This window comes from Cyprinodon tularosa, unplaced genomic scaffold (assembly GCF_016077235.1).
Source record: "Cyprinodon tularosa strain WSP-4 unplaced genomic scaffold, ASM1607723v1 ctg368, whole genome shotgun sequence".
Classification (NCBI taxonomy): domain Eukaryota; kingdom Metazoa; phylum Chordata; class Actinopteri; order Cyprinodontiformes; family Cyprinodontidae; genus Cyprinodon; species Cyprinodon tularosa.
In genome coordinates, this window is record NW_024039083.1 from 665,921 (window position 1) to 954,278 (window position 288,358).

A 288,358-nucleotide genomic window follows, 5' to 3' on the forward strand; every position below is an offset into this window, starting at 1 on the left:
TTTAATTAATTCATATTGACCACTCAGGATCTGAGGTTTGTTTTTGTTTAAGTCCAAAAAAGTAAAAAAAAAAAACAAGACATTTCGATTCCCATCCAGGAAGCTCCCTGCGCAAAGTCTTCAAATTTGAAAATAAAGTCCAGTGGATTGTTTTTAACATTTTTGGAATGACTAGGACCTGGAAGACTTATAATCTTCACCAGCACTTTAGGTAAGATTTACATTTTCCAATATTAAATCTAGTGCAATTAAGTGTTTTCTCATATCAAGTAGTACTTAATGTGTGCTTTCATTTTTTTTTTATTTCATTCAAGGTAGTTTTTCCCCCATATTTTTTGGATATATTTTTAAATGGGTATACATCTCCATGGGTGAATACAATAATTCATTTTGTTGATGGAAACAAAATAATCAATTTTTTTACTATTTATAGTTTAGATAATTGTGTTGATTCTGATAAAAATAACACAGCAAACATAAAAGAGGAAAAAACAGAATCACAGGTCAGTGAGTCACTTTATTTTTTGGTGTGTATTTTTTAAAAAGCTTGTTTTTAACACAAAATCACCAAATAAATAAATCCAAAATATAGCGGTCCAAAAGGCGCAGATATAACGGTCCACAGCCATACCACAAAAAATTCCTAGTTGTGAACCTCTTCACTAACAATGGCAATAAACCCGGTTCTGATTCTGATTCTGATATATCATGTTAAAAGTAAAACACCTACAGAAACATCTAGAGGATAAGTCTTCGACCGGGGGTCCGCGACCCCTATGGGGTCCACGGAGGCACTGCATGGAGGTCGCGAACGTTTTAGTAGATTAGACTTTTTTTTTTACACCCCCCCCCCCCCACCCACCCCTGTAATTGAAATGTCTTTAAATAAAACACTACATGAAATAAACACACTCTAGTAAACAAATAAAGGGAAGCAAAAGATGTATTTCAGTCATCAATGCTCACATTCAGTGACACACAGGAGTTCTATCATGCTGGGTACCGTTTCATTCACAACACCTGTCCCATCAACCAGGAATCAGAATCAGAAATACTTTAAAAATCCCAGGGTCGAAATTACTTTTGTTACATGACTCCATATGTAATAGAACTGGGGGCCCATCTCGCCATCAGTTTGGCGGTCCTTGGCCTGGAAAACGTTGAAGACGTTTTAGAGAGATTACAAATATGCATTGAAAACTTCAGTTTAATAAACTGGAGAAAAATTATGAATTATGGAGAAAAAAAAACGTGAGCAGTTTATTTGGTCAAGCTTTAAGACTTGGTGCAGTGTCTAGATATTAATCTGATTCTGTGACCCGCGCTAAGGTCAGCTCCCATTACAGTCTTTAAATAAACTGTTGCTGCATAAGCTGAAAAAGGCCTGTCACTGGCTCCACAATATGACTAGGGCTGGAGTTGTTTTATAGAGGCAGCAGCAGTTTGGAACAACTACCATGACGAAACAGGCCCACAGAACAGAGGGAGAGGCAGAGACTGATAACAAAGTGTGTGTGTGCATCTGTGAGAGAGTGTGAGGGAGCTAATAAAGTAATGTGATGGATGATGTCCTTTCTCCCAGAGGGACTAGCACCATGTAAATTGGCCCACACAATGCATTATGGATAAGGCAGTTGAGATTATAGCTTGTTAATGTGTCCCCCCCCCTTCCCTTCCTCTTCCTCCCTCCCTCCCTCCCTCCCTCCCTCTGTTTTTCTCCTCATCCCTCTGTTTCGGCTCAGGCAGTGACATGGTCACCTCATTGTTGGGGCGCTCTGGTCTTTTAGGTGCAGATGGAGAGGCTAACTCTCTGCCAGGCACATTGCTGTGTGTGTTACTTTCCTTAGGCAAGAGGACAACAGTTGTTGCCACAGTTCCCTAATGAGGACTGAGCTCCAAGTTTGGGTCCAAGATGCTGGTTCCAGCACTTCATCCGACTGAGATTTGTTTTTTGACTTTATGATTGACATGTAGCCATCCACCATGGGTGTCCCTCTAAGTGACAAAAATGGGTTAAATCAGCCGTATGTGTGTGAGAAAAAGACAGCGAGCCAAGCAACACCGCAGCCGGCAGAGACCGCCCAACAGCACAGGCCAGGACTGTGGACATATGTCTCCTTCCTCACTTACCCTCACCTACACCCCCATCCCTGCTCCACTCCTCCCATGAGGATGCCCCTCACAGCTTTTCTCCACTCTCCCCTCTGCCACGTACAGGCCCGTCCAGGGACCCGTCAGGCCATCTGCTGACAGAGGACCGGAGGAGGGAATGTGTATGTGTCTAAAGCTGCTGTATTTTCTGGGTGTGTGTCTCAGGATAGAGTCTAGATCATGGAATGAAGTGAATTAGTGTTTTTATCAGAGACTTTCACCCTCTAAGCTCTGATTTATTCATGGTGATCATAAGAAAACAGCAGGTGGTTTGTTTCACAGTTACTCTCACAAGAAAAAATAAACTTCCAGTTGGATGAAAACACCTAAACTAAATGTTACGTCCACAGAAGACGTTATTTACGAACACTTTCGGCAAAAAAGTTAAACATTTCTTTTGTTTTTCATTTTTTGTTCTTTTTATATATTTAAGTGAGTAAGAAATGTAGAGAAACACAACATCGTTCTGTTTAAAAAACTAATGTTAGAGAATTACTACTGAAAAATGTGGAAATTTCTGGTTTTGCATCCCGTTAAATCCATTAAACAAAATAACATCAAAAACAGCACATTGCAATAAGAGTCAAAGATGGCTGGGCATTTCATTCTTATAACAGACGTCTCTACTTCGAGTGGATCTGGCCAATGGTTTCCTCCCTGTGAGACGTACCAAGAAAACCCTACAAAGGAAGGACTTATGAGGGGCCAGATGAGCTGTTTTTCTGTTTCACCACCTGAATGACTTACCATGAAGGTCTGGTCGTCTGTACATGACTTTAAGAAGATCTAAAACCAGCAAAACTAGAGACCCAAGAAAAAAACAAAACAAGAGATTCAGATTTGATTCAAATTCTGGATTTAAATCCAACTGGCATGACCTTAACCTGCTTTCTCCAGCTCTGAAGCCTTCTACTGTGGATGAATTTAAACAATTTAGCAAATAAGAGATTTTCAAAATTCCTTCAAAGAAATGCAAAATATTTATAATTAGTTTAATGTCTAAAAAAAAATTGGCTTTCTTCCTTTAATAAGTGAAACCGCTATAGGAAAAGGTATTTTTTATTTACTTAGTTTGCCTGGTATAGGTGTGTGATAATCAGAAAAAAATTATTGCAAAAAAAAGTTAAACCAGGAAGAATCCTTCAAGGAATATTAGTTTGAACATGTTAAATTTTTAGAGTTGATTTTGATGGAATCAGACCCGGCTTTCCCTCTGTGTTGTACTAATCACTAATCTTTAGTATGTTACCTCTGCTTAGAAACAGTTTGATAAATGATTCCCATAAAATTCACAGACTTTTTATTAATGAAATATAAACTATGTTTAGTAAGCAAAAAAATCTATTAAAAATATGTCAGTGGTGATCAATTTCTTACTAAAACACATAAGTGAAGTCATCAACACATGTGCCGTTGATAAAATAAAGAACAGTAAAGATTATGGATGAACATCTAAAACTATTTAATTTAAAAGCATTTTAGTAAAAAAAAGCAATAATCATGCCAGCATGTATGTGCGTGTTTTTGCTGTTGCGGACCTCCACAGCTTTGTGTGTGGGTGGCTGCCTCCACCCATTAGAACGGGTCACCTCTCGCTCATAGAGAGTTTTCACGGCTGTGGAGCGGATTAGGAGCAGGCAGGGGGACAGAGGAGGAGAGATTATAGGGCAGTCTGGAAGGATGAAGGAGAGAAGCACATAAAGAGAGCATTAGCATCACTTCAGCGTTTCTTTGTGAGGGAAGCTCATAGTCATGCAGCGAGCATGAAGTAGAAGGAGGATAAATGGAGGAACGAGCCAACTCTGGTGCCAAATCACTAGTGGCCTTTACAGGACAGGAGAGAAGGTCTTGAAGTAGGAGGAAAAAGTATTAATAAGAATCTCTCCTGACAAGGTTTTAATGGCATCTACAACTTTACACCACATCTTAAACCTTTGCCTGCTCACTTTATGGTTTAATATTATTATTATCTAAGATGTAATAAAAAAAACTCTAATAATTTATCTAGTTAATCTGAAACTATCTTCATCCCAGTTTTGCATGAAATATCCAAACTCCTTCCCTAATAGAGCACCAACTCTGATGCATTCTGAAATCCATTCATTTCAATTGCATGATCTAGCAGTTGTTCCCATTCTGCTGAGCAGAGAGCAAGAGAAGAGCCACTCCCACCTTGGTGTAGAGGTGCGACAAGCTCAATGGGGCTCAAGTTAAATTAGAAATATGTTAGAACTTTTACCAGAAGGTGCAAATGAGATACACTGATCTCTGACTCATCGTCATGTCTTGTATTTTTCTCTCTATCTCTCCATACCAGTATATCTGATTTAGTTATTGGTTTTATCCTAAAAATATGTATGCAACTCTGCTGATACGACTTAACCATTATTTCCTTGTAGTTTCTAAAACTCTGTCTATATTCTGATGAAGTGAACTGTGGTTAAATAGAGCACAGTACTTTTGTCGTTGTTAACACTTCTGCTCCACAGGGAAACAGAATCTTTTTGCAAGCTTAGCAAATGCTGATTTCAATAAGGAAGCCCCTACAAGCTTAAGGCCATCACATTAAACTGTAGGTCTACAGAATTATGCTTTTCAGCTTCACATAAAAAAGAAAGAAATTAAAATGAGATTTTTTGAAGCAAATAATTTAAGTTATAATTAACTATGTACCATAAGTGTCGACATTTTAAAATACATTTGTTCAAATCAATTAAAATTTATTTGTGAGAAATGTTCTGATATATTGACAATCACCTACAGAAAATGGAAACTTAGCTAATACTTATGCTCATGCAACAAATGAGCTCAGAATTATATACTTAAGAAGTTTCTTGAAATTTACTTTGATTTTAGCTTTTAACTAACACATTCAGAGCAATTTGAATGTGTTCAAACCAATTCATATTACAAATACAAGACGATTGACTCTCCTGGCTCCTTAGGGGGGCCAAAGAGTCAGAACACAAGTTGAATGGCTCGACATTACTCCAAATTGTACCACCCGGATCTACAGGGTGATATACTTGGTTCTCATTGTGACTGACTGCGCTATTAGTGTGACTTCAACACGTTTGGTTCTGTTATCAATGCGGCATTCTTTAATTTTGATTCTGCTTCCAGCTGAGCCTCAGTCTGCTGCTTTTGTTTATCGATTAGGGGTTCAGGGGTAGGGAGCTGTCATCCTGGGTCTGAAGGTATGACAGTGATCAGGGTTAATATCAGCATAAGCAATGGTTCCCAATATCAAAAATGAATTTCAATGTTTAATAGCCCAACGTCTTAAAAGAATGTTGCTTGTTTGGTGTGAAGTATTGCACCCACAACTTCTCCAATGTAGTATCAGGCAGTGTCCGAATGTCCACCCTAACCCCTAAATCCCTCATCACTAAATACGTACACTGCAAAAACGATCTAGAAAAAATTAAACATTTCTTAAACTAAGTGTATTTACCTTTAATTTGAGTAGGTAAATAAAATGATTTGCCAAATCTAAATTGTGAATAAATGTAATTTTTATTGTTCCAATTGCAAAGTGTGTCACTTACCTCCTCAGTTCAACAACAAATGCACCTATTTTAAGTAATTACTTATTGAGATAAAACATTTTTCTAGTGAAGAGTGGAGACTACATAGTGGACTTTATAGTGAACTCAGTTAACTGTTTGGACAGATAATCACTACTTTTCACTCCCTGTTGGTCAAGTAACTCCGCCTCCCTGCATGATGCAAGCTCCATCTTTGTTATTTGTCACCGTTGTCACTGCCCGACAGCGGGCTGCTGTCACAACAAATCCCATGATGCTTTGCGAGGAGAGACTTTTAAGTCCACTAATTTTTTATCCACTAGACATTCAGACACTCATGTAAAATGGTGTAACCCCTATGTAGAGTTTAGGGTGGACGTTCAGACACAGCCTCAGTGAATCTGTGATTGATCTCATGGTCTAATGAAGAAAGCATCGGACATGCATTTACCTGGGTTACTTACATCTTGCCTGATACTGTATATTCAGACCTCCTTAGCTTTGTTTGTCCTCCTGATTAACTATGGGATGCACTGATCACACCGGGTCAAGCTAGGCTTTATCTCTTATCCTAGATTTCTGCTATTATTTCTACTTCATAAGCAACACTTGTTATACATTTTAACTTGCTTTGTTTAAGCTGAGGCACCAGAGCTTTAACAGAATTTCACTTTTACTACCTGTGTACGATTATGCAACCCAAGAGCATCACAAATGTGTATAAGTGGGAGAAAATATGTAAGAATATTATGGAAATATGCTTCACGTTCTGCCAAAGGAGTGAACATTTAAAGAAATGCTCAGGCAACAGGGTTTGGTGTTTCAGGAATTTAGAAAAACTGTATTAATGAGACTAAAAGCATTTCTTTTTATCCTGCTCTTTCAGCATAAAGATTTACCATAAACTAAATCCTAAGATTGTAAAGTGTTTAGTACTGTGTTAGTAAAAATATGCAAAAATAAAGTGTTTCATTTACTATTGAACCAACATAATATAGGAACAAGTGTAGAGTAAATACAAAGAAAAAAAGGAAAATTAAGTAGATCACAGTAAAAATGAATTAAAGATACACTTGCAAAAATCTGTATTATTAAAAATGTTTATCTTTTCATTGAAGTTACTTTTTTATTGATTCAGTTGTTTGTTTGTTTGAAGCAACTTCTTTTTTGATTGAATAATAAAGACACAAATGTCCTACCCATTATATGGTCCAATCAAAAAACAATATTACTTCAATTTAAAAAGTTGCTTTAAACAAAAAAGACTGGACTTCTATTAAATAAAACATTTTCAATCAAAGAAAAGCAGTGTTCAAATATATTTTTTTGAGTCTCAAATATATTTTTGCATTCATATACTTTCTTTGAAAAGTTTTTTTTTGATTGAAGTGAAGATTTTTTAAACTGAAAATATATTTTTTGATTGAAGCACACTTTGTTTTGATTGAATGATAAAGAAACAAATCTACCTTCATAATAGGGGACTAAGCATTAGGCTCAGAAAAAAGGCTTTAGTGCTTTAGCAAGTAAGAATTAGTTGTCCACCTACAAGAAAAGTGTACCTTTAATATTATTCTGCCTATTTTGTGTGATATTTCTATCTCTTGTTTGCCTCAATTTTGAAGAATGATATATACACACACAAATGTAAACATAACGACTACCACATCCATAATTCAAATAACATAAGACAAATCATTTGCAATTGTAGCAAAGTCATGAAGGAAGGAAATCTTGAAATATTAAAAAATTTTTGAAGGCCATTTCAGCTAAAGGTAACTGCAAACCTAAAAGCTGTCTTCCTAGCCCTCTGGACAAACAGTAATTAATATGAACGTAGAGAGTAAAAACAATGAGTTTGCATGACATTTTATCCAACACAGGCAAGGAGAGTTACCCCTGTAAATTAAAAGAAATAACAACATTGTCTTAGTCTGAGTGATGACAAGGAAGACCACACTACACAGGAATAAAGCAAGCAGTGACGAGTGAATGCCTTGAAATTATTAGTGAACCTCAAAGCACCATGATGCACGACATGTAGAGCATGCAAGCATTAAGCCACTTGCCTACATAAAATATCACCACGATCAATCACCAACAGAAAAGGGAAGAAGTTTTCCATTTGGACTCAAAAGAAAGACAGGATCTGATTCTGAAATAAAAACCTCACTAAAGCTTTACGCTCTCAAACAATGTTAAATGTGAAAAATAAAGGTCAGAGCTTTATCAACTGAAATACTGAGATATCTAAGGGAAGCTTCAACTTTTTTTCAGACAGTGGCTTAATTACTTTTTTTGCTAGCCCATATAATCCATTTCATGTATAATTTATATATATATAACCTATATGTATAACGTCATTATAAGAAGTTTGAACAGTCATCTTGTGCTGAACTCTGGTCTCTGGAGATTACTATTTCAGAGCGTTTCACAATCTTTACTTTCACCTCTTGTGGTAAAGCATTGTCTATTGCCTGTTTGAACATCGTTTAATGCAATATTCTGAACATCTGGTTTGGCCAGGATAAACAAACTGCTGCAACAGCACTCAGAATGTCAGAAAAATGAAATAAAAAATAAAAACAGAGACAAAAAGGTCAGAGTTCATGAGTCGATCCATGCGTAAATAGACAAAATAAAATAATAATTTGCATTTTTTTAAAAACCTATTTAATGTTAGACATAATTAAAAATTCAGTTCTTTATGTTAAAAATAAAAAAGAAAATATTGTTCAGATTTTATCATTCTGTTAAATGTTCTGAATAAAGTTCCCCAGAGTCACAAATGTAAACCTTGCTGAGAGAAAGTGGCTGGATAAGCTAATTGGGAAGAACAGCTCTATGATTGGATGCCCTCTGATCTCACTGAAGGAGGTGGGAAGCTAAAGGATCCAAACTAATTTAACATCTCTGTTGGATAATGTCTTCCATCCCATGCATGAAGCTGCTTCTGAACTGGAGAGCCCCTACAGTGACAGACTGCTGCACCCTAAATGCACCAGGGAGCGTTATCACAGATCCTTCCTCCCAGCAGCTGGAAGACTTTATAACATCACTGTTCCCGACAACCTCAATAAGTTGTTACATTCATGCTGATTTATTGTCCAAATTGGTAATATAACATGCTGCTGTCCTTTTTTGCACATCTGTGGTGATTTTGCTATTTTTCACATATCCAATACAGTAAAAATGTCCACCACTATTATATATATATTTTTTATTCTCCAGATACAGTATATTTAAATCCTAGAAACACCCAATGGTACAATAATCTATTTGTTTTATTTTCCTATCTATCATTTTTATTCAATTTTCTAAGGTGCACATTGTGTGACCCCTTCTACTGTAACCTTTTGCTGCTGTAACACCACAAGTTCCCCTTTACAATAAACAATAAATTGATTTTCCATTCTATTTGATTCTATTCTATGATGGAACTTGTGCTAGGGGAAATATGTGAATACTATGTGAGTAGCAATTGTAGGTATGGCGAAGGATTAAAGGCAGTGCTATAAGAACCGCCTCATAGTGGAGCCCCTGGCCGCCAAAAGAACACGCCAAATGGCAGCGTTCTGAGGCGGTAAATCGTTCCCCCGAATGGTTTGTACTGAAAACTAAATCTCGATCGATTGATTGACTGACTGATTGATTGATTGATTGATTGATTGATTGATTGATTGATTGATTGATTGATTGGATGTGTCATAATGTGGGTGTCTTTCCAAAATTCCTAATTTAATTAAACATTTATATTTGAATAACCAGAGGTTTACTCAGCAAGGTAAGTTTGTGTCTGGTGGACACAAAACATTCAGTAGATACAAGCTGTACATAAATGCTTTACTGTAGAAAATATTTGGATCTAAACTAAAGAGAGCATAAGAATGGGCACAGGCCAATTTAAACAGATGGACTAAAGTCCAATGGTTAATGAAATCCTTGATTTAAGTGAAATAAATAAAAAAAAATATTTTGCTGCAAATGATCAAAGAAGACAAAACTGTCTGAAATCAAAGCCTGATCATTTTGAGAAGGATCACCTGAACTATAGCCTGAAACCTGGTCTAATATACGTCTTTTATTCATGTTTCAGTTACTGTTTCTAAATACACCTTCAGTCATTGTGCTTCAGTTTCTACAAGCAATCTCCTGAAACTTCAGTGAGTAACCATTTATTATGATTTCAAACTTCTACAGTATTTTCTCATAAATCTATTTATCAGCGATAGCACAATGACAAACATTATGCCTAATAGCAAAGCTGTTGGACAAAGTTGGAAAGCCCCCCGCTTCAAAGCATCCTCCTGTCCCATCACATTCATAACTGATTAACAGCCTCGGTAGTCGGAGCTGTTTAACTGGAATAGATGACAGTTTTTATGGAATGTTTACTTCCCATCTCGGTGAGCGTCAAAGTAAAGCCTAAAGGTGATTAAAACCTAAAGTGAGCCAAACATTAAACCTGACAGAGTTCCTCATTTACAATTAAGAGTTTGACTTATGGTCTTAATGCCTGTCTCTTTTAGTCTCCTTTCATCTTACACACACACTAAGACACACTGAGAACCTGCTGCCAGTTGGTCTTAAAGAGGCAAATTTCTGTGTAGCATTTTCTCAATGTCATAAAGCGCCTGCCGTTAAAGCGATGCATTTTCAATCCGTCTGCTCTCCCTGACATTCCCAGATAAAGTTGGCGTTAGTTTGATTTGGGGGGGAATTTGCACACCATATGCTGCAGTGTCAAACAGCAACGTTTAGGCAGCTTAGGTTTCTGCATTCCCTAATAGCTGCATCATTGGAGTTTGTTTGTCTAATGTGCTTGTAAATGTTATTTATTGGGAGTCTGCCCACCATCCAATTCCTCCTCGCATGCTAAGGAGACAGACATAAGATATGCAAATGCTAACGTCGACCAAACTTCACGGCAGTAAAACGGAACATTTGCATTTGATGTAGTACATAATAAACTGGTTATTAGCATTTTAAACACACAAAACAGCATTGAAAAAATGCAGCCTGAACTGGTGTAGTTTTTATTATTGCTCCTCACAATCAAAACCCATACAGAGGCCACATGTGTCCTTAAACACATCCAGGGAAGCGTTCATGTGGAGAACTGAGTAAATAAATATAAGACAGGTTGATCTATCTATCTATCTATCTATCTATCTATCTATCTATCTATCTATCTATCTATCTATCTATCTATCTATCTATCTATCTATCTATCTATCTATCTATCTATCTATCTATCTATCTATCTATCTATCTATCTATCTATCTATCTATCTATCTATCTATCTATCTATCTATCTATCTATCTATCTATCTATCTATCTATCTATCTATCTATCTATCTATCTATCTATCTATCTATCTATCTATCTATCTATCTATCTATCTATCTATCTATCTATCTATCTATCTATCTATCTATCTATCTATCTATCTATCTATCTATCTATCTATCTATCTATCTATCTATCTATCTATCTATCTATCTATCTTATAATAAAATTAATAAACAACTTCAATCTAACTTTGATTTGGATGGACAAAAATCTATGTTAAGAAACAGTTAGTCATAAAAATATTATTGTTAATTTTAGGTTTCTATAAACTGCTAATAAGTTATATGTGAACCTCTGGTAACAGGGGCTATAAATACGCCATGATGTGATAAAGCTGCTCATTTGTTTTGAGTATATTTCAGCTTTATGCTGTCACAACACACACGCAAATACATAAAAGTTTCTTTTTCTACCCATATTAGGACTTTACTTTGACTGTTATTCATATTAGTAACTGCATTTATGCTTAACGCTGACTTTTTAGACTTAGACATCTTTTATTGTCATTTTGCTATACACAGGGTGTATACAAAATGAAATTTTATTTTGTACAGCTTTCATGACATTTCCATTCCATAAATTGCAGCAGTGATCAAATGTAAAAAGTGTGGGAGAAAAAACATGGTGCAAGAAAACACATTGATATGGAAGTTCAGAGCATTAATATATATGGTGCAAATATGCAGTGTTTTGGTTCGGTGTTGTTAGTGTGATGCAGAGTCTGTGACATGATTTAGAGTTTTTGTTCAGCAGTTCAGCTGTCTGATGGAGAAGAAACTGTTGTGGAATCTGCTGGACCTGCATCCAATGCTTCGAAGTCTCTTTCTTAGAGGGCAATAGGGAGAACAGTCCATGGTGCGGGTGTGAGGGGTCATTTATGATGTTATGAGCTCGGGACATGCAGCGCTGGGATGAAATGTCTTTAATTGAGGGAAGAGGAGCCCGGATGATCTTCTCTGCTGTTCTCACCAGTCTCCTCACTTTCTTCCAGTCTGAGGCGCTACTGCCTCCACACCACACAGTGAGGCAGCTGTTCAGAATGCTCCCTATGGTACTTCTGTAGAAGGTGGCGAGGATAGGTGGGGGCAGGTGGGGTCTCCTCATCCTCTGCAGGAAGTACAGGAGCTTTTGAGCCCTTTTCACCAGTGTTTTCAGTCCAGGTGAGGGTGTCTGTGATGTATACCCCCATAAATTTGGTGCTGCTGACCACCTCTACAGCTGAGCTGTTGATGAGCAGTGGAGCGTGGTTAGGACGGTTCTTCCTGATATTGACGATAACCATTGTTACCCTAACTCTAACCATTGGCTGTTTATTCATAATCCTAACTTTGACTTTGGTCTCCATAAGGCCTGTTGGTGCTCAGAAGGTTGGTAACAATAAAATAACAGGTCCTAAATAGGTTACACAAGTAAGTACACACACACACACACACACACACACACACACACACACACACACACACACACACACACACACACACACACACACACACACACACCTTCACACAGAATAAGGAGGATTCAAGAAATAAAAATGTTAAAAAAAAAATCTCCAAAGCTAATGGTTAGATTAATGCACAAAAACACTGGTAATTAGTGTGAGTTGAAGCTTCTTTAGAGCATCCTTAGAAATAATTGTACTTAATTTGTTTATTGCAATGAGCTTATAGTTACAGAGACAGAATAGACGTCTAAAGTTAACCAACTAATATTCCACCTTCATGACGGCCAGTCATTTTGGTTTATTTAACAAAGGTTCACAAAGTTATGAAAAAAAATTGACAATTTTTTCTGTCTTTTCAAATGACTTATTTTGCTGGAAGAAAAAAAAAATCTTTCATGGTCGTCTCAGACATAAATCTTGTCCAGAAACTGTGCTGTGATCAAGAGGATAGAACATGACCCAGTGGAGATGGATGATCAACAGAGAGGAAAAAACCTTTAGCTAAACTTAGGGATTATGAGATCAACTCCATCCAGGTTGAGACAGGCAAATTATAGTGCCAGTTCAGTAGAAGAGTTTCCTTTCAGAGTTGACCAGTGAGTTGGCTATTAGTCAACCGGTCAGATATGTACTGATTCAAATTCAGAGAGGACTGTAGCTTACTTTATTTTACTATGTTTCTTTTGGTCCTCAGGGATGTTCTCCTTAGTTCTAAAAGTATCCAAAATACCAACAATCTATGGCTTAAGATACATAAACAACTGCCTTATAACAGACTTTGTTTCCAAATTCAGTCACTATCCTGTTATCCAAAGCATAAAAATAATAATGCAGCCTCCACATTCTAAGTTTAGCACAATAATCGACTTCTAAAAGTGTGTTCCCACTGAATACGAAACCGGGGAACATTTTTGCCAGTTTCATCTGCTTCACCTTAAAACTTGCCTGGCCAGCAAAAGCAAATTGCAGGGCAGGATCATTTACATGGCAGGCAAAAGGCTCCACTACGTCACAGAGTTTCTTTTTTTTGTGTCTTACTTTTGATAGCTGAACGACGCAACCATCCTCCCTGGGTTCACCAGATCCCAAGAGATATGGAACCAATATGGAGGATACCACCCTTCTCTCCTGTAGTTACGTCTGGATGAAGTCACTTTCAGCGGTACTTCCACCTATTGGTGACCCAGTTTAAGGCCCTGCTGTCCCTCGTTGGGGGAAGAATCACCCTGACAGCAGAGGTGAGATGATACTGCATTCTGGAGCTCAAATAGGAGCAGTGAGAAATCAATGCAGAACATAAGGGGACATAAGGTGAATAGCTGAGGTACCACAGAGGGAGATAGAAGAAGCCCACAGGGTAACAGAGCACCAGAGTGGGTAAGAGGCAATGGCTTACGAGCTATGGAAGAGAACAGAGGAGGAAAGGGGTACATATGCCTTCTGGGTAAACAGCACCAGAGTAAGGAGAGGCTACAGCTGGCCGGGCTTAGCTATAGAGAATAACTGTGTATGATCAAAGGAGCACAGTGGTAGATCAGAAAAGTCCACTGCAATGAAGGTGGTGGAGAGGATGGGACCGGCTTGGAGGAGGACAGCAGTACTCCAGCAAGGGCATCCAAATAGACAGACCAGCCGAGAGAGGTGTCAGGATCTCCGTAAGGGTTTTACTAATGGAGATATGAAGAAGTCCAGCGGTGGATCAGAGAAGCCTGCCAGGCAGGCCAAGCGTCAAAATGGAGGCGGCAGCTGGCCAGTCGCTGCATTGAAAGTAGGATGACAAAACAGTCTTTCAAGGGTTAAATAAAATGACTTTTTAAAAAGCCACCTTAAAAGCATTCTCCGCTTCATTCTTTGTCAACAAAATTTTCTCTATACTGTAGGTCACAGCTAGCCTGGGTGCCAGTCAGAACTTAGTCCCGCCCACAAGGTTTGAGTTCGGGGAAGTTCGGTCTGGCTCTGCTCCATAGTAGCGCGAGTATTATCGCCCACTGTCAGGCGATCCAATCAAATTGTCAGGGCGGACTTTATACGATGATGGACAGATGATCAAGAGTAACGTAATCAACCACGTGACCAAAGCGCGCTAGGGTGACAACAACAATGGCTGCCGCTGGAGAGTTTAGGTGAGTAGATTCTGCTATTAGGTCTGTTCTAGAAGATATTGACAGCAAATTAATTTTAAAAGAGGAACAGAGAAACGCGATCAAGTCTCATCTTCTTATTCTAGGCGTGAAACTGCACGCTTTGATTTTTGTGGACAACAACTATGCCTCGCTTAACATACGTCACGCACTCCGTTGCTCTTATTGGTTGTAGATCTATCCAATTGAGTGCAGAGGCATTTTTTTCCTGGTTCGTTCAAAACACGCCCCATAATCACAGCTCTATGGAGCAGTATCAGACTCATATTCTGACTAGAATTGAGTCGGACTACGTCAGGCTAGGTCACAGCCACATCTACTTACTATTTGGTTTTCGGGACAAGAATGTAAGCAAAAGTTCAGAATTTTCAACTCCTGTGATTTTGCTTTGCTGACTTTGCAGGCACAGCAACAGACCATCCACCTCACTGGTAGCACAACCCTCGCCTCTCTCTGCTTTGCTTTGCTGACTTTGCAGGCACAGCGCCTTTCTAATTGCCTTGAATTTGCCAAAAACAGACCAATTACCTCACTGGTAGCGCAACCCTCACCTCTCTCTGCTTTGATTTGTATTGCTGCCCTCGATAAAGAGATAACATGAAAAAACTCACTCCAGCTGCAAAATTCACTTTTAAGAGTGAGGGGACCTTAAGTGTATGTTTTTTAGGATTATATGGAAATAAGTAAGTATTATTTCAGACGTAATGAGAAAAAATACTTTGCATCAAGCTATCAGATAATCTTCAGAGACAAAAAAACCCTTCCCAGATTATAGAATCCTCATAAACTCCTTGGTAATCCAAAATATTGTGCAGGAAGAGTTTGCTATAACTAAATCTATGATCCCAAGAGGACATTTGAAGCATGCTGTAAAAAGACAGTAAAATATAGGTTAGAGCTCACGTATATATAATGTTTCTGCTTGACAGCTTGTAATTGTGTGTGTTGTCTGTTGACATTTTGCATCCAACATATGTGCAGCTGAGAGGTATGTGCTTGTTAATCTGCAGCAAATGAAGAGAGATAGATCTCTACAGGTAACCCCACTCCGAAAACGTATCTCTAAATGCAGCTTAACTCTGACACATTAAACTCTCCTCTTCTCTCTTTAGCGCCTCTGTCATGCTCGCTTTCATTACCAGCTCGCAGAAACGTCTGCCTCATTTTCTGGTCATGTGCATCTTTTGCAAAGGGGGCGAAGCGGACACAAAGTGACACAGCAGAGGCAGAATGAGGAGAAGAAGAGGCTAGCCTGCCGCTGTGGCCTGAAAGGAGGCAATGGGAGGTGTCTGATTGTCCACTCCTGAAAGGGACAGTTAAAAGCAGAAACTGGTGGCTGAATGTGTGGGGGAGGAGCTGGAAGCTGATTAAGTTATGTGCTGTTATGTGTGTGTTTTTGTGTTTGTCTAATGACCAGATACAGAATTACTGCCAACCAAATAAGGGGTAACTGAAAAGGGTATTTAAAATTTAAAAGAGTTGTTTAAAATATTGGAAAATACATAAACAGCAACATTGCAGAATCTTGCATCTGCTGCATCTGAAGCTCCAGTTTGTTTCATCTAAAGATCTATAAAGGTTATTGTTCCGGCCCAAAAAACCCTGAGTCTGGGCAACTTTGTTTGGTGATAAAGCAAAGAATCAAAGGTAAACTCTGGCTTTTCTAACAAAGATTTAAGAACACACCTCAATCAGTTGCGTTCCAGGAGGAAAGCTGCAATCTGAGATGCCAAATTTATCCCAGCATGTTCAAACAGAAACAAATAAAAGAACATGAAGGTACGTTTTTTTCCATCACTGAAATGTTAATTTTAACTTGTTTTCGCCTAATTAACGGCAGTGACATCCAAGAACAAAACAGCCCCACCAATATTAATTAGGACGTCAATATTCATGTTGGCAGAGACGGTTATGAGTTCTGTAATTACCGAGATTTTCATCATTTGATCATCTCTTTAATTAAAGGCTTGCTGTAATTTCCAAGGTTTGTTTACATCTCAAAAAATAAAGAAATCTTATTGATATTCTCTTTCACACATTATTTAACCAAACCAAACTGCAGCAGAAAAAAAAGTTTGGCTTTTTAAAAGTCATCCCAACATTTGTTTAAGATGTTGTACTTTTGATATTGTAAAGTTTTCATCTGAATAAAACAAAACTTCTGAGCTTGACTTGGACAAAGAGATGTGTTGCTGTCTTCCATCTGGCGTTCAAACACTACAGGCTTTGTATAATCTCCTTTGTAAAGCTTTAAACTGTGGTTTGATGGTATCTTTGATGAACAGGATACAAAACGATTTGCCCACATGCGCTTTGTTTGGCAAATTCCAAGCACAACAATTTTATTACGATGATATGGGTAAGTTTGGGGAAAAATACAACAATAACACCCATCTGAGGTCAACTATTCCAACTTTCTACTCTGGCATTTCTGTTAGCTGCAAATTAAAAGCTATTCATATGAACTTTACATAATAACAGATTCTTTAATACAAAGGTACATGCAAATCTAATTATTTTTCTTATATTTTTGCTGGTATTCATCTATTTTCATTTCTACAAGGTACCCAACTGTATATTTTACTATGTAAAAATACTAAGATTGCGCTGTAACGCTATTTAAGTTTTTTATTGATTATTTGAAATATTATCTTTTTCTTTTTTGCAACTACATTACGAAGAATAATCAAACAGTTGTTTCTTACTAATTAGAACAGCCATGGTGTAATCTGATATGAATAAATAAGCAGATTTGTTGGTGCTATTTAATAAAACTTATTTAAAACAAACTGTATCATATACTATTTTACATATTCAAAGTATTTAAATTATGGATTTAAATTGTTTCTTTTCATCACCATAGCCATAAACAATAATTATTGCTGAACATTTAATTTTAGCTAAATTGGTTCATTTGACTTCATTTGAAATGGTTTTCTTGGATTCACTGTGCATTATAAACATAGCCGGATTTATGCGTTCATAACCAATTGGGGGTTGTTGCCCAGTTTGAATATTTAATTACGTTAAAGTTTAGGTTATTGGACCAAAATCTGCCCTCCTCAGAAAAGGTAAATTGTTTAAGATGTTCAGAAAAAAGAAAACCATGCACTAGAAAGGTTTAAACCTATCATGAACTGAAAAATACCAGAACACCAGTGTCACTTTAAGCAGGTAAATGTGTTTATGATCAACATGGATTGAAAGAGTTGTGTGATGATCAATAAACGAGCCCCTGCACTAAAATTGACACTCCTTAGCCAAGACAGTCCAAATAACATAACAGAATTTTTTTTCATATGCTTTTTTAAGTAAACCATTAGCCAAGGTTGATGGAAATTGAAAAAAATTGAAATATGGTTTAACATGCTGATGTGCGTTCATCTCTGCATCTTAGGACAGATTTTAACTTAGCCAATACTGGTTAACATGACAGAACTATTAAAACTTTCTGGTTAGAAACACGAATCTGAAAACCTCCATTTTGTTCAGATGTGTGTTTAATGTGAGCTTTCAACATCTACTTCCTTGTTATTACAGTCATGACGTCAACTTGTGATGAAAACACGCTTTACTTAACCTGATTAATTTGCTCCAATCAGTAGAAACAGTCCTTACTCTGGTTTTATTTCTTATTCTTTCTTGCAAAGAATTTTGTCGAACTATCGGATGAAAGAAAGATAAGTAAATCTAACCACCTATAAACCAAATAACACTTCTTTTTTTTATATTATTATTATACGTGTTTTCTATTTTATTTCTCTTGTGGATTTGTTAGTTTCTTTAGTTGGTTGTGTCTTCGCTTCTCTAATTTATTTCTGTATTTTTGAAATTATGTCTCTTCCTTTTATTTTTTTGCTTTTTTATCATTTCTCCCGCAACCAGAACCTTCTGCTAATTAGCTGATTCCATACACCTGTGTTTCCTCGTTTGTTCTATTTTTCACACCTGTCTCAATCCCTATTCAAGCTTTCAGTCGGTTGCCAGTATTCATTGGGTCCTTAATCAATTATTTTGTTTATCTGCCTCAGAAACTTCATTAAATTCTCTAAACTCACCATGTTGCTTCTGAGTGTGTCTATATTTCAGTCCAGAACTACAGCTTATGAAAAATTCATGTTTTTGTTAAAAACAACTTTTCAAAAAAGAAAAATTATTACCCATCCAGATGCTATGCCTTTGTCTGAGATATGGGTTTAATTGAAAAGTTTTTTATTACAGAAAAATGATTCTTAGCAACCTCTTTTGTAAAATAAATCTCAGTTTTTCTAGTAATAAAGTAAGTTGCCTTCTGTCTTATCTTTGTAATAATAGAAATAATCATTTTTATTGGTCCTTGCAAATTTACATGACAACAAATGTTGCCTGCTGTATTTAACCCATCTCTTAGGGAGCAAAGGGCAGCTAGCAGTGACTCAGGAGCAATCTAGGGCTAAGGGTCTTTCTCAGGGACTCAGAGCAGCAGTCTGCGGAGCTCAAACTGCTGCCTTCTTCAGAACAGAAGCTCTCTCCTCCAACCACTATTCCACCACTAGTGCATATGACTGGGCTGAATAATTACAATAAGGAATGGGAAGCCCGAGGAAAACTGGAAAAAATGTAGAGAAATGTTTTTCATTTGTAGTTACAGAAGCTTATATGTTCAATATACAAATAAACATTTTACCTGAGTCATGCAGTGAAACATCCTGGTTAGAGGCACTGGTTATAATCCAGTCTAGGAAAAGACTAGTGATGCTGCTTGTTTTATGGAACAATTTTTTGGCCCAATCATTACCAAACAGTAGGTGTTTGGACTTAACATAAGCGAGTTAAATTCTATTAAAATAACAAAAAAATATTTTAAAACAAGTAAAGATAGGGAGTTGATTTCCACATAATTCCTTCACTTGATACTGAATTATGCTGATTAACATTGTCCACAGTTGCATCCTGTTTAAGAAAGGAAATTTGGACGTTATTCACTTTAGATAACTATTTTATAATCCATTTATATTCAAAATTATATTTTAAGTTGAACATTGGGAGGTTGCATTGTATCTAAACAACAGGAGATTTTAATCAGCTAAAGATAACCATACTAAATCAATGTAATCCTCTCACGAGGTTTGACTTGCTTTTATTTTTGCATGATGCTTAGCAGCATGTTTTTGTATCTTCTACCAAAGATACTCTTACCCCTAGTGGTACATGGGTGCATTGCAAGAAGCACATGACAACATTTGATTTCCTAGAGAATTAAATAGGGTTGAGGTCCTTTTTTATTTGTGAGGACCCAATTGAAAAATTAAACAGTCTTCTATCAATCAAAAAGTAAGTTCTTCTTATATTTTGAGTGTACCTTCAGCTTTGACACACATCCAAACCAAGCAGGAACAGAGTGGATGTGGGAAGAGCCTGGAATCAGCTGTTTTTCACGCTGAGCTATCAGAGCTCATCAAAGCAGCTCAGGTGTCTTGATGAAAACAAAGTAAAACTAATGAAGTCAGTCTGACCATAATTTTTGTTCTGCATTTTGTTCCCAAATCATCAAGTTTAAATGTGATTGTAGGGGAGTTACTCAGAAGAGCTCCAGTTTTATAAATAAAGGTTTAAAATTTAGTTTTATTTTGTATTTATTTCGATTCCTTACTAACTTCCAGGCAACATATTAATGTAGCTTTTTTATTTTCAGATAAAAAACCTAAAATGCCTTAGAAGTAAATGCTTAAAGGTATAGTGGAGGATTTTCATGATTTTTTTTTTAAAAGACCCGCCCTCTCAATTTAAAAACAAAACAAAATGCAGAGGCACAACCCTGTACCTGCTCCCGAGAGGGAACGACTAATAAACTCATGTGAGAGCATGTGCAAGCCCATCTCTACTCGTGCACGCTCTGTTTAAAAGTTGCTGTTTGCATCGCTCATACAACCTTACTTTCCAAAAGAAGATTTGCAATTCTTTCACTATGTCAGACTCACCACCGTGAAAAATGGGGATGAGCATGTAGGACAGCCTAACGTAAACTTATTTAGATGATCCACCCAGAAAAAGATCATCATCCACTATACCTTTAAAGTTAAAAGATAAGGTAAAATAATTTTTATTCTAAAATTAGTTACTCTACGTTCCACTTTTGGACAGTCATCAGTATTTTTGACTGAAATGGTTCCCATGATAAGACGAAATTCCCAAAGGGTTACACAAGTCAAGGATGGTTGGAAACCACTGCTCTATGGCATCATCAACCAAGATGAAAGGAGGTGTGCTTTATGGACATGCCTGACATGCTCTGTTTAAGTGTGCTTTGTGCTGCTGTTCAACTTTGGTGTTGTTATGGATCTAACCCAATGCACCGATTTTAAGTTTCACTTTTTGATAAAGCAGAATTGGTTAAATCTGTTAGATTTGTTACATTGATACAAAGAAACATAAAAAATGTGTAAATGTTGAAAAAACCTAAGCCAGTTATGTCAATTTGTTCTACTAAACAAAGTTGTTTAACAGCAATATTAGTTTATTAAATCAGTGATGTCCAATAATGTTAATACAACTCAATAACATTAATTAAGCTGAACAAAGGTGGCATAATTAACCCTTTAGCGTCTGTAATAAGTAACTTCACAGCATTAATTCTACATTTTGTTTCTATAAATTGTTATATTTAGAGTAAAAAAATAATACCTTTTGCTTTTAATCAATTATATTTATTGGAACCAGTTAACATAATTTGGTTAAGTCAATTTAACATCTCATTTTTTTGTATTCTTTTTCTAAAGTATCACCTTTATTGCTGTAAAGGGGGCCTCATAAAGACTCAGCAACACCTCATTAAAGTGTAGTTTCCTGAGGAGTGTGCCTCCCAGCTCCAGTAAACAAAAATTAAAATGTAAATAAACATGATACCCAGAAAATACAAAGTCAGGTGACCTTTTAAATCCAGGTTTCTGTCAAAACCCACCAGAAGTGCAGAGACTGGATTAAAAATTGAGATGCCTTAAAATATAGAAACACCTCTGTTGCATCTCTCTTTTAGGACTATAGTGTTCATTTTAAATTCTTTTTTTTTGTATTACTTTTAATAAAAGCTTCTAATCTTAACAGCAGGAGAAAAAACACTTAAGCTGAGGTAATAGTTAATAAATGGCTGGAAGTGACTAAGAACTGATAATGTGACAGCAGACTGCTTATATCTCAGCGCAAGAAACAGGCAGAACCAGACAGAAACATGTAAGTGGGGTGGAGAGATGAAGACATATGAACAGAGGAATAAAAGGAAAGCGAGGAGCTTACACATTGAAAAGAGAACATTATAGGCGACCTGCTGCGACAGTAGTCGGGGGGGACGGTGAATAACTGCCTTCATTTAGGCCAGTGTCCTGGTGGTGTGCAGCTAAAAGCCTCAGATGGACACACTGAAAACCACCACTTTGAAAATGATGTGTTCCACCAAAAGTTGATACCTGACACACACACACACCCACACACACACACCCACACACACACATACACATCAATCTCCTCCTCATTCAAACATTTCTCCACATTGGCTGGATTAGGAACACTTTCTCTTGGATCTGTGAGGCTCCTCCATGCACAAAGAAACACTCGGGGACAGGATTAGTAGGCTTAAAGCGGATTCACATATGTCCAGTTCAAGCAATTGGTATTCAAAGCTTTACACTTTCAAATGCCACCAAGAGAGAGCAAAGCCGACCAGCACTTTTCTTTGCATTGGCAGCACCTTTATGAGGAGGGCTCTTTTGCTGGGCCAACAATGAGGCCGTGAATACACATTTTTACTGTTCTACCAGGGGGATCTCATCGGGGAAGGGTAGAGCTCCCAGCAGAGGCAAACATCATTATCCAACTCTGAAGTGAAGGTTGGGTGCAGACGGACAGGACGGAGAGATGACAGATGGATGGAGGGGGTGTTTAGGTGGCGATCAGAGGAAGAGTACTTTAGCTACTTCCACATGTTATTGTTGGTGGCCTGTTCCTTTGCTCCACCTCTACAGATCTGGAGTGGAGAGAGGCTCTCAGAGCCTCAATAGAGAATGCCTGGCCATTTAGTGAGTTCTAACATTTAAACACAGAAATTGGAGTGTTGATGTCTTTATTGTCAAAAAAAAAATTGTGGAAAGTGTTTTTTAAATGTAGGTCTGGCTCTGCTTCTAAGATCTCTCTCTTTTTTTATTAAAATGTTTTTTTTCAGAATGTTAAATGGGCACGAGCAATGGAAAATACAATATTAATGTTTAACGTGCATAGACGATCTTGGTTTGGGATAACCTGAATAATTTTAGCTCTTCTGTTTTAACAATTTGTAAAAACACAAAAGGTTTCCTAACAGCTTTGTTAGGACCAGATGACAAAAAAAAATCTTAATTTATTTTTGATCAAAACAGGAAAAACTCCCCCCATTTCTGGGAGAAGTTCTACCTTCATTATCAAGCAGTGATTCTGAATTAATTTGTCTATAAAAGGTAATAAACAAACCAACAAAAAAAAAAAAAAAAAAAAAAAAAAAAAAAAAAAACAACTAACATATCCCTTGTGTGACTAAAAAGGGTAAAGACATCTTTGGTACAGAAAACCCTTTCTCTTGATTAAAAAAGTTTTATTTGGCTTTATATATATCCTGTGTATTCACCTGCAGCTTTGCAGGTTCTACCAGAATAATAAAGTTCTGTGCAAATTGTAAAATTATGGGAAAAAGGAGGAGCTATTCTGTGAATTATGCAAATGATTTATGCTTCGAAAAAGACATGCAGTGCTGTTAAAACATAAAAACTGATTCATATTGTCTACTTTTCTTTTTTTTTTTTTTTTTTTATCTTTTAGCTTTATGACCTACAACCTGGTACATTATAGATATACCAGGTTGAACATTTTTTTTTTTTTTTTTTAAGCTTGTCCTATCTTTCTTGATTTGAAATCTTGGCATAAACACTGACAGCCTTTCTAGCGGTTACTTAAACTATCCTTAGAGCAAAACGGACTAAATGATTAGTTTTTTCTGTGAATGGCAGCCTGGAATCCTCATATGAAAATTATTGAAAAATGATTCTTACCTTGCTGGGTTGTTTTGATAAATGTGTTTGTTCAAATGCTAGATGGACACTAGGTGTATATTGAGCTGATTACTTATTTTTCTAGAAAAAAGAAAACTCAGAAGCTTTGAATTAATCCATAATTGGTTGCAAACTTTATGAAGGATCATGCGTCAGACTTGGAATTTGAACCTGTTTTTCAGTTTCAGACAATGTCTGTAAAAAAGGGAGAGACACCCTTCAAGATTTGGGGTCCTTTGATTCGTTTCATTTTGTTTTGTGTGTTAAATTTATCTTTTTACTGTAAGATGTTTAGTCCACTTATTGAGTTTATCATATCTGGAGTTTTCCCCAGCTTTGTTTCAATTCTTAAATTGGGAATTTAACAATTTGTTCTTTAAAAACGTACATTTATTAGGTGTTTTTTTTATGCTCTTTTAGTTCATTTCAGTTATTTTTGTCTTTTTAATTTAGTTTCTCTCAGTCTCTGTCAGGTTTCTACTAACCTCACTACAGCTCTTATCCCTGCAGTTGGCTGCTGTAATAAAAAGATAGCATATTTAAAATGTTAATTTATTGTTAGCCAGGAATCTGGGACATGAATACAGTTGACCTTTCAGTTGATCACACGTGTTCTCAGTCTGGTTGATGTCCCAAAGCAGAAGAGAGCAAATAGAGGATGTGTTTTCTCTTTCCTCCTCTGCTTTGAAGTCAACTTCCCGAAACCTGAAATATTGCTCTATATAAAATTCGTCATTATTTACTAACCCTTTTTAAATCTTGATTCATTTTTATATGTAAACATTAAGTTTAAAAATTAATTGTATTATTTAAACTTGTCTAATTGTACTGAACATAGACCTACTTTTGCTTTTCAGATTATTTCTCTTTTATTTTTTTTTTTACTATTCCCTTTTTTCTTTAAGTTTACTTAATTTACATTTTAATTAAGTAAAGGTTTATAAAACTGTTTCTATGTGTAATAACTGTGTTGTTATTATTATAACTTATTTCTTATAATTATGTATTATAATTTTATTAACATAACTAAAAAGTTTCTAGAGACCAAACTGACCACATGCTGCCATATGGGACAACAGAGTCACAGAGTGGGACTGTAGGCGGATAGAGGAATGAGCAACTGAGTAGAAAAACGATTTTTCCGTAAATGTAAACATATTTGCTCCAGTGATTCTCCAAAGCGTAGATTTATCTCCGTTTTCATAGAAAATTTTTATTTTTTTATAGATACAGTTGTTTAATTTTCTTTTTTATTATTATTATTTATTTATTCTTCTCTTGATCCTTTCAGCAAACTTAGTCTAAATATGATATGCTCCTGGTTCTATGATTATTTAGGTTTAAAATAACTTGAAATTCTGAGCTTAATTATTGCAGATGTGTTGTCAAACGCGTTTTTTTAAACTGAGCGGTTGGATCCTGGGTTAGGGGAGAGGAGGGCTTTGACCTCCAGCTGCGCGCTGACAATGGCAGTGGATGGCAGCGCAGCGCGGTTACTGGGACAGTCAAAGCACGCCGCCCCTTTCTGGCCGGCACGTCATCCTCCTAACCAGGCGTTATGAATGGGAAAGCCGCTTTTGTCTGTCTCCGCGTATAAATACGCACCAGGAGTGTCCTCCTCATACAGAGGGAGAGAAAGCCTGCAGCCACGGAAGCAAAGCGGGGCAGGACGCACTCAGGCGACAACAGGCGAGTGAAAGCTCAGGAAACAGAGGAGGAAAGAGACTGAAGAGGTAAAACGAGTGAGGGGAGGGAGAGGAGAGAGGGAGGAAGCCAGCAGCGACCTCCTACCCAACAACCTGGGAAGCAAACTAATAAAATGAATTCAGATTCCAGCCCGAGCAGCAGAGCATCTTCCCCGGATATGGACGGCATGTTTCTGAGAGACCACCATCCGCACCATCTTCACCACCTCCACCAACACGTCGGCTCATCTGTGACCTCCTCCACACAGGGCGGTGAGCACCAGCGCCAAAAGTTGACCAGCGGAGAACACCTGCGCGCCGGAGACGCAAAGTCCGCCTCTGTGGGAAGCAGCAGCAGCAGCAGCAGCAACAAGTACAAACTGAAGAAGCAAGTCACCGAGGAGGAGATGTACCAGCTGCGACTCAAGATCAACGGTCGGGAGAGGAAACGCATGCACGACCTCAACCTGGCCATGGACGGACTGCGCGAGGTGATGCCTTACGCGCACGGGCCTTCGGTGCGGAAGCTGTCCAAGATCGCCACGCTACTACTGGCCAGGAACTACATCCTGATGCTCACCAGCTCCCTGGACGAGATGAAGCGGCTGGTAGGGGAGATCTACGGCGGGCAGCACTCTGCCTTCCACTGCGGGACCGTGGCGCACGCAGCCAGCGCCGGCGGACACTCTGCGGGACCAGCCGCCGCTGCTGCAGCCGCCGCTGCTGCTGCCGCTGCGCATCAGGTGCACCCTCTTCTTGGAGGTGCGCTGTCCTCCTCCACATCCTCCACTTTGTCCAGTGCGCTACCCGGACTCACATCCATCCGAGCCCCCCACGCACTGATGAAGGGCTCCCCAGCTGCACCCCCGGCCCTTCAACTGGGCTCCGGCTTCCAGCACTGGGCCGGCCTGCCATGCCCCTGCACCATCTGTCAGGTGCCTCCTCCTCCGCACATCCCAATCACCTCCACGGGTCTGACAAGACTCACAGGGGAGGGGAAGGACGGTCTGAAATGATGTCCGACACACTGCAGAGACTGGGAGATCATCTGACATCTGTACATAACTAAATCGTGGCATGGGGTGCATGTTGTCGTAAAGATGTTTTCTTGTTAAACGTATAACATAAAGAAAGAAATCTCCTTGTAACAAGGACTTATAAAGGCTGTATTTTTGTTTTGCCACGTGCAGGTAAAAAGTGCAGCAGAATGCAAATTTTCTCTGGTGTTTGAATGAAGTTAGTTTCACGCTACATTGTGATGAAGACTGCATGAACCTTTTGTTTTTATTATTTTACATCAGGCGTCATTTTGTGAAAACGAAGAATGCTTTCTGTGCCTTGTACCAAGGATTTTAGTTTTGAGGTTTATGAGTTTTGCTGAAACGATTTTCCAGCAGCGTGGCTTATTATTTGTTTATTGATTGTGCAAAAATACTGTTTATGTTTGTTTTGTTTTATTTTATTTTTTTTGAAAAGGTTTCTTTTCTTGCATGTTTGTATTATGATCTTGGCATGAATGTTTTTGCGTAAAGACTTTGCCCAGAGACCCCGTGTGTTTATTTTTGTACATTGTTGATGACTGATTCAAGCAAATATTTATTATCATCCAGAGGTCCTGGAAGAAATTTCAATAAAACTGGAATTGTGGATCATAAACTGTCTTTCTTCTTTTATTCATAAAAATCTTGTCATCTTTTAACCATGCTCGATAATAGTTGCAATGATTTTAAAAAATAAATTATTTTTTTTTCTATTTAATGTGCAGTGCTAATATTGCAGTAAAGATGTAATGGAAAAAAAACTGGAAAAACATTTCTTAAAACATCTTTATATTAATCCGTAAACCCAATTTTCTTGCAGGATAAATCAACACATTTATTTGCTCCATACTTCATTTTTTTATTTATTAAATATGCATAAATTCTTAGACAAGCTCAAACAGACTTTTCGCTATTGTTTGACGTATAAGCTAAGCGGTTTTGCGTTTTTCAAATCGCTTTAATGATAAATTCATGGGTGATTTATTTATTTTTTTCCTTTTCTTTATTTCTACTGAAACCAAAATAGTTTTTCCATTGATTTTTACTTTTTTTAGACAGACAAAAAGTTTTTTTATACTGAGAAAAACAATAATTAAAATAATAATAATAATTAATCAAATGATTTCCCGTATAGGTAAGTTAAACACTTTTAATTATAATAAGCTTTGCGTCATAAGGCCTAAATGATTAAAAAACAAATTTTTTTTTCTTAAAATCCAGTTTTCAAGCCATTTTTTAAAAAACATATTATTTTTAAGGACCCCATGTTCACTCAATCGGAATTAAAACCGTTCATCTAAATGCTCTCGGAGAAGAGAAATGAAGATGATGGAGCGGGCTGCAGCAGCAGTCTGCGCCTGGGGAAGCGCAGAGCAGTTTGTCCGCAGGCTCCCATGGGTGTCCCTCCGTCTCATCTCCGCAGCGACAGAATGTATGTTTGTGCAGATTACAAGTTAATTGTTCATGGGGGACCAAGAGGAGCAAAATCACATCAGAGAAAGGCTCTGGGATTACAGGCTGCTAAATGTATAAGATTATACATTCAGGCCCCCCACCCACCCCCTGTCTCACCGCATGCAAATGCTTGTGTGGATTAAGAAAGAAAAAAAAAAGAAAAGGTCTGAATAAAAGTGAGTTAAGAAGGCCTTTTGTAAATTATTTGGCCGGGAGTAAACAGGTTCCCTGGAGAAGTTGAGAAAGAGTTCGTTTTACGCTCTTTTTTTTGTTGTTTTAGGAATGAGCGCAGCCTGTCTGTCCTCTCTGCATGCTGCCAGATGGGATGTAAATAGCTGGGAAGCCGCAATGGCCTTTTAACCGCGCAACACTGAGGAGGATGTTGTCAAGGGAAGCTGGCGGTTTGCGAGTTAATAGTCATGAGTTGGGGTAATTACTTAAGGTTTATTATGCTCGGGTTTCAAAGGAAATGGACTCTTCAATGGGCCGAGAAATACTTCTTAATTCTGGCTAATTAGGAGCTGCGTAAAACAGACACAACGGCTGCTGCAGTAGGAGTAGCTATCAGAGGTCCTTTGTGAGTAAACAAAATACTGCAATCATGCACGTGTAAATTGCACGTAATATGCACATGCAAATCATGCTTCCTAAGGAATAGGTCCAAATGCTAAATTTATAGCAATATATAGAAAGAAAGCCTTAGCAAAAATAATTCTTTTTTTATTCTACAGAAATTTACAACCATCTATTTCATCGGAGAGAATAAGGTTAATTAAATATAATGCAAAGCTCACACTGATTATATAAAAAGGCAAATGGAGTAAGTTAGAATTTTGTGAACTTACATATACACTAATAGTGTATATAATGAACCAATTGCTTTACATATGTTGCATATAAAGATCAAATCAATCATAATTTGGAAAAATACTAATATTCACTACGTGAAATAAAAAAAGAAACGTTGAAAAAAAATCTAAATATAGAGAGAAGTTTAAAGTAAAGTGCAAAAATAAATAAAAGCCATAAATAAAATAAACAGCCAAATGTTTTTGTCTGAAGGCTCGGTCAGTGGCTGAATTGTGACCATCAGTACAACTTGACAAACGACTGGTCCTCTAAAGAGTACACACCTGTTACTGGGGGCTGCTTGAAGTTTATCACCAACATTGTTCACTCACTCCTCATGCAAGCACACACACACACACACACACACACACAATTACTTGGACACGGATGCTAACAAGGCAACAAATGCTGTCATACTCTTTTAGCCACCCTGCACCAAGCTGCCTTTTTTTCATAACCTCCAAATCCATTTTTTTCTCTAGAAAATTAAACTCCTCTTGTGGCTTCCAGCTCAGTTACAGAAATTAGTTTTTAGTTAAAATTAAATGTTTTTTTTTTTCTGTGAGAAATGTGCAAACATGTCTCACTGCTGTATAATTAAGGCTCAGGGATGATGGTGTGAATGTGAAGTGGCCTTTTGGTTTGTTTGCTCACTCGGGCAGAGAGCAGGAGCAGGGCCAAGGCCTGAGGGCAGCAATTGAAAATAAATTTCACTTGAATAAGGGGCAAGTGGACGCATCAGTTGAGCCGCTGTAGAACAAAAGCAGTTGAGGGGATAAGTTATTGGAGGGGCTGACAGCCTGAACAAGGCTGATTATAACCGCCTGGTCATGCTCTGTGCTTGTGTATGTGTTGAAGCAAAGCAGGTGCAAAGGCCATTCCCTTCATGAGTTTACCTCTGTGCCCCCCCACCACCCTCTACCCTAGCCCCCAGTAAGGCCTCGGGGTCCATTCCCTGTCCTCAGCTGATTCCGTGGACTAATGTTTAACCCATACTGCCAAAACAGAAAGCATATTTCCATCATAAGAGCGCTCAGCCATCGCCATCAGCGACTGGACTCATTTGCATGTTAATTGAGCAGATAGAGAAGGGGTGTTGACACCTCCTTTTGTCCATGCAGGGTCGCATGAAGTGAGAGGATGGATCTGCAGGAGGATGCCCGTGTCTGTTGCTGTTTCAGGCTGCTTGTGTCATCTGTTAAGGGACTTTAAAAAAAAAATCAAAAATAGATCAAGAAGATTAATTATTGCAGTGTTTATAAAAAAATACCAAGCGCTTTAATGCACTAAAAATATATTTTTTCTGTTGTATACTCCCATTGAAATGCATGTATATCAGACCTATTGCCATCGATTCATTATTTGGCCTCCACTGCTCGATGAGCTGTGCAAGAATTAAAGATGTGGATTCAAAGCATGGTTCTGAAACAAAACCCTAAATATTAAGCTCTTTTGAGATTGTTAGATTTATCTGAAATAGCAAATAAAAAACACATAATTACTATGCTGACATGTGAAATAAGCTTTTTGATGGGTTAAATGTGAAGTTCATATTATAGATAATAACATAAATGAAGCTGCATTGCAAGGATGAAAGGTCAGAGAGTATTTTTTTATTATTCTGTATGAAAATACTTGTTTGTCTGGCATAATTGGTGAAATATGAGAATGTGTAATAAAAGTGTATAATATATTATTATCATAAGTTCTGCTAAAACTAAATCCACATCTGCAAATAAGGGCTTATGAGAATACATTGTAAAATGTCTTTATGGTCATCAGGATGATCTTTTTTGGATGATCTCAGACATTCCTTGATGTACTTTTAGGTCAACTCTTGAACCCTGACTTCCGCTGAGGAATTTGAGTTAAACATTGCTTTATACAAGCTTCTTGATCGTTTTGAATCTCCTGGATTGCTCTTAAAGTAGATGCTCTCAGAGTCGCTGTTGTACCAGACACCCCTCTATAAGAAAGGTTTAAAACTGTTGCAAAGTTTTTCTAGTAATGAGAGTCAGGAATTAGGAAAAACATATTTAGACTGTTGGATATTAAAGACTTTGCTTCTTATATTGAATTTCTTTAGCTCAAGGCATGATGCGTTACCTTTAAAGACCTTTTAGATATTTTAGAGAGGCTCTGTTTAAAGGACTTTTAACCCTAAAAGTTTGGAAAGCAATCAAGCCTGGACAAAAATCCACCAAGCTATTAAAACAGATTAGAAACACTGAAGAGTGGTAGAAAAAAATAAAGAAATCAATGATGTATGATTACTTATTGGGCCAAATAATTTAAAGATACAAAAAGTAATTGTTACTTGTTAACTTTTTAGCTCTTAAGGATCTAATTTCTAAATCATTAAAACATCAACATCCTTTTTTCAAGATTAAAGATTAAGGTTCACTTGTAACTTTCCCTATTAAACGAAGAATTATATGTTAAAAAAAAAGTCTTAACACGCTCAGGTGTTAAAGTTAGTCCAGGTTCACCCACTGATCAATTCTAACAACACTTGGACAACAATCAGACATTTTCATGTGGAAAAGCCTCTCACCTTTTATTTGAATGTTGTTCTTTTGAATAAATAAGTGATTCCAAACATAGAAAGTGGACTTGACAAATTAGAAACACCATGTTTGCATACACACTTTCAAACAAAGGCCTGTTTGTGTATTGTATACAGTTTAAGTCCGACAGAAAGCCCCTGCATGTGTGCATATGTGTGTGCAGCGCCTGCTTGTGTGTGTTAGCGTTGATATCCTCCAACAGTGACTGACAGATGGCGTTCAGCGTTTGGCCGTAAATGTGCTTTCTGAGTGTTTGTCTGTGTGCCAGTCGCCTGTAGTTTGGAGACTCCCTGTGAGAGTATAACTGTCCTGACACTGCTCAAAACCAACTGTCCTTGATTGTCAACCAATGTACAGAGCACAGCGTAAGTGTGTGCGTGCGTGAACGCCATAGTGTTTGTATCGGCGGCCTCCTGGAAAGAGTAGGCCGAGGGAGCAGCTGTTAATGGGAGAAATATATCTATCTAAATCTCTGGCTGCCACATGCTTTGAATCTGCCCAGAGGAAGGAGTCTTGCAGCATGAAGGGGAAAGCTGAGCAGAAGGAGATTTTTTTTTTAATTTGACTGTAATATTAAAGATAGAGCGAGGGCTGTGTGAGTGTGTATGTGTGTGTGTGCCAGCTTCAGGCCTGGCACAGTGCTGGGTGACAGTCCCCTCTCAGCGGGGGGACAGCCAGGCGACAAAGTGAAACATGGTCGTGAGGAGAGCGAGCCACGACTGAAGCCAAGAACAGACAACACAAATAGAGAGATCAAACCACCTCTTTGTGGGCTCCAGTTCGAAATGGAATGAAAAAAATGTGTTTGAAAATGTCTCTTTTATTGGGGGAAAGGGACAAAAACTTTTAAAATGAAAGAATTTTGACTATGGACCAAGTTTAGTTTTGAGAATTTGCATAAAACATGACTCTTCTCTGAAATGGGTATTATAACTTTTACTTTTTAGCTTTTACATATTTAAACATAATCTGTATTCCAACAGCATGTCTCCAAAGAGCCTAACTTAGAAAACTGAGGTCAACATAAATGCTAAGGTCCTTTAAACCATTAAACATTTTATCACTATATTCCTCAAAGTGATAACATGCAGCTGTAGTAGCCTACCATTACAAAACAGTGGCTCTAAATAACGAGCAAACAAAGTTGTCCATTGGACAGTTTGACATTATAGGACAAAACATCTTTTTTCTATTCAGAATTTATTTGTCTGGCTTAACTACAAATAAACAAATGAGCAAAATATTTGGTCTAAATGGTTTCTGAATTTGGCCATATTCAGCACTAGCACTGGTTGATTTGAAGGATAAAACAATTTTTTTCTTATTTTTGGGGTTATGTTAAGCTGCCTACAAGAGTTCTCGTGGAATTCAATCTTCACAGACACACGGGAATCCATCATGTTGCACTCCCTCTTCAACTGCAAGAGAACTACCGTACCAAAAATTAGAAGCAAGATAAAAGCAAGAGCCGCCAATCCCACAGCTAATCCAAAATAAACATTTCAGAGCAGGAGGATGTATAGCTAGCTCCTGCTAAAACATCTGGTTTGTCAGAATCCACAATTTCATCTTTGAAAGAGGAAAAGCAAGAGCATATAAGCATAATGGTTTCTGGTGGCCTCTGCTGTGATTTTAATTTATTAGCTAAAACTAAACTTTAGTAAGAGGGCATGAGGCATTGCTTTGCCCAGTCAGCAAGGAAGGTTCTGCCAAAGGTTTCCGTTTTTCAAAACAGATTTGATCAGAACAATCCTATATTGATGTGTTGAAATAAACACATTATCAATATTTGGAAAGATGGTCATGAAAATTCAGAGTTTGACAAAAAAAATCACGTCGCCAATTAAACTTTTGAATGTTCTTCTGTGAGTCAGTTCTGTCAGTTTTGGGTATGCCATGGTTTTTGGCATAATTTCACCAAAAAAAATCTAAAAAACGTATTAAACCTTTCTCCAGTCTCATTTGAGATGGATGAGTAGTCGTTGTGAAAAGCAAACTCTTGACACAGATAAAATCCCAATACAACTAAGGTCTGGACCTTTAATGGTACATTATACTGTACAACAATAAACATTGATGTTTAGTCCTGCTGAAGGGTGAACCTCTTGCCCAATTTTTAAATCTTTTGCAGCTTGTAACAGCTTTTCTTTCATGATTTCCCTGCCTTTACCTCTGTCCATTTACACAACTGAATAGCTGATTTATCCCTTCTGAATCTCCACAGCATGATGCTGCTGCCAACATGTTTTACTGTGGCATCTTTCACACAAAGCATGTTTGCATGTCGAGCAGAACGTTGCCCTCATCTGAGAGCATTGTTTCATCCTTTTGTAAAAAAAACCCATAACATGATTTTTTTCTGTGACGGTCTTCCAACACTATAAATGTCAGATTTGTGGAGTGTGTGACTAATAACTTTCATGTCAAGCAATTGTTTCATTTGAACTGCAGATCTTTGAACTTCCTCCAGAATTAGCATTGGCCTCTTGCCTCTCTGCTCTTCCAGTCAAAGCTCAAATGGCCATGTCGTTGGAGGTCTGCTGTCATGCCAAATCTCTTCCTATTTTTGGAGAAAGGATTGAACAACACTCCGTGTGATGTTCTAAAATTAGGATACGATTTATCAAGTAAGCCCTCTCTAATCTTGAATTGATCCTTTTATTATTGCTCTGCTTCTTGGTTTTTAGTTATGTTTGTTAACTAATGTAAACCTTTGACATTTTCAAAAAAAACCTGAATTTGTTTTCAGACTAAACTGCCCATAGATTAACTAACCATTTAAGGGTTAAATGGCTGCTGTCTCAGGATTTCATTCAGGGTTGGGAAAGCTAAGGGGGAAGATATAAATGCTTGCTATCCTTTTCAGATTTTAATTTGGTAATGTCTTTAAAAAGTGTTCAATTTTCCTGCTAAATTCCCCCAAATACATGTGTTCGTGGTTGTAATACATCAAAAATAGGAAAAAACCTATATGAATACTTTTGCAAGGCTGTCTCCATGGCTCGGTTTAGGAATAAAAGAGAGAAATGTACATTTTCAAAGTTATAAGCAACATTTTGCTGCCATATCACAATCTTAGATCCTTCATTAAGCTGAGAACAGTTGTTGTAGATTGTAAAATGAGGCTGGTCAGGAAGAGATCTTTGTTTCAACATTTATCTTTCATCTGAACTCATAGAAGACATGCTACAGCATCCCTCTGGGAATTGATCTAACATCTCTATTGGCAGCATCATAAAGAAAGACATAACGACCTCCAACTGGAGGTACGTGGCTTGGCATCAGCCCATGATTTCCAGCCAACGGTTCATCTAACCTTACTGTCATCCATCAGCTGGCAGAAGAAGAAACCGTCTTTACACCTCTCCTCTCATTCTCTCTTTGACCAGGTGGTGTAAAGATTACTAGCTCTAAAGATATCAAACCTTTCAAGCTGTTATCTATGGTCTTTAGCTCGCTACCTAAACCTCCCTATTAACCAGTTCTGCTGGTTAAGCTTATATTTCTCTTTGGTCTGGATTCAGCTGGCGCATTCGGACCTCTGTGGAGGTGCTGCCAGTTCAACTTCGTCACAGTTGGTGGTTTTGATCAATATCAACATTATCAACACCCAGACAGCTTGTTGGAGAGCAAACAAACAAGTAAATGATGCATCAGCACCTTATGATGATCTGAATGAGGAAGGTTCTGGTCTGGAAACACCAGGCAGACAAAGGACAGAAGGGCAGGCTATCTGTGGGGGTTCAGCTGTCATCATCATCATAAATACCTACAATTCAAACCTATCATGATTTATTTAAATAGATAATTTTTAAGGTGAAATGATTATATTTATGCTTGAGTCTATATATATATATATATATATATATATATATCCAGCACTAAAATGGTAGTATTGGTATCAGCAAGTGCCAACAAATAGGGCACTGATACCATTTTGAGAGAGATACATTTATTTAATACAATAAAATTCACTTTGTATTAGGCTTTTTCCTCCTTCACAAAGGTAGGCAGTAGCTTGTCAAAGCCATGATTGCAATTATTTTACATGCCAGTAGTATGCAGGTCTTCATATCAGAGATGGCAAAAGTACTCACTTTCCGTACTTGAGTAAAAGTACAGATACTTGTGTTAAAAAATACTCTGGTAAAAGTGGAAGTACTGATTAAACTTCTTTACTCAAGTAAAAGTAACAAAGTACAGGCTTGTACATTTACTTAAAGTATAAAAGTAAAAGTAGAAACCACTTTTTTCATGCCGTTGCCTACATTTTAAATGGATGTCTGCCAATAGGACTAGATCTCCGTTGTGTTCATTTTCAATCATCTCGTCGTCCATGCTACTATGCTAACGCCACCGCCACCAAGCTGCAATGATTTGCCGCCAATGAATACCGCCGAATCTGTCGATTCATCTTGTAGTGGTGCGTCAAATGCAACGTAGATTCCCATCCAATTAGATTGAATTTGGTATTGATGACGTGAAAAATAATAACGGTAACTCCATTGAAATGATTCAAAACTAAAGTAACGAGACAATTTTTTAAAATGTAAGGAGTAGAAAGTACAGATATTTGTGTAAAAATGTAAGGAGTAGAAGTAAAAAGTCGCCATAAAAATAAGTAGTAAAGTAAAGTAAAAATATCAGAAAAATCTACTTGAGTACAGTAACGAAGTATTTGTACTTCGTTACTTCCCATCTCTGCTTCATATATACATACACACATCAATTTCAAACAGATGGCAGGGGTTGACGTTAAGGATTTTTACTACTTGCCCTTTGGGCAAGTGACTTTCACATTTCATTTGCCCAGAAACAATTTTTACTTGCCCAGTATAATGTTTGATAAATATAGTACCTAATATTCATTTTTGTATATCATAAAAGATGTTTGTTTTTTATATGATTTTTGTAATTCAGTATTTTTTAAGTTTACAGGTTCCTGGTGTGTATATGCATGCCTCAGATAATAAACTCAAGCCTACATTACCGTGTTAACATGCTTTTCAAACCTTCTTGCACTTTCTTTTTAAACTAAACTTTGTTTTAAACTGTTGTGTGCTTGGAAAAATATAAATTGTAATGTTAAAAATAAAAAATAAAAACTTGACAGGTTAAAAACTTAAGATAAATCACAAGACAGAAGTCAATGTCACAAATTATTAACTTTTATTTTAGAGTCAAGGTATGTTTTTACAAGATAACACTATTAATATAATGTGACTCTTCTAGAGAATCATTATACATAGTTATTTTCCACAGTCTTACATAATTTCAGAATTCCCTGACTTTTAACTGACTCAGGATTAGTTTTCTCTGACAAAATAAATGAAGCAGTTTGTCGTTTTGGTAACTACATCAAAATTACTGCTAGGTGGACGAAAATCTCGCCATCTGACAGAAAATCACCCGGCTTTTTTAAATCACACGAGAATGTGTACAAAACAACAAAAATGGTGCCCGCAATGCTTCTGGGTCATTTTCTTCAAATTTCAGTAATTTTAAAGTAATTATAAGTGATCAATATATATATATATTTTTTTGCTATCATTGCTCTTGCCCGGCGGGCAAATGCAATGAAATTTGTACTCTCCCAGCAATAAAAACTACTTGGCCCAGGAGATCGGGCGATGGTTAACATCGAGCCCTGGATGGTATTGGTATGCAATCGGTATCGGCCGATACTGCACAACCAGGTATCGGGTATCGGGGGGAAAAAATGGCACAGGCACAAAAGTAGTTATAAAATGCAACCAAACCTGATTGTTTTCTTTTCTTTTTTCATTACTTGAAATTATTAAGATGAGACCTCAGGGTTAAAGGTTGGTATACCTACCCAAAAAAAGAAAATAATCTGCTTAAAGAAATCACACTTCTGAAAAAGAGGAGGTAAGGGGGACAGATTCACGTCATTGGTCACTCTGCACCAGCTTCTATTAGAAGCTCTGAGGTATGGCTGCATTAACAGGGCAAGGGGGGAGGGAGGAAAACAAGGCACAGCTCTAATTACAGACAGGCATTATCATGGGTGTGAAACCAGAAGTGACAGCACCAGTGGGCAGCCTTTACAGCACGCACACACACACATGAAACGGCTGTATGGGCAAGAGTCATCATATGGACAAATCACAACTGTTCTGGCTCAGTAATGTCTGGCAGATGTTAACGCTTTGGACTAAATGACTCCCCTGAGAGTGCACCCAATCAGACAGGACATAGTGATATGCCGGGGGAAATGTGTGTCTGCTTTGTCTATGTGTGTGCATGCATGTGCAGCTGAGAGTGGGGTCTGGTGAAAAATGAGGAAATGTTGTTAACATATTTGACATTTGCATCTTACAAATCTAAACTAAATTAAATTCAAGTACTTTAAAGAAGTTTTGCTTGACCCTTCGTCTGTTCGCGTTATGTATGCCTAATGATAATGGGTACACACTAAACTAACATGAGTGCAGACACATTTTATCATCTAATGTGTAATAATACCTTAGTTTACATACAATAGATAACAGAGTTTTTACTTTTTTAGGAAATTGCTGCACGTTGTTGTTGCAGACATCTTTTATCCTCTTTCAATTTTTAGAAAATTTCTTTCTTATGATTTTTTTTTTTTGGCACACAGCCAAAGGTTTTCGCTATGCGGAACATTGAATTACATTAGTTTGTTCCTTTTTTTAAGCTTCAATTCAATAGTCGCCTTAAATGGTAAATTATACTTTAGTTTTAATAATACTATAGCACATACATGAATGACCAAGAATGATACACAGGTTGCAGTTAGTTCTTTTTGTACCTGATAATAATAAGGTTACATCAGTGCAATACAAGTATGTTTTTCATCCTCTATGACAGAACATTTCTTTTGGTAAAGTAGGAACTTAGTGTAAATACTTGAGATATGAGTAGGACCCAGGGTCTTCTTGCTGCAACCCGAGTACAGTATTACTCCACATAAATCATTACTCCACACAAACAGCATCATTGAAATTGTCAAGTAACATAATGATGACTGCAGACTCCGGGAAATCTACAGTGTTGGTCCTGCTAGACCCTATCCACAACCTTTAACATGGTTAAAAACCCAATACTTATAAACAGGTTGCAGAACTGGGATGTCGGGCCCTGTACTGAAGTAGTTTACATTAATATTTCGCTGATAGGAGCTTAAACATTCCTCTAAACCACATAATGAACAAGTGCAGCTACGTCGAATGGGGCTTGCCTCAAGACCTGCCCTCAGACCCATTCTATTCCTATTATATGTCCTTTCTCTTTGCAGCATAATACAAAAAAATACACTTACACAAGTCTCTTACCATTTAGATGCAGATGACCTCAAATTATATTGCTCATTTAAGGCATGTGATACAGAGTCCTGCACAGGGTCGGGTACCCGGCGGGTAACTGTATAAAATGTACATCTACCGGTAGAAAACCCCCCCATAAAATATCACAGGTGCGGGGCACAGGCATATATGAACAAAATGCAATTATCATAGAGCTACAGCATGAATGAAACTTATTTATGTCCTCTTGTTTATTAACTCCAGATCTTAAATAAACAAATTGATTGCGGTCCCAGCTGGGTTTTAAATGCAGATAATTGGTAATGGTAATCGGTTCTGAACTTTACGGGCGCAGGCAGATACAGTTTTGAAAAATCAGACCTGTGCAGAACTGAACTGCCTACACCATACCGTTTAATTGACTGATTGCCAGAATTGACGCCGTGGTTAAGTTAAAACAGGCTTTAGTTGAACTCTGAGACTCTTATCATTGCCCCAGATAGTGCCATCGTTGTTAGACAACATATAGGTGACCTATGTTATTCAGTGAGATCTAAACTTAGGAACCAGCTACAGAATAAACTCCCTCCTGAGCTGTGCTCGCTGGACACCCATAGAGGTATTTGAAAGGTTTCATAAAACCTTTCCGTTTAGACAAGCATTCTAATAAGGTTTACTTATCACTGTAGTTACTTAAGCCTCATTATATTGAGGCTCATTAACAAGCCAGGTTGCATACAGATACTATTGACATGATTGTTAAAAGGAAAGGAGCTTTGCATACTGCAGCATTTTTTCTGTGATGTGGTTTGCTTTTTTATCTGCTGTGCATGACATGTAAGCAGATGCTATGTTGAAAGGCAGTGTGTTCCTGAGGTTTCTAACTACTGGCAGCAGAAATCAGAAAGAAATCTATGTGTTTTAGAGTTCAATCATCAGTTCTCCAAAATCAATAAAATCTTATTACTCAACTGAGAAATGCTCATCCACCTTAACCAACAAGTCTAGTAAGAGGGGCATTGGTAAAAGGCTGTTAAATCTTGATATTGTCTCAAGTTTAAAAAACTGTAAATCAGACGCTTTCTCAATGGAGAAGGGCCTAAAAAAATGAATGATTGAAGGAAATCCATAAGAAGTCTCCTCTCCACAAACCATGTCGGAGACAGAACTAAATCTGGCAGAGTACAACCAACATTAAACATTGAGACTAACATGGGAATGGATGGAATGTGCAGACCTCTGCCAAGCAGCAATTGTGATTTACACCTATAGCTAAAACTCTCACACAATTTGGAAAATTGAATGGGTTGCATCTTGGCACAAGGGACACCACTGATAAAAATATAATTAAAATCGGCCCATACCTTTTCAAGTTATCCTGTACAGAGACAAACACACACACAATTTTTCCTAAAACTTTAACCTGCTTGGTGGAGGTAAACATGTGGCAATACTTGAAACAATAGCTGTTCTTGTTTTAATCTAACTCCGCTTATTTGGAAAAATCTCTGTGTCTACATGTGAAAAGCTGGTAGATGGTGCCAATCATCCATGTGGATGTCTGCGGGGCAACTATGTGGTGTTTGTGTTGGTCTATCATATCAAATATCAAGTATAGTGAAGTCTTTGGTTTTTATCAAGTAAGTGCTTGTTGAAGCCCAAATCTTGGACCATTATTACTTTCTGACTCCTCACCAGAGCTGTCACTTATCCCTCACCGTGCCCCTGCCACATCTCCAGCTTTAGCATTTTGTCTGTTGAACAGGAAGAGCACCCTTCCTCCCATCCCTTACCCCCTCCATCTGGTATCTTCTTCCTTTCTCAATGAAGCCCGGGGGCCAGTGGGAGGATGTCCACAGGCCGGTCATCCCGTTAGAGGCCTAATAACGGTCCCCAGGCTCTCTGCTGGAGTTACCAGAGATAAATCCATATCAATACCTGCCTATTTTACCTCCAACTGCTAGACACAGCCATGCCGCCAGCCTGGCACAGACAGCACTACATGTGGCTCCTGTGGAAGCACACAGGGAAGGGGTTTCAGTGTGAGCCTCCTGTCAGTCCTCCTGTTGCACGGATGGACAATGCAGAATTTGAAAAGGCACACTTCCTCGTCCTGTTGGTTTCTTTAACAGTGTCAGTAGTGTCTTTGAATCACATCTGGCCAGCAGAGCTTTAAGCATGCCACTTTCTCTAACGAGATAACAGACAGGACAGTGAAAGAGAGAAAAAAAGGAGGATCGACTTCTATCCATTTAGCAGTCAGAAGCATAGTTATCCCAAATTCTTTGGGTTCGTTTCTTTTTCAGCAAAAAAACACACAATAATTACACAATAGTTTACAAATAAATTGTATTCTACCATCATCTGTAAAATCATAATATAATTTCTTTTTATCATCCTTTTTGAAAATCCTAAAAATGAACATCAGTAGAGAATTGCAAAGGTCTTCGAAAACTTTTACTTTTTAACAGATTTGATTAAAAAAAAAGTTATTTTGATAGTATGACATATAATACACCAAGACAAAGCAGTAAATAATCCAGCTACCATCAGGTTTTGCTCCACTCTCACTTTTTACCATTTCTGACCAGCTTAATTTAAACCATAGCTACCACAACCATGTCTCATATTGGGCATGGGCCTTCAACCTAAAATTCTGCACCAGCATTGTAATTTTGCTTGTTGGCCAAAAAATATCAATGCTTGACTCCTCTGACTCTAACATCTATCATAAGTTTGATTTGTTCCTTACTAAATTAGACTGCCTATGGTTTTAATACAACTCAAATTTAAAGGAAGCTTCTCCCATTCCTTTCTTGCACAACCTGTGATTCTCGCAGACCAGAGTTTGGGCTGTTGTTAAAGCTGACCAAAAAATGCAGTCCACTTTGAAATCCGGACTCCTTTAGAAACTGAAATAAAGGGATTAGGTAGGATTTCATTTATGAATGCACTCTAGATGTGATGTGAAATCAATACCTTTTTCAGCATCCTTGTAACCTCAGCAGCATATTATACTCTTTCCCTTTCCTTGCTGTGTTTATCTAATCTACAGGACAAATTGGCAGCTGAGCTAAATTAAAATGTATTTGCACCAAACCCCTGCCTCCAACTGAACTGAGATCCTGTAGTATCTTGGTTTGAAAACATCCTACAAAACCCTAAGGCTTCAACAGAGCAGAATCACTTATATTTAGATTATATCAAACACATGCAGACAAATATGAGATTCTGATCTTCACATGTGCAGATTTTCACACATGTAAATGCATTTTTTTATATATATATATTGCAGCATTTGTAACACTTGAATCAAATATTTTTTAACTGGTTCTGCATTTGCTTCAACATAATGGATTCTAAGTCATCATCTCAGAGCGGATTTTAAAAGAAGAGGCCATTCTGTCTATGATTTCTGACAATGCACAACCAATCACATGGCTTTTAAGGGAGCCGCCAGAACCAATCACATACTTTCTCCCACTAATCCGTCACAGCAGTAGGAAGTTTAAAACAAACATGTCTTAAGCGTCCATCTGTCTTGATGTTAGCAGAGCACAGAGGTCTGTTTCCTCATTAGCAGCCTATTAACTGCAGAGAGCCCTCTCATCGCAGCACAGTAGCCCCCAGGAGGGTGGCTCAGTATTATAATGATGGAGAGAGTGGCGCTTTGTTCCTGGGGCGGTCCTCCCAGACCAGCCCCCTGTCCAGGCCTGCCCAGGGGATGCTGTGTTATGTATGTAGGCGATGAGGGGAGCCAGAGGAGAGGGCTGGACAGAGGAGGAGAAGGAAGGATGGAGATGATGGAGGGATAGATGACCTGAGGTCATCCATCACACTTGCTGTCACTTTATCCCACCTCCTGAAGAGACAGCGAAAGAGAAAGTTTAAATCCTGGCACCCTAAAAACCAACTAATGAATCACAAAACAACAAACACATCAGAGATTTAACTGAGGCAGTACTTGGATTATGACGGCTGTGTTAAAACTTTATATGTTCATAGAACATCAAAATTCCAATCTCTCACATTAGGTTGACATGTTCTGTCACTTTTGCCATTCACTTTTGTCTTTTTACTTTTTATTTATTTATTTTTAACAAGTGTTGGAGTTTGCAAAAGGAAGCAATAAAGGTCCTATTTTGCTGAGGTACACCACCAAAAGTGAATATCCTAACATTTTTATATTTCTATTATATAGATTTTCTATTTCCCTACAGCAAAAAAAAGTTAATTGTGGATGATAAAATGTATTTTTATGTGTAAATATATCAATAATGCATACACCATATAATCACTGATATTATTGGTATAATCATTTGAACTGTCAGTGCTAAATACCCATCATACTTTTTTTTTTTACTTTTCTTGGTCTGTAGGATCTATATTGGTGTGTATATATATATATATATATATATATATATATATATATATATATATATATATATATATATATATATATATATATATATATATATATATATATATATATATATATATATATATATATATATATATATATATATACATACAGTGGGATAAAAAAGTATTTGGTGATAACGGGTTCAAACAGGTGCCATTATTAAAGGTAACAAGTCGAGACAGAGGAGCCTCTTACAGAAGAAGTTACAGGTCTGTGAGAGCCAGAAATCTTGCTTGTTTGTAAATACTTTTTCTCCACCATATTTTGCAAATAAATTCTTTAAAAATCAGACAATGTGATTTTCTGGATTTTTTTTCTCATTTTGTCTCTCATAGTTGAGGTATATCTATGATGAATATTACCAGCCACTCCCATCTTTTTGAGTGGGAGAACTTGCACTATTGGTGGCTGACTAAATACTTTTTTGCCCCACTATATATATATATATATATATATATATATATATATATATATATATATATATATATATATATATATATATATATATATATATATATATATATATATATATATTTATATATATACATATATATTTATTCCCTTTAGATTAATACATGTAAATAACCTCTGTGTGTATTTAGAATACGGATACGTTGTTTTTTGGGGTTTTTTTTTAAGAGAAATGGGGAAATGTATTGACAAATAGAATCATGAAGACCAGGGAAAAAATCTGACAGGCCAAAGGGTTAAAGTGCTCCTAAAGAGGCAAAATGGAGGAGAGCATTAATCAAAAGCAGCCAAAAAAGTGAGGTATTTTCAGCATCATATAAGTAACAATCCACCAAAAGTTCAATGGTTTCAATTGAAACCTGGATTTAATAAGTAAGTTTTTTCATGTCAAACACTTACAGCAACTTAAAAACATCCAACATCATTGTGTAATGATCATTGATGTGATTTTTATTTCCATGATTTCTATTCCACTGTTACCATGTTTCTAAATAAGGTGCGGTTGGCTGTGTCACAAGAGTGTACATGCTTTAGTTCATTGGGCTCCAACAGTGATCGAGATCTACTGCCCGGTAATTGGAGAAAGAAAACACGTGTGGCGCTTGGGGATCTACTATAGGATCACAATATTGATGGCAGCCTGATGATGTGGGAGTTCTCTTCGTCATACAGAATTTGGAGGCTGTTAAGAGTCAATAGAGGGTAGGTGAATGTAAATATGGAGGATAATCCAGGTACGAAGTTAAAGACTAAAAACTATGCAGAGGTTCAGCTTCCAACAGGTAATAAATATGCAGCCAGAACAATTAGTTTGGTTTAAATGGAACTAATTTAGAGTTGTCTAGTCAAAGTCCAGGCCCAATTAAGAAGACTTAAAACAAATATTTCCACAGACACCAATAGGATTCAGTCATTCAATATTGTACAGAAAACTAGGGAACAATCTGTGTGTTTAGATGTGCAAAGCTGGCCGAGAAATACTCCCCAAAGACTTACATCTGTAACTACATCCTACTGCGCTGAGTGGTATTGACTTCAGATGAATTCCTCTTTTGCATTTGTGTCACATATCTTTCAGGAGGAGAATAAGAATGTAAATATTGAATGATGTTAATCTTGCTCAATTTAAAAAGAAAAGCAGCTTTAGAATTATGATTTGGTTTATCAAAAGAATAAAAAGCTTTCAAAAGCAAAGCTGGCCCTTTCTGACCAATGTGTTATTAGGAAAAGGAGGACTTTTTCAATTTGGGGTTTGTTCATTCTTAATGTAAAAATTGATATCAATTTAGAAGGTGACAATCATTAAATATAAGGAAATTTAATTGCATTACCTTTGTTCCTTTTCTGTTTGTCTTTTTATTTGTATTTAATGTTGTTTATAATGGCCATATACTACATTTTTATGCTTAATTTCTCTTAATTTGCTCAAATCCCACTCTTTACACTGTGTTTGCTTAAGCCTGTTGTCAATGAGAGTTATTTTCTAATGTAAGGAACAAATATGTTTTTTATGGGGTGGTGGGGAGGTTTTTTTTCCCCTCTTATTAACCTAGCATCCCAGTGCTCCCAGTGGGACATATTTTCTATTAAAATATAGAAACCCCCTGGCTCCCTTCTGCATGGTTTTCTGCAGAAAATATTTGCTCACGTGTAAGAATGTGTTTAGTTTATACAAAAATCTGAATTTGTTTAAAACCAGACCAAGCAATTAAATAAACATGATGATATTGCACATTTAATGATGATGTCACACTTGTTCTAAGTTTTGAACCAAAAAAACACTTTTATAGAAAATGTCTTTATCCCTAAGTACATCGAATAAGATGAGCAATTACAGAAGTTAAGCGAAACATGAGTTTGCAAACTTTGTCATCTTTCCCCAGAGTTAACAGCTTATATTAAACTAATTTTGAATTTTCTCACCCCAAGGAATTGGTAATTATTATTTTGATTCTGCTTTAACCTGTTGAATGCAGTTTTAAAACTTTAATAAGCCAGCAAAGAACATGTCGAGCTTCTATTTGTGTCTTGGTTTGAATAACACATCTGTTCATTGCGCGTTTGTGCCAACACAGACATGTGTTGACCCCAGACCAGAGCTGGACCGCATAGCCCCTGAGATATCCACCGGGTTGGTGCTGGCAATCAGGGCCACCGGGTTCAGGTCTCTACTGATCAGCAACCATCTGTCCAGCCAGAGATATGTATGCTGTACATGTATAAGGACTGATGGATACAGTCGGTGTGATTGCAGACACACCAAACCCACACACAGAAGCATATGTTCATACACACAGACAGATACAAGTTTAGCAACAGGCACAAGCAACGTCCCAAAGCACACAGCTTTAACAAGGAAAACAGCATATTCCACCAGTTAACCATCTAATTATACAGTTATTCTTGTATTTACTGTACTGTAGAAGGCGAAAGCAGATGACACAAGCTGGCAGTTCCTCACTGTGCTTTACTGGGCTCTGCAAGGCAGCTGGTTAGCAGAGGGTCTGAGTAGGAGGAGGGAACTGGCAACAGCTGTTGGAACGAATGCAAGCAGTTAAACACAAGTTCTCCAGAGGCTCCAAGCTTGGAAGGATCACCTGAAGCTTTTTATGAGTGTCCATGCACGTTGGAGAAAGTAAGATGAACAGAGTGTTGGAAGGAAAAGACTGAGCTGCTAGGTGTGAGAAATACAAATTGTTGGATTTGAAACACACAAAAAAAATGGATGATTGAAATTTAAATTCTAAACTCGTCTCAAAAATCAGGGGGGAAAAAAAGACAGGTTTTTCATTAAAATCATACTTTTAAAATCAAAAGTTTTATGTTTTGTTTCTGCTTTTTGTGATCTTGTCCTCTTCCACCTCCCCCTTTTCTCCTGCAGGCTACCCTGTCCTTCCCAGCATGCTCTGCGGTCCCGGAGGCGCCAGCCACACCCGTCCCGTGCAGCCTCCTGCCGTCCCGCTGAAGACCGTGAAATCAGCATGATTAATAATTATAATTATTGGCAAACGTGCCAGCTGCTCTGTGGCAATGGGTACCTCTGATTTATGGTTCTGTAAATGCAAACAGTCATTGTCCATATTCAGGAAAAGAAAGGAAGGATGGCAGGAGGGGGAGACAGAGGCAAACAGGGAGTTTTGGACGCCTGCCCCTCAGAATATGATTTTATCTTCAGAAGTCAGCAGCCGTGTCCTGCAGGCTTTGTCCCCGTGTCCCACCCTCCTCACTTCCAACCATTCGTCTCTTATTCTACTCATACTCCTCACCTAGTCTGGGATTCATTGAGCGTTGCTTTTTGATCTCAGTGGGTTTCAAAGGGGTCTGGGGCCTGTGGGTTTCAAGCTTTGTGCCTGCAGACTGCAGCTTTATGTAGAGCCTGTTAGTGTTAGCAGCCCATTGCTGCCATGTCTATTATGTAAGTACTGAAAGTTACATGAAGGCAAAAACAAAAGCAGAACATTTTGAATTGGAAGAACAATTATAAATGGTCTTAAGTGTAGAACCATTAGCAGTATGCTGAAAGCCATATAGGGACATGTACAGGAAATGGCGCTGGATGAAACACATATGGATTTTTGGCCTATCAGCAAAATCTTGTAAATGGTGGAAAATTTCCAACAGCACCCCCAGAAAGAAAAATGGGGTGGGGGCTCCATAATGTTGCGAGGATGTTTTTATTTCCAAAGGTTTTCTTCCAGACAAAGAGACAGTCGAAATTATAGATTCAAATAATTCCATTTACTTAAAATGTTGTACGAAAAGTTGAAAATGTTTTAAGAATCTGTAGTAAAACTTGAAATGCAAGTTTTCACAGACAACCTTCATCCAGTCTGGGTGCGTCTGAGCAAACCGCACAAAGAAAACTGATTGTCTTTGTTCATAGAGGTTCACAGATAGCAACATACTACGAAGTCTTTGTTTCTTGCAGCAAATTAATGCAGCATTACTTTCTATAGGAATGTCAGCCAAAGTCCTAACTGAATACCCTGAAGTCTGTGTTTGTGATAAACTGTGACAAAGTGTTAGGATACGTTTATAAGGCTTGCTTCCATGGCTAAAGTTCTGTGGGACAATTATAAACTGGAAAACAATCAAGAATCTGTCAGAAAGTCAGAAGCAGCTTTTCTGCCTTCTTTGGACTACCTGTGTGACTGACTGACGGAGCCATGCGGTCTGCTCACCAGGCTCTGGGGGTCTGTTGATGTGTCTATCACTGACAGAACGAGACTATGGATTACCTCGCTCATTAATCACCATCAACATGGCAGCCCACTCACACAGACACACACCACCTACAGCTTGCAAAAGTATGCCTACATGCAAATGCGTGCACACAAACATCTCTCCACACGCAGACAGAACAGTTGTGACAGGTAATGGCCACCAACCTGTCCGCAGCCTAATCTCATTAGGGTCCCTGCATCTGGGCCTGCTCTGCTGAGAGATGGTCCGTGATAGAGTGAAGAAGACAAGCCGTTCAACCGTATAATAGATGTCTAAATCATGTGGCTTCAATCGCCGCTCTTGCTTTTATGTTATAAAATGGTTTGGCTCAGAAGTTTGGAAACTGGAAAAAAAAAGAGAAAAAGAAATGGCACCTTCAAAAGAGTAGAAGATGAGACAGTGGTTGGTGGTGTCATAATGACACTTAGCACACCCATCTGCCACTCTCCAGTCGGTTGCAGTCCTGTCCGGTCCTGGAGAGCAGCGTTGTACCTGTCAGTGTTTGTACAGATGGGCCCCGGTTGTCCCCCAGGTACCTGAGCTAAATACCCGTCATTAATCACCACATAAAGCCCTCCCAGCGGGACATGCCCCAGGTTAGACCACATCAAGAAATAAATTGGCTGAAAAATGGTTCTGGACGAAGGCTCTGTCCCCGGAGAGGAAGGAAGAGTGAGGAGAAGAGAAGACACGTGTTTGAAAACAGCCTCATCGAGCACACTAAGGCATCTGTCCATATAAGCGACATCATCATTCACTTGGCCCCGATCACGCACCCGTGGTGCTGACAATCTCTGCTGTTTGCCTTCAGATTTTTACACATTCATCTTCTTTATTTGCCAAAGTGTCTATATGCTTGTACAGAAGGATGAGCTTAGAAAATGCGAGTGAAGGGGACTTCAGGCACATCAGGCTTTAAACAAACATGTTTAAAAAGGTTAAACCAACATGCATGGTGGCACAGTTTGTATTACTGTTACCTTGCAGCAAGAAGGTTCCGGTTTGATTACCAGCGCGGAATGGTGTTTCATGTTCTTCCTGTGCATGTCTGGGTTCTCTCTGGGTACTCTGGGTTCCTCCCACAGTTCAAAAACATGACACTTAAGTTAATTGGTGTCTCTAAATTCTCATTAGGTATGTCTGTGTGCATGGATGTATGTCTCTGTGTTGCCCTTCAACAGAATGGCAACCTGTGCAGGTTTTTCCTTGCCTTACACCCATAGACTGCCGGAGATAGGCACTGACACCACTGTGATCCTGATGGAATAAGCGGGAGAAGATGGACTAATGGAACCAAGCTTTCCCTCAAATACAAGCAACTACAATGAGGATTTAGTAATCACATTCATGTTTCAGTGTATATTAGAGTTTACATAGGATAAGAAAATTTTTTTAAAGAAACTTATTTTATTGGCAGCAAAGCTGAGCCATGTGTGACAAATAAATTAAGGAACATATGATAAATACTTACCTTCCTGTCCTGCTTAAAGGTTCATCTCTGCTGCAAACTTTAAGATCTGTCGCATTTAACTCCATCCATCCTAACCTCTCTGATCCTACTGAGGAGCATTCCCACTGCATGATGCTTCCACACCCTTTTTTTAAGGCTCAGTGTTCCACGTTTTCTGGACTCCAGTTTTTAAATTTGTAGAAGCAACAGTAAGAATTATTTTAAAAAAATGTGAATGTTAGCCTTAAAATGAAAAAAAAAAAACATAATTTTTTACACATCTAGGCTTAGCCATAGATTTAATGTTGTTTCTTTACTTACAGTGAGGTACAGTAGGTGCTGTGTGGAGCAAAGACGAGGTGGTTAACACCAGCACTTTATAGGAGCAACATTTGTAGAAACTTATTAAACATTAAACAAATGTAATACTGTTAGATTTATTCTTTATACATCATGTGCATTGTTACTTATTAGCCAGATTAGAGAGAGTAGATGGCCTTCCTTCACATTATGGATGTCACTGTGTGTACGGAGGTCATCTAATCAGGGCAGCCTTCGTGTCTTTAAAAATACACAGGATATGGAAACATCTTGGAGCCGGACTGATAGAGGAGAGCTATCTGTAATTCTTGGGCATGGATGGCGTGTCAGTTTCTGATACGGACAGCTAAGCATCCACCTGATGCAACACATAGACTCATGAGGTATAAGAAGAAGGAGATGACCTTGTTCGGGGCTCAATCTTTGCCGGACGCTCGAGGACGTGATTTTTGAGCCCACAGCTGTGCAAACTCCAAGCATTTTCTCTGTCCTGTGACGACCTGATCTGGAATAAACTCTGTTACTTTTTACTCCTGTTTTTATATTCCTTTTTCCATGGTTTTACCCAGTTTAAGTTAAGAGTAGTAAGCAACTTGCTCCCAGGAAAAGAACCGTGAGGAAGCCCCGAGGCAGCTTTTTAGGGGACATAACTTCCTCATTTAGCAATACTCAACTCTAAATCTAAGATTTGCCAACATCATATTTCTTTGGCTCACCTGTACAAAGCTGCCAGTTCGAGCTAATAAAGCTGTTCAGGCACAAGAAACCAAAACGAAAGTAGCTTTCCAACTCTAGGTGCAAGTTTTATACATCGCTTTTTTGTTGTTTTTCTAGTAAAACAGATCAAGAAGTTTGTTGGATGCATCCAAACCCGGCCCCCTTTGCAGTCATCCACAGAACTATGACAGTTTGCAACAATTAAGAAGGCTAGATGGGGATACTGATTTTATTACAACCAAACACACATTGAGGAGGATGGAGGGGAAGTAAGAGGTTCTCCATAGTTTGTTGCTGGCTCTAAAAAGCTAATTATTGAACTTATTATCAAAGATTTTTTGACCCATTTTAATTCAAATTTTCAAAAGTAAAAAAAAAAAAGTCTGATACGCTTAGTACTGAAGTCAAGTTTAAACTGCATTAGAAAAGAAAATCTAACTTTCCTCAATAACATGCAAAAGCATGAAAATCCAAACCCTGGTGGCAGCTGTCTGGGGTTCAACTTCCAGCCTCGACACCTTTTGTTGCTTCTCTTCTTTTCATTTTCTGCCCAGTTCCTTCGTTAAGGCTTTTAATAAAGGCCACTATGGAAATAAAACTGTGTATAGGAATGAAAAGCTTCTCTATTCTTAATCTACAACCTGTATTTTATAATAAAAGCAACTGATCTGAGCTCGGATCTTAACCAATAAATATCCATGGATGAGCTCAAAAGACAGATAGAAAGGTTGAATACTTACTGAAAATTTCTAGAGCATCCTTTGATTAAAATTTTTATTAATATAACTAAATAACCCACTTTTGTCTTTTAAATAACAACTTTTACAGAATCAAATCTTTTTTTTATTAGCTTTATCAATGCTTATTGATTTTAAATTTACATTAATATTACCAATACTGTAATTTTAGGGATAACTAAAGCTAGATTTGTGACCCAATTGTTGAGCCAAATCAAAGTGGATCATCCTATCTGTCTTTTAACCAGGTTATTAAAAAATTATGAGAGATATTTCACCTGCCAAGATGCAGTGAAATAAAGAAACATAAAAAAATGTGTAATCTTAAATAAAAAAGAAGTCCCCCAAATGAAGTTATCAGAAGCCTAGATGAGGTCAAGGACGGGTTGTGGTCCAGTTAAACAGACATGCCCAGTTCAGAGAAGCCCGTCTGTGGCTGTCCAGTCAAATGATTAATGACCAAAGGGATCCGCTGGTCATATCTCCGCTCCAGTGACACGAGTCCATCCCACACCATATTCTGCAGCACCTCCGGGCTGCACTGATCCTTCAGGTGTCAGCTACAAATCATCAAACATAATGAGGATGATTACATATTATTTGGACATCATTTGGATCAAAACGGTAGATTTGATCAAATTTCCTCCAAGAACTAACAGTATCCACCTGATTTTCTACATTATCTCACAGGAACATGCAACAAAGATCCGACCACAGAGCTTAATTATTTTCCCTTGGGAGAAGATCCTTAGGGGCAACCATCTTTGAAAGCTGTTTTTTTTACTTAAACCCAGCAGATCTAAATGTTGCACTGTCGAGCAACAGATTAAAAATAATTTGTGAAACTTTAGAAATACAAGAATTGTGCAGCTAAATGGTTTGTGCTGTTGCTGGGTAGCAACATAAGCCATGTAGGAAAATACAGTCATTAAGTAGTTAGTAATGATGTTAAAATTGTTATTAATTGGCTTCTTCACCTTTCAGGCAGATTTCTCTTTTCTTTTATGATTAGATATTTCACATTTTAAAGTAGAGAAACTAATATAAATAGACCAGATTAAACATAGATTGTTTAGAGCATATTTTGGAATTTATGAAGCATCTTTTCAGTATATAAAAGAATGTGAAAGAGCCCTTTAGGCCATTTATATCAAAGTGTAGAATGAACTATATAGTTTATTCTAATATATGTTTTAGGTTGGACATAGTGTAACCTGTGAACCTTCTACTAGTCTGTTGGGAGTGTTAACATTAAAGGGGACATAGAATGCAAAACCGAGTTTACATTGTCATAGATAACGATAGTTCAGTGGGTGGAATGGACGTACAGAGAAGTTCAAACACCATTGACACCTCATTTCTCTGCAAATCTCACAATTCTAAACATCCACCATAAAACAGGCAAATCCAAATGAAGCCCAGAGTTGACGTAAACTCGGGGATGTTGACTTATTTGGTTCCAGCCTGTACTTTTGTCACGCCCCAAAATTGACATACAGACCAGCCCTCTGGTTCACTGGCCCAAGGGAGGGAGGGTGTCAAGTGTCGACTGCTGGGCCGCTGACTGGACCGGACCTCATCAGAGAGCCATGAGCCACCTGTCCTCAGCCAGAAGAGGGGGGTTGGGGGCTGGTAAAGCAGGCAGGGGGAAGCACGGGGCCGCCTGTGTACAGGCTACCGTCACCGGGTCAGGTTGAGTCACTCCGTCCCCCACTGGCTCCCTGGCCCCCTTGACCGAGTATCCCCGACCAGCCCCGGAACTGACGGCTCAGTTCGCATGCCCGGTGTGTTTTGACTACATGCTGCACTCCCGGACGATTTTAAAATTCCCCCCAGACATTTTTTAGGTATGAAAAGTGTCATGTTGGGGTCTAATCTTCTAACCCACATGCAGAAACACTCAAGAGACAGGAAAAAAGTTAAAAGGTTTATTGACAATGTTTTCAGAGAAATGTGAACGGCGTCTTGGTTCGTCAGGCTGGTCACGGGAGGGAAACAACTAGAGGAGGACAGATTGGTTAGAGTGGATCCAGGAAACATGCTGTTTAACGGCGGTTTGGGTTAATACCTGCTCAGGGGGTATTCTGACCGGCAGGGGGGGAACCTTGAGGGTCCAGAGGCTGATCGGCAGGCTGAGGGCTGAGGGCAGAGGCGGAGACGGAGGTGGAGGGCAGACAGGCAGGTTCCAGGCAGCGAGAGTTTTCTCTAGGAGTTGACTGATCACCAGATATGTCAGGATCTGAGAGACAGAAGAACACAGAGTCAGAGAGGTTATCAAAAAATCAGGAAAACAGATCAGATTTAGCTGGCTCAGGTTTGCTGGTACCATTACTGGCAAACACTCTGGCAGGGAAGTGTCAGCCTCCTCCTTCTTAAGAAAGCCTCCAGATGAGCAAATGGGAAACAGGTGTGCAGAAGTCAGCTCACGCCCTCAGGAGGAAGATCTTAGGCTCCCTCTGGTAGAGAAAGGTGACAAGCCTCCAGATCCCAACAAAAAGTAGGACATGTCCGGGAAAAGGAGGACATCTGGTCACCCAACCATATCAATAATCTTGATGTTTCAGTGAGTGAGTGCTTGTTGCTATGATGCATCTTTGCTCAGCAGCTTCGCTCGTTGTAAACCAACCAATCAGTGCACAGCTCATCTAAATATTCATGAGCACACCATAAAAGGAAGAAAACTTTTCATTTCATTCTAAGGCTTTTAACCAGGCCTGCATTAGGGCTCAAAGAACAGCAAATATGCCATGTTCAGCCCAACCGTTGTTATACACCCTATTCAGATACCTTAAGGACCAGCACCAAATACCCTATAGAATCATCCTACATATCACCCCTTTAATGATAAAGGTGATATTCAAGGCCTTAAATATTATTATCTGGACTTTCTCTCTCCTCCTTTGCCCCATCCTTTCAGAGCTAGATAAACACATGGACATTTTTTGGTTCTTTCAGCTATTAAAGCCTGATTAGGATGAAAAAGTATCAAAACGTTCATTAATATGTTTTTGCAAAGCTCTTTAAAACTCTAACAGACCCGAGTCAGACTCTACCTCAAGCTTAGCTTAAGGAAATCATAAAATACTTCAGACTTTACTAAGACTTCCACACCAGTGACTTGACTTCACTTTGAATGTATTTATTTGACTTGAAACGGATATCTCACCACAAACAGAAAGCATGTTGTTATGGATATACACCAGGCGCACAACAACAGAGCCATTCCAGACATGTGATCCTTTGTGCAACTCTAGCCATTTGAAAGCTAGTTAAAGGAACTAGCACACTACATCTACATTACTGTTTTACATACTTTCAGTGAATCTTCTATGATGAAATCAAAGACGAACGTTGATAGAGTGTCATTGTTTAGGTTCTGTGTAAGTTTTCTTTTTGAGTTTTCATTGGTTTTATTTCCATTTTGTGTTATTCTAGCTTCTTTTGGTTGTATTTAAATTCTTATGTAGTGATTGCTTACCCTCTGTTGCCCTCTTGTGTCAGTCTCCTTCCCCTAGTTCCCTTCCAAATTCTTATGTCCACACCTCTTCCTCGTTTGCTAATTAGTCGTCCCAGTGTTTCTGTGTCCCATATATACACCTCATATTCAATTACTTTTTGCTGGTTCCTTGTCAATTCTTGGCTCCTCGTGTTTTCTCTGATGTCTCTTGGCATTTTGCCTTTCTGTATTTTATTATTTTGGATTTTTGCTTCTGTTGCCACTTTTTGATATTAAATCTGCAAGAAACCAACCTTTAGCTTCCGTCTCTGCATTTGGGTCCTCTTCAAACTTCCACACAACTGAGAGGTCCTGTCATCCAACCTTATCATAACTTTTATAATCCCCACATCTAACACAACAGAAATGATCTATCTATGTGTAATGTAATTTGCTTGCAAAGACGCCAAGGTGATCAAAAATAAATACATATTAGAACTAAAACAGAGCGGCAACATCTTATTTCATCTGACATTAAAGTGTCAGGATCCCAGTTTTTGTATTCGTCTGTTTGTCCTGTCTTTTGTGTTTCTCCCTTCCACCACCAGGAGGCGCCTGGCTCCGGTTCGCCTCCTGACACACCTGCAAGCTGTTGCCTCATCACCGGACTACTCTTAAGCTGCTGGTTGCCACCATTTCGACGCCAGAGTGTTTGCCAGTTTGGGGTACTTTAGCCAAGCCTCGTTTATTCTAAGTCTAATCTGAGTTTTGTATTTTTGAGTTTTTGTTCTCTAGCCAAGCTGAGATCACGTTGAGTTTAACTGAGCGCTTGTTTCTCCCTGAGTCTCAACTTTGTTGTTCTCTGCCTTTCGGCAGGAAGCCCTTCCTGCAAACTGGACCTTTTCTGACCGCCTTCTCCCAAGTGGGATCAACTTAGCCTTACACTGAGCGACGGATACCAAACAGGAGGTTTGGATCCAGCCCCTTTGAGCACGCTGAGAACTCTCTCTGAGTAGGGAAGTCATCTTCACCACGACCCGTTCAAGTAGCTACCAGAGGAAAACTGAGTAGCAACCAGTGGCTGCTTCATTCCACTCCGTCCGAGTTCTGGGTAAACCCTGTTCCGCCCTCCACCAAATGAAACAAACCATGGAAGACCAACACACAGACTGGTGTCTACGTGTCTCCTCTTCTCAGGAAACGTGAGTTGCAACTATCCTCTCCTTCAAGATAAACAACTCAAATTCCCCACTGAGCCTGAACCTAACAGTCTGTCTTCCCCTCATCTTTCAGTTTTCCGGCCGAGCAGTGTTCAGAGAAACTCTGCACCGAACTCTAAATACCTTTCAATAAAATCTGTTCAAAGGTTTACTCTGTGTCTCTCTGTTTGGCTTCATTGCATGTGGGTCCGAGCTTTAGATAAAATCATGACAGAAAGTTTATGCAAAGACTAACTAACCAAAACTATTAAAGGAACTAAGACTAAATGTTAGCTTAAGGAACACAGTTTATTTGTTTGTTTTTGTTTTTAGCCTACCAAATGCAGCCATGGAGTATGGGAAACCACATGGGAAATCTTTGTGCTCTAAGCATGAACCACAAAGTTAGCTCATTCAAACTGGCAAATAAAAGAACATCAGCTGTTACTCATTTAGTTTAAGGTTTATGTTGTTTCAGGTGGTAAACATGGAAATACATTCTAAATAGTATTGTATTCACGGATCAGTTTTCTATTTGTCGTTTTCCAAATTTAGAGGATGCTTTGTTTTATTTGCTGATTATTTAATGCAAAAAAAATGTGTTTTGGTTTGGTTTTAAACTTCCCTCCTCTTACTGGTTGTTACCAACAAGTAAAAACACCTCTGATAATAACTACTTTTTTAAACATATGCAATGACATCTTTGATACATTGGACTGAAAACAAGGATTTACTTAGAATTTGAGTGGAAACTTGGGTAGAAAGTTTAGATTTTTAGTCGTGACTGTATACATTGACTCAGTCCCACCTTTAATAGGAGTAGAGTTTATCTTATTGTTTGCTGCTGTTTTACCCAATTGTTTGCATTGTTTGTCATCAAAAAAAAAGTGGTAATTATATATATCAGTTTGAACTAATTTATAGTTTGAATCAAGTCTTTTTTTCTATTGGAGTATTTTTAACTTATCTTTTACTCATACATGATGTGTGCAAGTATTCACTTTAAGTCTTATCTCACAAGATTACAACCTGCTAGCATTTTCATGGCTGAGCAAAATCTTCCTCAGCAAGCTATACAATTCTTCTCCTTCAGCAGTGGAACGTTGTGTATTAGGTGTGAAAGAATCCACTGAGTTAGCTGTGGTAATAACATTTTCCTGCAGACAAATGTTCTTGCATGTTCTTCTTGGTTGTTGATTTTTGTTGTTTTTTGTTGTTTTTTTTATCTAGGCATTCAGTCCATTTAAAACAAACTCGGAAGGTTTCTTGGGTCAGTGACTTTTCGACATATCCCATCGAATTTGGTTATGGCATAAGTATGTTAGATAAAGATAGATTGTGAGATTTGAGTTGACTTGCATAATTATCATCAAGAAATCAGATTGATGCACAACAGTAAAAGAGGAGAATTAATCTTTCCATCAAGGTATTGTAAATAGACCCTCACCTCTGATTGTAAATCAGTTTAGAAATGTGTTTGATGTAGAGGACCTGGATTCCTGGCCCCTAGAAGAGCCCCCCGGTGGTGGGTGTGACAGTGGCTGACACCAGCTAAAATGCTGATGCTATAGCTGAGTGCAGAAGAACTCAGCTCTATATGTTTGATGAGCTACTCAACATGCTGTTAGGATAGCCATCCAGAGGAAGGACACATGAGGAGATATGGCACATCTTAATTAATTCCCTTCTGAGTTAAGATTACATATAAATGGCTACAACTCAATTTGCATTTAGTTCTTATACCCAAGAATAAAGAGGGATTTGTTAAGAATTAACACAGATTCAAAAAGTTTGCCATACATTCAGTTCTAGTTATTAATTCTGATGATTTCCTCAGAAGATTTATAAATTGTTTACGATTTTAGTTATTTGTGGCCTGTGTAGAATATTATTGGTACATTGCAGCTGTGAACACAACCAGAAATCAGTTTTAAAAAATTGTTTGGGTACGATTCGATACAGTTCCAACTCTTGATTGGTCTATTTATGGTGTTATTGTCTTTCCACCTCAAGATGTCTTCCTCCTATAAGATGTTAAAATTTGTACAATTTTGAATAAAAAATGTTTTTATTCATTTAAGAATAATCAGTAGCCTATTGGCTTCCATGAAATCACAAATCAACATTATTTACAATGCCACTAACATTCCTTTTTAATATTTCTCCACGTTTTGTACAGTTGGTAAATAATAGTGTAGTTTATTTTCATAAAAAAACAAAAACAAAAAAAAAACATCCAAAACCAAAAATAGGCATGGAAACTGTAAAAAGCTTTATATAGAAAATAACATCCTTATTGATGTAAGGATGTAAATCTTATTTAAAACAAATAAATTGGGAATTCACTTTAGTAATCTTGTCTTTAAGTTTAAAGATACTTTTTTTAGATGTGCCAGCTTCTATCAAGTCTCTCAGGGTCATATCTCTGCACATCACTTCTCAGCAGCATGCACACTTTAAAAGAAGGCAGGCCATTATGTACTTTAAAAGAGAGGCATGGTGAGCAGCCAGGTTATCCTCTTCTATTCTTCAGATTCTTTCTTCAGCAGAGCGGCCGGTGTCAGTAGGAGACGGCAGAACAATAGAGGTGAGCTCTCTGATCTCAGAGCTGCTATTGTGACTCGTCATATTATTAATGTTTTTCTCTGAGAAAAGTCACGGCCTCTGCCTCGCACCTCCTGCATCGTTCTGTCATCTCTGCTCTGCTGGACTTCCTATCTTCACTCTGTTGTACTTCATCTGCATGCTGCTCTGTATCCTCTAGGCCAAATCAAGCACAATAAATCTCCATGGATTAGACAGTGTGAACAGAAATTTATGACAATTTCCCAAATTCTGGAAAGTCTTTGATTGCCATAATGGTTGACCTGTTTAGTCTTTAAATTGTTTATATATTTTGTATTATATTGTGATGTGGTGGAAGATAATATGCAGCTTAAAGAAATCCTGACTAAGTTGCCTCAAAAGTAAAAAAAAAAAAATACTTTTGTTTCTCTGCAGTTGAACTGAGGAGTAGGAACATTGTAAAAGGATGTCATATGAGTTCCCTTCAGAAAACAATAAGGAGAGCTGTTCTTCATTTATCAGTCATACTATAGACTGTTAATGCCTTGCTGTGCTGTGCTCCAGGTCAGACTTCCTTCACTGAGGACTTAGAGTAATTATTAACCTTCTGGGATTGTCCGAAAGCCCACAGGTCAATGTGGGACTGCCATGAGTCAGTCATCAAAGGTCATGACACAGCAACACTGTCACAATAAAAGCAACAATGATCAACTAAAACCTACATCTTATACAAACTCATTAATGGCCACAAATAAAACAATGAATTAATTAACTAACAACAATGCACTCAGAAATTGGTCTTATTGTAAATATTTAAATGAATTCCGTGTTTGGTGTGATAAGAAGATAATATTTGTAGAGCATTTTTGCAGCAGATTTTATGACACCAACCAAGGGATTTAATTGAGGGTGTTAGTGGATTTTTATTACCTTTGATCTGTTTAAATATGTATTATGCAAAGAAAATAACATGCATTTGTTTAAAAGAATATCAGCATTTTATTATTTTTTTTATTACATCCGCATATATGTAGCGACTGCATTTAACTCATTAGAGTCATGATTATAGTGAGTTCATCCCTGTCTCATCCTTCCAGATGCGCCTCTCCCTGCATAAGAAATAACCTTTATTGCTGTTTTTGATGTAGTAATCCTGTATTTGCTCTCTTACAATTCTGTGTTTTAGCTTTTTATTTCTTTTATTCTCATGTTTTATTTTCAATTCCTGATTACAATGAATGAACTAAATGAAAGATAAACACATGAAGAATATCATCAAATTACTTGTCTATATTAACTATGTGAAAAAGTATTTGTCTTCTATACCTAATAACTAGTTATCAGAAAACCAGCAATGACCGGAAGACTTTGATGGTGTTTTAAATTACTTTGGAGCAATCTGCCCTTTTCTTTCCAATTTGTTTTAATAGTCTTACATAGGAGGGTTTTTGACCACAAACGGCCATCTAAAGTCATGCCACAGCTTCTGGGATTTAAGGCCAGAATTCTAGTGGACCCTTGATAAACCATTTTTTTAAGAGCAAATTGGAGGTTACATTTTTTTAAAAATGTGTTGTCTTATTATTTATTTTTTAAAAGTTTATTTAGGATCTAAATTGTTGTGGCCACCATAATAAAAATAATTTACCAATAAATGTGACACCTCTAGCGCAGTGTCTCTATAAACAGCTTTTGTTAACAAGTTATGTCATTTTGTTGTTACGTCAGGGGGTCAAATAGTCTACACTGCTTTAATTCTGTGTGGGGAGCATAGCTGTCAAGTCTCCCGGTTTTTACCTGTCTTTCCAGCCATATTAGCAGTCTCCCGTTAATTTCACATATTGTTGTACTATAAATATCTATGGAGCTAAAAGGAAGTATGCAATGTATCACTGCATGAAAAGTGGGATTTTCGTCAATATACGGCACTGTAGATTGTCGTGGAACTTCAGGTTAGCGGCAGTTTACGGCAATTTGCAGGCTTCGCCGAAAACTCCCGTAAATTGTCAGAAATTGACGTGGAATTTCTTAGGCAGTGTTCCCCCCATGCCTCCCCCCATGGAATTCTAGGGGAGGCTTTAACATGTAAATGAACATGCTGTGAGCTATACAAATGCAAACCAGGGTTGCAGGGGGGGTTTTACCCCAAGTGACATCTTTCTGGGTAAGAAAATCAGTGCATAGAGATGCTGCTACATCGGGGGGGGGGGGGGGGGGGGGTGGGGGGGGGGGGGGGGGGGGGGGGGGCAAAGCGATTAAGGAAAGAAAATTTTAGTTTGCATTTTTTGTATATAACAGCTTTTCTGCATGTGCAAATGATCTTGATTGGGAACATTTCTAAATGTTGATGACTAGGGTGTATATAAGGAGGCGAAGGATCATCTCTCTTTGCCGGATGATTACCCCTGAGGGCATTAAAGCTAAATTCCTAAACCAGGAATATCATTTTTATTGAAATTTGTCTTCGTTTGAATCTCTTTTTATGCGGAGTCTGTTATTGTTCCAGAAAACCAGTTAAACTAATTTCCTCTCTGATCTTCATGGTAAAGGTCTTACCTATGTGAATAATTTCTCTTAATCACCTGCCCGTCCGCTCTCCAGCATGATGGCTCTTGCAAGTACCTCTAGGATCTCACTCACATTATCCTGGACCATTTGGTTAGTCTGTCAAACCCACTGGATCAAACCCCATACAGATCCTTTCTACCTCCCCTTCATCTCTCAGTAAGTTAATCAGTCATCAGTCGTCATCAACCAAATCCTTCCTGATTAGTCTGCTTTCACCCCTCAGACCAACCATAAAGTTCAACTGACTTTCTGAAGTTCTCTGCTTCCAGATTCTTGTTACTTTTATTAATAAAGCATTCACGTTCCATGTTTAAAGTAGAATAGAATAGAATAAAATGGAATAGAATAGAAAATCCATTTATTTTCCCACAATGGGGAAATTCTGGTGTTTGCAGCAGCAAAACTCCGTGTGTTTCTGCATGTGGGTCAAAAAACTACAAACCAACATGACACAAGTATTTGAAATTGTTCAGCATAATTCTGTTGCCTGTCAGAGAGGATCCGTTTAAGTGGTTTACAGTTTCAAAGTCAGAATATAATCCAGAGTGGCAGATCACCAAACTATGCCAAATAAATCTAGTTGGCATTCAAATACTTCTCATCACTTTAGCCAGCTTTACTGTCACTGGTGACAAAAGGTATTCCTACAGCATCCCACCAATACCACCAAGAGTAGGGCCATAATATTTACATTTTTGGATGATTAACTTTTTTAGAGCAGTGCTTCCTGATCTGTCTGTCAGGTAGGTCTTTATTATAGACTCTTTTCACCAAGTTTTTCTAACAAACCTTTGACAGCTGTAATTATACCAAACATTAACGTACCAAGAAATAGTGTAACTCACCTAAAAATAAACTCTTTTTTTTTTTTTTTAAACTAAACATGGGGTGCTATTTTAACATTTCTTTACATATTTTTACATTTTCATTTACTGCCAGACTGGTTGGATGGTTGTCATTGTGGGTGATTTTTTTCTATGCACTGGGGGGAAGAAATTAGCATCTATTATACTTCAAATTTACATTTTTGATAAAGCTTATAGCTAGAGTAGTTCAGGTTATCCTGAGCTATCTCTATAGTTATGCTGCTATAGGCTTAGACTTCTGGAGGACATAGTGACCCTTTTTCATCATACTGCTTCATTCTATCTCTCCTCTCCATTCTCCTCCTCTCTTCTTTTTCCTCATATTAGCTTCATCTGGTCTGTTCCGGTCTGGCTGGGATGCCAATCTGGAGAGGGGTGTCGGCTGTGCTGCTGCCATCAACGACTTTGTTTACCGTATGCATGTTGGAGCTTGGCCTGTTTTTCACTGTAGTCCTGTTTCTCTGACTGTAACTGGATGGATGTGCTCTCTTTCATCCTCTGAAATGGGAGCTGGCTCAGAGCTCACCTAGCTGTGTGTTTCCTGGAAGAAGCCACCTGTGGAGCTCGTTGACAGTTTCCTTTCGTATCTTTGCTTCTTTTTCTACGTCTGCTTCTATCTCATTGAACCCCAGTTGGCCTCTGCAGATGGCCGCTCACACTGAGCCTGGTTCTGCTGGAGGTTTCTTCTTGTTAAAAGGGAGTTTTTCCTCTCTACTGTCACTACAAGCATGCTCGGTGTGAGGGATAGCCTTAAAGGCAATTAGTCAATGCAATCAACTGGTTTTCCATAGATAGAAACGTTTGAAGCAATTTGACTGTGTCACCTGGTTGAATTGTCTCTGTAAAGTGCCTTGAGATGACATGTGCTCTGAATTGGTGCTATGTAAATAAATTGAATTGAATTGAATCTATTTAAGTATTGTCTGTTACTTTATCACTATTGTTTCATGTCTTAAAGAGAACATGGAAATATTGTGTAGATGCTATGACTGAAGACAAAACCAACTTTCATTTAATGAATCAACCTAAACTTCTTGTTGATTTAGCATTTTCGTTTTATGTACATACTGTAGAAAAATGAATAACATTGTGTAGATACCACATAATATAGAAAATGTGCATCTTACCGTGTTCAGTTAAACCCGATTAAAACTGAATGAATGAATTTAAGTTTACTTGCAACAGCAGGTATCCAAAAATTGAAAATGGGGCAAAATTTTAATTAACAAAGACATGCTATTGTTATGTTAACTTGTGTATCGAGAGACAGATTTGACCTCATCTTAAAGAAGATGTTGAGGAACACGAGTTACGTGGGTTGTGGGCTTGCAGCACCCCAGTGTATCCATCTGCTGTCCACTGAATGTCCCATCACAGTATGTGAAGTTAAAGAAGTCAGGGGAACAGAATATCTTTTTAGAAGAAATATTTCACTCGACATAGGATTATATCTGCATTATATCTGCAGGTCTATATTTGAACATCTATAGCACCAATTACCAGTACGCTCAACACAGATAGCTCACAGAGTAAAGAAACACCTTCATTAATCCATGGGTTGCAGAAACAAATTGACCTAAAACTTCACCCCTCGGTTTTACTAGTTTTGGAGGGAAGTGATTTAGTTATGTTAATGTGTGTAGTGACCATTTTGAATTAACTCAACATCAGGGAGGTAGTGGCCAAGTGCATACTGTAGAGCATAGCGCTTTGAATCCTGAGGTTCAGGGGTTTGAGCCCCACAGATTTCCACTCAGGGTCCTTGAGCCAGCTCCATAACCCCAGACTGCTCCTCTGGTGCCGCACAATAAAAAGAAAAAAAGGAAAAAAAAAAAAAAAAAAAAATATATATATATATATATATATATATATATATATATATATATATATATATATATATATATATATATATATATATATATATATATATATATATATATAAAACAACAAAAACAAATTTCTTGCAAGCTAATCATCTACTGGGGATTGTTGTCCTAGTGGTTAGAGCAGTGCGCTTGTGCAATGAGAAGGATGCAAGTACCCGGTTTGATCCCCACAGCTTTAACTCTGGGTTCCCGATCAAAACCCTTAACCCCACACTGCTCCCCGTGCACCGCACAGTGGCAGCCCACTGCTCCCCTAGGGGATGGGTTAAAGGCAGAGATTCATTTTGTTGCTCTGTACTTGGGACAGTGTAATGACAATAAAAAGCTGAAAAGAAGACTTTAATGAAACAAATCAAAAACCGCATTTTTTTTTTTTTTTGATTTAAGAAGACTAACAGATCTGTATTCATTCTTTCAAAAGGTTTATTCATAAGAACTAGTACTACTGATACTACAGAAAAGTATGCAGGTTTCCTTTTACCCAGACAGCATGGTTGTTATTCTTATACGACTACTCTCAAATATGCCACATCAGCTTTTTTCTATAGTGATATGTGCACCATAAAAGAAAATTATTCAAATCGAAACAAAAAAAAAATAGGGGCTTTGGGGAGTGAATTTTATCAAATTCCCACCAAATATTTGTATATATCTCAACAGGAAAGGTCTATAACCAATTTTATGGTCTGCTTATAAGCGAGATTTGTGTTATTGTATTAAGCATGTTTTAACCCTGCTGGGAGGGATTTAAGCTTTACAAACTGCATGTTAAGGTAAGAAAAACATCATTTCCTTGTTTTGTTTTTTAGAAATATTCTAAGAAGCCAATAGATTTATTTCCCATTGACTATTTACAGAAAATGAAAACATTATATTACACCAATAGAAAAATAAGAGTTTAATTTAGATTTTTGAATTTAATCAAAAAGTTTTTTTTTTATGTTTGTTGAAAAATAGAGAAATTAAAGAAGCCAAATAACCTAACAGTCATGTTAATTAAAAAGATTAAATATCATGATCCAGTTGCTGTCATCCAGCAAAGCTATGGAATTTAGTAGGAATTGTTTTATTTACCTCTCAACCATGGATAAATGTGTTTACTATGTATAAAAACAGTCTGTAGATTCATTGCTAAGCATGAAGAACCTTCCTCCCTTCATGCATAATCAGATATTTTAATATTTGTGCTTTCAAAGTGAACACCATCAAACATGACAAACATCTCTCTATTGATTTTATTAGATTTTCTTGTTTTTGCCTCACTGCAGCCCCGCTGGGTGCAACACAACCTAAGAAGAAGTTTTTTTTTTTCCTAATCATGGGAAGAGAACACTGTGAATGTTCTCTACATAAAACTCCCTACCTCCAAACGGAAGGTAATTTATGCTGCTGCTGTGGCATTTGTTGCCTACAGAGTCTTTGTGAAGCAGCCAACAACAACTCCTCCAGAGATGTTTGGTTTTTGTGGGGAATAAATCGCACGGTTCTTCTGGTCCAGCTCTATATCATATTCGGCTGGCTTGTCGGTGCCACTGGGATGGTGAATGGGATGCCAGAGGCCCAGCCACTGGCGGGTGGTCTGACACCAAGAGGTTAAATATGGTTCAGCCATGGACTCTCTCAAAAGATCTTGCTGTTGAAAAATAAGTTATGTGGGTTGTAAGTATTCTTGCAGTCAGGAAACTGACAATACTGCAGCAGTAAGGCAGAGGGCTGTCCTGGAGCTGAACTTCATGGTTGACCATCTAGTCCCAAGATCACTTTCATCAGATGAATTTATTGACAGCTTATCAAAGCTAGACAAGAGGTGTAAAATCAAGACAGTTGGGAAAGCCTCCTAAATAGTAATTCTTATAGTCAGTAAATTCCTTAGCAGCTGAAACTGTGATATGGTGCATTAAAATCAACTTAATAGCTAAAATCCTGGCACAGTATAAGGATGTAATTTATGTAATTATTTAATAAATTTACTTGTATAATTGTAATAAAACTGTTAGAACATCTTATGAAAGTCACTAACATAAAACAGTATTTACATACTCTGTTAGTCATCCACTGAATACATTTCTAGAACATAAATCCCTCTGCATTGTTGATGTTTTTCAAATATACATCCATCTATTTTCCATCACGCTTAATCTCAAGCGGGCTCGCGAGGGGTGCTGGTGTCTATCTCCAGCTGTCGACGGGTGAGAGGAGGGGTACACCATGGACAGGTCGCCAGTCCATCGCAGGGCTGGATGCACGATGAGCGATTGGGCCATGCTGTGACAAGGCTGATTCCCTCATTCACTTATTGCATAAATCAGTATTTGATTAGCTTACACTGAAACCGAACATGCATATTGTTTCTGGTCAGAATAATCACCTAACAGAAGTAAAACACTATATCACTACAATAATGTTCACTTAACGGTTTTGTTTCTTTTTTATTTTTTAGTTTTATACAGCAAGCACATCACTTCTGTTTTCTATGTAAATTAGAACCCTATGCAAGTATGATAATAACATGAAAAGACGACATATCATTTTAGTATCAGTATCTTATGATTTATGATAATGGAAAATTAAGAATGTATGCTGATAAGGTTTTCAAAGCGCGTATTTTTTATTAGAACAGCACTAAAAAAATATCCTAAAACATTACTTTAAAGATCAGATCCAGCACATCATACTATGAGTGTAATTAAGATCTCTCTGAGAAATACAGGCAACAATTACCAGCACCACCATTACCAGAACATCACATCGTGCTAGCTGGATCAGAGACAAAACATCAGAAATATACCGATTTTTTTAATTGTTTAAATTTAGGAACTACTCAAGTGGAAACATTCTTATTTTTAAATCTTAATGGATCTGTTGAAACACTTTGTTTCATAAAAAAACACCAAAGAAATTGTAAACCTTTTTATCTTTAAGCATTGGCATCTGAAGATTACTGCATGAAGAAAAGAAGTAACACTAAAAATCCTAGCTGATTTATGAATTGAATTATTGAATCTTTGCTAAATTATATGAAAGATATCCTAGACAACTTACGAAGAATAAGGAATTTTACATCCTGTGTTACTCTGGCCAATGAACATCAATATGATCTGAAAACAATAGTTCATACAAAAAGGTCAAGATCGCATAGACGAGGTGTGATGTTGTTCGTGGGTGTGTTTCGCCGGAATGGTTCACAGGAGCCGTGAACAGGAGGGGAAGGATCTTCAAAGTCTGGGGAAGGGGTCTCTTGCCCCCTACTGCAGCCTTGTTCACATGAGAATCAATCTGGTCCGACTGTTTGATGTGAACCGCAGATAAAAGAAACAAAACAAAGACGGACAGCGGGAAGATTTTAAGAGATGGGGAACAAACAGACAGAAAGATTAATGGGACACACAAATAAAAATCGGAAGGTTATAAAAAAGTGTTATTGGGGAAATTCTACAACAGTTAAAAAAGACTTGAATTATTATATTAGAGACACGTCGCACAAGGATGATCAAACTATCTGAGTGACAGAAGCATGCAGGCAGACTGGTGAACTGTCTGTCTGACGCAAACCATCAGTCAGAAAGACATCAGAGGGCAGGAGAAGGTTCAAAGCCAGCATGGTGGACACCAGTGCAGCGTCTCTTCACACAGTCTCCACGTGACGCCAGGAACTCAAATTATCATCACAATGCAAACTGCCTTATCATCATCACCATCGTCATTATCATGAAAAATGAAAATCAGATTGGGCTTGGTGCAAAGCCTTCAAGGAAAGATATGCTCATTTGAATATCTCAGACTCACCTTTGATGAGCTTCAAATAAAATAACCGTTAGAGTATTGTTCTGGGTTAGATGTAAAAGTCCGTATTCTCTTTATAAACTGGTGTAGGAATGTTTTATTTGTTTCAATCATAAGAAAAAAAGTGATGTTATCATAGATAGCATGGGGACAATTAGAGTGCAGCCTTTTGGTGCTTTCTTGTTTTCATTTCAGCCAAAACAGGCTCTGACCATGTTGTTTTTTCTGCTAATTAAGCTGTCAGAGAGAGGGTCTCGTCTGACAGGGTCCTGCTTGGCGGGGAGGCAAAGAGTCAATGGTCCGGAGCTGAACAGGAGACATTTATGTGCTGCCTCTAGCCTTTGTCCCCCCCCCCACCATCACCACCACGGATCTTTTCAGGACGACTGCCTCTGTCTCGGTGACCTGTACAATGGGAAGAATGACACACCAAGATCCCAGAGCTGACCACAAAGAGCAGCCCCGCGGAACGAGGATTTCACGGCACTGGGACGAATCCGGGCGCTGCCAAGATTCCAAGGATGGTTATTTCTTCTTAGCTACTCTGTCCCTGGTTGAATGTATGTCCCCACATGAAGATGCAGCAATGTTATGAATGCAGGCATGCACTTACTGTAATGGACACTTTATTAAATACACCTATGTAATAATGTGTTCACACAGTTCAGCTAATCACATGTGAATAACTCAAAGCATTTAGGCATTTCGATCTAATAAAGATGACTTGCTGAAGTTCACACAAAAAGAGGAAGGAGCTGAGTAACTTTGAAGGTGTGCATGAATGTTAAAGCTAGGTGGATTTAAGGTTATCAAAAACTGATGGTCTACTGAGATATTCACAACTAATGCACACCTCTTAAGGAGTGGTGACAAATCGGAAGTAAATAAGGATCGAATTGTCTGACAAATGTTCCTGAAACCTTGTTATATCAATGCATAAAATTAAAAGCAGGTCCAAAAAACATTCCACAATATTACACCTAACAAAACGAGATCCTATGACATCTGCCGTAAAAGCTAGTGCAGAATGAATGTTGCAATGCATTGAAAACAAATACTAGATTTTAATGTGAAACAGTTAATCAATGAATATACATTTTCAGAGGGAGTTTTAAGAAAAAGGTATTAAGCAACAAAGTGTTTTAGCCACCTGTTCTTTACAGAAGCTTCAGACCAACCCTGCAGCTTAAACAGGTGAGATTAAGGCAATAATCTGCATGGGCAGCTTGCAGAACATCCTTGTGCACAGGCTATACACATTCCTTCTGTCAAAGTGTGTGTTTTATGTGTAAATTTGAGCAAGATCCAGTCCATTTGATGGTTGTCCAAGCATCTCAGTGTGTTAGCTTGGACTTAGAGGCCGATCGTTTTTCTCTCTGCAAGTCACTCGGTTCTGTCATTGGCTCAAAGATGAAACTGCTTTCTGCAAAGGAAAACATTTTTTTCTTTTAAATTGAAGCTTTCTGTTGACTTAAAACAAATAATTTCGGTGTCAACACCACCTGTTCTCTTCTTATCTGCTTGCCAGTTTCTGCTCCTTTAGTAGAGGCCATGTGTTGTCGTAATGTAACTCCATTTACCACAAAGTGTTGAACAGCACTTTCAGACGAGCCCGCGCCTCGCTCAACAAAGCGGCCCAATTATAGAGCCATTTATGTGTTTGTCAGGGGCTTCAAATGGGCACTGGTTTCTCGGGGTAGACATATTGGCGAGGTCAGGCACGGCGTCTAAAAAGGCAGCTTTATTACAAAACAGCCCATCCCTCTCTTAGATGAACACCCAAGAAGAAAAAAAGAGAAATAAAAAATGACAACTTTGTTCTTTACAACGGTTTGGCTCAGGCTGTCTGTCTGGCTGCTCTGCGGAGCGCAGCAGCATGTGTTTCAGGGATTGTTCTGGAAGGGGGAGAGCAGAAACAGCAGGGAGCAGAAGACAAACAGGCAATTCGTGACTCATTAAACACTGCTACTGTGGCCAGCGCAGTGTAGGGGTGTGAGGACCACGTTCCAACCGGGCGATAAACCTCACCTCCCAGTACCAGCTGGAGCAAGCATCTGTCTGCCGCACGCTGCACAACGCCACACCACCGATTATCTGCAACAAGCCACTACCGCATTTGAAAACCCTACCCTTACATAACCTGCCTGATTGGTTCACATGGGACCCCCAGGTCATTTGACCTGAATGAGCTGAAGCTACAAAATTGACAGTGGAAGAAGTTTGTCTTTCTACAGTGTAGACGGTCTGCATATTGTGTTGTCTTGAGAGGTCTTTGTATAAGTTACTGCTAACAGTGGCCCAAAATAAAAATTGGGCCACTGTTAGCAGTGGTTTGTAAAAAAAAAAAAACAAGGTAAAATAGCTACTTATTTGGCACCTGTCTGGTTTTAAAGAAGTCATAATCTAGCATTTAACATTATACAATCTACAATCTGAAATTGTCTATAAGTTAATCTTTAATCATTTGTATGAGAAAAGTCATTATAGATAATAATTATTTAATTATTATCACCAGGGTATACACCAAAATTTGTCTTGTGCGTACTGTATTCACCGTATTTGTAATTTCATCTCATTATAAACCAAGGTTGGGCGGCTCTGTAGAGTGGGTAGCACTGCTGACTTGCCGCAAAAAGGTTCCGGGTTTGTTTCCCGACCCGGGGTCTTTCTGCATAGAGTTTGCATGTTCTCCCTAAGCATGCGTGGGTTCTCTTCAGGTACTCCAGCTTCCTCTCACAGTCCAAAAACATGACCTGTAAGGTTATTTGGCTTCTCTAAATTCTCCTTAGGTGTGAGTGTGTGCACGAATGGTTGTTTGTCTCTGTGTTGCCCTGTAGTAGAGTGGCGAAACTGTCCATGGTCTTACCTGTAGACAGCTGGAGATAGGCTCCTGCACCTCTCACAATCCTGCTTGGGATAAGCATAATGGAATCCATGCAATAGATCAATGGATGAATAAACCCAGCTCTTCCAAGGAGGTCATTGTATACAACAGTAAGAATATTATGGTTTGGGTATATCAAATTATAAAACTGTAATCCAAGCTTTATACATTTCTGAGACCACAGCTTAATCCATCATCCAGAGATGTAAAGAATGCTATGACCTACAAAGCGTGGCCATCCACCAAAAGCTATCCACCTTATTTTGGAACGTGGAAGTAACTCTGCAAACTATCGCTAGCTTAACAGATTTAGTAATCAATGTCGTGGCAACATTTTCCTAATTTGCTAAACGATCAGAGTGGCAGGTCAGTGCCACAACCTCGAACTATTCGTGAGTGGGAGGATGATATGAAAAAGTGGCCTCATATTACATATGAGGACATTTTTAACTATGTAGTATTGTCACTCGGTGCGGATGGATCTACGATGCGCAACTACAAGAGTACAGAGGCGTATCAGTACCTCCACAACTGAAAAGTTGGCAAGGTGTTAATCAGTAACAACTTCAACGATCTGATATTCCTGAAAGCTGATGTCAACCAGAGCCAAAGCAAATCTGACGCTCATTTGGCATGGATCCTGACCACATCAACCGACACTGTTGAGACGGCCGGGTGCACCCGTGTTGCGGGTTTGGGGAAATCCATGACATAATGTTACAATATGAGTAACTTAAAAGGGACAGCACAGACAATAACGTTTGGATGACAATTTTTGTCTGAATTTAAAATTCAAACAAGCAAAATTTCACCTCAAACAGGGCTGTTGAGCACTGTGTGTGGACCAAAACAAGATGTGTGACAAGCAACGACTCTCTATCTCGACTCTAGCTGCAGCCCCACCCTGAGACCCTTTCCCCTACGTTTCTTACATCTTGCCTTGTATAAAATTATGCATAATTGCATTCAATAATACCTGGCAATGATAACATTTAGAGAACTTAATTTCGGCAAATTTTAACAGAGTTTCACAATGTGCATCAAACAATGTGTGTTCCTGCCTTATAATCTTAGTAGATCGTTTAGTTTGTGTCTTAATTACAATACAACAGCAGTTTGAGTAGCTTTTCTGCAAAAGTAATCTAAGTTAGTTGCTCCTACGCTGTGCTCGCAGAGGCATTTTATGGGTAGGGAGGGGCCAAGCCCTGAGAGGCGGCTGTTAGCATGGAGTACATGCCTGTGTAAACAGGCAACTGGAGAAAAACATGGAGAAATGTTGAGTGACATCACACAATATTCCATCTAAAGAGATACATTTAGTTCTTCATATCACTATCTTTAAGTTCTTTCTATCTAAAATAATAAATGACTGCATTTTCCTCCTTTAAAATTTTGTATAAATAAAGTTGAGTCTAAGTTTTCTAAATATTCAAGCAAAAATAGGAATAAAAAACTATCATTTGTTCTGGTAATGGACAGTGAACTATCCTTAGATGGTCTGTTTCACCAAGAACAGCAAAAGATCAGAGCAGAATATATAAAAAGTTGTGTTATGGCACAAAGACATCATTAATAGACAATAAGTTATGGATGCGAGTTAATTAAAGGCATCCGAAAACTGGAAAAGCTCTATATCAGCACAACTTTGCAAGGCTTTAAAAGTTTGGTCCCAGTAGAATTTAATGAGCTGCAAACTGCCTAATTAAATACTGAGAGCAGATAAAAGCATGAAATATAGATAAGCTGGAAAGGCTGCCTATAGCTTTACAGTCCTTGCAGAGACAGACTGTGATGTCTCCAGAAGCCAAAATCAGCACAACCACTAAACAGTAAGTCACCCTCCTCCCAGCTGTGAATGTTTAATAAGCAGGAGAAGCTAAGCAAGCCACGAATAAGCCTGAATCACCCTCCTATGGAATAATGTCTGAAAAAAGTCTGACTATGAGTGAAAAGCTGGCATTAATTTTCTACTCCAGAAGCTCATGCCACTTCCTGGGACTGAGGGATCGGGGAGGTAATGGCGCTCACGGTGTGACAGAAGGGGCCTCTCCTCAGCAGTGGTAGTAGGGGTTGTAATTCTGACTTTTTGAGGTCTTTACGAGTCCCTCTTCTCATTTCTCTGGAATACGAAAACATCAGCATATGGCTGCTGACAGCACCAAGGCTAAGGACTCAATTTCCCCCACGTAACATTGGGACAGTGGTGACATTCGCTTCAGTACTGCCCCCCTGGCTCAAACAGGGGACAGAAGACGGCCAGAAAAAAAGGCTGAGACAGAGAGGAGACAGATGGTGAGCTGCACAAGGACAGAGAAACTCAGATGGAAAGAAAGAGAAAGACTGACATGGTTTGCCTGTGTTTTTTTCCCCCTCTTTTTTTGCGACAGCAGGTCTTCATTGCTACTGTTCACCGAGTTTCATGTGGCTACCAGGAGCAGAAAATCTGTCCATCAGCTGCCAAAGGTTCCGGCTCTGTTCTGTTCCTCTGAGCGCCCTTAAAAACCTGCTGTTTCATACCCATGAATTACACTGTTTATGGCGATGGCTGGAATGGGCAATTCCTGGGTACGGTGCTTATGTGTGCGTCTATTTTTGCATTGATTTGAGAGTGCTATGTGGCAGATGGGAAGCAATATGGCACACCTCTGCCTGGACAGATGTGTCACGGCTTATCGCTGTGGTCAGGAGAGGGACTGAAAAGCTCAAGAACATCTGGAACCATGGCAACCTTCATCCGCTTCCAACACACAAGCTCTTCTGAGATTCAAGGGACCAGAAAGGAGAGAGGAAAACATGCGTGTTAAACATGGTCAGGCTCATATACCACGTCATTATCCAGCCCCATCATGCCGGACAGACGTGGTGTCCCACCTCCCTCAGTGAGTGCTGTCAATCACTGCTCTGTGGAGTGCATCACTGGGGCCTGTCCCAACATGGGCCTGTCATGGCCTGCTGCACAGAAGCACATTCCCACCACTCAGGGGGCAGTCAAGATGAGAAAGGCCGGGAATTCAACATAGGCCAACCAGGGGACTGCGTAAAGAACAGACGAAATAACTTGCTGAAGAAGTTCTGTTTGTCTTTGGAGAAAAAATATAATGAGAGGTTCTCACAACTGCTCGTGTTAACACATGAAATTTGTCCACATGACAATAGTTATGTGAAAAAAATATTTGTACTTGCCCTTTCTGACAGATGGTTCTTATAAACAGCAAACTTTCTAAAAATCTCTTTCTCCCCATGAAAAACAAATAGTCAAAAACTCATATTATTACATCTGATTAGCTGGAAGTAGGTTAGAGGCTGATCGATTCTAAAGCTGAACTCTTCTGCCTCCTTATTTTCAAAGCCTTCAAAAGACCTAGTCGAGGTAGGTTCCAGCATAGGAACCATTAAGTTCCTATGCTCCACTTATCTGGAACAAACTTCCAGGAAACTGTAAAAGTGCGGAAAGCTTGAGTTCCTTTAAATCAAGACTAAAAACACATTTGTTTAGGATTGCCTTCAACTGTTCTAGTTAAACAGTTCAACTGAAACATCATTAGTTCAACTTTTATATTTTCTTTAGTCCAACTTTTTTAATGTTCATTTTTGTTCCTGCATTTTTTATTTAATTTTTTTTCCCTACTTGCTTTGATTCCGTTTTATTTTCCTATATTTTAATCATGTAAAGCACTTTGCATTGTCTTTGTACTGAATTGTGCTATACAAATAAATTTGCCTTGACCTGAGCCCTCAGGGTTTTGGCTCGGCGTCCGGGGGCAGCATGGGTTCTGGCCTTCTCTGTGGAGCCCTCTGGTTTTTGGCTTGGAGTATAGGGGAGGCCAGTTTTGATTCCCGTAATCCTGGCTCCTAGGTGTAGAACAGTTTAAAATTCTGCAGTTCTCCTGATACCGTGCTTGTCTATGTACCTCTCAACCACAGATCTGTCTCCATCTGAGTGTGTCTGTCTGAGCTCGCTGCTGGACTCTTAAAACTCTGATTCTGCCTGAGCACCCTCTGGGTTCCTGGAACCCTGGATCTGTCTGTTCCTGTTTGGATCGGAACCCCTGGTTGGGCTACGGACTCCTAGAGCTCAGAGCAGTCTTGTTCTGAACTGTTTCCCTGCCCTGGATCTGATTCCTGCCTGCTCGCTGACCTGAGACACTCTAGGCGGCTCTGCACCGCAGCTCATTTGGCAGTCCATCGGCTGGATCCTGCTTTTCTCAGAGAGGATGGACTGAACTGTTAAACCAGGTAAGTGATTCACACTGATAATCATCTCCCGCCAGATGATTGTGGTCACTTACCTGTGTTTCTCCCTCCAGAGTGTCAGTGATTGGGTGGTGTCCCGTCACCAGTAGTCTAGTTGTAAAAAGAAAAAAAAAAAAAAAAAAGAAGGGGGACGGTGGAATATTTTTTTTGGAAGCATAGATAGCCTAATTAATATTGTCTATTGACCTAAAGCAAGGTATGCATGGTATGGTTGTTACATGTCAGATATGCCGGTCATTGACCTTGACCAAGGCACCTTACAGTGGAACTCCAGTCAGTCCCTGGACTGGCATGGCTATCACTGCCTCTACAATAGTTGAGGACAAATCCAGAGGACAAATTTCCCATTGGGATCAGCTTCATAGTCATGGTAGTCCATTTCTTTTATTTTATTTATTTTGCTAAGTCTACTCTTAAGCCGCCATCCTGCCAAATGTTAAAAGGCAATATTATTGCCATTACTGTTAATATATAGCTGAAATTTAACACATTCAATAATACAATTTCACAGGGGATGGTATGGGGGGGATGGTCGTTTAAGAAGGGGGATGATTTTAAAGATTTTTTTAAGAAGGGGGATGCCATCCCCCCTCATCCCCCATCAACTGAGTACTGCCCGCCATCCCCATGCAGCCGCTTCAGGTCTGCTGGTCCACAGCAACCAGCATTCACTTTTCTCTTTTGTATCTATCTTTTATTTGTCAGTAAACGTTTTGAAACTTCCCACTCTCTGACTCGCCTTTAATACTGGGTCCATCTGTCGTTTTATGACAACATGACTTTGATCTGAATTTGAAGAATTAAAAACAAGAATATGCGGATGATAATTTTTTGTTAGAAACTTTCCACCTATGTAGTTCCACTGATGATGTGTACTATAAGCTAAACCATCATAATGGCAATAATGATAACAATCATGATAATAATAATAATACAACAGAGCAGGCAATGAAGCTCAATTAAACAATCCCAGAACAATTTCACAGAAGAGCAGTCAACAGTTAATTAGCTGACTTTCTTTTATGAATCTGAAAGATGCAAATATTATTTATGCTTTAGCTTACATAATAAACAGGACTATTTGGAGAATACATCAGAAAATTCAAATCTGTATTTTATTGTTTGTTCCCTCACTTGTCTGTTGTACTTATGTGTTTGTGGCCCTCATATGGTCCACAGAATATCAAAGATGCAACAATGGAGACACCACAGTGATTGAACTTACTTAGGCAAAATTGTAGTTTAATTAAGACATTGACATTAAAGTTCTTGCTTTGTGTGAATACTGCCATGAACAGTGCAACATTAACTACAACAACGAATTAGCAACTCAACAAGGAGCCATACCAAGCTACTACTTTATCTAGTAAAGTCTCAAATTTATAGTAAACATTTGTAAGAAAAAGGGACATTTCTTTCATAACAGAATACAAAGTAATGAGTTAAATTTGTAATAATACATATTTACTCTCAGAATTACAATATTTACATTTTAATTGAAAATGAAATACTTGGATAATGTTGATGTTTTAATATTAATTTTAAGGTTTTGGGCATAATTTGGATTGTCAATACCAGCCTTTCATTTTCAGTGGAAGGAAAACCTTTGAGGGATGGCTTTTTTGAAACTTGATTGTAGACATGAAAAAACTAAAGCATGTTGCAAATGAATATTATTTATAATATTTAGCAGCACAATATTGAAGAAAACTTGGTCTGAAGCCTTCTATTTAACTATGACAGTGTACTTCCTGCTTCTTATTTACACATAGTTTTATTTTTTCTGATGCACTTTACAAAGACCAAACAGTCTCCGAAGCTGGAAGAGCCAGAATGTCTTATTTAGATTATCCAAACTCATAAATATCTCGCTTTTTTTAATTGTCTGAAAACTTTTCATTTGCTCAAAGTGTAAATTCTTATTATTTTCAAGCACAATATGAGGACATTTGCCAAGCAGGGTGCTTTTCAAATTATCTGAGGATCTCTTAAAGATGGGTTTTCAACCATAAATCATTTCAATCCAGCACTGCATCATACTCAAAGCAGGCGGTCACTACCATTTACGAATCCATGGACTGTATACCACAGTGGCGTCTGATTTAAGAGCCATGGATAAACAGGGCTATACTCTGAGCAGTGAATCATAAGACTTGATCTGATTTCCCAAGGGGAGGTCTTTGGAGATGTGTGACTCTTTGACATTTTCATATCTCAAATCAAAATTTTCTTTGTAGGAGCCGCTGAATAACTGCTGGAACATTGGAAGTGTAGCAGAAAAACTGATGCCCTGATTAAAATGACCAGTTATTGCCACAAATGCACTAGGCTGTTGTGTTACATCACACACAGTTTCACCAAACGTAAATGGTAGAATATAAACAGTTGCCAAAATAACACTGGTACACTTTGGGCAAATAATAAGCATGAAAACTCCCTGACAACAGTTTAATGTCTGGGTTGCAAAATGAAACCTCAAAGTATCATGACCTGGATGCCAACATCTGTTGTTTACAAGAACTGCAAACCCATCCCCCTTGCTTTTGCCAGCCTTCAATAAAACTTTGTCTGCTTAAATAGTCAGAAAGCCTAGTAGATACAGAATATTGTATGTTTTAGTGAAACAAAAAAATGTTGTAGTGCAAATATTCTATGTGGGTCTTGTAGGACTTGGAGTTCTTCATATGATTTACCAAAGAGATGGCTTGAATTTCCTCCTTCTCTCTCTTGACTTTGCTCCTGCTCTGCATCCTCACTGCATTGTTTTTAACTTATCTGAAAGTTGTGGAAGCTTTTTAAGTATTATTTCAGATGTTAATAAGTTGCTTCCAGATGTAAAACTAACAACTTGCTATGGCTGATATGATTATACAGAATAAATGTCCCAAAGTAAAAAAAAAAAAAAAAAATCCTTAACTAAATCACCAGATGAGAAACACATACAGACCTACAAACAACAAAAAAGTACTTTTAAAAAAAGACTCCAACATACAGCAACCTTAAGCAGCACATTTCCAGAACTGGTTCAAAAGATACTTCGAAATCTAACATTTGTTTTTCTTCTTTTTTATTTGATAAAGATTGAGGGTACCTGCACTACAGCAGATAGTGGAATGCATTCTGAAAAAAGAAAGGAAAAAAAAGGTAACCAACACAGAATTAGTCTGTGAGTTTACACATTAATGTAAGGATGATTTAGCTTGTTCTAGTTGGATCTACTTTTTCTTCAATGAATGAATAAATGCACATTTTATCATCTAAAAACCAAAACTATCTGACATTTTAAGGGGAAAATGCTTTGCTTTCCTTTTACATACATTCTGAACATCTTGCATTTGAACAAAGGGTGCTATATTTTTGAAAAACATTTTATGTTTTTGAGAAAATAAAAATAGAAATTTAACACAAAGCTTTTTTTTAAGTATGGCATAAAAATATTAACACTACTAAATAAGAGGTTTTTTTATTGAGATTTAGGCAAAAACTAAATAATTTAAACCTGTTGTTACCCTCACCAAGGAGGTTGTTTTTAGGAGAGTTTTTGAGTGTGTGGGTGGTTTTGTTTTACCTACTATGTGGGGGAAGTATTTTATGAAATATCCTAAATGCACAGACTTACAGGTACATACGGGGACATTCAACTGGTCCCCATATGGTAAAGTTCTGTTTTTGGAGTTGGGGTTAGGTTTGTGACTAAGGTGTGAATTCAGTTTAGGGTTTGGGTAATACTTAGGTGAGATTGGGATATTTTCCCACTAAACCAGAGGTTGGCGTACTGATTATTGAAGGCCCATAGCATCAGACTCAAAAACAAGTATTTTACTGGAGACAAACACACAAGAAAACGTAACATTGTTGGTTTGTTTGCAGGATAAGCTGACAATTTATGAAGGATTTTAAGGTTGTTTTTTTTTACCTGAGGCGCACTTCGTGCCAGAACAATTTGGCACAAAATTTCCTGCTTGCCAGAGATCTGTGCTCTCCAAGTGCTTTTCTAGTTTTATGCATCATTTTATCTTTGAACTTCTTTTATTTGCAAACAATATTTGTCGTTCCACCACTAGATCTTTTAAATCCATACCAACAATCTTAGGGATGCTCAATAATTAACACAATAATTAACACATAGTTTGGTTCCCCATGGAGCAACTAACTAAGTTATCTAGATAGTTCTCAAACTTGATTTTTATCTAGATAACCTGACTTTGAACTGATATAGAGACAGGTTGCATCTAATACATGTTAACTATATCCAACCAGGTATCAACCAAGTTTGTCAAACAAATGTTTATGTAATTTTAGACGTTATGAGATGCCTTTGAAGATGTTTGGTCTCAGTTGTCTACTCACTTGTCCCAAGCTTTTGAAAGTGTCACTGTATGATCTATGTATATAAACAGTGGGAAAACTGACCAGGAGTCTTCTTCTCTTCCTTTCTCCAATCCTCCTTCACCTTACCTCAGCTCTTTGAATAATTAGTGATGTATGTCAATATTGTGGCCCATAGTAACCATATGGTGGGTGCAGGCAGACAGGCCATTGTTGGGAGCTGTGAAATATTGTGTATCCCTGCAAGGGCTGGAGCCAGCAGAGGCAGGAAGTGTTGTCGGGACTGACAGGGACATTGTGCGCCTGAATGGGCGAGTCCTCCGCGGCAGGGAGCACCACGGACCCAGACAGAGAGTCTTGACCCTGGCGAGAAAGGCTGATTAGGCATGGTGCTGCAGTCCGCTCCTTCATCCACCCCCGCCTCCCTTGCACACACCCCCGCTGGACGCTGCTAGGGTGATACAACAAGGCCACTTAACTCAGGACCGCCTTTTCACTGCACACATAAAAACACTCATATATTCATGTCAAGGACGGAAAGGCGAGACCAGGGCAGGGATTGGTACCAGGGGGCTATCTTCTCAGTGAGTTGCTTCAGGAATAATCTGTGGGAATGTATGAAGGCTGACAATTTTCCGAACATCTAATCTGTTTAAAATTATGACCATTTTCTTCAGTAGCCTTTCAACTCTTGAAGAGAGAGATGTAATCAGTAAGTTAAGTAGAGAACAGATTGTGAATTATGTTTTTCATTTTTTTTTTCATATTGCAGCATATCACCAAACTAATCAGACAAACACATTAGTTAAGATGTAAGACAAGGCCAGCCTTAGTTTTTCTCATCAACAAGCTGTGAGCTGAAATGTACCTATAGAAAATCTCAAAATGGCACAAAATTACTCTGCTAAAAATTACATTTAGGATATACTTCTGTCAGGAATACAAACAGTGTGAAACAAATGTTTTATTTGGCTGAAATAAGTAAGATATAAATTATAAAAGGGAGAATTGTTTCCAGTGGATATTGTTTCTTTGATGCAAAACAAACTTATCTAACTTTGAATGCTAAAGGGAACTAAATGTCTGTCTTTGGAGGCAATCTGGACAGCTTCAGTCAAGGGAACAACTTCATCTGCTTGAGTTTTTATTTCTACTGATTGCAGCTGACATCTTTTTTCCTCCCTGTCTCTTTCTCTCCTTTCATTTCATCAGCCTTTTCCACTCTGCCAATTATCTCTCTGTAACTCTGTCACACTTTGTAGTGTCATAAAGGCAGCCTAAACTGCTGTCCAGCCCACCTTTATTCACTTAATAAAGCACGACAATTAAGGCTCATGTCTCTTTGCTCAGTGCCTTTGAGAAAACACAAAGCTTTACGGAAAAAGAAAAAAGGAAGAGGTGATTTAGCAGACAGAGAAGTAATGCAGGCATGAAGATGAGAACAAATCTGAAAAGCTAAAGCTGGAAAAAAGCTCCACAACTCTAACTCATAACATCACTCAAACTTTGACTCTCTATTTGAATATTACCACTGCTTTGTATGTAAAAACAAAAAATCCTTTAATCAAACGTAATAAAGATTCAAATCTGCCTAAAAAGAAAGAAAAATTGTTTACTTTAAAAAAAAAATCTTTTTGGGGGGGATGTGCGTTTTATTTTCTTCCTTTTTTTTATTATTACCCATTTTCATAAATTCCATTTTATCATTATTATTTTTTAAGGATTTAAATAAAAAATCATTAAAATCATTTTAATCCCAAATCATTTCAAGGGTTGCAAATGGCCAAGGGACCCCTGTTTAGTAAGATCTTTTCCTTCATTAAGGTGCTTTTACTAACACTGAAAGTCATTTCAGTCACAAGCTCAATAATAACTAAACCTCTTTTGTTATTCACACTGCTTTTAATATTAATTTGCATAATATTGACTTTGAATCAAGAACACTTGATGTCAGTTTTAAATATAAACATGCAAGACGGTTTAATGTTTACTGAATTTTATTGCACATTTCCCTCCCATACCACACTTTTTCTAAATGTAATAAAGATCTAGAAAATAGAACTTGTGACTGCAGACCTTAGGTCTAAAGAGAAATGCAAAAACAAAAAACATCATAAGGTTTTACCTGATTACTAGATGCAATGTGGTAAAATAAAACCAATCTTCTGCCTACAGAGTATTGAAAGTTTGGTTAGTGTTTTTTACAACGAAAGAAAAGTCTTGAGGGAATGCTGTATGGCAAGCAATCGCATTTCAATCTCTTTTGAAGACAATTAAAGTAGAGATAATTACTGGGTATACGCTAAAACATTTAAGACAAAACAAAAAGGAACATTTAAAAAACACAGCATGAGTGCTTCCAAAATGTCCAACCTGCTATTTTTCTGTTTATTGAGCTTTTTTTTTTTTCCTCTTATATGCTGCGACTCCAGGGGGTAAGCTGAAAATGTGACTAGTCAGCGAAAGCAAATTGAAACGTGTGAAGGTAAGCAGAAGACACAACGTTGTTAAAATCCATCGTCGGTCTGTGGAGGATTCAGGAACGCAACCTGTTATTACACAGCATCTTTTCAGCAGAGATGAACAGAGGAGGTGCAAACGCAAACTTTTCTATTTTAACTTTCACAAACTGATGCAGGAAACAATATCCCCTCAACAATTATCCAAATGAACAAAGAAAAAGTTTATTTAGCTCTCTGCGGTGGTTTCTGTTGTTGCTTTTACCCCCCACACTCAAGCTATTTTACGTTTTGAAAGCAATCTGCAGAAAAGTCACAGCTTGTTTAGAATCATTTAATTTAATATAAAGCATCATAAAACCACTTGATTTTCTTATTCATGCAATTTTTTTTTCTATTCATCTCAATCCTGTTTTGGGTTACAGGAAGATGGTGCCAGTCCATGTGAGAGAGGGTCTGCACCCCATGTAGAGTGCATATTCATGTCATGGCCAAAACAGGGACCCAGAGCATGCAAACGCCGTCCCTCAGATTGGGCATTTTAGACTTATCAAACTAGGACCCATTTGGAGGAAAGGGAATAAAAGAAAAGCCTAAAGAAGGAAGAAGCAAACTCCACACAGAAACCTTACACTCTTGTAGCATTGCAGAATCAATCTGTAATGTTATCAGGAGAATGTAAGCAAATTTTGTGAAGAAACACTTATAGTAAAAGAAACATCAGCACCTTTAAAGGAAGCTCATAGAAATATAAAATATAAAGCAGAGCAAAACTAAATATTATACACTCTTTTACTTCAGAAAGGCGGGAGCCACCACTCCATGCAGCTGCATAGAAAATGGATCAGCATCAAAACTCAAATGATTAAAATTGTTTGGCTACCAGAAGAAAGGGCTTAAGTTGTTTTTTTTTTAGTTTGGAGCAAAAATTAGTGTGTTAAAAACCTACAAACCTCACAGACTCTTTTAAAAAAAACAATCAAATATATTTTCATTCAGACAGGTATTTACTTAATATTTTTGCTGTTATAAATGCTTTATTTTTTATGTATGTGAAAAGGTTTAAAGAAATACAATTTAACTAATTAACTTTTATCTATTGCTGTGCTTCTGTTGATGTTTGGCAGTGGTTTGGATAATAGCTTACGTTCGACCTCAGAAGACTTTTATTTAATAAAGAATATACAAACTGGGGCTTCCGGGAAGATGGCGGAGGGAGAGGTCGCATAGTTGGATAGCTCTCCGAGGTCGGTTAAAAACCCACAATAAGAATATTACTCGATAGGTAAAACTAAGGTATGAGTGGGACGAGCAAGAAAAGAAGTCGGAAAAGCAATAAAAAACAAGACGAAAGCGAAGAGTTGCCTGCAACGGGTAAAAGACCCACACGCGAAGCTAACGAACACGAGGAAGACAAAGAGGAGATAATGGAGGAAAGCGATAGCACGGTGTCGCTGCAAAACGGGTTCGCCACCATCAGAACTGATATCAAAAACTTGAAACAAGAGCTGTGTCGGGAGCTGGCTGAGTTCAAGGATGAACTGAAGAAAGAGATGAAGGAAGAAATGGTGAGATTCCGACAAGAAATAGAACGCAGGTGGTCTGAGAATGACCGGGATATCCAGGCACAGCGAGCGGACCTCAACGAGGCTCAGGCACGGATAGAGGAGGTGGAAGAGTGGAAGACGGATGCTAACGAGGTGTTAATGAAAATGGTGGAACAAACACAAAGAATGCAGGAAAAAATAACCGACCTCGAGGGGAGATCGAGGAGAAACAACATGCGAATCTTCGGCCTACCAGAAGAGGTAGAGGGGAAATCTACTGCCACATTTTTGGAGCAACTATTCCAAAAGGAACTCGAACTACCGGAGGGGGACTAATCTCCAGATTCAACGAGCTCACCGAACACCCGCATCCAAGCCGAATGCAAACGCAACACCGAGGTCAGTCGTGGTTAATTTTCTGCAGTATGAGACCAAAGAAATGATATTGAAGAAAGCCTGGCAGACAAAGATTCAGGTAAAGGATAAGCGTATCTATTTTGATCACGACTACCCGACTGAGATTGTACAGAAGAGAAAGGCATATAGCGGCATTAAAAAAATATTGAAGGAGAAAGGAATACGTTTCCAGACACCACTCACCAAAATGCGGATACACTGGGAGAATGGAGTGAAGACATATGAAAACGCTAAGTCAGCAGCGCAGGACATGAAGGAAAGGGGATACAACGTAGCTGAGCCGGGAGGAGGCGACGCGGCAACGGAGGAAAGGAGACGAGGAGCGGCAGGATGGCAGAGAACGAAGGGAACAGACCGGGACCGAGAGGCGGCTCATCGAGCGAGAGAAAAGCTGCACAACTTCCAATGGAAACCCTAGAATGTTTCGCCCACAGAAGAAATCGATCAAGAAGAAATGAGGTATGGTCACAAAAGAGAATAAAGACTGGTTCAAAGTGCAAGACTTCTTAATTTCGCAGAATTCATTACGAACCGACGGAGAGGAGATATAAACTTTTAAGTTGGACATGTCTAGATGGAGTAGTACCCCACGGGATGGGAGTGGTACAGGATCTAGGGAGGGGCCCTCAACAAAGGTGAGGATTTCCCCTCCACCCACCAACGGGGACTGGGGAAGAGGGATACCCCAAGTACGGGAAGTCAGTTTGATTTTAAGTTTTTGTTTGGTTAGTATTAGTTCATGTTGGTTAAGGTGTGAGTTGCCGGGGAGCTTTTCAACAGGGGTCGAGAAATTATTTCCATGACTGATATCAAGATAATGTCGCTAAATGTGAACGGGTTGAATGTGCGGAGTAAAACAGAAAAGGTGATGACTAAATTGAAAAAGGAAAACGCACAAATTATATACTTACAAGAAACACATTTATCCAAATCGGAGCATGAAAAACTTAAAAAATATGGTTGCTGGAATATATATTACAGTTCATATGCAGAAGAACGTAGAAGGGGAGTGGCTATATTAATTTCGAAAAACATACAATTCGACAGCAAAAAGCAAGTAAAAGACAAAGAAGGAAGATACATAATATTAAAAGGAAAGATTGAAAATGAATTAATAACTATGATAAATATATATGCACCCCCCGGGAGTAACAAAGAATTCTTTAAAAGTCTATTTAATTTAATAGCTGTGGAAACAGAAGGGATTCTAATTTGCGGAGGTGATTTAAATGTAGTTTTGAATCATCACTTGGACACAACGAGCCAAAAAAAAAATAAAATTCACTTAACAAAATTTATAAACGTATCAATAGAGGAGATGGGAATGATAGATGTATGGAGAAAAATGCACCCATCAGGGAGAGATTTCACACATTACTCGGCTGTTTATGGGGTACACTCCAGAATAGACTATTTTTTAGTCAAGGAAGAAGATAATCACAGGGTAAAGGAGTGCAAGATAGGAGCGGCAGATGTGTCGGATCACAATCCGGTTTATGTAAAGATGTGCCTAGGTAGTAGGAAAAGAAATACTGTATGGAGATTAAATGTGGGAATATTAAACAATGAACAACAAAAAGAAAAGATCAAAGCAGAGATAAAACAATATATTGAGGAAAATAATAATGGAACAGTTGACCCAACAATAGTGTGGGATGCCATGAAGGCAGTCATTAGAGGAAAGTTAATAGCTATAACGGCACATGAAAAAAGAACCAAATTACAAAAATACAGGTCAAACAATGAGAGACTTAGAGAACTAGAAAAGAAATATCAGATAACAGAAGACCCAAAGATATACCAAGAAATCAAGATGGTCAGGGCCGAAATAAATGATATACTATTGGGAGAAATAGAAAAAAAGAATATATACCTGAAACAGAACTATTATGAGGCAGGGTCAAGGGCAACTAAACTGCTAGCAAAACGTATTCGAAAACAGCAAACAATTAATGCAATAAACAAAATCAGGAATCCCAACACAGGAGAATTAACTAATAATCCAGAAGAAATAGAAGGCATTTTCCGAGGTTATTATGAGAAGTTATACACACAACCTGCAGGTGCTCAAGAGGGGGAAATGAGAACCTTTTTAAACACATTAGATTTACCAACAATTGGCAAAATACAAAATGAGTCACTGACAGCAACAATTACAATAGAAGAGGTAAAGGAGGCGATAAACTCACTTAAAAACAATAAATCACCAGGCAGTGATGGATACCCGGCAGAGTGGTATAAGATTTTTAAAGAAGAATTGGTCTCAATACTCACAGCATCATTCAATTGGACACTTAATAATAATAAAATACCTCCTTCATGGAGAGAAGCTATAATTACGGTCATACCAAAACAAGGGAAAGACAATGAACAATGTAGTAGTTATAGACCAATCTCACTACTGAATGTGGACTATAAGATTTATACATCCATTATCTCTGCTAGATTAAATAAATGGGTGACAGAATTGATAGAGGAGGATCAAACAGGATTTGTGAAAGGACGACAAACTCACGATAATATTAGAAGAGTATTGCATATATTGGATCAAGCGCAACAGGAAAAACAAAGCACCATATTAGTAAGTGTCGATGCAGAAAAAGCATTCGATTTGGTGAATTGGACATTTCTATATAGGGTGCTAGAACGGTTTGGATTCAACAATAAATCAATATTGAGTATAAAAGCATTATACCATCAACCTACAGCGAGAATAAAAATAAATGGAAGTCTGACAGGAAAATTTAACATACAAAGATCAACCAGACAAGGGTGCTGCCTATCACCTACCTTATTTGCACTCTTTGTGGAACCTTTGGCTCAGGCAGTACGTCAAGATGAAAGAATCAAAGGCGTTACAGTAAATGGTGAAGAACACAAGATAGGACTTTTTGCAGACAATATAATAACCTTCCTTGAACAGCCAAATAGATCGTTGCCAGTTTTGATGGACTTGTTTGGAAAGTATGAATATCTTTCAGGATACAAAATTAATGTAAGCAAAACACAGACACTAACACTCAACTATAACCCATCAAAAGAAATACAAGAAGCATTTCCCATTAAATGGAACACGAAAGAAATAAAATATCTAGGAGTCAATATTACTAAAGAAATATCTACATTGTCTAAAGCGAATTATAGTAAAATAACCCAAGAAATACAAAAAGATATAGATAGATGGAATACTTTACCATTGGATTTGAACTCGAGAGTCGAAATTATCAAAATGAATGTGCAAGCGAAACTTCTATATCTGTTCCAGGCATTACCGATAGAGGTGAGTCAAACTCAATTTGATATCTGGGACAAGATAATATCAAGATTCATCTGGGGGGGCAAAAAACCAAGAGTTAAATATAAAACGTTACAGCTACCGAAAGACGAAGGGGGTTTGGGCCTACCAAGACTGAGAGAGTACTTCTGGGCAGCACAGCTCAGGCATGTGGTGTGTTGGTGCTCGCCGGACTACTCAGCAAGGTGGAAAGACATGGAGAAAGAGTTTGGAGGATGTCCAATTCAGAGTTTTATTGGAGATGAAGATAGATATGAAAAGATCAAGAATTATAAAGATCCAATCGCTAATTTTACATTGGAAACATGGTTCAAAACATTGAAAAAACACAAAATAAAGAAAGAAATGAAAATACTTAGGTGGATAGCATACGACTCGGATTTTAAACCATTAAAATATGATAAAGGATTCAAGCAATGGATAGGGAAAGGGATTACGGGATGGTATGCCCTCCAGGAAAATAATGAGCTGTTGAGCTTTCAACAAATGAAGGACAAGTATAATCTAGATAAACATGAGTTCCATAGGTATTTGCAAATGAGAGACTATTACAGGACAGACATCAAATGGGACACTAAGATGGAAAGGAATAGTGTGATTGGAGTGGTACTTAAATCTATTAATGGAACTAAAATGAAAACCATCTCTACACTATATCAAAAACTAATGAATAGGCATTCTACAAAGTATATTAAAGAGAAATGGGAATCAGAGTTTAATATGACAATTACGGATAAAGACTGGATAGATATGTGGAAAACACAACAGACATCTACTAATTCGCGGATATGGAGGGAGTTTGCATGGAAGAACCTTATACGTTTTTTCATCACGCCTAAAATCAAGAATAAATATAGTAATACAAGCGCAGAGTGTTGGAGAAAATGCGGATTGATGAATGCTGATCACTCGCACATATTTTGGAACTGTCCAAAAATTGTTGCATTCTGGAAAAATGTTTATGTATCTGTGAAGAGGATACTGGGGTATGATATCCCTATGAGTAGCATGGTATTCTATCTATGTAATTTTAATAATACCAAGATTACGGTAAAAGATAGATACCTGACTAAGATCCTGTTAATAGCGGGTAAGAAAGCGATCACGAGGAAGTGGGGGAAAGAGGACCCCCCATGCCAAGAACATTGGACTGAAATTGTGGAAGAAATTTATATTATGGAAAAACTGACACACAGATTGAGACTGCAACAAGCACAAATGGAAAAAAAATGGACAAAATGGACTGTATTCAGGACAACAGAGAGCGACAAAAGTGGATAAAGGCCTTTGAAAATGAGAGACAATAAGGTAATAATGAGTACAAGCCCCCGAGCATCAGTTTTGGTTCCTTTTTATTTTGGGTAGAGGTGGATGTGTTGTGTTCAAGTTCACTGTAAATGTAAATAAATGTAAAAATTTCAATAAAAAGTTAAATGTTAAAAAAAAAAAGAATATACAAACTGCAGAAGTTTAATGAGCAACCTAAACTCAGAGTAAAAACACATACACTTTACTGCTCTCTCGTTCAGCTGCACATGTTCCTAAGAAGGTGTGTCCATTGCATGGCAAATAAGATAATTACATGCAATTCAGTACATCTGCATGTATTAATGACGACAAGCTGAAGGACAAGTTAAAATATCAAACCTGGGAAGGAATTTCAACGAAGTTTATAGGTGATTGCATTGATAATATTATATTAATGTGATTGATAGGTGTCCCCATGGTTTGGTGGTTTAAATATCTTACTTAAATGCAAGGGACATGGTTTAATGGTGGCTGTGTCAGAAAGGGATCCAATGTGAAAACTTTGCCAAGTCTGTGAGTAAGTCATAGCAACCTGCTGTTGCAACCCTTGTATAATGGAGCAGCTAAAAGGACACAAACATATCAATATTATAAAGAGGACCAATAAAGAAAAGGAGCACACTTTAGTGCGTAAAAAAATTTAACATTTTATTTGTGAACAAATCAAAACAAATATCTTTTTTAGGTGGAGAGCTGATATACTTCAGTAAATAAAATAAAAAGAAATCTCATCCCATGTGTATCCTTTTTAAACAACAGAAGTGAACAAAAGTATTCAACAACAGGGGAACTTAAAAAAAAACTAAAAAAATGTTCAAAGACATTTTCTAGAAGCCTCACTATGGACCTGTTCCCCTGTGCAGAACAGATGCCTCCACCCACTTTGCAAAGAAAAACACCAACTGCCAAAGCAAAAATAATTCAGAAAGGGGATAATTTTTACAGCATGAGTTCCTGATGCAAAAAAAATAAATAAATAAATTTGTATTTACTGAAGTACTTAATTTCTTTACATTAGGAGAAGATTAGACATAAGAAAAAAATTATATATATATATATATATATATATATATATATATATATATATATATATATATATATATATATATATATATATATATATATATATATATATATATATATATATATATATATATTTTTTTTTTTTTTTTTTTTTTTTTTCGGAATTATTACAGCACAAAAACTCTTATTCCAAGATAATGAACAGAAGGGGAGGTAATAGGGCATCTCCTGCAATTTTTCCACAGTATTTAAATAGTACCCATTTTTTCAGGCTCTGTTTAGACTGGGTTTGTAACCATTCCTCCCAGCAGCAGCACCAGCTCAGCAGTTTGCAGTTACCTGGGAAGCAGGACCTTGTGGCTGAGCAATGTCACTGAAACAAAAGCTCTGACAGCAGAAGTGTGGAGAGAGTGATGAGACCCCATGCTGGGGAGTTAGCGAGCCTGGCCTCCGAGCCTCCTCCTCCGGCTTTCCCTTTCAGACCCCTGCCCCAGAAGGCCCTGGGCCATGGAGGTATGGACTCCCTGAGTTAGCAGCAGTCAACTCTCAAGCTTTTTATACCATATAAAACAAATCAGTTTTAATCCAATAATAATCTACTCATATTTCTTCATTTTCCTTTTAAAAAAAGACAATGTCCTTATTTTCCAATAATATATTTCCAGAATACGGCTCAAAAACATCTTTCAAACATTACAGGACAAATTAATGAATCAGAAAATAAAACTATTTGCAAGACACATCCTTAATACTGTCTTCTGTTAACATCACTAAGTACATTTATTCATACTACAATTTAATTCATTATATAATTTGTCAAAATAGGTAAGGATGGCATGTGTGTTTCACTTTTGGGGTTTAGTGTAATGAAAATGAGCCCACATAGATAGCTTATTAAGAAACCATGACAAGCTTAGGTATTTAAAGTAACTTGCCAGTCTTGTCTGATTGCACCCTGAGAATTGTTCTCACCTTTGTCAGCTTCCTCTTGGTGCTGTGATAAATGTCGAAACAAACACTAAGTTGGCTTTAGTAATGTCTGACTGCGATGGGGCGCTTGACATGATACAGAACAATCAGACACCATGACAACCTGGATGCAATGCTGTTGCTTCAGCAAACTGGCCAAACTGTATACAGAGCCTGAGAGGCAAGAGAATAAATCTGACAGAGGTTGACAGAGGAGGATGTTTTAATTTATTCAGAAGATTATCTGGAGTTTAAAGATATGGAAATGATCCCAGTTGTTGCTTTCTATCAGATTGTCTGTCATCTTCCATGTTTCACCTTACAGATGATTAAAAAGGTTTTGCAGAGGATTAACATAAGTTAAAAATGAGAAAATTATAATCCTGGTGTGCTGAATTTGGTTTGTCTGTCCAAGTTTCTTTCTTTTACTCCCAAGATGACAAACAAAAATACTTTACTGACATTGGAGTCATTTTTAAGCTAATCCATCAACAAGCATCTGGGTAATCCTCCTAAAAAAGCAAAGTGATTGAGGAAACTGCAAACAAGGGATTTGTATTTAAATACAAAAAAAAAATAACAGAGAAGTCAAAACTTCTTTCTTACAAAATTTAATATTTATGAACTAAGCAAAACGTTTAGCTAAAGAAACACAACAACTAAATAAAATGTTGATTACACTATCAGTTTTAGATAAATATCCAGTCTGCCATCTCTTATCAGTCTCACTAAATGGGTACAAAGTTCAGGTATGCTGGCATTCGTGTAGGTACCAATAGTTTATGTTGCAAAACTTTGTCAGAAACCTCCAGGGCTTTAAAAATTAATTTTAATTCATTGCAATTGGACCTGTAATTCAAATGGAACTTTATTGTTTCCCTTTTTTTCTAGCTCACCAATAACATTGATGCAGAGACAGTTAATTCTGATGACTTGAATTTCACTTTGAACCTACAAACATGAGGATCTGAATAAACAGAAATTTTAGTTCACGGTAATTTAGAAACATGCCCAACCTAAACTGCACAAAAATAAAGAATCCTACATTGCCACCTAGTGGTAGCATCATGCAGTTTATTAGGACACTATAATTGAGGGGATTGTTTTACAATATCAATTTATGCAATTGTTTTTCCAATAAATTAATATTGTATGTCAGTATTTTATTTTTTTAAAACATGGGTGGGATTGTAAGAGACAAAGACATGCTTTGTTGGTGGACTTTGTTTGACGGGACAACAAGTAATGGGTTTGGGAAATGAGAGATTCATACAGAGTCCATATGTGGGATTTGGAGTCCTACAACCCACTTTAAATAAAATTAAAATATAAATAAGAAAAATAGTCAGCAAACAAAAGTGGCACAACATTTCTCCACAGAAACCCAAAGGTTTTGATGCAACGCTGATTAAAAACGAAATTGTATATTTATGGGGGGGGGGGGGGGGGGGGGGGGGGGGATCAAAAAGAGGATTCAATCTTTTTTCAGTACTGTATATTAAGGCTATTGATTCATGACCAGAAAAATCTAGCAATTATTTTTGATTAATTACTCTTAAAAGAGACATTCTTAGTAAATTAATATACTTTAATCAAAAGGAGTTTGAAACTGAAAAACAGACTATAATCTATTAAATATTGCAAACTGTATTTTGAATAGTAAGAATATGAAAAGAATCCCACTGGAGGAGTTCTCCACTACAATGGGAACAGGATTCATGTTGGTCTGGCAAGGCTGCCCTCTGTCACCAGTGCTGGTTGGAAGAGAAGAGAGTTCCTGCCTTGAGTCGAGGAGTTCATGTATTTTGGTGTCCTGTTATTCAGTAAGGAGAGAACTCAGCTGGAGATCGACACACAGATAGGGGTGCCTGCTGCCATGATGTGGATGCTGTGTTGATCTGTCCAGATCTAGAAAGAACTGAGCCAACAGGCAAAGCTCTTGATTTACTACTTGGACTAAATTCATACTCTGACATATGAACATGAAATTTGAGTCATGACCTCTAAGAATGAAATCACAGGTAAAAGCAGTTGAAATGATTCCTTTGCAGGGAACTTAAAGATATACTACAACACTTTTGCTGTGCATTTACAATAAATAATTGCATAAGTTTTCCATGACTTTCACAGTAAGGATTACAACAATATGCTGTGAAACATATTCAGCCATTTACTGTAATTTCAGATCTGTAGTATTACAATTACATTCTTGTAAAAGCACAACAGACTACTATTTCAGAACTGTGATAATACAATACATTTCTAAGAAATTACGGCATTTTGCTTTATTTTTTATTTTCTTTGCATTATTTCAATAAAGGCCTGTACTTTTACAGCATGTATTGGGAAAGTAATGTACAACTCGACAGTAAATTAATAATGCAAATCCATCCACAGTGGGGCTGCTGCCTCTCTCCAGCAGTCTATGGGTGACAGGAAGGGTACACTCTGGACAGTTTCCATTCGGACACAGCTACACAAAGACATACAACCATACACACACACATGCCACTGACACCAATTAACTTAACAGTCATGTTTCTGGACTGTGGAAGGAATCCTGAGAAGCCTGAGAGAACAGACAATACAACTTCACACAAGTCAATGTTAGCCCAATGGCATATGGTTATTATCAAAAAACATTTTTATTATATAGTACATGTTAAGAACTTCAATAAATTCAACTTTCTAGTCATAAAAACATCTTAAAAGGCAAAGGAATTGTGCTGCAACTGGGACTTCAACAACCTGTGTCATTCAACTATTCTAACCCATAACAGTTACTGGAGTGGGGCCTACATGGCAAGATAAAGAGAGGACGGGAGAAAAACTGACAAAGAGATATCGAAAGGGGTCTGAAATCCACCTCATTCTCAAATATTAACAAACATCTCAAACATAACAAAAATAGTTTCAGTTTTAAATAGATGTTGTATTGAGATGTTCACCTGTGCCTTTTCCCATATCAAAACCTAACAAAATAAATTTTCACTATAGATTATTTTAGCCATCCTTTATTCAAATAATGATGTCCAAGCCCTATTAACTTTATTAACTTCGCTAACATCCAGTTTTTAGGTTTCCCCCAGTGGAGTTTTCATGGGTATCTCTGTTGAGACTCTTGGCCCTATAGGTCCAGGACAAACAGAAGATGAATACAAGTACACTTTCATCTGTAATACAAAATGCATACATTTTCTGTACAGTATTAACTTAATGTTTACTCTAAAGGGGCTCCTCATTCAACATATGGTAAAAACGGTATATTCTGGTTAATAATTATTCAATTTCTAAATTAGTTGATTATATCAATACTTGAATAATCATTATTAATCAGATTAAAGGTCCCATATTATGCTAAATTCCTATTATAAACATTTTTGACAGTTATATGTGTCCTGAAGCCTCTGTACCACAAATGAAAACAAACCCTTTCAGCTCTATCTTTGCCTTTCTCTACTTCTTAACTAATGTCTGCTCATAATGTTCAGTTTGATTTGCATTCCCCTTATGATGTCATAATGAGAAATAAACTGTTCAGGAAGTTCTGTAGGAGCCCCTTGGTCAAGCCAAGGCCTTCATCTAATGTATTATCCCACACTCCTAACCCTATCTGTACTGACTTTGACTGGTTGTCATGGTTGTGAATTGTGGGGGGGGGGGGGGGGGGGGGGGTTCATGGAAAGCCAAGACAGTTAATCCAAAGGAGGGCTGAATAAGGAGATGTTTGGTACATGATGTCTGCCTAATCAGAGAACAAAAAAAGCCATGGGGGGCTCATTATTAAGACCTACTGTAAATTGTGACAAGCATTCATATTAATTGTAATAATTAATTTATCTTCAGTAGGGTATGCAGTGTCCATTGATCACTCATTTGGTGCCCATGGTTAGAATGAAAGAGGTCAGATCAGATAAACCTCTCTATGCTCGTGTAGTAAATGTTGTTTGCAAGGATTTTCTCAAACCAGCAGATGTCGCCGCTGAACAGTTGAACAACACAGAGTTAGGCTACCGGTAATATTGAAAAGATGACACACTCCAAGAGGTATGATCTCATCCATCCACCACATTCTAACTTAACATCTCATAACCCTGGCTTCAAAAACATACTAAACTAAGTTATTCAATTATTTTTGTGTTATGCATAGAGGTGGATTAGATATTTTACTATTGCTTACAATCTCATTCATTCACTTAATAGAATAGAATAGAATGGAATAGAATAGAATAGAATATAAATGAAAATCCCTTTATTGTCCCACAATAGGGAAATTCTGGTGTTACAGCAGCAAAAAGCTCATAGAAAAAAATGTCACACAAATGTGGATCTTATAAAAATGTAAAAGAACAACATAATACTGTTAAAACAACACTTGCAACATGTACCTCTATTGCTTTTGGCTTGCTTCCCACAATATGGCGATGCCATTGACGCCAGCATCAGCTGAGTGGCTTCTTTTCTTTTAAGTATGTATGCATAACCAGTACATAACCAGTACAAAAAGCAGCTAAGCCCTATAGAACTACCCTCTCAGGACCTCTGAAAGTATAACATAAATGGTAACGCTTTGGCATAAAATAACCTCCTTAACAGCAGCTGATTGAAACCCAGGTTGAGGGAGCAGGCAAGTAAACACCGCCACCATATCGGCAAAGGAGTCCCTGCCCTTGTAGATCCTTTAAGCTAACAAACGCTGTTTACATGATACACAAACTGTTTTTTTACATAACAGACAAAAATAAATGTTGTACCCATTACCAGGAATAGGTCGTTTTTTTTTTCTCTGTTTTTTAGAACTGGTATACATAGTAAACATTCAGGGTTCTCTATGTTTTGCAGCTTTTCATTCCAATAAATAGAGATGGTTTAAAAGGTAAAACTACTTAAATAGACTGTTATTGCAACTTAAAGTGTTAAAGCATCAACTGCAGCTGTTGTTTTACAAACATGATACTTTTATAGTTTAAAAGTCAGATTTTAAGTGGAGAAATGCAGAGGCAGGTAGTGACAAGCTAATTTCTTTGTTTAAGTCTTTTAAATGTACCACGAGGATTGGTTTTACTGCATCATACCTCGTATCTTTACTTCAATAATTCTACCCATCTCTTGGTAAACCCATTAATTGGACTTTGTTCAATTAAATTAAAGCTTGGTTTCTGGCTTGAGACACCAGAGGGAGCCTTCTGCTCAGTATAACAATATAATCAGAATAAATGTCCATTCATCTATTGTCTATAGCTTCTTATCCTTGTACGACTGTAGGGGGCTGGTGTCCATCTCCAGCAGCTATTGGGTGAGAGGTGGGTACACCCTGTACAGTTTGACAATCCATTACAGGCCGACACAGAAACACGTTATTATACACACCGTAAAAACATAACACTCATGTTTTGAAACTGTGGAAGGAATCCAGGGTGCAGTGCATGGGGTAAACATGCATGCATGCAAAATTCATACTGAAAGGCCATATTCTGTAAGGCAACAGTGAAACCATCTGTGCCACTATGCAGTTAAATTTAAACTCATGTCTACTGACTTGGCAGATAAACATGCTTAAAATATACATTTTAAGACGTAAGAAGGTATTAACACAGTTTTTGATCTGAGATGAATAAGAAATTCCTGAAAAGTACATCAAAATACCAGTAGGATGTAATTCCCAGTCAGCCCCTCCTAACTTTTTAGACTTACATCTCCTGTGCAGTTTGCACATCTGGATTTTGGTCTGGAGCTTCTGTCACTAGCTTCTCTGAACCTCCCTCTAAATTTATCAAGGCTTGTTGTCACGTGTGTTTCTCGTGTTTCTGCGGGCCGGTGGGAACGCCTAAAAATAGCTCAGACACCGATTAACACCACAGGTTTGCCCTCCTTCTAACCAAAATGATTATTTTTCCACACGTTGCTGATGGAGTGATGAAATACATTTTGTTTATACAAACCTTTACTTTTTTCACTTTTTTGTATCATAACTCCATCCCTTGTGAAAATCTATATGCATGAAAGAAAACACCAACACACAGCTAATAAGATAAGGACCTGATTTTCAACAACAGATATGTACATGTCCTGAATGCACTTGGAAAACCCTGTGTATGTTTTATCATTGCCTGTCATTGGTTGCTACAGGAAAGAGAAGAGAGTGACTCCTAAATGTCACATCTAATCCGGGGATGAAGCAGGATCTCCTGGATATGTGTTGTTGCTCCTTGGTAAGCATTGGACTCATGCAGCATCTATTATGCACCCTGTGTGAGTAAAATTTGCTTACTCTGAGCATTCCTGTTTAGTTGCTTCAGTAAGCTCAGTTAATATCAGCTGCAACTTTTCCCAAAAAGTAGCCTAAATATGCAGAGAGATAACCAAATGCCAATACAAACTAACCTGACAGTTGCAGATTATGCAAAGAGCCCAATCCAAGGCTGCTGGGACCAACACTGCAGTAAGAACCAGATAACTGCAGAAATCGAATTTCATTCTCCAACCACTTCCTGTTCAGTCGAGGTTAGGGAGGGTTTTGTTTGACTCATACATTATATACTCTGAAAACACGCTGATTCAGTTTTACTGTCTATCAAATTAAATGCTTTGCATTATACCCAGTGTTGAAAATGTAATATATGCATCAAAAATGCAATTGATCTCAGCAAACAGAAGCCAGTCTCAGTTCCTGCACGAGAACTGTGGCTTTATGGGTACTCACCTTAGAGAAATGAAAAAAATAACCGCAGAAAACAATAATGAAGGAGAGGATCTTTTCTCTCTCAGCATCCTGCATCACAGACATATAAATTAGTTAGCTTATCTTATCTGGCCTTGCAATAACCACCCCATGATAGCTAAAACAACCTTTGTAATAAGGAGGCTGTTTCTTTTATGATAGAAGATCAGACCATGTAAAGAATGAGATCAGGTATAATGTTTTTTAAGGTTTATTTGTCAGTAAAGTGTTTTGAAGGAAGAGGGCTTATTTGTGTCTTATGAACTTTTTCTTTTGAGTAGGCCATATATTTTGGGCCACTGTTGACCCGAGCCGTGACCCATTTTCTGTTTTCTGGCAGAGATCTCTACACTTTCATTTACTGTGTCATAAGACATATGATGCCATGTACTTTAGCAAGTAAACGATATGTTGTTGTTTAGAGGTATCAGATGTGGGCAGGAGGCGGCACAGGTTACAGTATGTTCAAATGGAATTTGAAGAGCGAAAGCAGAAACTTATGAACTACGGGGTACAGGGACGCAAACAGGGTCACATGGAACGGACCCATGGAAACCATTTTTGATTTTATTCATAGAATTTTTTATCTTTCTTAGAAAAATGCAAACAGAAAACCTATAAGTCAAAACAACTTTACAGTGTTATGATAAATGGCCTGTACTTATATAGCTATTTTCCAAGTCAGTAGACTTGACCAAAGCGCTGTACACTACTTTCAATTTCACCCATTCACAGAAACAAGTTACATGGTGGTCACAGCTGTCCTGAGGCACACTTAACAAAACAAGAGGGGCGGGAGAACAAGGGGTTATACACTCATTACTTTATTTAATAAATCATGAACTGAGCTCATATTTTATTTTGTTCACATGGTTATTGTTTTAAGTCAGGAACTAGAAATTCAAATGAGGGAGCCTATGTCACCATTTCTCTATATGAAAACCAATGGGGACTTTTCCAGTTCCTCAGAAAAACTCATGCAGCCATGATGCTTTCAGCAACCACAAACTCCTTGTGGGTCAGATTGGGTCATGAAAGATTCACCCCCCGCACAGTTGGGCTGAAATAGGTTTGGATAGTCCAGATCATTTTTAAAAATTTTACACATGCTTTATTCTGTAAATGAAACACACAGGGATACTAATATAAACATAAGTACCAGCACTATGCAACATTTTTAACTATTGCTTTTGTTATTGTCTTGTTGTTTTTTTTTGCATTTTTAAACATCTTGTATAAAGTGTAAAGGTTCCTTTGTGTGATATAATAATGGATAAACATACTTCTAGTATCTCTGGTAACCTCCCTATGTTTAGATTACAATGACTCCACACGCATTGACTCAATGATATTTCTAGATCCTTTTACTAATATCAGACTATCACACATTCCATTTTGTTTGCTCATGGGTTTTTCACCAAACTCTTCTGCTGAATAATAGCTATTAGTAAGATGTTGCTGAAAAACACAGTGGTCTAATTAAAGCAGTTTGGTTGAAAATTCATTTTGGATTGAGAAGGCTTTGTCAGCTCATTTTCATGACATTCGGCTAATATAAGAGAACATTAACATGATAACACAGTAAAACCCCAAATTTAAGCTTTTTAAGACAGTGACCATGACCAAAGTACATAAATGATCATGATAATGTAATTTAGTCTGTTTAAAGAAAGGGAATATTTGGGAGTAATGTGAACTCTGCTGTTTGTCTAAAACTGATTTGGAAAGAAAATATGGTTAGGGGTTATCAGTATCATCATATCTATAGGGTGTCTGTCTATTATTGCAATAGTACTTTTAAACTGTAATTTATTTCTCATGTTTTAGGGTAAAAATGACCTAATGATTTTTTTAGGTGATATTTACAGCACATTTTGCCCTATACATATCACATTTTTTTCTAAATCACTTTGATGCAATATTCAAATTTCTGTTAATATTTAGTTAACAGTTAGTTCTTCGACAACATTAAGTCATTTTTGCACATCATCGTAACAGTTTCTCATTCATTTAAACAAATTGCATATGCATATGGACATGCAGAGGTTGTTTTTACATATCTTTCTCCTATTTCATAATATTAGCTTAAGTTATGTCCATCAAAATTAACTATATTAAAGAAGGCTGAATAGTCTCTCCTTTTAAATTGCATAGTCCTCATTTTATTGCTTGAGCCATTGCATACAAAAAATGGCTTCATGTCAGAATGAGTGGGGTTTAACCAAAAACAATCTAAACATTGTATTTGTTTGGGATAATGTGCGTTTTCACCTATCCGATGTAGAGACAGCGAGTCGGGAAATCTCTCCCTCCCTATTTACCATTCCAAACTCATAAAGGAGTTCTTATCTTCCTGGAAATAGATGGCATATGACCTGCATCCAAACACCCAAATGACCCTGCTAGAGACCATACAGGAAGCATGTGATGAGATCTCAGCAGAGTTTTGCAGACGGTGGATCCACTTCTGGAGGCGGTGCTTTCATTGCAAGAGTCGATATTCGCTGTAATATGTGTCCAGACAGCGAGGAACTGATGGATGTATACGAATGATTTACAGCAGCGTTTAAGGTGAATGTTCATTTCCAACATTTATTGCAATATTAACTTAATTGCAGTTTTCCAATGGCTGTGCATAACATAGAGTGCTCTTTTGAGCATTTTCAGTTAGTGTCACCAAGATTTGACTATTTTGCACCAGAAAAAAAAGCTATTGACTGTCTTGTTCCTAAACCATGGTATCAGCCTTTTTCACTGGATGATACTGACATATTCGCTGACACAAAAACTTGCCTCTGGGGAATGAGCTATCCTTTTACATGTTAAGAGCTAGGTTTTGCAAGTTGTACTTTTTTCTTGGACCAAAGTGACAGTGTCCTTCCTGGAGTATCACAGCTGTAAATTACCATGACTGTACCTGCATATGTTGTTTTGACAGATAAATTTGCCTAGAAGCAATTACTGTACACCAAGAGATGAACCAGACTCAAGAAGCACCAGATATCTTCCTGTTTTATGATGTCACATAAGAAAATGGGATTGAGGTGTGGCTAAATGGGGTTTGAATGCTCTGAAGAGGTGCTCAGGAAGTAACTGTCTTCTTACTTATAGCTGAAAGATGTCATAATTGGAAAAATAATTACACCCTATGAGTGGTGGAAAGCTAAAAGGCTAACCAGACATATTTTTTATCAACCAACTAATTGGCTATGCGGGTGATTGTGATAATAAACTGTAAGACTAAGAAAGTATGATGAAATATTTCAAAGCTTATCAAAGCTTTCATTGCAAAGCTAGAATGTGTCCAATACAAACTAATGTTAAGCAAACATTTGAAAAGGGACACAGATTACTTACGGAAAGTAGCACTAAATATTACGAATATATTCAGTGAAATACCTTGTGAGATTTTTCATAATTTGTTCAGATTTAAGCTCTGCATTATTAGGTTTAAAATATAATCCATCAGATAGTAGGAGGGACATTAGAAATATTTCATACATTATTCAGAATAAAAGACATGGGTTTGATAGTTGTATTTGTGTGGGTTCCAGCACATATTGGAGAAGAAGGAAATGAGAGGGCAGATAAAATGGCAAAGAGGGCAATTCAAAATCCTGTTAGTTTTACAGTTAAAACAAGTAAATCGGAGGGAAAGAGTATTAGTAAAGAAAAACTGATGGAAAAATGGCAAAAAAAAAAGGTGGGATGAAGAAAAAACAGGGTGGTTTTATAAAATTCAGAAGATAGTAGGAAAAAAGATTAAATGGAAGACAAAATAGAAAGGAGGGGAGAGTGATTACAAGGTTAAGATTTGGGAATACAGACTTAATTATACACTTTTCAAAATTAAAAAGCAAACTACTGGCAAATGTGATTACTGAGGAAAATATGAAACAATAGAACATGTTATACTGGAATGTCATAAATATGAATGCGAGAGAAGATATATGAGGAGAGAGTTTGAATCTATTAAGGAAAAGATTAATTTAGTAGATATTTTGAGGAAGAATTTGGGGAGTAAACATGTACAAATAATTATTCGATTTTTAAAGAAAACTAAATTATTTAATAGAAGTTGATAATAGAGAGGGTGAATGTGTATAGACCGATAGAATACAAAGTTAAGTATAAGTATGTAGTTTTTTTGTTTTGTTTGTCTGTTTTCTTTTTTTTCCTTAGAAATTATATATATGTTTACTAACTAGATAGTCCGTCACGAACCACACTCCATACCAGTAGGTGGCGATAATGCTACTAAATGTTTGTTGCCAACCGCCAGTAAATCCAAGAAGAAGAAGAAGATTTTTTTTTTTTTTTTTTTTTTTCAAAAATCCTTACATAGCATTCTGTACGAAATATGACGATTTTTACATTTATTTTCATTTTATTGAATTCAAAGTCAACAAAAACAGACAGTTTATATTTCAATTACCTTTGTCGAGAATAAAAAAGCCTTTGATTAGGTCTGGTTTGATTATCTTTTTGCAGTGCTGGTAGATTTGGTCTTTGAGCTAAGTGTATTGCCTGGGTTGAATTATTGTGCAACTGTGAAGCTTTTTTAACTTTCTCTCACTGTACCTATGGTGTTTTTTGGACAATCTTTAACCCCATATTCTGACTTACCCAAAAGAGTTGATCTTTATTTCTTTAATTGTCTGGAAAAAAGTAGGAGGTAGATTACTAGCTCAAGGTTCCTGAGACCTCACATCAACTTAAAACAAAATGTAAATGTGGGAAAAGCTTTATTAACAATGAAATAACTTTTTTAGGTGTATATAGATGTGAAACATCTCTTAATGTGGAATCAAACTGTGGCCTACTGCAATAAAAAAATGTAATTTCCTAAGACTACTCAGCAAACAAACAATTAAACCAAATGAGTGAACTACTGTATGTGATGTGAAACATAGAGGGGTTTCTTCTCTAAAACAATGTTCAGCAAAAGATTAGTTTTAAATCGGCAGTCTGGTCAACAGAAAAGGAGTGAAGCAGGAAAAAAGAATGAAAGGAATGAGAGGAAAGAGGCTGCTGAGATGTGCAAAGGAAGTGCTGCTCATTTCCTCAGACATAATAGCTATGATATCTCAATGGCTGAAGATTAAATAAAGACCTGGATGGGAACATGAGAAGACAAAACACCAGGATGATAAAAACATTCTCAAAGTCAGTGCAAGGAAACTCTAAAGGTATGAGGAAAACACTATTTAGAAATTAAATAGGAAGTTATTAATTTAGAACATGCTTAACTTTCAAATGAACAGTCACCGTTCTCTCATGGTACACAACTTCATAATAACACACACAGCCTTGCATATTTCCCACCTCAAGTCACACTGTGACAGTAATCCTGCTGTTATTTTGGGCTTCTCACATTCATGAGTTGAGGTATACATTCAAATAATGGAAGTCTATGGTGCCCGAGGCAGAAAGGTCCATAAAAGTCGACAAAAAACGTGTCAATATTCCTCCATACTGCTCGTCCAATGTATTCCAAGTGTCCTGAGTGGGTAGCGTCCATAATTTACTCGAAACGAAGTCATTTAGAATGTTTTTAGAGCATAAACAGTAGTGTATAGGATTTCCTAAAAGCGCGTTCACGAGTCTACGGAAACCGCGGCAGACCAAACCAGACGAAAGTGCACATTCAGCTCGGCAAAGAACTCATGCTCTTCCTCAACACTGAAGTCCTCAGACATTTTTCTTTCGTTGTTTCTTTCTTTGCACAGGTAAACAGCACATTTCTTCTTCTACGCTTGCATTATCGGCAGAGCAGACGCTGAATGCGCACTTTCGTCTGGTTTGGTCTGCCGCGGTTTCCGTAGACTCGTGAACGCGCTTTTAGGAAATCCTATACACTACTGTTTATGCTCTAAAAACATTCTAAATGACTTCGTTTCGAGTAAGTTATGGACGTTACCCACTCAGGACACTTGGAATACATTGGACGAGCAGTATGGAGGAATATTGACACGTTTTTTGTGGACTTTTATGGACCTTTCTGCCTCGGGCACCATAGACCTCCATTATTTGAATGTCAGCAGACAGCAAGAAGCCTCCCAGATCTCCAGATGCATTTGAGATATCAAAAAAGTACTCCAGAGTGTTGTTCAGCATGGGGGTGAGTAGTGTTGTGTTGTGTTTACTTTTGCCTAGATGATATGTAGCTGTGGTTGTCTTGTCTCCTGTGGTTTTATGTTAATGTAACTTTTTAAGCCGCCTTCTTGGCCAGGACTCCCTGGAAGAAGAGTTACTTTAACTCAATGGGACTTTCCTGGTTAAATAAAGGTTAAATAAAAAATAAAATAAAAATAAAAAATGAAGGCTAATCATGTTTTGGGTGTACTATTCCTTTAAGATTTCATGTTTGTTTGTCAAATAAATAATTTCATATTTGAAGCTAATAAAAAACTAAACTAATTTATGGCGGGATATAAATATAAATAACTGGTCAATTTTATTGCATTAAACCGTTCATCGCGCAAGACGATGAAGAAACTAGCGTTGTAAGAGAAGCCATAAAGATATCTATTTATATGGATGAAGCAGCCTGGGGGCGGAGCTTCCTCCAGCAAGCTGCGCGAGAAGAATAAAAAAGAAAAAAAGCCTGACGTCATACACGTCAGATTTCAGTTGTCCAAGATGGCGAAGGAGAGCGGGCCGAGGAATAGAAATCACTTCGGTTGCAACTCCAAAAGCCGACTCGAAGACGAAGGTAAGCTGTCTTTCAAATAGTTTACTGGATATGTAGAAAATAACCGGCTTTTAGTTTAAACGGGATGGTGAAAAGAATACGTTAAATTGAGGGGGTTCTTTGTTTCTGTCGCTTTCCGTTAGTCAGACGTTTCTGTTTTCAGCTGGAGACCCGCGGTGTTGTGCCAAATGTAGGCTCCCCGACCAGAATACGTTTTCTCTCCCACTTAAACGCCAAAGGAAGGCTTTATTCTAATTTAAAATAAACTCATGGTATCCATAGCTAGTCCGCTCGTGTTTTGGCATAACATGTGTTGTTTGAATCAAAAACTGACCCGGATGCGAAATTTACCCGCGACACCTGTCGACTCATTTATCCAGGCATTAATTTTCACCTGGCCGCTCCCTGATAACCGACAGTTCCCAGCTGATTCTCTCTATATATTAGCCTTTTGTCTCACAGATCGCTTAAAAATTGTTCCCCAAAAAATCAATCGCATTCCGTAGTGTGTTGGCTGCATATGCTAATCTTATCCCGCTAATTACTCTATTTTTAAATAGACTATAAGCGGCTGGTCAGTTTGCCAGTAAGTTTATCTTCTTAGCTTTGAAGGAGCCCAAATACTTGAGCAGCATATAAGCAGTGCTTCCTCTGTCATAATGAAAATGAAAATGTCATTTGGATAAATGGTTTGATATCTATCAATGTTTGTTTCATGCTCATCCGGCACAGTCATCACTACTGTTCAGATGATTGGTGTCTCTATGTTTTCTGCTTGAAAAGGTGGAGGAGTAGCCTCCTGCTGAGCCTCCGGTTCTACTCAACAGTCCAGTCAGTCGGGTTCATGTTCTTTTTTTTTTTCTTTTTTTTTCCCATTCCGTGTTTGTTATGCAATTTTTGGGTACGCTAGTTTGTTCTACGTTTTATTTTACAAGAACTAATGGGTGGAAAAAGTGCGAAAGAGGATTAGGACCACTAAAAAGATTTAAAAAGGTAACTGATTTTTTTTTTCTGACTTTAATCTCTGAATTCTGACTTTTTTCCCTTTGAATTCTGACTTTTTTCCCTTTGAATTCTGACTTTTTTCCCTTTGAATTCTGACTTTTTTCCCTTTGAATTCTGACCTTTTTCCCCTCTGAATTCTGACTTTTTTCCCCTCTGAATTCTGACTTTTTTCCCCTCTGAATTCTGACTTTTTTCCCCTCTGAATTCTGACTTTTTTCCCCTCTGAATTCTGACTTTTTTCCCCTCTGAATTCTGACTTTTTTCCCCTCTGAATTCTGACTTTTTTCCCCTCTGAATTCTGACTTTTTTCCCCTCTGAATTCTGACTTTTTCCCCCTCTGAATTCTGACTTTTTTCCCCTCTGAATTCTGACCCTTTTTCCCCCTCTGAATTCTGACCCTTTTTTCCCCCTCTGAATTCTGACCCTTTTTTTCCCTCTGAATTCTGACCCTTTTTTTCCCCCTCTGAATTCTGACCCTTTTTTCCCCCTCTGAATTCTGACCCCTTTTTTTCCCCCCTCTGAATTCTGACCCTTCTTTTTCCCCCCTCTGAATTCTGACCCTTCTTTTTCCCCCCTCTGAATTCTGACCCTTCTTTTTCCCCCCTCTGAATTCTGACCCTTCTTTTTCCCCCCTCTGAATTCTGACCCTTCTTTTTCCCCCCTCTGAATTCTGACCCTTCTTTTTCCCCCCTCTGAATTCTGACCCTTCTTTTCCCCCCCTGTGAATTCTGACCCTTTTTCCCCCCTGTGAATTCTGACCCTTTTTTCCCCCCTGTGAATTCTGACCCTTTTTTCCCCCCTGTGAATTCTGACCCTTTTTCCCCCCTGTGAATTCTGACCCTTTTTTCCCCCCTGTGAATTCTGACCCTTTTTTCCCCCCCTGTGAATTCTGACCCTTTTTTCCCCCCCTGTGAATTCTGACCCTTTTTTCCCCCCTGTGAATTCTGACCCTTTTTTTTTCCCTCTGTGAATTCTGACCCTTTTTTTTCCCTCTGTGAATTCTGACCCTTTTTTTTCCCTCTGTGAATTCTGACCCTTTTTTTCCCTCTGTGAATTCTGACCCTTTTTTTTTCCCTCTGTGAATTCTGACCTTTTTTTTTACCCCTCTGAATTCTGACCCTTTTTTTTCCCTCTGAATTCTGACCCTTTTTTTTCTCCTCTGAATTCTGACCCTTTTTTTTTCTCTAGTCTCTTGATTTAATCACCTTCTGCTCTTCCATTAATGAAATGGCATCACCGGGACCCCTCGGGCACGTAAAAAGTCACCCAATTGCTTAATTTTCCACCAATGGTCACTGGCCCTCTCAAACAACTCACATCTTTGTCATTGAAGCTGAGTGCTCCCACATCTCTTCCTTCATGGTACCCATCTACATTAAGATCCAAAATTCTGAGATTAAAGTCAGAATTCTGAAGAAAAAAGTCAGAACAATGATTATTGTTTTAATTGTGAATCTCATACACAGGCTCCAGGACACACACATGACATTTACAAAATGTTTATAATGCTACTACTTCATAATATGGGCCATTAAATGCAAACCCAACAAGATTTTTATTCACATCAAATCAGTTATTTTAAGTCGAGAACAGACAAATATTGTTAAAGCCTATATATCCTCTGACAGAGGAGGAATTATTATGGGAAAAACTAATCTTGATTGTGAGGGAGGTTTTGTCCAGCTTCGAGAGAAACTTCTTGTGGCTTCATGTACATTTTAACAGTGGTGTCAAAAGTACACACATTTGTTATGGTGTATAGATACTGCAGTTTAAAAACACTCTGGTAAAAGTTGAAGTATCAACTTGACCTCTTTACTCAAGTAAAAGTGAAAAAGTATGTACTCCAGAAACGTATAAAAGTATAGAGTAACCTTAAAAAAAAAAAAAAAACAGCCAGATGCCACTATTTGAATCGAAAGCTACATTTTTCGACTATTTAGAAAGCTTCTTTGAGATAGGGCCATTTTGACATCCTCTTCTGAATCCAACACTAGCTACGTTTACATGCGCAAAATTTCCCCGATTCGATCCAAACCTTGGTTGATCGGAAATTCAAAATCTCCGTTTACATGGACACTAAATGAAATGATCCGATCATGACGTGTGTATACATGTACCAAGCGTTGGATCAGATTAAATCTTTTAAGCATGCGCAGAACTTCCTGCCAAACTTGGCAGTTCTGTCTGCGTCTGGTTTTTGGGAGGCCTGACAAACGATGCACTCGGAGCGAGCGGAAAGAAAAACGGAGAGAGGAGGAAAAAAGCGCTTGGCAGCGAAATGTCCGAGAGAAAATGTAGAGAATGAGCGATTGAACCGGCGTGGGAGAGCGAGCGGGCTGTGGAGAGAGAAAAGAGGAAGAGGAGGATGATAAATTCCTGCTTCCTGCAGCTTTAAATGAACTTGAGTGTATAAGTCGGCGTTCCTAGACTCCTCCCGCCATGTTGTTCACAACAAGAGCGAGAGCGACCGGTGGTTTCCTGTTGTTGACAAGGCGGAAAAAACGTCACGCTGACGTCGCACACATGCGCAGTGAAGATTATTTTACTCTTAAGATCCGAATGGGTGTTTACATGGACGCCAATCGGAATGGCGATCGGCAAAAACCACCTCTCTCTTTCGGAATTAAATTTAGATCCGATCGGACCGAATCGGATTAGAATCTTCAGTCTGACATGTTTACATGAAACATTTTTGATCTGATCAGGCCTTCAATCCGATTAGTTGTGTCCATGTAAACGTAGCTATTGTAGCATGGCATAGACGATTCACGTTTGCAGTTTGAAGAACACCTGCTTGCTTCTGATGATTTCCGAGTGTTTGCCTTATATGACTCATCCAATTATTCTAGTTTCCTCTAGATGTGGATGGTGCCAATGATCTGCATTGGATGGCGCACATAATGTGAAATAAATATTTATAAACATTAAACCAAAGCCAAGAGTAACGAGTAACGTTTGTTTTAAAAACGTAAGGAATAGAAAGTACAGATACTTGTATGAAAATGTAATGAGTAGAAGTCAGAGGTAGGAAGAAAAATAAGTAATGGAGTAAAGTATAAATGCCTAAAAAGTGAACTTAAGTACAGTAACAAAGTATTTGTACTTTGTTGCTTGACACCTCTGCATTTTAATGAATACATTTATCAAGATGGGTTCAGTTCATTTCCTTAGATTTCCACACCTGATGGTCTTTTTGATCAAGATTTTTAAGGTTTTAAACACATTTAGCTCCTCATTTACACACCAACATAAACACGAGAAACCAGTCTAGAATCAATGCTATGCAAACCTAATATTTTTATAGCTACTGTTATTCCTCTTTAGCTGTGTATATCTGGCTTCAGGCTTTTCTCAGGGCTGTCGTTAAAATCCATCAATCAACATAAGTTCATGACTTGTTGTACCTGATGAATGTCTTACAAAACGCAGAATATAACAGCATTCACCCTTCTGAGCAAGATGTAGTAGACTGAGGTATTTTGTCCATATGTCCTGGTTACATACGACAGGCTTAGCGAGGAGGCAAGTTCAAGCTCTGATGTCCTCTAAAAAACAGTGCAAAAGTTTGGGCAGAACATGGAGAGTAACTCTTCAGTCATCTGGACACCTTAGAATACATTTGATAACCACTTATAGTCAGTCACACCAGAAATGGGGAGAAGAAGCTAGCTAGCATGAGCCAGACACCTGAAAATTATTCAACGTTCGGCTACATCAACAGGATATCATTTAGCACATTAAGTGTTTAGTCCTTTTTAAAAAGAAAAGCAATTGCTTTTAATACCTCTGACAGTTGTAAGAAGTAAAAATTAGCTTGGATCCTATTTAATAGGCAAGTGTGGAAATATTATTGGTTTGTACGTTTTGTTTCTTTATTTTATATTTGACTCTAAAGCACTTTTACAAAAGGATGCCTTTTTAAAGTAAGATTAAATACAAATGGGAAAATAAAACAGAATGTGGGGAAAAACTAAAATGGGACAAACATTGAATGGTCCCTAAATGGCGTACCTTTATCCCACCACTGTTATGTTGAGAAAAAGTCCTGCTGAGAACCATTTACCATTGGTAGTTTAATTATAATCACAATAATAACAGGTATAGTTTAATTGCATTGTGTAATAGCAATCCTCCGTCGGATTTTTGGGCTTTACGTGATACCTTTTAATCGTTTCATAAGATATGTTCTTGCTACGATTATGCATCAGGAACCAGTTAGGACTGGCTATAATGTTTCAATTCTTCCTCTTTTCAAATGCTTTATCATTATTTTTCTTATCACTTGCTGTTTTGAGTATGTTACCAATGAGGGTATATTAAAAGTAAAGAGTTGCCCAAGCACTGAACCATATGGTATGCCACAAGTAAAGTGTAGAGACTTATTGTTAGCATGAATAAAATTAAATTTCTTTGACAAAAAAGTAAACCAGTTTAGTGTTGTTCCCTGGATCCCTACAGCTCCTATAGAATATTGTAATGAACTGTATAAAATGCAGCACTTGGATCTAACAGAACAAGTACAGACATAAGTCCATTGTCTGAGGACAGGATAACACTTAAATTGCATTACTCTGTGAAATGGTTCTGTATAATTAATTAAACATTCATTACTGGAAGAAATTTTCAATGTTGTTATAATTGATCAATTGGAACTTGTTATCAATATAACCTGATGCTACAGGAACCCCAATTGGTATAATTATACAAATTTGGGATACATGGATTAGGTCCTGTTAGAATCTTATTAGAATTTTAAACACTGTTTTAATTGAATAAATGTTAAGCCCAGACTTACACTCATGGATAAAAGTCACTTTTTTTGTGTGATTTCAATGGCTCATCTCTGACATACAGTTTGATTAGGGATCTGTTATCTGATTGACCTTTATGTCTGCTTTCATACAGACTGACTCCCTCGTAATCTGCACTTTGTCCTCGTTGGTTTGCCTACAATAACTGAGCATTTGTCCCCCATCTAGTGAGGATAGAACATGTCGTATGTTGGCACTGGAATTTAGAAATCTCAGTTCCTGCGTTTGAATCCAGATTGGATAATAATACTTTTTCCTTTAGATAATTAGAGCATGTTGCAGTTAAGTTGAGGCTGTTTTAGATTTATAATTGGAGTCAAGGTAGATGAATGCAGCTTCATTTGGATTCAGTGCAGAAATGTATGTTAGAATTAGCTGTGTTTCTATTACCAATGTGTTCAAAACTATATCAATATTCTCCTTATTTCATACAATTCAATACAAATGATCATAACTGCAGTTTTTTTTTTTTTGATTAAATAACAAATACAATTAAAATTGTAGTGAATAACTTTGTTCAGGTGATAACTTTGAATCATCTGTGCAACTGGGGATGTAACTACATGAGATGTATCCATATTTCAGCTACGGCTGTTGTGATCCTCCAACTACTTCAATTTTTCTTCGTCTTTTTACAAGGTAGTAAGGTCCGATTGTGGATCGCATGACTCGTGGGATGTGAAAACGTGTTCCATTGCAGTTTTGAGAAATATAAGAACCAAAACAACCACCTTATCGAAATGTAAAACTTATTTTAAAAAAATGTAGTTTTTTTTTATTTTTTTTTATTGCAGTGTTTCCATTTGGCAATTTTCTTTTTTCGTAATTACAATTTGATGGTTAATGTAAACATGGCTAGAGTTTTTCAACCTTCTCCTTGAGGCACATTGCCTTGCATGTTTTCAACGTGTTTTCTGCTTTATCACACCTGAATGTAACGATTGTGGTTTAGCAAAGCTTGTTAATCTGTCATCAACTAAACTCGGGTGTACTGAAGCAGGGAAATCTCTAAAACATAGAGAACAGTGGCCCGAAGAGCATTGAAAGAGATTGAAAAATTCGGAGTTAGACGGCATGGATGAAAGCTAAAGGCAACATGTACTAATATTATGGCTAATGTATGTTTTTTTTCTTTTTGATAACATGCAGCCCTGTTTTGTGACATAAGGCCCACATATTTCCATTTTAAACTATGCAAAATATATACACTCTGGTCACATTACATTAGCCACCTAATTGTTAGGCTATATACCAGATATTTAAACATGATTTGTTTCATTGTTTTTTGTTTTTTTATCATAAACTCCTTTCCTGTGCGACTGGGTCGCCTTGTAGTCCAAACTGAATACCATCTTTGTGTCGGCTCCCTTTGCTCTGTGGCTCAGTTTGCTCCACTTTATTTTGCTAAGTGCTGCTCCAGCCTGGATAAGAACCTGCAGTGCCACAAACTGCGGAAGTGCTCAGGGCTAATTTGTGTATGGAGCTGATTACAGTAACTGACTTGTGCTTTAACATTGCAGCATGTCCATGTCGATCATTGGATGTGCTTCTGTATTTTCATTTCTTCTCCTTAATGGGAATATTTCTTAAAACATTGAAAGAAGTTGATCATCTTTCTATCTTTCAGATTAAATCCTTAGGTACTTCTTCAATCTCAGAAGATGATGTAAAAGCAATTGAAGCTTTTATAAGCAAACTGAAAGTGATGGGTCCTAATAGGAATGGTTTAAAAAAGGCTTGGTGGCAAGGGACAGCTGAATGCTTTATCACTGAAATATCTGAAGAAGTAATGCTTATAATTTGTGGTTCAGCCTGTCTGTCCAGGAAGTGTAACTCGATTTTTAACCTGGAAAAGAGGTTGCTGATTGAAAGGAGGAAGGTTTTCTTATGTTTATTTTCTCAGGAGGCCTGACATGGGGATTTACAAAAAGAATTGGGTCTAACTTTTTGACTACATTTTGTCTTTATTATAAAGAAGATTTGTTAAATTTCTTGAATAACTGCTGCCAGGATAACTAAGCAACGGCATGGATCACTATTAAATGTTTGACGTTTTCACTCCACAGTTTTTATATTGTGGGACACAGGAGGAAATCAGAAAGTGTTTTAACAGAAACCTGATTATTACCTAAGGGGAAGATTATCCTTTAAAGATCAATTTGACAGACACAGAATGTAAAAATATTGTCCTGGTGGCACACTTAACTCGTGTCCCTTTTTCCAGCCCTTTGTGTATTTCATCACAAGGCTATTTTCAGTTTGACCTAGTTGGGAAGTCCGGAGTAAAAAGCAAATTCAGTCTAGCTGAGAAGCAAGATTCCCATCTACATTTGATATAGGACAATCACTTCCCTTCACCACCAAATCAAATGATATCCTCTGTGTTAAAAAAAAAAAAATCAGTTCTGTTTCTTTCCCCTTTGATTAAAATTCTGACCTGTTTATGTCTATGTGTGTAACCTGTGTTTTCTGTGTTCTTTCTTTTGTCTTTCTAAAGGTTTCAAAGACATGGAAGATGGGCCCACTTTTCACAATAACCAGAAGCCGCCTTCACTCCGGCCCGGAGACCTGAATGATGGGCTAAAAATCAGGACAATTTCTGCAGAGTGCTGTCAAAATGAAAGCGTCAGTCCTTCACCAGATGAAGGAATTGAGGAGGAAAAGGTACATATTCCTCATATTTTCCCTTTTAATAGCACAGGCACTTCAATGTAAATTTAATTCATTTGCTTTATAAAGCTGCAAAAAAAAAAGCAGTCTGTCTATCATAACAACTAAGAAATCATAGCAGTAGTAACCCTGCAGAACCTTCAGCTTTCTCTGTAAACTAACATCCCAATGTGGGTTTTCTCTACAGCCATGATTACGTCAAATCTTTTTTTTTTTTTAAGATATGTTATATATATTTAAACCACATATGTCTCGTGCCACAGATTAAGTTACTTTATTAGTGTACACCAGATCAGTGTAAGTCGTCAATGTCATACTTTTTAAGGAATTTAGTGGTAAACGGTAATTGTTGCAAATCGAACTTAACGTCCTAACAAAGATTTTTAATTCCATGTCATATCATGTGTTATGGAATAGGCTTAAGATTGCTTAAGTGAAAGTGCATTGTACATTTTTGAAGATAAAATGACATTTTAAAGAGAAATGATTATTATCAAAGGAAGTTTAGAATTATTAATGTATTCAGGTGATTCTTTGTTGGGGGGAGCAGTTTTGCCTTTACCTCAGTAAGGAGATAATGGGTTCCATCAGGAGTGTGAATGTATGCACTTTGGGTGTCATTGAAAACCTGTTGGAACGTGTTTCCTTTAGGCTGTGATTGAGGAGGAAAAGCCAGGACCCATCCAGATCGTCCGAGCCAGCGAGAGCGACTACATCTTTGAGCTTGATAATGCTGCACTGGAGAAGATCCTGCTGCAAGATCATGTGAAGGACCTGAATGTGGTGGTAGTTTCTGTGGCCGGAGCTTTTCGGAAGGGCAAGTCTTTCCTGCTGGACTTTATGCTGCGCTACATGTACAATCAGGTACATTTCTTAAGGATTTTTGTGAATGCTATGGATACCAGCTTGTGAGAAGATACTGACCAACAAAAGTTTTTGTTTTTGTCACAATCAATGCCTTCTAAGCATGACTAAAATTTGTAGTGGACTTTAGAAAAAACAAGTGCCTTCAGTGGAAAATCCTGGCCAGTACCTGTACAGTTTTAGTGGGAAAGGGCTTTCAAATATGGTGGCACATGAAAGCATGTTCTTTCTCTGCAGCTTGCCAGGGGACATTTCACCAAATACCTTAAGTACCGTGCTGCATCAGTAGAGTGTTGCCAATTTTACAATCGATGCAGATAGTAAACACCAGAGGTTGGTCACAATGAGAATTTAATGAAGTTGTACTAAATCCATTGACTTTAGGGTTCTTTATCAACCAATGTTTAATCTCTACAAACAGCAGACAGTGCTCAATAATATATAATTGTGTTTAAATTAGATTATATATTAAAACTTTGAATGACCTTCAGTTTTGAAATAAAACAAAGAGTTTAAAAAGTGTCTGAAGTAACCAACTTCAAAAATGGCGAAGCCCCTACAGCAGGGGGACTTTGTATAATTTTAGGGGGTCTAAGCATAAATTAATATCTTTAATTCATGTGTTATTGTTTTCCTATATAGTTCTTAGTGGATTAAAGTGTTAAACACTCTAATCAAACCTTTATTTTATAAATCATGAGCGTATTTTGTTTTTAATCAGAAATAGATGCGTTTCAGGAGCGTGACATACTGAAGTATTCTACCTTGCCACCGCTATACTGAGTAGCGAACTCTTAGCTGAGCTCTTGGCACTTTCCATCTGAACAGAATCATTCTTTAAATGATACACAGAGGAAATCTGTGTTTTTGGATGTGATCCATATGAAGTCCCTGCAGACTTTTTAAAACACCTCACTATAAGTCACAGCCACTAATTTTTTAAACTGGAAATGTATGTGTATTTGCTGCTGATATCTACTGAACTGTCCCAACCCAAACCTGTAGGAGGAGCTCTACATATCTCCCCTAGAGTAGGATTAAAGAAGAATGCTAGTTCCCGTTAGCTTGCAGCAGTAAGAGCTTTTAATCAAAGGTGGGACTTAGTCAGCTCTTTATTTTGGATCTGCAAGAGTTGCAAATGGCTTATAGTCTGGATAGTATGGCATACCAACATTGTGGAAAAATATATAAATGTTTTACATTTAAGATGCAAAAACTTTTCCATCAGTCAATATGCTTTATTCACAACTTCTCAAGTGGAAAGTTTTAGTTTCACCTGGTTTAATTCTGTAATAAAATCTTCAAAGAACCTTTTGCTATCCTATTGTTCATCAATTAGTCTAAAAAATAATTCACTGATTATTCGATTAGCAAAATAATAATTTGTTGCTGCTTAAATAGTCTTTTCTTAAAATATTTTGCTACACATCTGTTGTGCTTATGCATGCTTGTTACATGAAGCCCCAGTGTTGCAACAGCTGCATGTATGGAGTGGGAGATGATATCCAACAGTGATGGTATTTTTGTGTCTTCTGTCTCCCACCACCTGCAGCGGGTCAATGAAGGGGCATTATAACACAGCCGGCTTTCCAGAGTTTTTAAGCTGTGCCAAGTTCTGCTTGGCTCTTCATTTAATCATTTCCATTTTTGTCCCTGATTTTCCACCCTGTGCTCTACAGGATAGTGTCTCCTGGATTGGAGGCAACAATGAGCCCCTGACAGGGTTCAAATGGAGAGGAGGCTGTGAGAGGGAGACCACAGGAATTCAGGTGTGGAGCGATGTGTTTGTGGTTGATAAGCCGGATGGCAGTAAGGTAGGTTTTTTTTTTTTTCCCCCACATGTGCTTACTTGGAAAGTCTTTCTTCCTTATTTAGAAGACTTTTAAACGCAGTGACTGCTGATTCGTAGGTTGCTGTACTCCTTGTTGACACTCAGGGAGCATTTGACAGCCAGTCCACCATCAAAGACTCTGCTACCGTGTTCGCTCTCAGCACCATGACCAGCTCTGTCCAGGTAACTGGAATATTTTCTTTTTTGCTTGTTTTTGCCAAAGCATCAATGTAAACATTGGTATATTTGCCTTTTTTCAGGTGTACAACCTTTCCAATAACATCCAAGAAGATGATCTGCAGCATCTGCAGGTTTGTGATACTACTTCACTTCAACACCAAATGAATGCATTTTTTAGAAAGTATTTTTATTATTATACTCTTGTTCTTCTTTCTTTTTATTTTCTAAAGCTCTTCACGGAATATGGACGGCTGGCAATGGAAGAAACTAAAACGAAACCTTTCCAGGTGCCCAGTTTGTCTGAATGCATAACATGGTCATTTGAAAACAATCTTAATTTCATGCCACACATGATTACAAACTATTGAATACAGGCAATATTGTAGCCTGTGCAATCATGGGTTAGACTACTGTTCAGCATGTAGATACTAAAGCTCTTCACAAGCAGCCTCAAATGGTCAGCTTTAAAGAAGATGGTTGTTCAGACTGTTGTTTCTATTCAAATCAGAATAGGCTGTGCATATTACTGAGTTGTAGGCTGTAGCCTGATGCTGTGATTTAGAAGGGAAAAAAAACAAAACCACCTGAAACTGACCCCTGGCTGAAGGATCCATACACTGTGCATGACTTTAAGGGTCCTGCAATCACAAATATTTGACTAGAAAACAAACAAAACAATAGACTAAAGCATAAACAATGCTACCAAAGAAAAAAGTTGCATTTGCAAAATAAATGGACAGCAGCAGTGGGGAAACTACAGCAAACACAAACCCCACTGCAGATACCTTCTAAAGCACTTGCAAAGGAAAAATGCTGCAAGTTAAGAAAAGCTGCAAGTTATCTGAGCAAAGCTCATCATATGGGATCAGAACATAAACATTACCCTTAGTAAAATCCTAAACCGGATGCTGTTCAAAGGACATGTGGAGGGAAGTAAGACCCTTTTTTTAATGTTTAATTTCCGGTAGCTTCCTGTTTATGCCTTTAATACCACCCTGCTCCCAAATAAGACGATGATCATCACCCCCAGTGGTTTGGAGCACTTCAGTTTTGCTGTGCTACTTGCTTTTTTTTATTTTTTATTTTTTTTACTTGCAATTGTTTTTGCTATTTTTTGTGTTCGTCTAGATTTTTAGTATGCAAATCTCATTTTGACCTTTTAAATTTGCTGTGAAATGTGTTTGGACAGTGCCATATCCCTCAACCTGTTCTAAAAGCATCTTTTGAAACAAGACATCAGAAGGTTGTTAGTTTTGTTTTTTTTGTGATTTTTTTGTTGTTGTTGTTTTGTTTTTTACCTGAAGTTGTAAAAAAGAGGACTGGAGTATTGCCTGTGCTCTGAAGTCCTGTTACTACAAAGTAAACTGTGTTTCCTTTGAAAAATCAAAGATATGGAGCAGTGCAGGATCCAAGCTACTTGAGCCTCAATGTAAAATATAAGGAGCCTTGTTATATGCTGGTGCCACTATGTTTTATTAAGTCCAAAGTCAGCATATATATCAGGAAATATCTGAGCACTATGTGTCCCTCTGCTTACAAGGTTTATTGAGATGTTGATTTCATTTACCACATGGACTTAGCACTTCCCCAAACTCCTGAAAGTACCAGTACCTGCCTTAATGATGTCATTGAGATTCAGTGGCCTGCCAACTGGCCTGACTAAACCCCACAGAGGACCTAGGTGTTCCCAGAAACAACAATGCAGATGAGCCGAAGCCCACCAATAAAGCAACCTGGGCTTTTACATTAACACTTGAATGTTATCAAGATGCATCTTTTTAGAAATTAAAGTTCACTGTTTGAACTCAATAATTGAAATAACATTGTAATCTAACTGATTGGAAGGCAGCTGATGTTATTTATAGCATTTAGAGCTTGACCTATTCAACTATTCCTTACTCCTCACTGAAGCTCTGCACTATAACTGGAGAAACGTCAGCCCCTTCTCAACCTTTTTAACCAATTGTTCTGTTATAATTAGGAACCAACCTATACTCTGTTCAGTTTTACTACAAAAACGGGACATTAGTTCAAATATGGAATAAGTTGTAACTATGTACTCCAAAGTTGTTGTTTTTTCTTTTTCATAAGATCTTTCATTTTGCTTGTGCATTTTAGTCCTTAATGTTCCTGATTCGAGACTGGAGTTTTCCTTACGAACACGAATATGGACTAAACGGAGGATGCAAGTTTCTTCGTAAAAGACTGGAGGTGAGAATGCTTTCAAAATGGATTGAAATTGTCCACAGACCATTTACTACAGGATGCATTGACCACCTCCATTTTTTGCAAACTATTTTTTTCTCTTACAAACATGTATAGTTTTGTGGAGCATTACACATTGTGTTATTGATTTCATTGCTCTTTATTGATCACTGGGCCAATTCTCATTTAAACTCTAAAGTGAGGGTCTGTCTGTTGAGCTGGTAAACATATGCTACTAAAATGCCTCAGCTGTAATCCCACTTAATTATCCCACTTAGAGCTAAGGTTGTGGAAGCTTAGTGTCACTGAGGAGGACTCGCCTTGATCTGCTGAGCCATTTAGACCAATGTTTACTCATTCAGTGATTACCATGGTTGGATTTCTCACAATTAGTGGTAGAATACTTTTTTTTTATTTTATTTTTTTTGGTTAGGCTGAGTTTGGGTTTAAGTAAACTTCAGGAAAGCTCTCAAGTTTAATCTGACGTGAACATAAACAAAGATAAAAAGCCACCAAGGGATTAAGATTCCTATAGACCTTACTGGTCTTTTTTTTTTTTTCATAGATCATGCTCACTGTAGCATTTTTACTGTACTCTATAGTAGTTCAAGAGCTAAGCTTTTGGAGTCTTACTTCAGAAATGTGAGGGCTACAAAGCAAGGTAAACATTTCCATAACCGCTTTTCATCAGAGCTACTGTGTCTTAATCACTGCACTTTTCCTGACGTTTCCCTTCCTCCATAATTCATCAGTTTTTTTTTTTTGTTTAGTTTAGTTTTATAGGAACAAAAATCAAACATGACAGAATAAGCCTCAATACTTCGTAGCCATTAGAGTCAAGCATGGCTTTTTCTACATTTCTCATGACAAATGTCTTTGTTTCCCACACTGCCATGGCATTGTTGGATGAGTTTGCCCTCTAGATGTACAAAATAGAAAATTTGTCACAAATGTGGATTGTAAAATGGATACTATAGGAATCCTGCATACAGTAGTTATCTAGTGCATCACACTTTCGTCATTCCTCTGAGGCACTACAGAAGGAGTTCAGATAGGAGTAAACTTTGATCTGATACCCATTTTGTTTTACAATCATAGGTTAAAGCATGCCAACATGAAGAATTGCAGAATGTAAGGAGGCACATCGACTCCTGCTTCAAAAATATCGCCTGTTTCCTGCTGCCACATCCAGGCCTCAAGGTGTCAACCAACCCACACTTTGATGGAAGGCTAATAGGTGGGGACAGGAACAATGATGACTTGTATTTGGAATTCAGAGTATTCATCAGAACAATAATCAGTGTTTTTTTTTTTGTTTGTGTGAATTTCAGACATTGAAGATGATTTTAAGACACAGCTAGCTGAGCTGGTGCCTCTGCTCCTGGCCCCCGATCAGTTGGTGGAAAAGGAGATCAGTGGAAGCAGAATCACATGCAAAGATCTGGTGGAGTATTTTAAGGTGAGGCGATAATCTGTCAGCCTGTTTTGGTTATTTTTGCAAACCAAACTCTAATGATTCCAATGTTGCATGTGCTCAGATCTAAGAACAAGTTCTGTCTCCACTGAGGGTTTTTCACGTGGTTATGGATCGAAAAACTCCTGCTCAGCTTGTCTGAGAAAATCTTAAGATCCTGTCTGCCAACAGTCATTATTTTAAAGGAGGACATTCATCTTTTGACTGGACTTTTAATATTCAATTGAAAAAACGGGCTTTTTTTTTTTCTTTTCATTTTTACAGGCCTACATCAAGATTTACCAAGGTGATGAGCTTCCTCACCCAAAGTCCATGCTACAGGTCAGTTCCTACAAACCCCTGCATGTCTTTTCAAGCATATTTCCTAAGCTTTCCATTTCTATTCATGTTTGTTTTTAGGCTACAGCAGAGGCCAATAATCTGACGGCTGTGGCTGGAGCCAAAGAGTTGTACAGCAGGAACATGGAGCAGGTAGCTACTTTTCATTTATTACTGTCAACATGATTTAAAGTAGATCCTCATAGCCACAATAAAAGTCCAATAGCAAAATAATAAGGAATGGGCCATTTAACTATTTTAATTTTATTGTTCATGAAGCACCAAAGTTGATGCTCTGTTTCCGTTGTGGACACACGCTGCATTCTCACTTTTTAGTTTTTGAGATAAGAGAATATTTGCTTATGAAAGGGACCAAAATAGGTCTCTAACTATTAAGGAAATCATTTAGTAAGCGTAGTTAAATCACATAAATCTTTAAGACAAGATGTTTGATGCTGTTCTACCAGTGACTGCTGCTTAGCAAGGGACATGGAAGTTGCCGCAGCTTTCTTTGGTAGCTGGCAGATATTTTGAAAATCTTGCAAAAATCTGTGAATAACACTAAATGATTTTAAATTCCCCTTAATCTAAAAACTATTGCAGCCTTGGGATGGAAGTAATCGTATCAGTCAGTTTGAAGCAGTCTTTTTTGCACCAGATTGTAGAACAACCTGTGGCTGCAACATGCAAATACACACAGGCTACCTGGTATCTGCTGCAAAAAGACTACATTCTTAACTATATTAAGCTACAAAGTGTTTGAACAGATTTGGGTATATCATCTTTTAACAAAACGCCCTGCTCAATATCTGTGTTACAACCCACTGAATCAGAAGCAGATTAAACATTTGCCAGAACAATTTAATAGTTGGAACCACAGTGTTTCATCAACTGAGATTAGAGAGCCTGCTTCCTCGGTTCATGTAAACAATCTAATGCAGATTGTTTATATAATCTACTGCATGTCTCCTGGGTTTGAGGAAAGAGGATTCTTTTTTATCTGATCCCGCATTTTATAACCTAAACTAAGACAAAGGGAGTTTTCACAGTTGCAGTGTTTCACTGATTTTCATTGTCGTCATCAAGTGTTCTATTCTAAATTGGAGGTAGAAGGAAGATAAAATCAAACTACCAAAACATTTAAGACTGCACTTATTAGCTACATCACCCTAGTACTTTGAATCACCTTCTTCTGCCTCCAGATTTGCTGTAAATGTTTTAAGGTCAAGGTATTTTAAACCTTCCCTTGAGTTTTAGGTTCATATTGACGTGTTTGCTGCATTGAGTTATTGTTTGTACATCCCATGATCCGATTCTTTCATTCCACAACATCCCAATATGCATGCGTCAGATAATGAACTCAAGCCTACATTACTGTGTTAACATGCTTTTCAATCCTTCCTGCACTTTCTTTTCAAACTAAACTTTGCTTTAAACTGTTGTGTGCTTGGAAAAATATAAATTGTAATGTTAAAAATCTAAAAAAAACAGGTTAAAAACTTGAGATAAATCACAAGACTGAAGTCAATGTCACAAATGAATAACTTTTATTTTAGAGTCACAGTATGTTCATACATGTTCCCTGCTCATTATTGCTCTGAGCCATCCATGACGGAGAGGAAGGTCTGGTTAGTGGCTTATTTGATCTGTGGAGCTCTGATAGTTTGATTGTTCTATTGCTATAACTCATATTTAAACTCTCAGGACTATTTAGTCCTTTGGGTGAGAGTTTATACCAATGTTTGGTTAAAATACTTTTACACATTTATAATCTTAGAACCTTTCAACTTCTAAGCTGTAGGATGAATAAGTGAGGGGGAATGTGGTAGTTTGGTTAATGCAGTTGAAAGCTCAGTTGGATGTACATCCTTGTTTATTTGTCCTCTTTTTATTATCCTGACAGGTTTGTGGAGGAGACCAGCCCTACATGGCACCCGCTGATCTGGAGAGCTACCATGCGGCTTTCGCTGAAGACTCTGTGAAATATTTCCGCTCCATAAAGAAAATGGGTGGTGAGGAGTTCTGTCAGCGCTACCAGACCCAGCTGGAGTCAGAGATGGAGGAGGCGTTCGCCAACTTCTCCAAACACAACGAGGGCAAAAACATCTTCTATGCGGCTCGCACACCGGCAACACTATTTGTGGTTATGTTCTTCACCTACGTGCTGTCCGGAGTGACGGGCTTCATTGGCCTGAGCCTTTTTGCCAAACTGGCCAACCTGGTCTTGGGCGTGGCTCTGCTGCTCCTCTGCATCTGGGCGTATGTGAAATATTCAGGAGAGTTTCGGGAGGCAGGAATGTTGATAGACCAGTTGGCTGAAGCACTCTGGGAACAGGTGAGTTATCAGGGTGGAAGCTGGGAGGAGGGTTTGTTTGTTTGGATTTCACTGCAGAACAATTTCAGAATTTGAAGTGCAAATAACTGGATTATTTGGGGAGTATTTAAGTACAACTTTATGAAAAATGAATGCATCTATGTATGTTAGTAGATGAGAGATCTTTACCAATGCATTAAGAGCTCTGGAAATATAATATCTGCCTCAAAAATGAAGCAAATTTACTGTGAATCCACTTCTGGCTCTTAGTTACCAGGTAACTTCCTGCAGGACAAAGATCAGTTTTCAAAATGTTACAACTTTCCAACTGTTTCTCTTATGAAATCTTAAACTGTACTTTTTTTGATGATTGGATGAGGACTACTTTAACCTCTATTCTGGGATGGATCAATTCACTTCAGATGGCAAAGGTGTTAACACAATCACAAGGTTTCCCTCAGAAACACGTTTTTCTGAAGTATTGGAAGAGGTGGATGGAAAAAGTAAAATTTGAATCGCCTTACTAGATTCTTGCAAAAAGAGTTTTTATGGTCGCTTTTTGACATTTTTACAAAAGGTAAAATATTTCTGACAGTAAATATTAATCTTGCCTGACTGATCAGCTGTTTCTACTGCTGGTGTTCTTAAAGTCATAGGGAAGTCCTATTTAAATGTCAAATTATTCTGGCTTTAACATGTATATAAATGCACTCTTTATCAGACCATTTTGTCCCAAAAGTTAGAAAATTTCAATTTAAAAAAAAAAAACCTGTATGAAAATTTGTGGGGGGTTTTTTTGTTATCTTATGAAGGCCAGTTATTTATATGTGAGCTTGTAAATCTAAATTCGGCCAATCATATAGCAACGGTCATCTGTCCAATTTTTTGGTCATAGCATCTCGATTCATATGTCACAGCTAATTTACACAACGGTTGAAATAAGAAATCAGGATCATTTACTTTCCCATTGAGTTCCGTCCCAGTGTTCACGGGGATGGACGTCTGTGTCTTCAGCAGGCGTAGAGCTAACAGAACTGGCAGCGTTGCGAGGCAAGGGTTCAAACATGTACGGCTGTAAGCCTTCTACACCAAACCAAGCTTCTGTCGTCCTGACGTCCTCTTCCACAACATCTTTGTCCCCGCTTTCCTCCTCTAAATAAAAAATGTATGACGGAGGAGACTCATCCTCGACCTCCGACACAAAACTCTCCTCCTCTTGCACGTTTCTGTCCATAGCTCTCCTTGACAGTGTCGTTGCTAAGTGCTACTTGGTCCCAATATAATTTCCCGTTGGGAACCTACTAGCACTAAGTTGCTAACTGGTTTGCAAGATGCTTCCGAGGCACCGGCCACAACCAAAAACCTTGCGAGTCTTCCGCCACAACAACCCCGCCCTCTTGATAAACAACCAATCACATTCACTTTATTCACTTGTGTAAAGTTGGGCACCACTCGGGAGAATTCGGAAATGGAACCGCTTGAACAGCTGCTTCACTACGACTTTAATGCTAGCATTAAAATCAAACTTTCTTCTTAATGTCTCTTAATGGTACGTTCCATTGCTAATACTAGACTTGATAGAGTAAAATTGGCCCCATTGAAACAGAGACATTATGACATTATTGGTCTGGTCTGCTCTAGTTTTCTACCTCTACTTCCTGTTGATTATAGACAAGCATAACCTAATGTATGATATTACACTAGCTGGTTTATTAGCTCCAATGAATGAATTCAGGGCTATAGAGACTCTCTGAAAGTTTAAATCAGACTTTGAACTGGTAAAAAGCAGCACAGTCCAAATTGGACATCTGTCAGCTTAATATGAAACAGTCAAACAGCTATTGTTAAATCCTTTTATTGAAAGAGGCATGACATAGTTTTCTAACGACACTGCATTTGGTGGCTAAAACACAGAACAGCAGAACTCTTCTGCTTGTTCTTGTAGCTTGCGCTCATACTTGGCAAGGTCTTTTACTTTTTTCACCTTGCATGGAGTTGCCGTTAGTGTTGGAGTTGAGCTGGATGCCAGTCGCTTCTGTGTATCCATCCACAAAATCCACCTTCAATATAACGCTTAGATTGTTTGCTAGGTTTGACCCATTGAACATGAACATTCGCAAAACATCATGCTAACTCCGGACCAGAACTACATTCAGATAATTGGGCTACAGGCTTATAGATTCATCAGGGCTGAGCTACTGCAGTGTCAGTCTGCTCATTAAATGATGTTAAATGGATTTTATTTACCCTTAATGAATAAATTAAGGGTGAATAAAAATTTTTTTTTACAGATATTTTTCAGTAAAAACTTGCATAATGTCTCTTTAATAACTTAATAGAGCAAAGGGGTTTTATTTCCTCTGCATTAAATGGCCCTGGTTGGTTGGTTATAATAATTTGTCATTTGTTTTTATTGCTGTCGGTTGAGGTAGTACACAAAGAATGTTGGGGAATGTTAGTTTGATGCATTTAATGAAAGGAAAGACTTTATAGTAATGTTAAAAAGTGATCAGAAGATGGTCTAAACACATAGCAGTGGCTTTGGTAATGGAACAGCGTGCAGAAGAACAAGCTGCAGCTTTGCTGATCAGGGCTGCAGATTGTTGCTTTTTGACCACATTGCTGTTGATTGTGCTTTCTGACCTTGCTGCTGTGTTATTGGTAGCATTTGAAGGTGGATCCCATCTTTATACAGGTCATCATGGTTAACCTTGCAGTGTTTTGAGTATTTTGTGCTCTGTAGTTCTCCTTCCACCCTGCCTTCAGCCAGACCAACGCATGCAAAGCCAGTGTTTTTTATCAGATGTGTCCCTTATGTCTCCTCTTGCTTCTCCTCCTTTGTCTCTTCTTGCCTCCCCTGCTTTTCAGAGGACGGTCAGAAAGGTGAGACTCGCGGCCTCCGTTTTCCGTTCCTCCTCCTGCCCACCTTTTACAGCATCCTGCCTGATCTCCGTCCTCCTTTCTTTTCCACTTCTATGCTTGAAACCCAAACAAGATCCCACTTTTCTTTTGTTTTATTTTCCTGTTCATCCTCTTCTCACATTCGCCTTTGCTTCCATCCATCTACATGTCAGTGGTTGTGGTTTTAACTCTGCTGTTCCTCCATGCTTTCCTCAGGTTATTTCCAAACTTTTGGAGCCTGTCAGGAACCACCTGGCGTGGCCCCTCTCTCTGCTCCCTTCCCTCCCATCAGGAGCAACACTTGGACTCAAAGCTCTGGTTCCTCTCAACAACAACTACAAGAAGACCAACTAGCTGCTGGCCAGCTGGTGGATCTAAGACTTTACACTTTGCTCCCCGTGTAGAAACGTCCTCTTTTTTAATCATTTCTTTCAATCCTTTTGTTGCGGATTCTTTTATTTTCTTTGCTCAGTGTGGACTCCTGCAGAGCTGCAGCCATTTGTGGATCTTAAAAAGGCAAATTGTTTAATAATAATCTACTTTAGATCAATGTAGAGAATGTTAAATGATTTTATTTGAACATCTGTTAAGCATTTTGGAGACTGCATCCTAATTTTATTTCATGGAAGTTTTTCTTCTTTTAGTTCCTTGTTTTGGCATCAATGCTTATTGTTTTTTTTTTTCTTCCTCTTTTAGGTTTTGAAGCCACTAGCTGATAATTATATGGAGGACAGTGTCAGACAGACGGTCTTTAACTCCATCAGAGCCAGCTTGGCAGAACAGGGTTCACGGCCCACCAGGTTAAAGACTGACTGATGCTCCTCCTCTTCGGCCCCCCCATCACGCACGCTGTCCACTTCTAGAACTGTGGGACTAGTTGAACACCAAAGCTGACCCTCTTTTTATGTTTATTTTTCGGGCGTAGTCTTGTTGCCGCCCGTCTGTCTTTGTCTGTGGACCTGTAGCCTTGCAGTCTGACCTGCTCTTCATCGCCCCCTGGTGCCTCACACAACATGCTGCACAATCAAAGGAAGGAGCAGAGGAGCCGGGGGCATCATCCTGCGGGATCCTCTGCCATGCTCTGTTTATTTGGTTGTTTTTTTTTTATTTTATTTTTCCTGATCATCATTGTTGCTGGAATCTGACTGCACTCAATATTAGGAAAACTGACACCGCCGTGGGTGGCTGCTAACATCGGATGCACGCTGCGGCACTTGAACGTGCATGTTTTCCTGTCTTCAGACATTTTCCCAGGGATCTACTAACCCATTCACTCTGAAAAGCAGGATTTAATTCCTGCAGTCAGTTCTGTTGAAGTGAAAACGCAAGTAGAAAGGAAAGCTAACCTGCAGAGCAGGGAACGAAGCAAAGCTGTAATGTTTTGTTTTCGATCAGATCTGAAACACTATGAGGCAACGTTTTTATGATCATCCTGTGGGGTCAGGCTGCCTTCACATGAGAAGGTTCCACATTTTCCTTGTGTCCCTTTAATATTTCGTATAGATAACTGAAGAGCTACAGGTAGCACCAAGTTTCTCCCTACTGTTCTTTAAGGGGGTCTGTTTGTGATTTTTAGATAGTGAAGTGTGCTCTGAAACTACCTTTGGTGTCTCATAGCATACGTGCCAGTATTCAGCTCTGTGCATGCTGTTAGGAGCTTTTAGAGCCCAGCTAGGCTAGTGGTTAATTTGAAACCGTTTTCTCATCCATGCCCTCCAAAAAGCTTCAGCAATTGGCTGCAGTTTCAGACAGGTTGGGGTATTTTTCCAGCCTCATTTATTCTGATTTGTTCTGTGAGGAGTAAATGGAGAAGACCCCGCCTCATGTCTTTGCTGTTTGAACCAGCTGGGAGCTTTAGCTCTGCTGCGACAATCATTCAGAAATTAAATTCTTTCTGCTGCTTAGATTTTTGTCCATCAGGGCTGGACCTCCCAGAAGTAGAAGAATAATGTATTTTAATGCACCTCACCAACCTCCCTGAGGAACTCGGCCATGTTTGTTTTTTAGCTCCTCACCAACAGCTGCATGTGTCTTTTACTCTGATTCCATCCTCAGTTTCTAACTACAAACACAAGTCTCATAATGTACAGTGTCTTTTTTTTTTTTTTCCTCGTATTATAAATCAGGCATGTGTGTTAATTATTTAAGTAAATAGTGTACACATTTTATAGAGAATCACTTTACCATGGCTATTTTCTTGTCTGGAGTAACTTTCCAGCGTGCTTTGGTAAAGGATGGGCTCCTGCTTGTAGGCTCGCCTTAGCTTCTGTTCTGTTCACCAGAAGGGACGGACGGCTGCATGTTGCGGTTATTGGACTGTTTACTGGGCTGCAGACATTAGCCTGTCTTTTAAAGATATCTCTGGTAAATTATTTTTGATTAAAATGTTCATTTTAAGAATAAATCACATACACAGTCCTGCTGGTTGTTTTTTTTTTCTTTATTTCAATTCAACATTTAAAAGCTGCCATCTTTGTTCATCCGGTGTTTAAATGAGCATTAAAAAAAACCCAGATCTTTCACAGGTCGCTTGTATAGATTTCTCATTTTTAAAAAACTGATTTTGTATTAAAATTAACAGAAAATCATTTTTAAAGCTTATTTCCAAAACTCAGAAGAGCGAGAATATTTGGAACACATCTTTTGATGCAATTTTAATGTAAAATGTTTTCTAAAAATATCAGATTTAAACTTTGAAACATTTAGGAGTAAAAATTAATGACGTACTGGAGGTGTATTTGTATTGGTTTAATTTGGCCACATGATGGCGCTACAGTGAAAGAAAAAGGACCAGACTACAAACTCCTAAAACCTACTAAATTCAATTAGCTTAAAAATATCTACTTTTTTTGTAATATCAATGAGCGAATGTCATCTTTAATAAATATTTAAGTTTAAAACAAGAAGTAAGAGGCTGATACTAATAAGCTATATTCTAAGAATTAATTTAAATGATTCTGGCTTACTGTTTATTAAAAATCAAACGTTCATTTAATAAGATAAATACAACATGCCAGTCTGCTCTAATAGATTGGCACCGAGGTGATGAGGCTCTGGTTCTGCTTAGAAAACCCATGTTGATTTAGTAAACTTCAACCCACACAGTAAATTATGCAGTGTTTAAGTAACACTTTAAGATTGTATTTGGTCCCACTATGATTTAGTGTTAAATTAGAACACTAGGTAGTGTATATTTTATTCCAGTTGTTGCTGTAATAACTAAAAGAGTTGATCTACTTAGACACTGCATATTTAACACTGGGATTTACTGTGCATCTGCTGTTTGAAGGTTCCTTCTTACAATCTGAGGTTTGTTGGCCAGTAAGCCCTTTAGAATAGTGGACAGGTTCAAGCACTGCTAAAAATGAAATGTACATGAAGCCTAGATATTTTGCCAGAGAACTGGACTGACTTTGGAGGTGATGAAGCAGTGAGTAGACACCAGCAGGTGACTGGGCTCCCTCCTCAAATCAACTCTAGCCTAAAGCATCTTTGACTATGCGCCTCCAGGCTTTCCACAAACTAATAAATTGAGCTTTGAATCATATTTAAACTTTACTTTTATTTATAAAGAGAACTTTGGTCCCCTGACAAGTTTTTTGTATTCCTTACTCCCATTTGGTACTGATGTTTTGGAGATTACTCTCCCAGCTGTACTTCATGACTTGTATGTGTGGTGAATCCTCCAGCTGAATTCCACATTCTGAATCTCCCAAAACCTTAAATGATTTTCTTGGGGGGAAAAAATCAATTAAAAATCCCATCACTTGTACGTTTAATTCCCCTCAAAATAATAAAAAGTATTTTGGTGAAACTCCAGTCATAAAATGAAATTTAAAGAAATACAAATTATTTTTACCAAATCTACAGAAATCACTCTTTAGACTGAATCACTGAAAACCTTTCAATAATTAGTTTTTCTATCAAAATTCACCGTAAGCCTCAGAACTAAGAGGAAAGCTTAGCTACAGAATTAAATGCTGCATTTCCAGAAATGACCAGCAGGTGGAGCCAATGTTATTTTAAAAATACATTTATTTTGTTCACATGAAATGATCTAATGGCGTCTATTCTGCTTTTAAAGCATTCATCGGTTAAAATCTGGTTACTATTGTAAAATGAAAGAATACAAAAAACAAAATGCTATCAAAAAAACACAGGCTAATCAATTTAAAGTGAGAATTTGCAGGACAAACTAGCTGGTATAAAAATCTAATTCTAAACTAAGAATGAAACGGCACACTTCCTGACTTTTAGGTTTAATTACATTTCAAATAAATTACTAAGGTTTTATGTCACAAATAGCTGCAGGTTGTTCTGATTTCATTCATTTTCATATTGCTTTCAGAAATACATGCTTTGTATAACAGTTAAAAAAACAAACAATATAAATAGTCAAAATGATGCCAGAGGCGGTGGGTGGAACCAAATCACTGCTCACTGACCCCCAATAAAAAAGCAAAAATTAGGATGATTTTCATCTTTGCATTGTTTGTTTCTCTGTTTTAAAAAGGGAGCGTAAATAGTGACTGCAGTAAAGCTTCCCTTCAGAGTTCATCATGTTCTTTTCTTATTTTATTTGGTTTCCTCACACAACCCAACAGTCCATCATGAAATGGCACTTTTCCATCTGTTATATTTAAATGATCACAGCTAACAGATTATACCAACTGGTTATAAATAATGACAGGCTTAGGAGCAGCAGCTAACAGCACTGTTTATACATCTGTTAACTGGATGCCTTAAATGAGGTTTCTGTTATAATTAAAAGTCCCATACAAAGGCTGTAATAGCACTATTGCTCTAACAATCCCACCCACCCATCATTTTATACACAGGATGCACCAGGAGAACCGCTGCTTAAACACCAATCCGTATCTAAAATTTCTCTAAAACTTTTGGTTTAAATTAAAAGAATTTCCTGACTCTGGAGTAAAAAAATAAAAACATTAAATTAATGTTTTAGCTCGTATTGCCAGGATGAGTCCCTGCTAAAAAAAAAAAACATATGGAAGACAGAGGGTCTCTAGTCTTCTCTGGCTTGACCTCCACTCAGACTCGAGACAAGCGGAGGCGATGAAGGCGAGGTCATCTGATGTACGTCAAAATCCACGTTTAGACCATGAACCGGGTAGCAAAGGACGCTGCAGCGCCCAGCGCCAATCCCAGGGACAGGAAGAAGGCCATGATGGCGCCGGCTGTCTCCGCCTGATGCTGTGGTACCTTCCTGCAGGAGGAAAAGGTATTAGGAACAGGCTGCTAATCAGCAGACTACAGGAAAACTTTATCGTTAAAGCACCAATATAATGTCTATTAACATATATGATTATTATAAATTAAATATTAAGAAAGCATAACACTGCAGGCCATATTTGAACAGTGTGAAGCAGCAGCCCTTACTTTGGTCCAAAGCACATGCAGAGGCTGGCCAGGTATCCGTTGGAGAAAGAGAACAGGATCATGAAGAAGATGTACCAGGCGTCATGAGAAAACACCACGGGGAGGTAGTTCCGAGGCTGGACGTTGCACAGCATGAAGAGCGGGATGAAGATCACCCTCACGCCACACAGGACAGGAAGCCAGATGCTGTCCTTCCCAGGCTGGACACACATGGGACAAGACTGAACTTTAAAACCAGCAACAGATTAGATCTACATAGAAAGAGAGATGGAAAGGTTCCAGTAATTTCTTTATAAATTACTACCATTTGTGCAAAACTTTTGAAATCATCAATATAAACTCAACATTTTCTCCAGTAGTTTGAAAACCTCTCAACTCCAGAGGAAGCAGCTTTTTTTTAAACCAGTGGAAAGCTCAATGGCTCCATCCACATCCCTGTGATCCAGACCCGTCCTGCTTTAACCTTCTCATTTCTCACTTCATTTAATTAGAAGCTTTAACAAAAGGATGAGGAGACGTTAACGCTGCGTTTACCTGCAAAAGCAGAGGAATCTAGACAGACCCTGATAATCTCTGTCTGCTGCTGATAAATAAGCTCACGTGTCTCTGCAACAGCTGACAACGACGAAGCCGCATTCCTCTGCAGGACAGCGTGCGGTAAGCAGACTCATTCACCCAGACCTAATTCTATTACATCACAGGAAATTAAGACTTCCACACTGTTCCAGTTTATTTTCTGGATAACCTCCAAGTTGTCTCCAGGAATTAGCCAAGGGTTGCCCACACCCAACACATTGGGGCGGCGTATAAAATTAGGGTGATGGAAAAGAGGCCGTCCAAGTTTGACTTTGAGTTCATCCTGAAAGATGAAGAAGGAAACTAGCAGTAGGAATAATTAAAAAGCTGTACTAGTAAATGTAATTCCATTCTTTAAAAGGAGGGTATAAACTTTCAATATAATCTTTTTTTTTTTTTTTATAAGAATTTAAACAAAACCAAAGTACTCATTTAAAAATGGATACTTCTTTTTTAAGCAAAAATCTTTAAACTCCTCTGCGTGCAGGTTTTATTTCTAAGCAGTTATTTGGATCTCCTGTCCTGATATGTTTCAGGTCTTCCTAATGTTTCCAGATTGTTGATTTTCCTCTTTTGCAAACAGGAAGCTTGTAAAAGTAAAGATGCTTTTACAACCTTCCCTTGTTTAGTTTTGTTCCACATCTGATCCGCTGTTTGGCCAAACTAATAAAAGCTTATAATCCTCTCCAGCTGCCATCTGCACACCCACTTGCAGAATTGATTTTTTTTTCTTTTAAGCCAAATATTCAGTTTTCAAATAAAATGTTTTTTTTTTAAATCTTGCTTTCTGCTCACTGTTGATGTTCCTTTCAGCAAGGCGCTTAACTTAAAGTTAAGAAAATACATTTTTGGAACAGAGGGATCCAGAAACGCCTCCCCGACTCCAGGAGACTCAGCGTTTAACCGAGGGCCCCTCAGCTGTCTGTGACCCCGCGGCCATTGATAATGACCATACGAAGGATAGGAAAGCAGACCTGTAAAAGCCTCATCATCCCTTTGCACCTAACTTTATAGAAACTTAGTAATAAAATACACAGACTGCTCTCTAAAACAGACCCCTGATCTCTGCAAATAAACTCTTCCTCTGGACTTTTACCTGGAAAACAGCTTTTGTTTTTCCAGCATTCTTCACATGAATCAGGATTTATTCTGGTAAACATCTGACGCAGCCATTAAGCTGTCAGCCCTGGGGGTGTCATCGCCACAGGGGAACAGGCACTAAGTGTTACTAAGCGTTGCAGTCCCTTTAAATGGATCAAACTATTGAGCAGCTTCACACGGCTCTCTGTTGCTGCTGTGTGCGAACTGACCGACTTAAAACAGCCTGTTGTTTGGTCAGAGGCAGCCGCTTTAAGCGCAGCTGGTCCGTTAAAGTTACACTGCTATGTCGGTGCCGTTACTGACCCACATGCAGACGGCCGTCAGACTCCTGCCAGCCCAGTCCATCACGTTGAAGAGGAGGAAACACGACACGGGCATGAAGTATGTTTCTGGAAACAGATCAAAACAAGGAGGGTTTGAAAACAGACATGGCTCATACCTCTGGAAAGCAAACATCTATGGCGGTATGGAGGCTGAGGTGGAGAGTCTGCTGCTAGACTGAGTGGAAATAAAATGTCATCCTTATTTAAACAGCACTTCTTCTAAAGGAGCAGCTTTATCTTACATTGAATTTACCAGATTTTAGAGTATTCATTCAGAAATAAAATATAAAAGTTGTTTGCATAACTTTTTTTCTAGATAACTGGAGCCACTTTATATGGAGTCAACGATGCATTTAATTACAAAGTTAATTAAATCTAATAATTCAATTTAAAAGGAAAAAAACAGAGACTCATTGCATATAGAGGGATATACAGTATTCTAAATGTTTATTAAGAAAGTTGGGTGGAAGGAAGAAGTGTGGGTAGAAAAAGTTGTGTTTGAGCTGCAGCCAATCAAAGGACAGTGAAGCAAAGCCGATTGAAGAGGTCATGGATGCTGCAGAAGTCGGTCAGTTTAAAGTCCATCAAACGGACAGATCGGGTAAATAACCTCAGGCCGTCTTATTGCCCATGCTGGGGCCTCTTCTGAGACATTTTACCAAGGCAGAGGAGGAAACAAACTGGAGTGTTTCTCTTTGGGCTAAAGCTGCGTTTTTAGATAACAGTAAATGTTGCATTTCTATGTAGAAGAATAGATGTGAGAGCATGTTTACATACCCAGCAGAAATCACATAGCTGAGGAGAACTGCTTTATCAGCTCTACATCAGGTTACATGCACCACAGACATGCATGATTCAAGAAATCCTTATCTACATGTTCCTGGATGCTGCTGTGATCAACACAATGCTTTTCAAAAAATTCTGCATCTCTTTGTGTCCTCTCTGAGGTTTTGGAGGATGCTAAGAGTTTCTCTGCTGTCTAACATATACACTATATTGCCAAAAGTATTTGCTCACCCATCCAAATTATTGGAATCAGGTGTTCCAATCACTTCCATGGCCACAGGTGTATAAATTCAAGCACCTAGGCATGCAGACTGTTTTTACAAACATTTGTGAAAGAATGGGTCGCTCTCAGGAGCTCAGTGAATTCCAGCGTGGAACTGTGATAGGATGCCACCTGTGCAACAAATCCAGTCGTGAAATTTCCTCGCTCCTAAATATTCCACAGTCAACTGTCAGCTGTATTATAAGAAAATAGAAGTGTTTGGGAACGACAGCAACTCAGCCACGAAGTGGTAGGCCACGTAAACTGACGGAGCGGGGTCAGCGGATGCTGACGCGCATAGTGCGAAGAGGTCGCCAACTTTCTGCAGAGTCAATCACTACAGACCTCCAAACTTCATGTGGCCTTCAGATTAGCTCAAGAACAGTGCGCAGAGAGCTTCATGGAATGGGTTTCCATGGTCGAGCAGCTGCATCCAAGCCATACATCACCAAGTGCAATGCAAAGCGTCGGATGCGGTGGTGTAAAGCACGCCGCCACTGGACTCTAGAGCAGTGGAGACGCGTTCTCTGGAGTGACGAATCGCGCTTCTCCATCTGGCAATCTGATGGACGGGTCTGGGTTTGGCGGTTGCCAGGAGAACGGTACTTGTCTGACTGCATTGTGCCAAGTGTAAAGTTTGGTGGAGGGGGGATTATGGTGTGGGGTTGTTTTTCAGGAGCTGGGCTTGGCCCCTTAGTTCCAGTGAAAGGAACTCTGAATGCTTCAGCATACCAAGACATTTTGGACAATTCCATGCTCCCAACTTTGTGGGAACAGTTTGGAGCTGGCCCCTTCCTCTTCCAACATGACTGTGCACCAGTGCACAAAGCAAGGTCCATAAAGACATGGATGACAGAGTCTGGTGTGGATGAACTTGACTGGCCTGCACAGAGTCCTGACCTCAACCCGATAGAACACCTTTGGGATGAATTAGAGCGGAGACTGAGAGCCAGGCCTTCTCGTCCAACATCAGTGTGCGACCTCACAAATGCGCTTCTGGAAGAATGGTCAAAAATTCCCATAAACACACTCCTAAACCTTGTGGACAGCCTTCCCAGAAGAGTTGAAGCTGTTCTAGCTGCAAAGGGTGGACCGACGTCATATTGAACCCTATGGATTAGGAACGGGATGTCACTTAAGCTCATATGTGAGTCAAGGCAGGTGAGCAAATACTTTTGGCAATATAGTGTATATTGGCTCACTACGGTGCTGAAAAATCAAGGACTGTTGATGTTTTTTATTTACTAAGACAGAAGAACATCCTTCATAGCTGTCCATTTGTTAAATAATAAAATAGATCAGAGAACTGTGTTTAAATGCAGGGGAGGAATCTATGGCAATGCGATGATGTGAAATCCTGATTTTCTTTTTTCCATGTTCATTTCAGAATCAGGGAGACAATCACATTGCTGTGTGCATGTAACTAGTAACTGAGTCTGCAGAATCAGTCCAGATTATTTCTAAAGTCCAGTCAATTCAGTCAGCTACCACATCATCTTAGAACACGTGCTCCTACCTTCTGCTGTTGACCTGCATGGATGTTATTTTCCAGCAGAAGTTGAACATGGGATATGGGTTAATATGAAGAGGAAGATGAGACACCAGCTCCATTAATGCAGAGGATCTGCGGTCTGTTTCACAAAGCAGGTTTAACAAATCCAGATTCAAATCCGCAACTCTAAAATTACGCTGAGTGTTTGGTTCATAACAGCTGCTCTCAATTAGTTCAATCAATTTTAACTAGGTCCCTTCAGAGTTAGTCGAGTGCGCAGTCACCATGACAACAGGCAATGCCTATTTCACTCCACTGGAACTAGAGATTTTAATGCAGAAATGCAAAATAAATTAAATTAAAAAGGGAGAATGTGTTTAAAAGACAGAGAAACAGCGCTACAGCTACAAAGGAGAGCAAGATGGCGAAGGAGAAGATTGTTGCTTGAGTTAATGCCTAAGTTTATAAAAAGTAGGCTATGGCAGGCGCATTTTTACATTTATTAAAAGGAGTCCTCTGCGGTTCCATTTGTAGATCACTAAAATAAGATTCTTTCTGATCAAAATCAGACGCCTAGACCTATAATAGTATATTTTCTTAATTACATTTTTGTAGCAGAAGCTGAATTTTAGAAAGTAAAAAAAACAATATACTAGTAAAAATTAAGTTGTATATATCATATAAATTTTTTACACAAATTAAGTGACCATTCTGACATTTATCAGCTTGTCTTTTTTCATAGTTAAAGTAATTCAAATGCTGACAAGTAATGTTAGGAATATGGAGATCTGAAATTAATTTCTAGACATTCAGAATGTTTATTCTAGATGTGGAGAAAGTCATTTTGTTTGAAATGGTCATTTAGACAAAGAAACTATGTTTTTTTCAGATATCAGTAATACATATTAAGTAAAACTAATACATATCAAAACGGCTTGTAGGCTGTTGTGAAGACTATAATACTACCGATTTATTTCTTGAGGATCTGATCAGAGAGAATAAAGATAGACTATAATACTACCGATTTATTTCTTGAATGGTAGTAGATTGGTAGTAGATTATTACCTTACCATACCAACTAGCTATATATACACTGACAGGACCAAAGTGCTATACACAATCATAAAATACAATCTAATTATAAAATCTATTTATCCGTTTAGGTGAAATCTTCTGGCAGCAGGGGAAAATGAAGTCTAAAATGTTTTTCCAGTATATAGAACCTGTGCATCATCATGGGTCCCTCTTAATGTCGATTCAGTCTTCTTTTACACAGTAAATATTAAGTGACTGTTTGAAGCCGCTCTTCGGATATTATCATGCCAATAAATGGTTGTTATCAGCCCATAGAATAGCTTCAGATTGTGCCAGTAGACTCCTTAGGTTGTTATCCTCGAGTGAATCCTAATCCCAACCCTAAAGTAATTCCTTTCCCCCACAGAATTAATGAATCTATACATGTGTAATCTGAGAATAATTTCAGGTGTTCTTCATGTACTGTAAACATAACTAAATAGAAATATAATAATCCACATCTCGCTAATATTAAATAAACCAAAAACAAGTAATCTCATATCTCTGTGAAAAGTGCTGATAATTCTTAAATAAGATCCTCGTTAAAAGGACTTGTAATGTTTCAAAACCTAATGTGTGTAACGGACCTAGTGAATGATATATATATATATATATATATATATATATATATATATATATATATATATATATATATTTATATATATATATATTTCTTATCGGACTAAATCAGGAAATAAAACAACGTGACTGGTTATAAGGAGAGCAGCGACAGAGAACAATACGAGTTTACTGAAGGAAAACCTGCTAAAGACCAGGTTAGCTCTGAGGAGAATGTTACTATGGTGACTGAGACCAAGATTGAGGAAACTCTTTGTGAATCAGAAAAGTCAGAGTTTCCCTGTTTTCAGGTTTAAAAACCCAGAGTAAGTTTTCGGTAAACCTGCTTCATGAAACTGACCCCTAAAGGTCCATATCAAAGCCACCTGGGCTTCCTGAACACCTCAGCAGAGCCACAGAATGAGAAACATCCAACCAATTCTGCGTCAAACAGGCCTGGGCATCATACCTGGTTTGCTTTCCTAAAACCCACGGTGTGGGGGACGATCTAAGAGGAGTAAAAACTGGCTCCAAGCTGCAGCTTTTTAATTTAGATATATACATAGAGCCATTCTTCTGCCAAATATTAGAGGAATTTCATTTTTGCACATTTAGCAGCTCTGACCGAACCTCCTTTAAAACCAGACTCACCCCAGCTGCTGCCGTTCGCTATCGTCGACTTTACATCAACGGTCACTGCTGGGAACATCCCGATGGTGACGGTGAAGATGAAGCACACAGACAGAGCCATCACCCAGATCTGATCAGAGAGAATAAAGATGACATCATCAACGTGTTGCGACCAAAAGTCACGACCTGCCAGCCGAACCGATTTACGCCATTTACACAAAATAGTCCGGAAAGGAGTAGGTAGAGTCCAAATATAAAGGCGGGACAAACACAACAGTTCAGAACCAATCAGATCACTATGGATGTGAACTAAAATATATAGTTTTTTTTTTTAATAAAAGCTCTTATAGCAGCGATAATAACCGCTCTTTCTGTCAAAAAAAAACAACTAAAGTGCAGCTAAGGTCTTGATTGGTTATGGAAAAGTGCTGTAGCATTATAACCCCACCTCCCGCACTGTGATTGGTCCAGAGGGCACAGTCTGGTAAGGCCGACACGGCTACAGACCTGCTACGTTTTTATAAAAATATATAAACATAAATGTCTTTTCTTATGCTCCCATGACAAATAAAAAGTGAAGAAGATCATCTGCACCTGCGTAAAGATGTTAAACACAGATGTGCTGCCACTGGTCTCCTCCTCAATCAGATTCGTACCCGGCTGCTTCTCTTCTTGATTTTCTGGGGTAACAAAACAACACAGCTCACTGTTATTTTACAAATCTTTTAAAATCAGCAAGGAAGACACAGCAACTTGGTTAGTCATACAGACATCCCTTTGGTTTCAAAAATAACTCTCTTATAACCGTAACAAAGCCAAAACTGACTCACTCCAAGTCAAGTCAAGGTCAGTTCACAGCAAATATGATTTAATTTTTCCATGGAATAAGTCTTCCGCTCAGAGAAGTCCCATGAGATCGCCGTCTCTAAACAGAAAACACTAGAGAGGCATCTCTTTTTAATCTTTGCAGAATTAAAAGGGATTTTGGACGTTTTCCAGTCCTTCCAATAAGGCAGAATAAAAACCTTGTTTATGTTTTTAGGATAAAACAAACAAAACAGCAAGTTCAGGCTCAGACAGGCCCCAACAAGTTCTAGATTAAAATGACATTTTTTTTCATAGGGGAACGACCTCAGATGAGCAGCAGAGAAACAACACAGGAAAATTAAACCCCAGATGTTAAAACCAGCTGAAAAAGGAAGCTGTTACATTTAGTTTCAGCAAAAACAGAGATAAGTGCATAAAACATTACAGAATCTGTGTGATGTTCCTTTTTAGTTTAAAAATGTTTAGGTTAAATATTATCTGTCAGATAAAAAAATCTGATCTATGAGAAGACATTAAAATATGCTTTAATTTAAGAATGTTATTTCTGCTTTCAGTGATGCAGCATAACTACCCGAGCTTAAGATTCCCCATTAGAGACTGACATTTTTTCGGGAATTCCCGTGGGATTCCCGTGGGATGGGAGTCAGTATTAGTAACGATCACGTGATTGGGACGGTACAGGATTAAACATTAACGGGAGCAGACGGGAGCGGGAGCAAACCAATAGTAACAAAAAAAAACTAGGATCAATGCCAAAAAATAAAATAAAATAGAAAGAAAAAAATCCAGTACTGGCGCCGCCATTTTGTAGTTTTTTTCCTTGAAGCCTACACTATAATGTGAGCCAAAAAAACTACACGACCCAAAAACCAACAGTGCTTCAGCTCTGAGTTTTTCACCCACGCTCAAAAACGACAAGGATGGGAGTGGTGCAGGAGTGGGAGTAATTTCACCAGGAGTGGGACGGGACAGGATTTAGATTTCTACTCTGGCCCGGGATCGGGACGGGACACCATTTTTTTCTGTGGGAGTGGGACGGGACAGGAGTGAAAATCCACTCCCGTGTCAGTCTCTATTCCCCATTAAACAGAGCGGAGATTAAAAACAATCACCAGAACCACAAAGAGCTCCACGCACCTTTCTTCAGTAAGTCCATCTTGTTTTCCTCATCAGGAGACGGTGCTGATTTGTTACTCTCTATGTAATACTGGAAGAACTCCTGTCGATAAAAACAACCATCATGGTGAAACAGATCAAAGTTTTCTCCAAGTTAACAACAAAAACAGAGTTGATAAAAAAAGATGGCTGCAAAGTTATTACCATCTTTGGCAGCATGAAGTAGGAAGTTATGGCCAGAAGAATAACCACACAGGCTGTGATGAAGTAACCAAAAGCGCTGTCCTGCAGCTCTGATCCAGCTGCAGACAGAAAACACACAATGTAATGTTAGCGAGTCTACAGCTCAATTATAGCAGCCCTTCTGCTGCATCTTCCTACTACAAACATAAATTAAATGATACAATAAGTGGATGATTCAATTCTTCGATGCATGATTCTGCAACACAGCAGGCTTCCCTCATTTAAAAATTCTACTTTAATTCTTTAAAGATTAAAAGTAGGGTTGCAACTAATGATTATTTTGCAAATGATTTATCTGTTTATTGTCTTTTAGTTTAATAATCGCTTAGCAAAAGGTTCCTTAAAGAAGAATTTTTAAATTAAATTAATCAGGTGAAACTAAAACTTTTCCAACTGAGGAGTTTTGGATGGAGCCTAATGACAGACGGAAAAAAACACATTTTTATTTTGATATAATTACTGCTCTAATTGGGTCGCTCTGTCAGCTAAAGCTATTTTACAGTCTATACTCCATTTAACGATTAATTGATTAATAAATTAGTTGATGATTATTTAAAAAACTGATCAATCACGATTAATCTGATTAATTGTTTCAGACCTAGTAAAAAATAAATGAGTTAAAAGGAGAACTGTTTTTTTTATTCAAATAAAAGACATATTGCACTTGGAAAGCAAAAAATAGATTAGAGGTTCATATAGCCATACATAAATCCTAATCCCTTTATTAATCCCAGAGTAGTACCATGGGATGCTGATACAGCTGCAGTTATCACATAAACTAACTGGACTCCATTTAAGTTCCTCTTGTTTTCCTGAAAATATAAATCATTCCCACAAGCTGAATTCTTATTAATTAATTAAAGAGGAAATTCTTCATAGTTTCCCAACATGTGAATGACTCTTTTAAACAAAGCTAATTACTAAGCATTTATACCATGTGCGGGAACACATTTTATCGATTTTCATCACACTAGGTTTAATAAACAGGAACTGAAGCAGGATCAGTACAAATCTGCTTATCTGTCATCCCTCACAGATATCTGAAGAAGCTGCATCTTTTCTTTTATCTGTCGACCGTTAACCAAACCTATTGTGCAGCATGTTCCTCAAATGGATTTTGCAGGAAGGGATGCTTAAAGAACGAGTAGGAGAGTTAGTGTGGTTTCTGAGCAATACGTACAGGCCAAGGCACAGATCATGGAGAAGGCAGCGAAGGTACCAGCCAGACCCTGCCCACTCATTATGGGAGTGGTGTAGGAGGCGGGCAGAATCCCTGCGAGCCCAAACAGACTGCCCTGAAGGACCGCTCCAAACGCTGGCGAGAGACACAAACATCACACACAGCTTTAAAGCAGCAAACAGGAACCAACGAATTACACCAAAAAAGAGAAGCCCAACAATTACTCTGGTAAAAAAAGACTTCTCTTGAAAACTTGTTAGCAAACATTTACTTAATGCGGCTTTTCTTAGAAGAAACCCTCAAAACACCCAGACAGCACATCCTGGGACGACCATGAGCAGAACTGGATATGAAAGCTTCGAGGTCACCATGGTCTTCTTTAGAAAACACATCAGGCTCATATTGCGTGAGAACATGCGGGTCAGAAGCGACCCAACAGGGAGAGAGAAGAGGATGAGCTTATCCCTGCTGTGCTGTGACTTGTTGCAAATAAACACAGAAAAAAACAGACTGGTGAGGATCTCAGCGTGACGCTATGAGCATCTCTCATCACTATTTAATCCCAAACATTAGATTCACGTGAAAAAATGTAACAGAAAAGGAGAATCATGATGTAAAAAAAACATTACTAAAATAAATCCCATTGATCTTTAAAAAATAAAGCTTCAAAACATAAATCAATAGTCATTAGATTGTGTCATTTAGAGAGCAAGTATCTGCCGTCTCCACCTATAACTTGATAATGGGGCTGCAAAAGTTTGTTTGCAAAATGTTAATTTTCCAAAACAAGAACAGAGTTTACTACTGTTTAATTATTGTATATTTAGGTTCTAGCCAATTGATAGATTCAATTAAATCTTTACCATTGATCCCTGTATATGTGAACTATTTAGACAGGGAAAAGCTAAACATAGACTTTAAAGACATTTAAAGTTTAAGGTGACTAATTATCATAAAATATCGCTTACAGTTGATGCAGATTATTTTAATCATAGTCAGGGTGAAGAAGGGCAGAGGCTCCATGTTCACTTTGACCAGTATAGCTGTCAGCATGAAGACTAGGAAGATGACGGCCAGGCTGCCTGAGATACGCAGCTTCTGAGGGATCCTACAAGGGAGACAGAAAGTGGGAGGAATGTGTTAAACTTTGGTTTATGAGTAGTTCAATCGTCTCCCAACCTTACAATTAAACTTTATTGATCTCACAATGGAGAAATTCACTTCTGCATTTAAACCATCCTCTTGAAGAGCAGTATGCTGCCACTGTGCGGCGCCTGGGGAGCAATCAGGGGTTAAGGGTCTTGTTCAGGGACCCAGAGTGCAGGCTGTGGGGATCAAACTGGGTAATTGCAACCTTTTCAGAGTGCAAGCGCACTGCTCTAACCACTAGGCCACTAACCAGTAGGCCACCACTCCCCCTGAAAAACAAGTTTGTGTAATAAACGTAAAGCGCACAAAAAGGAAGTACTGAATAAGCAGCTGAGCTCTGTCACAATGTACAAGTTTTTGTTCCATCTTTGCAGGAAGGAAACAAAGATGAAGCAGGTGTAAGAAAAAGACAACAGGAGAAAGTTCAAAGAAAAAAGAGGGAAGTGGGAAACACAAATAGCACTCGTGGATGTGTTTGTGCATAGAAAGCATTTACTGAGGTCTAATAAAAGCAAACATGACATGAGGATATGCATCCGCATGTGAAGATAAAGTTACAAACAGCAGAAGGTTGTATGTAACAGCTGGAGGAAACATCAAGATAAAAGCATTGAACGCTAATGCTTTACATGGTATTATTAATTCCTCTTGATTAAACAAAGTTAATCAGCTCCTACTAATATTTGCCCTCGGTTCCCATTCTGCCTGATCATTTAGACATTATACACAGGATGCGTACCTTTGGTGTATGAAGGAGTTGAGGCAGGTGAAAATGAGCAGCGGCAACATGGCGCATAGCGTCATTACGTTGTTGAACTTGGATTCCAGCACAGAGCGCTCTGAGGTCCCATTGACGCTGATAGTTGAAGGGTCTTTCAATCGGTCTGTGAAATACTAAAAAAAAGCAAAGGAATGCAAATTCGTTAATGGCTGACTTTCCCTTGCTGCAATAACCAACCCCTAAAGGCTCAACAGAACTAAGATGTGTTTAATTCCAAACACACATATATTAAGGATCTTTAAAGTTAAACAAGCAGAGACTTTTTTTGTCAGACCAATAATAAGGTCCAACACCAGCTCTTTGGATCATTTGCCTGAGGAAACATCTTACCATTGTGGCCGTCATGAAGAAATTCCACGGTAAGAGGGTTCCCAATCCCAGGATGAAGAAAATAATCCATACTGCATGGTATCTGGCAACGCAGAAATCCACATGAGTCAGAACCTTCATTTTCATATCAACAGACCTATTTACTGCTGGTGGAGATTTTCAGTAATCTAAGACATAGTAGGAGAGAGATACTGAATCAAAACATAATGAATCTATTGGCTTCCTTTACTTCTCTCTCCAACCACTTGGATCAGAATGTGAACGTTACTGTGCTTAAATGTTTTCCACGTGCTCCACATGCAGCTGGAGCCCTGATCTGATGCCCCTGTCACACCTTGATGATTCAGACCAGCGTACGCCTGACATACGGAAAAAACGCTGGCATACGTTGGATAAGTTATGGGTATGTTTTGTGTTAGTTGTGGGGTCACTGAAGTACGCTGAAACAAGCTGGTACACGTCAACATATGGCAAGCACATATGACATACATATATAAATTGCAGGTAATTATCTGAACGTTGACATACGTAAACTTATCAAGAACTTATCTCCAACGCATATCAACGTATTTGACATGTTCCAGACGACCGCTGAACGCGTCTCTAACTTACAGCTACAGTATAATGGCGTATTGGCAGCGTTCTTGGTATAAAAGGAGGTTCACAGGAGAAAAATATCAGTTCTCCTCCAGACTGCATCCCCATCATAGGGTGAGCAAGAAGTTGTGCGTGATGGATCCTGCCTGCGTTCACGCCCAAGACCAACAATATTCCTAGCAGACATGATGCTGAACCTGCTGCTACTGCAAATCTTCTGTCTTTCTATTTATTTATTTATTTATTTTTGGTGGGTGATAAAAAGCAGCTAGGTTAATACCAACATCAAAGACATCTTTTTATTCAGGCTGGGCTCCTCCGGACACTTTGCTGCCCCCCTCAGGACATTGGCTAATGACAATTCATGGGCGTTACGATGCAGTGCGTTATGCATAAGTTAAGCTATCATTGGACATAAGTTTTGGACTTGTTATAAATACATATTTATACGCCCAAAATTGAAAAAATACATAGGAAGTTCAGCGTATGCCAGCGTTTCTGGGACGTCAGTCATTCGATGTATAAATCTGCAAAGTGTGACAGGGCCTGAGGGGTTAGCTGGGTCATATGCTGGTGTCATTATTTCTACTTTTAATTGTTATCCTTTTCTAAATTTTTATGTTCTTAATTTATTCAAATCATTCAATGCTTTTAAAAAGTTGTTGCTTATTCTATCCATATATTATAGAAACTAATTATACTTACTTGTCTTTAGGTGCATTGATGGCCGTCATGGTGTTCAGTCGGTCTCTGGTTTGTGTTCAATCTTAGATTGGGCCACCAGGTCTGAAACCAACAGAAAAAGAGACGTTAACATTAAAAAAGCATCAGAGTAGCTCTAACATATGGAAAATAAATGCCTAATGCCTTTCTGGTCTGATTCAAGTCAGATATATCCACTATTGAAGGAAAAAAGTTAAAAAAAAATTTTTTTTTAAAGGAATAAAAATACTTTATCTCTGTGTGTTACCAACATATTCATTTGTTTGGGTAGGGGTTTGACACGAGGCGTTTGGAAGGTACAGCATGCTTTCTTTTTTCCCCACTGGTAATGGATTATATTTATAAACCTGCTCTCAGATCTCTGCTGCCACTTCATTCATTCACAAATTGTTATTTTCCAGGCTAGGATGGGACATTATTTAAGAAAGCAGGAGCTTAAACTTGACATAAAGCTGGTACAGGCAGGTCTTGGTTGATTACATGAAGAGAAGAGATAACGATCAGGAGAATGAGGCGGACCTACTTCTTGCTAAACTATCAACATCTTAAACAAAACCAAGAAAAAAAAAAGTAGAAGTCCACAGATGAACTTAAAAGTAAATAGAAAACACTGCGGTTTGTAGTCAGCCAAGTTGGCAGAGCAGCAAAAATCTTATGAAACAGAAAAACTACTCATTAGAAAATAAACATTAAAAGAGATGTGGCTAAAAGAGCATTAAGTAGTAGAACCTACACTCAAGAGTTCAGAGAATCATTAAACATCCAGAGCTTGACAAATGACCCTGAAATAAAAGAGACTTACTTTCTAAAGTCCGTCTGGCTCAGACTGGGGACTCCAGCTTCCTCTCATCAGCTACCTCAGCTGCTGAACAAGCCCTGCATGTCTCATTTATACCATACAGAGGTTCGCTGGGTTAACACCCAACTGTCTGAAAGAGGCTAGGCCTGCCCCACTTCATCCTACTGCCTATCTCTCCTCCGCAATCCTCAGAGACCCTGGTCTCTTCAACCCAACCCTTCTCCTGCAGCTTTACATTCACATTCCATGCATGTGCATGTGACCATCTCTGGCAAGTTTAACATACTCTTTGGGGAAAAAATGCAATTACAAAGAGATGTTTTATCCTACACATGATTTCTGTCTACTAGTACTCATCATCAGCGGTAAACCACAGATTCCCTCTTAAAGCAACAATCTTCATCTGCTTCTTGTTGTTTTCATCTTGTTTATATGATTCCTTATTTAAATAAATATGTATCTGATGTATTGAGACAGCTTCTTCTAACCTTGGTATTTACTTGAACAACATTTTCTTTACAAAAAAGCAAAACTACCTGAGATCAAATCCCACTGAACATAATTAACCTAAAAAAATAAAAACACAAAAAACCTACGCCTGACCTTAAACAGATTTGGTCACCATTGTTACGGACATGCTCACATGGCTGCAACAAAAACAGGGAGGACTCTGCAACCAGGAACGTTTTTAGCCCTTCAGAGGCATTTATTAAAGTTTTAAACAAGCGACAGGCAGCCCAAGATATGCTTCCAGCAAGTGCTCCCTCCGCCTGGTCTTCTCTCAGTTTGGTTCTCGCCAACCGATTCCGGACATCTGGACCCGACTGAACCCAGGACTCGGTTGTAGTCCTAACCCCAGCTGGTCCCCTGGATCAACCCTGGTCCTCTCTGGAGCCACTGGTGCCCTGAGCCTCGGACACACCTGGCACTTTAATGTCACCTGGTACCACAGTGACACTCATGGGTGAAACGGCACTCCTTAAAGCTGAAGTCTGTAAGTTTTTAAAAATCACTTTTTTGTCATATTGGCTAAAACTGTCCCTATGCCCAGACAGCAGTACATGTGATATGTAACCTGTGAAAAAAACTGCTTCAATTGGTACCGCCTACTGCCTGTATTTCAATCTGGAAAGAATAATTCGGGACGAGTCAAAACAACCAATCACAGCCAGAGGAGCGTCTGATGGAGTGTCAATCACAGCTCACACACGCTGAATCCAACCCCCCCCCCTTCTGGTCACATGCGGTAGCAGCGCAGATGCTGTGAGAGGGGCGGAGCTTGGAGTTGGGGCATAAGTGATGCAGAGAGGGTGGGGGGTGGCGTGAAACCTGTTTTTCTTCAAATTTTCAGTCGAAGTCTGCTCTCTTCTCAATGTTACAGACTGCAGCTTTAACTACCATCCAGGTGGTAACGTAATCAGAAGCACCTCCCACAATCGAGGACCTGCACTGATAAACAATTACCGGCCACTTGCTAAATGTAATTGCTAATGAAAGCCAAGATTTTACCAAATGAAAGGAGAAAAAACTTTTTGATCACTGCATAACTCCAATCTAAGATTGAAATGATCAAATATAACGCAAAATGAGTCAGCTGACTGTAAACAGGAGATGACGCGGTCTGCTCATGCACTCTTTGTTATCAGAGTGCCGAGCCCTACTGTTGAAATAGTACTAGATTTAGCGCGGTTCAGTTGTGTCTGGCATGGTCCAGTTCAGTTGCGTTCCATTTACAGGTGCTGGTCATAAAATTAGAATATCATGAAAAAGTAGATTGATTTCAGTAATTCCATTTAAAAAGTGAAACTTGTATATTATATTCATACATTACATACAAACTCATATATTTCAGATGTTTATTTTGTTTAATTTTGATGATTACAAATTACAACAAATGAAAATCTCAAATTCATCATATCAGAAAATTAGAATATTGTGAAAAGGTTCAAAATTGATGGCCCCTGGTGCCACACTCTAATCAGCTAATTAACTCAAACCACCTGCAAAAGCCTTTAAATGGTCTTTCAGTCTAGTTCTATAGGCTACACAATCATGGGGAAGACTGCTGACTTGACAGTTGTCCAAAAGACGACCATCGACACCTTGCACAAGGAGGGCAAGACACAAAAGGTCATCGCTAAAGAGGCTGGCTGTTCACAGAGCTCAGTGTCCAAGCACATTAATAGAGAGGCGAAGGGAAGGAAAAGATGTGGTCGAAAAAAGTGTACAAGCAAGAGAGATAACCGCACCCTGGAGAGGATTGTGAAACAAAACCCATTCAAAAATGTGGGGGAGATTCACAAAGAGTGGACTGCAGCTGGAGTGAGTGCTTCAAGAACCACCACACACAGACGTATGAAAGACATGGGTTTCTGCTGTCGCATTCCTTGTGTCAAGCCACTCTTGAACCACAGACAGCGTCAGAAGCGTCTTGCCTGGGCTAAAGAGAAACAGGACTGGACTGCTGGTGAGTGGTCCAAAGTCATGTTCTCTGATGAAAGTAAATTTTGCATTTCCTTTGGAAATCAAGGTCCCAGAGTCTGGAGGAAAAGAAGAGAGGCACTTCATCCACGTTGCTTGAAGTCCAGTGTAAAGTTTCCACAGTCAGTGATGGTTTGGGGTGCCATGTCATCTGCTGGTGTTGGTCCATTGTGTTTTCTGAGGTCCAGGGTCAACGCAGCCACATACCAGGAAGTTTTAGAGCACTTCATGCTTCCTGCAGCTGACCAACTTTTTGGAGATGCAGATTTCATTTTCCAACAGGACTTGGCACCTGCACACAGTGCCAAAGCTACCAGTACCTGGTTGAAGGACCATGGTATCCCTGTTCTTAATTGGCCAGCAAACTCTCCTGACCTTAACCCCATAGAAAATCTATGGGGTATTGTGAAGAAGAAGATGCAATACACCAGACCCAACAATTCAGAAGAGCTAAAAGCCACTATTAGAGCAACCTGGGCTATCATAACACCTGAGCAGTGCCACAGACTGATCGACTCCATGCCACGCCGCATTGCTGCAGTAATACAGGCCAAAGGAGGCCCAACTAAATACTGAGTGCTGTACATGCTCATACTTTTCATGTTCATACTTTTCAGTTGGCCAACATTTCTATAAATCCTTTGTTTTTATTGGTCTTCAGTAATATTCTAATTTTCTGATATGATGAATTTGAGATTTTCATTTGTTGTCATTTGTAATCATCAAAATTAAACAAAATAAACATCTGAAATATATGAGTTTGTATGTAATGTATGAATATAATATACAAGTTTCACTTTTTAAATGGAATTACTGAAATCAATCTACTTTTTCATGATATTCTAATTTTATGACCAGCACCTGTATATTCAACAGTTATCTCGGTAACTGCGCTCAGACCATTTCAAGCACGGTTTTAAAAAGGGTAGTGTAAATGGGGCTATTGGGACCACAACATAGACATGGACGCACATTTATATCTATACTTTGGGTCTGCTTTCATATGAACTGATGGAAAACTCCTAGTGGTCTGGAGCACTTTGATTATTGGAAAGCTAGTTTGCTGCTTATCTTAACCTGTGGCTGCTTTTGTTACTTGCAGTATTTCTAATTTGTCTGCTTTTTACATGCTAGCATCATTTAAGTTAGCAGCATTTTTATGTCTGTAGACTGTTTATGTATTGCAGTTCGTTTGCATCTTGCCTCTCTCCACTTTCTGTGATTGCAGCTTTTTTCTTTTGCATATGTTTCAGTGCTAGGATCATTTTTTGACTTTATTTGAATCATTTTTGTGTTTCTTAGCAACCTAATAATATTCCCAGGGAAATCATTTTACTTTAATAAAGGCAATTTTGGCAAAAGTTTTTTTTAGAAGAAGTGATTTACTAAAATATTTTACAAACTTTTTCGTGCGCTGTTGTCACAACAGATGTCTCTCCGCTCAGCTCAGTCGGCCAAAGCTCATCTCAGCCAGCAGCATTTCAAACAACATCAACAACGACAGGGTCCCGTTTAAACCATCAAGGCCACACTCCTGCAGTTTGTCTCTCTCCCAGTGCACCATTCTCATGAGCCAACTGGCAGAAGCTGCCTTGTACTGGAAAGGTGCCCACCAACAAACACACACAGTGGACACTTTGCAGTCTGTGGGTGGTGCACTTTCACACATAAACTGCTTGTCCTCCCAGTGACATTAAAAACTGGCAATAAAATGAAAATTTTAATCTCAGTATTTTATGTTTTCAATTTAGGTTGCATCAAGTGTGTAAAAATATATCAGTAGAAAAAAATTAAGTTGAATTTTTTTGACGCAGTAGATGTTAAACTAATATAAAAGGGACAACAGTTCCTGCTCCTCACTGTAAACCATCTCTAACAGAGTCACCTTTATTCCCAGACTGAGGAATAGTTTCATGCTGGTCATATGATGAGAGGAATAGAATGTCCTACTGGGGTCATTTCCTTGAGCTTATGGAAGCCAAACACACACACAGTCATGCAATTTCATCTGGACAGAATTAGACCGCAGTGCTTTTCTCAGAAGTAATAGAACAAAATGAATCTCAGCAGTCTGTTCATCTTTGATTGCAACATCAGTCATATTTAGAAAATTGGCAAAGGGAATTAAAAGTGTTTCAATGCATGGAAATCCTTACTAAGACAAGCTAAAAACTAAAAAGAACAAAAACCCTACTTTCACTATTATTGCACTTCGGTAAAATAAAATAAACCAACTCTGCAAATTGACCGAATGTATGTTGCAGCTATAACGCAGAGTTAACCAGACAAATATAGAACTATAACAAACTGATCTGCAATCAGTTCAAAGGTTTTTATAAGGAAGTCTTTGCTTTCTTATCAGGCCATAAACACAGTAATTACAGCCCAAATGCACAACATGTGACATTTGTACACATTCAGTTGCCCCTTAAATAATAAGTATTGCACTGTGTCTATAAAAGGATATTTTTATGCGTAATACACTCAGAATTATCATAACCCATTAACCCTCCTGATAAAGGCATCTTAAAAGCTTTACAAATGGAAGTGCGCTGATAAATCCACCGGTGACCTGCTGGAAATTTGAAAAACTATTAATTGCGGACCAGCAAAGACAACAGGTCACCCTTTAGTGTGAATGTTGCTACTGACTGGATACAGCTTTAAATAAGCCATCTATAGTCAGCTGTTTTATTAATATTGTCATTGCACTGTCACAAGTACAAGGCAACAAAATTAATGTAACCCATCACCTTGGGTAGCAGTGGGCAGCCATTGTGCAGTGCCCGGGGAGCAGTGTGGTGTTAAGGGTCTTGCTCAAGGACCCAGAGTGTTAGTATGTGGGAGCAGGGAATGAACTCAGAACCTCTGGATTCCAAGCACAATGCCCCAACCACTAGGCCATGCTCCACTTAGAGAATTCGCCTATAGTCTGTAGGCGAGTTATTTACCAGCTTTATTGGGATATGATGTTTTATCACTTTTTTTGGATAATGATAAGCAAAAAATCTGTGCTTATACTATTTTGATTGAAATCGATTTATATGCAAGTGATTGATAAAACATATAAAGAGTCCATACAACGTGAAAGAAAGGACTACAGGTTTACTTAACATCTAAAGAGGGACTACAGATATAACTCCCAACTAAAAAATGCTGCAGAATGTTCCTTTTCTAAAATCAAAAACAATAATACCTCTGATTTAACTGCAATGGTAAACCGGTTAACAAACCCTCCTCTGACTGATACATCTGACCTCCCTTCTACCAGGCCATGCAACCAATTTTCTCACTTCTTCACTAAAAAAACCTACTGGAGAAAAAACTAACAAAAAGAGATCAATGGGTCAGTTTATATAATCTATATCAAGTCCAGTACCAAACTAATCTTGAAATAGAACTACAGAAACATTTGGTGCGTTCATTCTAAACGGGTTTTGAGCATCCGAAAAAACAACTCAACTTGGACATAGTGCACATAGGAACAAAGTGCATACAGATGCTTTTAAAACCCGCTTCACAACCTGAAAACAAAAGCTACAACGCAAGTTGAACTAAAATAGAAGTTATCCTAAAACGGAAACCAGGACTAATGTCTCAGCAGGACCTTGAAAAACAAATCATTAGTTCGATTTTCGTTGAACTGATTACTTCAATGGTTTCTTAACATAGCTGCCTAAAAACATGGACAGCATAGTAGATCCAGCACAGTGCTGCATTTTTCTCCACTAAAACCGAGCTCACTGTATCTAAGAGAATATTGTAAAATGCTTCTGTTTGTAATTTATTTTGGACGCAACTATTTAGCAATTTATAGACTGACATGTCAGTGAATCAACAGCCCAGACCTCTAAGGTCTTCTGGCTCAAATCGACTCCTCGTAGCCAGAAACAAACATCAAGAAGCAGCTTTTAGTTTTTATGTTCCACTAAACCAGAACAAACTCCCAGAAAACTGTAAAAGCTCTGAAACCTTGCAACTGAAATGTGCTATATAAATAAACTTGCCTTTCATTCACATCTTTATTACAACTCTGGCATTTGAATAAAAAACACATTCATATTGATAAAAAACCATAAAACAGATCAGTTGTTGACATTCTGGCGTCAAAAGCCAGAGGCACCAAAACATATTCTAAATCCTGTCCTCATGTCTCCTTAATCAGAATTAGAGAACATCTGTATGGCCAAATCATAGCTGTAAAAAGGTATATTGAGAATCTTACTCAAAGGGTTTAAGTTTCATAAATACAGTAATTTATTGAAGTAACATGTATCTAATGATTCAGAGGGGACAAAAAATCCCTGGTCAAAAACCAAATATGACTTCCTGTCTCCATGGTGTTTGAATACCTATAAACAGAAATTGAGACCTGTTTATCTTTAAAATTGGAAAGAAAATGATGCCTGCTGGTTAAGCAGCACAGATTATTTTTTAAAACACAAGGCGTTACCACAAAAATATCTACTTGCTAAAACTCGCCCATATCTACAATAGGGGCGCTCATTTGGAAATTGGAAACACCTGGAACTTTAATCAGATTAGACAGGCAAACGAGAAAAAAAAAAAAACATGAAGGCAACCAGATCTTTTAGTATCAACATTTCAAGTGTTTAATTAAGGGAAAACCCTCTGCTTCCATCCTAAACAAACATCTGGTTTGCTAAACAGTATTTAGATCTCACCTGGAAATGTATATTTTGATCAGATGAGATTATGATTGAGCTCCAAGTAACAATAGGGATGGATGGTAGCGCAGTAGTTATCCAAATTTCAACACTAATATGGAACATTTTTAGCAATGAGGAGAAGCAGCAGTGAAACAATATATATATATATATATATATATATATATATATATATATATATATATATATATATATATATATATATATATATATATATATATATATATATATATTCAGTTTTTCAGAGCAGTTCAAGGAAGTTGGAGACAACAAAGACAGAGCAAGCAAACTCTATTCAGAAAAAGCTGATGATGCCTTCTTGCTGCCACACATCATTGCTCCCAAAGAGGGTTGTTTTTTTTGTAACATATAGATATATATATATATATTTTTTTTTTCCAACTCTGAATTGATTTGCATATTAATTCTTAAAGACTGATTCATATAACCAAAGATCTTTTAATGCTTTGTCACCGTCCTTACAGCCGCCATCAACTACAATTATTGTGCTTTAATATTAATCAGTGGATATTAATATAAACTATACAGTAACGCAAGGTGATGGTTTAAAAAAAAAGTTTCAATACCAGCAATTTTATTTGAGATCAGATGGGAAAATTTGTTTCTAAATCTTGATTTTCTGATGTACTGAGTCGGTTCAAAGCCCTACTACAAGCCGAGTGATCCAAGATACATACCGAATAAACACAAAAATTGAACCTTATAAAGTGCAAGTTTAAGCATAGAAGAAGTCTGAGGTAGGCTTGTCCCGATCCGATCCACGTATCGGATCAGGACGCCGATATTGGCAAAAAAATGCGTATCGGCAAAGCATGTAAAATGCCGATCCAGACTGCCGATCCAGTTTTTAAAAAAAAATCCGGTCCGTATTTTCCAGTTTTGCCGATGGAAACGATCCATTCCACTATTTTGCGCCAGTGTTCCCCTGTTTTGCATTTTTATTAAAACTTACAGTAATACTTGCACCTTTAACTGTTACGGTTTTACTGCTCACTGTGCAATTTCAGATTGCTATTCGTAATTTTGTCAAGTTTGTGTTTATCTCTTAATAAACAGGTAAGTTTGTTGTTACCAATCATTGTGTTTTATTCAATCTCACCTAATTTAGCTGGCTAGATGTTATCAAGAGTACTAAAACCCTTTTCAACATGAGTCTTACAACTAAGGCTAAATACTTTAACTTAAACTTAAATACATGCTCGGATAGGCTGGTATCGGCCAGTATCAGTATCGGATCGGAAGTCCAAAAACAATATCGGTATCGGATCGGAAGTGCAAAAACCTGGATCGGGACATCTCTAGTCTGAGGGACCATTTTTATTGAGAACTTAAGCATAAAAAGGGTGCATATAAAAATATCACTACCAGTAAACAAGATTTGCACTCATCTACAAACATTTCCCTAAATATTAAATATAGAGTAAAGAGAATCATAGCAACAATTGCAAAAACAATGTGGGGGAAATAATATTAGCAGCTTTAAAAATTTGATATCAAGTTTTATGCATAGAAATTAGGAATGCTTCCAATACTTTTTTTTTTTAATGATTAGGAGGAAAGTATACAAAAGAATGTGTGTAATATGTGCAATATGTGTTCAATATAGCAACCCCCTGTTTTACTTATAAAGTGAGATATGCACTAACTGATTGGGCAGAGATAAAAATTGACCGATTAATTTTTCGGTTGTAATAAAATAACAGTAGATCAAACACCAAAATAAAAAGTGTTATTCATTAAATGCATCAAAAATTATCAGCTTTGCGATGCACTTTGTCTGCAGTTTTATGCACAACAGATAAAGTTAAGGGACACGTGCTTTGAAGCATGTGGGTATCTAAAGTAACATCTGTTTTGGGGGGGATTTAACCACATTACCATGACCTCAACATATGCAGCACATTTGCATTTGTAGCTAATATTTCATTAGAATAGATAGATAGAATAGAAAATCCCTTTATTGTCCCACAATGTGGAAATTCTGGTGTTACAGCAGCAAAAAGATTATAGAAAAAATGGTCAAATAGATTATATGTTTTCTATACATTTAAAGCTTATATATATATATATATATATATATATATATATATATATATATATATATATATATATATATATATATATATATATATATATTATAGATATGTACAGTTGTAATAAAACACAAGTTTACACAGATGATTTAGTGAGAGTAACAGACCTTAATATAAATACCATACAATCACTACTTTAGGGCTGAAAAAAGTACCAGTAATATCAAAATTGAGTGTTGAATGATATATCAGGTATTTCAATTAATCATTAACTACAGAATACAGACTAAAATATGTAATTTCCAAAAGCAACTACTTATTCAGAGTAGTAATTAGACAAAAAATACATTGTTTTTGTTATTGACTTAATTACAAAAAGAAATAGTGCTGAAGGACTGCATCAAATGCACCAGGAAAACTAAAGAGAAAATACAAATGACATCTACTTAGCTGCTTTTCTTTGACACATAACATGAATCTATTAAATAAAGAGCAAACTTCACAAACAGATTTAACTCTAAACATGTACCTCACTCTGCTGAATAAGCATTACCAAGTATTTCTCCTGTCAAAGTCCAGCATAATCAATAGCTCTTCTTGCACATTATATACATCTGAAAAAGGAATCATTCTTAAAGGCAGAGCAGCTACCACTGTATCATCAATGCATAACTCAGGCATGATGATTCAGATTGCACCTAAATAATGCCAAAAGTTAATTGTTTAAATCTAATGAACCAAAGACATTTTTAACCTTGGTTCAAATCAATAAGACAGAAAACGATATTTTACAAGAAGACATGTAAAGTGAACAGATTTCCACCCATACCAAAGAGCAGCTGAAGACAAGCGTCTCACTTCTATTGTCCTCACCAGCGTGTGCCTACCCTCCACCACAAAGTTTTTCCCGCCGCTCAGTAAAGGAAACCCCACCTCCAGCTGCCAGCCTTTCAAAGTGACTCACAAGCTGATTAATTTACACCAAAAGATCACTTCCAGTCAATAGGAGGGCTGTACCCGTCATGCTTCCTTTCGTCAGTCCTTCAATGCTAGAAATCTACAATATTCATAACTTTATATGTTGAAGAAATGTATACATTTGATATCTGAAAATAAATGGATCTATTCCATGGGGGCAGCTCTGTTGAATCTATTATTTTAAATCTCAAAATGCCTCCAGCTGTCTGTGACCTGGACTTAAAGAGGCTCCTGTTCCCATTGAAAGGCAGATGGGATCTGAAATCACCTGTTCGCTGCAAAAACAAAGGACCCTCTCATTTCTCTGCTGGTTTCAGGGTCAGCAGAGTTATAAAAAGCACAAACCTGCAGAATGAAGTCAAGAAATATTGATTCAGTCAGACAGAAACAGTCCATCCTAATGATTAAAGACACATTTTATGCAGATATTCAACTAAAACACTGTTTTTTGACAAGTTTGTTTATTTTCTGTTGAATTGAATCAGGTTTGTATATGATCGAATAATAAACTAATCTAAAAAATGCGCTAATAAATCCAGATGCATGCATTAGGACCCACTGTTAAATAAGCAGCAGGATATGTAGGAGGGGGGGGGACCCCACGCGCGTTTCAGAACATCGGTGTCACGCTGATAAAAGCTTTGAACGTAATCATCTCACGTTATCTCCGCTGTGGTGATGAGCAGCTACTGGAGAAAAAACTAACAAAAAACCCCCCAAGTGTTTCACTCAAGACCCCGTTTACAATAGAACCCCACGTGCTTTAGGCTGTTCGTATTTCACGCGCCTCAGGATTGAACGAAAACTGCATTTAGGATATTTATGATTCACATCCACCAAAAACAAAATCCTACAAACCTTAAAAAAAGGAAGAAAACAATAATAAAAACTTTCCTCCAAAAAGTACAGAGCTGGAATCCGGCCATGAAAAGCACTTCGGTTGATGTTGTTTATCTGTTAGTTAGTTGACGCGTTTAATTGATGAGGCGAACTGCGATATAACCCATTATTGATTTACATTTCCCATACTCTTAAAATAATAACGTTATTTTTACAATAACTGCCCCCAGTTATGTATTTCAGAAGCTGAAAACTCGACCTAAATAAGAAAGTACGGATAGACAGACTTACCAGAAGCGTTTCTAAAAGAAGGAGCGACAGGGATCCGCTGTGTTCTACTCTGCTGTCCCTCTCTTCTAGTCTGTAGAGCCCCCCCTCCCTCCAGGACTGAAAGCTGCAGCCCGTATGAAGCCACCCTAACTGAAGAACTCTTATGGGCGGATATCAGAACTAGAGGATGCATCTGGTGATTTATTTCTTTTTTTTTTTTTTTGGCACAATAGTTTAGTTTTTAATAAGTGAGCCAAAAAACCCAACTCTGGTGCTCTGGGTTGCAGATGAAACCTCTGGTCCATGTGCGGTTCTAGACAGTGGCCAACGGGGGCCAGTGCCCCATGCAGTGTTGGGCACGTTACTTTGAAAATGTAATTAGTTATAGTTACTAGTTACTTCTGCCAAAAAGTAACAGAGTTACTAACTGAGTTACTCCACAATAAAAGTAACTAGTTACTAGTAAAAGTAACTATTGCGTTACTTTTATATTTCTTGCCCCGTAACCCTCACCACCTGGCCCCCACCTTCTCGCTGTGTGTTTCAAAAGCCAGCTGAATAGTGTGGACGACAAAGACAAGAACCTGCAGAGAGTTTTGAATTTATTGCAACTCAACGTAAATGACATCAGGGGAGAACACTATCTGACAGGCCTATAAACCCCGTCAGATAGCGTTCCCCACTGCTTAACATGGGGGGAACGCTATCTGACAGGCTTCTGAACCCCGTCAAATGCCGTTCTCCCTGCTAAACATGGGGGGAACGGTATCTGATGTGGTGTAAATATCATCAGGCTGCATTACCTCTACTCATGGATGTGAAGTTTTTTAACAGGGCATTCAGATCTGGTGAGTGTATGGAATTAATAACCGGGGATCTCTAATTCTGAAATCCTGTGTGTTTGGGTTGTTATAGATACTGCAACATACATACATCCATCCATCCATCCATCCATCCATCCATCCATCCATCCATCCATCCATCCATCCTCCATCCATCATCCATCCATCCATCCATCCATCCATCCATCCATCCATCCATCCATCCATCCATCCATCCATCCATCCATCCATCCATCATCCATCCATCCATCCATCCATCCATCCATCCATCCATCCATCCATCCTCCATCCATCATCCATCCATCCATCCATCCATCCATCCATCCATCCATCCATCCATCCATCCATCCTCCATCCATCATCCATCCATCCATCCATCCATCCATCCATCCTCCATCCATCATCCATCCATCCATCCATCCATCCTCCATCCATCTATCCATCCATCCATCCATCCGGATTTCTCCCTTTCTCCATATAGGCTAACATTTGATCATTCACGCTCTCCGTAGTTCCCCTGTGGCGCGAGCACAGGGAGACTGTTGCACGCCTTTAGCAAGCATGCGCGTTTCCTGTCGCTTGCGCGGTGAATCATGCCGCCTGCGCTGTGTGGAGATGCAGGGGAAACCGTATCTGATGGGGAAACGCAGCTCGACGTAACACCGCTATTTCCATCTGGAAAACGCTGTTTTGGTGCTGGAGTCCTCCTCACTCTCCATCTCTCTGTGTGTGCTGTACGTTAACACCCGCCAGTAGAAACACCCACCTACCCAACTGACAGACGTAATCTCACTATACATCAGCCATTCTCATCCTCCCCTCTCTCATGACAAGGCGCGCACAAGTCCTATCATGAAAAAAGGTTAATTGTGCTACCTGAGTAACGTGCAGTAATGGGGTGTCGGCAATGGTAACTGCGTTATAGTTACAGTTAATTAGTTAGATTGCCTCATCACTGAACAAGGTAACCCCGTTAGTAACTTTCCCTGCCGTTACTCCCATCACTGGCCCCATGTAGATCATGTCCTGGTCCCTGTGCTAAAGACATATGCCGTTTCACAATTCATGAGAAAGCGAGCCGGTACTCGCATTCTCTTCAAGTCCGGTCTTGGCAAGAACACAGGAAAGTCTGCACTTGGTGAGAACGCGAGCACGCAGCATAGATATGGGTCAATTGGAACAGGAGCGTACTAGTGACGTCACCATACGCCAGGCTCGTCTAGAGCTGCAATTCACCTCCTGTTTTTAATAGTCTCTATGTAATAATACATTTTGACTTTTTTCATTTAGTGGGGGAATAATAATTAACAGTCAGATAAACATAAATCAAATGCACATTTTGCCAATCAAAACAAAAAAATCCCCATCAGAGCCAGCGGTCCTCTCAACTTCGGAACTCTTTTTTTAATTACGCATTCAATCAGTAAATGGGCCATAAAGTGACGGTTTAAAGTATAATAGTCTCACCTTAAATGATCTTAAAATATACTTTTATTGAACAACAGCAACAGAAAGAGAACTTTTAACTTTCAATGGAGCGCGCCATTGAAAGTTTGCTCTGATGCATACTCGATAAAGAGGGAGGGGCGAGAACAACATCCGGGGATTTGGTGTTTTCTCTGCAATTGGAACAGTGCTGGGGTCGAGGCTCATGACGTATCATAAGCACATGAGAACACTCAAGAACGCATATTGAGAAATGACTATAATACTCAAAGGAATTCTAATGATGATATGCGCTGGAATAGACATGGTTACTAATAGGTCCTTTCGATCAATTTCATTTGTTTTTATTACAAATTCTGTTTTACTAATTATCTAAAACCAATCATGTGATAGCTTCAGTGGTGTTGAGAAAGGATCCCAGTTTTCATCTGCAAATGTTTTTTTCAAAACAAATTGCTCCAATTTTTACAGCTGAAGTTATCAGTTTTTCATGAGTTCTAATTCAGATTTTATAGAAAACAGTAATATTAACTTAAATTAAGTCAAAAACCTAATAAGACCCCTTAAGAAAATTATTTTAATTAAACCTATTTGAATAGCAATTTCATTTCATGCAGCTATATTAATATACTTGAATTCTTTGCCCTGTTTTTTATTTCATGCTTTTCTGGGCCCCCATGAAATCACGCTGGCCCCCTCCTGGCCTCTGAAACATTTGGTCTACAACCGCCACTGCTCTGGTCCTTTTTCTTTTTAATCATTGTGGAAGCAAATCTGAAGATTACTAAACAACATTGGTCCATCATGGTCAGTTGCAGATTCTGTGCCAGCACAGATCATCATAAGAGAATTGCTTAGCATTATCACTTCCTTACAGGGGACCAGAGGCGTAGCCAGAACATTTTTATAAGGGTGGCCAGCACAGGGGTAACATTCTGAAGGACTGGTGTGGACATGTCCCCACCAATAATTTCAATACATAGTCTTTGGCAATATGTGGGTCAAATTTCTAGATTTGATATTGCTGCTTTTGAAGGAGGATATTCCCTAATGTAGCTGAAAGGAAAAACATCCATCAATCAATCCACATTTTTCTGGATAGATTGATTGATGGATGAATGAAACTGAAACTGTGTGCATGCTAGGGAGGCATGATATATTGCTGTTGGCATCAGAATTGACTGTTATTCATCCTTTTTTTTTTTTTGCATTTGTCTGCCGCATAACCAGGAGTCTTCCAATCCAAACTCCCCTTGGCGCTGTGCTAAGTAATAATCTGCAGAAGAATCTGGCCTTCAGAGGACGCAGCTGCTGAATTCAAACTCGGCATGCATTTGTTGGCCACTTATGAAGGAGTCTTTAAATTTAAACAGGCAAGGTTGCCGAACTAAGACATAATCGGCCGATGAATCGTTTCTTCGAAAATGCGACTGCCCTAATTTTATACAGAGACAGTAAAAAGCTGTAAAAGAGCTGAAGGTATAACCTAATTGTCCTCTGCTCTAATACCAGGAACAGCTTGAGTAGATGTTTTGAGCGTCTAACAGGACTGATGTGCATCATCTGGAGGCTGGTAAACGGTCATAGTTGCACTGTTTTGTTATCTGCTTTAGATTGTGGTTACAGGTGCGTTCTCATTTGCCCCTCCATACCGTATATATGACTGGAGGTGAGAGGCTATGAGCCTGAGATAGAAAACAGAAGGCTGTTCCATTAAGCTGAAATGCTAATGGAAGGTTTAGCCCCTTGTAACTTGAACTCAAATATAAAGGTGTCATACAAGCAGAAGCTTGATTACCAAGCATGTATGGAGAGCCAAAAGTGGCCTAATTCAATAAATAAACAAATATTTCAAATAAAGAGGAGAGGGTTGATAGTTAAACTAAATAAAATTAATTGATCTCTTTTGGTCTGAAGTAAATGTAATGCATACATCTTTTAGACAAATACTTATAGTATTTAATGAATACTTGATGCATTTTAATTTAGTTTAATATGTCCATTATAACCTAACACTATCTGAATGCTTAATAATCTACATTTCGCTAAGCCTACAGTAGAAGGTATCTTTCCATTTTAAAACACCATAAAACTAAAAACATCAAGAAATTTAATATAGCAGCCTCAACAATTTAATCAGCTTGGTGAGTGTTTAATTTTAGATCAAATTTTCTTAATAGTGGGAGTGACGGCCTATTGGTTAGGGCATAGAGCTTGGAATCCTGAGATTCTGAGTTCGAGCCCCACTCCCACAGACTGCCACTCTGGGTGTCTGAGGAAGAGCCTTAACCCCCACACTGCTCCCCAGGCGCCCCATGATGGCAGCCCACTGCTCCTCAAGGGGATGGGTCAAATGCAGAGGTAGATTTCTCCAATGTGAGATCAATAAATTTTAATTATTTTATTTTAAAACACATTAATAGATCTTTTGCATAGTACAAGGCAAGAGTCTTTCTACCATTTTGTGACTTTTAGAAGCAAAATATCTTGTTTATTGTGGAGCTTATGTGAAAAGGTGATACAAAGAAGTGGATGATTCTTAAGTGCCATGGTTTTAATACCTAAAAATCTCATAAATGTGAATTAAATGCTCTGCTGACAGCCTTGGGAAAGAAACTTACTCCATGATCAGGACAGACTGGAGGTAAAAGTCTAAACAGTTTGTGTCGAGGAAGTGTGGGGTCTGCTTTAAGGGAAAGCCAGCCCTCATAATCAGAGCTGATCGTTTATTGTAGTGTGGACCTGTCCTGTTTTCTGGTTGAGCCAAACTACATAAAACCCATTGAGGTTTAAGGTTAGAACATGACAGGATTTATTTGTTTTAATCAGGAGGATTAACTTTTAAGGATATGAAAGATATAGTTACGAAACAGTTTGATGCCATTTTATTCCCTGCTTTTTTTAAGTCTCTAAAGCAACATCTGCAGGAAAGAAATAACAGGAAAATAAAGATATTCCCTGCAGCCTTTATTGATACAGACTTTCTAGGTCACCATCTGCAAAGGTCTTGCCTTAGATCCTTGCAGGTGTTCTTGCTTACACTGAACATTTATTTACTGCTTTCACTCCACTATTAGAGTCCATATAACTCATATCAGATTTGAGTTTCGTTTGGGTGTGGAGGCCAGGGGTATTTCATGTTTGGCTGGTCTGTGGAAAAACAGTTGATGCTCACAGTAAGCTCAATCCAGATGGGACGGTGGTACCATTTGCAGATAATATTCACACTCTGTTTCTGCACATTGGATAAAGTTTCTCAAGTGTAAGCTTCACTTTTTGATGTAAGATAGAAAAACAACAACAACTAAAACCACAATTGCAGAACCCAGCAGCAGATAGCATTTAAGAGGCCTGTATGCACGCACATCTCAGGCACATTTCATAAAAAATAGCTCCAGAGCTACACTGGGGTGTAATTGGTGGATAGATACTAAGGTAAACTGAAGCCAGAAAATCTGGTATGCCCAAAAGTATCAAAATAAAAAGGGTAAGGCGTGTGAAAACCTTAGAGGGAGTGAATAATGTAATCTCTTCTTTGTTCAGGAGATGCAACGTTTGAAAAAAATCTCTGTGAATTCAAGCTGAAGGTTAAGGCTGACCTCAGTCTGATGTAAACGGGAACAAAATATTACAAAGCAGAAGATAAAAGAGTGTCTGGGGCTGGGATGTTAAGGGCCCAGTACAGAAACATTATAACATCCAATTATTGCCCTCTATGCAACAGAGAACAAATGACTTAAGAACTTTCCCTTCAGTCAGTTAGAAAACAATAAGGTAGAGCTTGTTTTCCTCGAGAAAGTGCAAAACATCATAGTCATCTTTATTTTTATCTAACCGACATGCAGAGGCGTTTGCTTCAGAATGTTAGTCTCGACACATTGAGTGCTGGTGTCGGCTGTTTACCCCCGCAGATCCACAGTTATCCGCACCCTGTCTCTACCACCGGCTAAAAAAAGCTCACCGTGGTTGGAAACCATCTGTGACGAAAAGCTTTTTTCTCCACTTTAGCTGCTGTTCTCCAACTAAACACTTCAGCAAGGAGGGGTTTGAGTTGCACAAAGCAACTCCTGTCTGGTGTGAGACTAACACTACTCTTAATGTCCAAAAGAGGAGCATTTAAAGAAATTTATGCTGCACACATGAAAATGAGGGTCTGCTTTCCTCTGACCATAGAGTCAGTAAGATGATACTAGGAGTTCTGCAGACCCCGATGTCAATCGTGTTTTCTTCCGCAGGAGATATTGAAGAGAAAGTAAGAAGTAAAAAAAAAGATATGCAACATCAAATGAGTGAAACTCTCAGAAAACAAGCAGAAAGTAAATAAAAGAAATATGGAAGGAAATATAAAACACTATTTACAAATTTTGCTAAAAGGTAAACATTAACTGGAAATAAAAAAAAAAGTGACAATTTTCAAAACAGCAACCAAACTTACAGCAGTAAACCTTTATGTACGATATTCATATTTTAATGCTATAAGCTTAAAAGGACCACATTACCCTCAGTGCCCCATCAAGTTTAACAGGATGCAGATAAGTGTCAACTGGGTATCTGTTGCAGAACTTAAAAAAAAAACATGATGCAAACAGATGTTCTCTGTCTGTCCTAACTCAGTTTTATCCATTCTGCAAAAAACAAGCAACACTGTCAGTGTTTAGATGTGAATATCAGGTATAGATATACCTGTCATAGACTAACTTATCAGAGCATGACACTTACATTCATTTACAGTCGGCCTCGGCAGATGGCCGCTCACACTGAGCCTGGTTCTGCTGGAGGTTTCTTCAAGTTAAAAGGGTGTTTTTCCTCTCCAATGTCGCTACAAGCATGCTTAGTGTGAGGGATTGCATTTGAGTCAATGAGTCGATGCAATCAACTGGTTTTCCTTAGATAGAAAACTTTGAATAAGTTTGACTGGATGATCTGGTTGAACTGTAAATTGTAAATTGGCGCTATATGAATGAATTTAATGGAATTAAATTGAATTTAAACAGCTCCATTTTAAAACATATGTCATATCTAGGCACTTTACAAAGTCTAATCAATCAAATCATCCAGGCAATTTTGTTGAAACCTTTCGTAAGGAAATCCAGCAGATTTCATTGAGTCACTTCTCCTGCATGAGTGTATTGTGACAGTAGACAGCTGCTTGCATCGTGTTGTTTAGTTTGCAGCAATCACTAACATCGTGCATGTAGCGACAACAGAGAGCCTCTGTTTTAGCAGGATGAAACCTCTAACAGAATCCAGCTCAGTGTGAACAGCTTCTATAAAATAAAACCTCCCTAAAAGAGCAGAAAATAATGCTTGGGATGTGTCATGATTGGTGAAGGTTTAATAACAGATATTTCTACCAGTTCCTTTTTTAAATATTACCCCTGAAGGTTGTAAAACCCTATTTAGTGGTTATGATTAGTTTTGCACTTAACTTTAGGTACCTTGTAACCCAGAGGCACTTTGTTTTTTTTATAGGTTTATTTACCATTATTTACATCATAAATCTTGACCTTGCTTTTTACCTCACTGATATATTTGAAAAGCATATATAAATCACTAGCTTTCCCATTATCTTTAAAAGTTAGATGGAGCAGAGATTTAAATAAAATGATATATTAGAATAAGGTTTGCACAGTGTTCTGTTGTTATTTATTTAGATTTCACAGAGCATCCCAAGAATTCTGGGAGGGTGCTTCAAAACAAACAGCTGTGGTAAACACAGCCTTACCCACAACTCAACGTTCACTCATTTGGATGAGGTTTTTGCCTAACGGAATAGGGTGAGGCACCTGCATAACATGCCAGTGTGTGTTGAGATTAAAGTGCATGCATTCAACCAGCAGACGATCAAAAAACCTCCATTGGGGCCAACGTTTGGAAACCACTGCACATTGTCAGGAGGAACCTGGAAAATAATCAGAGGGCCTCTTTTTTGTTGTACTTCCATTGTTGGGTGAAAATCTTAACCCCTTCGCTTCCTGCTGACCCAGACTCTTCGTTAATGTGGAATTTTTAGCACAGGATGGAAAAACAAACAACACGCAAGTCTAATTTGGGAACATTCTTTAAAACTTGTACCATCAGAGACATGCTTGAGGCGAGGAAGAGAGCAAGACCGGGACTGGCTTTCTGACCACATACTGGGATTTAAGAGGAGAGTGGAGAGGAACAGGAGAGGAATTCCTAAAAACAACTGCTTGAACCTCCAAATGACTCAGAAACAATAAAGCTATTATCTGCTTGGGTTGAGTATTTATAACCTGTTTGGCAGATTATTGTTGAAACCAAAGTGATGACGGGAAGAGAGTTTTCCTAGGTAATATATAAAGGTGGACCAGGGGCGTTGCTAGGTACAAAGCTTTACTGGGGCACTGGCCCTCTACCACATATGCCCCTCCTGCCATACACAAATACAGACAAGCACACTGCCCAACCCTGATACATTCCTACCAAAATTACTAGTTGAGATATTAATAAGTGTAAGAGCATATTTGTTTTAACAAACATGAACATTTTCAACATTGCAGCAATAAAAAATAAGACATCAAAAACTTTGACAAATAAAAAGTTTCTTTATACCCATTCTGAAGTAATCATTAATTCCTAGGTTTCAGAGTTTTAGTTCAGGGGAAAGTTTAACTCATCCTGAACTAAGTTTTTCTTTTATTTTTTGAGCATTAAAGTGTACCTCCTATTTTTCATTTTTGCAAAGTGGTCAATCACTAGACTGTGACTCAGCTTAGAAAGTTCTTCCTTTTCAACTGATAAAATAGCAAGATGATGGAGCCTGTCTTGTCCCATTGTGCACCTCGGCCAAGTGTGGAACCTTCTCAACACACTGAGTGACCTTTCAAAACTCCAGCTGTTGACTGGGATTGTGAGGGAGATCTGGATGACCTGCGTTAGTGTTGGGAACATGATGTTATCAAGCAAGTTGAAAACACACTGCATATCCTTGATGACAAGGCTTTCTTTTTCAACCATAAAAAGCTTTCAAACCATTTTGAATTAAACGAACATTTTTTTTTACTCCAAATTCGTCCTGGGGATAGTGTGACAACTTCACTTGTTTAGGACCATCATGCTTTCCCCCTAAGTCACTAATGTCCCCTTCTTGTTTGTGGACGCTGGTTGTTGCTCCCTCATCACCTTCATGGTCCTGTCTCTCCTGTCTCTCTCCTGTCTCTTGCCTGTCAGTCTCGCCTCCTCCTCCCTTTCCTACTCCAGCACCTTCATTCTCCTTCTCTACAGCAAACATTAAAAAAACGTAAATCTATAATTATGTAAATATCTATCATATTGCTTATAACGTCCCTAATGTAACTGCTTAGCTTAAATCACTAATTCATCACAGGACCTCACCTCCCTCTCTCTCATCTTGTTTTACTGCTTCCCTGTCTCTGCTTCATGTGAGGAATTTCCTGATATCCATCTACAACCCAATGCGGTAATTTTCAGTTAGTAGCCTATAAATCATGTGGTTTCACTGGGAAAATAAAATTGACAGGTAAGGAAAGTTACCAGAACTAAAAATGCGTCGCGGCCGCACAGTGTCCTATCCAAAACAGTTGAGAGCAGCGTGTTAGTTTACCTGCAGTTCATGCAGTGACATGCGCTGACGTGGGGGCGCTAATTCATCCTCAATTTGGAGTTAACACACTTGCTGCGCATTTGAGTAGAAATATACGTCTCCTCCCGTTGGAATTATCTAAATTGATGCATTAAAAAAATGTAATACTGTTGCAAATATTCATGAGATTTATACTGGGGCACAGCTCATTTATACTGGGGCACGTGCCCCAGTAAATGGGGTCTGGCGACGCCGATGAGGTGGACACTGCTGAAAGAAATGACTCAAACTAAATTAAAAACAACCAATCATTCCTTCAGCTTCAGGAACTTTACAATTCCTTTGTCCAGTTGCCATGTGAGTATGTTCCATACATTCTCCCATTAAACCATCCAAAATTTCAAGTAAGCAACAGTTGTTTTCAATTACCCACATTCCCTCCTCCAACACATACAGAGCTTATTTAATCACAGACCTGCTCTCCCCTTGATGCTGACTTAGATTATGGTGTAGGCTATACAAATAAACTGTCAAATATTACACTTTAGCATGCAATAAAGGAGCCAAAATGTTCATTTCCTGCTTTCTTTAACATTATTTCATATGAAATTAAGCCAAATAACATTTTGTGATATAGTTAAGGATTTTTTAAAGGACTAAATGTTTTGCTTACATATAATTTATGTTAAAAGGCAAACACATTCTTGGCTGATTCTTGACTCTCTGGCCCCCGTGATGAAAAAAAAAATGCAGATACTGTTATGGGAAACGTTCTGCTTCCGTGATGTTACTTTACTGTTATAACATGCAGTAACATTCCAGGAATACAAGACAGGGCAAAACATTTTAAACAGATAAATAGAAACCAGAAATAAACATGAGGGTTAGAAAGGCTGCTAAAAAACTTTATCTTCGGTCCGTGATTATAGTTATGATATCAATAAAGTAGCTTTTTAAGTAAAGGGGTTTAGTAAAGATCTGTGAGTCCATCCCTGGAAAGTGTCAGGAAAGGGGAGTCAAGTAAAACTTTAATGTTAGATGTCATGTAGTGCAACATTTTAGGGTTTTCATTCAACATTCAAAATCCAGATTAAAATAACCAACACGCTTAAGGTAAAAACAGAATCTTAAAAGAAAAAAATTATCAGTGGATTTGAAACTAAATTATCATACATCAGAATTCTCAGAAAGAACAAATATTTCGTTTTTCGTTATCTCTAAGATGTTATCATGTTTGACTATAAGCAATAAATCTATGTTATATGAATTCCACTTTCCCAAAATATTAACAATAAAAACTGAACTCCTTATGTTCAACAGTTTTTATCAAATAAATACAATGAAACAGAAATCATGGTCTACTTCCTCTCCAAATGTTAGGAAATCAAATAGCGCTTTAAAAGGGCTTGACATTTTTAACCAAACGTCAAGCAAATTTAAAAAAAACTTTTAAAAACTGAATGAAAGCCAGTAACCTTTTCTGATACCAGGAGATAGCGCTGGCTCTGAAGATTGACAGTGTTAGACAGGGCAAAGGCTAGCTGGGAAGTTTTAGTCAGTTCTGGGGTCCTGCGCAGGGAATCGGTCAACAAGGCAACGGTTTCCAGAAGGGCTGCACGAGAGGGGCATCCGGCATCTAGGCAAGAGAGTCAGTAACAGGAAGCTCAACAACTGGGCAGAGAAAACCAGAGGGACAGGAGGCCACGTGCTATATGTGCGAGAGCATGCATTAGCCCCATTCTCCCCGCACCTCCTGGAGGAGGAATGGGCTCATGCATGCTGTTGCACGTGTTTAATAGGCTTCCCTCTTGGAAGCGGGTACAGGGTTGTGCATGAGCACTTTTTTTTAAAGTTGAGAGAGGAGGTCTTTTCAAAAATTGGCAAAAATCTCCACTATACCCATTTCTCCTCGAGGAGGTGCAGGGATACAATGATAACTACTAACGAAAATGAACGCAAATTACAAAATAAATAAACTCATCTTCCCTGGAAAGTTACAATATAGAGGTAGATAACTTTTACGGTGATCTGAAATTGATTTCTCCAAATAGCATGCCAATCCGCTGCATCAGCGGGAAGCTTGACCTGTGCTTTCAGTGTACGTGTACTCTGGTCTTGTTTCTCTCTTCTGAGGCCTTTTTCTTCTTCTTTTACACTTCGTAGACACTTTTTCTCTTACGACTCTCTGGCATTTTCAAAGAACCGCGGTGAGAGAGGTGAGCTGCAATGACTGTCTTAAACTGTAGCTCACCACAGATGCCTGAAAGTTTGCATGCGCAGAAAAAGAAAGCTGCCGGGGGACGAGCACATAGGATGGCCTTACGTAAACATATCACCAGAATGATTGACAGGTAGGAGGACCACTTATTTTCATGATCCACCCGGAAAAAGAACATCCTTCACTTTACCTTTAAGTGTAGCATGAGTGTACTTATCTTATACTAAAAATGAGGCCGTGTGCTTGAAGTTTACTTTTTATATATTCAATTAAGAATAGAATATTAAAGCATACTTTGCTTATACTACAAAGTTTATTGATAAGTCTGAGACCAAGTACATTAATACAAAGTACTTTGGTTATAGTAATTTAACCTTGCTCTGTTTAACCTTCCTCTCTACTCACTAATCTACATGAAATATGTCCACATAGTCTTCTGAATGTGGCGACACAGTGGAAAAGGGCCAACCCAGATATAGGTCCTTAACCTCTCTGTCACAGGTTCATGCCCCCCACCCGCTGCATGTTATACAAACATGCACAGGGTATATATATATATATATATATATATATATATTTAAAATCATAAGTGAAGAAAAGCACACTAGGCATTTATTGCATTTCTTTCTAGGGAAGCGTGAGTTAAAGATTTAGAGTAGAAAAATAAAATGAAGTCCAGGAAAAAGGGAGGAGGAACGAGGGGGCTTCCAGTTGTTCCCCTGTTGTGCAACCATAAATGAAAACAGACCAGGCTAAACTTGTTAAAATCGCAAGAATGGACAACAGTTTCAAGAGGAATAAAGAAGATCGAGCTGAAAATAAATCTTTTTGACAGTTTCAATAAGAAGATGAATGCATTTTTTTCTTCTGTAGGCAGCTGTTAGGTTATGGAGCAGAGGGAAATATTTAGGTCACTTAAATTTATTGGAGTTAATTTAGTCAAAGTTGAGCTTATCACACATAATAGCTGATCTGGAGCCCCTCCAGTAATTTTGTAATACTAGTGATGCCCATTAAGTACCTGGCAGAATATGCATCAACTTCAACATCACGATGAATTCTAGTAACTGTAAGATCCCTGGTCAAAATCAAACTTAATCTGTGCTCTTTATTTTGGACATTTGGAGTTTTATAAATGCATGTAGGAAACATGGAAACAAACAAAATAAAGCAATATGTAAGAGAGAGCTCCCAAGCATGTGTCTGTATGTGATAAGGAATTTGGGTTGTTCAGCTCTTTATCATGGTAACAGCATGCTTGTAGCATCGTGCACACATGCACTACACCCAAGCACATCAATACTTTTGTTTCTCAGCTTGCAAAACATTCACCTGTTAAGATTATACAAAAAACTTCATTTCCTTCTGAGCTGGTTGACTGTTAGCATTTTCAACTTAGCTGTCAGCTCATGTCCTAGCTTTGGGTTTACTTTCAGTCACGTGAGTCTGCTCACGATCCTTATCAGGCATCATCCCTCTCTTTAATATCAGCTGCTGTCATGCATCCTAGGGGCAAGATTGTCCTTTTTCAGAATTCTGGATACCGTTTGTAGATGATTAGTCAATTTGCTTTGTCTCTTGTTGCATGTGACGCTACTTACAGTGCCAACTTATTATACTGTGTCATCCTTTTGGATGCCCCTATCAGCAGAGTAAAGATAATAAAATGACTAATGCCAGAGGCATTTCAGAGAAGGGAACAGGCAAACCATCACCAGAGGCATTTGTTAACATAGAAACGAATTAGCATTTTACTTGTTTGGTTTTCTTTCTTACATTTAGTTGAATCCAAACACAGGCCAAGTAATTAATTAAAACTGCTTGGTTTGATCAGTACTTTGAAACAAGTTTTGAATATCTAAAGTAGGCTACAGAACAAAAAGTGAATAAAAGCAGAAGATGACAAAAACAAAAATTAGTAAAAAAGGTATCAAGACATGGAAGGATGTACAGTTCCCCGCAGAAGATAAATGGACACAGATGTAGGCCTAGACATGGTTTGTTTGATCGGAAATGTTTGATATTCTTGATATTTACACTCTGCTCTGATACTGACCTTTACTTTGATATACCCCTAAATAAAAATCCATCTCAGTTAATTAATAATCAGAATATAGTTGTTTATATAAATGAAGTTGTTTTGTTTAAGTCTCCAAGGCAAATATTAGCAGACCAGAGATAAAGTTCTAGAGTATTTAAAGGCAGGATTAAAAAGTATTGATTAGAAATAACATTTTAAGCATAAAAAGAGACACAACAGGAAAAGGATAAAAAGTGTACCTACATTTAAAACACTTCCGAATCATGTAGTAAAGCTCTTAATTAGGCACTGTAAAAGGGATCATGGCAAAGGGAATACAGTGAAATCAAATGTGTAAAGTCGACGGGGTCGGTGTTGAATGTTGAAAGTACGGTGTTAATTCAACACTTAAGTCTAATTCAGCAATGCAATAGTTGGTTTATCCAAAGAGCTGGTGTTAATACACAGAGTTAAATTCAAACCAGTCTACTTATTGTTTATTTTAATATCAACACCTAACAGAGTTTCTCTCAGAATGACAACCTATCTGTAAACTCTTATCTCATACATCACATGTGCTATCAACATCAGGGGACTTTGGAGTTTTGGTGTAGAATGCAGAAGTTCCTCCTGCAACTGGAGGGTCGGTAGTTCAAATCTTAGCTCAGCTGTGTCTTTGGGCAAGACTCCTGACTTATATTGGTGAAGTTTTGTTGGTGTTCAGAGGGCCAGATAGCGCCTGTTTACGACAGCCTTTCTTCTGTCAGAGTGCCCCAGGGCAGCATGGGATGAATTACCAGTCATACTGATGATACTCAGCAAAACTTTGTCCAAAAATCCAAATAAATGTTAACAGTAGGGTGTGACGTTAACTTTTGACACTATACACTACTGTTAGATAAATTCAACTGGGATAAGTGTTGAATTTAAACTATTAGGAGTGTTGTTCCAACTCTCTCACAGTGTTAACTGTTTAATACTTTCAAAAGCTTAATTTTATTTAAATTTTGGACATAGATAGACATTTTTAAAGTGCTGAATTTACCTCCCTAAAAGTTAAATTGACATTTCCAAATCTGCTGTGAAAGATGGAGTGAGATATAGGTCCTACAAAAAACTCACAAAATACTTGTAATAGGATTTAATTCAATTTTGTTAATTTTGGGAGATCAGTGAAGATCTTTTCCACAGATGTTTTTTACCTTTGCAAAGGTGTGAAAATCAATACTCTAAACCAGGCATGCCCAAAGTCAGTCCTTGAGGGCCACTGTTCTGCAGGTTTCAGAGGTTTCCTTGCTCCAGCACATCTGATTTTCATTGATAGCGGATTATCAGGTTTTTACTGAACTGCAAAAATCAGAATCAGCTGTGCTAAAGCAGAGAAACCTCTAAAACCTGCAGGACAGCGGCCATCGAGGACCGACTTGTGGCATGCCTTCTCTAAATTTTGATTTGTATTTGAAAGGAGAAATTTCAGAAGTTTTTACTGTTTCATGGGTACTGATGGTTACTGCCTTTCAGTACGATAGATTTAAATATAGAAGGTGTCTTGTGATCTTATTACAACTGACACTGTCTGTTATTGAAAAAACAAATCTGTATCGATTAAAACTGGAATCAAAATGTCAGGCTTTTTAAAGATCGAGAATCGGTGAAATGTCGGAAACCTGCAATCGGTGCTCCCCTATAATAAGATAATGAAACTAAAACCTATACCCAGAGCTCCCATAGAACAGTTTAGATCTAAATATATGTATTAGTTAAAATGGCCCAGATAGAGTCCAGACACGCATGTAATGCAAAATTAATTGCAAGACATAAAAATTATTTTAATTTCATGTCATATTAGAAATAAGTCACTTTCAAAGCTGGTATAAATATCCATGAAAGTGGTTTTTCAAAGTGTATTGACTTGGGAAGGGCCATACTTTTAGGCAGAGATGGGAGATGTGGAGCCATCAAGTCATCTCTATGTCTTGTATTTGTTCTGCCCAGACACTGAACCTGGTGAGTAAAATCTGCAAAGTTTAATTCATTGTGCAGATTGGACTCACTTGGTTCAGTGTCTGGATAGAACAAATACATGAAATATATATATATATATTATATATAACATATATATTATATATATTATATATAACATATATATTATATATTTTATATATAACACATATACATATATATATATTATATATAACATATATATTATATATATATATATATAAAAATAAAAGATGTAATTATCTTTCCTCCACTTTTCTAGCTATGCACTACTTTGTGTTTTTCGTCAATCAAAAAATTAAATACTTTGAACTTTGGGTTTGCAAGGAGTACTTTTGCAAAACCCTGTAAAGCCAAAAGAAATATAAACATTAATTAAGTAGTGTTGGAAAAATTTTTAGTGGAGAACAGTTGATTGACAAAGAATGCTGCTCTGAAGCTCTGAGGCTGGTACTGAAAAGGCCCGATCTCTCCTACCATCCAATTTAGAACTGGAAATATCCAAAAGTAGCTGTACAGATGATTTAGGATTACAATGAAGACAGGGGAGTTTGGATATGTATCAAAAGTACGACCAATGCTATGCTCTAAAACCAACAAAAGTATTTAAAAATCTGTTACTAATATCCAGTGAGGGAGAGAGAGGGGTTCTTCAGGTTTAAGTTAGGAGTCTGGCTGCAGAGTCCTGCTCCAAGAACATCATCGCTGGCTCATGTTCAAATACAACTCGATGCATTAATCTAACCATTCGGTAATGGATGCTTCAATAGCTGTCCTTACATAATTACTTAAAGAGGATTAGTGTGACCCTTTTTCTGTAAATTATAAAATAAACCTAAAAGGGCTCCTTATGTTCACGAAGGTTAAAGTCTGTGAAAACACGAACCATGTATGGAGATCTGTCAATTTCGCTTAGACACATTTTGGCCTAAAAGCAAATAAATGGTTCATTATTTGTCCCTTAATCTGCCTGATTTAATCAAGGAAAGAGATAAAGTTATTTTAGAAGCAGAAAGGAAATCTATCAACACGCATCAACTGCATGGCAGTGTTACATTCACATGACTAAAAATGCATCTTCCACAGATATCGACATTGCACGCAAACATTAAAAGGAAATGCACTGCAGTAAGAGTTTAGTTCCCCATTCGACTGAAAAAAATAAATTATTATATTGGCACAATAATTTAGCCATTTTCTAATTATTTGGTACAGATACCCACAAATACAACTTATTAATTTGAAAAGAACAACATTTTCAGTTAAGCTTTACATTAGAAAATAAAGATCTCATAGAGGAAAAGAATACTAAGCAGTTATCGCTAGAAAAGGTACATTTAATTAAGCAATGAGATGTTCAAATTAAAAAGAAGAGAAAGAAAACAGCAGCCAGTTTACAGAACAATGCGAAAACAAAAGAAACAACAACAAAAAAAACATAAATATGGGAAGAAACCAACATTTCCAGAGAAGGTAAAATAAGGAACTGTGCAAAAAGTATCAGTATTTTCTAACTTGCGTAAAACACATAAGTTCAAATAAATCTTGATCAGATGATGAAGAAGATGTGCGACTAACATCAGCTGAGAGGAAGGAGCTGCGGTAACTCCTATTATATCTGACTCCAAATCTCCAGTGTTCATGAAAGAAATAAAATGAAGATTTTATTTCTGAAATAATTTGGCATGAAGCATGTCTTAATTCTTGACTATTAAATATATCAAAGTTTGGTCATTTAGCGATATAGTTTTCTGGTCATGTTGAGTAATGCCAGACAGAAGGAAACCACAAACCTAAAGAAATTAGTGTTCCTCAAAACTTTGCACGTCTACCCTCATAGTGGACAGGAAGGCCGAATATAACTGCGATACTCTGAACCGCTTTAAAATTATCATCTGTTTTTATCTTTTTAATGCTGTTAAATGTTTATATTTGAGGAAGAAGATCCTGTTAAATACAAAAGCTTAAGTTATTTAAGAGAAAAAGTTATCACAGCTAACTTGCTTGTTAGTTTTACTTTACCCATTCTTAGAATCAACAACTGCCATAAAGAATTAAACTGGCAAAGAGTCTATTACATTATTGTTTGTGCGATTCTCTGCTTAATTGCATTTATTTAGTCACATAGGATTGTTTTCCAACACTCCTGCAGGGTTTTCTGGTAATAGAGATAAATTCATGACCATGTCAATTAAGACCAACTGTTCAGGCCCCTAGGCCTTAGGTTCCATTAAATTAAATAATTCCAATTCTGTTATTCGTATTTAGCCAGGTTTTCTCGGATATAAAAATGTATTTTATGTGCTCTGGAAATAGTGTAAAACCAAACATAGCCATTTTTCCACTTTCAAATTTAAAGATTTTGTTGGGGTTTCAGATGTTCAGAGACGAGACTTAATGCTTATAGTCGAACAATGGTGATATATTCAATAACTAAAGTTATACTGCATACTGTATGTGACTGATTTCAGGAGATATAAATCATGTTCAGTTGCAGTAATTTTTCAACTTTTTTTATGTTTCAGGCACTAAACAACCATTTAGGAGTTTAAGGCTGGTGTTAGTACTGATAGACGTCTAAAATCCGTTATAAATGCTGTGAAAAAAGATCATCTATGCATCCATAGCCTAGCGAGTCACCAAATGCAGCAACCCTTCCTTCTGAGAAGGGACTGTGTAAACCTACACATTCACCAGGGAGACTGGGAAAACTTCAAACAGGAAATCTCTCACCAGAATTTGAATTGAGGATCTTTTTTTTTTTTTTTTTAAGGCTTAGGCTGCAACAAATGTGCCACCCTGACATTAGCAAAATATGCAACATACAGAGAAGTTGATTCAAGCAAAAACAAATAATGGCTCCTCCAGACTAAGCACTAAAATGATTATGAAATGAGGGAAATATTTCATGTTATCCAACATATTTTACAGACACTGAGGTTTGACTTTTAATAAAAACAAAGATGAAACCTGTGTATGTTATTTGTACTACCTGAATATCTGCATTAAACCAGTACAAAGATTCCCAGAGGTATTTGTTTCTAATGGCACATATGAAATTATTTCCAGGATTTCCCCCCTGACATAATGAAAGAAGTTGCCTTAAGTCTTTTGATTAAAAGAACATGGCTGGATTTCTCAGAATTCTTCAAACAGAAACATTGTGAGACTAGCACTTTTTATTTTGCAATAAACCACATTTCAGTGACATTTGTGCAAATCTGTGAGGATTTTTGATGATTAATCCTCAATCTAACCTCAATTTGCTTCCCTCTAAATTCAACCAACTCATCAGTGTTTATGTAGGAGATACTACTGTCTAGATTTAATGACAAATCAGAAATGATCTACTTATGAAAACTGATGACCCCACATTCCAGCAGGTCTAAACTGAACTGTTTTCTGAACAAATTATGAAGCATGTGAAACTAAAAAACTTTCTTGTATATATTTCCTGTGGATCTACACCAAAATGCTATTTATATTTACAGTTGTTTCTTCCTCCATCCATGATTTGTTTTCCATTAAGTCCATTTTGGCTCAAACAATAACTGAGGTGTGATCTGACACTGATGTTCCTTGAGCTTAAAGTTAACCTTTAATTTTAAAGTTTTTCTGGGCTCTTTTGTTACCATTAGTATTATATTTCTCTTTGATTTATCCTCAATTTCCCTCCTGCAGCCACGTCCAGGGAGCTTGGTTATATCAATCAATCAATCAATCAATCTCTTTATTTAGACACAATTATGGTCCATAAACAGACAAAAACAAGAACAATAATAAAAAAAGAGAGAAAAAAATTATATGTATAATTAAATAATCAATCACTGACATATAAACTAAAGCGCCAATGATTCCACAAACTGGAGAAGAATCTCACTGAGCTTTGAATAGGATTGGTCAGAGTCTGAATGATGCTGTTTGCAGAGTCTGTTAATCTACACATACATCTGTAAATAATGTTTTGAAGCACAGCAGCGCAGGTTGGTACATTGACATTTAAGATCTCTTGAATCTTAAATTTCTGAATAAAATATGCAACTATAGTCCAAAAACATGACTGTTAGGTCAATTTGCTTCTCTAAATTCTCCTTATGTGTGAAGGTTTGTGTGAATGGTTGTTTGTCCTGTTTGTCTCTGTCTTGCCCTGCGATGGACTGCTGAACTGTCCAGAGTGTACCCCACCTCTCACCCATCGAGAGGCAGTACCCCTTGCAACCCAAGTAGGAATAAGCATGTCAGAAAATGGATGGATGAATATATGCAACTATAATCAAAGGAACATCAAGCTGCTTTCTCTTTAACATGCTTGTCTAATATTTTCTTTCTAATCTCCTGAGGCAACTCTTTCTTTCACTTCCTCTGGTCCATGTTGAGTGTGGTACACACCATGTCCCCAAAAAGCACAGTGACTATCTGCAGCCCCATATATACCCCCACTGACTGATTACAAGATTGTAGACACCTGTGATGCTAATTAGTGAACACCTTGATGCTACATCTCACATTATTTTTTGTCTTTTCTAGGGTTACTATAGTTTTTGGACAGACCTATTCCATAAGTTTATTTTTTTAATCATTCTGTTGAAGTATGGTTGAAAGCAATGTTAGATTTTTATTTGTTTATTTTCATAGTTTTTATTTATTGTTACTTTTCTTTTGTGACCATTGTGTGTTTTTCTTCAATTAAAGGAGGCTACCAACAATTTTATTCATGTGTGCATATGAACATTAGAATGTGTTTCAAGTCTTGCTACATAGATTATCTTGGGATTCAGGTCTTTTTTTCTGTGAGATTACTTCTTATGCATGGATATGCTTTGATTTATCTATCCCATGGTAGTTTTACCAATGCATCTAGGGTTATGGTCCTGCTAGAAGGTAAACCTCAGCCTAAATATCAAGTCAATTACAGCCAATTTCCTTCCTGGATTGTCCTGTATTTTTCTGCATCCATAATCATCACATCACTATGCTGGCACTTCCACACGTCACGGCTTTGAGGAGTTATTTATGGTGATAGGTGGCTAGAGTTTTTGGCACACAAAAGTTCTGCAACTTTTGATTACATCTGACCAAAGCGTTTTCTACCACATGTGTTTATTTTGTCAATCGTACAGTTTTTCAACAGCTTTTTCATTAATATAATTCTTCTTGCTACTTTTCTACAAAGGCCAGATTTGTTAAGTGAACCACTAATAGTTACTACTTCCACCTGAGCCGTGGATCTGTCCAGCTCCTCCAGACTTAGTGACCTTGTGCTTGTTTTATCAGTAATTTTATCCTTGCCTGGCTTGTTGTTAAGGTGGACATCAATGTCCTATTGGCTCTCTTGATATTTCTGGTTTATTGATCAAACAATGGTTCGTAAAAAAATGCAATCCTTGGGATATTTCATTTATACCTGAGCTGTGTGCTTGGTTACTTGGACGTCATGGTGCATTTTATCTACTAGCATTCTCTAAAATCATCAGTGTTTAAATAGCAAATGCTACTACACGTCATGGAGAGCAGCCTTAATAGTTATTCCTTATAATGAGTTTGTCTGAGTCTGCTTAACACACAGAGATGATGGATATGCCTGCAGCCTCTCCAATTAAATACCACTGCAGTTTAAACATTGGCGCTGACCAGCATTTTCAAACACAAAATAATAACCAAGAAAGCAATAGATGCAGCGATTTGAAGTTAAATCTGCACCTAAGTCTCTCCCAGCTCTGGGAGCTCTTGCAGATCCTGGAGACTCTTCAGTATCAGTGATTTATATACCAGCAGAGATGTAGCTGAAAGCACGGTTAAGATGATCCAGATCAGACGGTCCCCCTCCTATCCCAACCCCCGCATCATATTACTGTGGTGCATTGCACTGTATGCTGTGTACTTTTGCCCTTGCCTGGTTTTCAGACTACAGTTTCTAATTTTAGTCCTGTAATTGTCCTGGCACACAAGGTGCTGGTTAGAGATCAAGTGTTAGGATGTAGATGCGGGAAAAACTAGGTCAAAGAAACCAGAGCTGATTTCAGAGCAAGAATGAAAGTCTGATATCATCGTATACACCCTATAAGTTTTGTCTCTTTGAATTTGGTTTTACTTTTAAGAAAATTATGTTCAGACTAACTGAAAACCTTAAACATATTACAGAAATATTAGTGCATGCTGCGCATTGTATTCCCCCCCATTTTACCTTGAGGGTCTTAAGTAAAACCCTGTGTAAAAACTGCCTTCACAAGTCACCTAAATGACAGAGTCTACCTGTGTGTTATTTAACCTCAGTATAAATCCAGCTATTCTGCAAAAGCTTTAGCGGTTTATTAGGTAATAATAAAAAAAAGGTAGCATTTAGACCGAGGAACAAACGTTGGGGAAAACATTTTTAAAGTCATAAGCAGGGTTCGTTTATAAAATACTATCCTTCTTGCAACATCACACAGAGCTTTGTTTAAGTCATCACCTGGGGAAAAAAATACTTATAAAACATTTAATTCCAATACATTGATATTGATTCTGACAAACCCACATAATCTTCTCTACCTCCATTTTTGCCCCATCATCAGTATTTAGCACTCTCCATGAGATCTCTGATGTTGGTCACTCAGATCTGCATTGGTTGTTGATCATAAGACAAACCAATCATGTCTGTACCGGTAACTTAAGTTCACAGATCAGTTAAGCATTTCAGAGGCCAGTAGTAACTCTGGAGGGGCTGCAGAGATCCACAGCTCCCCCCCCTCCCCCCCCCCCCCCCCCCCCCCCAGCGGGAACATGGTGGTGTCATCATGCTGTCATGATCCTTTCCTTAAATTATACTGCAGGATGCTCTTTTTGCGGGTCAATCATCAAGTGGTCCTCCTAATTGTCGATCATTCATGTGATACTGTATGTTTACATAAGGCCGTCATACGTACTTGCCCCAAAGCAAATTTTAATAGAGTGTGAACGAGGAGAAATTGGTTTGTGCATGCTCCCACACATGATTAATAAGTGTTCCCTCTCAGGAGTGGCTACAGGATTGTGCTTTTTTATTTTATTTTTTAATTTTTTAAGTGGAGAGGGCAGTTGTTTTCAAAAATTCACGAAAATCCTCCACTATACGTTTAAGTAGGAAAGAAATGGAAAAGGACTGGAATCTGGGATCAAGGCAAGAAGCATAAACATAGAACCACATTGACAGTGTCTGAATCAAACCAAATTATTGGTGGCCCAGTTGGTCCAGACCCAACTCCATTCAAGAATCAGTAGCATGGGTTAAAGACTATTTGACATCTAAGAAGGACAGATATTTAAAGTATATGAAATATCTTTAATGGTCATATTTCTTTTGGGGTATTTATATAAAAATTAAATAAGCAAATGCATTCAATCTTCTATAGTATGAAACCAAAAGCTAGGGGGCTTGCATTTCTCATCATATTCATCAGATTCACTATAGTGAACCAAGATTACTGGAGGCGTAACGTCTATAAACTCTGTGACATAAAACTTCCAACAGAGCAGAGATTTAAACCCAAATTTCAGGAAAAGACAACAAGTACAAAATGCCTTCATCTGATATCTGTTAAAACCTCTGTCGACATGCGTGGAGCAGCTAAGGTCAGTAGACAAAGCGGAGATAAGAATCCCATGCAACAACAAAAACGTGGAAAAGGTTTAAAGATGAATTTCTTATGACAGTTGGAGATCTTATACCTCTGGTAGAAAAAAAAAAGTCTAATTAATCATCTGATAGAGTGGTCTTGACAGGTAGTCCACAAAATGTACGTAGTTAAAAACCCTATTTTGATCCTAAAATGTTGCAGTCTGATACAAATTAAAGAGACCATATCTCTCCTATCTTAGCTTCTCTTCTTTGGCTTCCTGTTAATCCAGAATAGAATAGAAAATCATCCTGCTGACATAAAGAGCCCAAAATAACCAATCCCAGAGATCTGGTTGTACTTTATGTTCCTAACAGAGCACTTTGCTCTCAAACCACAGGTTTACTAGTGGTTCCTAGACTTTCTAAAAGCAGAATGGGAGGCAGATCTTTTAGTTATCAGGCTCCTCTCCTATGGAACCATCTACCAGTTTTAGTCCTTGAGGCAGACACCCTGTCTACTTTTAAGGCTAGGCTTAAAATGTTCCTTTTGATTAAGCTTGTAGTTAGAGAGGCTCAAGTTATTCTGAGCTATCTCTATAGTCATGTTGCTATAGGCTTATGCTGCCAGAGGACATAGGGACCATTTTTCATCACTCATTTTACTTCCCTTATCTAATTCTGCTCTATTTTTTAGTAACATTTCTAACTTTATATTCTCTCTGATGTTATTTTTGTCATAGTAGCTTCATCTGGTTTGTCCCCATTTCGTTACGATACCATACTGGAGAGTTTTCCGTCCAAATCCCATTTGGCAGGAAAAATTGCTCCTACAGTAGCTCATTTGCCTAACTGTTTCTTTCATATGGAGCTAGTACTGTTACGTTTTCTATTATAGAACGTATTTTTGTATCTTCTGTCTCTTTGAATTTTCAATTGGCCTGAGCAAAAGGCTGCTTTACAGCTAATTCTTGGGGATGACTCACTGCAGTCAGCTGGGTTTCCTTAGAAAACTTTTAACCGATCAGTCTGGATTATTTGATTGAATTGTCTCTGTAAAGTGCCTTGAGATGATATGTGAACCGGACTGAATGTTTATAGGGATATAAGCACAGAAAACTGGGACTATAGAGACAACTTTATATCTTACCGATGTTGAATGTTCATTTATTCTGAGACTCTTTCTACTGATTTATTGAAAATAAGTTTCAAAACAAGGGCGTTAATCCCATCCAAATAAGAGCAATGCTTTTATTTATATCTTCTGGTGATTAAATACATGGTAATTACTTAATCTTGTATCATTATTTACGTTGGTCTTACATCACATATGGGCAGTTCCTTTCCTCTGGGGCCAAGGTCTTTTATTTTTCAAATGGGATCCAGACTCTAAGATACAGAGTCCAAGTCTTTTAATCAACTTCTAGCCATGTCATCAAATCCTACATGCAATCTGCTAATGACCATTCATTACAAACAGATGGATTCAATCAGAAAAGTACTTCCTCTCATCTAATTTAAACAGCGAGCCATTACCAGTCTAAGGCTAAATCAGTAGATAAGATGATGGTTTGATTAATCAGCCAGGTTTAATGCAACACATTTCTAACAGACACAAAGGAACATCAAGCAGCTTGAAGATGGTCTGAAAAGCCCCTCTCTTTTGCATTTATTCTCTTTAGTCATGCATTATTCACAATCACTGCTGCCATTTACCTTTTTTCTGGCTGATATTTGCTTCCATTATCATTACTTGTAGTATTCTCTGTTTAGCCGAGTCTCTTTCCTGATTGGAGCCACTGGTGGGCCTATCGATACCCAGTCCTTTTGTATTTTGCCATTTCTCTTTCATGTACAGAGCCCTTAATAGACAGACTCTCCTGTTCCTACATGATACTTTGTTTCACTTGTCGATAGAAAGCACTTCTGGTCCAGGTTTTATGTGGTTTTTAACCAAATAATGCTTAAGAATAAACTGAATTTTTGTATAACTTTTGGTTAGATAGTGTTTAATTAGGCTAAAGTGATTTGCAATGCATTTAGAATATAGATAACTGTAAATCTAAATGCAAGTTATATTCAAAAATAAAAAACTGAAAACCTAAAGGTGAATACTGACTCCATCTACAACAACTGATCCCCACTGAGCAGAACAGGTTTCTCTAAGCCCTAGGAGTAACTTCAAAAGTTATCATACGCCACCGGCTCTGCATAAAGCCCGCTGCGGAAAGAGTTGTTTAAACCAGTGTGTATCTGACAACATGCGGTCCAGTATTTACATGGTACAGGAGTAGTTTTTAACTCAGCAGGGATTATATCTCAGAGTTCTTTCATGTTGTCTGCAGCACTGGAGAGTTGTGTGCAAGCATCTACATTCTCACACTGACACCTGCTGCGAAGGCTCAAATGCAACTGTGTTCAAGTCTCGACCTCTACTCCAATGGTTCAGAAGTCCTCTTTTAACTTCCTGTGCAGCTAACACAACACACACATAGTTGCAGGGGATATTATTAACATGGTAAATGAAAGCTGCAAATCTGTTCAGACTGTTTCATATCAGATTTCAGCCCTTAGCCAAGTTGGCATAAATGGAACCCCCTACACAGCTGACCACAAAATGCCAATGTTTATCAAGATAGATAGATAGATAGATAGATAGATAGATAGATAGATAGATAGATAGATAGATAGATAGATAGATAGATAGATAGATAGATAGATAGATAGATAGATAGATAGATAGATAGATAGATAGATAGATAGATAGATAGATAAATAATATTAAGTATAGAGGCTTCAATAGTTATGTATAATTCATTGCAGTTATTAATTTTTTTTGTTTGTTTAAAAAATATATAAATATAAAAATATAACCGTGGATGTCTGGGGGACAGTGATCCGCCTACATGTTATGAAGTCATTGCCCATAGTAAGACGTTACTTGGATTACAAAACCGAATATCGTCAGAACAGCTCCAAATGACACAAAACTAATATGGGTGAGTAGAACATGATGTATTAAGGTAAAATCAAGGACCAAATGTAACAAAAACGGTGTTCCCCATTAAGGATTTTAAACTGGAGATAGTATTATGCAATCTAGAGTTCTTAGGAAAAAAAAACATAAATATAAGCAGTGGTTTAAATTAGCACCTTCAGATAGTCTATGAATTACTAACCAATTTGTGTCATCGGTTACTACACTCTACTTCAATATCGCCTCATATTTGTTTTACCATACACTCAGCATACACTATGTTAAAAGTGTTGGTTGCAATAAAACTTTTTTGTCGCCCCTATTAGTCCTCTTAACCATGCCACCCTGGGCTGAGAGCCATCCCTCTCAAAGAGCCAAGGCTCTCAGCCATCCCCATAATGGAAACATGGCAGCAGTTACATCTCCTTTGACCTTGGGCTTTTTCTAGCTTCCAGCAGGAGTTCCACACCTGCACAGCGGCTGCATCACACCAAACATTAGCGTGTGTCATTTTACAGACCAGGAATCACTCCGCTCACTTTGTTGGCATGTCGTTCCCCCACCACCCCCACCCACAAGCGGTCCCATCCGGGACTCTATGGCCGCCTGTGTCAGCAGTCTACACATCACACTGGCCGCCTTCATGAGAAACGCAGCCTTACTTACCCCAGTAGAAATGCCGTCACGTGCGCAGCGCGAGGAGAATGATGCATGTGGTCGCGCGCTCCTTCCTTCCCTCGATCATCTGCAGATTCAGCCCTCCCTGACGCAGCTGGCACAAAGGGGGTGACGCAAAAGGGGGCAAAATATGACTGGTCCAGATTCCCACAAACTATATATATATATATATATATATATATATATATATATATATATATATATATATATATATATATATATATATATATATATATATATATATATATATATATATATATATTTTTTTTTTTTTTTTTTTTTTTTTTTTTTTTTTTTTTTTTTTTTTCAAGCAATGGAAGGATTAGTGGTGGTTTAAATAAGGTCACAAGCCATTATCACGCTGTCGGAGTGAAAGTCAAACACCTCTGTAATCGTTTAAAGAGAACAGTGGCCACTCTTTCACGCATTGACTTCATTGATCAGGTTTCCCTCTGAATCAAAGACAGATGAGGTCAGATAACAGACACAGCTCAGTACTTGAGGTATCTATGCGTCCAGCAGGCCTACCACAAATTGAACGTGCACTGGGTCTTGTTTTTTTCGGTTAATGTGTGAGTAATTAGATTCGTGATAACAGCTTAATCAGATCACTTTGACACAGGGAGAGCTGAAGAATTTAGTTATGTTAACGCTCACTTAAGAGTGCAGGGACTCAAAGTCAAGCAGAAAAAGCCAAATCACAGCTGTTGTCCATGTGAAGGTGTTGGTCTGCAAACCTATTTAACTATCTGATCATTTGAAAGGTGCAAAATACTTATTTGGTCAGGTAAAAAACAAAACTGAACTTTTTTTTTCACTCTGAGCTAAACATGGTGGTGACAGAATCATGCTGTGGGGGTAACTGCCTTCATCAAGGACTGGAAATATTTGATTGGTCAATAGACGGAGACAATCCGTCATGACAGTTACCTCAAACATACAACCAGATGAAAGCACATCTGTGTTTTAGAATCACCCAGTTAAAGATCCAGACAAAAATCCAATTAAAAGGTTATCTCCATCCAATTTGACTAACCTTGATAGGAGTGGACCAAAGTTGGTAAGATTTACACCACTTTGACATTAGAAACCCCCGTAAGATGAAGTTTTACAGTTTTTCAAGGCCCTGCTAGTATTTCCACTATTTTATGGTCACTGTTTAATGTTTAGATTAAGCAAATGTTGTGTGACATTTTTATATTCTATTCTGTAACTTAAATCCCCTCCAACATTTCTCATAAAAGAATTAAATGATTGGATTTTTTTTTTTTTTTTTTTACGGCACTAGTGGCTTGTTTTTTCGACAGTAGGCTGACAGGAAAAGGGGTATGAGAGAGAGGGAGAGATATGCAGGAAAGGACCACAGGCCAGATGCAAACCTGGGTCGCCCACATACAGCCTTCATCTGTACATGGGTCGTGCATGCTAACCACTGCGCCACCTAAATGATTGGATTTGTACCTTAAAGCTCAGTTATTGCAGTATTTTATAATGTGTAACCTTAAATCTCTTTCTATGTGGTAAACAGGATTTAGTGCAAGACAGGAGACAGTTTAGAGGTGATGATTTGGATGATGTGTCCATCAGATGTAACATAGAGCAACATCACTCAATCATTTCATTTAAAAGCCTTTCTTCTGCAAAGGTTCAGAATGTGATTAATGCATGCTTGGATCAACAGCAGGATCTGGATATTCATTTTTTATCTTTATAAGATAAAATGCCTTTAAGGCTACTTGATGTGTTATATGTAACAGACTTGGAAAACAACAACAACCCAAAATAAATCTTCATTCCTGTTAGTCCACCAGCATCTCCTCTCATTCACTCCCACTCTCACACAGATGTGTGAAGCAAAAGTTTTTCCATCACTTGACTCCTCTGTGTGTTTGTCTTCTCTGTCCACCAGATGTTTGTTATTCTCCTCCACATTTTTAAAAACCTTGAGTCGGATCCTGATGCGAAGCAGAGCCTAGTTCCCCTCCATCCACTCTGACATTCCACCTCAAATACCCCTGACTCCATCGAACCCGAGCAGAGGCAGTGTTGGGTGGGTTGTTGAATACCTCACTGACCCTGTTATACAACCGGAGGGGTTTTGGAATTCCTGAAGTCGGACAGTTCCAGCCATATTCTCTGTGGGCTGCAAAATGTTAATTTTCACACCACCCCCCACGCACACAGATGCATAAAGAAAATCTGCCAACCCAAATCTTTTTTTTCCTCTTGATGTGTTTAACTATGACACACAGCCTGACCCACATAAAGAAAATCCCTTCAGTGAGTTTCAAATACTTCAAATCACAGCAGATTAACCTCCTAACCTGTTTTTATTTTTTATTTTGAAGAAATGTAGAAGTCTGCTCACATTTACACAATCAAAATGATAGAATTAGATGTAAACAAATGAGCTGATTAGAACCTCCACCATGTGCGAAAATGAAAAAAGATTTATGGGTCAATTCCTGGTGCTTTTGTGTCTGAGGGGGAGCTTGTGTAACCAGATTAGGGGTGTTTAGTTTTAGGCCTGAGGGTCATAGTGGGCCAGCCAGCTCTTAAGCTATCCTTTCTAAAAATCTGAGCGGTCCAAAGCAGTTTGCCAAAAACATAAGTTCCTAATTCAACAGGCTGGGATTCTCAGACGACATGGAATCAGCCAAAGCTGTTTCCATGACCAAAGTCATGAGCAGGTCTTCCAAAAGCTGATTACTATTAAGCTGTAGTCACAAACCCGATCATTTATATTAGCAGCAGAGATAAACTTCTTAAAATCTGGACAATTTGATGAGTTTTCAAATATTTTATTTGGAGTTTTAGTTATAAAACATTTGAGCAGCTTGAAACTATAGATAAAGTCAACAACACTAGAAAGAGAAAAGTTATTCAGTAAAATCTGCTAAAAACTTAAAGGTCCCAACAACGCCCTCTAGTGGTGGCGTACATCTTTTTTAGCTTTTCGAAAAAGTATTTTTACTTTTAAATATATATATATTTTAAAGGCATTTAAGGTTTTATATGCTACTACCTCTTTCATGTAAAATGGTACCAATCAAACTTTTTTTTTCAATAATTTAGAAATTTGGCATTCATTATTTTATATGAATAAATACAGATAAAAGTATCTGAAAAAAGTTCAACCTTCTAAATATTTGTATTCAAATGTATGTGTTTGCCGGGAAATTCACTGATAAAAGCAAAGTTTTTAAGGGAAAGTTTTTAAGGATTTTATTTTTTCAATTTTAGACAAAAATAAATAAAAAGTACTCCATAAAACCCTAGCCTGTAATGAAAATCAAAATCTGTTTATGTAGTTATTAAGTACCCAAAAGGTGAAGGTGTCCATGAGGAGATAAATTGAGTTAAATATAAAAACTTAGACAATTTAAGTGATTTTTATGTCTATACCTACTGAAGATTGGTTTAAAAGCAACCCTTTAAATGAATCTTTAACTGGAACACTGGAGCATAATCCCACATTTAAAATCTTTTATATAACCAGTCTTTAACTTAAGCAAACTTAGTCAAAAAAAAAAAATAATAATAATTATAAAGAATATTTTTTAATGATAACGAAAAAACATGAACAATTATTTTTAGCCCAGCTATTTAGTCAAAAATAAAAGCAAACATTTATTTTAATAAACAACTCAGCTGCTCAGATAGGGTCAAAACTCCCTGGCGGCTATTAGACACCATCTAAAGGTCTCAGATTTATTTTTTTAATGTATGGGGCTTAATGTATGATTTGATTAAATAAGAACAAAACTGAACTTTCCGCATTAAAATTTATATGTGATGAAAAAGCACAGTGGAGGATAGATGATACAGAGCGATCCTGAGTTAGTCTTTTATCAGGATGTTGATCCCTAACTAGAGCAACACATCATGAGATAAATGAATATCCTACTAAAAATAAAAACTTTCCGCTTTGAGTTTGGTTTTCAAATAGAGAATATACATGCATGCTACATATATTATTGCAAATCATACTGCAGCACTTATGGAATAAATTTGCTCCATATTATGCAGCCCTGCCCTAGAATTATGACTCAAAGGACAAAAAAATTACTTAAACCCCCCATAGTCATCTAAGTCTCTAAACCTCAATCCTATGGAAAAGCAGGCTATTATCAGGGGCATTTCTACAGGAAGCTGACATATTTCTTTAATATTAGAAATAAAGCAAGGTAAAAATAGTAATAATTAAATTCTTGATGTATGAATCTTGCACGGTGAACTGAAGGATCAATGGCCTTTTAAATGTGCATCTAAAAGCTATACACACCTGTGATGCCCTGAAAGTTGCTTAAAAATAAGATCAAAATAAAATATATCAGTGAAAACATTTTGCTTTTTAAATCCTTCAGAATATTTAACTTTATTTTCAGAATATGAAAAGCTTAAACTGTAGCAGGCGTCATCTGCTGCAGTTCTGTTTAGTTGAAAACACAAAAAAAAATAGCTCTGGTAATAATTGCAGTTTATTGTTCTGCAAACCTGTAACAAAACACAGGAAACAATAAAAAGGGAACACAGAATAGATAACCCCCCTGATTTAGTCAAACTGCTGAATGTTAAAAGTTGCTACATAAAATAAAACTGCTTCCTGTTCAACTTTAGCAGTAACACAACAAAAAGTTGTTTACATGGAAAGCAGAACACAGTGGAAGGTACCAAGTACAGGGCTGTAGGAAAGTGTTAATATTAAAGATCTGTAGCGTTTCCGCTTGAATTGTCTCAGATCAAACAAACTTTATTTTTTTTCAAAGAAATGATTTAATTTTTCAGGGGCAAACCAAGGGATCCAGTTTGGTCCTACGTAACAAGGCAGTCATGCATCAAGTTACATCCAACGTACTGTGAATAATCACATTGTTTGGAAAGCAAGAACTGATTTCACAAGCCACACCCAGCCTTAATTACTTCCAGTAATGTTAAATAAAAAAAACCCACTTTTTTTCTTCTCTTCTTCACAATCCAGTTTGTTTGCTGTAACTGTTAGAACCAGAAAATCTGCTCAGTAGAAAAAGGGGAGTGTACCGACTGGAAGTTTGGAGCCAGACAAAAAAAAAAGCAGGGCTAAACTAAATATGAAATAATTAGATGTAATATTTATTTATAGGATGATTTCGAATGTTAAGTGTATAAAAACATTTAAATTCCCCCCTTAAATAATAATAAAAAAATACATTTAAAATGACAAATTAAATTCATTAAATAATAGATTTATTTATTTCACTCATTAAAAATAGCATGAAATAACTACTTGCATGACCTGAAACATGTTGATGCTGAAACCGAAGGCTCAGAATTATTACAGTTCTGCCTAGAAGAGTGGAGCAAAACATCAACGCATCAGTTTAGAAGAGAATAGAATCACATTTTAACGTTGGGCCACTTTGATTTCTGCAGTCACCTCCCCTTTAAGGAAACAGTTTGATTTTCCTCAGGTTATCTTTAATTTAATAGGGTTAGTTTGACTGGAAGAGTAAAAAGAAAAAAAATTATAGAAACATGTTTGTATCAGAGAGAGACTCGTCTCTTACTTTATGAGGACACTGATTATCGCGCTCCCTGTTTTCTCGTGATCTCTACCAGTATTTGGTTTTTTGATAATCTGGCATTATATCGGGTTTGCTAACCTTCTGTTTGGAAAACTTTTTTTGTATTAATATTTTTAGTGCATCTAACTAGAGATGTTCGGATTCCATTTATTTTTAAATTACAAGAGTATAAAAAAAAAAGAACACAGCAGCAGCAGAAGTAGCAGCAAGCTCCATCTCTGACAGGTGATCGGCTCTTCACCTGTCTGAAGGTATTAAGAGCAGAGAAGAAGAACTGTGTCAGAACTGAACCAAAAAAAAAAAAGATTTCTATTTTATTTCCTATTTTAAATAACATGGAAATGGATTGGTTTCTGGACCCCAATACGGATTGCAGAAACATTTCCCATACTGGTATCAGAATAAGAACAACTCTACATCTAACCCTTTCTTCCATTACCTCCATTATTTGTTTAAATAATAATATAATAAAATAAGTTATTTATTGTTTATCTCTCAGTACTTTCCATTCCATTAATGGCCGGAGGTGATTATGTAACCAACTATTCTTTTGTTCTCTATTAAATTGTGAAACTGAAATGTTTTTTGATCCGATGAGTTTTTTGAGGATTTTTTTTCAAAACCAACAAACTGTAAATAAAAATACATCTTTTAGCAACTTTCTGTAGAAACACAGCAGCATAAGATATAAACATCATGTCTGATTTTTTTTTTTAAAGTGAAATGAATAAAATATGAGCTGGTCACTTTTTCTGAGCATGGGTACTCAAGTGGGATTTCAGGTGTGCGCTCTGCAGGAAGCTCCTCCCACAGACGCCGCATCTGTGCGGTCTCTCTCCGGTGTGGCTTCTAATGTGCTTCTTTAGATGCCCGCTGTGGGTGAAACTCTTACAGCACAGCGAGCAGCAGAAGGGTTTCTCGCCCGTGTGGATCCTCAAATGGATCCTCAGATCCCCCTTGCGTCTGCACTCTTTGCCGCAGACGTGGCAGCGGTGCAGCTTCAGTCCCGCGTGGGCCTCCATGTGCTCCCTCAGGGAGGTTGTACTTTTGAAGAGCTTTCCACATATGGGGCAGCACTTTGACTTCTCGTGAGATCTTAGGTGCACGTCGAGACTCTCTGCGGACTCGAAGGTTCCTCCGCAAACGGTGCACAAGACTCCGACGTCCCTGGAGTGAGTTTGGAAAGCGTGGCTCATCAGGAGGTGACTGGAAGGAAAGGACTCTGAACACAGAGAGCACTGGTAGTCGGCTCCAGGAGAGTTCAAGCGGGACGAATCTGTGGATTCTTTAGAAAAGGTAAAACTAGATTGACCCAGCTGCGTTTGCTCCGTGGAGAAAATGGCAGCAGCTTCATCTTGGAATGATGGGGCTGAGAGAAAAGTTGTTTTGACCTCTGTGGCTTTAAGTTCCTGGACATCCTGAAACCCATCTGGTTCGGAGCTTTGAGTCCAATGTTGCCCAGGCGGCTTTGTATCTTCCTGCTCTCGCTCTTCCTCGACAGACACATGAAGGTGATTTAAAGCATCCGAATCTATCCCTGCCTGTTTGTGCTCCTCCTGATCGACAGCCCAGAGCTCGTGAGCTTCCTCCTTGATGTGCTGCAGCTCTGGATTCCAGCCCGTTTCCTGATGGAGCCTCGACTCCTGCTCACATGGAGATTTGTCTCCACAGGTAGACGGCTGAGGTGAGTCTGAAAGAAGAAAAGGTGATTTATTTATTTATGTTCAAGTCCACATAATCATGTTATTATAGAAGAAAATAGAGAAAAATTAATGAACAGTTTGTTTATATCTGTTGATGATTTCTTGGTAACATAAAGCACCTTCCAAAAATATTCACACCCCTTTGTGTTCTCCACATTTCATCATTTCAGTGTATTGATTCTTTAATAGGAAACTAAACAGCACAGTTACTAAGTTTGTGTGTTACTGCTAAAGCAAAGGCTAAAGAGTCACACTTTATCCTCATCTAGCCAGAGCCTCTTCCTCCACCTTTCTGTTATGGCTTAAAGCAAAATGAAAACGGTTCTTCTTCTTAAGGCCTTGTAGGAATCTTTGCCTCTCTTCCATATAAAAAGGATTAAGTGTAATAATGCTGATGTAAGGCACATAATAGGAGAGTTTCACCTGAACTCCATGAATTAGAGTCCAGACAAAGACAGAACAGTAATAGAAGCCAGTGGACTGTCTCAATCATAACAATTTATGACATTTCTAGTTTATTTGCTCAGATGTTACCGATCCATGTCCTCAGCAAATCCCGGTTTGTATGTAAACAGTTGTTGTTTCCCGCTCTGTTCTGTTATTAATTTTTGATGAGCTAAAAAAAGAATAAATAAACAAAAAAACAGGCCTGATACCATTATAGAGTAAAATAAACGTGATCTACCACACCAGACAAGACCCCAGGTGCAGACTGTGCAAAGAGGCCCTGAGAAAATCCAGCATATAACTAACTGAAGGGTGCAAGATGCTGGCAGGGAAAGCTTAGATGGAGCGCCATAACCAAGTGGCTGGAATAGTGTACAGAAACATCTGTGCAGAGTATGGGCTGGAAACCCCAAGGTCAAAGTGGGAAACTCCTCCAAAGATGGTAGAGAATGATCAAGCCAAGATCCTGTGGGACTTCCAGATACAGACGGACCGAATGGTAATGGCAAACCAACTGGAAATTGTGTTGGTGGACAAAAAGCAGAGGAAAGCTGTTGTGGTTGCCATAGCAATACCAAGTTACTGCAACATCAGGTCAAGGCATCAGTTTTACTCGTGGTCATTGGGGCCCTCGGGGCAGTGACCCCCAAACTGGAGGAGTGGTTACAGCAGACTTCTGCAAATACATCAGACATCTTGGTCCAGCAGAATGCAGTTCTAGGAACAGCAAAGATACTGAGCAGAACCCTAAAGCTCCCAGGCTTCTGGTAGAGCAGGCAACCCCAACCTCGGTCCTAGAGGCCCGCGGTCTTTAACAGGCTTTTGGTCTACTACAATCATTATAATCAGCTGTGCTAAAGCAGGGAAACCTCTAAAACCTGCAGGACAGTGAGCCTCGAGAACAGAGGTTAAGGACGCCTGTGGTAGAGGACCCGAGCTTGACGGAAAAAGGGGAGAAGACCACCCACGATAGGTGAGGAAGTTTTTTATATATCTATATATATATATATATATATATATATATATATACAATGCTTGGATGCCCTCTGGACTCTGTTGGATAATGTCTCCCACCCCATGCATGAAGCTGTTGCAGAACTGGAGAGCTCCTTCAGTGACAGACTGCTGCACCCTAAATGCACCAGGGAGCGTTAACACAGATCCTTCCTCCCAGGAGCTGTAAGACTCTATAACCACCACTGTTCCCAACAACCTCAATAAGTTGTTACATTCTTGTTGACTTTGCACAGTTTCTACCTTAACCAGTTAAATAACATGCTGCTGTCATTTTGCACATATTTATTGTATCTACTATTTTCAACTATCCATTACTCTAAGAATGTCCATAGCTTTATATTGGTTATTTACTCTCCAGGTGTACAGTTTTTACATTGTTAAAACAGTTTACAGTATTTTATTGTTTATCTTTTAACTCTTCACTATTATGTTATTCTTACACATTTCTCTAAGGTCCATATTTGTGTTAACATTTTTTCTATCATCTTTTTGCTGCTGTAAACAACAGAATGTATTTCCCCATTATGGGACAATAAAGGGATTTTCTTTTCTTTTCTATGCTATTCTATTCTATTCGAATTGAGGACTGAAACAAAGTACTTCCAAAGTAAACATCGCTGCTGGTTTCTGGTAGAATGGATCCAGGGAATGTGGGCTAACCAGGCTGCTTGTGTTCCTTAGCTCCTGTAGATGAGCAGCTAGGAACACACCTGTCTTCTTCTGCTTCTCCAGCAGCAAACTGCGCAGCCGATCGATCTCCTGCTTGGAGCTGGACGCTTCTTCTTCGTATTTAGCGATGGCTCCTTCGAAAACCTCCAAGATTTCTGCGACCACAGCGGTGAGCCGCTCGTTCACGAAGGCCCTGAGCAGCAGCGGAGACATTTTCACCACACCAAACAGCCTGGATGACCCCGAGTGGAGGTTAATAACAAGGCTGCCAGAGAGGGGGGCTTTTCTTCTTTGAAAATTTACCTCGGGGGGTTCGCATCAAGAACGTGTCATTATCGCCCTCTGCTGGACAAAATCAAAATGACACCATTACCTCTCTAGCCCTCAGACATGATAGATAGATAGATAGATAGATAGATAGATAGATAGATAGATAGATAGATAGATAGATAGATAGATAGATAGATAGATAGATAGATAGATAGATAGATAGATAGATAGATAGATAGATAGATAGATAGATAGATAGATAGATAGATAGATAGATAGATAGATAGATAGATAGATAGATAGATAGATAGATAGATAGATAGATAGATAGATAGATACACTATATTGCCAAAAGTATTTGCTCACCTGCCTTGACTCACATATGAGCTTAAGTGACATCCCGTTCCTAATCCATAGGGTTCAATATGACGTCGGTCCACCCTTTGCAGCTAGAACAGCTTCAACTCTTCTGGGAAGGCTGTCCACAAGGTTTAGGAGTGTGTTTATGGGAATTTTTGACCATTCTTCCAGAAGCGCATTTGTGAGGTCGCACACTGATGTTGGACGAGAAGGCCTGGCTCTCAGTCTCCGCTCTAATTCATCCCAAAGGTGTTCTATCGGGTTGAGGTCAGGACTCTGTGCAGGCCAGTCAAGTTCATCCACACCAGACTCTGTCATCCATGTCTTTATGGACCTTGCTTTGTGCACTGGTGCACAGTCATGTTGGAAGAGGAAGGGGCCAGCTCCAAACTGTTCCCACAAAGTTGGGAGCATGGAATTGTCCAAAATGTCTTGGTATGCTGAAGCATTCAGAGTTCCTTTCCTTGGAACTAAGGGGCCAAGCCCAGCTCCTGAAAAACAACCCCACACCATAATCCCCCCTCCACCAAACTTTACACTTGGCACAATGCAGTCAGACAAGTACCGTTCTCCTGGCAACCGCCAAACCCAGACCCGTCCATCAGATTGCCAGATGGAGAAGCGCGATTCGTCACTCCAGAGAACGCGTCTCCACTGCTCTAGAGTCCAGTGGCGGCGTGCTTTACACCACCGCATCCGACGCTTTGCATTGCACTTGGTGATGTATGGCTTGGATGCAGCTGCTCGACCATGGAAACCCATTCCATGAAGCTCTCTGCGCACTGTTCTTGAGCTAATCTGAAGGCTACATGAAGTTTGGAGGTCTGTAGTGATTGACTCTGCAGAAAGTTGGCGACCTCTTCGCACTATGCGCGTCAGCATCCGCTGACCCCGCTCCGTCAGTTTACGTGGCCTACCACTTCGTGGCTGAGTTGCTGTCGTTCCCAAACACTTCCATTTTCTTATAATACAGCTGACAGTTGACTGTGGAATATTTAGGAGCGAGGAAATTTCACGACTGGATTTGTTGCACAGGTGGCATCCTATCACAGTTCCACGCTGGAATTCACTGAGCTCCTGAGAGCGACCCATTCTTTCACAAATGTTTGTAAAAACAGTCTGCATGCCTAGGTGCTTGAATTTATACACCTGTGGCCATGGAAGTGATTGGAACACCTGATTCCAATAATTTGGATGGGTGAGCAAATACTTTTGGCAATATAGTGTAGATAGATAGATAGATAGATAGATAGATAGATAGATAGATAGATAGATAGATAGATAGATAGATAGATAGATAGATAGATAGATAGATAGATAGATAGATAGATAGATAGATTATTACATATACAGAATATTAGATAGATTAAATAAATATAAGTGTGAGATAGTATTTTGGTATGGCTCTACCAGTCTTGTTCATCTAGATCAGATTAAAATAATGGATGTGAAGAGCAACATTTAAATGGATTTAGATCTTGACTTTGACTTAGCTGTTGTAACACTTACATATGCCATTAGCTTTGGTTGTAGTGTTTGTAAGGCCATTCAAAAGTCCCCACAGCTTTATCCCAAATCTGTCCACTGTTATCCATAGATCCTCATGAGGCTTTCTACACACTGCACAGTAAATCCCACAGTGTTAAATATGCAGTGTCTAAGTACATGGACTCTTTAAGATTTATTACAACAACAACTGGAGTAAAATATACATGGCGTAATGTTCTAATTTAACACCAATTCCAAGTGGGACCAAATGCACCCTTAAAGTGTTACTTTAACACTGCACAATTTACTGGGTGGTGGGAACTATGAGGTTCCACTTGTATCAAAAATAAGCATGCAGACTGGCAAGATTACGATGAGGCAACATCTACATATGCAACAAATAGATGTGCAACTTATACATATGCAGACAAAACATATGCAACAACAGCACAACATCTAGACATTTTACATCTGCTTATTTTTGACACAAATGGAACCTCATACTATTTAGGTGACTGTTAAAAGCAGGTGGTTACCTTTTAATTTGGTGAAGTCTGTCAGAGTTAAAGGGAAATCCAAATGAATGCCACTCATTTCAGATGTTTTGAGTGTACAGCATTTTTATAAACATTTAAAAACCTTTGCACCTTTATGCCAGTCTGCCAGATAAGATAAAGATTTAGTAATTGACTAGATATAAGCAGATATGTTTTAATTATTTATTATTCTGGTTTCCTTTGATGCAAGACATTTGGTGGGGACAAACAGCACAGAAACTCTGGCATCCGCATGTTCTGACAGAAACACTAAGGTCACTGTGGAAATGTGACTTCACCCTGCTGCAGAGCTGAGTCGTGACCCAGTGCTCACCGCTTCCTCTCGTCTCCCCAACAGACCATCTGTCCCACGCTGGGCTAAGAGGAGATGAGAGCATAGGCGTGATGTGATCGGTACAGCATGCTGCTGATTTCCATCTGCAGCAGAAGCAGTTAGTGTTTTGCAGAAACACAAATTCTCCACCAGTTTTTGGCATTTTACTGATCTATTTTGAGTCGCTCTTATGCTGCAGGGTCGTGACCTGTTCAGTTTGTATTTCTAACAGATGTTCTTACAGTTTCCTCTGAAACATGGCAGAATCTATAAGCAACCAGTGGGTGAAAATCTGTTCATGTTGTAGCAAAACATCCCCAAATCATGAAATTATTTATTATGATAACATGAAATGCAGAGAGCTAAAGGACAAAGTTAAGTATGTTTATGCCCATGAAGCTTTTAAGTGCCATTTTGGTTTTGAAGTTTTCATGAGCTAGCTGGGTTACACAATCAAGTCTGCCTTTAATGCTCCACAGGTCTTAATCTGGCCATTGTATTTTTTTTAAGTAAACAAGACCTCCACTCTGATGTCTAAATATTTTAATATTAGACTCACCTGTCCAAAGAAAAATAGTCCAGAATTATTGGTGCTTGTCTTTATCAATTTTTAATGCTTGTTTTAGTAAAATAAACAAGGTTCCCACAACAGTTAGCCCTTTGCAGCTGCATCCATAGAAACAGCCTGCTGTAGGCCCTGTGATGACACCTTCATTTTATTTATTTATTTTTGTCTTCTTCTAATATGAAGTTGCTCTGATGGCAGAATAATGAACATGAGCAACTACTTCCTAAATGTCTTTTACTCCTCTTTAGATCCCACCATGGTGTTCGCCGCCTAAATAAATAGTCTTATATGAAGCAAAACATTCTTTCAAATCACCCTATAGCGATTTTCCAATCATGTGTATTTTATCTTAAAGATTAAAAGGGCTTTTTCTTTCCTCTTTATTGCTAATCTTTTTTAAATTCCGTATTTAAGTATGGCTTAAATAGATATCAAATATCCATACATCAAAATATGCTACAAAATAGATTTTTCTGTGTCCAATTACCTTTTAGTACCACTAGAGGGAGGCAAATTGTTCAACAAATAACAAACTTGAGCACAAACCTTAAAACTATCAATTTATTTATCTTAAGACAATTTACAAGAGTTTTTGAGATAAAAATAGAGACTGCACTAGATCCATCTACTCCCCCTTTCCTTTTGGAGGTATATGAAGACTAATAAGGTTAATTTGGGGTTTCAAAAAGCCCTCTTATTACTCAGCCTTTTATATGAATAGATTTTCTAAATATGTCTAAGGTAAAAAAAATAAATAAATAAAATAAAAATAATTCTGCTGCCTTGCTTTTTTCATTTAGATGATATACCAACATAAAATTGTATATTTATGCAGCTATCAAGTACCTTCACATTTTATACCAATTATAATAATTACAAGACTAAATACACAATGTATATATATATATATATATATATATATATATATATATATATATATATATATATATATATATATATATATATATATATATATATATATATATATATATATATATATATATATATATATATTTAAAAAAAAATTAAAACTGAAGTAGTTATGGGTTAGAAATGTCTTTGTGGAGTTCCGTTAGTTTACTCTTCCAGTGGCATGATGAACACACCTCCACCAATGGGAGTGTCGCCTGAGATTGTAGAAGAGCTACAGATGAGTCACTGGGAGCAGGATTGCTACATTTTTAAGCCAATGTTCTTGTTTTATTTAAAAGGAAAAACATGAATACTGTTATATATGCATATTATTTTGTTTTTCTTTCAGTATTTTATAATTACAACTAGAGCGGTCGCGCTTGAGCAGTGCAATATTCCCAGCTTCTAAACGTCGCTGCGGAGTGATAGCTCGCACTTCTATTTGCTATCTTTGAAGCAGCGGTCAGTAGGCAGCTGCTCAGCCCGGAACTCAACCATTCAGCCGGGGGAGAACCCAGCAAAAATGTCTGAGAGTGGGAGCCAGGAAGCCGCCGGGGCCTCAGACAGCAGCGACGGGCCGACGAAACAGACACCACCGAGACCGCCCGTCGGCAACAGGGTGACGGTTGTTCTCGGGGCTCAGTGGGGCGACGAGGGGAAAGGGAAAGTTGTGGATCTGCTGGCACAAGATGCCGACATGGTGTGCAGATGCCAGGTAGGTGAGCACCGGGAGCCTGAATCCACCTGTCCGCGCGGGTAAAACCGTTAGCTTAAAACAGCGCATCCTTTCCTCACTTTGGAGTCACGCTGCGTTCACGGCACCTTGTTTAATTAGCAAGGGGGTGGAAGGCAGCTTCCGACTTCACGCGTGGGAGGATAGTTTCTCCCGCTCAGTTTAACAAGGTGAACGCAGGAGTGCTGCTACACAGTCAGGTGTTTCTCAGAGCTAGCATCAAGCTAAGCACTAGAGGTACGGGCACATTTCCTCCAGATTTGCAGATATTTCTTGAATGCAGCATTGTTTTAATAGGTTAACCAGTATCGGACATAGCTGCTCTGTTTGCTAAAGTCACCTTGGATTCCTGCTAGCTCCCTAGCTCTTTAAACACCTGTACAATGGCCTATGATATGATAGATACAGCAGCTAACAGGTCTCTTTACAGTTTATGTTTTATATAGTGCAATGAATGCTTTAAAGGGACGTTTTAAGTTGATTGATCTTGTTGCCTTTGCAGTACCCTCCCCTGAGACCCCCAGAATATATATATGTAGCAGATCATAACACAGCTAAGCTATATTACCATTCAAATGTCAGTGTTTTAGTTGATGTTAATGATTGTGATATGTGATATGACAAATCTTCAAATAATTAGATATTTCTAGTATTGATGGAAGTAGTTCCTATAGGTCCAACTTCCATTTGCAGCTGTTATCAGTAGGCTTGTCTCGATCCGATCCACGTATCGGATTGGGACGCCGATATTGGCAAAAAAATGCGTATCGGCAAAGCATGTAAAATGCCGATCCAGTTTTAAAAAAAAAATCCGGTCCGTATTTTCCAGTTTCGCCGATTGAAACGATCCATTTCACTATTTTGCGCCAGTGTTCCCCTGTTTTGCATTTTTATTAAAACTTACAGTAATACTTGCACCTTTAACTGTTTACAGTTTTACTGTTCACTGTGCAATTTCAGATTGCTATTCGTAATTTTGTCCAGTTTGTGTTTATCTCTTTTAAACAGGTAAGTTTGTTGTTACCAAGCATTGTGTTTTATTCAATCTCACCTAATTTAGCTGGCTAGATGTTATCAAGAGTACTAAAACCCTTTTCAACATGAGTCTTACAACTAAGGCTAAACACTTTAACTTAAACTTAAATACATGCTCGGATAGGCTGGTATCGGCCAGTATCGGTATCGGATCGGAAGTCCAAAAACAATATCGGTATCGGATCGGAAGTGCAACAACCTGGATCGGGACATCTCTAGTTATCAGTACCAGAAAGGACTGAATGGTTTAATTTTGATTTCAAAGACTGGATAGAAATCACACGCTTGCTGAAAATTAGATGCACTTTTATTTAGAAAATCTCCACTTCCACTACTTCCCAAAGTTACATTTAGATCTGGAGGCCGTGTGCTGTGATATCACTTCACATCCTGCTTTTTACAACATTATTACCGTCTGGATTAAATCTCAGATGGGCTGCTGTGTCACACAAACCTCTGTTGTCATTAAAATGTGTCTAACTTTAATGAGAGAGTGTGGATAGAAGCCTTGAAACCAACAGGATTGGCTATTTCATTGTTAAAGGTGTTGAGGGTTCAGCACTGATATCCTGCATCCCTCAGTTGCAGTGAATTATTACTTGAGTTAATGATGTTGCTAATTTGTAAAATGCATTTTTTTTGTATTCCAGTCTTCCATTAAATAAGAAAAAAAAAAAAAAGAATATGTTTGTCCATGTGAGAACTCTTGAAAACCACACTGCAGGGCTGGATGTAAACAGCTGTAGCTCCAGTGCTCATCGTCGTGGACTTAATGTAAAAAAAAGTCCTTATAAATCCAAATATGCCTCGCCATCATCCTTCACCATCTTGAGCACGTCTAGATCACAATACTCTGGAAAACTTGTTTCAGTTGCAGCTGTACGAAATCTAATAAATTCGGTGTGACTGCAAATCGACTTAGCAAATACATTTTTGTTATTACAATTGGGGCCATTTGATGGTTAATGGAAACAAAGCTTGTGTCCCTTTTCCTGACCACTCTTAAACCTGAGAGGCGGATGTTTTGTGCTGATTCTGCCAGATCGCTAACAACCACTGCACCTTCATAGTCACTCGCATTCAATTAAAATCAGCTGTGCTGGAGCAGGGAAACCTCTAAAACCTGCAGGACAGCGGGCCTCGAGGACCGAGGTTGGGGATGCCTGTTTTAGAGTATTTCGCTGTGCATAATCAAATGATCATGCAGCGTATCGTGCATGAAAAAAGGAAGGGCCGGGTACATATTAAACAGACTGTGCAGCAACAGAGGGTGCCCTGTTCAGGAAGCCATCAAACCGGCTTTTCTTAATCATCAAGACATCTAGTTAAAAAATAAAATTAAACTGAAAGGATTAAAACTCTGAATTTTTGCGGTAGCAGAAATATCAGCTCATAGAAAGGAAAAGCAAACAAGGCGTTTATCTGGTATTTACATCAGCAGCGGTTCGAGGTAAAGGTTGGGACTATTTGTCTGCCTCCAACCATTGCGTTGAGATAACCTATTGCTGCAAAGTACACATGCCGTTAATATTTGTTTATCTACAAAATATTTACACTAACTTACTCCCTGTACATCCTGTAAGTCTGTGCGCAGGCTGAAGATGCATGTTGGTGTCCTGACATTTACACAGAACGCAAAATATCAGCACCTCAAAGTACTTTAATAAAAGGGAGACGACGTCTGTACTTTTCTAAGTGCCGTGCATAGACATAGCCATGGCCAAAATATTTGCCCAATTACATTTAACCCCCCTTACTTCCCATAATTTAACACACTGTCCAGGCCTGAATTAGATAACAATGTTTGACTTTGACAGAATGGCAAGATTAGTTCAAGGATCAAGGATTTTGCGTAACTGATGAGTTTAAAGTGGGGTAGAGATTTACACAGCAAACCATAATTATTCCAGAGGAATTGTGTAATGCTCTGTTTTATGACAGCTTAATATATTTGGCCTTATCAGCAGATAATGTGCTAGTTATTCCCACGCACTTTGACACATCTAACCTGAATGTCAAGAGAATTACGTTTTAACAAAATTAAAAAAATAATCACCTTAATTTGGAGTAATTAATTAGCAGTTTGAGGAGTTTGATGATTCTGATTTCATGTATTTATTTCCATTGGAGTTTGTGATTTCCAAACTTAAAAACATCGCCTCAGATGATTACCGACAGGAAAATCTGGGTGGCTTCATCCTCACGATCTCGTATAAATTTACATCCAATGCGGATTCTCCATGCAAATCAGCAGAGACCCTGACATGCTGTGTGGTTTACAGGTGCTGGTCATAAAATTAGAATATCATGAAAAAGTAGATTGATTTCAGTAATTCCATTTAAAAAGTGAAACTTGTATATTATATTCATACATTACATACAAACTCATATATTTCAGATGTTTATTTTGTTTAATTTTGATGATTACAAATGACAACAAATGAAAATCTCAAATTCATCATATCAGAAAATTAGAATATTACTGAAGACCAATAAAAACAAAGGATTTATAGAAATGTTGGCCAACTGAAAAGTATGAACATGAAAAGTATGAGCATGTACAGCACTCAGTATTTAGTTGGGCCTCCTTTGGCCTGTATTACTGCAGCAATGCGGCGTGGCATGGAGTCGATCAGTCTGTGGCACTGCTCAGGTGTTATGATAGCCCAGATTGCTCTAATAGTGGCTTTTAGCTCTTCTGAACTGTTGGGTCTGGTGTATTGCATCTTGTTCTTCACAATACCCCATAGATTTTCTATGGGGTTAAGGTCAGGAGAGTTTGCTGGCCAATTAAGAACAGGGATACCATGGTCCTTCAACCAGGTACTGGTAGCTTTGGCACTGTGTGCAGGTGCCAAGTCCTGTTGGAAAATGAAATCTGCATCTCCAAAAAGTTGGTCAGCTGCAGGAAGCATGAAGTGCTCTAAAACTTCCTGGTATGTGGCTGCGTTGACCCTGGACCTCAGAAAACACAATGGACCAACACCAGCAGATGACATGGCACCCCAAACCATCACTGACTGTGGAAACTTTACACTGGACTTCAAGCAACGTGGATGAAGTGCCTCTCTTCTTTTCCTCCAGACTCTGGGACCTTGATTTCCAAAGGAAATGCAAAATTTACTTTCATCAGAGAACATGACTTTGGACCACTCACCAGCAGTCCAGTCCTGTTTCTCTTTAGACGCTTCTGACGCTGTCTGTGGTTCAAGAGTGGCTTGACACAAGGAATGCGACAGCAGAAACCCATGTCTTTCATACGTCTGTGTGTGGTGGTTCTTGAAGCACTCACTCCAGCTGCAGTCCACTCTTTGTGAATCTCCCCCACATTTTTGAAGGGGTTTTGTTTCACAATCCTCTCCAGGGTGCGGTTATCTCTCTTGCTTGTACACTTTTTTCGACCACATCTTTTCCTTCCCTTCGCCTCTCTATTAATGTGCTTGGACACTGAGCTCTGTGAACAGCCAGCCTCTTTAGCGATGACCTTTTGTGTCTTGCCCTCCTTGTGCAAGGTGTCGATGGTCGTCTTTTGGACAACTGTCAAGTCAGCAGTCTTCCCCATGATTGTGTAGCCTATAGAACTAGACTGAAAGACCATTTAAAGGCTTTTGCAGGTGGTTTGAGTTAATTAGCTGATTAGAGTGTGGCACCAGGGGCCATCAATTTTGAACCTTTTCACAATATTCTAATTTTCTGATATGATGAATTTGAGATTTTCATTTGTTGTCATTTGTAATCATCAAAATTAAACAAAATAAACATCTGAAATATGAGTTTGTATGTAATGTATGAATATAATATACAAGTTTCACTTTTTAAATGGAATTACTGAAATCAATCTACTTTTTCATGATATTCTAATTTTATGACCAGCACCTGTATTTGTCTTTGACTCTGTTTATGACTCCCTGCTCTGTGCCTAGAAGTGTCCACAGGGATGCTTGTCTCTCTTTGATCTCCAGGAATAAGGGTGCATGTGATCAGGCTTGAGAGCAGCCGAGGTGAAATGTTTGAAAAAGCCTTTTTTTTTCTCTGTGATGCCATAGAGCCATGTGCTTAATCAAAGAAGCCTGCAGCCTGGGTGTCCTGTTGCTGTCAGGTCTTGTTTAGTCTCCATGTCTTTGCTAACTTGACTGATTTTAATGTTCTTAATCAGTTTTTTTTGGGGTCTTTAAACATTTAAAAAGATGCATTAAATTTGCATAATTCTTTTAGTTAGCATTTTAATACTTGATTAGATATTTAATATCAGATGCTCCTGATGGTTAATTATTCCAATTGTGGACTCTAAATTGTAGCTGAACTATAACATTTTTGTCAGATTCAAATTACTGTCAGACTTCTCCTCATTGAAGTGACCTGTTGAAATATAAAGCGACCTCAATGGACTTTAACATTCCTGTTTGCAACAGCTAGCCTCTGTTTATTACTCTTTAAATGATCTAAAAACCAGTGTTTATGTGTTAATCACGTGGAGGGGAAAGCAGAGGGAATAGATACTCTGGTATCGGGGTTGAGCACTAAGTCTTTTAAGCTTTTTTCAACTGTTTTATTAGAAAAGCTACACTAGTTATTCTTTCGTTGTTCTTAATCAGCTTTTAAAACCTTTAAAAAGTTGTGAATTTTAAATGTTTTCATCTTCTTAATCTGGATAGGGATCTGAAAAGTGATTACACTGCAAAAACAATCCAGAAATAAGTAAAAAATGGCTTAAATTAAGTATATTTAGCCTTAATTTGAGCAGGTAAATAAGATGATTTGCCAATGGAATGAGTATTTTCACTCTTAAAATAAGATAGTTAGATAATATTTACTTGAAATAAGACGATAAAATAGTTTTTTCTTATTTTAAAAGGAAATTGTCTTGTTCCATTGGCAAAGTGTCTTACTTACCTCCTCAAATCAAGAAAAAACACACTTATTTTAAGAAAAAATAACTTATTGAGATTTATATTTTTTGCAGTGTAGATATGGGAAAAAAAATCAATTCCTGACTCTGTTCCTCGCGTTATGAGCACAAAGACAGAATAAGTTTCAGAAAAGTTTCTATAATTTCTCTACACTGATTTATATTAAGATCTCAATCTATATATTTTTTTGTCCAACTCGGTTTTCTGATTAAACTTTTGATGGATTTATATACATTTTATATTTAATAAAGTGCTGGTAAGTACAGGTTTTTTTTTTTTTTTTTACCTGTGGTTCTGCATCCGGAACTAATCCTGGTTAAGATGCTTCAAAAATACTAAATGTCTTAAGTAATAATATAGCTGAATCAGAACCCAGCTTTAGCTGAACCCTTTCACCATTTGAACATGGAGATAAGAAAACTCAACAAGCCAAACTTTGTTCCCCAACATCCTGGATTCTTAAAGAGGTGTGGGACATTTAACATGATTTATAGCTTTAATATCAACATAAAAAAGTTATTTTTTCGGAATAAAGCTTAACGTAACTTCCTCAGCCTGCTTGGCGATGTTTATGTTTGGAGTGCTTGGAATAACAGCAGAGTTCAGAGAGCTATTAGTTCACTCTGTTGATAACAAGTTGACATAACAGAGCTCCTTCGAAGTTCCTTCCTTCAGACAGCCTTGCCAAGAATGGAGCTGGGTTTAAAATGAGAATACAGGTTTGACTCCCAGCACAGCGTCCTTTCCCTGCCTCGTTGGAGGGGGTCGTCTGACACGTGAGTAGAGAGTTGAGGAAGATAGTGTTGATCTTTTTATAAAACCGGCCCTGCAAGCAGTATTTCTCGGTGGCTGTTACAGCGTAGGCCTATGAGTGTAAGTAGAGTGAGGAAATCCATGGTAAAGTTATCAGGGGCTTATTGTTGGATGTCATTTTACCATAGACAGTTGTTCTGCAGGTAGTGACACCAGTTCCCTGGTAGATCACACCTGCATTCTTCAGTTTGGGTGTTGGTCAAACAGTTGAAGCAGATTTAATATGTTGCCTGGGAGAGTGAGATCGGGTTATGAAAACACCGAGGTGACTCTGCGTGACAAAAAGGTGTAAAGCACTGTCTCGTTAAATTTGTAGATTTAGTTTGGGATCAGAGTTTGCGTTGCCAGGAATGTGTCATAATGGATGCATTAAATCAGCTGGAGATACATACTTGAAGCTTGGGTTGAGTGAGGCGTTGGGAATGTTGGCCCGTTGGCCTTTCCCTTCCACGTTGGGTAAACAGATGGTTTATATGTCATTTACCTAAGCCAAACCTGAAATATAGTTGCCTTTCCTCAAAAACGCACCACAATTATTTTCTTCATAAATAAAGCCTTTGCTTCACCTCTGTTCCTGAGATTTTAATCGGGTCTGATTTCCCAACATCTAAAAGGTCAGAAGTACTCTGACAGTAATCGTATTAATCTTTTTTTTTTCTTTCTGTATTCAGCATCTTTAAAAGGTCAAATTGGACCCAGATTAAGAGTTTCTTTTGCTCAAAACATTGACTGAACTCAACATGACAGGCTGCTGGGCTGATCTCTGACATTGCAGTTCCCTGCCCTTTCTACATTTAATGACTTATAAACGTTGTTTTTTTTTTTTTTTTTTTATTAATCTATATGAGGGATTTACAGGTTGATTCATAGCTGTCAAGATATCCACCAACAGAAATCTAACAGGATTTACATGCATCTGCATCCACTTCTTCCTTTGAAGGAATACAGGTGCTGGTCATAAAATTAGAATATCATGAAAAAGTAGATTGATTTCAGTAATTCCATTTAAAAAGTGAAACTTGTATATTATATTCATACATTACATACAAACTCATATATTTCAGATGTTTATTTTGTTTAATTTTGATGATTACAAATGACAACAAATGAAAATCTCAAATTCATCATATCAGAAAATTAGAATATTACTGAAGACCAATAAAAACAAAGGATTTATAGAAATGTTGGCCAACTGAAAAGTATGAACATGAAAAGTATGAGCATGTACAGCACTCAGTATTTAGTTGGGCCTCCTTTGGCCTGTATTACTGCAGCAATGCGGCGTGGCATGGAGTCGATCAGTCTGTGGCACTGCTCAGGTGTTATGATAGCCCAGGTTGCTCTAATAGTGGCTTTTAGCTCTTCTGAATTGTTGGGTCTGGTGTATTGCATCTTCTTCTTCACAATACCCCATAGATTTTCTATGGGGTTAAGGTCAGGAGAGTTTGCTGGCCAATTAAGAACAGGGATACCATGGTCCTTCAACCAGGTACTGGTAGCTTTGGCACTGTGTGCAGGTGCCAAGTCCTGTTGGAAAATGAAATCTGCATCTCCAAAAAGTTGGTCAGCTGCAGGAAGCATGAAGTGCTCTAAAACTTCCTGGTATGTGGCTGCGTTGACCCTGGACCTCAGAAAACACAATGGACCAACACCAGCAGATGACATGGCACCCCAAACCATCACTGACTGTGGAAACTTTACACTGGACTTCAAGCAACGTGGATGAAGTGCCTCTCTTCTTTTCCTCCAGACTCTGGGACTTTGATTTCCAAAGGAAATGCAAAATTTACTTTCATCAGAGAACATGACTTTGGACCACTCACCAGCAGTCCAGTCCTGTTTCTCTTTAGCCCAGGCAAGACGCTTCTGACGCTGTCTGTGGTTCAAGAGTGGCTTGACACAAGGAATGCGACAGCAGAAACCCATGTCTTTCATACGTCTGTGTGTGGTGGTTCTTGAAGCACTCACTCCAGCTGCAGTCCACTCTTTGTGAATCTCCCCCACATTTTTGAATGGGTTTTGTTTCACAATCCTCTCCAGGGTGCGGTTATCTCTCTTGCTTGTACACTTTTTTCGACCACATCTTTTCCTTCCCTTCGCCTCTCTATTAATGTGCTTGGACACTGAGCTCTGTGAACAGCCAGCCTCTTTAGCGATGACCTTTTGTGTCTTGCCCTCCTTGTGCAAGGTGTCGATGGTCGTCTTTTGGACAACTGTCAAGTCAGCAGTCTTCCCCATGATTGTGTAGCCTATAGAACTAGACTGAAAGACCATTTAAAGGCTTTTGCAGGTGGTTTGAGTTAATTAGCTGATTAGAGTGTGGCACCAGGGGCCATCAATTTTGAACCTTTTCACAATATTCTAATTTTCTGATATGATGAATTTGAGATTTTCATTTGTTGTCATTTGTAATCATCAAAATTAAACAAAATAAACATCTGAAATATATGAGTTTGTATGTAATGTATGAATATAATATACAAGTTTCACTTTTTAAATGGAATTACTGAAATCAATCTACTTTTTCATGATATCCTAATTTTATGACCAGCACCTGTAGTTGCACATCTTCCTGGGTATCTCTCTAGCAGCTTTTCATGTTACAGCATGTATTCTTACTCTTTTTTTTTTTTATGTAAAGATTCTTCTGGGGGGTTGGGGGGTAGCCTTTGACTGGGCCATTTTAAGCTATAAATACACTTTAATTTCAAACCATTGATTAGCAGCTCTGGCAGCAGAGCAGGAGGTTCGGAAGTACAACCACTTGTACGATGCCTCAGACATGTTGTTGTGAAAAATAAACACTCCCGCTGGCGCAGCCGAAGAAGTTCTTGTGAACATCTGCGGAAGTTCTCGCGAGTTCTCGAATATGCTCCCCCTTGCACTTTGGCGGGAAACTGCTGTGCGTCCCTAGAAATTCCAGACCGACATTGCAGAAGCATACTAGCAAAACTGGTTTGCAACCAGACCCAGGCGACATTTGGTGTGTGCAGTTGCAGAAGTATTATCCACCCTTTATACTATTCGAGAGACAGAGACATGTTTGACGGTTGCAGAGGCTATGCGTCAGAAGCATAAATTGGCCTTTAGTCTCAAGTCTTTTGCTGCCTCTAAAAGGTATTGGTCAGTCTTACTCTGTATTTAGCTCCATCCAGCTTCCTTGTGCGTATTAACCACAGAATCATACTGCCATCATGTTTCACTGAGGATATGGTGAGTTCATGGTGATGTGCAATTGCAATTGTGCAATCTGACTGTGCCAGACCGTTCTTCAACATTTGCTTTATGTCCTAAATTGACATAATATCCTCTTGTTCAAATGTCCAAAATACAGTTAGAAAAGTAGTCTTTGGTTATCAATTAGGTCCCATCCAAATGCAGTTTTTTCTTTTGTTTGGGGTAGAAAGGTTAAGAATCCAAATACACACCTCACTATTTCAGTTTTGTTTTTTAACATGCAAACTAAATGGTAAATGGCATGTACTTATATAGCGCCTTTATTCAAGTTAGAGACTTGACCAAAGCGCTTTACACTACATTCATTCACCCATTCACGCACACACTCACACACTGATAGTGGCAAGCTACATAGTAGCCACAGCTGCCCTGGGGCTCACTGACAGAAGCGGGGCTGCCGTGCACTGGCGCCACCGGGCCTTCTGACCACCATCAGTAGACAATGCAGGTGAAGTGTCTTGCCCAAGGACACAACGACACTGAAAGTTGGAGTCGGGGCTTGAACCGTCAACCCTTCAATTTCAGGGCAAAATCCTACATCCAATGCCACTGAACTCAACAGTTCCTCATATTAAAAATTGCCACTATATGTTAATCAATCAAATAAAGTAGAGTAGCTCATATGGAAGATTTTGGTTGTTATATACAATATGAAAGTTTAAAGGGTGTGGTTACTTTTGCAAAGCACAGAAGCCACTAGGTGTATGTACGGTGACGCATCATAGAAAAAAGGTTGTGGACTATGTGACCCCTAAAGAACTAAAGTTCCCATTCTGTGTCTTACACTGGGTGTGCACATGGGCACACTTTCTGTTCATAAAACATTAAAGGATTTGTTTTGTTCACCTCAGCTTCAGTCTCAGTTGGACAAATGTAATTTAAAATGTGTAAAACCCTCGGCTGAAGTAACAGTGGACTAATGGTCAGAGTTTTCTCCCCAACACCAGCACTGGTCACGCTTCCATCTGTTGCCTCAAACATTTCTTGCCAGAATCCCATCAAAATGCAGCGACTTCCTATGATTGAGCCTCGCTCAAATACTTAAAATATTATATCATCCATTATTCTGAGTTATAGGCTCAGATGAATAACTATCCACATGCACTACAGCGTGACTAAGATAAGAAAGACCAAAAGAAGGGGAGTGTTAGACCAAAAAGTTTTAAATAAATAACTATCAATTGAGAGCTTTACCAAACCTTTAGCAAACAGTTTAAATCTCTCTCTGTTTGTTTGGTGTGTTAGAAGGTATAAAGATCAAATATGGAAGGTTTGACTTATGTTCTAAACTAAATGAGCTTTAAAAAGTAAGTGGCCACACCTCAGCGGGTTTTACAGAAGTACACACAGTGGGTTGCTCGTACGGTAAGGCACCAGGGTGATCTTGCAGCAATGTTGCCTTGGAGGCTAAAAATATAAATATAATGGTCTGATTGAATACTCAATTCTGATTGGTGTCCATAAAGTGTTGAACAGATTGTTAATGAATCATTTTGCTGCAAACTGTAATTATCTCACTTCATTGATTAGGTCTAATATAAAAAGCTGCAAATATCTTGGCCACGTGTCACAGTGAGACATTAAATGATCCAATCAGCTGCTTCTTGGGAAAGACATGATTTTAAATGTTGAAAAAAAGATGAATGTATTAATAATATATATATTTTCTGTTGTGACAATAGTATTAGCACAGTAAAATGTAATTTGGTTTAAATCCGATGTTTTCCAAACTTTTACATTTGCACGAAGTACAGTATTTGTGTACTTAACAAGTTTTGGATGACAATTTTCTGCTGTTTTTTTTTTTTTTTTTTTTTTCTTCAGGGATGGGACCTAAAAATTATATGCATGTACACCAAATAATGTAGAACGTAAAACATGATTGAATATTTTTAACAAGTTTAACACTACTTCAGTTTATTAAAATATTTAATTGCTAACTTCACAATGAGTGCAGCATTTTAGAGAAGGTCTTTATCAATCATGTTACCAATCATTCCTTAAACTTAAAATCATATCTGATCTCCTCATTGTGGTGCTGTTAATCCTTTCCAAAACCGGCCTTTCTTTTCTGGAGGCCAGTTAGAGCTCAAGATCAATGATGAACCTTTTGTTAACAAATTAATAGCAGCAGACATACGGAGTATTTGGTGGTCTAATAATCAAACTCCTCTACTGCTACAAAATGAAAATTACCCTTAACAACAGAGGAATAATCTGGTTTCACTTTGGGTGTATGTTCAAGCCAGACTTAAAAAAAAACAAGTTAAGCTTTGTGTGATTGTAGCAACAGCCATGAGCAATTCAACAAGAACTTAACCTTCCAGGCAGAGAATTCTCTAAGTCAGCGATTATAGAAAAGGAGTGAGAAATGTACTACACTACAAAAGCTTCACACAGTTAGTTTTAGGGATTGTTGCTGTGGAAGTTATGCTACCACTTAAACATTGCAGCCCTTGGTCAATAATAGTAATATTAATCTAATGCCGCACTATGCAGAATCTCTGTCTGCACCAATTATGATTGTTTTTCATCCTAGTATAATGAAAGTCTGAATGTGTCCAGCCTACTTTACTGCACATTAAGACAAACTAATTCTCTGATGGGGGGGGGGGCTCTACAGAGGTGGCAGCATCAGAGGAAAAAAACTTGTGTAGCGTACCGTACATTTCATACCGTTCGTCTCAGAAAAACGTCTATATATAAAAGGCTATATAAACGAGCACATCACAGATGATATGTTTTAATATTACAGGACTTGATGTTTCACAATATGGATTAGATTTTTTTTTTTTATGTAGGAATAAAAGTACATGTTTCTAATTAATCAATAGTATTGAGCAACCATTTTACATGAATGTTCTACACTAATATGAATGCAAGTCTTTGCTGCTGACTGATGCTTAGTATACCTAAAACTAATATGTTCGCAGTGATTTAATGAATTTAGCATTGATCATTAAAAAGATGATTTTCATCCTGATCACAGAGTCTGTGAACGGCCATTTATGCCCGAATATATTAACACCTCACTCCTAACATCATCCGGCAGTGACGTCACGGTGCCATAAGCCGAGCGCCATTCTCCCCACTTTACAAGCAAAATCAGTGGGAACTACTAGACACGTCTGCGATCAACAACAATTATTTAAAATTTCGAGAGGCTTTCACCATGAAATACACTAGAGCTATAGTTAAACTGACAATGTCCATGTTGCAATACATCGGGTAAAAGCTAAAAAAGATGAGTTATTTCACCTTTCCGATTCATGATCCACAAGTTCCTCATTGGATTGCCAACTTGAAGAGGGAGGATTTGCCATCGAACTTCTGGCCAGAGAAAAAACTCGTCATATGTAGCCGACATTTGGAAGAAGAATGTTTTAAAGATGAGTTGGATAATAGCGCGTTGTGACAAACACCAGATAGATCTCTGGGACTTGCTCAACAGCCGATACCGCACAATGACGTCACAAAACAGTAGTTGGCAGTAGTGTTCTTTGACAAACATGGATGTCTCCAGTAAAGCACATTCAAATGAAAATTACTCTTAATGAAAAACACTTATTTATTGAACAGCATGTAATAATGTCATATTAAAAGAAGTTTGAATTCTGAATATGACCGTGTTCCTTTAAATATTGTTATCATTCATATATAAGAAAGTGATCACTTTTTATTTAGTTTGATTTAAAATTTCTGTACAGCAGGTGTCAGACCCCTGACGTACAGCTTGTTCAGAGAGGAATGGGAGTCTGATCACAGGAAGCAGAGGGTGGTTCTTTGGCTCTGTTGGAAGGGGTGGATCATGAAAGTGCTGTCTAAAAAGGAGAGGCATCTCTGTTCCAATCATGTGTTACCCTCTACACCTGCAGGGCACTGTGCTGGCCAGGAATAACTTCATGTGGTAAAAGCACATGGTGGGTTAGATTTATTTGCTTATGGGCTGCAGAAAGTGGCGCAAATCCAGCTTACAGGAAGAGAATAAAGACAAAAGAAGCAAAGGGAAAATGGATCTGCAGCTTAACTTTTTTGTCTCACAGTTAGTCAGGTTAAAAAAAAAAAACACACAGCAAGAACCATTATCCCCCAATGAATAAAACCTGTAACAATGACTAATCTTCCCAGGAATGGACAGCATATTAAAATTGTTCCACTAACTAATCACCAACTCATCCAGGAAGTCACAAAAAAGAAAAAGGCCTTTCTTACATATGTCAAGAAAGATCTGGATTATCTTGAAGGCTTTTAGAAAACTATTCTTCTGCCCTAAGAGGTAAAAGTGGACCCTTTTGGATCGCATGGATCCTGTTATATTTGGCTTAACAATCTGATTAGCTATGGTTAAAAATCTTCCAGTGTGGATGAATGGAAGCGGGTCTCCAAAGATGGAGAACAGCAGAAAAAAGAGCAACATTGTCAGTTATTGCAAATGCTTTATAGCAGTTGTTGCAACCAAGGGTGATGAACCCAGTTCCTAAATGTGAAGGGAACTACTTTTACACATAATGGCATTTTTTTTTTTTTTTTTTTTTTTTTTTTTTTTTACTTGCAGTGCTGCATTTTGCTCCACTGTTATGCAATCCTTGTCACTCTTTTTGATAATTAAAGCCTTATGCTGCTAAGTTTCATTTATATGGTCATATGGTCTTAAAAAAAAAGAATTTGATGCATTGACTTACGGTAATCAGATATATATATGTATATGTATATATAGATAATACAATGATCAATATATAGAATAAAGGTATGCCAAGTCTTGAAGGGAATGGTAGCGCTATTGCTCTATGCTCCATATAGTCAAACATATCAGGTCGCTTTGGCTCTTTTGCTAACATCTCATTAAAAGGACTTAAAAACTGTGGACAAGGTGGAGATGGACATTTAGATACTGTGATCTTTTATGCCAATAATGAGATTAAGCCTAATTAACAGTAACAAATATGTAGTAAAATAACAAGGGAAAACCAAGGGAGTTTATTTTAATTGTCCAGTTCAGTACTTGGATTGGTAATAAAAGCCTGACCTCTAAACGGTTGATATCTGTGGCCTAAAGCTACGGCACTTAAGTCCAGGCTACATTGACACATGTTGATCAATACAATGATTCCCTATTGTTTGCCTCTAGGTAATGGGACAAGGACAGAGGCCCCATTAGATGCTGCTAAAGGTGATCTATGAGTGGAAAGATGTTTATTGAAAGCCAAGCCTTGAGTTTCAAACAGCTCATGGTTAAGAGCAGATAGCCTTCCTCCAGCTACTGATTCTTTGTAAAGAAATACTGCCAAGCAGCTGAGCTTTGAGTTCCAGGCTTTCATTTCATCCTGCCTGCAGGAACAACAAGTCATGCCAGGACATGTTGGATTGGTTTGGGGTGTGAAGTTTTGTGAACTGTTCTGATAATAAACAGCATACCAACAATCCATTCAATTCATGTCATATCTGAGTGGTGCGGTGCGCCAAACAATATAAAAAGTGAAAAAAAGGCAGCCGGCTTGCTGCTACTCGTCAAATGATTCAGCCCCCCCCTGTGTTCCATTTAAAAAAACAAAACAAAAAAACAATTTCCAGCAGACCTATCTGTGTTTCTGTTGCCTTTCCTCATCAGCTCTGTGTTGCTTCTCTGCAGGGTGGCAACAACGCCGGACACACGGTGGTGGTGGACTCTGTGGAGTACGACTTTCACCTCCTACCCAGCGGCATCATCAACCCCAAAGTCACCGCCTTCATTGGTGTGTAAAATCAGCATGCTCACATTTGCATTCAGTCTACGCGCACTAACGAGGGCGACCTTCACTATTTCCTTTTATAGAGAACTGATGATGGTATAACTTTGAGACTTTCTGAATCCATTTTAATGACTGCTGCAGAGGCTGTGACTAGTTTGACTTGGTGCCAGACTGCAGGCTGCATTACATCCCCTCATCTGCACTAACTTCATTAGCTAATGGAGTTTTGTTAAGGCTCCCAAACACACCACACATCTGCGCTTCAAGGTGCTGCTTTATCGCATATCCTCCTTTTCTTCTCTTTGATGCACGACACATTAGCACTACTCAGTCTGAGTGGACTTTCTTGTAGTGAGAAGTTGTTTCTACATATTTCACTTTTACTTTCCTGTTGACAAGTAATATAGCTAAGTTGTCACCCGGTAAACTGTCAATCAACATCTGCCTGTTGAAGTTTTGTTTTTGCTCAAAGTTTTTGATCTTTTCTGGATTTATATTTACATTTTCTCCTTTTAAATCCCTCTATTAACCCAGCTTTACTCTAAGATCCTATGGCAGATTGTATGAGTTGCAGTGTTAGTTTACAGTAGAAGGAAGGAGAATTGGTCCAATGGCGTGCAGACGATGGCGTATTCTGAGAAGCTGTGATTACGTCAGCAACATTTGATCTAGCTCTTTTTCCAAGTGTCAGATGCTGCACTGCAAACATAGAGCCCTGTTGAGTGGCTGCCCTAAACGTGTGCATGAGGCACACGTTTAGGGCAGGATTGTCACCTTCCCTTTTGCCTTTTAACAATGTATTTCTTTTATTCAGGATGCTATATTTTATTTTTCTTTTCTGCCTGCAGGCTTTCCCCACCAAATCCATTATCGTCCCTAAAACTAATGTGAGCAAGTCTCATTCAGCAACCTCAAGACTTGTTCAAGCTCCGCTTTCTTTATTACCATCTCAAGCATAAGCCAACTTCTTCTTCTTTGCATTTAATATCAGCTGAAGTTTGGATAGGGCTATCTAGTCATGGGTGAATATAGAACAGGACCTAACATAAAGGATTATTAAGTTAGAATATAAAAAAAAAATTAAACAACCTCAAACTGACATTATAACTAGCATTTGTTAATGTGTTTCAGGAGGGTTTGGCTGTTAAGCATTTGTTTAGGCCTGTAACATTCAATCAAATCGTTATCAATCAATTTCTTTATTGTCAACTACAATTTGCAATGTAATCGAGATTTCAGTTTCAGTACAAACTGTTCATCACATACATTACATACAATTTACTGAGGCCATTTTTGCCACAGAACGCTATCGACGGCGCGTTTTCATGGCTGCCAGGGGCCTCACCGTGAGGCGGTTCCCTTGTAGCGCTGCATTTATCATTGACAGTGATGCAGAGATGTGGTCGTTATTTTCTGGAGTAGAAGGATACAGAACAATGTACAGGTGCTGGTCATAAAATTAGAATATCATGAAAAAGTAGATTGATTTCAGTAATTCCATTTAAAAAGTGAAACTTGTATATTATATTCATACATTACATACAAACTCATATATTTCAGATGTTTATTTTGTTTAATTTTGATGATTACAAATGACAACAAATGAAAATCTCAAATTCATCATATCAGAAAATTAGAATATTACTGAAGACCAATAAAAACAAAGGATTTATAGAAATGTTGGCCAACTGAAAAGTATGAACATGAAAAGTATGAGCATGTACAGCACTCAGTATTTAGTTGGGCCTCCTTTGGCCTGTATTACTGCAGCAATGCGGCGTGGCATGGAGTCGATCAGTCTGTGGCACTGCTCAGGTGTTATGATAGCCCAGGTTGCTCTAATAGTGGCTTTTAGCTCTTCTGAATTGTTGGGTCTGGTGTATTGCATCTTCTTCTTCACAATACCCCATAGATTTTCTATGGGGTTAAGGTCAGGAGAGTTTGCTGGCCAATTAAGAACAGGGATACCATGGTCCTTCAACCAGGTACTGGTAGCTTTGGCACTGTGTGCAGGTGCCAAGTCCTGTTGGAAAATGAAATCTGCATCTCCAAAAAGTTGGTCAGCTGCAGGAAGCATGAAGTGCTCTAAAACTTCCTGGTATGTGGCTGCGTTGACCCTGGACCTCAGAAAACACAATGGACCAACACCAGCAGATGACATGGCACCCCAAACCATCACTGACTGTGGAAACTTTACACTGGACTTCAAGCAACGTGGATGAAGTGCCTCTCTTCTTTTCCTCCAGACTCTGGGACCTTGATTTCCAAAGGAAATGCAAAATTTACTTTCATCAGAGAACATGACTTTGGACCACTCACCAGCAGTCCAGTCCTGTTTCTCTTTAGCCCAGGCAAGACGCTTCTGACGCTGTCTGTGGTTCAAGAGTGGCTTGACACAAGGAATGCGACAGCAGAAACCCATGTCTTTCATACGTCTGTGTGTGGTGGTTCTTGAAGCACTCACTCCAGCTGCAGTCCACTCTTTGTGAATCTCCCCCACATTTTTGAATGGGTTTTGTTTCACAATCCTCTCCAGGGTGCGGTTATCTCTCTTGCTTGTACACTTTTTTCGACCACATCTTTTCCTTCCCTTCGCCTCTCTATTAATGTGCTTGGACACTGAGCTCTGTGAACAGCCAGCCTCTTTAGCGATGACCTTTTGTGTCTTGCCCTCCTTGTGCAAGGTGTCGATGGTCGTCTTTTGGACAACTGTCAAGTCAGCAGTCTTCCCCATGATTGTGTAGCCTATAGAACTAGACTGAAAGACCATTTAAAGGCTTTTGCAGGTGGTTTGAGTTAATTAGCTGATTAGAGTGTGGCACCAGGGGCCATCAATTTTGAACCTTTTCACAATATTCTAATTTTCTGATATGATGAATTTGAGATTTTCATTTGTTGTCATTTGTAATCATCAAAATTAAACAAAATAAACATCTGAAATATATGAGTTTGTATGTAATGTATGAATATAATAAACAAGTTTCACTTTTTAAATGGAATTACTGAAATCAATCTACTTTTTCATGATATTCTAATTTTATGACCAGCACCTGTATACTATTGGTCTATGCATCAGTCGTCAGCCATAGCAAGACTACTAATGTCGTACATCAATATTGCATCATATCAGTGCATCGCTGACAATAGAAATATGAATCTGGGTCATTTAGAAGTGATTTTACAGAATCTTAAAACAGCTGCTGGTCTGTTTGCAACAAACCATTAAGCATAATATCTGGATTGGGAGTGGGCAGCAGATCTGGTCCTGTTTAACTTATTTCCTTCTTCAAACTGAACCAAACAGAAACCGTACCGATGCCAGGTCTGATCTTTGCCCCAAGGCTGCAACATCATCACACGTAGTGTTGCTCATACTTTTCCAAGAACACTACATCTGTTACATCTTAGATAATCTGCACTCTGTTTTTAATCGCCACAGATTTTTCCTGCAGCAACAAATTATTCAATAGTTCGAAGAAAAAGAAGCGCTTAAACACTGTTGGTTAGGAGACTGACCCAATCATGCCAGTCTTTGCTGCCGTTCTCTAACAGAGCTTAGTGATCTACATTTTCCAACTTCAATAACCTTCCTGCCCACTCTGAGCGTTGGCTAAACAAACTTGGCTTCTCATTCCTACAGTTGTTTTGAATTTTTTGATCACTGCTGGATGTAGGTGTGGGCAAGTTGAGGGTTACCTGCAGATTTGTTGACATTTCCTGAATTTTGTAAACAAATACATCTGTCTTGTCTAAATGCCATGTTCTCCTGACTTTCCTGTATTGAAGAGAAGAGAAATCATCATCCTAGTTGCATCATATTCATACCACAGGAATAAAAGAATCTATCTTCTTATGAAACTAGTCATGATGAATTAGAAGAAATGCCTCATTTCCATGTATTTTATATAGATTTTTTCTTGAGGCTGGTGATGATGATCTTTTACTGAAAATAAATCTTCCCCCTAAACTTTGCTGTTACTGCTGCTGTAATGACACTGAAATAGCACAGTTATTACCTATAAGCCATTGATGATGGTCATTTTTATTTATATATGTATGGGCACATAATTTGCCCTAAAAAATGATTTTAAATGTGAAAATAAAGCCTGGGTTTTGAAAAGTATGAAGCGTAGCGACCCAGATAAAAGGGTTTAGGACCCAGTTACTTCACTGGTTTGGACAAGGGCTGTGGTAAATTGTCAGCACTGGTTCTGTTTTACTGTATAAAACACTTTGTTTAAGAGACCAAAAAATTTATACGTTTTTGTTTTTTCACTTGACTTATTGTTTTTTTTATTTTTATTTTAGGAAACGGAGTTGTGATCCATCTTCCAGGCCTGTTTGAAGAGGCTGAAAAAAACCAACGTAAAGGAAACGGTGAGTAAAAAAAAACAACTATTTTTTATGTTTTTTGTAGAAAAGAGGTTCAACAGTGGGACAGTAATGAAATTAAACATACTTCTCTGTATGTTTAGGCCTGAATGACTGGGAGAAAAGGCTGATCATCTCAGACAGAGCTCATATAGGTAAGTCTTGTCAGCGCTGCCCCCTCCTTTGTTTGATGAAAGTTGTGTGTGAACAGTGGAATGTGTGCATATTTGTGGATGTTTGAGTCCTGCCTTCTCTGAGGTGTGTGAGAGTGTGTGTCCCCTCTCTCCCTCCTCCGCAGTGTTTGACTTCCACCAAGCGGTCGATGGCGTTCAGGAACAGCAGAGGCAAGAGCAAGCAGGCAAGAAGTAAGAAACCTGTTGCTTAGAAAGATGGTTAACACACACTAGTTTCCATAAGCATATCCAATCCCATGGAGCCTGTAAACAGACATGGAAGGCAAATTCCTATAAACTTTTACTTTTGTTTGACTGGGACATTTTAAATCCTGTATACGGCTTTGGGTTTGTCTGAGACTCCCCACAATTATTAGTGTAGTATTCACACAATGTGCAACTAAACGCACAAAGCTTGTGTGGTTTTATTTAATACAATCATTTTTGCTGCTTGCTGTGAAGAATAGCCCCCTGTTTTGCTGTCTTTCCTGATCATAAACCTTCAGTTAGTCGGGCTGTTATCTCAGGTAGCTAGCCTGCACTCTGCTGCTTAACACAGAAGTTAAAGGTAGATTTTGTTGATGCAGTTTCTGCAGTTTTGTTCTTCATGACCAGAAATATTTTCCAACAGCTGAGTTTGATAAAAAGCAAGAGGAAAGTTTAGGTATTTTCCTTCGGCGAGATGAGCGACAGTGCAGACCAACAGTTTGAGAATCAGACCCTGGTATTCACAGCCTCCTCCTCCTCTCAATCATTTCTCCAACATGCATTCCTATCTGTAGTGACAGAATCCACAAATATACGTCCTTCTACATGATATTGTTTATTGCTCAATGCACAGGCTGCAGTCTGAAAGAGCTTTCCTTTGCACATGCAAAGCTGTGCAAATGAAACATCTCATAGTTTCAGACAGTGAGGTGTTAGATTAGCGTTGAGAGGCTGCAGCTATATAGATATATTTTCTCTGCTCCATAAAGTCATAAAATGTTCCAGACTCTTTTTGCTCTTATTTAAAGGACTTTGAACAGTAGAAATAGTGTAAAGATTTTCTTTCACAATTTTAACTGTAATTGTTAAAACCCCGGTTAGTCTTGAAACCAGTAACCTGTTGGTCCCACAGCATGACATAGAGAAATGAACATTGATCCTTTTTAAACCGTTATTTATGGTGAATTTCTCTTTATTTAAAATTAATTATAGATTAATGTGACTATGTACCTTTAAGTTGAATGCAAAACATTAATACTGCCCACTCCTGTGTAGAAAAATACAGCATTGGATTAGTAAAAGTACAGGTAGACAAATATTCATCTGAGGTATTGCAGTGGCTGTTAACAAAAAAAAAAGGTTTTGAGCTGCATGAAAACTTCTCCTGAAATGTAACATCTTCTTTTGGAAACAAAGCTAAATGCAGTTAGGATAAAGAACATTAACAGTTTATGTTTAGCCATCCATGGGAATAAATCCTTGGTTTATTTTTGCCAGATATAGTTACATCTTTTGTTTTGATTTTTCTAATTAAATTAATTCCAGCCTGTTCTTCGGTTTTTCTGCTGTTTTACAAAGAACTTACTTTAAAAAAAAAAAGGAAGGCTAGAATAGACATAAACGTTATGGGTTACACCTTGTGTGTCAAATAAAATCTCTCCCTGTACCTTTTTCAGCTGTTCTTAAATACTATGTTCGTATGTTTCTACTAGTGAAGTGTTTTTTTCCTTTTTTTCCTTTCTCTTCTCCTAATTTTGGTCATTAAAACTAATCGTTAGACCCTCAAAAAGTTTATCTTACTAAAATAGCTGCTCTAACTTGTTTTGTTTAATTTATCCTACTTTGGTGATTAAAGGATAACTCTAATACAGTTTTTTTTCTTCCCTAAAGTTGATGGGAACCATTCTGAGCCAAAAACAGTTTAATGACTTAAGTTAAAATATGCTCATTAAATTTGCTTGTGTGTCTTAGACGTGTTTTTTTTATTATTTATTTTTTTTTTTATAACAAAAATAGATCTCAGCTTATCAGCAAAGCATAAAATCTTTCATGGAATATGTTTGTAAGGGAGATTACACGCTGTAATGACACAGTCATTACAGGCTTTCAGCTGTCTGATGCGTCAGACTGCTGGATTCCCAGCGGCTACAGGTCACGCTCTGCTTGACTCAGATCCCATAGATTATAGTCATACAGAACCAAGCTAAAAATCTTACAGGAGCTCTACAAAAGCTCAGGATCATTCAGTGTTATCAGACTTACATATTTCTTAGTAAACAATTCAGTCTTAAAGCATAGCAAACTAAGTTAATAGTTACTCATAATGATTTGATGTCTTTTGCACCAAAGATGAAGAAAAGCAGAAGTCCAGCGTATAAAAATAGCTGAAGGCTTTTAAGATTGCTTAAAAAAAACGGTCACAGTTTCCATTTCATAAGTTATGTGTCTGGTAACGCCAACATATGTGTTAAGTGTTGCAAGTTAAACTAAATTATACTGTACTTATTTAACGCGGTGGCTATAAATGCTATTTCCCTATAATCAATCCATTGAGCTTATGAAAAAATGTAAATAGAAGCTATATGAATGTGTTTTTATTAATCATGTAATGCTAAATCTACATTAGCTTTCCACTGTGGCATGCATAGTGAGTGGATGTTTCACCATGAGTGGGGCTTGATGTGAAACTCTATATTCACAGAGGATCTTTGTCTATTTCTGTTCGGTAGTTTGCATGTTGGCTCAGCAAACATTGCTTCCTTTTAATAGAAGGACTTATCAGATGTTTATGTTGAGATGGCTTTTGTGCCTTTAGTTTCATTCATTTTTTAACATTAGTTCTCTAAAACCTTTGTATGTGTGCAAGATGGATTGTAATGCAGTAGTTAGAGCTACATTTTGAATTGGTCAAATTTGAGCCGGTTAAACATGGTTGGTTGTGTCTGCTGTTGAATCTGCACCAAAAATGACTAAAACCTGCAGCCCAGAACATTTCTCAAATTAAGGAGTTTGTACACATGTGATGGAATGATTAACAGTGCTGCTATGAAACGTCAATATGTGAATTCCCGTTAAGGCTTTTGTTAACCATCTTCTTCCTCTCTTGTTCTTGGCCCCGCTCAGCCTCGGGACGACAAAGAAGGGGATCGGTCCGGTATACTCTGCCAAGGCTGCACGCAGCGGGCTCAGAATATGTGATTTACTGGCCGACTTCACTCAGTTCTCTGAGAGGTTTGTTCCAGCATTATTGGATTTTTACACTTTGGCATTATGGCTTTTGCTTCTCTTTGTGAAAGAAAAGTTTTGATGCTCTCAATTCTAGTCTTTATTTTGTTTCATTTTCATAAAGAAAAAAAATCCTTTATATACAAGGTTAGGAACTCATGTCCTGTATCTTCATTTAAAAAAATAAAAAAACACTTAGTAGTATTTTACAGTACACTGCAAGTTCTTTCTGAAGGGATGAAATATAAAACCATTTAATTGATACATATAAGTCTTTATCTGGTATCGAAATAGCTTTTTACATTTATCCGCCAACCCCATGAATTTAATACATAAAAAAATCTGTTTTGAAACCTTTAATTACACCTCTAAGTTTAAGTCACGGACGTTTCAGGGCTTCATAAATGAATGTATACACAGGTCGCACAAAAATACTAATGGGAACACCTAGCTAATTTATAGCTAGGTATTAAAACTTGTGTACAGTTGAGAGTACCTTCTGCCAGTAACATATACACTATATTGCCAAAAGTATTTGCTCACCCATCCAAATTATTGGAATCAGGTGTTCCAATCACTTCCATGGCCACAGGTGTATAAATTCAAGCACCTAGGCATGCAGACTGTTTTTACAAACATTTGTGAAAGAATGGGTCGCTCTCAGGAGCTCAGTGAATTCCAGCGTGGAACTGTGATAGGATGCCACCTGTGCAACAAATCCAGTCGTGAAATTTCCTCGCTCCTAAATATTCCACAGTCAACTGTCAGCTGTATTATAAGAAAATGGAAGTGTTTGGGAACGACAGCAACTCAGCCACGAAGTGGTAGGCCACGTAAACTGACGGAGCAGGGTCAGCGGATGCTGACGCGCATAGTGCGAAGAGGTCGCCAACTTTCTGCAGAGTCAATCACTACAGACCTCCAAACTTCATGTGGCCTTCAGATTAGCTCAAGAACAGTGCGCAGAGAGCTTCATGGAATGGGTTTCCATGGTCGAGCAGCTGCATCCAAGCCATACATCACCAAGTGCAATGCAAAGCGTCGGATGCGGTGGTGTAAAGCACGCCGCCACTGGACTCTAGAGCAGTGGAGACGCGTTCTCTGGAGTGACGAATCGCGCTTCTCCATCTGGCAATCTGATGGACGGGTCTGGGTTTGGCGGTTGCCAGGAGAACGGTACTTGTCTGACTGCATTGTGCCAAGTGTAAAGTTTGTTGGAGGGGGGATTATGGTGTGGGGTTGTTTTTCAGGAGCTGGGCTTGGCCCCTTAGTTCCAGTGAAAGGAACTCTGAATGCTTCAGCATACCAAGACATTTTGGACAATTCCATGCTCCCAACTTTGTGGGAACAGTTTGGAGCTGGCCCCTTCCTCTTCCAACATGACTGTGCACCAGTGCACAAAGCAAGGTCCATAAAGACATGGATGACAGAGTCTGGTGTGGATGAACTTGACTGGCCTGCACAGAGTCCTGACCTCAACCCGATAGAACACCTTTGGGATGAATTAGAGCGGAGACTGAGAGCCAGGCCTTCTCGTCCAACATCAGTGTGCGACCTCACAAATGCGCTTCTGGAAGAATGGTCAAAAATTCCCATAAACACACTCCTAAACCTTGTGGACAGCCTTCCCAGAAGAGTTGAAGCTGTTCTAGCTGCAAAGGGTGGACCGACGTCATATTGAACCCTATGGATTAGGAACGGGATGTCACTTAAGCTCATATGTGAGTCAAGGCAGGTGAGCAAATACTTTTGGCAATATAGTGTATCTACTCTATATTGGAAGTCCTAACCCTCGCTTTCATGCAGTACATGAACCCCCATTTAATTGATCTACGGTACTTTCATCCACTTGACTCCCAAGTTTGACTTGTTTGAGGTCGTGGCTTTTAGCGCTCATTGAAAATCAATGGGGATGATCACACCCGACAAGATTTTACTCAAGGCGGCTTGTGTAGCTCCGACTGAGATAAACCACAGGACTATTTTAGTTGGACTACGCAGCAATTCAGCTGCAATTTCATGGGTATTGCAGGAATAGAGACGCGGTTATAAAGTAAAGCATATCCGCTGTGGGGGAAAATAGAAAATAAAATCTGTTAATCGTACGGGAAAAGAGTCCGTTTTGTAGTCGCGCAGAGCTTACACATCCAGTGGGACATATGCTTGTGCAAAAACAATCAATGAAACATTAAAAAATATAATAATTTACCCATAATAGAATTTTAGGAGGACAGAAAATGGATAAAGTAGTGATCTTCTGAGCCTTGCAAAAACAACGAGGGACAGAAGGCAAAGGCTTTTCTGGAGTTTTTCTTTTCTTTAGACATAGACCTCATTATCTTTTTAATATAAGCATATGACAATTCTCTATCTGTTCTGCTTCGAGATGTTGCACAGACTTATTAGGTGGGGCATTGCTTTGTAGAATACGGCGGTGTTTTAAAAAAAAATGTTTTTAATTACTTTTCATAATCTGTCCAAGTCAAATGTGGGAATTTGTTTTCATTTGTGTAGAAAATCTCTGCAGATCTGCCCACCCTGCCTAATCTTAGCCTCTCTATATGCAGGCAGTGTGACATTGAAAAAAATCGGATCAGAGAGTAAAAAGTCGTACACAATCGGTGTTCAGGCCTAGTTTATGACTCAGGACGCTGCACCTGCGCTTTCTTCTGAATGTAGATAGTCACTTATGTCTGTGAAGTATTACCTGATATTAAACATTAGAAAGAGTTTGGTTTTTGTTGTTTTTTTTATGTTTCTCCGTTCCCTGTCCTGACAGCTCTATTAGGGGGGAAAAGGGCCATAGTGGATAAACACCCCGTTTAGTTCCTGTCTTTACTCAACCCACCCTGTGGGCATGTCACTCAATTATTAAGACCAATAAAGCGATAGAAGCAGAAGAAGAAGCAAAGATGGTGTTGAAGGGAAGGATAAGTGAGGTGATGCATAAAAGCCCAGAAATGATTGCATATATTCATACACGGTGGTCACCAGGCGCTCACCCTCAAGGAAAATAATGGACTCTTTTCTGCATAGCAAAGCTACTGTTTGTCCTCAGAATCTATCAGCATAAATCTTTCCTTTTTGACTTAATCTGAAGAGCTGTGAAATAATCCCTGATAAATAATACGCCTAGTGCAACGTTAACACCACTGAATAACTTGCAAGTGCAGAACCCATCCCTAATAAAGAATAGCTTAGATTTGATTGAAGAAATGGTTTATTTATTTATTTATTTATTTTATTTTGACTAAAAAGGTGTGACTATGAAGCATTACTAATCTTTGGTGACCACCTGTTGCAGGTACAAAGTGCTGGCCCATCAGTACAAAGCCATGTATCCGACACTGGAGATTAACATAGAGGGAGAGCTGGTTAGATTAAAGGTAAAAAAACAGAAGTAATCCAAAAAATGATAATCATCTGAAACCCACCTGTTTTTATTTTAAGATGATTTGTTTTGTTTTTTTCTAATCTAGGACTATGTGGAGCGGGTTAAGCCCATGGTTAGGGACGGTGTGCACTACATGTACGAAGCTCTTCACGGCCCCCCCAAGAAGATCCTGGTGGAAGGAGCCAACGCAGCACTTCTGGACATAGACTTCGGTCAGTAAGCCTCAGCATGTGCCTCTGAGCAAATGGTTATGAAGGTCGGATGATATTAAATTTTGCATTGCTCTTTACAAAAGCCTTCTTGGAGCTCAGACTAGTGATGATGGTAAGTTTACTTGTTCCTGACCTGCTCCTATGTGCGGGGATTTGGTGCACTCTCACACTCTGTAAAAGCTTCCACCTTACTGCATGAGCAACAAGGTGATCACTTAGCAGGAGTCTTTCAGTTGAGCTAAATTACAGTAATTCTCTGAAATTTGTGCCAGAACGGACCTGCTATCATTTTGAGCACCGACTCACCACTATTATTAAAACACCGAGGTTAACATAAATCATTCCTAAGTTCATTTGTTTTGCTAGAGATCACTGAGAATTTCACTCAGAGCAAATCTCTAATCAGCATTTTTATACGGAGATTGAAACTGGTGAAAGCTGAGGGGTAGAGCTGCTGCAGGGTTATTCTCACTGAGTTTAAAAATGGTACACTGGCAGTTTGTTTTGTTTTTGTTTTGTAATGATTCAAGGGAAAATAATTCTCAGATGATAACTGAAAAAGCAGAACAAGTTTGAATTACTTATTGTAACGGTGTTCCCTTATTTCCTTGGTCTTTTCAGGTACCTATCCTTTTGTGACGTCGTCCAACTGCACGGTAGGAGGGGTGTGCACCGGCCTGGGCATGCCTCCCCAGAATGTGGGTGAAGTTTACGGGGTGGTTAAAGCGTACACCACCAGAGTAGGCATCGGTGCTTTCCCTTCAGAACAGAGCAATGTAAGAAGATACACAGCATGTCGAATTGCTTTGTTTTTGTTTACAGGTGAAGTCCTCAGTGCACAAGCAAGCAAAACTCAAGAGACCTGAGTCACATTACTGTTCTGTTCTAAATAATACCAATCCAAATTTAGTAAAATCATGTGAACATACCTTCAATATAATGTGTATAATTAACAGGCGGGTGTTGTAAAGCAATAGAAAACCTACAGACCTGGCAGTCATGGACATGCTGCTGGTCTTGTGTAACCAAATCATTGATCCTTTCATAAAAGCATCAGTGCTGGCTGGGCACAACCTCGTCTTTGTTAAAGCAAATGTTTTACTGGAGCACCTGTTAAACAGCAGCTCAACAACTGCTGGTGTGCAGCTAAATCTTGAGTGATCAGAGGAAACCTTAACTGTAAGCTCTTGTTTTTATTTGTACAGAAAATGTCTACATTTGTGCAGAAACAAATTTTATCTTTTTTGAACGGCCATACATTATTTTTCTGCTACTTTCTGAGAAATAAAAAGTGCAGTTTTAAGAGATATATTGTTTAATAATATTAGCATTCCACTGACAAACTGCAGGGAGGTTGTTATGTTTGATGTGAAACACTGCCACCTAGAGGACATCTAGCCACCTTCATTTGCTGTGTGTTTTTACTACAGTCATCAGCTTCTAAATCCTGATTAGATGCTTTAAATTCTGAAAGACCTTCAGCTTTTGCCACTATAGGAAGATTAGAAAAGATGTCTTATATGTAAAGTTTCCTTTGTTAATCAGGAGATCGGAGAGCTGCTTCAGACTCGAGGGAAAGAGATTGGCGTGACCACAGGCAGGAAGCGGCGTTGTGGCTGGCTGGATCTGGTGCTCATCAAATACGCTCATATGATAAATGGCTTCACTGCGTATGTCTTTTTTGTGTTTTTATTTTTTCTCTGTAGATTTAATGTAAATTTAGGATACAAGATTTTCATGAATAACTCATAATTTTTGCTTTAAATTTGATAAAATATCTAAATGATGAATACCTAGTTTTTAGATTTGTTTTAAAACATTTGTCCTGTGTCTCTGTCCTGCTTTTCTTTCAGTTTAGCACTCACAAAACTGGACATACTTGACGTATTTACAGAGATCAAAGTGGGGATGGCGTACAAAGTTGGTGATGAAATCATACCTCACTTTCCAGGTAAGTGAGTATGTGAGAAAATAAATCACAGCCAGGAAAATAAGTCCTTAACACATCAATGTTTTTCTCTGGACATTTATTACCGTAAAAACATTGATGCTATAACAAATAACAATCTTGTAGGTTCTCTGGATTTCTTCTTTGCACTTTGATTATTCTAAAAAAATGAAAACACTCTTATTTCCCGTTTATAAGAGTACATTTCTCCACCTAGCTTGCCTCACTGTATATGGGTATACAGTTTGTTTGTATCCCATACTAAAACACATCCCCACATAATGATGCTCCTGCCTCCAAACTTTACTGCTGATGTTTTCTTTCTTTAGAGTAAAAAAAAACAGTGAAAAAGTTCCTTCTTGTTCTCATTTGTAGACTTTTCTACATTTACTGTATTTTCCGGACTATAGAGCTCATCTCACTATAAACAGTGGCCTCTAAAATTTTTGAAAAAACTAGAAACATACACATATAAGCCTCATCGGGCTATAAGCTGCTGATATCAACTGAACTGTCTCTCACCCAAACCTGCATGGGGAGTTCTACATATAGAATGCTAGCTCCCGTTAGATTGCAGTAGCAGTAAGAGCTTCTACTGAAAGATGGGGCTTCATCAGCTCTTTATTTCAGCTCTGCAGGAGTTGAGCCCAGTCTCTTCATTAGTTTTGCAGCTTTGATGCGGCAAATAAACGTCAAAATATTTGAATTCTGGACATTTGTTCTCTATCATGTCTGCTGCTAGTGTGTTTTTGTGCTAAATCAAAATTAGCCCCTTTATCTTTCAGTTCCAACTTTGACTTCCACCTTTGGTGGTTAGGAAACATCCACAGAAAAGCTGCACCTTCTTATAAGCCACATGATTCAAAGCGTGGGAAATAATTGGGGGCTTATAGTCCGGGAAATACGGTAATTCATTAAACGTTTATTACCCTTCAACCATCCTTCCGCAGTGGAATCTTGTGCATCAATGCTATAATTATTTTTCTTTCTGAGGCTTTTTGTGGAGGCGGTCCTTAGCCCTCTACCACCGTTCTGGTTTGTCTCTTTGCTAGGAGCTCCTGGTCAGGGCCAGCTTATGGTTAAAGGTGTTTTTTTTCCTTTTTTAATATGGTTTTGACAGCACTCACTGGCACATTCAGACATTTACAGAAAAACTTTTCACCAGTGCTAAAAATCTTGCTGCTTTAACCTTTATCACACACTTCCTCAAACAATCATGACAGTTGGGAAAGTCTCGGGAGTCCACGATCCAGCTGTTTTAGATTTAGTGTCAGCAGGACTTAAAGAAATAGAAGCATTTAAGTTATTGATATGTTTAACACTTGTTCTTCCTGCTATTCCAACATTATTTATTTTATATTTCAGTTTGGCTCTCAGGTTTATGCTGAGGAGATCAGATATATTTCTGGCATCAGTTACAAATCCTATTTCCTCCTCTTCCAGTTGGCGTCAATCTTTAGAGACAGCATTGAGTTTAAACAGACTTGTTGAACCAATGAGAGGCGAATGTTTTGATTATTTTCCTCTGCTCTGACTGATTCTTATGCCAGCCAATCAGGAGGTGCTGCAGCGCGTTGAGGTTCAGTACGAGACTCTGCCGGGCTGGAACAGCGACACGTCTGCAGCCAGAAGCTTTGGGGAGCTGCCGGAGAACGCCCAGAAGTATGTGCACTTCATCGAGGAGCACGTAGGAGTACCTGGTATGCTTACACACACCAACACAGGACTGAAATTATGCTTGAAGCTATCATTTTAATAAACTCGCCCTGATGAAACGTTTTTTTTATTTTTTTTTAGAACTTTAAGATTTTAATTTATCCTGAGCCTCTAATGGTTTTGCGTCTTCGTTTTGAACCTGTAAAGATAAAAATGAATCTGACAATCCTGCCACTAAGAAATATGTTAACAAACAAATAACAAATATGTTTAATGGTTGATTGTCAGATTGTACTGTTAGATTTTTTTTTTTTGTTTTTGCCATAAATGATCAAGCGCTTTATTTCTGCAAACTACTTCAACAATGACCTGGTTACTTAGTTTATCTGCTTTTCCCACCACTTGATCACCTTCTTTCTCTACACCTACCAGTGTCAGAAGCCTTAAAATTGATCCTAATTGGAAAATTTATTTGAAATACAATATTTTGATTTGATTTATTCAGTAAAAAAGACTTTAAACAATTCCTTTCAGACTCACTCCAGTGATCTATGATGCTTGTTGTCACTAACATCTAGACCAGCATATGGGGAAAAACATTAGGAAACATTAACTTTTACAAATGAACCAACATGACTCATAGCTAGACTTCTTTATTAATGTGAAACATCACAGAGCTGTGGTTGTAATGTTATGGTTCTCAGTCCAACATGAGATGGTTAAAGAGCTCATCTCCTCTCCTGTTTCTCCTCAGTCAAATGGATCGGTGTGGGAAAGTCTCGGGAGTCCATGATCCAGCTGTTTTAGATGAGCGGGGACGGCGCACAGCAGCGAACCAACCGTAACTTTCCTCCTCCATCTCCCCCATTGCACACATCCTCTACCTGCGTGTCTCAAAGACTCGACCACTTCTGTTTTTATTGTTTTTGTCTCCGCTCCATCTGTCCGGACCGCGTCGCACCACTGGCTCTGCAGACTGGACTTCCATCAGACTGAGCACTGTGTGTGAAAGATTTCTAACCATTTTAACAGTTTTAAAATAAATGTTATAACACTGTATGTCCTCCATTCGGATGTTGTGGGGTCGTAGTGGTTTGTTTTAAAAAGTAACGCTGTCTTTGCGGGGTCCGCGACATCGGGGGACACTCTGATGCAGAAATGAGCTGTTCTAATCGGTTCTAGTGTTTTATTCTCTCTTTGTTTGATGCTGTGATCAGTGTCGATCACTTTTAACCTGAGCACTTTAGATGCTTCGGACTGTCAGCTTTATATATATATATTGTTTCCTTTTTGTTTTTGTCTGATTTGCACAATATGAGGACGTGATAAAGGGATCTTTTAAGCTTAAAAAAAGAAAAAATCAGTCTCTTGTAATATTTCTGGTCTCACAGAGGTCTGCAGACCTATTGCCCTGTCAGTCAACAAATAAGACCTATTCATTGATGTATGGAAGTTGGGAAAGGCTTCCGATGTCTGCTGATGTTAAGAAAACCCAAACATCTGTCAATAGTGTGGGAATTTGCAATGAAAGGGTACAGAAAATCTCAAATAGATAACCTTCTTTGCAGCTGAAGATGAGTTTATGTAGCTGGGAGGTGGTGGTGGTGTTGGGGGGGTTACTGCTCATATTGTGATTCAACCTTTAATGATTTCTTTGCACTTTCACTGCAACACTCTGTTAATGTGTGAGAAACGTACTGCTAACTTATGAACTGATAAAGAGAATATTTCAGATATATCGTTATTGTCTTTGTTGCGTCAGTGTCTTAATGTCTTAACCTGCTTATTTATGGCTCAGTATAAAAACTAAAAACTGGCCGATGTTTGAAAAAGTCATTAAAATGTCCCTGATTTCTATAATGAATTTATTTGAAATTTTAATTTACCATAAACCAAAATATTGTCCACATTTTTGCTGAGACACTGAAAAGGATATACATAATTAACTTCATGTACGTTTTCCCCAAAATAAGGGGGAATGAAATAAATGTAAAAGAAAGCATGGCTGAAATTAATTCCTTTTTTTTTTTGTTCTCAGAAGATATTTCTTCATTAATCCATAACCTCTATATTTTTCAAGGATGCAGAATAGATTTTCCTTTCTTCTTTTCCGCTCTCCAGGATCAGAAAGACAAAAAAAGAACCTGAGTTGTAATACCGGTAGTTTTGTGCTGCTCTTCATCTCCTTTAAAACATTGAAAAAATGTTAACTCTTCAGGGAAATCCCTGCTGTTATTGTTAGTAGTTGTTAGTAAAAATGTGCTTTTGATATTAACAACATCTAATCCTATTAGAAATAACAGTAGAAAAAATGTCTAAAAATAGTGCATATTTTGTTCTATGATGTGTTTGAATAAAACCAGGATATATGGTTACATTTTCTTGTTTAAAACCTGTAGATGTAAAACAGATTGGGCAATATTTCTGTAAAGTCTCCTTCAAACTGTTGGGTCGATCTTACCTATTTGGAAAAAATATAAAATCACTTTTAAACTTGCTGAACCCTTTTTATTGATACTTCCGCTTTTCTGAATCTGAAAGCAGAAATGATTGGCAGCATCAAGGTGGATCCCCTGACCTTGAATCCAGAGGGATCTTTGTGGCTTTTTCTTTCAGTTTAGTTGTGATCACAGATATAACTGATTTAGTCTGGATTGGAAAGCTTGGATTCTACTTTTTCTTAGAGCACAACTTCTACTTTTTAAAGGAGACTAATGTGTCTCTGGAGGTTTTTTGCTTTCCACTGCGAGAATATAGTGGACCATCAGAACAAAGTGGAGCGGCTGGGGATGTGAAAACATTGGTATTCTTACTATGTTGCCCAAAGCATCAGTGTACATACACCACCAAATCAATGCGTTCAGACGATCTAATCTATTTTATACATGTTAAATGTTTGGAGTGGAGAAAGTTGACTGACCTGTGTGGAGTCCCAACCTGAACCCGATTAAACACCTTTGGGATGAATCCAAGCAGAGGCGGCATTTTCCACTGCAAAATATTGTAATCTAAGTAAGACAATTCTTCTTAATATAAGTGAATTTGTTTTCTGAATTAAGCAGGTAAGTGAGACACTTTGCTGATAGAATGATACTATTTACATTTAGAAGTAGAAAGGATTGCTTTATTTTATTCCAAGTACATAATATCTTATGGTCAAGTAAGAAAAACTTTTTCTATTGGTGGATCAACTTATTTACCTACTGAAATTAAGGGTAAATGCACTCTTTTTAAGCAAGTTTTACATATTTTTAGATAGTTTTTGCAGTGTGGATTCAAATACTACTTAATTTTTCATAAAATAATTGTGTTTTCCCTCGATTTGAGCAGGTAAGACTCCTCTATTGAAGATGCTTACAGAGCAGTTAAAGCTGATATTGCTGGGAATAAGGACACCATCAAAATTAAAAAAGCCTGGGAATTGAATGTCAAAGTGCATGTAAATGTAAAAATAGGAAATTGCTTTTTGCAGTATAGTGTATTAGGAGGAGAGCTTAATTCAAATTAGTTTTATCATTCAAATAAACTTTTTGTAGCCAAAAGGTAATGGAAGTGGTTATATGCTGACAAAGTCTCAGAAACCTTGTAAATACTTTTTTATTATAATATATGCACAGTAATCCTATTTACTGGGTTAATTTTGCCTACAGGTGTGTAAACATTGGTTCCCACAATGCAACTCGAGCACCTGCTGCAGGGCTTATAAACTGCCAGTAGAGGGAGCCATCGTACTGGGCAATTTTAAAGAAACACTTTTTAAAATTGTTAATATTTCTGTCTTTAATACTGGCTAAAAAGAGCCAAATCCATATAGATATGCCTATATATAGACAGATCTATATATAGATTTGCCTATATATACTTTTCAAAGTCAAACAAAAGCTGAAATCAGTGACTCTGTTAATGTTTACTTTTCCTCCCTCGCTCTGATGACCTTAGCTTCACCTGCAGCTCATTTTCCTGTTAGCCAAGCTTCCTCCTGATATTTGACTACATCTGAATGCACCACAACAACCTCTAAACTCCCCACAACCACTCATAGAATCCACCCCGATGCACCGGTCTGAAGCAGCCAAACATCTTGTTACAGCTCATCTCAACCACAGCAGATGCACCAAAATGAGGCTGTGCTGTTAAATAAAAAGGTGTCACCTTGAAGCAATCTGAAACACAGACACAAGAGGCATCTGGCATGAAGCCTGGCCTTCTCCTGCATTGTGAGGCTGCAAGGTACCACAGCGGGGCAGAGGGCACCGCTGTCCCAAGATCTAGGCCTGGGTTACGCTTATTTTCTGTCCTGTCGCCCCTGCTTGCTCTTTACCCTTCAATGTCTATCAACCCTCCCCTTCTTTTATTGTTCTGCTAATTCGGTCCACTCTGCCTCTCTGAATTCAAATCTCCATACCCCACAACCAGCCCCTTCACCCACTCCCCCCTTTGCTCCCCACTTCATCTGAATCCCACAGTGAGGCCTCTTTGTGTGGGAGCTGCCGCAGCATTGTGCTGCAAAGGGAAGCACAGTAAATGGACAAGCAAATGAGTTTTTCTCCGACAGCTGACCGTGGTGCACACAGCATGTTTAAGCATACAGTACAGAGTTGACCCCATTTCTTAATAACTCAGCTCCAGTGCAGTTACCTTTTTGCAGATTTTAAATGGTTTTGATCAGTATCTCCTCAGTCTGTCTCTGTCTTCTTTAGACTTTGGCTACTTTTTATTGTTTTGCTGTTTTTCAGTCCAGTCCCTGATCTTTTCTTTTCGGGAAAAACATATTTGAAACAAATCATCTCAGGCATAAGCAAACATTTAAGCTCAGCGACTTAACAAATAATCCGTTCTAATAGATCAATGGAATCCTCCTCTGAACAGAACTACAACACATGATGAAATTTATCTGATTATCTAAAATCTTGGAATGCAGATCAGTGTTTGTGAAGGTTGGATCCCATGAGACTCACAAATATAGGCAGTAATTGACAGGGGCCATCAGGGGCCCGTCCCTCTGTAGAACTAATGGCCCCTGCACTGCAGACATACAACTAGATCAGAAGGTGATGATGATATGAGCTGGCACATTACCATAATTCATTGGTCCCTTGGAGCAATTTCATTTTTCATTTTACTTTTACAATTCTCCTTTAACAATGACTTAAAAATTAAGGCGTTGCACCTTTATCATTAATTTTGTTGAGATGGGATTGCAGCTTTCATCAGATCAGGGGTTTGCAACCTAAAGAGCCACAAGTCACTCTGGGGCTCAGTTTTTATATTAAACATTGAAATATTGTTTTTTTTTTTTTTTTTTTTTTTTTTCAATTTTTTTTTTTTTTTTTTTTTTTTCTCAACCCCCATTAAAGAAAGATAAAAAACAAAACACTGGGTCCCCTTGAGAATTTAATTGTGCTTGTAAAAGTAGAATTTGTATGTTAAAATTAGGGCTATCAACTATTTTAGTCAATGATTATTCTATCAATCACTGTAATACTTGGAATACTTTATATATTGAATAACCATTATCTATCAAAGAACGTTTTGAACTTAAAAATATGTATTGCACATTTTAAACTATTTATAAAATGAAACTCCATTAAGTGCCCAGAGCAAGGCATTTTTATTTATAACCTCTTCATTTTTGCCAATTAGTATTCTTTTTTTTTAAAGAAGCTTAAAGGATTTTTTTAAGTAAAAAACCAATTTGAACCCAGTGAAGCTGAAAAAATGTCTGGATAGAGCATTTTTATAGAAAATTAAAATTTTTCATTTCAAAATGAGAATCTTTATAGTTTTTAAACAGCTTTGGTTTAATTGCTGCTGTGTTTTTTCTTTCTGTAAATGGTATGTTTTACATATCTGCTATTCTGGTAACAATTCAATTTGATTACCAAATTAGACAATATCTATTCATCAGAAATTAAAACAAATAAACTGTTCTGCCCTAATACATGACACAAATAGCCACACATTGATCATTGATGCTGATTGTGTTATCATTTTACCTATTTAATTAACATACCAGTTAATATTTCCCTTACTAAAACCAGTTCCCAAGACTTCTTTTGGGTCAGATCTGTTGATCCAGATTAAACATTTTTATTTATTTATTTTTCTTTTGTTTGTTTTTGCTTGAGTTATGACAAAATTATTTAAATAGAAATGTCAAAAAACAGCTGGGGGTCGTTTAGGAGAGCTACAATAAATGGAGGAATATCAAGGTCGTTTTCATGCACGAGAGCATATATCTCAGTTGTTTGATCAGATAGATGAACAAAAATGGTGGGAAACTGAACAAGAAGAAAAGGTATTGGTTTTTTTTTTTTTTTTTTGTATTTAACACACATTTTAATTTTTCTGACATGACTTTCTTGAGCCGTTCTTGAGACTTGACACATCTGATTTTGTCTTCTCCTTGTCCCTTTTCTTCTTGTTTTTATGCATACATTTCACACAACGCTGTCCAAAAAAAGATCTTGTCAAAAAAGAAAAAACTGATTAAACTTTAAAAGAACGTCACAAAGCATGGAGAGCTACTGGGCAAAATCACCTAAAAAGATTGTTGGGAGGTCTGGTTGTTTTGAGCAAAAGGTGAATAAATCATTTATCAGGACGGCTTAAAGGTTTGCTTTAACCAAACATACCCTAAAATAATCCTCCAAACATGTCGACAACTTTATATGTTCTGCTTTCTAGGTAGTGCATCCTTTCTGTATTTAAGGGAAACAGAAAAACTAGACTTTTTTAGTTGATATGATACCTAGTCTAAATGTCAGCCTTAAACATGTAGAAAGTCAGGCCTGGTTTGGTTAATTCCATCAATGGACACATTATTACATTCTTTTCATTAAAGGATATGATTCAGTTGTTGTTCTTGCTTCTTCCATTTTCTTCTTCATCATCATTCCACACACATAATCAGACACAAACCCTGCAGAATTTTGCAGATTTGAACAAAGCAAAATGTGAAAGAATTAGTTAAGTTTTACAATAAAGCTTTTGTTTTATATATCATCAGCTAGTAAAGTGCATTTCCCTAAAAGGAATGCATCCAATGCATTAAAGAAAACCTCATTTTAAGATATTGCACTGCGTACCTGTGAGTTGTAAAGATAAATAGTTAAACTAGTTCAGTTTGGGGTGAAAAGTTTAAAGATGTGGTGTTATTGCAGGTGTTGATAGGTCCAGACCTTAAAGGTCCAGCTGTTCCTTTATGTATCAGGGGTGATCTTTTTCTGGAGCTGAAGGTGGGTTCCATTCACTTCCCTATTTTTCTCTTAAGGTGGTCTGTCCCCTGCTCAAAGGTCACATGTGGGTTTTTGTTCAGATAGTCATCAAAATAACAAACTATGAAACCATCTTTCCAGCTTTTTTTGTGTGTTTTTTTTTATTTACTTTTTATCTCTATAACCAACAAACATGAAAAGAGTTGATGCGTTTCTATGTTTGTTAAAGTGTCTCAGGCGTCTGCCTGCTCCGTGACTCCAACCCTTGTGAGGAATGCACGGCTGTAAAACCCTGTAAAGTCTCCATCTCCCTCAACCCTCCCTCACCTGCTTCAGTGTCTCTCTCCGTGTTTTTCCAGCCGTATTTCTCCCGTGTTCTGTGGCCCCTCTGTAAACTGGACCAAACGCAGCAGATGTGTGACTGGCGGCGACATTCACAGCTGTCAGCTCTCATATCGGCTCCTGTTCTGCCTTTAACCTCAAACACTGAAGTGCAGTGTTTGGTGTTGCTTACAGTGACCCACTGCAGTTGTAGGGGAAATTATCGAGAAGGAAATCTGGCCTACATTTTGCAGCCATGACCGAGTTAAGCATTTAAATAAATACCTTGATACTAATTCAGTCGTTACTCAGAAAGAGCAAAGACCTTTAGATGCTTCTTTGATTAGAGATGTTAAAAACATTTTTTATTTTTTCCATTTGCTGGGAGGAAGCTCAATCATTAACCAGCTTTCCTATCAAAATCTACAGTAAGCATCCCCAAAGCCTGATACTGCCACCCCCATATTTCAGTGGGACAACAGTGTGTTTGGGAGGATGGGAAAGGTTAGTTTCCTATTATATATAGTCTTGCATGACGGCCATTAAGTTTGAAACTGGTCTCATCTGATCGACTACTTTTATTAGCGTTTTAGCTGATGTGCCGTATTCATTTTGTGCTTTTTAAAATGTCTGCTGTGTACCTAACACGGCTTATGCGAAACTGCAACTCAGCAACTTTTTATGGCTCTCTTTCATGATTCTTCCATCAAGGCTAAATGTGCGACCTTCACAGATAACATCTTGTATTGCTCTACTTGTATGTCAGTTTAGGTAGTTTGCTGTTGTTTCACCTTGAAATGTTCTAATAATGGGTTAAACAGAACTCTATGACATGTTCAGAGCTTTGGATGTTGTTTAATAACCTTCATCTTCAATCTCTCTCCAGCTTTATTGCAGACCTGTTTGAAGGGTCTCCTTGTGTCTTCTCCTCTGGGGCCTCCATAGAACAGCTGGATTCATGCTTGGAGGTTATGAGGCGGTTCAAGTGGATTTATGGGGTTATCAAAATAACGGTGGTTTATGCCACACTTTTCAGATTTTTACTAGTAAAAAGCATTCTGAGAACTATGGCTGTTTCCATCCACAGTTCTGCTTCATGCTCATTACATTTGAGTTGTGTGGTTGAATCGTGGGAAAGTGTGAAAGGTTCAAGTGTTTTCTGTGAGCGACTTTGTTTGGAGCACATCTTGGCTTTAACTCGATTACTCTTTGTTTCTCTCTGGCATGTTTTTTTTCTCTTCTCAGCATCTGGCTCCCGTCCAGGACCTCGCTGCTCATCCCTGGCAGCCCTGTCCCTTGCCTGTTGCCCCCATACCTCCCCTCTCTCCACATAGAAACCTGCTCTTTTTGGCCTTTTGTGTGACCCGAGCCCCCCCAGTTCCAGCTTCAACCCCACTATAGGTCCCGGCCTGTAAGCTTCGACCCCGAGCACCCGACCCTGACTTCAAGCTCGGGTCCCAGATCTTACCTTCTCTCCCAGCCAGCTGCTGTCACCTTCCCAGCCATCCAGCCCAGCATGAGAAGCCTAGCAGCTGTTGATCAATGGGCAGCCGGGGCCAACGCCTGCCTGTCCCCTCCCCTGACCCCCTACCCTCACCCTCACAGACAGTCACACAGATGCACACACACACTCCCCAGGGAGGCAACAGATGGGGGTCAGCCAGCGGAAAAGGGGTGTGGTGGGCTACGAAGGGGCTGGGTTAGGTGTGTTTTTCTGTGTTTGTTTATCAGACAGCTAACTGGCCAATCAGAACTGGATTCTCCAACATTTCGTATCTGTGAGTGTGCGTTTTGAAGGGGCTGCTGCTGGACATTTGCTCGCCGTGTGTCTCCATTATGGACAGGTGTTGGCGTCAGCGGTCTCCAGACTCGTTTCAGCAGCTGCCGCTACTCCTCTTCCCCCCCAGTCCTCTCCTCCCAGCTCATCCCTCTCTCCCCCCTGACAGATGTAGCCACGACGCCACCTCTCAGCTTTTTATGAGCGTGGCCTGTTTTGACTTCAAATATTTGTCCAGGAGGTGTTGTGCCTCTTTGGTCAGAGAGAGGATCCAAGGAGAGAGGTATTCCCGGCTTCACACATCCTCTGTGTACTAATATGTACACCAGTGTGTCTGCTGTCTGTCAATATGCAAACAGTCATAAGGAGCTGCCTAGATTTTTAAAGTGCTGATGGTGAGAACGTATTAAGGCGAACAGAACACTGTGAAATCTTTGATTTAATATAGTTTAATATGATAAATAATCTTATGATTTTTTCCCTTTTATTTTGGTGAAATACAATACATACATTCTATTAATTTAACCCTTGGATGATTAATAAACATAACTAATTTATTCATTTGTTCAGTTAATTATTTTACTATATATTTGATTTGATATTAAGACTATGTAATCTATATATAGTTAAATTCATATAAATAATTAATCTGACTTGGGAACAAGATCTCATTTTATTACAAATTTATTCTATTTATTTTTAATAATATAATGGAACACTTAAAATAAAACACTTTGTATTTAACTTATTAATTATCTTTATTAAATGTATTAATTATTTATAATAATATTTTCCTTTTATTTTACAACCAATTATTTGAACTTTTTCTAATACAGTCTTTTTAAATTTAATTGCTCATTTTTATTCTCTTTAATTATTTGTGTCACCTTCATGCCACCCCAATGTAATTTTATTTTTCTTCTCATGTATAGTACTTTAAATTACCTTGCTAATGAAATGCATTAAATAAGTAAACTTGCCTTTTAAGATTTACTAATAAGCAATTTGCAATAGATTTTAAATGTTTGATACTTGCAAAATTCATATTATTTAATCAATTTCACATGGATTTAATCATTTAATAATTTATTTGTTCAGATAAAACTAAATCTTAAACAGAATCAAATTGTTTGGTTTATCTATTTATTAATCATTCTTAACTGTGGATTTTATAGGCTAATTAGATTTTCCATTAGATCAACATTAATACAAATATAGAATAAATGCTTTGCTGTCTCAGAAACAGTAGATTTATGTTTCCTCTTTACATTGCAAACCCTCAGTCATGCACACATAGAGAGATGCCACCAGTCAGATATGTCCTATTAGCTTCTCATTGCATATAAATGAACCAACGCTATAAGAGTTTCAACAAACGAAGGCTAAATAAAAATATATTCTGGTCAGTCACATCTGGACACTAACACAGCTAAAGACATACACAGGTTTCCAGGATCCAGCTTTTTTTCCATCATACCAATCCTAGAGTTGTACTCCTGAGATGCTAAACAGAGGACAGTACAACAGGTTAAACAAGAACTATTAATGATTCTTAAAATAACACAGCATTTAAACCTCCAGACAGGAACATAATGACTGTTAAGCAGCAGCGTGCAGGCTAGCTAAAGTACAGGATACTATCCAGTTAATGGATAATTGTGATGACCATAAAGATAGAAACAGATAAACCGTAGTTAGTTATGTGCAGCAAGTTCTTGAACACTAAGGCTGAACTAAATCTCAAATTTTAGTTAAGTCTATCAATTATATTTAAAGGTAGCCTTTTATTAACTCTAATATGTTACATGTGATTTATATGTTTATATTTAGTTTTATATGTGGTATAAACAACTACTGTTTTTTTCATTTTTAACAAAAGTATTTAGATTTAGATTTACCTAATTAATAAAAATTGATATTGTAACTTGATATTGTAACTTGAGCTTTATCATACATTGATAGTCTTACAAAACCAATGCCTAATTTGGATGTATATGTAATATCCTTCCCAACTGAATCCACCCTATGCAGCAGAATTAGTTTAGAAGGAATCCAGAGGCCAGCTGCACAGTGGCACAGTTGCTACCTCTGTTGCCCTGCAGGAAATCCAAGCCATGACCTCTGTGTGTGGGATTTACATGTTCTCCTTATGTTCTCCTTATGCATAAAACGGTTCTCTTCTGTTCTGAACATTTTGGCCCCTTTTCTTGCAAAATAGCTCAATCTCAGACAGGTCTATAGGAGAGTGCCTGTGGACATTAATCTTCAAGTTTTGCCACTGATTCTGGGCTTCAACTTTGTCGCTTAAACACCTGGTGCCAATCCCAAACCGGCCTCTAAACACTAACCCTGAGCACTAAACAGCCATTTGCGTGTTCCCCTTCGGAGGGTCCATCACATTAAGTTCCATGTAGTGGGTAAGTGGACCATCCAGCCCTTAAATAGCGAGTCTGCAACAGTGAAGGCATGCCAAATGTAAGTTCTGCTAGTTTGCTGCATCTTCATCTCAATGACAGAAAATCACAAGTATATAAAAAAAACATATTTTTTTCCAAAAGGGAAGGTTCTCTCAAATAGTTTAATCTGACTGTATACATTTGTTTTAAGAAAGAGGCAAGCGTCCAAAATTGTATGTCACCCTGCGACACAGAACTACAGCCACGCACTTGGGGCGTCATTGTGCTGCCATAGCAACGACTGCTTTCCTTTTCTGTTGGAGGGAAGAGGCCCTCCCATTGTTGTATACCCCCCCCCCCCCCCCCCTTTAATCAAGGCGCCTACCACAGCTGCGAGTGAGACTTCATTGGGTGTGACACTTGATAGTGAAGGGTTAATGGTTAGTGGGCGGTTTGGGATTAAGCCCTGGACACACTTTGATCTGGTCCATACCTCCTTAGACCTTTATTTATGTGCAGCCAGCATCAGATTTTGTTCAAGACCTTAATCTCTATTGAGCCCTGAGCAGCTCCCCTCTACCTGCTGATAAACGGCATCCCCACAACATGATGCTGCCACCACCGACCTTCAGTCTGGTGGTGTATTTAGACCTACATGTAGTGTTAGTTAGTTACACTTCACACATAGCATTTTTTTTTACAGAATAGAAGGAATGCTTTTTAGTCTTATTAGAAAACATTTACTGTGTACAAAAGGTCATAGAAAGGCTTTACTATAATTTTAATATCCATAAATTGGCATTTTGATGCCTATTTTAGTCAGTTTTTCCTCCACTAATGGGTTTAAAGCTTCCTCATTGAGAACCACAGAATGTTTTATTTCAAGGACAGCTCTTCAAAACGTTGTCCCTATCTCTGGTGGAAGTATCAAGATTTATGATATCCTTTCAAGACATGTTTAGCTTTCTGGGTTGGGTGTATTTGTGTGTCTGAGGGTGTATGTGTGTGTGTGGACACATGTAAAGCTTATCTGCATCCAAAGTGGATTTAGTATGATTTACTTTAATCCTGCAGTGTAGCTTACTGAAAAACCTTCCAAATACCTCCTTGATAAAAGGTACCATCACAATGTTCTAAAGGCAGAGAAAGAAGCAATGCAAGCAAAAAATAATGTACCTTTTATTCTGCTGCAACAGCTTTCCAAAGATAATATTTAATCTATGATTCATTGTTAAGGCGGGAGAAACCAAGGTCAAAAACAGAGAGAAAGAATCTTCATGCTTCATTGAACCTACTCCCAATGTGATGCATTGGGACCACAAACTAAAGTATTTGATTTAGATTCTGTGTAATAGTCCAGGCTAAAATGGTGAAGTGCGATGAAAGTTAATAAAACAAAGGCCTAAAAAGCTAAACTAATGCTTGCCCAGGCTTGGACTGGGAACGATTTTCAGCCCTGGCATTGTTCCCATCTATACCGGCCCACCATTCTAAACTCCTTAACAACTAAGACGGCCATCCTTAACAATGCACGTAAGACAGGAAACGTTAGCCTTTAGATGTAAAACCCCATCATGCACCGCAAAATCCATCCATCCATACATTATCTGACACGCTTGTCCGGAGTGGGGTCGCGAGGGGCGCTGGTGCCTACCTCCAGCAGTCAATGGGCGAGAGGCGGGGTACACCCTGGGCAGGTCACCAGTCCATTGCAGGCACCGCAACATATTTTTGCAAAATATTCTAACATAAATTCAAAAATTATAAGAGGAACATCGTAGTTCAGTTAAAAGAAAGCACTTTAGTTTTATCGTAATTTAGTTTGTTATAAGGATTTTACAGTTTGAAGAAATAGAAAATTACACCATATGCCAACCGTCACAAGGATGTGCATGACAAGGAAGGGCTATATATACTGCATGCATCATTCAGGTAGATAACATAGCATTACTTCTTGAGTTCCTTGAGTTATTTACTGTCACAGATAGGTGCAGCCAGAGAGCAAGGCAAGAGAGTAAGCGTTGGGGCCAGTATGATTTAAGGAGGGCTGGGGCCTGGCCCTCTCATGCTGAAATGAGGACCAGCCCACCACGGTATCACAGATTACCAGTCCGAGCCTGTGCTTGCCTGTATACCGAAACTAAGCAAAGCAAATCCAAATCAGAAAAGCAACTGATACCTCTTTACCACTGGCTGAAAAACCTGTTTAAATTCAGGAACAATCGAATTCTAGTGGCGGTGGGAAGCAACCAGCATTAGAATTGCCTCGGCTTTGATACCGTTGAACACAACGTATGTACGTCATCACACCGAGCCAGGCGCTTCTGATCTGACAATCAGAAACAACTCTGTTTACATTCGTTAAACATGTCGCAGCACTGGTAAGAGAGATTCGGAAAGATGATAGAGCAAAACAGTAAAACACACTAACTATGCCCTGGCTTCCTTACATGTTGCTCTCCATTGTTTACTTTCCTGATTTCTGTCGCACTGGTGACATCATCAATGCTAACTCAGTGTGATGGTGTCACCAGACATGCAGCGGCAGCGGGACAGAGACAGCAGGGGGTTAGCCCCAACTTTTTTTGCCAGCAGGAAAGCTAGCTTCAATGGGAAAGAGGCTTAAGAGGCCCTTGGTAACCCTGGAGACGCTGCAGAGAGCCTTAGTTCAAGTGGAAGAATCAATGTCACTTTACTGTCTCTGTCACATGGAACGCCGTTTAAAGTGCCAATAACCCAGGGCGGATCTAGAGAGGTGGCCAGTTGGGCATTGCCTTGCCTATCATTGGCCAACCCTGTGGCCACTCCTACCAGGTGATTTGTTGTTCCTCTTAGATTTAATTCAATACCCCTGGAACAAGCAGTTTTCCGCTAAGCCTGATGGTGGCAGCAGTGATACCATCATGTGGTACTTAATGCTGGTGTATTAACCAAACACTGAATTCAAAAGTCCCGCAAAAAATCGTTCACAACAATATATTACAAATAAAGAGGACTAATATAGAATGTTTTCTGTGCTATGAATGGGGTTTTATTGTGGATAGATAGTTTATTTCTGCAGTCGCTTAGGAGTGTTCTCTAATAATAAAGAACATTGCTTAACCCATTTAATGTATATATTATGTAGAACCATAAATTAATTTAAATGGCACTAATGTATAATTATTGTACATAGTTTATCAGCCAGGACTCTAATGAAAATCTGGTCCGTCTTCAGTCATTCATTTGTAAAAAAATATAGATGTTTTCAATGCTAATTTTCATATTGGTTTTCAGCCAGCCATCAGTGCATATGGCCCTGCCTGGCCACCTCTATGAACATTTTCTGGAACTGCCACTGGTCGGGCACAAAGCTATTATCCCTAAGCCAACCCTTAGTCACCCGGGTAAATACTTCCTAGAACTGAATCTGCCGCAAGCACTTTAGGAGACACAACGTGTGAAAGAAGGATGTGGTTGAATTTTTAAACCATTTCTTATTTTCCTCTTTCTTTACTCTGTGCTGATCTGTTTCATTAAATCCTAGTAAAACAGACTAAAGTTTGTGAGACTGAAATATGATTAGAGCAGCAGTGGGAGGATTCTGCTGCTGATCCCAGAAAAAAAAACACCTCTGCCAGCTGAGGGGAGAAAGACATAGAGAGGGAGGACAAAGATCTGGGCATGGAGTGGAAGAGTGGTGGAGCGCACCTTGTTGTGCCATCTGGGCTGACTTTTCTTTCCCCCCTCCTCCTTCGCAGCCCATTAGGAAGGAGGATTAAGGTGGTGGAAATTACAAGTTGAGACTGACAGGAGCAATAGATTTAACTATCCAGGGGAAGAAAACAGGAGGGTGAGACGGAGGAGAAAAAGAGCTAAAGAGGCTGTCCAAAAAGAATAACACATGATCTGATTGGAAAATGAGGGTTAATTAAACCAAAAATTCAAACATACAGAAATAAAAAAATAAAGATAACAACTTTTTTTCATTCTCTTCCCACCTGATATATCTTAGGAAGTGACCAACCAATGCCAATGCCATCAAGTAGTCCCTACAACTATCTTAACCCCTCCTCCCAACCTCCCCCCACCCAGTCAGCCAAGGTGGGAGGGGGGGATGCGGTGTGGGGGCAGCAGCAGCTATGGATGGCGCCCATATGGCCGCAGCTGATGGGGGTGATTGTCGGTATTGTTCACTTTGTCAGCGATCGTGGGGAAGCGGGAAAGAGCTAATGATAATGCAGAGTGCAGATGTGCTGTGGAGCAGCCCAGTCGTTAAGCAACAACAGCTTGTGTGCGTGTGCATGTGTGTGTGTGAATTATAACCACAGCTGCTTGCCAGCTTGTTTGCCTTCTTGTTGGAAAACGTTGTGGAAGATACTCTACAACTGTATGGCCACAAGCTCACCATACATGAACGCACTCAAACAGCTGTTTGGGTCTTTTATGTTGATCTGTTTTCTGTTCAAAGTACTTCTCTATTTGAAGAAAAGATGCCAAACTCTTAGGTGGTTTTCAGTTTTATCATGTTTTAGTTTAATAAATGGAATCATATATTAGACATTCAAGCTCAGAAAAAGAAGTTGGTCTTCATCTTCTTTTAATAAGGCAAAAAAAGTAGTTGTTAAAAAGTGTTTCTGTATCTTCTCTATGTCGTAAAATAAAAGTAAAATGATCTGCAGTACCTTGGAAAAGGAGTTACTCTACAATGTTGGAAAAGTTAAATAGAGTCCGAGAACCCTGGACTTATAGCAAAATAATTTTCTTCTATTCTTTTATGTTTTTGTTACTTATTTTAACATAATGCATAGCTTAATGGAAATAACTAAATCCAGGAGGCTGACTGCTGAAGTGCATCCCCCTGATGCTTGTGTATCAAAAGGCAGACAGAGATAGTTCAGTTCTGCAAATGAATTCCAGGTTAACCTAAAGATTTATTTGAGCACAAGCTTTTGAAATTGAGACAGTTACTCTTCTGATTCAATATCTAATGTACGTATTTAAAGTAAAGCATGAGTATTTGAATAAGGCTCAGCTAAAAATAAACAAACCTTCTCTTTCTCTACAAAGAGGTCAGCCGTGTTCTGGCTTAAAGACTGGCTGCAGAATGTCTCATTCATATCTGACCCCTCATTTGATCCGCGTCTCTCCAGCAAAGGTAAAAAATAAAAAATCTGATGATGATTGCTGAACATATTTTGAAAAAAAAAAACATTTACATAAGAGAGGATTGCTGTGTGTGTCCAAATATGAGCAAACATCCATGTGTCCAGAATGTAATGCTCAATTAACTTCTTCCTATATCCACAGGTGCATCTCCTACTCTGCTGAATACTTAAAGTGTGAAATACGTTTATTTTAGCTTTTTTATCATAGATGTATTGCTTTTTAGAGGCTAATTAAATATTTTTAAATGGCCCTAAGCTTGCAAAAGAGTTCCACTTCTTTAGCTGCATTTACCAGGGCATAAACGGCTGAATGGACTACAGATATGTCATGTAAACATACTAGTTGGCAATATTCTGATTGGAATTAGCAGGATCTGAAGAAAAAAAAAATCTGAGACAGGTGGTTTACGCTGATGGACTGTCAGATCGGCAAGAAATGCTTGTCGGGATTATGTTTTTTCTGAATGAGACCTGAGTGCATATTTTTGCCCCAAGTTAAGGAGTATTTCGGAGTGGATGACTATTAATACGGTAATGGCTGATAATCAGAATATTCCACTTAACAGGTTAACGTTTTTTTTAGTCCTTTTTTTAGTCCAATCAATTTCATTCTAAAAACTTGTTTTATATGTAGACATCAAAATCAGATTTTTTTGTTTTTGAGTCCTAATTCAGTCCAACTATGAAATTTGACACTGTACCAATAGGTCATGGAAACAATGGATTGAATTAGAGATGGGACCACTTTTCAAGATTCAGAGAAAATCCTGATTTGTTGAGTAAAAGTTAAAACATTTTTTAAAAATGGTGTGGTCAAGGATTCTGTATTTACCATGGTTCTTTTCGTAATGTAGAGCTTTTAGAGAGATACAGCCCAGTGCTCCAGCAAGAAATTCCACAGCAGATTTTTAGTTTGAGCTAATCAGCTCTAGGGAGTTATTCATTTTGCATTTAACAGCAAAACGACTTTTGACTTTTGTGCTTTGGAAATAGCCTGAACTCTCCATCATGATAAAAGAAACCATGGATGGTAACACTAAAATAAGTGAAGAAAACAGAACATGAATCAACCAAAATATACTGTACCTAAGCACCTGTTCATAATTTTTTTTTTTACACTCATAAATACAATTTACAGCTTATATAGTACTCAGAAAAAAAAAAAAAAAAACCTCTTACTCATGTTATTCCTCTGTGTAGGATTTAATAGAAAATGTATTTGCTTTTTTTTGTACGTTTCCATCTGGTGAGAACAGAGATCAAATAGGCTGTACTGTAAATCTTATATAATAAAATCTAGGGAGTCTAGTCTGTCCTGGTCCTCTTAAAAATCCATGTGTATGAGTTTAAAAATGGTAAAACTGGCTAGACATATCAATGCAGTGTTTCAGATTTTTATTCACCAGAACTCAAAGACAATTAAAAACAAACACAAATGAAAAGGCACATGAAATCAAATTTTACTAAAGAGTATGGCTACAGCATGAGCTTAAAAGGTTTGTTTACCACACCACTGTTTGCTCAGATTGAGATGAATCTCTTTACAAGTAAACAATCTTTGTCCGTCTAGAGTCAGGTCATGCTGTTCTTTGTAAGCCGTTTCTGTCCTGTCAGTCTGTTCCTTCTCCAGATGTCCTCAGCTAAAAGATCTCTATCAAACAACTGGTGGCTCCTCTTTTTTTTTACAACCAGCTTCAACCCTCTTGAGGATCCTGTCCCATTTCCTCTGTCTTCACAAGGTGCCTTAGATCGAACTGCCAGAACTTTATCTGTGGTAACCTCAAAAAAATAATCTCTCTTCATACTTGCAGGAGAACATGGAAGAAACTGATTCTTCTGACCCCTATTGAATCAGAAACTAGGACATAAATATTTCATATACTTTAACTAATCCCTTGTCTGTTTTTGCAGCTTCGAATGATAACAGTTCTGTAAGATATTCTATGACCCTGTGGTAGAAGAGATTGAAATTGTATTTTTTCTCTCATAAGTAACTTGAGAGGGTTGGATCTGTATCTGAATGAGTCATGTGACCCTGAGCATCACAGCAGTCTGAGCTCCCCTTAAACACTACCAACCTTGTTTGCAAGCTGGATTCTCTAGGTATCACTCCTATACCGCTCATATTCAAACATTGAAGTGTGATTGGTCGGCCAATCATACTGCAGTACTATGGTTTATGGTCAGACATATTGTTGTGACAAAGCAAGAGTTGCTGAGCCCACAGCCAAACCAAAATAAAAGTTGCAGCTGTTGCTATCACATTTGTTTTTGCAGAACCAATAAATACATTTTTAGAATAGAAAAAGCATGAGCATAAAAGCACAACCTCTTCTGGTTGCTCATGGTGTCCATTCTGCTGCTACTTCATTTGTTAATCGGCTGAAATTTTTCAATCGAACTTTGGTAATACAAGCAAATCAACATAGAGGCGCCTATAACATTCAGAAAGTTTGGTTATAATTGTGATATTTCGTTGTTTGCGAAAAGCCAGGTGAAGAATGCAGCCTTTGGTGAATTTTCTTGACAGAGTTGGCTTTTGGGAAGTGGAAACGACAAACGACAGTCTAATCAGGGCTTACATATGTAGGAAACAACGCTGAGCAGAATCATCACTGGAAATCATGTGGGGACGTAGGGAAGCTTGTGTTTTTATGAATGTCTGAAATTTCATGACTATGGAGGCTGATTGTAAGGGGATGATGCGGTCTGCTCATGCGCTCTGTTATCTGAGAACTGAGCCAGGACTGAACCGTGCCGAGCCCTACTGATGAACTAGTAACAGTTTAGCGAGGTTCGGTTGTGTCCGGCACGGTCTGCTTCAGTTTTGCGTGCTATTTACACTCAACAGTTATCTCGGTTACCGTGCTTGGACCGATCTAGGCACGTTTTCAACAGGGTAGTGTAAACGGGGCTATAGATTCATGTGAATTGAAGGCTCATTTTTCTGTTCTTAGCTGACAAGGGTGGCACCCAGTGTGGTCTTCTGCTGCTGTAGCCCATCCGCCTCAAGGTTCAACGTGTTGAGTGTTCAGAAATGCTCTTCTGCATACCTCGGTTGTAACGAGTAGTTATCTGAGTTATTTATCTGCCTTTCTTTCTATCAGCTCAAACCAGCCTGGCCATTCTCCTCTGACCACTGTGATCAACAAGTCATTTGCACCCACAGAATTGCCACTCACTGGATATTTTCTCCTTTTCAATTATTTCTATGTAACCCCTAGAGATGGTTGTGCATGAAAATTCCAGTAGATCAGCAGTTTCTGAAATACTTCTTCCATCCTGTGTTCCACCAACAACCATGCAACATTCAGAGTCACCTTTCAGCCCCTTTCCGGTGCTCGGGTTGAACTGCAGCACATTGTCTGGACCACATTCACATGCCTAAATGCATTGAGTTTCTGCCATGTGATTGGCCAATAAGAAATTGGCGTTAACATGCAGGTTGACAGGTGTACCCAATTATGTGGCTGTGTATACATAAAGGTCCCTTTCTCTTGGCCAACTTTAAAAATGGAAATGACAAGAGAACATGTAACTCCAGTAAACCAGAGGTGTATCTGTTAGGATTCCAGTTTGTGTGGGTTGTTTTTTGTGTTTTCTTTCTCCACCACCAGATGGTGCTGTCTTTGTTGGGCCTCCCTGAACACCTGCGGCTCGTTGGGTCATTACCAGAGGAGTACTTGAGCAGCGTGCTGTCACCACCTCGACGCCAGAGTGTTTGCCAGTAATGGGTACTCTAGCCAAACTGAGATTAGCAGAGTCTAACCTTAGCATTGTTTCTATATGTCTGAATTTGTTTTATGTCTTTGTAAGATAAAGGTCCCTTTCTCTTGGCCAACTTTAAAAAATGGAAATGACAAGAGAACATGTAACTCAAGTCTCAGGAAGACTTCCTGTGTTACTGGATAAGCCTGGACCTTCTACCCCTGGAAGGATTTACTGGGTCTCTCCGAACAAGGGGAAAACCTCCACATGATCCGTTCAAGTCCACTCCTGGAAAACCAAGTGACAGTCCGCTCCTTTACTCCTCTGGGTCCAATGTATGTCTGCCTGTCCGCTCTCCAACGAGTTCCCTCTTCTCTGGATTAAACCCCCACAAACTGGATCCAAGGATAAAACCACGAGCCCCCCAAAAGTGAGTGCCTCTCCAGCAATATTCAAGCCTCAGTCTATTTTCCCACTGTCCCTGAACTGATCACTGTGATCTCCCCTTCAGAATTTCTGGTTCCAATTCACCAGTCCGCTGAGTTCCAGCATTGTGTCCCCACTGAGTTTTAATCTCCATCAGTGTTTGCTAACCTACAATAAACCTGTTAAATGTTTACCCTTGGTCTCTGAGTGGTTCTCTGCATGTGGGTCAGATCTTTAAAGCCCATTATGACAGCATTATTCTTTACAAGTCAGAAAATATCTGTACGACTCATACCAGTGACAACAGTTGGGTTTTTATAGATTTCAAAACTTTGTGGTATGAAAAACAGGAATATTTTGGATTTTAGAAGAAAGTTTCCATCTGGAAGACCTGTGATGATGCAAGGATGTTCATCTACTGAGGAGCAGCATGGACTGTTTTAAGTATCTGGAGATTTTGAATAGAATCCGAAGGCATCTAGCAGATCATAGAAAATTTGACATTGTTCGGTCTTTTAAAAGTATAATGATCCAGATCTTTGCTTTCAATGTTATGTTTGTGTTTCACACATAAAGAGTTTTGATTGTGTACTATCTCCTTCTGTTTTCCCGTTGTCAGCTTAAATGTTAATAACCACCTAATGAAAACATAATGATAGTTCAAAGGTTAAAAAATAGCTTCCACATAGATTAATATGACCTTTTATAGACTGGAGTTGCTTTAAAGGTACACTATGCAACCGGTGTTGATTTTCCAGCGAGGCTCCCCCCAGAGGGCGAAAGTAAAAGTGCACTGTCGTAAATATGCACAGCTGTTCTCCTGGTTTCTCCGTCAAGCCAGGCGCGGTTGTTTTGAGCTTAGCAGCGAATGACTAATGCTGCGTTCACACTGAACGTAAATGGCGCGACAGAAGCAGCGAGTTTACATGCAAAGTCAATGGTTGATGCGCGTCAAGGCGCAGCAAAAGGTCCCGCGGCGCGTTTTGAGATGCAGGCGCAGCACGTCTGAGCAGCTGAAGCAGCGCATTTAAGCATCTGACGCAGGGAGAGAGTTTGTGTCATGTTTTTTTTTAGCTGAATAGTAATTTTTGTTTGATATAATTTCAGGTTTTTACATTTTTCTTTAGGTGGTTTGACAAACCGTATCATCAACATTTGGAGAGACTCTTCTTTGCTCTTCTTTCCTGACTCACCACTTATGATGACTAATCGGCACATCTGTCCTTTATTTAGTGACTACCTCTCTCACCATATGCCTCTCACTTTGTCCAATATCAGATTGTCTATTTTCTTCAGGTTTGCTTATGTTATGCTGCCAATTTCTGAATAGAATTTAGAGTATTAAGATAATATGTTTACAGACATGTTATTTATACTCAATGAAATTATGGAAAAGGTGTAATTTTGGAGTGAGTTTTAAAGCTGGATCGTTTGAAGCAAAACCCATTTTATTACCGGACGTCTCTGAATCAATCTTTCTTTTCTGCCTATCCTTAAGATGAACCAGTTTCAGCAGTCAGGTTGAATGGAAACCTCCAGTATCAGCTGCTTGTTTGTCTATGTGTGTCATCTCTATGAGACGTTGATGACCTGTTCAGGTTGAGTTTCACCTCTGAGACCTGGAAAAGCTCCAGCTGCAGATAAACCTTGAAAACTGAAGTAATATAATTACCTGTCCTTGAGCAGCCTTTTTGTTTTGTTCCTTTTTATGGCCAATCATCTATATCAATAGGTTTTTAGCTAAACTGGAGGAATATGACATTATAAAAAAAACCTTTTATAGATCTTCTCAGTTTGGTTTGCAATATCATTAAAAGTATTGAATCAATTGATTGTAATGGTTGTAATTCTTTGGAAGCAGTTTTATTCTTATAAGAGTAAAAAATAAAATTAAATATAAATTGAAAATAAAATAAAATAAAAAGGCATAATAAATAACCAGGAAATATGTTTCTTCAAACACACAACAGGAATAAACAGCAATCCATACTGTTTATTTTCACAGTTCTGAGGTTGCTGAGCTCTTGTTTTGTTCTTTGGAAAACATGTTTAAGGAGGGATGCAAGTTAACCCAAATACTCATCTTCCCGCTCTAAATCATTCCCTGTAGGATATGCTATTATTTTTATTTACTGCTTCTGTCACCTCATGTACACTTTATAAACTTTTCTACACGTCCATTATTCAATCTGTCCTTTGCACATCTATCACTGTTTGGTTTGGTTCAGCTGTGTAACAGGACATTCTAAGACTGCAGTGAATAATTAGGTCTGCAGAGGGGATCATGAGACCTGATTTTCCATCCATCTAGGACTTGTAAAGGTCTAGGGTCACAGAAAGGACAGCCAACACCTTTGCAGACCCCACACACTCAGCACAAAAAAAAAAAAAAAAAAAAACTGTTTAGACTTGTAGCTTCAGGTCGGCGTTACAGAGCACTATTTACAAAAAGCAGCCGCCACAGAGACAGCTTCACTCCCTGGGCTTTCACTGTGCTGAACACTTACAGTCTGAGCACCAAGATCTACAGTATTTATTTTTGCTTGTTATGCATTGTCTTCCTTTTTTGTTAGGAACACTATGAATGTACATAATAAAACAAAAAACTGTCAGTAGCACTTTTCACATGATTGTATTAAAATGGACCGGATGACAAAGCCGTTTGTGTGTGAGCATCATTGTTGGTCCAGTCTGTCTGAAGATAGACAACAGTCTGCATTGGATGGATAGATGTCTTCACTCAGAGCGCAGAGAAACTAAAGTCAAATTTCTTGTTTAGGCACACAAAAGTGAAGGTTAAAGCTGATTCTAAATGTGTAGAAAATAGTGGGACTTGCTAATTGTGCTATATTCTCTTTAAAATAAAAAATAAAAATATATTTTTTATATATATTCCTCTCCAAACTATGGATTGGAAGTCTGGTGGAATTATTTTGCATATTGTTTAACTCTGTGTATGTGTGTGCCTTAATGTGATCAAAACTTGGAAGAGGAAAACAAATCTTTCTCCCTCTTTTTTCAGGTTTCTGTTCTGATTTCTGCAAGGAATCCATTTAATTTTCCCATCCCAGGACCCAGATATTCTGATTTAAAATTATAAACTGAAAACATCAATAGTATAATCTCAGAGCAACGTCTATTTAGCACTACCACTTTGTTTTTTTTAGAAACTAGTACTCAGTGGAGATGTCCTTCTTTATAGAGTGACAATTGTTGAAGAGGAGAGTTATTTTATTGGAGAATAAAAAGGACAAGTCTGGCTTGGTTAAAATGTATGGAATATGGTTTCGTTAAAGGTAAACTGTGTAACTTTTTCCAACTAGGGGCGCTAGACCTGTAACTGTCCGTATTTTTCTTCTACTAAACATCAAAAAATAATAACAAAGATCATGTGACTGTATACTAAGACCAAAGGGTTAACTTACCAGTCTAATAATAAAGTTGAGAAAAGATAATCGGTTTTACATCTAGCTTCTTCTTTCAGCCTGCGCCAATGAACAAACTCTTTTCCAAGATCGACTCATGCACGATCTCAAGCAAGATCCCTTTCACCTTTTCTCTTTTTAGCCCCCTCAGAAGGTTTAAACTTTTTTCCTTTCCTCAGTCATGACCAGTAGTCGTGCAGGTGGAAAAATAGTAGAGCAAAAGCCTTAGCTGCATGACGATATAAGAGCCTGTAGTCGTAAAGCGATATGTTCTTCCAGGTTACATGACCTGGTCAATGACGGTCCGCCAACTTACATAGGCAGTATTTCAAGTGGGGTGCTCCACTCATTGCACTGATAGTGTCAAGCATCACCTGAGGAATTGTTTAAAATAACTCATGAGTCAACTCTTTAAGACACAAAGTCTGTACCGTGACTTTAAAGCTAAAGGTTGAATAAAATCCAACATGTGGACAGTCAGACCACTTTGAAAGAATGGGTCACTCCTTGTGTGGCACTATTATAGGTTTCTGCGGCCATTACATTTCCCTCCCATTAAATTCTGTACAATATCGTCAACTGATCATACTTGAATAAAGTAAAGCACCTGGGACAACAGAACCATCGTGCAGTATCTACAGACCTTGAGACTTCATATGGCCTTCAGATGATCCTAAAACCTGTGTGTGGCAGGGTTCCTGTACTGGGTTCCCATGGCCATGGGAGTTCTGTTCAACCATTATACCTGCAAGTGCAATGAAAAGTTTCAGATGCCGTAGCATTCAAGCTTGTCAATACTGGAATTTAAAGGAGTAGAGAAATTTCATGGCTTTGACATTTTCGGAGCAGCTCTTGCATTACTTTGCTGTATGACATGTAGACTCTCGTCAAGTGAAAAGGGAAAAAAATGCTTCAGCATACAAAGACATTTATAATTTCCTGTTCCCAACATTGTAGACACAGTTTGTCCCCCTTTACAACGACTTAACAACATTGGGACATAGATGGCCATCAGGGGTCATCATTGACCCCTTAACACCCCACCATGGACTGTTCCCCCTGCTGTCCTCTGGAAAGAGGCTTTGCAACATCCGCTGCAGGTTCTGTAACAGCTTTTTCTCCACTGCCATCAGACTGTTGAGCTGTTGAAAAAACTCTAAATCAATTCACAAATCGAGACTCTGCATCACACTGATAACATCATACCTAATATACACCATATATATTTATTTGTTTTTGTGCTGCTCTGAACTTCCCCATCAAAGCCTTTTTGCACCATGTCTCTTCATTTGATCACTGCAGCACTTTATGAATAGAAATGTTCTTTTTCACTGCTAAGCTGCTGCTCGTTCACTGCCAGAAAGCTGTATAAACTAAACATTGTTTTGTATACAAAATGATAATGTTTGTCTTAGTCTAAATATAGTGTTGCACATTTTGATTGGCATTCTCTTATCTCACCCCCCCCCCCCCCCCCCCCCCACAGTAAAATGGTCAAGGCGTTCGCTAAACTCACTCTAAAATCTTGTGAAAACAAAAGGTTTCCTGTAACTGTATCATTTTAAAGTATGACACTGAAGTTATTGAACCATCTTCATGATAGAAAAGTGAAAACTTCGGGCAATATGGTGTGCTTCTATTCAAGATTTGTGGCCCTGTGGCCCTTTTTGACAGTAATAAGACAGGAAATGGGAGGAAAACATTGAGCGACTGTTTCAAGCAAAGGCTTTGACAAGTTTACCACTCATCACTTTACGTAGTAGTGTCATTTTTTTTTTTTTTAAACACAAAGAAAATACTTGTTCCTTATGAGGTTCTAAATTAATTGCAGATTTGGTTCACACTGAGGCGCTAAAGAGAAAGAAAACATCTTGTCTTTCCTTCGGTTTTCTTCTTTTTCTTCTCCCCTCTCTCTCTTCTCTTCTTCTTCCCTACCACCATACAGATGGTCCCAAGCTGCCTTCAATAATCCAATGCAGAGCCATGCCAGTACACCCCGGGCTACACCCCTGATGCTACAGCACTCACACACACAGAGACAGTGCCAGTTCCCTAGGCAGGACCCCTGTCTTTCTGGCCCGGATTGGATCAATGTGGTTCAGCGTGGAACAGTAACACTGGGCCTCAGGGCTCTACATGAGCCTGCAGGGTCCTTTGCTGGCCTCAAGTAGCAAGGGCTACAATGGAAAACAGCTCTGAGGCGTGCTCATGTTATCTTTTGATGATGACTGTTATTATTATTATTGCACAAGCTGGAGCAGCCACATGTTGTTATTAGTTTAAGCTGAGACACCGAAGAGCTGACAGAGACAATAAGGACAGAGCGGAAATGGAGAGACAGAGCTAAAAGAAACTTCCTGACAGACGAAAAAAGAGAGATGGAGAAGAGAAATGAGGATTGCAGTAAGGAAAGATATGACAGAATGGGTGGATGGAGGTAAATAAAGAAACAGGAGGGATGGAAAGGAGGATGAGTACACAGAGGGAGGGATGGACAGAGAGTGTGAGATGGGGGAGGGACGGATGGAAGGATGGAAGGAGGAATGCGACAGATGGGTCGTGCCTGGCCAGAGCTGGGAGGGAGCGGAGAGGTTGGCATCACAGGGTGAGAGAACACACACAAAAACACACAGTATACACACCGAAGACACACGCGCTCACACTAATACACATGAACGTGGGCCACTTAACTCCTCTCGTGCACGTTTTCTGCTGTCAGGAGTGTTTTCAGTGTCTTTTCTTGTGTCAAGAAAACGTCAGCTTTTTGATAAATAGACAAATAAATGGTGCAGCGGACGCATCTCAACATATTGTTTGCATAAATTTATTTTCTGCTCCTGCAATCAGTTCCTCTTATCGGCAGGCAGAGATTCTTCCAGCATGACAGACTTTCACATCAGAATTCCTAAAAAGTTCTTGGTGACCACGCTCCAGAGTAAAGCTGCTGAAACTAACCAAGGTGAAGGTTACTTCTACACTCATCACTGTTACAGCAGTGAGGTTTTTATCTACTGAAAAGGCTTTCTTTATATGTTGTGTTGATTTCCTCAATTATTTCACTTTTCAGCAAAGAGTAAAAATAAATAAGTAAGGTACAGCAGGAAGGCAGTGAGCTGACATTAACATGGAGTATTTCCAATGCTTCATTATCGCAATTGTTCTTAAGATGACTCATCTGTGACATTTTAGTAAATTAGAACAGCAAGGTGTTGCAATTAAAGCCAGCTATGCAGACGAACAGAAACACATAGTTCTGTAAAAAAAAAAAATTCTGCTGTACCACATTTTACATGCTGCAGGTCATAAGTTAAACCAATACAACATACCCTTTCATTTGAAGGTTTAATATGTTAAGGGGAAAAATATATTTCGAATCTGAATAATTCAAATAAACAAACCCGATTTCCCAAACAAGCTTATACGCTTGCTTTAGGTTGTTTTGACTTTTTCAAAAAAGCTTAAATGTGCTAAAGAATATGGGAAACATATTTTTTGAACATTTTCTGATAAAATGAATGTCTACCACACAAAACTGATCAGCTGTTTCCTCCCTTGCTGGTGTCCTGAACGCAGCACTTCTAATCCCACTTCTCTCTCAATGCCTGATACTAACTGATATGATAAAGTTTGTCAAAGTTTTTCTTTTTCTTTTTTTTTATAAAGAAGGGAAAGTGCTAAGCTGCACTTACCTGCACTGTCTGCCCCTTGTGGTTTTTTTTATTAGGCTCAAAGAGAATCACTATCCATCCATCCATCCATCCATCCATCCATCCATCCATCCATCCATCCATCCATCCATCCATCCATCCATCCCTCCCTCCATCCATCCATCCATCTTCTGACACGCTTTATTCCAAGTAGGGTCGCGAGGTTTGCTGCTGCCTGCGTATCTCCAGCAGTGTTTGGGTGAGAGGCAGGGTCCACCCTGGACAGGTCGCCAGTCCATCGCAGGGCAACACAGAGACAAACAGGACAAACAAATATTGAGAATCATTATTTTATCCATTTTCTGTCCTCCTAAACTTATATGTAATCTAATGGCTCAAAAAAAAGGAGGGTTTATAAAAGGCATATTCAAAATCTGAATTTAACTGTGCTGTGCTGCTCCTGCCCAGTGAACAACACAGCCACCTTCAGTGAGGGGTGATATGAGGTAGAGCACAATCATTTCTGCCCAAAGTTGAGCAAACCTTAGACCAAGAGGCTCTTTTGACATCTAAACTGCACATTAACAAACATTTTTGTTTTTTTCAGCTGATGTTGAGGTTGTGGAAATATGTTCTTCTGCCATGAAAGGTCAGCCCTTTTTAGGAAGAAACTAATCACCAAATGTGGTGTGATACAGCAACATCATGAAATGGTTGCCTCAGTCGAGGCAGGCTGAAAAAAAACATTGAAAATTCATGCTCTATAGGTAGTGGCCTGGGGTCTTTCTGCTTGTTCTGCATGTGGAGTTTGCATGTTCTCCCTGTGCATTAATGGGTTCTCTCTGGGTACACCGGCTTCCTTTCACAGTTCAAAACATGACTGTTAGGTTAACTGACTTCTCTAAATTGCCCTTAGGTGTGAGTTTGTGTGTGCATGGTTGTGTGTCTTTGTGTCTCTCCGTGTTTCCCTGTGACAGACTGGTGACCTGTACAGGGTGTACCCCGCCTCTTGCCCATAGACTGCCGGAGCAAGGCATTGACATCACCATGACCCTGATAAGGACTAAGCGGGAGAAATGGATAGATGGATGGATGGATACTCTATAGTGTTGAAGCAATATTTCATCATTTATTTTGCTGCTCTTAACTTCAATTTATGATATAGGACCTTTCCAGTCAGAAGAATCTTTATCATCCCTAAGTTATAACCTGTGAAGGACCGTGTTGGGATGTCCTATACTCAGTCACAGTGCATGTTTTTAGACTTTTCATGAATCAAAATAATCAAACAGAATCAAACTATTAAAATCTGTCCATCTGATATTGGGATCATGTTTATCTCTTTGTTTCAGCAGGAACAATCCCCCAAGGGAGCGACTGAACCTTCAAAAGACCACAGCTGTACGACCGCTGCTTACTCTGTGTGTCTGTGTCCATACATGTGTAAAACGCAGTAGGCAGGTGTGCCAGATGTCCACACACACGCACAGTCACAGTGCAGTAACAGCAGACTGGCAGGTTGAGTTGTAGACACCAGAATACCCCTCCCTGCCTGACTCCCATCAGGTCACCGCGTTGATGACAAAGTGCTGAGTTGTGCACGTGTGTCCCAGTGCCAGCAGCTTCTAACAACACCCCAAACACACCCTGTCAGCTCCCCTTATCTGGCAGACGCACCCGCAGCTGGGAGAGGATGTCACTAACATGTCAGGAAGGCTCTTGCTTTTACCTACAATCCAGAGGGTTTTAAGTGTTTTCCTGATTAACAGACCTTTCCATCTGTGTAAGAGGGACCTTATTAGTAAACAGAGTTCACATGTGGCTTTACTGGATTTTCACTGTATAAATCCAAGTTTTCTTTGAAAGACAGAGGTTTGTAAAAAAACATTGGTAAAAAAACAGCGATATGAAGACTAAGGAACTGGTCAGGGATGAAGATGAGTAGATGTTTAAAGCAACACTGGGGCTTGAAACATTTGAACATCTCATAGAGCTTTGTTCAATACATGAATATATGTGAAAAAATTAAGCAAAAAATGACCCAGCTGCAAGCTGACCGAGACACGATTTCCACCTGAAGTGATGAAAACTATACAAGCAGTCCAACTCTGGTTACAATGGCCTGCTGCACCCAAGGAATCTGGTGTTTTTGAAAGAATGGCAAAAAGGAAGTCATACCTTTTTGCAGTTTGCTACAAGACATACGGGAGACACACAACCCATATGTATTCAGAACAGATCAACATTGAACTTTTTGGCCCAGATAAAAAATAATATGTGTGGGAGAAAGCTAACACTCTAAAACATCCCCAAGTGGGAAACAGAGAAGTGGCCGTATAGTGCTTAGGGAATGCTTTTACTGAATGAGGAAGCTGATCAAAGTTGAAAGTGCAGGAGGATAGAACCAAATGTAGGGAAATCCTAGCAAAGGAAAAAGACTTGAGATGGGAGACAAAGGCTTACCCTCCAATAGGAGGAGGATGCTAAACATTCATCAAAGCAAAGAATGGTCTGCTCAAACTCAAGAGAATCTTAATTATTGCACTTGTGCTCGTTGCCTTCCGTTATCCGGGACCTGGTAATAAGGATAGCAGTTTTAGCAGAGACGGCCAGGTTTCCCTCTCTTCAAAAAACTTTCTCCAGTCCTCTAGGTACTATGTCTCTCTGCGTTTCAGGTCCGTAGAAAGACATAGCCCCTCTAGTATGTCCTGGGCCATTCTAATGGGACATGCCTTGAACACCTCCCAAGAGAGGCAACCTAGGGATTCGAAACAGATCTCTGAGCTACCTCAGCTGAATCAGTTTGATGTAAAAGTGAGGATTCTTTGAATGGCCAAAATCCGAATCCCATCTATTAGGGAGAGCCCTAATAGATAGTAAAAAAAATTATTTACAGGTGCTAGGCTTCAGGTACTTAGAGATTCACTTCCAAACAGAAACCCCACATTCATATCTTCAGGTAACACAGAGTACATGTCAGACTTAATAATATTACTTTAGCGATAGTTTCAAGGTGTTTGCTTTATTGTATATCTCGTACCATGTTTTTTGGTTTAGCTGTCCTTTTTTTTTTTTTTTTTTTCTCCATCTCATTACAGGTGTTGAAGCAGACTGAAAATGTTTTGTCATTGTCTCCTTCCTATCTCCTCTTTCTTTCATCTTTTGTCCTGTTTTTTTCTTTTTCTTTTTCCTCCTTCTTCTTCTGTTTTTCTGCTCTACTTACATTGCAGTGTCCATATGAACTGTAAAACTCCCTGCATAATTATAATAAAGCAATTTATATACATGAAACAAGTGGAGCGGTATGGCAATTGCGATACCGCTACACTTGTGAAAGTAAAATCTGTTGGGCTCCTTTTGGCATCAAGACAATTATTCTTATTGCCACCTTGCCAGACAGGACACTGTAAAAAAAAAAAAAAAAAATTATTTCAGCAGCTTGTATCCTGGACCTATTGGTAAATCGAGAGCTTTCCCTTTTGGCTCAGCTCTCTCTTCATCACAACAGACTGGTGCAGCATCCACATCACAGTCGCAGCCGCCCCAATCTGTCTCTCGATGTTATGCTCCACTCTACTATTAGTCTTCAACAGAACCCAGAGATACTTGACCTCCTCTCACCTAAAGAGAACAGATGCATGTTACCGCCGTAATCCAGTGGTGCCAGCCAAGGGGCACCATCCATGACCAACACGTGTCCACCATGACAGTCCTACAACTTCCAAAGAAATAAGTTATTTAGGGTGAATCTCATCCACTCTTTATGCCAACATAAAATCTTTTGACCACTCGAGTGATTTCGTCTTGGGAAATTAACAAGTCCGGCTCCAAGCACCCAGTCTCTACTTCCACCACGGAGGTGTTGAAGGGTTGAGACCTTCCTGAGTATTCCCTACATTGTCTGACAACATCCTCGGTTGAGCAGTTCCCCAAAGGGTCATTTGAGACTGACTGATGGTCCTCCCCAATGGACTTACAAAATACCTCCAAGGATTTTGCCTTTGTAACCCCCGGGTAGCTGCACACTTGGTTTCATGATACCCTCTTCAGTTTGACAGCATCCCTTACTGTAGGTGTCCACCACCAGGTTTAGGGGTTGCTGCCAAAACAGGTATTGCAAACTTTAGAGCCACAGCTACAGCAAACCCCAATTATCAAACTGCAAATGTGCAGCAACACCTAAATATAGATTTACAGAAACATCAATATCTGGATGTGTAAAGCTGCTAAAAATATACTCCAAGAGCCCCCCTGAGTCACTTACTGTGACTCAGGGGAATTCAAATACACTCAAAAATTTTTAAAATACAACTTCGAAAGAAAATAAAAATCATGTATCATCACAAAAAATTTTAATAAAATTCATGGGAACATTACGAAAAGTTAAAAACAAATGTGCAGAAGTGTTAGAGTACTCAACTAATGCTTGTGGGAGAGTTTATGTTAATGTATGCATGTGTAAAGAACCTGCGAGGGGGGGGACATGTGTAAGTACTATAGGGCCCCTCCCTTCTCACCGAGACACACAGATATTCAAGTTCGGGTTGCGCTGGCTTTTGTCTCAGAGGAAAAGGGGAGGAGACTCTGGAGTGGTTGACTGGATGGGACACTTTGTCCCCTCATTTTCCCAAAATGAAAAAAAAAAAGAATCCCTCCGCCTCATCCAGCTCCCCTTCTCCCCATCACCCCCAGCCAGTGCAGTACCACTGTATTGTCTGCTCTCAGGCGTGCTGCTTGTTGCGCGCCTTCTGTCCTGCTGTGCTGAGTGCTCCACAAAGGAGCTCTTTTAAATATGCAGACAATCTAGGATCGCTTGCACACACACACACACACACACACCCCTACTTGCTTCTTTCTACACCCTGGCTAGATCTGGTCTGGGAACGTTTCCTTTTTTCATGGAGAATCAACAAGTCTGAGACATGAAAAGGATACAGGAGGCACACGCTTTGAATGAACGCTTTGTGGTGCGGCCGCCCCTGTCGAGGCTAAAAGCTGGAATACTGTTTGTCATGCTGCCATTGTTCATACAGTATATTCAACCAGATGCCTTTCTAAAGTTACAAAAATATTAAGTTTCTTTTGTTTGGTAAATCAAAACAATATGAAAAGTTTGGTATTTCTTTAAAGGTCATCTTTTTCTAGCTAGTTTTTTGATAGCTGAAGCCTAACAAGGCCAGACTGGGTGTTGCTGCTAGAAGTAGAAAAAATTGTTTACAAATTCAAACATCAGGACGGCTCCACATGTCCACATGACACTCTCCTCTTAATCTTCTCCTCCTCCCCGTGGTACAGCAGCCCTCCATGGCAGCTTTGCAGAGTGGGCTCCCCTCACGCGATGCAGCAGAGTGCAGGGGCCCGGGCCCCAGACAGGAGCCCAAGCTGGTCTCAGCCTCCCAACATGTTGAGCTGGCCCGCCTTGGGCACAGCCAAATGGTTCTGCAGCTGCCCCTTTGTCCCCCTTCCTTAAGTAAACAAAGGACAGAAACAAATTAATGACCTACATTCACGGCAAACCTCGCCGAGACAGAGAGGAGCGCAGTTGTCTGCAAGCAGATGTTCACTCACAACACTGCAGACTGCAATTAATGATCATGAAGCAGAGCACAATCAAAGGAGATGTATTCTGAGCAGGCCGAGAGATGACTGAAAGGAGTGCAGGTAGCACAAATGTGACACTTCTTAGAAAACTTTGAACAGCAGCTGAGAAGTAAGCATTTTTTTTATGACACAAAGTAACATAAACATATGTGAGCATATTCAAACCTACCCTATCATGTTAAATGCTCACTATTTAACCAGTGGGCTTTATTATGTGCTCCATCTGGACACTAAAATGCTCTATTTAAGATTCCCATGGAAATATCACTTATAAAAAGGAGTTTTCAACTTAAATTCCACTTTTAGAAAATAAACTTTCTTACTAAATAAAATACAAGCAAAAAAATAAAATATGCAAATGAGATTTTTTTTAGGGAAAGTAGGTTCCAGTCAAAATGACAAAGTACATTTTTCCTCTTTTAATGCAAAAAATTATATAGATGCTTAAAATGATAAAACATGATTTTTTAATACCAATTGATAAAAAAATTAGAATAAAATTATAATTTCCTAGGGTGGGGCATTCAAGAGCAATTGGATTGTAGACAATTTAATACAGAATCATGAAAGATTGTTATTGAGTTATTTATGTTTTTCAGTTTAAAGGATATATGAAGGATTTGAGAGGCTTAAATATATCCTCAATATTCACCAGACTGAATTTTATACCAGTTGCATCACTATTTTAAAATTTATTTTTGGAGTAAACTTTTATGAAACAGTTACTTTTTTTTTTTTTTTTTATTAAGTTTCTCAAACTAACATTAAGGTGTTCATCAGACAGAGGACAATGTCATAAAGATTAGAAGTGAGCTTATCTCGTGGGTGTGCGTTGGGGGCTTACCGAGGAGACCATCTGTAGCCTAATGAACGCTGCTCCTTGGCCTGCGAGTGCAGGGGCTTTTAATGCATCTGTAAGAGCAGCAGGTTTACTGAGCAGCAAGACATTAGCTAAAGCTGATTTCTTTACTGGAAGCCCGGGCTTGAGGATCTTTCGAAAGAGTGTTGTGTGTGTGTGTGTGCTTGTTGCAGGGGATTGAATCTGGACAAGCTGCTGCACATTTTCTCCTCAAGCGCAGCCTACGTCTCAGCCAGATTTACATGAAGTTCTAGGTCCAGGCACTGATCTCAGAAAGGCTGGATCTGGTGCGTGCATGTACGTGGCTTCCACCCACATTACAAGTGACAGAAGGACAGGATGCCAGGGCCTCCCGCTAGGTCCCTTCTGCAGCATGACACCCAGTATGGATGCAGAGTGCTTGAAAAGATGAGCTTTCTGTTTTTGTGGTTTAACAGCATGAACAAAAAATTGTATTTTTACCTTATTAGTCTTATTAAAAAAAAAAAAAAAAAAAAAAAACACTTTTGAATAGCCTGAATTATCCACACTTTATTCTTAAATGCATAATAACTGATTATTTATGTTATTTTTATTTATCATTAGTTATTTATCATTAATCGTATTTAGATTTTCTTATCCAAACAGAACCGCTTTAAAAAGCATAAGGTTTTTAGGGAAATAGAAGTTGTTGAGGAATTTGTGGCTAAAAAATGAACAATTCAGTATTACCACGGATATATATAAAACTATACAAAAAGCACTTCACAAATGGGCAAAATTTCTGGATTCTTATAATTTATTGCAGTTTTGCACACAATTTTAAAAATGTCAAGAACGGCACACCAAAAAATTACAAAACTAAATACAATTAGAATTTACTCCCCTTGAGAAAAAAAAGAAAACAAAGCCAGCTATGATTGTCAAAGCTAAAATGACTAAAATCATAACAGAAAAAAAAAATCAATCTTGTAATCTCATCAGGGAGCAAATACATCTCAATCCCAAAAAAATATGCTTGTTTTTTTTTTTTTCTCCAGTGATTGTCCTTTCCCCAATCAAAAACAGCATTTATATGTCCACCTCCACCTCCCAACCCTGCGTAACTTCCTATAAACTGTTTGACTTTTTTTTTTTCAATTCTTATTGAAACTTAAAATTAAAATAAAAAAAAAAACCCACCCACCCCTTCAAGTAAGCACAGCAAAAGATGGGAGATGTCATGTCAGGGCGGTCGCCTCACAGAGCGATCATCTCCCCCTCACACTTCAAGAGAGAAATATATTTTAAATTAAAACCAGCCTGGACTACAGCAGTTTAAGGCGGTCAAGCACAGCCAGAGGAACAAAAAAATTAAAAAAGCAGCAGTAGTAATGAAAACAACAGCAGGATGGATGGAGCCCATATGCAGAGGCACCGCCAGTGAAGAGATAACATTTCAAGACCCCCCCCCAAAAAAAAAGAGAAGATGTGGTGCAAACTGCTGCAATGTCACCCACATTGTTGCGTTGGCAAAGCCTGCAGGTGCCACCAGATGACGGCGGCGTGCGTGCGTGCACTGAATTTGAGAGGAGGAGGAGGACATGTTGGCGCGCCTGCATCGCTGCCAAATGGTTTTTGGATTGTACAAACGCTTGACCATCTTTTAAAGAGCAATTGTTAAACTGATGTAGCCCCAACCCAAACACAACAATCACAACAACGGGAGGAAAAAAAATCCAATTATCTCATCAAAATAGAGAAGGAAAACATTTGTTAAAATTCATTAAATCTACAGGATTTCCATCAATCATTTCTAAATGCTTTACAGTATCAGATACTTTAACAGCTTCGAAGAAAGGCATCTTTTCAGCAAAATGATGCATTTTAGCTTAAAAAGGTGCGTGGATTTAGGCCAGGGGTCTGCAACCTGCAGCTTTGCAACATCAGCCAAAAAAGGCTAGAAAACTCAGCAGTGCATTTTGTCATTTCATTTTCATGCATTTCCACCACTGAATAACACTAATGGTACAAGATCATTTTAATCATTTTCATACATATGAAACATTCCTATCAAGAAAAAAATATACTTTCTCCTCTTGTTAAAGGTTGGTTTTTCCATTTTGACAAAAATAAGAAAAAGTGTGGTTTTCCATAACATGTTTAATTTCTATTTTTAATTGAAGCAAGGAAAAATATGGCTCTTTGGATTGTAAAGCTTGCAGACCCCTGATTTAGGCCAATTCTCTCCCATCTTCTTTTAAGGAACTTCTCTAAGATGCCTTATAGGAGCGGCTGCACTGAGATGGGCAACATCAGCCTAAAAAAAGCAAGTTTGGGTTTAACCTCCTCTTCCTCTCTACGTATCTTTCAGACTTCAGCCGAAGCCGCCTTACCAGACCAACCCCCACAAAACAAGAGGTAAAATCTGCAGAGAAAGAAATGGCTTGACCGGAAGCTGAAAAAGACAAGAGAGGAGAAAGCAGTGGGGACATTTAATGCCTGAGGAGGAGCAGGAGGACCAAGTGCTGGGTGGATGTAGAGCTTCAGTAGGTTCAATCAACTGGTAAACACACACGCACACACACACACAGCAGAGAAATCAGTGCATAAAGACAGGCTTAAAATGCTTCATGTCGCCTTTCTATAATGTTTCCTCCAGGACCCCGAGCGAGAGACCTACTAGGAGCGAATCAACAGAGACAACTTTTCACCAACAAATGAACTGTTCAAAAACACCCCTACCCCTCCCCTTCTGATGCCAACAAAAAAAAAAAAACTAAACTAAAAGTTTAAGACAAAATCAAAATCCAAATCTTCATGCATTTTTCCTCCCTTTAAAAACCGAGAGTGATAGTTTTTCTTTTTAAAAACAGTTCGCTCCCTGTAGTATTCACAAAAATAGAAGGGAAAAAAAAACAAAAGCCTGTTCTCAAATAGTTGATCAATTACAATGTGTACAGTAATACAGCAGATTCACATTTTCATTTTAAAATATACAGGTTTTGGACATCATGCAACAACAGCAGGTCCTGTTACAAAAAAATAATAATATTAATAATAATTATTATTAAGTTAAAAAAAATGTAAGGGATTAAAGTCTTTCAACTATAACAGAACAATATACAACAACCTTAAATTAAATACCTTTACAACAAGAGATGTTTTAAAGACTGCCAGCTAGATTCAAGAAAAGAAAAATCATCAATAATAATAATATTTGTAAAGGTCTTCTCATTTTTAGAAAATACTTCAGATTGATTGGAAGTGAAAAAAGGAGGCTGTGCATTGCATGAGTGCCATCGGTTAGTCAGTCAGCTTTCCCCTGAACACACCAACACAACACCAAAGAGCTTAACGAGAGAAGTGGGGAGCGCTCGCCAACGACACCTTCATGCCAGGAGGGAAATCTAATTTAATACACACAAAATGCACTCACACACGCTCACACATGATAGGTGACTTTTCTTCTTTTTGTGTGTTTGTTTTTGCCAGAGTAGTGCAGAATTGAATGGGAGCAGGCGTACGGATGCCAATGCCGTGCGGGGTGGCCTCACAGTACCCGTTTTTTTTTTTTTTTGTTTATTAGTGTATTGTTTTTCTTTTACTTCAGCATTTTAATATGAACCCCTGTAGAGGAGCGCGCCTTTTGTGGAGCAGGGGGGGGGGGGGGTTGCGGCGATGGGAGTGTTGTCTCTGGGGTGAAACAGACAAATGGAGGAAAAAAAAACAACTCTTTCAAAAACAGCTAAATAAATAAAAGTTAAATAAAAGACACTCATGGAGGAACGTGTGTCCTCAGATGCAAAAAAAAAACAAAAAACAAACATAAAAGAGAACTAACGCCATATGATAACTGGACTTTCACATAAAATAAAACATGACCCCAAACAGACAATAAAATAAGTCAGTAGTAACATTTTTCAGGTGCTATTAAAGTGCGGTTGAATGAGATGTCGCAACGAAGAAGTATATGACTCACTGAAAACCCCGGCTGCTTAACTCTGCCGCCTTCCTCTCACCTCCCCAAGCATCTCTGCCTTTCTTTTTCTCAACCCCAACAGTCTGATTCTACTTCCATAATTCCTGGGAGCTGTCCTCGATCGCCCAATCCCTGACGTTGGGCAGCGCTAGCGGCTCGCTCTTCACTGACAGCGAGTTCACCAGTTCGCAGTGGAACTTGCGGATGTGTCGGTAGAGGTCCCCGGATTGCGTGAAGCGCCGTTCGCACCACTTGCACGCATGCGGCTTCTCGCGTGTGTGCACCACAGCGTGGCGGCTGAGGTTGTGAGAGTACTGGAAGCTCTTGCCGCAGGTAGTGCAGGTGTAGGGCTTTTCACCCGAGTGTGTCCGCTCATGGCGCTTCAGCGTGTACATGCAGGAGAATGTTTTGCTGCAGATGGTGCAGGTGGGAACGTTGACGTCCCCGGCGGGCTTGGAGCGGATGCCCTCCTGCTCCCTGAAGTGGGAGCTGAGGTGAAGCTGGAGGATGTGTGGAGAGGGGAACACCTTGTTGCACAGCGGGCACATGAAGATCTGGGTGTGTTGGGCCGACAGCATGTTGGAAACGTAAGGCAGCAACGAGTTGTCCATGCTGGCCGCTTCGGCCTGGGCGCGCTCGTTTTCTCCCCCCAGGATGTCCTCGTCGTCTGCTGAGGCTGGAGGCTTCTCATCGCGCTCCAGCTCGGAGGCCAGAGACGCCTCTCTCAGAGCAGACAGGTGAGCCTCCAGACCCAACCTCCTCTGGGCCGACAGAGGCCCCCCCACCCCGTGGTGGGTCAGGCCTCCGTTGGTGCTGGGAACCTGGGTTTTACTCAGGCCGCTGTGCTCCATGTCATAGTCAGCCCCTCCCAGTTCCTCATCTTCATCTGAGGCGACACCTCTCTCCACCTTCACCCTCACAGTCATTGGGCTCTGCAGGCTGTCAGGTGTAGCTGCCCCACTGAAGAAGGATGGATGGTGGTTGCTGTGGTTGCTGACAGCAATCGGCTTCACGGACAGGTCCAGGACGCAGTCGGACGCGTCGTTTGAAACCCTTCTGCCTCTGTGCCCGACTCGAGAGCTTATTGAGCGGTGGGACCTCTGGGAGAGAGATCCGGTGGAGCTGCTGGGGCTGCCGGCTGGAGACAGCACCTTCCCTCCCTCCCCCAGGCCTTCACCCGGCTGGGTCTCTGCCTCTCCATGCCCTGGGCTGGTCGTAGCCCCACCCGGCGTCCCTGGTCTGTCCGTGGACGGCAACCTCAGCCACAGCTGGCTTCCCTCAGCCTTCCCCTCCTCTTCTTCATCACTGTGCAGCAGATCGGCGGTAGCAGGCCGGCCTGTTGAGCCATCGGATAAACTATCAGCCTTGTCGGAGCAGCTGGACCCGCCGTCGTCCTCTCTGCGAGTGCTGTCTGCCTCTGCGGTGGCCTTTTGCTTTAAGCGCTTCTTACACACCTTGACAATGTCATACATGTGCAAGTAGCTGGCCGCCGCTAGCACATCCTCCACAGGAAGGTCCTGGAACTGAAGCTTGCCTTCATACATGAACTCCAGGAGCAGGGAGAAAGCCGGTGCAGTCACGATGTCACTGTTGAGGTGCACCACGTCCCTCTTGTCCAGCTGGTCCTTGTAGAACAGGTGGAAGTACATGCTGCAGGAGGCCAGCACAGCGCGGTGGGCACGGAACTGGACATCGCCCACCAGCACCGTAGAGTCACACAGGAAGCCCTGGTGCCGCTGCTCGCTCAGACACTGGAGTAAATGTCTGCTGTGGTCTGGGAACTCCATCCTGCCGTCCTCATAACCTGTAAGGAAAAGACAGAAACGTAAGCGCATCTTCGTCTCGTATGGCTTTTAAATGAAGAGAAGCAGGAGCACAAACCACATAATGAAGCTTATAACACAGCTAATGTTAGAAATATTGTAAAACCCTCAGAAATCTGTTAGGATTTCAGTTAAATTCAAATTTAAGACTTTGTTAAATTTAAGACTAAATAACTAAGGGATTAAACATGCAGTTCTACAACTAGTTATATTTTAGAAGTTGATCAAGCAAAAGACGGAAGAAATGTCATCAACACACATGGTGCAGAAAATTAGGAAAAAAAGACCCACAACAAATAAAACGACAGAAGATAAAAAATTAATTTTCTTAAAAAAATTTAAATACCTTCAATGAAAACAATTTTTTAAAGATAATTCTAGTCATAAAATGAACACATCATTTTTAAATTATTGCCCGCGTTCTATTGGTAAATATTTCATTTATTCAAATAAATTTCAGTCAAATTGAAAGGAATAAGAAAAAGAGGTACAAAAATGTAGTGAAACCAGTGAAATAGAGGAATTCAGAGAGTCTGTAGATTTCTTGTCGTTTTTCTTTATGAAAAAGACTTTTCACTCAGACAAACCACCAGAGACGGATTCCTGCATCACTCCAACTCCTCTGCTTGCACTCCTGGATTGTCATGGCTCCTACGCTGGTTATTTTTATTAACCCACTTTGGCCTGGCCTGGCACAGCCCTTTTAGGTAACCAGCTTTCAGCTGTGCGCTCTGTCCTCGCTCACAACACAAACACACACACTCTTGAGCAGCAGCCTACCTGCCTACCTACAAGCCACCTCCACAGACTAAGTCGGGAGGAAAAAAAAATAAAAATAGCCGACTGAAAAAAAAAAAAGAAGAAAAGACTGTCCAGAAATGAAAAAGCTTGTCCATCGTTTAACCTGTGAGGATCTGTGATAAAGACTAGATGGAGAGGATAAAATAAACTACAGCTCTGTGATCAGAAACAGGTGAATTTAACGCGATTCAGCTCCTTAGAATATGAAGAAAAGACAAATAAATTGAAAGGAGTAAAAAGTCCCACCTGTTAACCAAGTCGATTTGTCCTGCCTGAGAAAATACATGGGTCCCGCTCTGCGCCGTGTTACCCGAAGCAGTTAAATCACCTCATTTGAATGAAGCTGAACCAGGAATGTGAGCGTGTGCGTCTGCGGGTTGCGTACGTGTGTGTGTGCTCGCCCTCCGGCTCGCTCAGACTGCTTTTAATGAGGCGACTTACAGGGACAAGGGTGTACCACCTCCCACCACCTCCTCCTCCCCCCACACCCAACCCCACCCCTCTGTCCAGCCAACCCCCCCTCTGCCGCCTCCTCCTTAGACAAAAACACACACACACGATCCGTCCGTCACCTACACACTCCTTCTCTAGGAAAAAAAAAAAAAGTCTGAACATCCGCCCCACAGAAGAAACTGCCCTCTTCCTCAACCCTCCCATCCACCCACCACCAAGAAGAGAAGATTTACAATACAATCACTGTAAGTGCCCTGCTCGTCACAGCATCAATCCTAATCCTTAAAGATGGCTAAAAATAAAGACGGCGGCGGGAGCAGGGAGGGAGCCGGCGGCGGAGGCTCAGGAGGGCCCACCCTGCCCTGCCCTGACCCGGTCCGGCCAGCCGACTCGCTCAGCCAGGGGTCTGCGAGGGGGAGATGCACACAAACACAAGAGGGGCAGGGAGGGAGCGGCCGGGACGGCCGGGGAGGGAGGCTTACCCACATCTGATCCAGCTGACGGGGGCCATATGGCAGCTGCTAGCCAGATAAAGAGATTAAGACTAGGAGGGAGTGCGATTACAGCTGTCTAGCCAATTCAGGCAGCTCAAATCTGCAACTTCTAAATTAGTCTCCTCCACTCCAGCCGACAGGAGGGGGGACAGCGGGTTAGAGCGCACCGCACATGCTTTCAAGTCATTTCAAAACGGGACTTATTCGACTGAAATAGGACGCAAAAAAATTAATATTAGGAATAAATAATCACTCTTTTTAGTTTTAAACTTTAGTGGTTTAATTTAATAATGGATATTTTTTATTTTTAATAATATTCAAACTACAGAAAAAGTTAATAAAATGGAAAAGTTTGCTCATGCTTTTCACTTGGATTATATACATGGAGAAAAGGGTGCGCAAACAGGCAGCTAGACAGCAACAGCTTTAAATTCAACTAAACTGGAGACAGCAGCAGCAGCAATTACCCACCCGACAGGCAACACCAACTACTTTTACCGTTTACCGCTGAAGCACCCACTATCATCTTCACGCGGCGCTCAAACAGGTTTGACATGCAGGAAAATCCACAGAACAGAAGATCTGCTCCTCCATCCCGGGACTATTTCTAAGCACACAAACAAGAACCACAGAAAGGATACCTGCAGCAGTACGCATCAACTTGATTAACTCCAGTGTGGCAGGATAGCCGGGCTCTCTGACTGGCCGCGTATCCTTCTCACTGTAAATCAATGAGTGGGTAGAAGAGCAGAGAAGAAGATGAGGGGAGGCTGGCGGAAAAAAATAAACCCAACCGGAAAAAAAAAAGCAAAATAAAAAAAACCCAAGGAAAAAAACAAATAAACAAAAAAACAACAACAGCACGCTGTTCAAACTGCAAGGGACAGATGCAAAGTGGAGGAGATGTTGGAGGGGGAACGAAATACCACCTCCCTCCTCCTCCTTCTAACCGGCACTGATCGGCGCGCACACACACACTAAACGCAGCACTAACTCTCCCAGGCTGCCGCTGAGACTCACAATAAAGGATTGGGGAGGGGGAGGGGGGGTGGAGGGATGGAGGAGGAGGAGGTGGGGTGGATGGCAGCCTGTCAGCTGCTCTGACATCATCCTCAGATGGAGATGCTACCTCCAGCTGTGCTCTTTCTACAGCCATATGCTGCCTCCTCTACACTCCTGCCACCAGACTCCTCTTTCATTCTACCAACACTCCACAACTTTGTCCCCACCCCCCCCCCCCCCCCTTCCCTTTTTCTCTCTATCTGGGAAGAGGAAAAAAAAGCTACAAAATGCAGTGGGATGCTGATTTGTGTCATCATTAAACAGAGGAGTGCTGCTTTCCAGTGAAAAGGGGAAAGTTTGCAAAAATCTACACCAAAAAAAAAACAAGAAAGAAATCCAAAATGTTTTGTTTGCTATTCTTTCTGTTTTGGATGTTTCTTCTTCTTTTTTTTTTTTTTTTTAACCTGTTCCTTCTTCCAGTAACTATAAACAATGGCCACCACAGCATATTTGCAACTGACGAACGCACGCAGCTGATATTGTTTCCCACTTTTTTACGGTTCAGCGCCGCTGTGCTTGTCTTGTATTCATTCATCCCGTGGTATTATTCATTCATCAAGCCATACACCCGTCCCCACCAACCCCCCAATCCGTCCCCTCTCTTCGGGCAAGGATGAAATGAAGGCAAAACAATGGGAACAAGTCATAAATAAGCAACTCTGACAAAAAAAAAAAAAAAAAAAACAGACTGGGAAACTTATTACAAACTCTTTTTTTTGCTTTCACTTCAGGTTTAAGCGAAAGTGCACAATTTTGGCATGGCCTGATCTGAGATGATGCATTTCATTTGGTTATAATCAAACTGTATTAAACATAGAAATGAAGCAGTTTACTTCTTAAACACTACAGACACGTGAACATTATACAATACATTATATTTGTGTTAATTTAAAGCAGTTTGGAGCATATTTGGTGCCTGAACAGCATTTCCAATTAAACCTTTTAAAACAGCTGGCTGGAATTGTACAGCAACAAGTGAGGGAGGGGCATTGCTGGTTAGTTTGTAATTAAAACTAATTCAAATTATTTTAAATAGTAGGAACATAGTAATAGATTTTTTTTTGTTAGTTTTTGAGGTGCTAAACCTTAAAAATAGCCGTTTTGTACATTTAAAGCATCCAGCTGAAGTTGATGTTCTACTGTAGGAGTCTGAATAAAAACATTTATAAAGCTCAACTAAATGTTTGTGCTTTTTATTGTTTATATTATTAAAGTACTGCTTTATTAGATAGTAGTGTTCTAAAAAAACTTTAAATTAACTTAATTAACTAGAGACACATCTTGAAACAGTCATTTCTTTTCTAAAGAAGTTAATAACCATGTAATAAACTGAGCTATTGATAAAGTTGGTTTCTTGAGCTCTGTTAATGTTTTTGTTTGCTAGGAAAATTAGCTTAAAGTCCAGTAAGTGGTAATGTTAGCGCTAGCGAACGGAAGCAGGCTGCTGATTAATTTCTACCCAGATGCACAACAAACAAACCTGGAGACACCCTGACCCACGCAGCTAGCTGTAGCCCCGCACGCGGCTAGCAAAAGTGCTCCGGTAGTCCTGAGCTATTTACGGTTGTTCCGAAGGCCCCGGTGCTATGACAACAGCTGGTGAAACACCGCGGAGGGACGGCGAGCATAGCGACCGTTAGAGCGAAGAGACAACACGGTCATGCTAAGGAAGGTTTAGCTACTTTCCCCCCTCCTCCTCCTTTAATAGGACTCCCCGTATCGGGAGGGCAACACTTACAGACAACAAGGTTCTCCCCCCGTCAAATCTTCCTCTTCTTCTTTTTTCTTCTCTTCTGGAGACCAAACTAGGTTGACTTTGGTTTAATTTCCATAACAGGCTGCCAGAGGGCGAGCAGGCGCTGTGCGGGAACCGGGGGAGTGGAGCACTCTGCGGCGGCCAGATGTTTCCGAGCTTGTTGCTGCTGAACTCGAACCGAGGCGAGTTGGCTGTGTGGCACGGCGCGGTGCCGGCGAGGAGGAGGAAGAGGAGGAGGAAAAAGAAAGTGAAGGCCGTCTCACAGAGGAGGAGAGAGGAAGGGATATGTCTTCTTTTTCTCACGTTGGCGTAGGCTGACAGCAGCCGCAGCAGCGGCAGTTCACTCACTCAGTGAGGAGGCAGGAAAAGAAGACGCTGGGCCAAACCAACTGGTTCTGCGAGTCAGCGGGGCGGACTCACTGGTGGAGAGAGGCGCGAGGCGCTCTGGGTACTGTAGTCAAGGAGGAAGGTGGTGGTGGGGGGTGGAGACTGATAAGAGCAGGTGCACCACCTTGACTCAGGGAACAAACAGCTGGTTTCAATGGAGCCGGATACTTCTTAATGTTTGACTGTTGGAATAACAGGAATATACACACAGGTCTTAATCAGTGGCTGAACAGCTGTGCCTCCACCAGAAGTGCCTGTTTAGTCCTCATAATGAGTAAACAGATGTAATAAATTAGTCCTATGATACCACACTGCATTTGTAAGCAAATCTGTTTTTGTTTTTTTTTTGTCGATCTTTCATGCTTTGATACAACTATAAAGATTTATTTTTTGGGGAGAATTGTAAATTTTAGCCAATAAAATCATAGCAATTTTTAAAAAATATTAGATACTTTGTTGATAAATTATGCATACATAGCTTGGGTTCAACCAAACATGGGTCAGATGGTTTTTTTTTCTTAAATTTACTGAGAAGTGTCATTGGTCCAATTTGGGTCAGATGTGTTAGATAAAGGACACATCTAAAAGTTGCAGGATCTGGAATTGCTGATCCTGGTTCCAGCTGTTCCAATTCATGGAAATCAACTCAAACAGCTTTTTTTTTTTTTTTTAGTATTAACATTACTGACATTATTTGTGTGAAAAATCTTAGCTATATATTTCAAATGGAAAACCGAGATCATTGGTGTAGTCACCTTTTACAGTATTCCCATTTACTGCGCATATATGCAGACATACATACATATATATGTATATGTATGTATATATATATACATAAATATACAACCATTAAGCAAGCAAAAAATGGGAAAATATGAATGAATAATGATGTAAATCAAAGGTTTGAACAAACAGCAGCATTAGGTTTTCTTCTATATTCAGAAATAGCTGTATGAAAACTTAAGAAAAAAAAGTAACTGTGTTGGAGCATGAATGTTGATTTCTTATCCAGCTTTAAATAGTTTAGCGAAGGTGGTACTATTAAAGCTGCTAGCAAGCTTAGTTTCTTAACCTTTAGAGAGTTTATAACGCCTCAGCTGGTGCCATTAGAGAAAAAGCTCATACTCCCTCGATTGAAGAGTTTTAAAGAATTTCTAACCATTCAATAAAGTTTCAGAATTATCCATTTATAATTAAGGCATACAGTACAATGAGAAAGTTATTAGTCTTCAGTGGTATGTAAAACATTTTTTTCCAGATAAGCAGTATTGCAAGTGGAATAAAATCAAATGATTTGTTACCAAAAGCAACCCTTGTTGTGTCAAATCGTCTTTGGAGCAAAAATGAAAGATAAAATGCATTGACTGTTTCCTATAAGTGGGTGAAAAATATCGGATCAAAAACAGAGCAGCTTTGCATGGAAATCGGGTGAAAATGTAGCAGCTTTCTGTGTTGGCTGAGAGGTTTTAGTTCTCCCAGGAGACGCATGACTGGCACTTTAATGGGAGACCTATGACTCGCTTTGCCTTGTAACACCAGGACTTAGCGTAGTAAGGCCTGTTTAACCTGTAAGTGGATGTTTACAGCAATCTATTTCTTCCATATATATATCAGTTGTATAACTTGAACGCTCACTGACACTTTAACCCAAAATAACCTGATAGATATTTACTGATTTACATTACAACCACATGCATCAAACATCAAACCAGGGCCTCAGCACCAATTTACAGATTTGTCAGAAAACTTATTCTTTTACAAATCCTGCACCTCGCATGTTTGTTTTAAAAATCTCAGATGTGGGTCACTGGGACAAAAACCCTTTCATCACATTTCTGCTTGTTAACAGAGCCTTGACGTTAAAAGAAAGAGAGAAAAAAAAACGTTTGGGCCGGTCTGGTCGCCTGTGTGTGTCTGTAGCCCTATTTGCATTCCTCAAACCTGTCCCACTAAACTAATTGGCGTTACTAATAGATGGCTGGATGAACTGCAGCCCTGTATGGTAATGAATTCACACAATTTGGTGTCATCGCTGAAGGACTAGTTAAAATGCAAATGAATGACAGGCCTGTTATGTGTCTATCAATTTGGGGATCCGTGTTACTAGCATGTTACAATGAACCCCTTGTTCATGCATGAAAGTACAATTAGGCTCCACAAGAGTATGGACAGCGAGCCTATGGGGGGGAATTTGATTTTAGGGGCAAAGTTTGCAAAACTATGAGCTAATTTGGATGATAAATGTAAAGCAGTGCTGCTGTTTCAGTAGTATCTGGTTCTTGTTTAGAGTATCCCTTCCCATCGTGTTGGAAGATGCTCTGAAATGTAGTCTTTGCATCCCGCTCAAGGAGTTCCCATGCAGAAGTTTTCCCAAACATCTGACACCTTTCCTGTTCCCCCCATTGTTTCTCCACAACAGATGCCAGAACAGAGGGATGTGTGTGTTTGTGACCCGGAAAGCAGTAAGAGACATACTGAGAGTATCTGTAAAGAAACCGTCTCATCCTCCTGATATAGCTGAGAAAGAATCGCGCAGCAGAAAGAAAGTAGACTGAAAAGCACTGATGTGCAAAGCATAAGTTATAATCAAGCATCTATTTAGAGATTAAGTCAACAATTTTTACATAAAACAGTGAAGAATGACCTAAAAATTGTCTGAAATGTTTTGGGACATTACAAAGTTCTTCAGATATTTACAAACCGATAAAAATAGCTCAGGAAGTTCCTCCTTTAGGAATGGAGACAGCAAATATATTTTTAAGTTTCATTTAGCCAGCTTGTATCAGAGGAATGAGGCACTGTTTCAGGCAGAATTACTGCTTCCTACCTCTGGAGGTCGCTGTAGATCCCATATTTTATGCTCAGAAAACGTGATTCATTGAAAATAACCTGAGTAAATATGAATCTATGAATTTATCACATCATTTGTCTACACTGATTTATATATCTTTTTGTTTTTTTTTTGTCTGTTTTCTTTTTTGCACAGAGAGGTATTTGCAAAATATTCTTCAATGCATTGAATTTCAATTCTGACATTAGACTGTCATTAGACTGACAAGGCGAAGAAATAGCCTACAGCCTGCTGCCAAAGTATTCATCCCTATTTTTCCCAAAAACTCACAGGATATAAACGCCAGAAGTGAATTATTTATACTATTATATATGATAGGCCAACATAAAGCAGTGTTAGCTGTGAGAAGGATACACAGGTCTTTATAAAAGACTGGTAAATGTAACACCCTTTACTCGGACACCCCTAAAATAATTCCCTCTGAACTAACCTAATCAGTAGGCTAATTAGTCTATGTGCGTCTTTTTTATTGTAATTTTTTCGTTTGTTAAAGGAAAGCTCTTTGGTTACACCATGAAGATTTCTCTCTCCGGTTCCTTTTCGGCACAAACTCTTTAAATAACACTTCATAATGTATTTACAATATACAACAGATTTTGATAGAAATTGTAATCTTACTCAGATCAAAGAAGTTGCTTAGGGTTACAGAAAGCAGCTCACCAACCGGGCTCACTTCTCGTGAAGCGGCTCCAATTCACCGTTACAGAATAATTTTATGCATCTCCAGTATGCCACATCATCACATCATAGGTGTTTGCAGACGAGGAGACATCCATGGCTCCAGCCATATCAAAATATTACACTTTGCTCTTAGCTGAAGGAAACAGCTCTCATTCAATTCCCAAATCTTTTCCACGTACAGAATGAAGATAATAACTGTATATCTGGACATTAGTTCTGAAACACAACAGGCAGGTAATATTAGGGTGCAATAACACCCCCAATCAAATTTGCAATATACTATAGGCAATATTTGGAAATCTGTTTTTTGTAATTATATATCAATTACAGAGTCAGTTGTCACAATATTCAGGTACAAAGACGGACGGGCAGGCAGGATAGACAGACAGACATGCACGCACACACATACTCATTCTGCCATCGTAGTGAGGACCATGTGTTGACTCCTATTGACTTCCATTGATTTTCTGTCATTTTCAACTCTTTCCATGCCCTAACCCTTAACCTAACCATTACCAATGCATACCTCACCCTAACCTATTGACAACGTAGCCCTAAACCTAGCCATTAGCAAAATAGCATGTGAGGACCGGCAAAATGTCCTCACTTTGCAACAACTGGTCCTCAATTTGATGGTGAAATAGGAAAAATTGTCCTCACTCTGAAGGCTGGACAGTTACATACACACACATACACACACCTTTGTGTAAATTATATTATATATGTTACATTATATATGAGCATTAGTGAACAAACAGCAATCAGGCAAAACAGCATACCTGGATAAGTTACAAGAAATTTGTTGAAAAGTTTACATTTTATTTAATTTAGCATATTAACTTATTTCCAAAACACTTCAACATAGCTATCCACACATACTAATGAAGAGAAACAAAGAAAGCTATTTCCTGTTTGCAATTTAGAAAACGTAGCACGTAGGACTCATTGCACATTTTTGGAATTGTTCTAAATTTGAAACTTTTTAAGTTAAATGCAAAACACTCCTTTAGAAAACTAACCCTGAGTGCACCATCCCGGCTGTAATGCACGGTGGTAGCAGCATCATGCTTAGGGAATTAGGTTCTTTAGCTCAGACCTGGAAGCTTTTCTAACTTAATAGAAAGATAGATGGAGTTAAATACAAAGCAAAACAGATACCCTTTAGGCCCAGCGACCAGCACATATATTTAAAAAAACTAGGTGTAAAATCAAAAAAGCTCCAAACACATTTTGGGGATGTCTAAACCCAAAAATAAACTATTTAAAGTCGATATTACTAAGAAAGGTTTTTCTTTAACATTTGATGTCTTTCTTCTTGCTAATAGTAGTGCATCTGTCATCATTTTTAAGGTTGCCACTAAGAAATTGTTGCTCTGTTAAAATCAAACTCAGAATTGTAACATAAAGCAGAAAATTTCACCGTTTAATTCCGAAGATTCCCACCTGTTATTCTAGAAAGACTCTACCTTGGTTGGAGACAGACTTCTTCCTGTTAGTTTAAGAGCATCTGAATCCTGAAGCTGCATGTCCCTCGGCTTCCCTCATCATATCCGTAATGCGGCTGTGCAAAAGGGGCTTCACTCTGGGACATCCTGGCTGGCAGACAGAGTAAGAAGGAAGAGAGGAGAGGGGCAGACAGATGTTTGAATCTCAGCCCCAGGGCATCTGAGATTAATGCCTCCTCCTAGTTAGAGAGGTAGAGGATGTAATGAAAACCTTGGCTTTGAGTAAAATACACATTGAGACATCTTTTCCCTTGCAGAGGTTTTGGAGCGAAGCCATTCAGGGTCCCAGAGACAAGCTGCCACTCAAACACAGACGTTATGTTCTCACCTCTCTCCTATCAGTCACACATGGACGGTGTGAAAATCTCATCAATGTGTTTTTATATATTTAGGTTCTGAACAGGGGTAGCATCAGAGAGACCTCTAACTCCTGTTTGTTTCTATTCTGTGGAATAAAACAAGTGAGATGTTATGGTTTTCATGCTGAGTTCAATAAAACAAGGCTTTAACTACTTCTAACTACTACTTCTAAGAATATTAATCTTCTTGCAATTAATATAAATTTGGAGCAATGGAGATTGAAGATCCAGATATGAAACTGAGAACATCCCTAATGATGGGAACAAATGTATTTAGTACATGAACGAGATATCAAAAGCCTGCAAACACATGACAGAGGAGAGAAAAAGATGCATTATCCTTCAGTTTAAAACCATGTTTTGGTCCCCAACTCTGACCACAGAAAGGTTAATGTCTGCTGTTTTCAGATGCTGCTCTGGGTCTACTAACGTGAGGAAAGTTAATATTTTTAGCAATAAGATAATTCATAGTGCTTAAAGGTATAGTGGAGATTTTCACTAACTTTTGAAAAGACCGGCCCTTTCTACTTAAAAAAAAATTGCACATGCAAAACCCTGTACCTGCTACCGAGATGGAACGTCTATTAAACGCATACAAGAGCATGCACAAGCTAATTTCTTGTTTTGCACGCTCTGTTTAAAAGTTACTGTTTGCATTGCTCATACAACCTTAATTTTCAAAAGAAGATTTGCCATTTTTCCACAACGTCAGACTCACAACAGGTACGTGAAAATAGAGACGAGGATGTGAGGACGGCCTTACGTAAACATATCACCAGAATGATTGACAATTAGGAGGACCACTTATTTTGATGATCCACTCGGAAAAAGAACATCCTCCACTATACCTTTAAGAAAAATAAAAAAGAGAACAGCTACGTTAAATAAGTTCAAAAGAATAGACCAAGACTACCCTGATATACCTTTAAGGATGTGGTTCAAAATTTATTTTTAGCAAATAAGAAAACACCTTGTTGCAAATAAAACAAATCTTTCTGTCATAAACTTCCATCTTTAAAACTGTGTGTAGATTCAACAAAAAAATTCTTATGACATTATATAAAACACAGTAACAAAGGATTCAATATAAAAAAAAAAAACTTTATTAACCCCAAAGGAAAGTTTAATACTGTCTTAACTCATATAATACAGCTTTCTTCTGCAAGCTGTTACAGATGTTATAGCAGGTCTGGTGAGGCCCCTGACAGAAGATACTCTGTTGTTGAAAGTGTGAAGATGAAAAAGGTTATCCATAATGTTCATCATTTGAAAAAAAGAAATCTCTAGAGAATTGAGAGGAGCTCCAAGAACAGAGTCGGCCATCTTTATTAGCCTGCTGAGCTTAAATAGGTTATTTGCTACTATGTCTCTCACATACTAAGACTCTGGTTTATCAATGACTCTGAGAGGCTGTTTCATCTCCGAGTCATTATGTATTCAGGGTTAATCGGGTTCAAATGCAAAATCAAATAGTTTTAGTGGGAAAGTTGTCAAGTATTGTGCTAAACTTATAAAGGTTTGTTTTTTTTAAGTATCAAGAAAACCATTGAAAGTTGGTTGGACCAATTAAGGCTCAAGACTTTTAAAGACTACAGTGTTCAGCACCTGTACATAAATAGCGTTTTTATCTTTATTTGTGGGTGTTTTTCCATTGGAAGAACAGACTTTATTTGTTGCACATATTAAGCTCATATGCCCCTCAGAATGATGCAGCCACTACCTTGTTCCATGACAGCAACAGACAGTATCTATACTGAAAACACTGGGATGTTTCACACCTAACCGGTTCATACATTACAGAACCACCTGAAACTTTCTGTTTCCATCAGAACTTTCAAAATAAGATATCACCTGCACGGAGCGACAAACTGTGGAATAGAGTCGGCCCATACAGTTTTAAGGAGGATCATGTGGTCCAGTGCGGCTGCTGTCGTAGGCGGCCTGGAAAGCAGCCATTTTGGCTGAGTGTAAAATATTCATGAACTATCAGTGGTCGCCCATCTGACTGGCTGGGGAACAGCTGTTGGGTCCCTGTGCCTCTAGAGGTGCAGCATCTGTCCATCTGAGGAGAGCGAATGTGGGATGTGCCGACATTTAGATGTGCATTCCTCGATGTGTGTGTGTTCGGGGGCATGGGATGGGACGTGTGATTATGTATGTGTGTGTGTGTTTGTGTCTCAGGGGTACAAGACATTAGGAGGAACAACTGTGTATTTAACTTACTTATCTCCTCCAGATGGTGGAGGATTATTTTAGAGATGATCAAACGGCAAGTCTCAGTTTTACCAGGATTTGCACTTGCCAATAATATAAAGACATAAATACAAGGTGAGGAGCACATTATGCAGCCATCTCTGCAGTGCGTGTGATGTGTTAAACTGAGCCTTTTTTTTTTTTTTTTTTTGCATTTCACATGTAAAATCGAATCCCATCTTTAGGTATATTTCTGTGTCCAAGCATCAGCACATCACAGCTCTCTGTGCACGCCTTTGCGTTCGTGTGAAGCTCTCGGAGTACTGTGCCGCTTTGGCAGTGGTTGTATGATGGACATCTGGAAGCTAAATTGGTTAATGGCGCCTCCAAGCCCAGAGCCAGCCAGCCGTCTTCTCGCTGAGATTAAAGAGGCGTGTGTATGTGTGTGTGAGGACGTTAGGAAAGTGGGGAGGTGGCCTGGATTTTTTTCTGAATTCTACATCTGGTCAGATTTTTCAACATGCTCAAACACCCCTGCTGGACAATTAGGAGCCCATACCTTCCAGATTCAATATTTTCTGTCCTCCTTCAGAGTATCCATTAACGTACAAGCCTGGTTAGTCATCTTGGGTGGACATCTAAACTGTGGTGCAGCATCAAGTCAGGGTTTAATCATGATAGTTTTCATATAAGGCAAAGATTGAAAGCTTTATATTTTGAGGGTTTTCTCATTCACTCAGAAGAAAAAGGTCCATATTAAATTTATGGAGCATTACAGGCAGACATAAATCTCAGAATCTAATCTTCTGCTTAACCTTTTTTTTTTGTTTTTTTTTCTCTAAAGATGTAAATAACTTCCGAATGGGAATACAGATTTCTTCCTGCCCACAGCTATCAACACCTACAACAACTCGATGAAAAGAAAACAAAAAAAACAACTCTGTATGTTACTGCAACATTAGGCTCCTTTTTGGGATTAATGAAATATTTTGAATTTGAATCTGAATTGAATTGGGACCCTAACCTTAAACATGAAGGACATCAAGACAGATGGCTGTTCTCATGGGGAAAAAAGAGAGCGGCAGAAGAAAAGTTAATCACCTTTCAGTAAAAAGGATGACTGCAGCACATCTTTGGAGATGTATCATTGAAGGCAGATAAAATGGCAGAAAAGTTTGGGAACAAATTAACTTTGCGATTTTCACCTTATAAGGACCACATCCATCCATCCATCCATCCATCCATCCATCCATCCATCCATCCATCCATCCATCCATCCATCCATCCATCCATCCATCCATCCATCCATCCATCCATCCATCCATCCATCCAATTTACCACTCCACCCTGTTGTACAATATGAAATAAACACACTGGCAGCAATATTAAAGACAAAGTTGGAAAAGAAATAAACAAAAAGCACATACATTAGATTATTTTAATGTGAAGAGGAACTGGTGCTGTTTCTTGGCAGCACTGGTTGTTGGTTAGAACTGGAGGTGAAGCCTTCATTCCTGAGACTACACACAGCTCAGCCTTTAAAAGCTTCGAAACGATTGTGTGTGAACAGGGGTGCAGGCAAAGGTTATCTCAGGTTAACCAATCACTACCATTACCACAGGTGTATAAAATTCAGCAGCAAGTCAAGCAGGCTGCCTCTACAAATATTTGGAAATGAACAAGATGCAATCTAGAGCTCAGCTGATTCCAGCAGTGTACCATGATATGATGCAAAAGGAGATAAATATCCTCACTATTTTGGTAATTTGGCAAAGCAGGAGGAACTGGTAACAATAACAACGTATTATTAGAAATACTATCATCAAAACATAAATGTCTAAATCTCTCGGCAGAGGGGTCTTTGGGTCCCTACCCCCTTCTCCTTAAAACCATGATCTAATAAGTTAATCAACCCCAGTTTGCAGCTAAACAATATGGGTTAGATCCTAGCATTTTATTTAAACTTGCTTAAATCTCAAATATTTGGTCTAACACCTACTCAGGATTGCCCTCTGTGGGTTGAAAAGAGGCTGCTGCAGTTGAATTTTGTTCTTGGTTGAAAAATGATGAACTGATCAATATCATTCTGTTCAGAATTTAAGAAAAGAAAGTTATGTTATAATGACTGTTTAGAAACTTTAAAACATGGGACAGATATGTTAGCTCTGTGTATTTAATTTCTCCCATGCCTGTATACCAGGCACAACATAAGTCAGGCCCGCTGAAGCTCCAATCCATTCAAACAAAATGCACACACAGCACAAACAATAAGAGAGGGAGATAAACAACTTAATGGACAGAGCTTTGAATGAACACAGCCACAGCAGAGCAGCAATCTCCTGAAACCTTTCTGGTGAAATCTCAGAAATAAAGTGGAAATGAAATTCTCTACAGTAGTCTGTGTTCTCTCTGTGACGTTGCCCGGCTGTCTGTGTCTCTACAGTCCAGATGTCAGAGGAACTAGCCAACAGCTGCAGCAGGAAATGAGCCCCGGGGCAGTGAAAAGGCTAATACACTTCCACGCAGACGAGCGACACCAGGACAAAACATGTGCACACTCACATGGCCCATTCACAATCAAGCTATGGATGTCATAAAGGTTCATATGCTTCTCAACCAGAGCTTTGACTGTTTATTTTTACCTGAGCTGCTCCTTAGTGCTGTCTGTCCATGCTTGGGTTAAACCTGCTCATCGCATTTATGTGACAGCATTTATGTAGCTTCCTATTTCTCTCCTAGATTTATTCATTGTGCTTGATGCTTTTTGTATGCCAGCCTGTCAGCCTGCCTGCTTCAGCTTCAGCACCCCCACCCCTCCCTGCCAGAGGGAACATTTGCCTTGTGGCTCCAATTCCCAGGAATGTCTAACCTGCGCCAGCTGTTGAGAACATGGTACGGGTGCCAACAATGTGCCGACTCTGCCCACCACATCGCTCACAATTCCATCTCCATCTGGGTCCAATATTAAATGTGTGTGTGTGTGTGTTACAGCAGCTTGCCTGTGTCTTTAATGCTTCCCACATCTGTATTTGAAATTTTATCAATTCAACCAAGAATGCCTTTATTGTGTGCAGCCTTCCCTGTGTCTGTGTGCTGCTGTGTTTTGTGATATTGTATTCAAAATGTGTGTGTGTTGTGTGTGCAGCAGCTTGGTTGTGTTGGTGTGTCTCCATCTGTGTGCGCTGGGCCTCCCTTGCCTGCATCTGGAGTAGCATTGAAGAGGCTTTCCAACAAGGCTGATGGTGACCAGCCTGCCAAACAGCCCAGATGTTAGTTCTGTACGCCTCGGGCTAAATGGATAGCGCCACAATCTCATTATTCACAACCAGTAAACTGCAACTGCTGTTTTGCAGTGTAGCAGAGAACGAGAGTCAATAAAGAGGTGAAGAGAGAGGAAGGGGTGAGAGAAAATCAGAGGGAGATAAATCATTTCATCACTCCTGCAAGGTGGAGATACAGCACCTCTTTCTAAGTACATAATAGGCAAATGACATCTCATTAAAATCATATACTGACTAAGAGTGTGTTAAAGGACACATGATCTTTATTTATCACTTTTTCCAATATTAAATCAGACTAAAGTTGTTGTTTTTTTAGAATTTTGAAAATTGTATTTTTCCAACACAACAATGATTGCTCTAATTTTGTAAAAAATATATTAATAGTTTCTTTAAATTCAGAAGTTACATACATTTCCTTTGTGTTAGTTGCAATTGCCTTTAAAACTGGATGACGTGGTTCACACTCTTAAAGAGATATTGTGTAACAGTTTGTCTTTTTCACTGCCAGAAATCAATGACTGCATTTACATATGTATTATTATTTGTGTCTTTTGTACTCCATTATTAATCAAATACATTTTTATAGGCCAAGAATTTTATATTAATTTATACACAAGGCTGGTCACCAGTTTAAAAATCACCATGACAGTCTGCCACCTTGAAAGTACAGATGCCTGTGAGGAATAAAATAGTACGTTTGGAATAGCAACTTCTTTCCTCTTTCTGGCAGTTCAGTGTGATTTAGAGGTGGCGGAGAGGATCATTTGGAGACACTAACCCAACAGCTGAAAGTCTGCACTACCGTGGCACAATGCCGGACCAAGCATATGCAGAAGTAACACAAGTGCCACGGGTTGTTTGGAGTTTTTTGTGAGGACCCAAATGCAGAGGCTGATAGGCAGGGGGGTGTTCTTTGAAGATTTAATGGGATATCACAGGTAGCAAAAACAGGAATCCAAAAAAATTCAACTTATAAATGTTAAACAAAAACAAGTATCCAAAAATCCAACATAAAAAATAAAACACAAACCAGAACCATGGAGACATCAGGGGAAAATCATCAGAAGGAGCCAGGGTGAGACAAAGTAAGACGAGTAACCAGCACAGAGGGACTGCAGAGGGAGTGTATTTATGGCTGACTGAACAAAGGCAGGACTAACGAGCTGATAAGGAGCAGGTGTGAGTAGAACTGATAAGGAAGCCAAGGGAAAAGAAAACTCAAGAAATGTGATTTCTGTGATAAATATGAAACCATAGAACATGTTATATTAGAATGTCATAAATATGAAAGAGAGAGAAGATATATGAGACGAGAGTTTGAAGACATTAAGGAGAAGGTTAATTTATTAGATATACCGAGGAAAAATTTAGGGAGTAAACACATACAAATAATTATTCGATTTCTAAAGAAAACGAAATTATTCCATAGAATTTAATTATAGTAAGTGTGTTTGTGAGTGAAGGAATGATATACAAAGCTGTGCACAAATATGTATATATTTTTAAGTGTGAATGTATGTTTAGAAGAAGTTAGGGTAGAATGTATCAGGATAAATATTTAAACCATCACGAACCACACTCCATACCAGTAAGTGGCGGTAATGCTACTAACAGTTTGTTGCCTACCGCCATAAAACTCGACAAGAAGAAGAAGAAGAAGAAAACTCAAGGGGGCAACAGAGGACAGTCAAAGAAAAACCTAAGAAACCTAAATAAATCCAGAACACACCAATAAAGCTAGAAAACAAGGAAAAACCTGGATGAATTCGAAACTGAAAACTTAGAGAAAACCAACAGAACCAAGATCGTTACAACAAGAAACGGTTTCACCATCCCAAAGAAAGCAAAAAAGAGAACTTAAAACAAGAGACAAGAGGTTAGATATCAGGCAAACCTCCAGGTGGAAGGAGCTAATAAAGGAGGAACATTTAAAAAGGGATGCTAAATTTCCTGTGTTTCTCTATGACAAGTGAACTGTACTGCCTAAATTAGCATAAAGCTAACTTTTTCTATTTGGCTCAATGGGACATTGTTGCACGTTACCATAGAAGGCATAACAACAGATCTCCCAAGCAAACCAAGCTTATTGGAACAGAATTGCAGTTTTACATAGGTTTAGTAGCCTTCAAAGTCACAGTGAACATTGTTTTTTTGTCACAGTAAATGCCAATTTGTAGAGACTTCACACCTGCCTTCAGTACACCTTCATTGTCTAATTTAATTACTTTAATCTAGTAATTAAATTACTTGTTTATTTGGATTTACACAAAATCCCACCACTAACGCAATACAGTTAGCAAAATTTAAGAAATCACAAACTCTTGATCTGAGTTAAAAGTTTGTGAAGTAACAGATGACATGGCTACATCTGCATTGTACAGGCTTATTGACACACAGCGGCTACAGTTGCCTCTCCATAGTCTACTGGAAATTTCATCCCAGAGCACTGAATCAGCTCTTAGAAAAGGATTGTATTTATATACGTTTTACTACAAATTGACTGTGTGATTCTGGTTCTTGAGGACTGAACCACTGCTTTTAACACAGTAGATCACAATATTTTACCATCACCTTTGGCAAAATTAGTCAGCATTAGGAATACACTAATGGATTAGTTAAGATCATATTTAGAAAATCTAACCTTCTGTGTTTCCTTGTGTTCCCTTTTTATGTGGGGTGCCACAGGGCTCAATTTTAGGCACTCTTCTTTTTGCCATGTATCTGCTTATGCTTGGCTACATAATGAGGAAGCATGGCGTTTGTTTTTATTGTTATGATGATAACAGACACATTTATTTTCACAAAGAAAGAAAGATGGTAAATCTATTCATTACTGCAAAAACACCCTGAAGACTTAAAGGCCTGGATAGCCCTCAGTCTCTTGGACTTTAATGAGAGTAAGACTGAAGTTATGGTCTTTAGGGGCAAAACTAAGACTCCCCTATTCAGCTAGGTTATATAGCCTTGTACAAGAACTCAACCATCACACACCTTGGTGTTAAAGGTGTGTTGGGTACTGATCTTAAATTTGTCAGCAAGGCTAGGGCAACTGTAAAGTCTGGCTTTGTTTAATAAGGCATTTGGTAGAATAAAACAAAAAAACAAAAAACACACTCAAAGACAGTAAACCCTGCCTTTATTATTATACGGTTGGATCACTGTAATGCACTACATGTGGGGATTAGTGACTCCTATTTTGCAAGTACAAAATGCTGCATTATTTTATCTAGAATTCGAAAACATGAATAAGCATTGAATAAAAACAGCCAGAGAAAGCAGCCTTGAGATATCCCATATGTGATCTTTGTCCTCCTGAGCTTCTCCAATTTGGCTGCCTTTATCAACACAAGTTGCTCTCTACTTTTCTGTGTTATTCTAAATTCATCTGCATGCTTTACTGCTTCTTTCACACTAAAATACTAGGGTTAAACAGGACTGCTTCCCTTTTTGTCTCCTGAAATGTGTCACCCCTATGTATTTCTATTAAAAAAGTGTATTTTATGTTTAAAATAGTTTGAATAGCATTATTTTTTTAGCATAACTCCTATTTTAGTCCCGGTTGAAGCCTCTTAATGTGCAAAAATATAAATTTAATTTCATTCAATCATTCCCTGGAGAGCCAGCTTCTTTGAGGCATTAAAAATGATTCAGATTTCACAGTTAAGTTGATTATGAACCAGATGTGTTGGCTTTAAAGTGGTTCTCCATTCACCCTGCCAGATTCATTAATTTACGTCACAAATCAAATGAAAAAGCCTTTCCTACATCACTGAAATGTATAAAGCTGTATTTCTCTGAGGTTATAATAATTTTAAATTATGACAGTAAAGAACATATAAGGTTGTCTTATACCATCTTGTCCATCCAAATCTTTTTCTACAATGCAGCCTGACGGGAAGTGATTCAGCTGCAGAGTGCCTACACCATGACGTGTAAAGCTTGGAGGAGATGAAAGGGAGGAAGGAAAACTTTAAGAGATTCTGTCATTTGCAAACCTTTCTCTAATCTTCAAGCATGGAATAAACAAAAACGACACAGCTACTGTTTGGGTAGATGACACTGTAATAACAGTAACTTTCAAAATGATGAGGAATTTGGGCAAGAGAAGATATATAGTGAACACCATGAGTATGGGGTAACCAAGTAGCTGTAAATATGAAGGCAAGGTGTAGGTTTTAAATGCTGCATTATGATGAAGTTACTATAAATGAGAGATAATTTAATCTATGAGGATTTAACTTATTTTTGGAAGATAAATTAAACATTGTGTAGCAATCCTTAATACTGGTAGACATGTTATGATCAAATTAAAGAAAGCCCTTGCAAAGGGTTGCACAAGTTTGTAGTTTGTAAAATGTATTAAGATTACTATAGACTGTTCGACAACCAGAGCCTTTGTGTGAAAGGCAGTATTTTAAGGAAACATGAAGGAGAATATGTTTTTTTTTTTTTTTAACAGATGCAGCAAACCTAAAACCTTTTTAGAGTACAGGAAAATCATGACTCCTCAATGCAAACTTCGTGGCCAAAAAATGATCTTTTGTCACTAAGCTTCGCCTCACCACCACTTATATATAAGGCAAACAGAGCAGGGGTCTGATGTAAAAGGTAAGAATTTATTTCAAAACAGTAATAAAATAACATACACAAGAGTGAGAAAATTATGGAACATACCAAAGAATATTTAATTAATTAAATAAA

The 288,358-nt window shown here is 38.6% G+C and overlaps 6 protein-coding genes across 14 annotated transcripts; 3 read left to right on the forward strand and 3 right to left on the reverse strand.

The window, feature by feature from the left end:
- Window positions 1-25,277: 25,277 nt before the first annotated feature.
- Window positions 25,278-27,011, forward strand: olig3 (oligodendrocyte transcription factor 3). Its single transcript, XM_038296130.1, has 2 exons — window positions 25,278-25,403; window positions 25,500-27,011. Exon 2 carries the CDS (start codon window positions 25,535-25,537, stop codon window positions 26,369-26,371), a length of 837 nt encoding a protein of 278 aa, XP_038152058.1. The 5' UTR covers window positions 25,278-25,403; window positions 25,500-25,534; the 3' UTR covers window positions 26,372-27,011.
- Window positions 27,012-103,019: 76,008 nt separating this feature from the next.
- Window positions 103,020-126,092, forward strand: LOC119790549 (atlastin-2-like). 3 transcript variants are annotated; one of them, XM_038296115.1, is made up of 15 exons: window positions 103,020-103,119; window positions 111,415-111,581; window positions 112,239-112,451; window positions 114,131-114,265; window positions 114,361-114,465; window positions 114,543-114,593; window positions 114,693-114,749; window positions 116,581-116,673; window positions 117,766-117,904; window positions 117,999-118,126; window positions 118,406-118,462; window positions 118,541-118,612; window positions 120,363-120,794; window positions 123,642-123,656; window positions 123,891-124,190. In XM_038296115.1, exons 1-15 carry the CDS (start codon window positions 103,047-103,049, stop codon window positions 124,026-124,028), a joined length of 1,875 nt encoding a protein of 624 aa, XP_038152043.1. In that variant the 5' UTR covers window positions 103,020-103,046; the 3' UTR covers window positions 124,029-124,190. The 3 variants fall into 3 exon arrangements, with proteins under 3 accessions (XP_038152043.1, XP_038152045.1, XP_038152044.1); XM_038296117.1 differs by lacking the exons at window positions 123,642-123,656; window positions 123,891-124,190 and adding an exon at window positions 124,371-126,092; XM_038296116.1 differs by lacking the exon at window positions 123,642-123,656.
- A 1,599-nt stretch (window positions 126,093-127,691) lies between these two features.
- Window positions 127,692-182,348, reverse strand: LOC119790555 (equilibrative nucleoside transporter 1-like). Of its 4 annotated transcripts, none has more exons than XM_038296129.1 (13): window positions 182,244-182,348; window positions 142,806-142,886; window positions 141,504-141,585; window positions 141,132-141,286; window positions 140,212-140,351; window positions 139,244-139,378; window positions 138,025-138,122; window positions 137,842-137,923; window positions 136,471-136,556; window positions 135,898-136,006; window positions 131,055-131,140; window positions 129,075-129,274; window positions 127,692-128,901 (listed from the first exon to the last, which is right to left on the reverse strand). In XM_038296129.1, the coding sequence occupies exons 2-13, from the start codon at window positions 142,832-142,834 to the stop codon at window positions 128,790-128,792; spliced, it is 1,314 nt and encodes a 437-aa protein (XP_038152057.1). In that variant the 5' UTR covers window positions 142,835-142,886; window positions 182,244-182,348; the 3' UTR covers window positions 127,692-128,789. The 4 variants fall into 4 exon arrangements, with proteins under 4 accessions (XP_038152057.1, XP_038152053.1, XP_038152055.1 ...); XM_038296125.1 differs by lacking the exon at window positions 182,244-182,348 and adding an exon at window positions 154,955-155,091; XM_038296127.1 differs by lacking the exon at window positions 182,244-182,348 and adding an exon at window positions 153,675-153,808.
- Window positions 182,349-187,011: 4,663 nt separating this feature from the next.
- LOC119790553 (zinc finger protein Gfi-1b-like) lies at window positions 187,012-191,940 on the reverse strand. The gene is made up of 2 exons (XM_038296123.1): window positions 191,697-191,940; window positions 187,012-189,509 (listed from the first exon to the last, which is right to left on the reverse strand). The coding sequence occupies exons 1-2, from the start codon at window positions 191,866-191,868 to the stop codon at window positions 188,563-188,565; spliced, it is 1,119 nt and encodes a 372-aa protein (XP_038152051.1). The 5' UTR covers window positions 191,869-191,940; the 3' UTR covers window positions 187,012-188,562.
- Window positions 191,941-196,592: 4,652 nt separating this feature from the next.
- adss2 (adenylosuccinate synthase 2) lies at window positions 196,593-229,284 on the forward strand. The gene is made up of 13 exons (XM_038296122.1): window positions 196,593-196,838; window positions 212,481-212,583; window positions 216,889-216,957; window positions 217,056-217,106; window positions 217,250-217,316; window positions 220,236-220,343; window positions 223,642-223,723; window positions 223,817-223,943; window positions 224,565-224,719; window positions 225,489-225,613; window positions 225,797-225,894; window positions 227,442-227,591; window positions 228,302-229,284. The coding sequence occupies exons 1-13, from the start codon at window positions 196,647-196,649 to the stop codon at window positions 228,352-228,354; spliced, it is 1,380 nt and encodes a 459-aa protein (XP_038152050.1). The 5' UTR covers window positions 196,593-196,646; the 3' UTR covers window positions 228,355-229,284.
- A 35,223-nt stretch (window positions 229,285-264,507) lies between these two features.
- Window positions 264,508-272,807, reverse strand: zbtb18 (zinc finger and BTB domain containing 18). 4 transcript variants are annotated; one of them, XM_038296119.1, is made up of 3 exons: window positions 272,383-272,807; window positions 270,224-270,303; window positions 264,508-267,815 (listed from the first exon to the last, which is right to left on the reverse strand). In XM_038296119.1, the coding sequence occupies exons 2-3, from the start codon at window positions 270,237-270,239 to the stop codon at window positions 266,101-266,103; spliced, it is 1,731 nt and encodes a 576-aa protein (XP_038152047.1). In that variant the 5' UTR covers window positions 270,240-270,303; window positions 272,383-272,807; the 3' UTR covers window positions 264,508-266,100. The 4 variants fall into 4 exon arrangements, with proteins under 4 accessions (XP_038152047.1, XP_038152048.1, XP_038152049.1 ...); XM_038296120.1 differs by lacking the exon at window positions 270,224-270,303 and having other exon boundaries at window positions 272,383-272,806; XM_038296121.1 differs by lacking the exon at window positions 272,383-272,807 and having other exon boundaries at window positions 270,224-270,505.
- Window positions 272,808-288,358: the final 15,551 nt, after the last annotated feature.

Excerpts from the sequence above, each read along its gene's own strand:
- LOC119790553 (XM_038296123.1), bottom strand. The coding sequence starts at position 191,868 with ATGTCTCCGCTGCTGCTCAGGGCCTTCGTGAACGAGCGGCTCACCGCT. Across the intron at positions 189,510-191,696 it reads GGAGAAGCAGAAGAAGACAG|ACTCACCTCAGCCGTCTACC; the intron begins GTGTGTTCCTAG and ends TTCTTCTTTCAG.
- adss2 (XM_038296122.1), top strand. The coding sequence starts at position 196,647 with ATGTCTGAGAGTGGGAGCCAGGAAGCCGCCGGGGCCTCAGACAGCAGC. Across the intron at positions 212,584-216,888 it reads CAAAGTCACCGCCTTCATTG|GAAACGGAGTTGTGATCCAT; the intron begins GTGTGTAAAATC and ends TTTTTATTTTAG. Across the intron at positions 225,895-227,441 it reads AATCATACCTCACTTTCCAG|CCAATCAGGAGGTGCTGCAG; the intron begins GTAAGTGAGTAT and ends TTCTTATGCCAG.
- zbtb18 (XM_038296118.1), bottom strand. The coding sequence starts at position 268,921 with ATGTATTTTCTCAGGCAGGACAAATCGACTTGGTTAACAG. Across the intron at positions 267,816-268,881 it reads CAAATCGACTTGGTTAACAG|GTTATGAGGACGGCAGGATG; the intron begins GTGGGACTTTTT and ends TTTTCCTTACAG.
- LOC119790549 (XM_038296115.1), top strand. The coding sequence starts at position 103,047 with ATGGCGAAGGAGAGCGGGCCGAGGAATAGAAATCACTTCGGTTGCAAC. Across the intron at positions 111,582-112,238 it reads AAGGAATTGAGGAGGAAAAG|GCTGTGATTGAGGAGGAAAA; the intron begins GTACATATTCCT and ends TGTTTCCTTTAG. Across the intron at positions 117,905-117,998 it reads CTTTGATGGAAGGCTAATAG|ACATTGAAGATGATTTTAAG; the intron begins GTGGGGACAGGA and ends TGTGAATTTCAG.
- olig3 (XM_038296130.1), top strand. The coding sequence starts at position 25,535 with ATGGACGGCATGTTTCTGAGAGACCACCATCCGCACCATCTTCACCAC.
- LOC119790555 (XM_038296129.1), bottom strand. The coding sequence starts at position 142,834 with ATGACGGCCATCAATGCACCTAAAGACAA. Across the intron at positions 136,557-137,841 it reads GATGGACTTACTGAAGAAAG|AAAATCAAGAAGAGAAGCAG; the intron begins GTGCGTGGAGCT and ends TTGTTACCCCAG. Across the intron at positions 131,141-135,897 it reads AGCGAACGGCAGCAGCTGGG|AAACATACTTCATGCCCGTG; the intron begins GTGAGTCTGGTT and ends ATCTGTTTCCAG.